The sequence below is a fragment of the Archocentrus centrarchus genome, chromosome 14 (assembly GCF_007364275.1).
Source record: "Archocentrus centrarchus isolate MPI-CPG fArcCen1 chromosome 14, fArcCen1, whole genome shotgun sequence".
NCBI classification, from domain to species: Eukaryota; Metazoa; Chordata; class Actinopteri; order Cichliformes; family Cichlidae; genus Archocentrus; species Archocentrus centrarchus.
The window spans coordinates 14,496,847-14,740,639 of record NC_044359.1 but is presented as its reverse complement, the minus strand read 5'-3'; the positions used below and the strand labels follow the sequence as shown (position 1 = coordinate 14,740,639).

General features: G+C 39.8%; 2 protein-coding genes across 3 annotated transcripts; one reads left to right on the top strand and one right to left on the bottom strand.

Annotated features, from left to right (window-relative positions):
* Positions 1-4,357: 4,357 nt before the first annotated feature.
* yipf5 (Yip1 domain family, member 5) lies at positions 4,358-12,257 on the bottom strand. 2 transcript variants are annotated; one of them, XM_030747237.1, is made up of 6 exons: positions 12,130-12,257; positions 11,249-11,366; positions 9,619-9,791; positions 6,858-7,003; positions 5,954-6,135; positions 5,333-5,495 (listed from the first exon to the last, which is right to left on the bottom strand). In XM_030747237.1, exons 2-6 carry the CDS (start codon positions 11,356-11,358, stop codon positions 5,333-5,335), a joined length of 774 nt encoding a protein of 257 aa, XP_030603097.1. In that variant the 5' UTR covers positions 11,359-11,366; positions 12,130-12,257. The 2 variants fall into 2 exon arrangements, with proteins under 2 accessions (XP_030603098.1, XP_030603097.1); XM_030747238.1 differs by lacking the exon at positions 12,130-12,257 and having other exon boundaries at positions 4,358-5,495; positions 11,249-11,358.
* Positions 12,258-30,641: 18,384 nt separating this feature from the next.
* kctd16b (potassium channel tetramerization domain containing 16b) lies at positions 30,642-139,299 on the top strand. Its single transcript, XM_030746890.1, has 2 exons — positions 30,642-31,479; positions 138,836-139,299. The coding sequence occupies exons 1-2, from the start codon at positions 30,642-30,644 to the stop codon at positions 139,297-139,299; spliced, it is 1,302 nt and encodes a 433-aa protein (XP_030602750.1).
* The last annotated feature ends 104,494 nt before the right edge of the window (positions 139,300-243,793 follow it).

The following is a 243,793-nucleotide window of genomic DNA, read 5'->3' as shown; positions in this document are numbered from 1 at the left end:
GGGAAACACAGGAAGCAAAACTAAACACAACGCACAAGGACCAAAGGCACAAAATCAAAATAAAACAGGAAGTAGCAAACACAGAGACCAAGACTAAGACACGTGAACTTGACATCAGGACAGGAAGGTAAACACAACAGGAACTAAGATGAACACAGAAGCTCTAGAAATCATACTATCAAAAGGCAAGGAAAATAAACTAGAACAAGAATCATCCCAAAAACCAAAATCACAAAACTCATCTTATTGGCTCTGCATCATCTCTGTCCCTGGGTCTTGGACCCGAGGACCATGACAGATATGATGCAGAGCATGTTGAAACTGCACTATAGCATGCAAGGACTGCTTCTAAAAAGCTGTTAGTGGATCCAGTAAACACAGACCAGTCCTGTGAGCATTTTTTTTTAGCCTTTTCATTCTGTTTGTGATTTTAATTTTTGAAGCAGTTTGGGGTTCTTACATAACTAACAGACAAATTAAACAGTAACAATATTTGTAGCTTAGGCTCAGGCACAATGCCGGATGTAGTTTCTTATGCAAGATTTCAATTGATTTAACAGATGGCTAATATTTATTTATTTAATTACTATTTTGCATGTTATGCTGACCAAATCCCAATAAGGGAAATACACCTCTGTCTGACAACTCATGTCGGTTTAGGTAACATCAAAATGTGCACACGTGTTAGGATGATGTTTTCAATTACTATGCTTATGCCATGCATTTTGAATAAGAACAGCCCCACAAAATGTCCAGATGGATTTCAGTTTCAGTAAATCCTAAAGTGAACACTAAAATCATTTTACAAGGTCTTCAGGCAGAATAAACAGAAACTACATGTGGGTTGAACTTTCATTCAGTATTCTTTAGCATTATTTATATAAAAGCTAAACTATTATGGGAATTAGCATGACATCATAATACGACAACAAACAAATAAAATTGTTATCTAGTTTTTTTGTTTTTTCTTGCTTGGTTTCTACATAATGACTACTGTAATGTCAATATGGATCAAAATCTCTGAGGAATGTTTTCAGCACCTTGTTGAATCTTTGCCACGAGGTTCTGAACGCAGTTCTGAAGGTCAACCAGGCACTTACAAGGTATACCTAATAAAGTGTCTGGTGAGTGTAAGTTGACGTGTATGTGTATTTGTGTCCCCAAAGATGTTTAGCTTATGCGTGTATTTGTCTTTGCACTCAAATAAGATCAAGATCTTTTTAGTGATTTGTTACACAAAGAATTAGGAGCTCCTATGAGAATCTCCCCCAGAACACACAAATATATGATATGTACACAGAAGTACATGCTTATACAGCAGTGCCTGTACACACATTACACTTACTTCCACTCATGAATATGCATAAGCATGCGCTGATGTACATGCACGTGCTCACATACACATCATTCAACACTTTTTTTTTTATCTTAGCCAGACTCGGCTGATCAGCCCCTGCAGTGTTTGCATTAGTTCATTGAGTTCTGAATCAACTGTTAGAAGAGTCCACAGTACAATGAGGGGGACAATTAGCTTAATGAAGTGCAGGAGCATATCACACTCAGTGCTGTGCTAACAGTTGCTCAGTGAATATTCATGTGCTGTTGGCTTTGCAGATGCATTAAAAGGCGGGACCGCGTCGGTGAATACCAATCGTTACATTTCCACCTGTCGCTCCTCCGGTACCTCACCGAAGATAACATCCTGATCGGCCTCGCTGCTCTGAGGCTTTTTGGAGTGCATTGCCTACACAAGCTACGCCTGTTATCCAGTGCTGCCAGTCACTTCAAAACATAAATAACTTCTCAGAAAATATATTTTAAAAAATTACAGAAGTGGATGTATGTACTAAATGAAGTATTTTCATTTATGTATTGCTTATGTATTGTAATTTTTTTTTTGTTGAAATTTAAAATTTCAGAATTAAATTAAGACAGAAATCTTTGCAATTAATAATTATGTTTGAGTGTTTTCCCCATATTTGCTTTAGTAAAACTTATGTTTTACTCTGCTCTGTTTTCCGCCCTTTCTTTCACAATCTCCAAAGCTTTTCTATATAAATGGGGTGTTTTCTTATTTGTCTGAGCAGTCGACAGTTTCAACATTATCTGCAGCTCACTGGTCAGCCAGGCCTGCTTGCTGGGTAGGACAGACAGTGTCCCAGACCAGCCAGATGGACATGAGATTATCCAACATTAGGTGACATAATGGTGGGCCTTATTCCTTGGAGATAAACAGAACAGTAAGCTACACCTAAAACAGGACCTAGGTGAGGATGAGTACTAACTGCAAGAGCACTGGCATGAAGAACAGCAGCTGCAATAGTGCCATTATACATCTATATATTTATTCCAGTGAATACTAAGATTAATATCACTTTCTTTCCATGTCATATTTTTTTTCATTTCCAACAATTACTCATTTAACCATAAGACCTGTCTCATGCAATAGGTGTTTTATAGGGCTAAATAAAGTTTAGCTTAGATTTTCAGAGGCCAAGAATGTGAAAGTACACGGTATTCTCCTTCTCGACTCAGTTAAATACTGTAAAAAGGTCCATTAAAAAGCAACCAAATATTTAAGAAGTAAATACCAAAAACAAAACAAAACAATGTTGGTACCGAGTAGAGTGGGTTGGGTGTGTTTGACTGCAGGATGATGTGGTCCATAGTGAGCCATAAATTTCATGACTAAATGTAAAAAGACGTGAGGATGCAATCATTGCTCCAGGGGAAATATACTCCAGGTTGTAGCCAATGAATACATGACAAACACAAAATCCAGGCAGTCAAACAGACAGTAACTCAACACTGTCATCTGGAGGTGTTTGAGTGTAAATACTCAGATCATGACAACAGGAAACACTAGATTCTCTTTTGAGCTGTGCTTGTAATAGTGGTCTTGCTGTTTTCTAGCTCTTAATTAAAATCCTTGAACTATTAGCCTTTAGCCTTTGGAACAGCATGTTTTCTGTGTTTAAATGTCTTTTAACACAGTTTTGGATATTTTAAACTCATAAAAGTGTCTCTTTAGTTTGATATGTCTGTTTCTGTCAAGTTTTACGTGTCTTTCAGACTCAAATATCTCTGCTTTTTTATTTTGGGGAGTTTTCCAGAGGAATTTCACTGTTGCAATTCTGCAATTTGGAAACTGTAGAGGAATGTAATTTGAAGCGTGACTATTGCCTCTCAGCTAATGCTGAGAGCTGATGTTAAAAACAGAGACAAAACACTTCAACCTCAGCTAAAATGATTTACAGGAACTATTTTACAAATGGGAAATGAGACATGTCAAGTTCCTTTCCTAAACATTACCACGGGACTGCCACAGGCGCAGAGCATTCCCACAGCACCTGCTGACAGAAAGAAGAAAAAACTTCTCTAAGCCCAAGAGGGAAAATTTAACAGTGTCTGAGTGAAGACCCTGAAACCCACAAGCTCTGGAAACTGCCTGAAAGCAAATACTGCACATAAGGATTTTTGAATGTCAACATCCTGTTTGCTTCCATCGTACAGAGAATGCTTCATTGATCCCCAGAGCTGAGAAGACGCATAACTGCATAATAATTTGGAGCACTCGAGACACTCAACACGGTGAACATGAGTTAAAAATTCCTGAAATGATTCATCTTTTATTTATCAAGAAAGTGAGAACATCCACATGAAAGCGCAACATTGCACACTTCCATCCATTAATAGTTTCAAAACATCATGAAAATACAGGTTGATTTTGAAACTGACACACACAGACTACGCATACACAAAACGTATACATGAACACTTGGCCATTTGAGACAGGCCTTCGAGCAGACTACTCCCATTAGGCTTGCTTGAAATGCAAAGCAAGTTTTGATGTTTGTTGGAAAAGAAAAAAAAAATCATTTTTGAATTATTCATCAAGGGAGAAGAAGAAAAAAGATCTATTTTATCTGTAAGGTTCAGATATTTTACATTATGTTTCAGAACAAATGAGATTTCAGTGTAGCTTTTCTAATGTCCCCCCCCACACACACACCACAGAGCAGCTGGGTTGCACCTGAACTGGAGGGCCTGCAGTTGTAGACTGGTAGTGCCCTCACTTGGCCAAGCTTTAGCACTGTAGGTGAATTAGATTTCCACACAATTATTAACCTTAAACTTTGGAAGGAACCTAGGAAGCAATTAAAATGAGTGGTGTGGATCAAAGCATAGAGATGATATCATGTGATCTACCAACCAGCTGTTAAAGATCTCTGCTGGTTCTTCACAAATCACCATCCTGGCAATGTGTCCACGGCCCAAATAAAATCTTTCAGTGCTGTCTTGGTAGAGGTTTGAATGACCACCTTATTACCACTGAACCATTCAGCCACACAGCAGATAACCATCAAAAACAACTTTAATGTGCATGAGAAGACATGAACAACAGATGACACATCAAAGCATTAAGTGAGTCGTCTCTAAAAACAAAGTTTTAAGAGATGAAAAGCGATACGAACAATAAGAAAAAAAAAAAAAAAAAAAACTATAGAGACATCTGTACCTACACACATACAGCATCACTCATAATATTAACTCTATTTAATCAAACTGGTTTGGTTTTGGAGCAATGCTTTTGTGCAAACTGTAGTTGTGTCTTCCTGAAAGGCATCAAAAGTCAAACCAATCTCCAAAGAATATAATAAAATACATGAGATATAGCAGAGCAGCTATTGTTCTGTCCAAAAATATTGACACAGACGATGGGGTTTGTGGCTCCTCAGTTATGGAGAAAATAAGATGTTGTGGAGGAGACCCCCCCACACACTCACCCCCTTCTGTTAATGTAGTCCTGTGCAGAATGAAAGTGGGTGTTTCCCTTAGTCTTGTTGCTAAATCTATGGGAGGCAGAAAACGCTCATAAAAGCTTTTACAAAAATCATGATGATTTTGGCTAAATTCAAATTAGGTTACAGGGTTAATTTATATTCTTGAAAAACTACCCCTTCATGTCCTTAAAATCATAGGACTGTACAAGGCCATTTAAGGCTCAACAAGGTCCACAGAGGTTTTCTTCTTTCCAGCAGGCTTATTTGACAGTCCTCTCCTATAAGATGCATGAGGGGAGTAAGATGAAGAGACGTCATGTGTGCCACGATATATTCCAGCTTGCAGATGGTCAAGTTGTAATGTGGGGAAAGGTGAAGGCCAATAAAAGAAGAAAAAAAATCCTGTTGCCGATTTAGACAGGTGCTCCCACTTTTCTGTAGTAACAGCATTATTAGCCAATAATTTTACAAATTACACTTTTGCCAATTAGACTGACATTACAGAAACTGGGGAGCAGCTATTTGAAAATGTTGATGAATTATGGATTTCAGAAGACCGAGATGAGTGCGAAAACCCCATACAGCAGAGCGCAGGGGTACGCAACCAAGAGCTGCTGCCCATCCATGGCCAATGCTGAGATGAAGATCTTTGAGGCTGAGAAACTGCACCAGCTAATGATTGTTGCTGTAAGTATAATTCCCATCATGCCCCTGGAGAGGACAAGAAACAAGCAGAAGGTTAGCCTCAACTATTTTAACAGTCATCATTTATACTGATTTTACAGTTTCATGTGCATATTTGTGTAACTCATTTAATGAAAGTTACATGGTACTAAATGGAGTTTGTCCTGGCTCTAAATAGGTATTGTGGGGGTGACTACATACATACAGTTTGTGTTACCTAGTTCAACATATGCATCTGCATATTACTTTATATTTGGCCATTTTATTGACCATATAAATAAGCTTCAGCAAATCAAAAGTTTGCCTAATTTTATTAAACCACCCAATGATCTTTAGAGGTTGTACTATACTAATATAGCAAAACTCTTTGCAGTACTTTGAACTACCAGACACTGTGCTGTCTTGTAGTGTGATCTAAATGCCCTTTTGCTGAATTTGAAAAAGCTATATTAACATTCATAAACTTTGTTTTCCTGTATACTCACTGTAAAGAAAAGAGAACTCCAAAAGTTGAGAGAATGATCATGGGGAGGAGGCAGTATCCCAGCACGCTGGCCACGCAGCCAAAAGACACGCCTGTCATACTCATAAGGTTGAGTAGGCAGTACATGCCAAGGCAGCCAATTGCACTGATGCCATACACATAACCAAACTGGATTTTACCTGACTGCGAATGGAGAAAGAGAGGAAACAAAAAAAGGATCCAGCCACACAATTAGATATGGACCTGCACACACCGACAGTTCATACCGTATTTGTACAGTTACATGCCCTGTGCTTTTGCTCTGTCAGTTTGAAATGAAATACTAGATAATCATTAAGTGTCAAGTGTTGGCATTAATTTCAGTGAATTTACCTCAACACAGAAAGACTGAGATAAAGACTATTCGATTTTGTTTCGATTTCTAAGGCACAAAATAAGTGTAACTTGGCTGCACAGCAGCTGCGTGTTGTTACAACTTTAGTCGATAAACAAAAAGCACTTTGCATGACAGAGTTGACTGAAAGCAGCCATTTACAGAGGAGGAGCTCAATGAGGAGTAAAGAGGTTATCACACAAGATTATAATGAGGCTCAAACTTAAAAAACAAAATGACTGGAGATATCAAAGCTATGAACTTGGTATATTCACATGAGGACCAGGTAATGGAAAAGGAACCTGGTAGACCAATGACTTTTTGCATAGTGAACAAATAATTTTATATACTTTGGAAACTATGTGTAAAAGGCCACACAGTCTTTTACACATGGACATAAATCTACCTAAATTATATGACACTTGGCACTATTATTGATATAGTAGCTTATTATTTTTTACTATTATTATTTGTATTTCTACCAATTAATCTGCTTCTTATTTTTCACCTAAAAATCAATCAAATGATTTACCAGGAGAAGTGTTGCTCCAAAGGCCAAACAGAACACCATAGGCCCAGCCAAGTCTGTCTCGTTCATGATGCTACCGTCTGCTGCTTTCATTGGATGGAGCACCGTCAGAGTCTTCTGCCAGATGTGGTCAAAATTTATTCCTAATTCTAAGGGAAGAAAAGACATTTCAGACATTCATACTACTGCTTGCTATATAAACAGTAGGCCCTTGCAGTTACAAATACATCTTTCGTCCACAAACACTCAACGTGGGATTTCTTCTATGACCAAGCCTTTCAGGGTGTCATCACCGTGGCTAATTTTACATTTTAGTCTAAATGATGTGAATCAGGTTGATTAATATTTTCATGGTCTTTCACAGTCTGTTACTGAGACACAGCTGTCCAGCAACACGCACAGTTATGCAAGCACAAGAATAGACACGACACGACACGACAAGGCAACAGCAATGGAAATCAAAAATTACGTTAGGGCAGTCTCAGTGCATGAAGCTAATACACCAATTTAATAAAACATCAAATATTAATTTACATGCACCTGTAAATATTTCAGTCCTAAAATGAAACTCAGTGAAACATTATCAGCTCAGAGGAAATCTGTCTACATCTACACTGAATGTCTGACAGCTTACCAAAGATTACAGAGAACACGTGACAAGTCAAATTTCAACTGGACGAGAAATTGAGCCTTTTTTGAGGCCCAAGAATAAAATGACTGCATTATTTTGATCTAAAAGAAGTTTTTTTTTTTTTTTTTTAATTAAGGATGTAGAACATGAACCTGAGGCCATTATATGGAAATCACATTTATAGAAAAAAATAACTCAATTCAAGTTAGTAGTCGATGTTGAGGACTGATGATTATCAGAGTAATCAAGGTGATTTTTTTGCTCATTTCTACACTGATGTATCAAACTATAATAATAATTAGGGGTGGGACTTTAACGTGTTAATTTCGATTAATTAATTATGGGGAAATTAACGCGTTAAAAATTTTAACGCATTTTAATCGCACTTTGCACCGTGGAACGTTTCTCAGTGCACGAGTTCCAGGCATACAGATTATATCGACGCACAATGTCCAAATTAGGGGCCGCATCCTGCGAAGGACCCGGCCCACGTCTTTCGTAGCCCACGAAGACCGCAAAGGTCGGAAGTGAGCAGCTAGCCTTCATATCAGCGTCACCTGCCGTCACCTCTGCGTAGCTCATGTCGCCTAGCAACCGTGAGTGTGAAGCACAGCTGTGTAAAAGCAGCTGTTAAACGGAGAACGAACTTTTTCTCCTTTTTGTGCTTTAATTTTAAGTCTTTAATTCAAAATAAGCTGTTAAAACAAGCATGACACATTTCAACATCAAGGAATACAGCTGAGAGAATGATTAATTTCCAACTATAACAAGTGAGACATTAATGTTGAATAAAACTATCCAGTTATGATGCTTAACTTTAATTTCAGGAGTTTGCTTATCACAGGAGCACTTCCGCCCTTCGTTGGTCTGTGTAGCAGACTGGTGGGAAAATAAACAACATTTTGAAGTTTAAGCTTATGTATATTGATTTATTCATCAACTAAACTTAAATTAATATTTCTCATGTCAAATAGTGAAATGAGATTAAAATGCAATTAATTTCGATTAATTAATTACAAAGCTTGTAATTAATTCGATTAATTTTTTTAATCGAGTCCCACCCCTAATAATAATATAATAATAATGAGATATATTATTATGAAATTTGTATTAGTGTCAATCTGCCTCAGTATAGTTTTGTGCAAGCATCTCCACATATAACCAACACATGTAACATAAATGTGTGTGGGTGTGCCCCGGGTGCACACACACAGTTCATGCTGAGAATTCTGCATGCTTTGAAATTAATGTGTGTGGAGCAGCTACACGGATCCCATCAAACGACAGGTAACAGGAGGATATATCTGACTGCTGGTTTTATTTTTAAATTACAGCTTAATGGGATTGCGCACTTGCAGAGACGCACATTTATCTCATCTTTTAAACACAGGTTCAACACTTTGTTACAGAAATATGGCCTTCAACACTACAGAAAGTACAGGAAACAAGTTTTTACAAACACCATAGTCAGAAACATTTTAAAATAGCAAAACGTCTGCAGTCTTTCTGAAGCATATAAGTAGAAGCAAAATAAAACAACAGGTCTGCCAATTATGCAGACACTTGGCAGACGTTCACTGTTTGAGCCATCATCTTGTAGCTATGAAATTCGCTGACTCTGGAAGCAACTGCAACAGGTGAGTGAAACTCTAATTTCACGCCTTGAGACACACTTCTTCCATCAAATACTTGAAGCGATACTGCAGACTGATTTCAACCACGCTAAACTTTCACATGTTGGGAGTTTAACTAGAGCTCCACTTATACTACCCTGAAACAAAACGCTATTCAATTAAAAGTATTATGAAACAGCAAGTAAAGCAAATTCAAATGACTAAAAAACTGAAATCAAGCATTTTTTAGCATCTCACCAAAGGTGAGATTAGCACCAGTTAGTTTTTGTGCTTAAAAAAAGAAAAAAAAAAATGAAAGAAACGATTAGTAAGACACTCAGATCTCCTCCCTAATGCCTTATTTCACAGAATATATTCAAGACAATTTAATTTAATGGGTTATTCTTTTGCTCTGCCTCTCCACGGTATTGAAATTAGGCTACGGAGTTTTTGCTCAATATTGCTGGCAGTCAGACAGAACACTAACATGTAAAGGTCTTAGCCTTGGTGCTTGTCATACCTTCTAGCAGTGGTGGCTCATCATCAAAGCTGTTACTGTACATGGACTGTGACGCTGACGGAGTGTAAGTCTGTGTGGGCTGGAAGATTTGTCCGGTATATGGCTGCTGAGGCGGCATCATTCCCGGGGAAGGGTAGCCCATGGGCTGGGAGTAATCATATTGACCATATGGCCTGGGAAATACAAAATAACAACAACAGGTATCTTAACTTTTTTTTTAAGTTGTTTTGTACCACATGAGCACAGCACACAATGAAATAATACATTATCAAATTAATGAACAATTGCTTTGAACATTTAAAATACCTTGCTGTGAAAAAGTATGGGCCCCCATCCTGATTTTATTTTTGCACATTTGTCACATATCTTTCAGATCATCAAACTAATTTTAATATTAGACAAACATAACCTGACAAATCCAAAATGCAGTTTTAGATGATGATTTAATTTATGAAGGGAAAAAAGCTATCCAAACCTACCTGGCATGATGTGAAAAAGTAACTGCCCCTAAACTTAATAAATGATTGTGCCACTCTTGGCAGCAAGAACTGTAATCAAGTGTTTACCATAACTGGCAATGAGTCTTTCACATCACTGTGGAAGAATTTTGGCACGCTGTTCTTTAGAGAGTTGTTTTAATTCAGCCACATTGTAGGAGTTTCCAGCTTGAATGGCCTGTTTAAAGTTGTACCAAAACATCTCATTTGGATTTAAATCCAGACTTTGACTAGGCTACACCAAAACCTTCATTCAACCTTCAACCTTCTACCAACACCATGTTTGACTGTTGGTATGATTTTTTTATGAAATGCTGTGTTAGTTTCATGTCAGATGTAACGGGACGCAAACGTTCCAAAAAGTTCCATTTTTGTTTTATTAGTCCAAAGAATATTTTCCCAAAAGTCTTGGGGATCATCAACATGGTTTTTGGCAAATATGAGATGAGCCTTTGTGTTGTTTTTGTACAGCACTCTTTTTCTTCTTGGAACTCTCCCATGGATGCCATTTTTGCCTAGTCTCTTTTTTTGCTGTTGAATCATGAACACTGACCTTAAGTGAGGCCTGCAGTTCTTTACATATTGTTCTGGGTTATTTTGTCACCTCCTGGATGAGTAATTGATGCACTTTTGGAGCAATTTTGGTAGGTCGGCCACTCCTGGGAAAGTTCACCAGTGTTCCAAGTTTTCTCCATTTGTGGATAATGGCCCTCACTGTGGTTTGCTGGAGTCCCAAAGCCTTAGAGATGGCTTTGTAACCCTTTCCAGACTGATGTCAGTGACTTTGTTTCTCATGTGTTCTTGAGTTTCTATAAATTGTGGTATGAAGTGTTGCTTTTTGAGATCTTTTAGCCTACTTCACTTTGTCAGACATGTTCTATTTAAGTGATTTCTCAGTTTTACAGGTCTGGCAGTAATCAGGCCGGGTTGTGGCTAGTGAAATTGAACTCAGCTTTCCAAAGAAAATGGGGTTAAGTGTGACCAAAAAAAAAAATCTTTTTTCATAAGTCAAAAATCAGAAAGATGGTGAATACTTTTGCACAGGCAGGTTAGTTTTCAGTGCCTGAAATGGCCCAGTAATAACATGCCAGCTGCTGAGGGAAAATCTATTAAAAACTGCTTTATTCACTTACTTGTTGTAGGGGTTGTCAGTGTTGCTGTAGCCATAGCCAGCTTGGCTTTGGTCATCTACACTGTAGCTGGACTGGTAAAAGTCTGTGTTGAAGTTGTCAAAACCCGACATCTCTCACTCTGCAAGTAACAGAAACGAGAATACAAGTTATCAGCGTGAAAAATGATTTTAAATTTACAGTGAGGCACATTGCTTTACAACTAGTTACAATACCCTTACACTGCAAACAGTATCGACTCTCTTAACAATGTCAGCTGCCTTTGTTGGCTATCAATATGAATTAGAAATAGATAGTACTGTTATCTTGAAGGTCAAGGTTTGTATTTAGTGAAACATTTTATTTTGTGTTAATTAATCTACACTTGCAAAAACGTAGTCAGGGTACAAATCGTTTACTAATGCGGGGCGACCAAATTTCTAGCCTAACTGTACAAAAAACGCGCCGTGACAGAACTGTTAGGTTTATTAAACCATTTCACCCATGTATTTCTTAACACGAAAAGCGACACTACTGTCAACGTTAGCCGTTTACCTACAATAACTACAACAGTGCTAAAGCGGCTAACAAAATAAACCAATACATAAACTGTATGCTGCAAGCATTTTCTTAGTTTATTGTTACTGACTGTACCAGCTACCAAATGACTTTACAACCACGTACACGTAGAGGGATAACGGATATTGTCAATATACACTCGGCTATTAATCTTTGAGAGGCTAAGGAACCGTTAACTCTGCAGCTAATTGGTTAGCTAATGCTAGCTATAAATAGCCGGAACAGACCTAACTTATACATGTCAGCGGCGGCTTCGCATGCAGTTCAACTTTCCTAACCTAATCCCTATTCTTACGCTATGAACCACCACAGTTGCAAACTCCTACCTGTGCTGTGCGTTAAATCTGCCCAGAGCGCTGCCAACTTCGCTGCGGCTGCTACGTGTCAGGAGAAAGGTAAATCTTCCGGGATGATACGTAGCTAACGGGAAGTTGTTGGGACAACTGGCAGATTCCCGCTCGGAGAAAATGTGGCGCATCCTGCAGGTGGTTGGTGGTACTACACAATCATTACTAACCAAAAACTTAGCACTGTACGGGGAAGTACCCTGAACTGGTAGCGTTGTATTCTACTAATAACGTCACACTGGAAATAGTTAAACTATAGATTGAAAACTTTTTACTGTCATTATGCAAGCATAAAGAAATTACAGTTTATAGTCCCTCACATGGCGAACAAAATTTAAATAACTGATAAATATACTGACATGTATATAAATATAATTTACATATACAAATACATATACACACCCATATACATATGCACATATGTATATATGCATATAAATACATATACATATGCACATATGTATATATATATATATATATGCATATAAATACATACCTGTGTTTGTATTTGTAAACAATAAGATTTTCTTTAGTGGCAGCACTACTGTTTTTGAAACAATAGGTTGGGGTTTGAATCCTGCCCAGGCCATGCATCCAATAAAGATCCCCTTAGTGGAAATATGAGTGAGAGCTATATAATTGAAGGCATACCGAATATTAGCAAGAGATATATAATTGAAGCCGTAGCATCTCGAACACAACTAGAGATTGATGAGGTGCAACAAGATTGGGTACCAAGCCCCAAGAACAACTGGTATTTTGAATGGGAGAGCAGCTGACCTGAAAGCTGGAAACCTTGGCCCACTGTGGCTGATGACTAAGACGTGAAGTACCCTCTGAATGTCTCCTAGTAGAAGGAACAGTATCCTCCATGAAGAAAAAGACTAGAGGCCAAGATCAAGGCAACATGGTGGGAAGTTAGCCAGTTATCATAACTGCAGAAAGGTGTGATGAAGAAAGGGGTGCCTAAGAAGTATAACAAGCTATCCATACCTGAGGCCTTAGAAACTGCCAAGCAAAGACTCACAGCCCTGGGTCACCGCTTGATGAGGTATACCAGAGACATAGAAGCCAGGAGAATAAACCAGATATTTTCCACTGAACCATCCAAGGTGTACGCTCAGTGGCAGGGAACAATATGAGAACAGGATGACAGGATTCACACCTACTGGCTAAAAAAGCTAACTGCACTCCATGACTGTATTGCAGCACAAATGAACCAGCTGCTAATGGACAAGACACACCTGGAATAGCTAACCGAAGGCTAGACAGTGCTGTTCCCCACAAGGGACTGGTCCCATCCAACTACTGGCCAATAATCTGTCTCAGAACAAGATGGAAGCTCCTGTCAGGCATAATTGTGGCCAAGTTGAACAGGCACATTGCTCAAAACATGAGTGGGGCCCAGAAAGCTGGGCAAGACCCCAGGTGCAGGCTGTGTGGAGATGCTCCTGAGACAATCCAGCTCATAACAACAGGGAGTAAGACACTAGCAGACAGGGCATCCGTGGTGTGCCATAAACAAGTGGCTGGCATAGAATAAATGCTTTATCTTTGTATACACTTTTATCATTTCTAAGCTTACATAACTCGCAAGTAATGACAGTTAGGTTTGGTTCCTGTATTTTCTTAAACGGTAATAGTGACTTTTCCTCAGACAGAGATTCAGGAGGTTTAAACACAATTATTTTGTTGCTGTGTGCACATGAACACTTGTACCTGCAGCATTTCAAGTGTGTTGTGGTGGCTATCTGGACAAATAGAGTACTGTGCAAAAATCTTGAGCCAGCCCTTTTTTTCTTTGTATTTTTCTTGGGAAATGGGAAATAGGTGCAGCAATTTATTGAAACATGTGCAAATAGACACAGAAACGCAGGATATAAGCAATAATCAGTAGCAAAACAGTAATAGCAAGCTTGAAAGTCAATATGCGATATGACCATCTTTATTCTTTAACAGCCTGAACTCTCAACAAGCTTTCTTGTAATTTCTCTAAGTAGTCTTCAGGAATAGTTTTCTATTCCTACTTTTTTCAAACAAAAATTTCACAAAGAAATAATTTAATTTCTTATGAGTTCAAGTGCAGCTTATTGTGCTTACGTCTGGTATGTAACTCTATTACAGTAGGTTCTGGCTCATAGTTTGAGTAAATGACTGTCTAGTGGTAACAAATAGAGACAGGAAGTGGAAGATAATTTAACAGGACAAGCACTGAGCTCAAGGCAAGAACAAAGGTAGCAGGTTTCGTCGGGGAACAGATCAATCAGTATGCTTATGCAGGAGGACTACACTGCTATCAGACACAGCGGCAAATCCATCCTCTTTGATGATGACGACAGATAATGGAAAGTAATGTGCTGATGACCTCTGTTGAGAGGAAATAGCAAAGGCAGGAAATGAGAACTGAGTGTACATCACACATGCACACGAGTTTGACGTGTGGGACATGGAAAAATACAAATGTAGAAATGTGAGAAGAAAAAATATATTATTGATGCCTTTACACTGTTGATCTTTAGTGTGGTCAAGATCAGTCTAGAGAATTAATGCAACAGAAAAAGCCAACAGAAACAACAATATTGAAATGAATTCAGATGACTCTTCTTATTAAACAGTCTCCTTCCATAACTACCATCTTGATCTCTTATCCAGAGCTTATTAAAACTGGATTATTTCTGCTTCGCTGAAACAAAAGACACTTCTGGCAATCATAATAGGGAAAATATGGGAATTTTTTGACATAAATTAACTGGTGTAGTGTGAAAGGCAGCTGAATTACACCTGGCTCCCTACCTAGCCTGGAGGTAGAAAAATAATGCATGCAAGAAAAAGCATGAAGTAAAGATTCATCATCATTCACTGCTGACAAAAAAAAAATATACAGAACAACCCTTTTGGTTAATATTGCACAAAGCTGTTGCCTAAGACCTGTGATGTTTAAATAATGCTCAGTTGGTACCGGCTCTACGCCACCATCAGGAACCTGAACTGCCAACACAAGCTGGGTCGTATCTATGCTTTCATGTTGTTGAATGTTGCAGCAGAAGAGTCATCAGACCAGACAATGGTTTTCCAATCTTCTGTTGTCTGATTTTGGTGAGTCTGTGTGAATTGTAGCCTTAGTTACCTGTTCTTAGCTGACACTAGTGATACCTGGTGTGGTCTTCTGCTGTATTAGCCCATCTGCTTCAGGGTACAGTGTGTCACATGTTCAGATATGCTCTTCTGCATACCTTGGTTATAAAAAGTGGTTATTTGAGCTACTGTTGAATGCCATTCTCCAATGAGATTAGACATTTGCATTAATGACCAGTTGAACAGCTGTACCCAACAAAGTGGCCAGTGACGACGATTCTGTTACAGGCCCTTTTTCTCCAAGGAACGGGTAAGGCAACTCAAAAGTAAAAAAACAAAAGTCAACTCTCCTCCCAGAAAACGATTGACCAAACTGTATAAGAACAACAACAAAAGAATGTCATTAAAAACCCTTTTCAGCTTTGCAGGCATGGCATGGATCATTTCTCTGTCTTATGAAGAACAAAATCAATTTGATGCAGGGAACATGAATTCTTACAGCAAACACCCATGACTAATCATAAGCAGAAATGAGTTGCTTCCCCTTCATTGCCTCTCATCTTTCTTTAGACTTTTAATCATCTTTAAACTTGAGGAACATGCCTTTCTTTTTAATCCACTTAATTAAACAAAATTGAAAAGTGCCAGAGAGGGTAATTGAATTTAGGGTACTGTATTGCCGTATGCTGTCATAATTGCCCTCTTATAAAAAGTCTCTGTTGTAATCCTGCTGTCACTGCCTGGCTGGATGAGTAGATTAAAACCAGTAAATTTCCTCTACTGTAGCAACCCTTCGTCTCCAACCACCTCCCCCCGTTTAAGATTTCTCTCCCCACCTGCCCAGCATCGAGGACAGAGGAAAAACGTATAAATCTTATAACCTGCTCTTCTGAAAGAAAAGTATGCAGATGGTAGGTATTCTTCCCCTTCATTATTGCATATTGAGCATTTTAACAAGTACAGAACCAACCCTGTCTCCTAAAATTACATTCCATTACAGCTAAACTGTATTCTCAATCACATTTTGAGGTAAATGACAGGGCTTCACAAAGCACACACAGCTCTAAAGAAATGAATCTTCAGAAAATTTACAAGGTTAACTTCTGTTAATTCATCAAATTAAATGTTCTGCCACCGTATATGACTGCTCCACAGATCATAAATTAACAGGCATCTGGTTCACTGAAGCAGCTTTCTCCACTCTATGAATGAGATACATGAGCAGTGAGCAGTTTGAGAAAATTATTCCAAAAGAAGATTTTTACCCACTGAGGTTTAAGAAGCTCTTAAAAAACAAAACAAAAAACATTTATGTCAAAACAATTTTATCCTTCTTTAGAATTTCTTGTTTCAACCCCCCAAGTAGATAAACTTATTTAGAAGAAATCAGTGTAGACTAGAGCAATCACACAAATGGATTATAAATGATAAAAATGGTCTTACACTAAATTATGCACAGTTAACTACAGTTGAATTAAACCTTTGTTTGCAGAATGATGGATAAGAACTGAAGCTTTTTGATGTGTGTCGTGTGGACCATCTTTTTTCTTTGCTGCCTCTGGTTGGCATAAGGGGACAGCACCAGTCGACCCACGAGTGTTCTACCTGTCAAAACAGATTTAGGGGCTTCTAAAAATAAGCTTCACATTATGAATAACTGCATGGCTTTGGTTCTCCCTCTTATTTCCATGCTTCCTCACAGAAAGTTTTACTCTGCAGTTTATTTCTGTTATAAGTTTGGCCACACTGATTTCATTCATTTTGAGATATGTTGAATATAAATTATTTTTAGTTGATGCTGCTGGTGTGTGTGTGTGTGTGTGTGTGTGTGTGTGTGTGTGTGTGTGTGTGTGTGTGTGTGTGTGTGTGTGTGTGTGTGTGTGTGCGTGTGTGTGTGTTTTAACTACAGGCTGAAGGAGAGACGTCAGTTTTTCCACATGGCACGGGGGATGTTTATTTCCAGACTCTTTGAGTTAAACTCCCACACTGTCTTGCCTTTTATTGCCATGACTTCATCCCACAGCTCACATGTGATTTGGTAGTCATCAGTTTATGACTGGTGGCTGTGGATCTGGAGGTAGAACAGGTCATCTACTGACTGGAAGGTCACTGGTCAATCCCTCAGCTTCTCAAGGCTGCATTTCAAAGTGTTCTTGGTCAAGATGAACCCCTAATTTCTCCTAGAGCATCCAGCAGCGTGTGTTTAAAAGCATAGAATACAAACTTATTGCTGTGTCAATGTTGCTTGTAGTGTAAAAGCACTTCAAGTGCTCAGTACGAGTAATAAAGTACTGTATAAGTACCACTCCATATACCCTGATTGCCAACTTTTTGGATCTTTCTTTCCTTCAAACCCATCAGTGTCATTTAAGAAAAATAACAGCCATATGTCTCTTTCATTACATAGCACAATATTCAAATTACTGCCAATGGAGTAATAAATATCTGTCCCATAATGAGAGATTTTGTATGACGGTTGATTATCAGCAGGAGGAGAGATAAAAGCTCTGGCTCTCATTCTGTGTGACGGACACAAAAACCTGAGCTGTACTATTTTTGTCTTTAATGCTAATAAACACCAACTGGACTGGTAATGCCTTAATGAGATTTCACATCATTAATGCAAAAATAAATTAATTAATTAAACAAAAAGGATACAAAGCCAAAATGATAAGCCAGAAACAATCTGCATGGTCTGTTCTTTAACAGTAAAAAGAGATAAGGACATAAAATTAATGAAGTTGCACAGCAACAGAGAGTAAAATGTATTGTAAACCCCAACTGCAGCTGCAAATGTACTCAAGATTTGTAATTCTTGTTGACTTGCTCTGCGTGTGGAGTGACTCCCCACTGAATGTTCTGTCATCCTGAGGAAATGAATGATGGCAAACGTGAACTGAGATCCAAATCTTGTTCAATTATACATTTTCTACTAACTGTCACCTTCATTTTCTCAGACTCCCAGAAATTATTTATTTTCTGGGAGTGTAGAAAATGAGAGTGCAGAGGGCTTTATACATGCCTTGAATGCTTCTTCATCCATTCTACTTTAACATCGTACTGCATCCAAGTTACATATTGCTGGGGAAGATATAGGGACAAATGATTTTTTTTCCTGTAATTTAGCAACATATTTAATGCATTAATCATGTGCTAAATATCCTTTAAAGCATTAAAAGATGAACAGCTGAAGAGTAAAACTGGATGCTATACCTTTAAAGGAGTTTTACAGCTCAAAGGACTTTTGGAGATTTGGCCCTATCTAGAGATTTGTCACACACTGAAGACCTGTGGAAACCACCCTTTAATCCCAAGAGTCTGTAAGTAGGAGCGACACACACACACACACACACACACACACACACACACACACACACACACACACACACACACACACACACACACACACACACACACACACACACACAGAGGCAAAAATACACACCGCACCAGTACATTAGCACGACTAACTACCCCTCCACGCTGTTCCCACATGGCCTTTGTGCTGGCAGAGACAGCGCGGATGCTTAGCAACATCTCATCTGCATGTTTTGCCAAATCAACAGGGTCAACATCCCTTTAGGCTTGGAGAACTCTACAGCGCTGTGCAAGGAGTGGCCTCAGAGATACAGAGCCTGGTGCAGATGTGGGAAGTCTCTTTATTGCAAATATCCCTCGTAAGCTGCTTGGTATCAGTATTCACCTTCAGGATATATTCTTCTTAAAACAGCGAAAATGTTGCCAGTGTGGTCACTGATCATTTGCTCCTATCTTGTGTTGTTTCTCTTGTTTTGGGAGCTTTTTTGTCAAAGCCTTATTTGGAATGCAGGCTGCTGCCTGAGTTAAGAAACACAGCATTTACTGTATGTAAAAAAAAAAAAAAAAAAAAAAAAAGACCTATTCATATTTGAAACTAATTGAAATGTATTAGAAGCTTTTTATTTTTTGAATAAATAGTTATCAAAAAACTAGGTAAAAAGAGAAAACATGACTGGTTAAGATATTTGTCCTGATTTTCCTACTCTTCATAAATATCTTTTGGTTTTTTGTGTTTTTTTTTTTTAATCAACTGGGGTTCAGAATAACCTATGGCAGTGACCACTTAGTGACCACCTAGATTCCTCAAATCTCCAGATGAAGGTAAAACAATCAGCAACTTAAAAGCATTTATTGTCTCAAACAACTGTGTTTTCATAGTGTTACATACATCCTAAAGTGGGATAATAACATCTACAATGTATTTTATTTTATTTTATTTAGGTTAGGTGATATGCTACTACAAGATGTAAACACAAACTCTCTCTAGATATTTGCCACAGTTTATTTCTTTTAATTGCCGTGGATGTACAGTCTATGATTTGACATGGACCTGACTGCATGGCCGCTCTGTACATCTTATTAAAGCTTATCTGTGTCTGATGTAATCCACATAGGAAGATGAGTCAGTATACACTTACACACACTCTGACTCAATGGATTTTTTTCTCTTTTTTAACAAATGAACAGAGATTTCTTCCTTCACTGTGGAGCTGTCAGATCCTCCACCCCCTCCCATCCTTTCACTACACCCACAACTTGATCCTGGCCAACTGCTTTCTGAGTCCCACATGGTGCAAATTGAATCAAACGCCAGCTACTGTAAGATACACTGAAAACCTCCTGGTTTTAACACTGCATACAAGTTTGATTATCTCTATGTGTGCAAAGATTCTACATTTGTTCCAAGAAGTGAAAAAGAACTTTAGGAGAAAGGTCTGGCTGTTCTCATTTTTAACAACAATACTGTTTTTTCCTAGTGTTGGAACATCAAATGATTTTCCTGGTTAGTGAGTTTGGTTATATTTCTACAACCAGTTATTATCTGGCTGCCTTCGACACAACTTGTGAAAAGGAAAATAGAAATCTGTCGGATACAATACCCCCCAAAGTCAAAACTTTGGGGGGTATTGTAACTGACAGATTTATTGAAAATGTTTGACTATCTGATGAGTTTTTAATATTTCATGGCATTCAGTGGCACCTTAGCTAGACCATACCTCTCCTCTTGATGAACGTGGTTTGTCTCTAGTGCATTTTTGGACAACCCTTGACAGGGTAAAAGTTTTAGAAGGTGGATGGATGGACTGATAGATAGATGTATGGATTGTCAATCCCTTTTTGTGAAGCCTATAGTTAGTTCACCTGCTTAATGCAAATATCTCACCAGCCAATCACCTAGCAGCAACTCAAAGCATTTAGGCATGTACACATGGTAAAGACGACCTGCTGATGTTCAAAGTGAGCATCAGAATGGGGAAGAAAAGTGATTTAAGTGACTTTGAACGCAGGATTGTTATTGGTACCAGATGGGCTGGTCTGAGAATTTCAGAAACTGCTGATCTACTGGGATTTTCCTACAAACCAGCTCTAGGGTATACAGAGAATAATTCAAACGAAAAGAAATAGAGTGACTATCCAGTGAGTGGCAGTTCCCTAGGTGAAAATGCATTTTTCCTGCCATGTATCAATGGTTCAGATGTGTGGTGGTGTAATGGCATGGGAGATATTTTCTTGGCACACTTTGGGTCACTTATACCAACTGAACACCGTTTATGCCACAGCCTACCTGAGTATTGTTCTGGAGTATGTCCATAGCTTTGTGACCACAGTGTGCTCATTTTCTAATGGCTGCTTCCAGCAGAATATTGCACCATATCACAAAACTCAAATCATCTCATATTTGTTTCTTGACCATGACTATGAACTAACTGTACTCAAATTGCCTCTACAGTCACCAGATGTCAGTCCAGCAGAATGACTTTGGAATGTGGAGAGTTGCATCATGGATGTGAAGCTGACAAATCTGCAGCAACTGTGTGACGCTGTCATGTCAGTATGGACCAAAGTCTCTGAGGAATGTTTCCAGCACCTTGTTAAATTGAACTTGAAAGAAAGCTCTGAAGGCAAAAGAGGGTCCAACCCAGTATTACCAAGGTGTACCTAACAAAGTGTCCGGTGAGGAAATGTCTCACATTCAGTAGATTTAATGCTAGGTTGATTTAAAGCCCAGCTGTAACAAGATTTTAAAAAATGCTTCTGTCAAGCAAACTGACCACAACATAGGAAACGTCAAATGGGTATAAACAACAGACAAGCAAAACAATATAGAAGTGATCTCGATTGGAGCTTAATTTAGCAGCAACTATAGTCACTGCTGTACAGATACACACATACAAAGTCCTGGCTCAGTTGGTTGCATCCAAAATATCTTTGGATCTACATTTTGATGCTCCGTTTAGACTTGGCTGCAGGGATACACCCTCTTCCTTGATGTCTTCTCCAGTACAAAAAGTAGTGCAACACACACACACACACACACACACACACACACACACACACACACACACACACACACACACACACACACACACACACACACACACACACACACACACCTGCAGAGTCAGTGTTAGTGAGTGGGATGACAGCTCTGCTGCTATGTTGCTGGCCAAAAGACAAGCTGAGGAGTTCAACTTCCCAGCTCTCTGTGGTGTCTTGCAGTCCTCTTCTTATTCTGGCTCCAGTAGTTGCTCGTCTGCCCCTCACCAAGCCGCTCTGCTCTGACTGACAGAGCCCTTAATGTTTAGTGGGCTTCCTGGTAACTAGTCATGTCTCCAGGGAGAGCAGTGGGCCTAGTTTAGCAGGGAGAAGCTGCCTGGCCTTAGGCAAAGAGGGGATAAGGACAGGTTTTCAAACCACCAAACACCAAAGTGACACAAAGCAAGACCAAACTCATTTTTAACCTGCTGAAATAAATAAAAATCCCAAGGTGCTGAAATCATACATCTGAATATAACACTATCAAAATTCATAGATATATGCCTCCAGTTTGTCAGTCTTGTCAGCCAAAAAGGATTTCTCTCTGCTCAAAACTGTTTGCAAGTCATATTACTGACATTTGTATTTTGAGATATGATAATTGTGTCAAAAAGTTTAATCTACTTTCTTAATGCAACTGACTCTCATATTAGATCTGTTTGTTGGAATCAGCTAAAAATATCTTGTTTAGATACCAAATATGGAGCATTGGGACATTGTTGCTGATTCCCACAAGGACTTCAATGAGTTGATGTTTGAAGATCAATGTTGGAGAGCCAAGATATCAGTGTAATTCTAAAATAAGCCAAAAAACATTGCTGAGCAATCTTCAAAGGCACAATTGAGACTGATGACTCATTGCTTTAGTAGCTGCAGGTGTTGGAGAGCGCATACTTCACAGGACAGCTAGAGTTTAGACAGCTCGCCAGCCTGCTTAGATCATCTAATTGTGGGCAATTTGGACTTTACAGATAATTGGGAAAGTTTCTGGGGAAAACCTGGTCCTATTAGGAGAGATGGCATCCATCCCACTTTGATGGAACAGCAGAAATTCCCCCCCCCCCCCCGAAAAAAAAAAAAAGTGACTATCCAGGGTTGAAAACAGGAAGCAGAATTGCAGTCTAACATGGCCTCTCTGCAGCTTCTCTCTTCCTGTCACCCCCCAAAACCCCATCCTTATAGAGACTGCCTGGTCCCAGACCATCAAAAATTTCTCATTTTTATTTAGACTAATTTCTAATTCTAAAATTAGAAACATACTATCTCAGCATGATGCTGAAAAGCAAATTCACACATTTATTACTTCTGGGCTAGACTATTGTAATTCATTACTATCAGGCTGTCCTAAAAGCTCCCTGAAAAGCCTTCAGCTGATCCAAAATGCTGCAGCTACAGTACTGATGGGGACTAGAAAGAGAGAGCATATTTCTCCCATGTTGGATTCTCTTCATTGGCTCCCTGTTAAATCTAGATTTGAATTTATAATTCTTCTTCTTACATACAAGGTCTTGAATAATCAGGCCCCATCTTATCTTTAAGACCTCATAGTACCGTATTACCCCAACAGAGCACTTTGCTCTCTGACTGCTGGCTTACTTGTGGTTCCTAGGATACTTAAGAGTAGAATGGGAGGCAGAGCCTTCAGCTTTCAGGCCCCTCTTCTGTGGAACCAGCTCCCAGCTTGGATTCAGGAGACAGACACCCTCTCTTTTTTTAAGATTAGGCTTAAAACTTTCCTTTTGATAAAGATTATAGTTAGGCCTGGATCAGGTGACCCTGAACCCTCCCTTAGTTACTCTGCAATAGACTTAGGCTGCTGGGGGGGGGGGGGGGGGGGGGGGGGGGGGGGTGATGCACTGAGTGTTTCTTAATTATTCACCCCTTTTCATTCTGTTCATACCCCACTCTGCATTCAATCACTAGATATTAATAATCTCTGGCTCTCTTCCACAGCATGTCTTTTGTCCTGTCTCCCTCCCCTCAGCCCCAACCAGTTGCGGCAGATGACTGCCCCTCCCTGAGCCTGGTTCTGCCGGAGGTTTCTTCCTGTTAAAAGGGAATTTTTCATTCCACTGTCACCAAGTGCTTGCTCATAGCTGGTCATTTTGATTGTTTGATTGTAATCATTATATAGTGCCTGAGTATCAACAGGTTATTATTTTTGGTTTCATGAACAAACGAACAAACGAAAGAACGAACAAAAGAGTGATGAAAAACTTCATAATGCAAACAATGACCTAAAATGGAACTACTATGCCTTTTCCTTTGTTGTCATACATATACTGTTGCAGTTGTGGATGCTCTTATTAACCAAAAAACATAGTTTTTCACTTTAGATAATTTAGTAAGGACAAGCTGTACAGCATCTTTTTTAAACATCTGAAATATTAATAGGGGCAAAATTGTTTGAGTATCTTTAATGCAGTGCTTTCACAAAGGGTAATTGTCAGCATCAAAATAAAATGTTTTTGCCATTAATAGGCCGAGAATCTTAAGATGAACAGGCACATGGCTCAATATATGAGCCGGGCCCAGAAAGGAATTGGCAGTAACTCCAGAGGAGCAAAACACCAGCTACTGAGATAGAAGCCACTGACATCAAAACAAGAAAGCTTCTTACCATGCATAGAGGGTTTCACTCCAAATCCAGCACCCAGAGATTGTATGTTAAGCGGAAGGAAGGAGGCTGAGGACTAATGAGTTGTCAGAACTACTATCCTAAATGAAACAACAAAGACTACATCAGCAAGATGGCCACAACTGAGCGTGTGCTTAGTGAGTACCTCAGGCAGCAGAAACCCGAGAAAGAAAAGGAGATAGAACAGGAACCATCATGGAAGGAGAGGCCCTTGAATGCCATGTACCACCAGCAGATAGTGGAAGTGGCTGATATAGAAAAATCCTACCAATGGTTGGACAAAGCTTGGCTGAAGGACAGCACAGAGGCACTAATAATGGCAGCACAGGAACAAGCTCTGAGCAGAAGATCGATAGAAGCTGGGGTCTACCACACATGGCAAGACCCCAGGTGCAGGCTCTGCAGAGAAGCCCCTGAGACAATCCAGCACATAAACAGCAGGGTGCAAGATGCTAGCAGGCAGGGCATACATGGAACGCCATAACCAAGTGGCCGGCATAGTATACAGGAACATTTGTGCCAAGTATGACCTGGAAGTCCTGAGGTCAAAATGGGATACACCCCCAAGGGTGGTTGAGAATAACAGAGCTAAGATTCTGTGGGACTAATGGACAAACTTGTGATTGCTAAACAACTGGACACAGTAGTGGTGGACAAGCAGAGGAAGAAAGCTGTAGTGATAGACGTCGCAATACCAATTGACAGCAAGAAGAAGGCACATGAGAAGCTCAATAAATACCATGGACTGAGAGAAGAGCTAGAGAGGATGTGGAAGGTGAAGATAACCATGGTCCCAGTGGTAATCAGAACACTCGGGGCAGTGACCCCCAAACTCGGAGAATGGCTTCAGCAGATTCCAGGAATGACATACGAGATCTCTGTCCAGAAGAGCGCAGTCCTGGGAACAGCTAAGATACTGCGCAGGACCCTGAAGCTCCCAGGCCTCTGGTAGAGGACCCGAGCTTGGAGGACAAAAGATTGCCCTCAGGGCGAGCTGGGATTTTTATATACAGTACCAGTAAAAAGTTTGGACACACTTACCCATTCCATATAGTATAATTCAATTAACCTAACCCTAACCATTCGCACTATCTGGTTAACCCTAAGCCTTAATCTAACCTTTAACTGAATGTTAACCCTAAAATGTCACAGACACTTTTTGTCATTAAAGCAAAGTCAAAATCCTGCAAATGTAATTGTACAGATTTATGTACCCACATTATGAGTAATACAAGCAAACGTCCACACATGCAAAACCCTCCCAGCTTGCTCTCAGACCATCTAATTTCACAGTGAGTCACCAAATGTAATAGCTCCCTATTGCTAACAATGATGATCAAAAATAATGTCATCTCTAATATATCTTAAATAACACCAATAAGAACTTTCCACATATATCTGATTGATTTGACCGACTTCTTCTAACATTCAGTGCTAACATGGTTGTTTCCTGGTGAAATTTTGCAAATAATAAGTAGCTTTCTATATTTAAATAAAAAGAAGTTAAAGTACATGTTTAAGAGATAACTAAGGCTTTCATAGAAACTCTCGGTAAATACTCATTCTCTCTGAGTCGGCTGAATTTATGCATTGAATGTCTGCCTGCTGTACTTGCAGATTTCCCATCTAAGGCCTGGCATCATTCAGTGTGGCTGTAATGAGAGATGGAAGTGGGAGTAGTATGCTGTTTATTTCAACCATCTGTGACTGGCCTGAAAATTTCCCTTTAATAGTTTTCTCTGCACTGCACAGGAAGAAAATAACTGCGCTGCCAGTTGATCTGTATCAAGGAAGAGGGGTGCTCGCGAAGTTGCTCGCTTTTTCAAGTGAAAAATTAAAAATCTCTCTGATATAATGCCTCTCTTTGAAAAACCATAAATTATTAATGTTGCTGCTGTGCTCGTGGAGTGAATGTTTGTGTATGTTTTTAATTTGCTAATGTGAAACTAAAAGGAGTTTAAAAACATAGAAAACAAAAACATAATCTGGAAATTGTGACAACTGCACCAGCATGTTTGATGAAAAGCCAGGAAATATGACATTATAACCCTAAAATAATAAATCTGAATTCTGATAAGATGGTTTCCAAAACTGCTCTTCTGGACTTTGTCTGGAATTGAAAAATAATTAATTCAAATAGCCTATGTTGATATTGTGACCTGAAATGCAGGCACAGTGCACAAACCACGGATGGATGTGTCTGTTGATGGTCTTGCTGTATGTTTTGGAAGAAGCTACACCAGTGAATCAAGTGCCCTTTGGGGACAAAAAAAGCTAAAGTGAAATTAATTTTGTTAGCACAAGCAGGTTCAACTCCGTACAGGTGGTCAGTCGTCTGCTCTATAAATAGCAGCACAGTAGGGAGTGTTGTAGTGCTCACATGTATTTATGAAGACGCTGCCGACATGGCCTACTTCTGGGTGACTGCTCAAGTCCCAGTTGGGCACACACACCTCCCCCCTCTCTCGCTGTCTCTCTTGCTGTGTGTGTCTGTTTGTACGTTTGTCTTTTATAAGGATTTTTGTAGTACTTATATATTTAAGAATTTCGTTTATGGTAATGTTTTGTGCAAAAGCATAATTAAAAGTTTTAAAGTGCTTTAAAAACCCACATAACACCATATCTCATAGAAAGGCATTAATACCACTAAAAGCACTGAATACAGGATGAGACTGTGAATCATTACCAAACCAAAAGAAGGGCATTTTAGTATGAATGTTTTAGTGACTTTACTGCTTAAAATGTATCTGATGTGTTTGATTGCCTCCATGGCTCTGCTATTGTAGATTACAGTTACTGTAAAACTGATGGAAATTAGAGTGAACACTGAAATAGAAAAGTAATGGCATAATTTCCTCAGAGGTAGGGCACATACAACAGTGAAGGAATACCCCTGAAAATGCAGTTTTGCTCATGGCAAGGTTGGTTAAGCGTGGACAGATGAACTACAAAGAAAAATAAAAGCCTGCTGAAGGCATTAGATTGTAATAAATAAATAATATTGCCAAAAGTATTCACTCACCCACCCAAATCATTGAATTCAGGTGTTCTAATCACATCCATGTCCACAGGTGTTTCAAACCAAGCACCAATGCAGACGGACTGTTTCTACAAACATTTGTGAAAGAATGGGTCGCTCTCAGGAGCTCAGTGAATTCCAGCATGGTACTGTGATAGGATGCCACCTCTACAACAAGTTTAGTCATGAAATTTACTTGCTGCTAAATATTTCACAGTCAATTGTTAGTGGTATTGTAACAAAGTGGAAGCAAGTTGGGCTCAGCCCCTTAGTTCCAGTGAAAGGAATTCTTAATGCTTCAGCATACCAAGACATTTTTTTAAGCCTGTCATGTCTGGCAGATCTTGCAAGCAGAACTGTGATCTGAATGCATTGTTGTGCCAAACGTATTTGCTATTTCAAGATGAGCTCTATAGGTTCTCTATAGGCTCCTCTTGTCAGTGTGTGACCCTTTATTTTATTTGAGTTATTTTTAACATACTGTGTGACAAATTGTGCCAGAGCTGACAGGCTTAGGAAAAAGTAGTAGTAGAAAAAAGAGAGAGAGAAAGAGAAAGAGAAAGAGAGAGAGGAAAAAAAGAGAATAGACAGAAAATAGAAAAAAAATGGGAAAGAGCACAAATACGTAAACCAAATAGTTCATCACTTGTTAAACATAAAAGATACTGACAATACTTGCAAAATTAAAAATTGTGTGGGGAAAACAACAACAACAACAACAAAGAAGCATGGTTACACTAACCAACCATTTTGTGTTATGATTATGTGGGTGGGAGCTTCATGGAATGGTTTTCCATGGCCAAACAGCTGCATCCAAACTTTACATCACCAAGCACACTGCAAAGCAAAGTTTGGTGGAGGGGGGATTATGGTGTGGGGTTGATTTTCAGGAGTTGGGCTCGACCCCTTACTTCCAGTGAAAGGAACTCTTAATGCTTCAGCATACCAAGACATTTTGGATAATTTCATGCTCCCAACTTTGTGGGAACAGTTTGGGGATGGCCCCTTCCTGTTCCAACATGACTGTGCACCAGTGCACAAAGCAAGGTCCATAAAGACATGGATGTTTGAGTTTGGTGTGGAAGAACATGACTGGCCTGCACAGAGTCCTGACCTCAACCTGACAGAGCACCTTTGGGATGAATTAGAGCAGAGACTGTGAGCCAGGTCTTCTCATCCGACATCAGTGTCTGACCTCACAAGTGCACTTCTGGAAGATGGTTCAGAAACTCCCATAAACACACTCCTAAAACCTTGTGGAAAGCCTTCCCAGAAGAGTTGAAGCTATTAGAGCTTTAAAGGGTGGGCCAACATCATATTAAACCTTGTGGATTAAGAATGGGACATCACTCAAGGTCATATGTGTGTGAAGGCAGATGAGTGAATATGCTTGGCAATATAGTGTACATAAACTGGGCTCTCTGAGATGTATACTTCAAAATTTTGACCCACACTTCTTATATACAAGTCCTGCTTTGGTTCTGTAACACTTTTCACCATGCACTAACTGAATTCTGTATAAATAGAATTGATAGTGCTGACTGCTTTTGTCTCATGACATAAAGTTTTGATTATGTGAACTGTGATGCATCATGAAAAAGATCCCTCTTGGTAAAACTTCACTTGAAACAGAGAAGTGAAAATCCAAGCTCTGAAATGTCTATCAGTTGCAAATGCAACTAGTGCAATGTGCATACATGCATTAATTAACACCAACTGTAAACCAAAAGGCTTTTCACACACGAATTCCACCACTTCTCTGTGTGAGGATCTGTCAATGGCGCTGAAAAAAAAAGAAAGGAAAAAAAAAGACCTTCCATCCATTTTCTTCCGCTTAGGGGAAAACATAGGGAGGCGCTGTTGCTCATTTTACACAGCAAAGACAGAACGCTCTCAATATTTCAGCTCAGAGGTAGTTGCAGGCATTTATATGGATTTTGAATATATGTGTTTTAGCTTTGAATTTTAATTTGTAAAACGGTTCTAAAATGGAAGCTACTGATATGCTGCACGATAATAACGCACCGTGGAGACCTAAACATGTCCTGTAATGATGTATTCAAACTAAATGTCATGCAAATGGATTCAAGCTGCGGGTCAAATTACAGCACAGTGCTCCCGTTATAATAATGGCACAATGATGGATGGAACGTTTCTTCTTCTATGCACTGTAAGGCTAGTATTACAAATGATAAACATCAATATAGCAAACTTTAGTGTTATGTGTATTCAAATAGGGACAAATGATTTTTTCAGTGCAATTCTTACTTACACAGATGCCTGTGTTTGCGTGCGGATGCGTGTAGGAGAGAAGGGGCAACAGTGAAGACACCACCCAACTCTGTAGGGGAAGGGAGGCGGTACAAGTGTATGCAAGGGAGGATGAGGAGAAGGGGGTGAGATGCTTGCTTCAGTACCACGGACAGCTCCCGGTAACAGCAGCCAGCAGCCGGCTCGTCCTTTCTACTGCTTTGAAAAAGAAAGAAAAATTCAAAACTGAGATTTTAACACCTCTAGAGGACTAAAAAAAAATCGTAAATGTTTTTGAATAGGGATTTAGTTTAAAGCAGCTCGCACCAGGCGACATGTCTGTATGTGACAAGCTACAGACAAAATGATTAGAGGACTGTGTTTGCAATCTTTGCGAAGTTTCTCGTCACTGAAAGACATTTTTCCTCCTCCTGTCAGTCTCCACAACCTCAGTAGTCGTCTGCTCTTGAAAGGAAGTTGAAAAAAAAAAAAAAAAAAAAAAAAGAAAACAAAAGTGACAGCGTCGCATCTCCACCTTTCTGATTTTGGGCTTGATCCTAAAATAAGTTGTTCGACTTTTTTTCCCGTTTTTTTTCCCTGGTTGTCTGCGTTTGTGGAAACGGACATATATCTGTTGGATATTACTTTCAAAAGCAAAAAAAAAAAAAAAAAAAAAAAAAAAAAAAAAAAAAAAAAAAAAAAGGCAAGTGTCTTTTTTTCCTGTTCGGTGAAATAGCCTTCTTCCAGCATTCGCCGGTTTTCCATGTTTGCTCTTTTCCCAGGGGCGATGGGAGTCCCACAACCACTAATGTAGTCAGCTTTTTTGATGCGCCAGGATACATTTGTCCCCTCTTTCAACGGTGATTCTTTCCTCCATTCAAGTTGCTCTTTTCAGTTTTGTCAATTTAAAGACTACGAACTGACATCTCCCTCTCCATTTTCGACAACTGTTAAAGACTGGTAGGTGATAATGGCAGTGCAGCCATGAAAAATGCTTATTCAGATCGTTGTGAGATGAACTTGGAGGTCCTGCGTCAAAATAACAGGGGACACGGCTCGGATAACTTTTGACACTGATCCATCGCTTTTTTTTTTCTTTCTTTTTTTGAGACTTGCCTTTGAAAGAGGTGTGCAGCCTGCTTGTAGCTGTTCATGACGGAAACGATGGCGCTGAGTCTAAACTGCAGGACTAACCCCAAAGAGCAGGCGTCAGTTCAGAACAGTTTCCCAGATGTTGTTGAATTAAACGTAGGGGGACAGGTTTATTACACGCGTCACTCAACTTTGGTGAGCACACCGAATTCGCTGCTTGGTAAGCTATTTTCCTCTAAAAAAGACGCATCTAATGACTTGGCGAGAGACCCCAAGGGTCGTTATTTCATTGACAGAGATGGGTTTTTATTCCGATACGTGTTGGACTACCTCCGGGATAAGCAAGTTGTCCTCCCGGACCACTTCCCGGAGAGGGGAAGGCTCAGAAAAGAGGCAGAATACTTTCAGCTGCCCGACCTGGTGAAGCTCCTGACCCCTGAGGACATCAAGCAAAGCCCGGACGACTACTTTCACAGCGACTATGAAGATGGATCCCAGGGTAGCGATCACCGGCAGTGCCCGCCACCCTCTCTCGTTCCCGCGGACAGAAAGAGCGGTTTTATCACGGTGGGGTACCGGGGGTCGTGCACCATGGGCCGTGAGAGTCAGAGTGATGCCAAGTTCAGGAGGGGACCTCGGATACTAGTATGCGGCAGGGTAGCCCTGGCTAAAGAAGTGTTTGGGGAGACTCTGAACGAGAGTAGAGACCCGGACAGGACCCCGGATCGGTACACCTCCCGGTTTTACCTCAAGTTCAAGCATCTGGAGAGAGCCTTTGACATGCTGTCGGAGTGCGGTTTCCAAATGGTGGCCTGCAACTCCTCAGTCACAGCTTCGTTCGTCAACCAGCACACAGAGGACAAGATCTGGTCCAGCTACACAGAATACGTTTTCTATCGTAAGTTACATCATTGATTTTGTCAACAAAAGGTCACTATTCACACGCATGCACACACACAAACTTGGAACGCCGCTAGAAGGCGCACATGGGTTGTCAGCCGGCGTGAGAGCAACATCTGGTTGTGGGGATGGGTGGGCCTAACTGGCTGTGGACCCTTGAATGGTATAAGCGTGCCAGTCACTTTATTGTGGCGACTGGCAAAGGCAGAGTGGTGAGACCCGTTTGTTTGCATGACATTGCTTTTATACGTGCCCTTTTGACAGTGCATTTGCTTGTTGGCTAGCAGCCTGGTAGATTTCCATGATAGGGAAAGATTATATAGAAATACCCTACATTGGATCCACATTTCTGTGCCGTCCAAATAGCCTGAATCTTCATCTTTAAATGCAAGTCTCAAGTTTTTGTCTGAGCTTTGGAAACCCATTATAACTGAGGTTAAACAAAGGTGTTCTACATCTCTCTGGAAGCAGTGAAACCTTTGCAGCTAACATATGATTGACAGCCTGGTCCCTGTTCTGATTCTGGTGTGGTCAAACCTATTACAGCATGCTGCAGCGTTCAGTGGCTGTTATATTTCAAAATTTCACAACCATCTGAGCCAAGGCAGTTGTGAGAACAGTGATTCATCAATGCTTGCCATTTCTTACCATGGTACAATTTGCTATTCCACCCCCTCTCTACTTTTATCCAGCCCATTCTTTCAATTTCTTGCATTTCCTTGTTGCTTTTGCTATTGCTTTCCTTCCATTTCACCATCTTTGCTGCTCAGTAGCTCCTGGCGGAGTGGTAGTAAAGAAGATATCATCATGACTGTTATACTGGCTCTCATAAGATTTTATGATGCAACAAAATAATCCATATTCTTTAATCTGAAACTATATAATCACAAACCTCATAGTGATACTGTGAATGTGCTTATGTTCTCAGTACTTAACTACTTAAAGCTTTTGCTACATAACTCCTGAACTGGTTGCAGGGGCCATTTATTTTGAGAAACCATGAAAGATTCTGGAAATAAAAAGGCCTCAGATTTGACTTATTTCAGCCTGTCTGACCAAATAATGGCAAATTTATCAAATGGGAAAATATTGCATAGTGAACCCCCCCCCCCCCCCCCCCCAAAAAAAACAAAACAAAAAAAAACCAAAACAAAACATACAAACCAACAAACAAACCCTATATTTTATGATTTATAATGTTTCTGACTCTGAACTGTGCAGATATACTGTAAGACAAAACATACAACAACCAAACTATATACATAAATACTGTAGAATCCTATGTTAGTCATAGAATAGTTGCCATCCCCTTCAGTGGCTACATGTGGAAATACAGTTTGGTCCATACATTTTTGGAAAATTGCAATTTTTAGATAAATCTTATTTTTAATTAAAAAAATGTTTGTTGAATGGATGTTTTATCTTAACCAAGGAAAAAAAATACTGCAGTAATGCAGTTAAAGTTGTCTTCTGTGGTCAGTTCATTCCTTCTTTATAGGAATGTACCAGACTGTTGATTTGACCATTCCTAAAGTATTTTCTTTCTATCTCTGTGACAGGTTTATTTGGATTTTTCAGCCTAATGGTGACTCCCTTCAATTGCATGGGCAAGTCCTAAAAAGTTAGTGCAATTCTTTTATGAAACTTCTCGAATTAAAGCTGAAAGTCTGCCCTTCAAGCACATCTTGATTGTTTGATTTAAAATCAGCTCTAGCAGTATACAGAGGTAAAATTACAAAAGAAAAAAGTGTCACTGTCCAAAAGCTTATGGTAGTACAAATGTATGTATGAATGGTTTTTCTTTTTCAAAACACAGAAATATTAATGTCAAGTCTTGTTACATAAGCAAGGTACGACAAACGACATAATGCTGACTAAAGATGTAAATCAATCATTTAGAAGCTGACAACCATCTTGAGATAATTGTCCCAGCTTTCATTATATCACAAATAAAAGAAAATACGTTTCTATGTGCTCAAAAAAAGGTTACACTTAAAAAAAATAGTAGGAGTTGTGACCCTGACTCTGAGTTTTCAAGTGTATAGTGAACAGATGTAAGGTTTGCTAATAATTACATTATATCCTATGTAGACTATAGACTGGCATACTTTTTTATCCATCCATCCATCCATCCATCCATCCATCCATCCATCCATCCATCCATCCATCCATCCATCCATCCATCCATCCATCCATCCTTTCTTTCTTCCTTCCTTCCATCCATCCTCTTCTGCTTATCCTTAAGCATGGCAGCAGCCATGTTCTGATTTCCTGTTCCACCCTTACTCCCAAGACATTTGTAATTACACAGCAGACAATTTTCATCCTTTTAAAAACTGTAATAAAGCACTGGACACTGTTTATACTCATAAGATTTTTTTATTTCAATAGGAAGCCATCAAATCCAGTTTTTAGTACCTCAGTGCTCAGTGCCCAATCCTCCAGATGTTTGGCATGTGAAGACAGTTGCAAGCTAATCTGCTAACATTGCTACATTTAATATAAATTCAAAAAATGTGTAACTTTTTTAGCATGTCCAGTCAATAAAAGAAAGCTCAGAATATCTTTTATTACATTTTAGAATAAACTTCAAAGTTTTGAGCAGTGACACAACTTGTCATTGTGGATTAGATTTGTACACCACTATTTTAAAAGCATTTAAAATCAAATAGTCAAGATATGATTGAAGTGCAGACTTTCAGCTTTAATTCAAGGGCTTTAACAAAAGTATCACATTAACTTAGGACTTACAGCAGTTGTCATACCTAGTCCACCATTTTCAGAGGCTCAAAAGTAATTGGACAAACTAGTAGAACCAGTAGAATAAGCAGAGTGTAGCATTGTACACTTCAGCATTCATCCCGCTACTTCTATCAGTAGTCGCATCATTAATAAACCCTAGTGACACCACCTTTGACAGATGATGTGGCATGTTTCAGATCATGAGCCGTTTCTCTCCTTCATCCTTTTTTCCCTCACATCATTGGTGTACAAGCTAATCTTGGTTTCATTTGTCTGATTTCAAAACTGTGCATGCTACTTTAAATGTTTTTTTTCCTGTTCTTGAGTGTAACCAGTGTTAAGGACCTTGTTTTAAATCCTCTGTGGTCCCATTCATGAAGGCGTCTCTTGGTTGTAAAAGCTGAAGATGATATGCCTGCCTCTTTGAGAGTATTCCTGACTTGGCTAGATGTCAAGTTGCTTTTCTTAACCAAGGAAAGAATTTTGCAGTCATCCACTTTAGTTGTCTTCTGTGGTCTTTCAGGCTTTTTTGGTGTTGCTGAGCTGGTCAGTGCATTAATTCATTTAAAGAACTGCACCAAATTGTTGATCTGACCATACCTGAAGTTTTTTTTCTGTCTCTGTGAGTGGCTTATTTGGGGTGGGTTGGGGTTCAGACTAATTATGACTTCCTTCAGTTTGACATCTCTCTGGACCTCTATTCAGATTCCAATGAAAGTTGAAATCACCTCCAGGTCTTTTATTTGCATAATCTGTCATAAAATAATGAGGGAAGAGTTGTCACTTGGCCATAAAACTGCTTGTCATTCAGTTCCACTTACTCTGAAAACTATGTCTAAAAATGGATGGAATTACTAAACAGCTAATGCAAATATTTTGTTAAGCCACTTTAAAGCTGAAAGTCTGCACTTCAGTCACATCTTGATTAATTTACTGTCCAGTATCATAGTGTACAGATGCAAAATTACAAAAGCAAATTTGTCCTTGTCCAAAAACTGATGGACCTAAATGTATTCTTTTTCTCCATATCATTCCAATTATTCCTTGTAATGATTGGGATGGGGGCCAGAGGCCCTGGTTAAAAACCACAGAGTCATGCATTCAGCAGCAGTCTAAGGGGAAAGCAGCGCTAAATCACATCAGTCAAATAGTATAGCAAACAGGAATAATAAAAAATACAACAACAAAAAGCAAACAAAAATGAGAATGATTTTCTGGGCTGCGTCCAGAGCTCTGCATTAAAAGCCTGCATAAAGCACAACGGCTCGAAGGCTCTTGGCTCTCATAACCTTCAGAAGTAGCACTAACAAGCTAAATAAAGTGGTGGTGAGGGCTGCTGACACACAAACACACACACACACACACATACGCACACACACTATAGACACAAAAGTGCGTCTTGCTTATGCAATATCTGTGGACTGCCGCTGCCTTTTCTTGCTTACTGACAAACAACAAATGCTTCCTGGCTTTGTTGACAAATGTTCAGCTTGTTAGAGGCCACACGCTCAAAGGAGAGTTCACAAACAGTGGCAGATGTGCTTGGCCTGTACTTCACTTCACAGTAGATATGCACACAGGTAACATGGTAGTTTGGAGCTTGTATAATGCTGTAGTCATCCAGTGGATTAAATCAGTCACTGACAGGCGCATGTTTATCTGCCTGTCACATTTTTGGCTCACTCATCATTGGCCCTCACTCTTCCACCCCCTCTACACACACACACACACACACACACACACACACACACACACACACACACACACACACACACACACACACACACACACACACACACACACACACACACACACACACACACCATCCTCTCTCTCTTCCTCATCTTCCCTGTCTTTCTTCTGTCTCTTTTCCTTACATGTCGCCTCATTTTGCTATAGTCAGTCATACCCGACTGCTCTCTCTTGTCTTGGTTCCCGCTGTCCCTCTCGTCAGCTTCATTTTCCTCCGTGCGCTGCAGGGGTAAGGAGCGCTGTGGCGGCACCAGTTGCCTTTACATGCCTCACTGAAGCGTCGCGCCTTCTGTCTTGCTTCTTATTCACATCTTTGTCTTTATGTGTCCCCATAATTGTTTACTTTGTCTCCAGATTTTTCATTCCACATTTGCGGTATTTTATTGGCCTCTTTCTGTTTATGTACACTAAGTTATGCTTGTATATTTCTGTTTATTTTTCATTTGAGGCTATTTATTTTTTTGGGCATGTTTCAGATGGCAGTGTGCTTTTCACATTTTGCTGGCCGTTTAGGAAAGGTCTTTACTTGTTTCAGTTTGGCAATAACCCCTGCTCTAAGCAAGATCCATAAAGAAATTATTTTCCCACAATGTTCTGGAAAAACAAGCCTATTGTGTACAGAGCCCTGCCTTTAACCTTATTGAACATCTTTTGGATGAATTGCAGCATCAGCTGGTGGTCTTACCAATTTTACTACCTGACTTTACTTTGCTCATGTGGCTGAATGTGTGAAAATCCCTGCAGCTGGGTTCCAAAATCTTGTTAAGAGTCTTCCCTGAAAAGTGGAAGCTGTTATGGTATAACATGAATGCCTGTTGTTTTGTGATGAGATCTGCAAAAAACACATTTGCTGTCGGTGCAGTGTTCAACTGTTTATAGTGCTTTGGCCATGTAGTGAATCTAACTGACACATCCGTGTTAACTTTACTAGCTGTGAATCATTTCCCTTAGCCCTCACAATGGTTGCTTTGTTAAAATACTCTGCTGGACAATTAGATACAGTATGTTGCTAAAAGTATTTCCTTGTCTGATTTCACATGCATATGACCTTGAATGGAATTCCATTCTTAATCCACAGGGTTTAATATGCTGTCAGCCCACCCTTTGCATCTATAACAGCCTCAGCTCTTCTGGGAAGGCTTTCCACAAGGTTTAGGAGTGTGTTTATGGGAATTTTTGACTATTCCTCCAGAAGTGCATTTGTGAGGTCAGGCACTGATGTTGGATGAGAAGACCTGGCTCACAGTCTCCGCTGTAATTCATCCCAAAGGTGTTATGTCGGGTTGAGGTCAGGACTCTGTGCAAGTCAGTCAAGTTATTCCACACCAAACTTGCTCATCCATGTCTTTATAGTTCTTGCTTTGTGCATGGGTGCACAGTCATGTTGGAACAGGAAGGGGCCATCCCCAAACTGTTCCCACAAAGTTGGGAACATGAAATTGTCCAAAATGTCTTGATATGCTGAAGCATTAAGAGTTCCTTTTACTGGAAGTAAGGGGTCGAGCCCAACTCCTGAAAAACAACCCCACACCATAATCCTCCCTCCACCAAAGTTTGCTTTGCAGTGTGCTTGGTGATGAAAGGTTTGGATGCAGCTGTTTGGCCATGGAAAACCATTCCATGAAGCTCACTGTGCACTGTTCCTGAGCTAATCTGAAGGCCACATAAAGTTTGGAGGTCTGTAGTGATTGACTCTGCAGAAAATTGTTGACCTCTTTGCATTATGCACCTCAGCATCTGCTGACCCCACTCTGTGATTTTTACGTGGCCTACCACTTCATGACCGAGTTGCTGTCATTCCCTGTTGTTTCCACTTTGTTACAATACCACTAACAGGTGACTGTGGAATATTTAGTAGTGAAGAAATATCAGGACTGGATTTTATACACCTGTGGCCATGGAAGCAATTGCAACACCTGAATTCAATGATTTGGATGGGTGAGTGAATACTTTTGGCAATATAGTGTAAGTTACCTTTACAACCAGTGTTGTAGTGCCCCTGAGCAAATGACTTGCAGTTACTGAAAAAAGTACACCAATAGAAATTCACTTTTCACAAGATAAACATCCAATCATTTTTAAAGTAGTGCAGATGAATAAAAATGACACACTCACACAACTCACCCTTTAGTAAGTAATTAAGTAAGTAATTAGTAATTTTCATAATTTAAAAATACAAAAAAAAAACAGTCTCAGGGAAACTGCACATCTTCGCATTTATAAATTATAATTAGGATAAGTGGGGAAAAAAAATGGATGATGGATGGATGGATGGATGGATGGATGGATGGAGTTCCAAATGACCAAAGATATGAACCAGCTTATGGAGTGACAGGTGAAATATGTCTTAATTAAAATTTTGGTATCTTGGACCAGTGTTATCTTTGCTATTCGAGTGTGTGTATTCAATATGCCAGGATCTAAAGAGCTCTCAAAATATTTTGAGTCAATTATTTTACCTTGAGGGAAATCATCTACAAGTGGGGTAGTTTTCAAGCAACTGCCATTACTTTCAGGACTGGATGCACCAATAAATTCAACTCAGGAGGAGAAGGATGCAGAAAGAAGTCTCCAAAAACACTTAAATTCCATCACAGGATCTGCACATAACTTCAGCAATTTTTGTTGTCACAGTGCATCTATCGTTTTCTTGCCAAAGTAACAGTAGACTTGTTTGTGTGGGTCAAACAGTGCGTTTCAGGAGAAGCTACCAATATTGAAGCATAGTGTTGCAAATGTTTTGGCTCAGGCTATCTTTGCTGCTTAACTGACATGAATTTATGAGAGGTGCTGCCAGTGAGGTGTGAACAAATATACAAAATGCTTAGAAACTATCCCTGCTAAAGAGGAACATACTAACTAAGGTCAGAACATTTAACAGAAACCTTTATACTTTAATTAATAGCTATTGTTTCAAAGATGATCAGATGTTTGATTGTCCAAATATGTCTAAAGATGAATAATTTCTATTGCATTCACTTTTTTGACCTCTCAGTGATGGACGGCCTATGGGCAAAAGTCTATTTACAGTTACAAAATATCTGATAAAAATAGAAAGATTTTTTCATTAAAAATGAAGAAAAACTTCTTCTGATCTAGTCAGTTTGCTCCTAAATTCAGCCGTCTCTGACACTCCGTCTTATTTCTCTGCAAAGCTTAGCCTGCATTCCCTGAATATATTCAGTTGACTAAATCGAGCAGTTAGGTTTTTGGTGATACTAGATACACTATATTGCCAAAAAGTATTCACTCACCCATCCAAATCATTAATTTCAGGCCTTCCAGTCACTTCCATGGCCACAGGTGTATAAAATCAAGCACCTAAGCTTGCAGACTGCTTCTACAAAATGACATACATTTCTGAAAGAATGGGTTGCTCTCAGGACCACAGTGAATTCCAGCATGGTACCTTTATAGGATGCCTCCTGTGCACCTGTCCAGTTGTAATATTTCCTCACTCCTAAATATTCCACAGTCAACTGTTAGTGGTATTATAACAAAGTGAAAGCAATTGGGAATGACAGCAACTTGGTCACGTAAAATCACAGAGTGTGGTCAGCAGATGCTGAGGAGCATAGTGTGCAGAGATTGCCAACTTACTGCAGAGTCAATTGCTACAGACTTCCAAACTTCATGTGGTCTTCAGATTAGCTCAAGGTCATATGCATGGGAAGGCAGAGGAGCAAATACCTTTGGCAATATATTGTACATTCTCTTTCCAACTTTGTCAGCCTCCACTCAAAGACTTTGCATTTTCTTGCCAGAAGCTGAAACTCCTCTATCTCTTCCAGTCCTCTTTTTACTTCTATCTATTGCCCTGTATCCTACTCTCCTCTAATTGTATCTATCAGTCTCTTTTCTATTTCAGCCTGTTCAATTTCTGGACAGCCTCTGAAGCACTACAAGGCCAAAAGTATTTACCAATTTGTTGCATGGCTGAAGTGACTGATAATTATCTCTTAGGACAGTTATTTCAGTGAATTCACTGTAGGGTTTGCCCAGGTGACCACAACAGAACCACCAAACAAAACAACATCCTCCATGTGGCAAAAAAAGACATATTTAAAGTCTGCAGAAAATACAGTTTTTGGATCAGGAGTTTTTTTCCCCCAGGGTTTATTTTTACCTCTGCAGAACATGCCAGGGAGTGAATTATGTGTCATCACAAATGGTCACTTTCATATGACCATGAATGGTGGCGTGTGACACACTATGCCATTAGCTTTTTACACACACACGTGTAACTCCTTGTGTGGCAAATGTGATTTGGCAGGTGGCAGCAATTATGGTCTCTGTGTGTGTGTGTGTGTGTGTGTGTGTGTGTGTGTGTGTGTGTGTGTGTGTGTGTGTGTGTGTGTGTGTGTATGTGTGTGTGTGTGTGTGTGTGTATGTGTGTGTGTGTGTGTGTGTGTGTGTGTGTGATAATGCATGACCCATGTTGCAGTACCTGAGGCATTTGCACACCCGTTGAGCCGCCAGCTAAACACACCTGCACTCTACCACCATTTCATACACAGAAACACACACTCATCACCATATGAAACTACATCATGCTAATCCTGCAAGCTTTTCCCAGACCAGTCAGTGATGACATTAGCAGCCGCGGCCCCGTGCTGCAGGCCTGTAGGAAGTGATTAGCCAAGGAGCAGACAGGCCATGACAGCTCTGAGGAGAGTCTTGATAGAGACAGCTGCTACCCTGGCCTCAGCACCACAGGGGAGTCCACCACCACACACCTCAAGTCCGCATTATTTAGACTGAGAGAATGGAAGAGGAAGCAGGTGGAGAATACAGTTCAGTGCCAGAAAGAAGAGACAAATACGGCTTTTCTTCTTGCAAATACTTCTCCTTCAACAACTGCAACACTGGACCACCTTATATATCCAGCTGTAGTCAGAAGTTTATATACACTCATCATGGGCATGAATGTCACAGTAATTTGGGGCTTTTAATGATTTCTTTGAACTGTTCTTTTTGCAGGGTGGAATGATTGTACAGCATACATATTTAATGACTTTAAAAAACAAGAGTTGGGTGCACAAGTTTGAATTTATTTTAGATTTTCTCTAATCCACACAGGGCCAAGTATACATACCGGCTCAAAAATATACATACGCCCCCACTAATATTTGGTTAACTGTCCCTTAGCAAATTGCACCATAACCAGATGCTTTTGGTAGCCATCAACAAGTTTCTGGCATAATTATGGCTGGATGTTTGACCAGTATTCTTGGAAGAATTGTTAGAGTTCATTTAAACTGGTCGGTTTCCTGGCATGGATCCGATTCACAAATCTTCAGTAGGTTGTGGTCTGGGGTTTGGGAAGGCAATTCCAGAAGCTAAATGTTAGCCTGCTTTATCCATTCCAAAACCATTCCCAACCATTCCAAAATCAGTTTTGGTGTAACTGTAACTGTTGATTTGAAGCAAAGTTAAAGAATTTGGAGTGTCAAAAAGGAGTGAGATCTCATTTCAACATCAGACCATATGTGATATAGTTAACACAGAGTTCTACAGAAAAGTATATTCATAAGTGATTATTCAACTGCCAAATCATGTTAAAATTTTGGAAATTAGATTTTATGGTTCACAGTTTGAAGCTTCAGCAAGAGATGCAAGAGGATAACCACTGACCATCTACAGTGGACTTAAGAATTGGGATTATGATTTATGGCTTTTTTGCTCACTTTTATGGTGCCAGATTTAACCTGAATAGAGTTGATGGACTTTGTACTGAGTCACTGCTTCTCTATTTGCATTATTTTGGGTGTGGCAAGGAGGGAAATACGCTGTATGCCTGGGCGGGCGTAGCCCCTTTTCTCTATCATTCTAGAACAGTATTTAGGAATCAGCATTAGCCTAGGATTGATTAGTTAGTTAATGATGAGATCTCTGTGATTTAATGTTTTGATACATATTATTTTATTGAGCTGTATGCTTTGCCTCTGCTAAATTGCTTGAATAAAGTATCCTATCTGCATTTTGGTTCTCATACATTGTTCTAGTTCTTAAAAGTAACAAGTTCTTTTGGTCTATTTCCTTGGCCAATAAAATATTTCCTAGCCTTTTTACCAAATACCCAGATCATTAGATGAGGGCTGCCATTAATGGGTGTGGCTGTTTATCACATTCAAGTATTGGGGTTGCTAGTTGTTGCATCAGCAGAGGATAGTGGAGTTGGCACCCAGATAGTAGGCAGTTAGAGCTAGGTGAGTCTGCTCGCAACCAACTTAAATAGTTTCTAGAAAGTTTCTAGAAATGTCTAATAGGGTAATACCCATACCAATACCCAGGGCATGCTTGAGCATTGGTGTTTCCTGGGTTGTTCCTGAAAATTCTAACCAATTTCCTCCTAAACAATTTTGTTTGGATCTTCTTCCAGATGTGTCACCACATCTGAATAACTTGTGCTTATGTACAGTTGTTTGAACTGGTGATCTTAGAATCTGCAGTTGATTAGAAACTTTTCCAGCAAACTACAGATCTCCTTCTTGGATCTTCACATAGTTCCTTGGACTTTCCCATTGTTCTGAGTATTGGTTAATCCAATGAGTGCTGTTAAAGAAATGCTTTTTATGCTGGCAACAAGAAACTACCAGTTGTAGTTAATCATGATCGCCAATGCCAACCTCAAAAGTTAAAAGACATTGTAAAAAAACTTCCAGCACCAACACACACACACACATTTAGCGATATATATGCTTTCTGAAAGTCTTTCACAGTTTTTCTTTGGACATTGGCTTTTTAGACTCATTTTCAGTCTGTTCCTTGTTTCAGTCCAGTCCCTGTACCTGACCATTTTCAGAGAAATATTTTTAGGTTTGTTAAGCAGAATGCGCAGTTTGGCACTGGCAGAGAACATTTGGCAAGTTTTTCATGGCTTCAACCCACATACTCAACTCTGCTGCTCAACCTACTAGATAGATAGATAGATAGATAGATAGATAGATAGATAGATAGATAGATAGATAGATAGATAGATAGATAGATAGATAGATAGATAGATAGATAGATAGATAGATAGATAGATAGATAGATAGATAGATAGATAGATAGATAGATAGATAGATAGATAGACTTTTTAGTTACGAGGAATAGAATTGACTATTCTAACTACAAAAGCTGTTATTTTTAAAGCTATCTCAGTTAAAGCCTCAATGGAGCTCAAACAGGGCGAGAAGGAAAAAAAAAGATATGATCTGGGGATAAGAGCAATGGAAGAAGAGCATGACTTAAAGGTAAACCCTGAAAGTAGTTGCTGGCAAATAGAAAATGAACTCAATTTTCACTTTTGAAATAGAGTTTACTCACCTTTTCAAAGTGATAGAAAATATGGGATATGTTTTATGTTTAAGAAAGCAGCAATATCCTGAAACAGTATATATTTTTTGCATTTATTAAGCTTTTTTTAAAAAAATCAATTTGGCACATATAAAAGCAAGAGGAGCTACACAAAATAAAGAACCAATAAAGGGCATGTGGGTCATATAGAAATAAGATAGACTTTCTTGTTTGTCTAGCCTTGCTTTGAACTTCTACCTTAGAATTTAATGTAGCTAGAGTAACTTTCCATGATCCCCTTCCACTGGAGAATATGGGGAATTACCAAGCTCTGAGACAAAGAAAGACGAAGAAATACACAAACAAAAGAAAGTGAACACTGGAGCCTCAACAACAAGCTTTTTTAAGTCCTCTGTGACTTGCTCCTCTCTTAGCCATCTATCAATCCATTTTCTTTTCCTCTGTGACTCCTGGCACTCTATTCTCTCTGCGGTGGTGGCACAGCTGATATAATGCTGATGCTCTTTCCCCGTTGTGTTGAAATAAGTGCACTGTGGTGCGATGAGGTGTGGAGCGTTGCCATAATGACAGAAACTGCAGCTGGAGAGTCTCTTCACAAACTCAACCCACCAGCTGGCTGCTGCAATGCATCAATGCTTTAATAGCTCTGCTATGTGCGATTCCAGATTGGCTGTAAAGACAATGTAAAGGGTATACACAGAAATTCTCTCACATCTGTAAATGCATCGCCTAATCATACAAATGTCTGTTTCCACTATGGGAGTGCATGCAATAGTTCAGATTAATGTCTTCTGTCATTTTTCTCAAACAGCAGATCTGGCTCAAAAAGCAATCTTGTTTGAGAAATTAAGATATAAGTTCCTATACATGTACCTAACATCTGAGTGCAGAACTATCGTGAACTATTCTTGAGTTCTTGAGAAAGCACTTTCTCAAGAACTCAAGAAAGTGTTGGCCACGCTATCTGGCCAACACTTTCTTGAGGTTTCTAACCCTGGTTAGTGAGTTTCTAAGTTTTTACTGGCAAATTCTACTCAAATTGAATTGCCCTCGCACCAGTTTCACTTGGTTATGTGAAACTTCATGACCACACCCCTCAATAACAAAAACGCACAAAATATTTTTATTGTTTTAAAAACCCTGAATGTTTCATACATATTTTAGTCTATGAAGGTTGCCATTTCTCCCACATGCAAAACGATCAAACTTGCAGTCCAGAGCAATTGTTATAGTTATTAGTTCTAATGGGACAGAGTGCTGCCTTTGGTTGTACAAGGGCAGTGATGTAAAGTTTTCATAGCTTTATATCATATGGATAAGATAGATAAGAAGAGAAGAAAGGATTGCTTGTGGGTGTGGATGCTGTGTTCTTGGCATCCCTCTCCTGATGCATTTTTGGCATTTAGTTGCCTAAAAGTGCTCTCAAATGCTACTGGTTAGAAGTGATGGTGAAAACCAAGTGCTGTCTAAATGTTCTTGGATGGCAAGTGAAAATGGCTTTAGGAAAGGTTGAAGATGGGAGCTAGGCAGCAAACCATCCACTACAGCTGTTTCTGCCTCTGAAAGCAAACCAACAGTCATGACCCTGATCATTAAGGATGCTGAAAGTATGCCAGTTCAGTCAGTTCAGCAAACTGCAACTATTTAGTGTTCTCCAAGTAAGACCAAAACAGCTGCTGAGACAGATAGGAATACATTGATTGCAGCGTTATGGAAATATACACGTTTACAAATGTGACCATAATACTGTTACAAGAAGTAAAGGAGCCCTCTCCTATGATGCGGATGCTAATCTCTGAAGCTGTGCTCAGTGGTTTACATTTTATCATTAAATTATAGTTTTATCCAGACACTTCCCTCTAACCCCTGATAACAGAAAGCAAAACTCTTTACAAGAAGTGTCCTCCAACCCACTCGATTTTTTCGATGATTTTGCCCCATTCTCAGCTTCTGGTCATCTGTTATTGTGTTCATTTTCAGGTACAGAGTTATGTCTGCTATGCTGAACACAATACTTAGTTTTAGCTAAATAAGTGAAAATTTAAATCACTGATGTTAATGTTAATAAGGGTTCTCAGGGTTCCATTTAAGTCATTGTTAACTTTTTGAATCTTGTCCCATTTTTTTTTTTTTGTAATATCAACATAACTATTACAGGCCAAAACAGACAAAAACAGTATTTTACCTGCATGTATTGGAAGTGATTTCAGGGGGTTCTTAGAGAAAGTCTTATCTTCACTGATGTGGCATTTTTCCCTCCAAGTTAACTCAGCTTTTTATTTATCACTACCTGCATTCAGCTCCTCCAGGAGGAAAACTTCATGATAAAACTTCACAGTTTGATCAGGTTTGGAATAATTTCTTTTTCTGTTGTGCCTCATTAGAATCACACTGCTGTGTCGCTCACACAGCAGTGGTCGAGCATATGGTCATACCCTTGTAATTCCATTCCTCGGTGCTTTATATCTTCGCAGCGCAGAATGACAGTGCCATTTCATTTAGAAGTGGAAATGAAGTCTTTAGGTGTATTAAAATAGCTAGAGGCACTGATGTAGTAACTCCAGAAGAAATTGTATCTGGCAGAAATTGCAAAGGTAACTTGTGATACCAGCCAAATGTGTCTCGATCTCAGAAAGCGTTTTGTTTCAAACTTGATTACATTTCCACTGTGAGAAAAGATGCAAATAACTGTCAAATGTCTTTATTCTGAGTGGGATAGACTTAAAAGAAACAGAGAAGAAATAATTGATCTTAGGCTATTACAGTTACATCTTAAACAGGTACCCGAAACCATAACTCACAGAGCATCCAGGGAGGGGAGCCTTGGCACTTTTACAATTTAAAGTATCTTAAAGAAGCATATACCACGTTGAAGCAGTTAAATGCCTTTAGCAGGCAGCACCTGAAGTTTTGCCACTGCAAGGGATTATTCCAAACTCCAACACTGTGCCTCATTAGTAATCCCTCTTTGTCATTTCAGGGTACTCAGCTGCTTGCTAGAGCATACTGTCATCGCCATTTCATTCCTAAGTATCTGTGAAGCTCCCTGTCCATTAAAGCACACACACATGCTGTAGCATGGTATGCATGTGCACATGATCCCCACTCCCCTCGCACACGTTCACAGGTTAACTGTATATAAACAGCACACAGATGAAAAATGTCTCTCATTAGAGGGAAGATTACAGATCAGACTGCTCACTTAAACACACTCACTGTGTAAACAGATATCTGCAATCTCTTCACTGTTGTGTAGAGTATCTACTGCCTATTAATTTGAGCCAGGATGAATTTTGTGTAATGCTTCTGGATTCATCACAAAGTGACACCTACCATGCACACAAAATATTAGACACACCATGCTGAACCTTGGGCCACCTCATGGCCTAACGTTTCTGCTTTAATCTGTTTTCTTTGCTTTCATCTGTGGCTCCCTTTTAAGACTGAGGGGGATTTGCTGGGTAAATATATCACACTGAGATCAGAGTTCATACTTGAACATGAGTTAACCTCTCTCTTTCTTCTCTAGAAAACATAACTTTCAGTGTGGCTAAATCCACATTTCTTCATAGGCTGTAGCCTAATTGCCCCATCTCTGCGGGACAAAATCGTGGATGTGCTTATTCAAATTGTACATCCCCTACAGTCAGTATTGTTGTTACTTAAAAAAAAATATCCAACTACAACTAACAGCCTAGTTGATTGGTGCTTAACAGGAATGCAGTGAAAGAAAGGAATGGTCCAAGAATGGAGTACAAGGCATTACCTTCTTTTCTTATGCACTTTGAATTATAACAGATCATAACAGATTGAACATTTTATCTTATAGTTTTAGTCTCACATCTTGCAAATGTGTTCTCAGTACACCAGCAGTGCTGAAAAGGAACTGGAATATCTGGGAAAAATTAACCTGCACATATGACAAAAATGGCTTTCAGATGATAATATATACAGTATATGGACAAAAGTATTGAGCCACACCTCCGAGTTTTTAAATTCAGGTGTTTTCAGTCACATTGTCACAGGTGTATAAAATCAAGTGCCTAGCCATGCAGGCTGCCTTTACAAACATTTGTAAAGGCAGCTCATTGAATTCGAGAGTAGTACTGTAATAGGTATACTGTACACAATAGGTATACTGTACTAGTACTGTAATTCTTCCCTCCTAGCTGTAAGTGGTATTACTCAAAAATGGAAATGTTTTGGAACCACAGCAACATAGCCATGAAGTGGTAGACCACATGAAGTTGCAGAGCAGGGTGAGCGGATGTGGATGCTGAGGCACATAGTGCGTAAAAGTCGCCAGTGCTCAATAACTGCAGAGCTCCCCGGGCATTAACATCAACACAAAAACTGTATACTGAGAGAGTCATGGCATAGGTTTCCATGGCTGAGCAACTGCCGTAGGCGTAAAGTTTAGGTGGTCCACTACTTTTGTCCATACAGTGCTTGTCAAAGGAATTTTACAGTAAATTTTGTAGTTTGAATGCAAAGTATTGCACGTATGAATAAATAGAAGAAAAGACCAGTGGAAGACCACCTTTGTGGGGTTTTGGTTATCTTTGCCTGATCAAAATCTCATGAAAATGAACAGGTGTCTTCCGTATGATAGTTAGGAGGATTTATAGAAAACCAATGCATCCACTGTTATCCCATCTAGTCCAAACTCTTGTTTACTATTCATGCTATAATGAATTCCTGAGAGCTGTTCACAGTAGAGTGCCCAGTCTGTGGCAGCCCAGAACAGGTACCTGGCTGTTTGTTTGAAAAAGTAATGGTTTGCTACTGAGAGCCCTATGTACACATACAACCTGTATAATGGTCTCCTAACCGCACAAGCCAGTATTAGCTGTGTGTAGAGGATGATTTGCTGGCTGTGAACCTGTGTGATTATGGTCTACAGACAGGAGGTCTGTTGATAAATTGGTTTTGCGGGACAACAGCAAGCACATCAAAGTGTAAACACCCCACAGCACATATACACAAATGCATGCAAGTACACACTTGCACACACTATAGAGATAAGATCAGACAGCAGTCTGGCCTAGAGACACATTGTTTACTACTAGATTAACCTGGCCAAAGCTTTAGAGGGATTAGTAAGCAGTGTGCGCCTTTACAGAAGTCAACACAACCAATGCACCAACACAAACCACAGCCCAATCTACAGACCTGTCTTTGTATCTGCATGCAAGTGCCAGCCATTTCATAGACTGATATGATATCAGGAGTGCAGTAGGCTCATTTGTACATGAACATGCTTGTGTGTGCTGGGATGAGAAACAAGCAAATGGAGCAAGACAATTATCTACATCCATCACTTCAGAAACTCATTTAGCCAATTAAAATTGTTACAGGCTGACATTTAGGTGCAATGATCCCATTTTAATAATTAAGACTGTCACGCACGCATACATACACACATGCACACGCACGCATCCACATCCACATGCACACGTGCACACACTAAGCTGTTAAAATGGTAGGATCAGAGCAATAATGTAGTTGTCTCATAATATAATGACATGTCCTTGTTGAAGATCAAATCTCATTCATCCTGATTAGGTATTTGTGTGTTACATTTTCTTGAGTGTGTGTGAGGTGGAACAGAGGACACTAGCCTTTTCAGAGTTTACTCTTCTGTTTTCATGTGACACCCAATAACAAATGTCACTCTGCCTTCTGTTATCAGACATCAGTCACCCTTTGGAGACGCTTTTCTTTATTCTACTTCTTAACTTCACCCAGCCTCACTTCTCTTTCACGCATGAATACGCTATGAATACACGATCAGCTATGCTTTGTTTCTTTCTTTTTTTTTCAGCAAAAGATGGTGCAGCGTGAGAGCTGCCACAGTGTGCAACCCGACCAAAAATAGGCTCAAAAACATACAAAAGCTGAAGCAAAACATTTATATGGAGTTGGCAGCCAGTGAACCAAAACTGAGTATTTAGAATAGCTGTTCAGTTTACTCTGGAAAACATTATTTTAAAAGTTTGTTTTTTGGCTCATATGTCAATTTTAATACCTTCTCGAGGACATTAGAGGGCTTTGCCTTGTTTGGGTTCTTTATTCCCAGCTCCTGTTTGCCGGTCAGGTGGTTTGTGTTCTCACTGTAACACTTAGAGCATCGTAATTCTGTGCTGTTAGGCACACCACATGGGCCTTCTGGATATTTGTTAATAGCGTGTTCAGAGTGATAGAATATTCTATGCATATTATATGAGCAACTGGTTGGATAAGTAATTTACAAAATAAATGTATTTGAAATTAGCTATGATTAATGAAAAATATGTTAATGTTTGCAAAAGGGTCACATCCAAATATATTCTAATTTTCTCTTAAATTAAAAATGTGTAGAATATTTATATTTATAATCTTGCTGCATTGCATGCTTTTGCTGCGCAGGAATGCCTCGTTTATCATATTTGTTGACGTGGATTAGTAAAGTTATTGTTATGAACTTTTGGAGTATCTGTGACGTTCAGCATCAATGTATCTGTGATGTACACCTATGTGTGAAGTCCTCCTTCCAAACATTGATTGCTTGAAATAAAATGACACAAGTTCTATGGTAAACATTTGAAAGAGGAGGCAGATATGGAAAATGGGAAAGAGGAAAGAGAAGGAACAAACATATGATGGGTATCCAGTATAGAGCCCAGCTAACGTTCCAGTAATATGTCTGCTGCATTACAGCGTTACTTGTTTTTAGCAGTTTTACAGCTAAAATTATTGCAAACGATCAATAGATGCTTAGATTTGGCTCACTGGCAACAGAGAAATATGCTTTGGAATGTAATCTACAAGTGGGCGTTGAGCATATAGGCCACGAGCATATTTTTTTGTGTTTTTTTTTTTGTTTTTCTTCTCGGGTCTCACCTTCCTCTAACGTATTTCCTGCTGCTTTAAGGATTTGATTCTAAGCCAGTCATGCAGATCAGATAGTTTTCAGTTTCCTCTGGAGCATTTAAAGCATCATAGTTATGGTGAGAGCACAGCCTTCTGTCTTCCATAAGCAATCTGCGGCCACTGTTTTACTGATTTCAAACATTACACCTGCAGTGAACAGAGTGATACAGCTGCCAGTGTTACATCTGCCGGCAGATGTTTTTCCCCATTCAGTGTTGAGCTTCTGTCTCAGTCTGTAGTCATTTCTCTTATTAGCCTTCCTCGCTCTTTTTTCTGCCTTGTATTTTCCCCACTGACAGCTGGAGTGTTTGGTAGGTGATTTTTTCACTGCTCGAGACCTCAGTCTCTTTCCGACTGTCCTTTTGTCTGCATTTGCCTCTCCTCTGCCCCCCTTCATCCTGCGAGGGTTTCACTGTGAATGCATCCTCTCTTTCTGAAGGAGTTGCTGCCATTTCCTTCGATGCTCTGTCTTTATCTTTATTGCGCTCTGCTTCACTTTTTCTTTCCAAGTGCCTGAGGAGTAAAATCAGTCGCAGCCAGAACAATAGTCCTGTTGGTCCTTTTCATTCTGTGGTGCTGTTTTATTTTTTCTCTTATTGACTCAAACTTTTTTCTCCTTGTTTCTTCAGCAGATCCTCAAATCTTCTCTAGTGGTTACTACCACCAAAGAAAGATAGGTAGAGACTAGCAGCAACCAAGAGAAATAGAAATAGAGTTATGTAGTTACTAAGACCAAAAGATCTGCTTCTTGGTAACTTGCACCTCCTACATTAACCATAATGTATTTATGTAACATAAACACTAAAGAAAACCTTTAAAGGTCAGATCAAAGAGGATGAGTAGGACTGAGTCACTTGTAAGGGAGGCTGGGTCCATCTTCCTGCTCTCAATCAGGAGGAAGTGTTGCCCAGGTGTGAAAAGAGGAAGTCAGAAAAAAATGTCAACATTTTTAAAGATCCGTAAAGTCTCTTGTGAATCTTTATTTGAGCTGTTCCTGTTGTATTACAGCTTATGGGCACACAAAAAGACCTTCCACTGAAACATGACTTCATTAGTGTTGGCTTCTACTACACGAAATGGTCTTATAATGTAGTGACCTCGCTGTGATCTCTGCACCTCTATTACCCACAGTAATAGCTTACTTCATGAAAAGATGGCAACAAAAAAGCTTGTGTGTTTCTTCTTACAACCTCTCCCAGTGGATGCTCCAGTACAGAAAGAAATTCTACCATCCTGTAGAAAACTGGGTCCATTCTGCTTTTTACCTTTGACATGGCAGAGGTAACGATGAGTCATGAATTTCTAGTGGCTTAAGATGTTTTAGGACCCTATCAGATACACATAGACACAGACCCAGAAACACACACACTGCTTACAGATTTGATACAGGACAAGACCCATCTTGCATCTTAATAGATGCATCAGTCTAATTCAGTGCAGATGAAGCAAACTATGCACGTAGTCCATGTGCCCTTTTCCCCATCCACGTCCTTCAGTTCTTCCTGGGTGATCCTGAGGTGTTTCCAGGCCAGGGGTATTTAATCCCTGCACAAAGTTTTAGGTCTGCCACAGGGTCTTCTATTATGTGGATGTGCTCAGAATATACCTTCACAGGGAGGTGATGTATGCAGCATATCAGATACCCCAAAATGTGGTGTCCTTGTAATGCAAAAAAACTGTAATTAGGCCCGAGCCGACGAAGTCTCGGCGAGGAGCCTATTGGATTCACTATGCAACATACCCCAAAATGCGTTAAAATCCCCACGGTCGCATGGGACGCGGTCGCCAGTGACCCCTGACCTCATAGGGACGTGGCTCAGGTCGAGACGTTTCCGAAAAGGTATGCGTCGGGGTGACTGGGAAAACGCCTAATTGTTTTTGCTCGAATTCTCCATTATTCTTTATTATTATTATTATTAGGCCCGAGCCGACGAAGTCTCGGCGAGGAGCCTATTGGATTCACTATGCCACATACCCCAAAATGCGTTAAAATCCCCACGGTCGCATGGGACGCGGTCGCCAGTGACCCCTGACCTCATAGGGACGTGGGTCAGGACGAGACGTTTCCGAAAAGGTATGCGTCGGGGTGACTGGGAAAACGCCTAATTGTTTTTGCTCGAATTCTCCATTATTCTTTATTATTATTATTATTAGGCCCGAGCCGACGAAGTCTCGGCGAGGAGCCTATTGGATTCACTATGCCACATACCCCAAAATGCGTTAAAATCCCCACGGTCGCATGGGACGCGGTCGCCAGTGACCCCTGACCTCATAGGGACGTGGGTCAGGTCGAGACGTTTCCGAAAAGGTATGCGTCGGGGTGACTGGGAAAACGCCTAATTGTTTTTGCTCGAATTCTCCATTATTCTTTATTATTATTTTTCTTTATTATTATTATACTTTCTCTCTCTTTGAACCCAAATTTGACCCCCTGAATGTGCACGAAAAGTCACCATTTTTTGCATGGTGGTCAGGTCTGGCGAAAAATTACGTATTTTAATGTCGCCACAAACTAACTCCAAAACACGGCTCCACAGCGCCCCCTGGAAATTTCATTTTTCGGTGCCCTTATGGGAGAGGCCGAATTCAAGTTTGCCCTAGAGTCATGAAATTCTCGTCACACATAGAGCATGTCTGGGCAAACAATAAATCCTCTTGAGGCACCCCTCCATGACCCACAGGAAATCCACCAGGTTGACTTGAAATTTGGCTTTCGCCGAGTCAGCAATTTCGCTCACCTTGTATTTGCGCGAACTTCTCCTACAGCATTTGACCCACAAACACCAAAACGGCTCAGCATCATTTAGAGACATAGGGCATCTAAAGTTATCGAAGGCTTCGTATTCAATTCAATGGTCTTGTCACACTACGCCCCTGAAGTTGCCCTTCGTTTGACCAAAAATTCCGGTCTTCTTTCCTGCCATCAATCGCACATGCTTTGCCCGATCTGCCCCAAAATGGAATCATTTATGAACACACCTACACTGAATCCATAAGTGCAGAAACCACGTCGATTGATGCCATAGCGCCCCCTACAGAACAAAATGAAAATTTGTATGGGGGTCCACAAAATTAGTTTCTCTGGTATGCATGAAAATTTTTTTACACAATCTTCTGATCCTCCTGGTCAGAAAAGGCAATCAGACCTATGCCCAATTTTGCACGCCACACGCGCCACCACACCGCAAATGTGCGTTGCGTTTATATGGGGAGCCAACAATTTACTTTCTCAGACATGCATGCAATTCGAGACAAACATTCTGTACCCCAGCACGATCAAAAAAGTCAATGAGACCCATGCCCACATTCCCACAGGAAATCCGCTAGCTTGGCTTGAAATTCTGTTTTTGCCAATTTTGCACTGTTGGACACCTCATATTTGCTCGAACTTCTCCTAGGGCATTTGACGCGCTAACACCAAAATGCCTCTGCATCATCTAGAGACATAGGGCATCCAAAGTTATCGAAGGCTTCGTATTCAATTCAACGGGCTTGTCACATGAGGCCCCTGAATTTGGCGTTCGTTTGACCAAACATTCCCGTCCTCTTTCCTGCCATCAATCGCACGTGCTTTGCCCGATCTGCCCCAAAATAGAATAATTTATGAACACACCTACACTGAATCCATACGTGGAGAAACAATGGCGATTGCTGCAATAGCGCCCCCTGCAGAAGAAACTGAAATTTTGTATGGAGGTCCACCGCATTGGTTTCTTTGAAATGCATGAAAATTTTTTTACATGTTCGTCAGATACTCCTGATCAGAAAACTCAATCAGACCTATGCCCTATTTTGCACGCTGCAGCCGTGACCACCACCCCAATGTCAAGATGACATCATTATGGAGAAACCACAACCTTCTCACACGTATTGCGCAATCACTCACGCACTCTTTCTGCACTTTGCTTGCATTTTCCTTTCCCTTATGTACTGTACAAGACTTAATTTAGATTTGTGGATTCAGAGCAACAAGTGCACTAGTGCCCCCTACAGATGGAACAAAAGCATTAGATAGTGGGAATCACATTTAGGTTTTCTGAAATGCATGAAAAAAGGTAGAAAACTTCGCCACAGTCAAATAGATAGATTCAACGGTGTTATCATGTCCATCCTTGCCAAGATTTTCATCTTTTGCCAGTGGGGATTACATTTGGCAGAACAGTTGGCTCTCTGACAGCTTGAAGGGGGATCTCAGGTGGCTCGCAGGTGGGTTGCAGGCTGTTTGCAGGGCACGTTGTTCGCAGGGAAGGCAGGTCGCAGGTTGCAGGAGCAGCGGCTCTCAGGCGGCATGCAGTGGGGTTTGCGGGGCTCGCAGGTGGCTGGCTGGAGATTTGCGGAGCTCGTAGGTGGCTCGCTGGGGGTTCGCGGGGCTCACTGGTTGCTCTCGCTGGGTTTGGCGGTCGCGCACGCAGCGAGGGCCGTAAAACGCCGCTTGCGGCTTTAATTAGGCCCGAGCCGACGAAGTCTCGGCGAGGAGCCTATTGGATTCACTATGCAACATACCCCAAAATGCGTTAAAATCCCCACGGTCGCATGGGACGCGGTCGCCAGTGACCCCTGACCTCATAGGGACGTGGGTCAGGTCGAGACGTTTCCGAAAAGGTATGCGTCGGGGTGACTGGGAAAACGCCTAATTGTTTTTGCTCGAATTCTCCATTATTCTTTATTATTATTTTTCTTTATTATTATTATACTTTCTCTCTCTTTGAACCCAAATTTGACCCCCTGAATGTGCACGAAAAGTCACCATTTTTTGCATGGTGGTCAGGTCTGGCGAAAAATTACGTATTTTAATGTCGCCACAAACTAACTCAAAAACACGGCTACACTGCGCCCCCTGGAAATTTCATTTTTCGGGCCCCTATGGGAGAGGCCAAATTCAAGTTTGCCCTAGATTCATGAAATTCTCGTCACACATAGATCATGTCAGGACAAACAAAAAATCCTCTTGAGGCACCCCTGCATGACCCACAGGAAATCCACCAGGTTCACTTGAAATTTGGCTTTTGCCGAGTCAGCAATTTCGCTCACCTTGTATTTGCGCGAACTCCTCCTACAGCATTTGACCCACAAACACCAAAATGGCTCAGCATCATTTAGAGACATAGGGCATCTAAAGTTATCGAAGGCTTCGTATTCATTTCAATTGTCTTGTCACACTAGGCCCCTGAAGTTGGCCTTCGTTTGACCAATAATTCCGGTCCTCTTTCCTGCCATCAATCGCACATGCTTTGCCCGATCTGCCCCAAAATGGAATCATTTATGAACACCCGTACACTGAATCCATAAGTGCAGAAACCACGTCGATTGATGCCATAGCGCCCCCTACAGAACAAAATGAAAATTTGTATGGGGGTCCACAAAATTAGTTTCTCTGGTATGCATGAAAATTTTTGTACACAATCCTCAGATCCTCCTGGTCAGAAAAGGCAATCAGACCTATGCCCAATTTTGCACGCCACACGCGCCACCACACCGCAAATGTGCGTTGCGTTTATATGGGGAGCCAACAATTTACTTTCTCAGACATGCATGCAATTCGAGACAAACATTCTTTACCCCAGCACGATCAAAAAAGTCAATGACACCCATGTCCACATTCCCACAGGAAATCCGCTAGCTTGGCTTGAAATTCTGTTTTTGCCAATTTTGCACTGTTGGACACCTCGTATTTGCGCGAACTTCTCCTAGGGCATTTGACCCACTAAACCCAAAATGGCTCAGCATTATCTAGAGACATGGGGCATCCAAAGTTATCGAAGGCTTCGTATTCAATTCAACGGGCTTGTCACACGAGGCCCCTGAATTTGGCGTTCGTTTGACCAAAAATTTCTGTCCTCTTTCCTGCCATCAATCGCACGTGCTTTGCCCGATCTGCCCCAAAATGGAATCATTTATGAACACACCTACACTGAATCCATAAGTGGAGAAACAATGGCGATTGCTGCAATAGCGCCCCCTACAGAAGAAACTGCAATTTTGTATGGAGGTCCACCGCATTACTTTCTTTGAAATGCATGAAAATTTTTTTACATGTTCTTCAGATACTCCTGATCAGAAAAGTCAATCAGACCTATGCCCTTTTTTGCACGCTGCAGCCGTGACCACCACCCCAATGTCAACATGACGTCACTATGGAGAAACCACAACCTTGTCACACGTATTGCACAATCACTCACGCACTCTTTCTGCACTTTGCTTGCCATTTCCTTTCCCTTATGTACTGGACAAGACTTAATTTAGATTTGTGGATTCAGAGCAACAAGTGCACTAGTGCCCCCTACAGATGGAACAAAAGCATTAGATGGTGGGAATCACATTTAGGTTTTCTGAAATGCATGAAAAAAGGTAGACAACTTCGCGACAGTCAAATAGATAGATTCAACAGTGTTATCATGTCCATCCTTGCCAAGATTTTCATCTTTTGCCAGTGGGGATTACATTTGGCAGAACAGGTGGCTCTCTGACAGCTTGAAGGGGGATCTCAGGTGGCTCGCAGGTGGGTTGCAGGCTGTTTGCAGGGCAGGTTGTTCGCAGGGAAGGCAGGTCGCAGGTTGCAGGAGCAGCGGCTCTCAGGCGGCATGCAGTGGGGTTTGCGGGGCTCGCAGGTGGCTGGCTGGAGATTTGCGGAGCTCGTAGGTGGCTCGCTGAGGGTTCGCGGGGGCTCACTTGCGGCACGCGCTGGGTTTGGCGGTCGCGCAGGCAGCGAGGGCCGTAAAACGCCGCTTGCGGCTTTAATTATTATTATTTTTCTTTATTATTATTATTATACTTTCTCTCTCTTTGAACCTAAATTTGACCCCCTGAACATGCGCGAAAAGTCACCATTATTTGCATGGTGGTCAGGTCTGGCGAAAAATTACGTATTTTAATGTCGCCACAAACTAACTCAAAAACACGGCTACACTGCGCCCCCTGGAAATTTCATTTTTCGGGCCCCTATGGGAGAGGCCAAATTCAAGTTTGCCCTAGATTCATGAAATTCTCGTCACACATAGATCATGTCAGGACAAACAAAAAATCCTCTTGAGGCACCCCTGCATGACCCACAGGAAATCCACCAGGTTCACTTGAAATTTGGCTTTTGCCGAGTCAGCAATTTCGCTCACCTTGTATTTGCGCGAACTTCTCCTACAGCATTTGACCCACAAACACCAAAATGGCTCAGCATCATTTACAGACATAGGGCATCTAAAGTTATCGAAGGCTTTGTATTCATTTCAATTGTCTTGTCACACTAGGCCCCTGAAGTTGGCCTTCGTTTGACCAATAATTCCGGTCCTCTTTCCTGCCATCAATCGGACATGCTTTGCCCGATCTGCCCCAAAATGGAATCATTTATGAACACACCTACACTGAATCCATAAGTGCAGAAACCACGTCGATTGATGCCATAGCGCCCCCTACAGAACAAAATGAAAATTTGTATGGGGGTCCACAAAATTAGTTTCTCTGGTATGCATGAAAATTTTTGTACACAATCCTCAGATCCTCCTGGTCAGAAAAGGCAATCAGACCTATGCCCAATTTTGCACGCCACACGCGCCACCACACCGCAAATGTGCGTTGCGTTTATATGGGGAGCCAACAATTTACTTTCTCAGACATGCATGCAATTCGAGACAAACATTCTTTACCCCAGCACGATCAAAAAAGTCAATGACACCCATGTCCACATTCCCACAGGAAATCCGCTAGCTTGGCTTGAAATTCTGTTTTTGCCAATTTTGCACTGTTGGACACCTCGTATTTGCGCGAACTTCTCCTAGGGCATTTGACCCACTAAACCCAAAATGGCTCAGCATTATCTAGAGACATGGGGCATCCAAAGTTATCGAAGGCTTCGTATTCAATTCAACGGGCTTGTCACACGAGGCCCCTGAATTTGGCGTTCGTTTGACCAAAAATTTCTGTCCTCTTTCCTGCCATCAATCGCACGTGCTTTGCCCGATCTGCCCCAAAATGGAATCATTTATGAACACACCTACACTGAATCCATAAGTGGAGAAACAATGGCGATTGCTGCAATAGCGCCCCCTACAGAAGAAACTGCAATTTTGTATGGAGGTCCACCGCATTACTTTCTTTGAAATGCATGAAAATTTTTTTACATGTTCTTCAGATACTCCTGATCAGAAAAGTCAATCAGACCTATGCCCTTTTTTGCACGCTGCAGCCGTGACCACCACCCCAATGTCAACATGACGTCACTATGGACAAACCACAACCTTGTCACACGTATTGCGCAATCACTCACGCACTCTTTCTGCACTTTGCTTGCCATTTCCTTTCCCTTATGTACTGGACAAGACTTAATTTAGATTTGTGGATTCAGAGCAACAAGTGCACTAGTGCCCCCTACAGATGGAACAAAAGCATTACATGGTGGGAATCTCATTTAGGTTTTCTGAAATGCATGAAAAAAGGTAGAAAACTTCGCAACAGTCAAATAGATAGATTCAACAGTGTTATCATGTCCATCCTTGCCAAGATTTTCATCTTTTGCCAGTGGGGATTACATTTGGCAGAACAGGTGGCTCTCTGACAGCTTGAAGGGGGATCTCAGGTGGCTCGCAGGTGGGTTGCAGGCTGTTTGCAGGGCAGGTTGTTCGCAGGGAAGGCAGGTCGCAGGTTGCAGGAGCAGCGGCTCTCAGGCGGCATGCAGTGGGGTTTGCGGGGCTCGCAGGTGGCTGGCTGGAGATTTGCGGAGCTCGTAGGTGACTCGCTGGGGGTTCGCGGGGGCTCACTTGCGGCTCGCGCTGGGTTTGGCGGTCGCGCAGGCAGCGAGGGCCGTAAAACGCCGCTTGCGGCTTTAATTATTATTATTTTTCTTTATTATTATTATTATACTTTCTCTCTCTTTGAACCCAATTTTGACCCCCTGAACATGCGCGAAAAGTCACCATTTTTTGCATGGTGGTCAGGTCTGGCGAAAAATTACGTATTTTAATGTCGCCACAAACTAACTCAAAAACACGGCTACACTGCGCCCCCTGGAAATTTCATTTTTCGGGCCCCTATGGGAGAGGCCAAATTCAAGTTTGCCCTAGATTCATGAAATTCTCGTCACACATAGATCATGTCAGGACAAACAAAAAATCCTCTTGAGGCACCCCTGCATGACCCACAGGAAATCCACCAGGTTGACTTGAAATTTGGCTTTTGCCGAGTCAGCAATTTCGCTCACCTTGTATTTGCGCGAACTCCTCCTACAGCATTTGACCCACAAACACCAAAATGGCTCAGCATCATTTAGAGACATAGGGCATCTAAAGTTATCGAAGGCTTCATATTCATTTCAATTGTCTTGTCACACTAGGCCCCTGAAGTTGGCCTTCGTTTGACCAATAATTCCGGTCCTCTTTCCTGCCATCAATCGCACATGCTTTGCCCGATCTGCACCAAAATGGAATCATTTATGAACACACCTACACTGAATCCATAAGTGCAGAAACCACGTCGATTGATGCCATAGCGCCCCCTACAGAACAAAATGAAAATTTGTATGGGGGTCCACAAAATTAGTTTCTCTGGTATGCATGAAAATTTTTGTACACAATCCTCAGATACTCCTGGTCAGAAAAGGCAATCAGACCTATGCCCAATTTTGCACGCCACACGCGCCACCACACCGCAAATGTGCGTTGCGTTTATATGGGGAGCCAACAATTTACTTTCTCAGACATGCATGCAATTCGAGACAAACATTCTTTACCCCAGCACGATCAAAAAAGTCAATGACACCCATGTCCACATTCCCACAGGAAATCCGCTAGCTTGGCTTGAAATTCTGTTTTTGCCAATTTTGCACTGTTGGACACCTCGTATTTGCGCGAACTTCTCCTAGGGCATTTGACCCACTAAACCCAAAATGGCTCAGCATTATCTAGAGACATGGGGCATCCAAAGTTATCGAAGGCTTCGTATTCAATTCAACGGGCTTGTCACATGAGGCCCCTGAATTTGGCGTTCGTTTGACCAAAAATTTCTGTCCTCTTTCCTGCCATCAATCGCACGTGCTTTGCCCGATCTGCCCCAAAATGGAATCATTTATGAACACACCTACACTGAATCCATAAGTGGAGAAACAATGGCGATTGCTGCAATAGCGCCCCCTACAGAAGAAACTGCAATTTTGTATGGAGGTCCACCGCATTACTTTCTTTGAAATGCATGAAAATTTTTTTACATGTTCTTCACATACTCCTGATCAGAAAAGTCAATCAGACCTATGCCCTTTTTTGCACGCTGCAGCCGTGACCACCACCCCACTGTCAACATTACGTCACTATGGAGAAACCACAACCTTGTCACACGTATTGCGCAATCACTCACGCACTCTTTCTGCACTTTGCTTGCCATTTCCTTTCCCTTATGTACTGGACAAGACTTAATTTAGATTTGTGGATTCAGAGCAACAAGTGCACTAGTGCCCCCTACAGATGGAACAAAAGCATTAGATGGTGGGAATCACATTTAGGTTTTCTGAAATGCATGAAAAAAGGTAGACAACTTCGCGACAGTCAAATAGATAGATTCAACAGTGTTATCATGTCCATCCTTGCCAAGATTTTCATCTTTTGACAGTGGGGATTCCATTTGGCAGAACAGGTGGCTCTCTGACAGCTTGAAGGGGGATCTCAGGTGGCTCGCAGGTGGGTTGCAGGCTGTTTGCAGGGCAGGTTGTTCGCAGGGAAGGCAGGTCACAGGTTGCAGGAGCAGCGGCTCTCAGGCGGCATGCAGTGGGGTTTGCGGGGCTCGCAGGTGGCTGGCTGGAGATTTGCGGAGCTCGTAGGTGGCTCGCTGGGGGTTCGCGGGGGCTCACTTGCGGCTCGCGCTGGGTTTGGCGGTCGCGCAGGCAGCGAGGGCCGTAAAACGCCGCTTGCGGCTTTAATTCTACTTTGAACCTCTTCCAAATACCAAATCTGAGATCACCTACCACTGTGTCAAAAAACAACCCAGGCATGATGTGACTTCTTAAAGGGAATATTTGCTGATTTCACATACCAATGTCTGTTTTTAGGTGTTTGAGGTTCCACTGCAAACCTAAAGCACGGCTGTTAGGTTCAGACCACCGTTAAATAAAAGAAGACACAGAAACCCGTAGTTGATCTTTGTACCTGGAGGGAGAGTCTCAGTCAGCCAACACACGTGTATGTGTGTCTGAGTGAGAGTCTGACTTCCTTTCTCCTGCTGGCTCTTTTATTTTAGCATCACGTGAGTGTGTGTGGGGGTGTGTGTATGTGTGTGTGACGTCAGGAAACAGGCGTTACCTGCTTTCCTCCCCTGGAGGGTTTGGGTATGTACGAGTATGTTTTGTGCTTACAATCTGATTGTCATGTGCATGTTTATGATGAACACATTGTGATACATAGAAAAACAGTTAAACGCTTATCTATTCTTACAACGGCTCTAAAGGTTGCTCTAAGACAACTTTCATAGGTTTGTGATTATAAGTTTGAAAATTAATTTAGGTGGGTCTGTTAACTGTAATTTCCCCATTGTGGTATCAATAAAGTATCATTATCATTGAGTCAGAATAGAGTGAGCTTACCAGATCTGTGACAGACTTTTAATAATGAAAGTATGAATACCTACAAAGAACAAACATGAATAAGTGAGATTTGAGCGCCCCAAAAAAAACAAACAAAAGAGGAAGAAGACCATGAACCAACCACACAATGGGCTGTCGGATTTCATCTTCTAATAGAACCAGTTGGTCCAGTAGCTCCCAACTCAGCTCATAATTAATAAACAAAAACTGCAAAAGCAGCAGAAGGATAATGTCAGTGCTGTTGGAGAGAAGGGAGGAAAGGAGAGGGACCAAGACGCCAACTGCCAAGTCCGTGCTCCACCTTCTCTGGCTTTGTATGCGTGCCACTGAGGCTTCTGCAGATTAATGAGGATGACAGAAAGACAACAGAAGGATAACAAATGTGTATGCATAACAACTATATTAAAGCACAGCAATGCTAAACCATTTTTTACTATGTGAAAGTAATAAGAGAAGCAGTCCTGAGATCACTGATGGAAGTTGAAAGGTAAAGGTGAAATGGATGGTTGCTTCATTAAAACTACTATATAAGCATAGTTGCAGCTTCGGAGGCACCCATTACAAATTGAAAATGTACTTGACTAAGTAGCAAGAATACAGCTCTGATCATAAAGAATATTAAAAGCACCAGGTGGCCTTGACCCAACTCGGTTCTTTTAAAATCAGCCTTGGTGGGGTTTTTTTTTTCTTTCTTTTTCCTGGTTAACATGTAGCCTTTAGTTAGTTTTCTTTGTTCTGATTGCTCTTTTGGCTTTTGAATGGAAGTGGTTTTGAACCGCTTGCTTTGCATAGCCATTCCTCCCTTTCTGTTTCAGTGACAGTGATGTATTTTGGTCCTCCTGCTAACACAGATAGAAATGCCTCATATTGTAACCTTCATTCTTAAGAGGAAATTGTCAGCCTGTGTAATTGCGTGTGCCTGTCTGCAACATAAAGTAAATAACTGAAAGGAGATTGTGTCATGTTTCTGTGTTTATGTTTATGTTTCACATGTATATTTATCTCAGTAAGACACTGAATGTCCATATGGTGACATTCAGATATTGATATTAAAACACCTCGATTCAAAAATATCAACAAAACAGAATACATTAATTTTCAAGACACACACAGACACACAAACACACATAACTGCTGAGTCTGTGTTTCCATAGCTTCAAACAACATTACACTGACTCACATTAATTTCCTGCAGACTTACTAAAAACACTACTCTAACTGCAACTTGGCAAACCCTAACGTCACCTTAATCTGAACCTAACTCCAACCTTTCACTAAGCTTCACGTTTTCCCTCAGTAAGATTCTATTACAAATTTACAGAAGGTCCCCACAAGATAAGTAAGGCCTGCCTGACCACCCACCTGCACACTTTCATCAGCGAACACACACGCACGCACGCACGCACGCGCACACACACACACACACACACACTCAAATGCTTACGGTAAGACAGGAATCCATTATCAGTATGGAGTAGCCCAGAGAGAATGTGAGTGATGTGGTATGAGTGGGTGGGGTGCTAATGTGAATGGATGCTTCTCATATATTGCATGCAGCCACCAGTCAACTGAAGTGATGACTTTGTGCATTCACGCTGAGTGGAGGACTTCCTGTGATCAACTTGGTTATGGTATGATGAATGCGAGTCAGAACGACTTCATTTTGGGGAGGCGGGGTGCTGGAAGCCTCTGCGGCAGGATGTGATGCTCTGTCTTTACATTTAGCTAGGAAAAACTGATGGACTAGCTGGAGATCCTCATGCAGTAATAATCAAAGTTCATGTTTGGTTTGTTTCAAATTGCTGCATGCTGTTGTTGTCTATTTACATAAAGTCTTTACATCCTATTTATTTCTGCTTTTAAGAATTTTACACCAAAAAGACAAGGATACATAAATTCAGTCCGACTCCACATTCCCCATTTAAATCCACATTCCAAGAATCTAATGAGGATCTAAGGATTGTTTTGTTTCATTTGAACTAACTAATAACTTGTCAGTGGTGAACCTTTAAATTTAATTAGTGTTTCATCCTCACTACAAAGACCACTTTGTCTGCAATTTCTTTGACTGATCATTTTAATTTTTTAAGAATTAAAAACTGCAATTTTTTCAAGACCATAAAAAGCCCTGACTAATGTCTGCAGTCTACCTTGTGGGCTGCACACAACCACAACAACCTCCATCAACAATGCAGGGCAGTTTGCCCAAGAGGAAAAATCTGCTTCAAAAAAAGGTCTGTGAATCACTCTGCTCTACTTGTAGAGCCTAAATGCTGTGAGTGCATGGTAATAACTGAAGGCAACTCAGAACATTGCTGTGGTCATACATTTTGGTGCCGTTTTAGAGAATGAATCAAAAAGAAACAGCAAAAAAAGAAAGAAAGAAAAAAAAAAGAATCCAGGACCAATGTTTGAATTCTGCAGAATAATGGATGCTGCACTTTAAAGAAGAATTAGGATTTAAATGCATTTAATCAGATTCCATGGGATCTTCTTCTCTTCTCTCCCCATTGTCTTAACAGTTTTTTTTAAATTATATTATTATTAATATTATTATTTGTAGTCACTTTGACAAACATGATTTTATCTAAGCCACCTGCCCTTGGATTTAATGTTTCATCTACACGTTAATTTTATACTTGAGAAATTATTGTGAATATCTCTGGAGGAATGTTCTTCCAGCAGTCTGACTTTTGTGTCTGAGATTCTCCAGTAGGGCAGTTACTGTATAAGTCTTTCTGAGCCTCTCAACAGTGAATGAGAGAATTAATCATTCACCGCTGCCCCTTAGTTTTCTTCAGCTGGTGCAAACATTTGTCTAAGCCAGCCAATAATCTCTGTTTCTCCAGGAAATGGTCCTTGTGATTCCAAAGAATTATATGCACCATAAATTGTAAGGTCATGTGTTATGAAAGAGGGGATCTGATCTAGTATTATCAAGTAATATTTCCACTTCATGGGCTGGCTTTCACTGCAGCTTCACACGCTCATGGATCATCAGATAAGGCAGCGCTTTGACAGCAAAGCTATTGGCTGGCGGTGCCTGTGCAGACTCCGGCACTCCACAGCTCATGCTGGCAGCATGAATAAACACACACACACACACACACACACACGCACGCACACGCACACGCACCCACACACACACCCACACCCACACACACCTGCATGCATGTACACAGATGCTCAGACAGAGGATTCATATGTTCAATGCAGAAAGACAAAGAGCTGCACTGGCATGTAATAACTATCACAGTTAACCCATTTTCTTGTTGTTGACATAATGGACATATGAGTGGCGTGGCTCTGGCTTGGTGGTTAAAAAGATCACACAGTTTATGGATTGATCCCTGGCACCTTCTTTCCATGTGCTGAAGCACTTGTGATACAGATACTGAAACCCAAATGGGTACCAATTAGTTCAGGCCAGGCAAACAGCATGCATAGGTCACTGTTGCTGGTGCCAGTGAACTGGTGAATAAGTGGAACTTTTTACCAAATAGTACAACACATATTATACTTATTCATATTCCACAGAAACAAAGTCATAGTCATAAAGTAAGAAGATGATTTAGCATTTCACACATTTTAGATTTGCTTGTTAGAGCTGCAATGATGAGTCAATCAACTGAATGACAGAAAAGTGAAATAATAACTGTTTTGATATTCCAACAACAGTGTTACTCTCTTTTTTTTTTTTTAAAGCAAAATGTTGAAAATTACTGTAGCTGTCTATGGTCACAAATTTAAAGATTTGGTGAGTGATAATCAAATGATTATGTTTTAACTGCTGATCAGATGTTGCAAAATACTTGAAGATGTGAGCTTGGTCTGTACTGTGGATGGCTCAATCCAGCTTTCTGTGGTTCTGATCTCATACTGATTACTTGGCTGTGGGCATCTGCCAATACCAATGTTAAATTAATAATCTATGTTCCTCAGAAGAGTCTGGGAATCACTCTTTTATTTTATGTTGATGCGAAACATAAACCTCAAATTAAACAGGTTTCATAAGTATAAAATCTTATTAGTTACGTGAAAACTGGCCTGGGACAAACACAGTGAAAAAATAAAAATTTAAAAATGTATTGGCGTTATTCATCTAATTTATTTGCACTGGTCTTATTTCAGATCAGACTGAGAGTCGTTAGGTTGCAAACTGCTGTCATTTACACTCACAGTAGTTCCTTGTTTTTCCTCCTCACTCACAGGTACTGTATGAAGATGACAGGAGAAAGATGAGGCGCAATAATCACACTGACAACAACATGTTATGCTATCATAAGTATAATAAAAGCTTTACAACAGATGATACTTTGAACATGATGACAGTGAAAGTAAACAGAGACCGGGAGAGAAAGCGCTGTGGTTGTAGTGTCTCACTTTAACAGCAGTTTGCGGTTAAGTATATAACTTACATACAAATAGAAGCTGTTGGTGTAGCAGCATGAAATACCTCCAAACTGCTGTCCCTCTGCTGTTAGCTTCTTCCACTGCGCTGCTGCAAGCTGCTGAACTAAATACAGAGCAGCGCAGAACTGAACTGAACGGATCAGGCCATGGATTGACTCATCGTTACCGATACCCAATCCAGCTTTTGGGGTCAGTATTAGATGACAGCCAAGTCCCACAGCAGTTTGTTGTGCACATGGATAGGAATTGCTAAGTTATATATCGCTTATATACACACACACACACACACACACACACACACACACACACACACATACAAAAATTATGTGTGAAAAACTGACATTTACAGATACAGCCAATTGCTGTAGAATCACCACCCCGAGCCAGCTGACAGCCGACTGCCAGCCGGTTCCCAGCCGCTGAGAGTCCCCTCTCCTTCTCCTAGGAGGTGACACTCTGTGCCTTTCATTTCAAGAGGTGGCACTTTCTTCACAGAAACATGTGTGGTTTCATACTCTTTTGATAGCTTTCATATTGATTTATATTTTCCACCCACTGAAATATAGTCATTACAAGCAGTTGATCAAGTTATGAAAATGTAAAATAGATGGATAAAACAGTTTCTCTCAGACATTTTGCACTGCAAATCACCAAAAGTATTCCTAGCAAACAGTCCTTCCTTCCTTCATTCAATATGATCCAGTAAATAAAAAAGAAGCACTCAGAGAGTTCAAACCTCTGTCAAGGCAGCTCACTCTCTGGGCAGTATTTACTTTTAAGGGAACAGTATTGCATTTTGATTATAAATTCATTTTGTTTTCTTTCTTCATTTAAACATACTTTAAGAAGTTTATAGTGCAATAAAAATCAGATAAGGGTTCCATGACATATGCTTACTTTAATTATACAAACAGTATGTATGAGTAAGAGAAAGGTATTTTTGTCAATTTTCAACCAATAAATCATTAAGTTGACCTTGAAGACCTTGGTGGATGTAAGCCAAATTTGAATTTATTGTTAACAGGACTCCACTCCACACCCCTACAAAGTTTTAATAGAATTAATTTAAAACTTTTTGAGCTATTGTGTTTACAGACAGAATGACATGTACGCACGCACGCACTACCAACTTAACCTCCTTGATGGAGGTAATAAAAAAAGGAGATAAGAGACAACTGAGTGAAAAACCACTTTTAACTTGTATCATTATGCACAAGCAGCCTGTCACAAAAAGACATTTGTTTGCATTTATTTGGTTGAATCTACAAAAATGCCAAAGATAGCACAGTGTGACAGGTATGAAATAGTATTTTTGCACCAACAAGGTGATTCCCAAAGAGCTATTAGACAAAAGCTTGGAGTGTGTCCTTAACAAAATTTGAGGAAAGTGGAGAATAAAAGAAGTGGCAGCAGATGAACAGTATCTGAAAGTCATGTCCTTAAGAAATAGGAAAAAAAAATCCAGCAAACACCTGACACAGGATCCGAGAGATGCATCTGGTCCTTCAGTTGATCCATGTACTGTTCACTGAAGCCTGCGTGTGTGCATGTATGATGACTTACTGCTCCTCCACCTCCAATTACAGTTTTTCTTGGCTTTTAATCAGTACATATGAGAGCAGACTGATGAAAAGTTCATGGACATAAAAAAAACCTGAGACCAGATTGCAGACTGATATCCGATGCAAATATTGATAGTCTATGCAAAAATAATTTTCTACAAAAAACAATAATTAAATAGTAATAAAATCATCTACAGATCATTCAACAAAATAAAAATTGTAATCTTAGTTGCGGCCTTAGTATGTAGCCCATTGTTCTGGCAAATCTGTAAGCTAACCGCACAGTTGTGACCTTTCGAACTGTGACACCTGATCTGAAGCTCAGATTTGCTGAAGTCTCACCAAGTTTGAAAAAAGAAAAATAAAATAGCTTCATCAACACACTGCTCTTAAAAGCTTTGTGCAGATGTAGATATTTTTTCCCTTCTTATTGTCAGAGGCTACATCACATGATCAGAGAACAACTGGGACATTGTGAAAAGACAAGATGAAAGCACAAATGAGTCTTGTTTTCACCAGTGTTTTTTTTTTTTTAAGGCAGTCTAAAAACACCTAAAAGAAACTCTCAGAGTACAGCCTCCAAGAGAGAAATGACCTTGAGGTTTGCCTAAAAAAAAAAAAAAGATTTTTCACAGTCCCTTTCAGGGTGGGGGGCCTTTGAAGTCATGATTGTTCTGGCTGAAACATACTCGGTGTCTTTTGTACATTATGATACCAGTGCTGATGGCTCCAGGAAATGTCTGGTCCCAAATGGAATTCTCTGTTGAATTCAATTTATGTGTGTCTCAGTCTGCTCTGGGGACCACTAGCTTCATAGCATACTATACAGTGAAAAAGATATATAGCATGGATGTTTCATCCTGATTTCTGCAACGCCCATCCTGGGGCCCAGAGCTGAAATGAACAGGAAGAAGATTGCCTCGTGCATAAGTAACAGCACTGATAGAAGAAGCGGTTCTCTCTTGCTTCTCTTTTTAATTCCCGTCTTGTTATTTGTTATGACCTTTTCATGGGTGCACCATGATTAAAAGTATCAGCTTTGTGTTGACACAATGACAGCTTCAAACTGTGATCTGATAATGCCACCAAAGCATCACAGTACAAAGCAGGAGTGCAGTCAAAGTTATATAATCCATATACGCAATATAAAAACCTTTGCTGCAGGAGGTCAACAGCAGGGTGTCCTGAATAAAACTTAATTTAGAAAAGGTACAGATGGCTTTCAATCACAGAAACTGCTTTTATTGTGATAAAATATTTGAAACACAAGAACATATTTATTTACTTTTTTTAAAATTCTTCAATCAGCAGACATTATATAGCACACCAAATTATTTTAATAGGAAAGACCGTTCTGCTGCAATTAACTCAGTGAGCTGCTTTGACCTGCAGTTCTGTGTAATCGATTGCAAAGCGCTCTGCGAGGAAAAGAGTGATTCAAGGAAAGAGACAATATTGGCCTGTGAGTGGATATTGCACAGGAAAATCCTAAAGAAAGCGTGTAATATTTTATCTTGGACATGTTGTAATACGTCATGCTGAAAGATGTTGCTGCATTGAGTAAATTGTTAAGGGTGAAATGGAATGCAATTATGCCTTCTGACTGCGCTGTTATGTTTCCATTTTCAACATGTTTCTGCACATGGAATGTGCAAATGATAAAGTAGGCTATTTATTTCCCTGCTTGTCTCACTGCTTGTTTCATGAATTAAAGAGGTTGTATGTGAATTTTGTTCTTAGTCCCACGGCGCACCTAATGCACTGTTTGCCGTTGCCTTTTGCTTGTTTTATGTCATCAAGAAAAAATGCTGTATTCATAACATCTTCACCTCTGTATTTGGTGATTGTATAATGGCTGAACGAAAAGATTGGCTCAATTTATGTTTTTTGATGCAAACTTGATTTGCATAAAAGCACAAAATGACACCAGCCGCTCCCAACAACAGACAAACTAATTTGCATGTTAGTACATGATTGGATAAGCACTGACCATCTGCCTGACATTAGAAGAGTGACTGGATGAGTGCATTTGATGACAATTAGGCCACACTGCGAGTCTAGTGCCAAAAAAGACATGACGAAGACATTTTGTACAATTACCTGAACATCTTGTCCAGAGTGCCTCTTATGAGAGAGTCTACCTTTAGCAGCACTTGGTGAAGGATATTTATCTTAAAATGAAGCTGTCTTTTGAAGTGCCATCTAACTGTGCTGTCAACCTGTCACCATGACTTAGGAAAAAAAAAAGAAGCGTCATCTCAAGTTTGGACAAAAGTGCACTCTGTCAGGTTTTGCATGCATCCTGCTACTAAATTCAAACAAAACTGAAGCTATTGCACCCGGTCCTAAAAATCTTTGAAACATGGTGTCTAACAAGATACTTTAGATGACATTAGCTTGGCCTCCAGTAACGCTGGGAGAAATTGCTAAATCGCTAGACACTAAAGTTCGCTAAAATTAGAAACATGCTAGTTCATATATTTATTATTTCTAGGCTGGATTATTGTACTTCATTATTACTTCATTTTGCTCTAAAAACTCCCTGAAAAGCCTTGATACAAAATGCTGCAGCAAGAGTTCTGGATGGGACTAGAAAGAGAGAGCATATTTCTCCCATATTGGCTTCTCTTCATTGGCTCCCTGTTCAATTCAGAATAGAATTTAAAATCCTTCTTCTCACATAAAAAATCTTGACAAATAAGGCCCTGCCATATCTTAAAGACCTCATAGTACCTTATTATCCTAACAGAGCACTCCGCTCTCAAACTGCATGCTTACTGTGGAGTTTTCAAAAGTAGAATGGGAGGCAGAGTCTTAGGCTGTCAGGACCCTTTACCATGAAACCACCTCACAGTTTGGATTCAGGAAACAGATAGTCTCTCTACTTTTAAAGTTAGGTTTGAGCAAGAGTAGCCCATAGGTGTATGTGGCAGGCTGTTGTGGCTGCCAATGGTTTTTCCAAATGGTAATGAGGCTCCTGTATATTAAATGACTAAATTGTCACTTGTTTCTTCAGACTTCAATCATACAATCCAATAAACGACACCAAACAAGAGTCAAAAGCAGAATAAGCTGTTTGGCATTGGCAGAGAAGATCTGGCAAGTTTTTCATTTGCACAACCCACATACTCAACTCTGCTCGTCAACCCACAAATGCATTTTCCTTACAAATGTGGCACCATTTAAAGGGAAATAAACAGGCTTTCCAAGGGGAGTCAAGTTCCTCCACAGGAAACTCGGTCATCCATTGCTTATGTAGCTTGCTTTTTGCACTCATGTGCAGCCATGTTGGAACTGGAAGGGCCATCCCCAAACTGTTCCCAAGTTGGGAGCATGAAAAATGTTTTGGTATGCTGAAGCACTAACAGTTCCTTTCACTGGAACTAAGGGGGTGAGCCCAACTCATGAAAAACAACCCCACAAAATAATCCCCCCTCCACCAAATGTTACACTTGGCATAATGCAGTCAGACAAGTACGGTTCTCCTGGCAACCACCAAACCCAGACTCATCCATCAGATTGCCGGATGGAGAAGTGTGATTCATCACTCCAGAGAACACGTCTCCACTGCTCTAGAGTCCAGTGGCCGCGTGCTTTACACCACTGCATCTAACGCTCTGCATTGCGCTTGGTGATGTAAGGTTTGGATGAAGCTGCTCACCCACGGAAACCCATTCCATCAAGCTCTTTACTCACTGTCTACATACTGAAGGCCACATGAAGTTTGGAGGTCTGAAGCTATTGACTCTGAAGAAAGTTGGTGAGCTCTGCGCACTATGGGCCTCAGCATCTGCTGACCCTGCTCTGTGATATTCCATGGCCTACCACTTTATAGCTGAGTTGCTGTCGTTCATTATAATACCACCAACAGTTGACTGTGGAATATTTAGTAGCGAGGAAAATTCATGACTGGAGTGGACTTGTTGCACAGGTGGCATCCTATCACGGTACCACGCTGGAATTCACTGAGCTCCTGAGAGCGACCCATTCTTTCACAAATGTTTGTAGAAGCAGTCTGCATGCCTAGGTGCTTGGTTTTATGCACCTGTGGCCATGGAAGTGATTGGAACACCTGAATTCAATTATCTGGATGGGTGAGTGAATACCTTTGGCAATATAGTGTGTGTGTGTGTGTGTGTGTGTGTGTGTGAGAGACACTGATAAAATTTGGTGTCATATTTAACACCTTAGTTTCAGGCTTGTTGGAAATTATTGCAATACAACATTTAAAATGACACAAAGTTTGTAATAATTAATAAATAATAACTGCTGTAACCGAGTCAGTTAACTCACCTTAGTGGACTTAAATTCTTATGTGTGTGTAAACAATATGCAACAATATCAAAATTTGTATTTGTATTTGAGAGAGATTTCAAGTGCTTACTGTTTTGTCTTTTCAAACTGCAGCTACACCCTTTTTGCTCAGTCTCACAGCAATCTTCACAGCTTTGGAGTAGTAACATACAGCTGCTTTTTTTGGGTGAAGTAGTTCTATTTAGCTCACTGTACACAGCAGCACCTCCACAGCACCAACGTTACAGAACAGCTTAAGAACTGAGCAGGTTTACTTCCCCTGACAGTCACTAGAAACCATAACAGAGATGTAAATCGGTAACACATTCAGCATATCTTCTTTATGGGATTTGGCATGATTGTGTTTAGCAGTGACATCTGCTGTGGCATATGTACCCGCAATACCATAAATACACACATGCACAAACACACACATACACCTATAATTCATGTATAATGTTTATAGCTATCTGGCTAATGCTCAGTCATTTCCTTGACAGAAAATATAATACCACAGAGACACAGCTAATAATAATAGAGAACTTTGGGTTGAAGCAATTTTACAGTTGCATGCTATTAATTAATTAGAGGCTGCTTTCAATGAGAAGGAGGGAGGCACACAATGGCAGATAGAGTGAGTATATTTGAATTTCTTTTAAGCAAAATGCCACCAATACCCATTGTGGCTGGAGGGTGAATCTTCTCTTAATAACAGTGAAGTGTGAGTGAGGTTGTTGCCGTTTTATAATCAGCAACCTTCCCTTATCTAGGAAATTAATCTTAATATTCCTCCTCAAGCATGCTCTTTATAGCAGCACAATTTATATTCATATCATCACCTCGGGGAGTTTTTGAGAACAACAACTCACTACAGAGCAGCTTCACTGAAGCAATTGGATGCTATGTCTTGTGCACAAGAGCACTTTGCGTGCAACCATCCATCTAACCTTCAGGCTCCACCTCTGGGTAAACCAAATTGTGTTGTAAATGCCAACTGGGTGGCTATCAATAAGGTGAAAGAAAAAGGTTAAACGAAGCAAGAATCTATTTAAAAAATGATGTATGGACACAGTGGGACAAATTAAAATCTTTATGTAAAAGTAGTGTCTATGTTCCTCATGCTGTTGATTGACATGACAAGATTATGTCCTGCTGGCCAAGACTATTCACCTCTGTTTTGACTCAGACAACAGTAAAGCCTTTTAACTTCAACTTCACTTTGTTACAAACTCTGAAATATAAAATGTCAAAGACGTGGACTTGAAAGACTGCTGGGAGCTTTGCAGTATTAATTTGATATTTGGCATGTCTTGGATTTGCTTAGTACATTAATGTATGAAAGAAATTTTTGAAGTACAAGCTTAGAGCTTTACTGTGCTTTCTGATACTTGTGTAACTTAACTGAGTGATGGTGACAATATTAGTTCCTGGATATTCTATAAAACAGCTGCAAGTGTGACCAATGCCCATCAGTTTATCAAGTGGCATTGCATCAACCATATGTCCTTAATCAGTGATGGAGGAGCTACTGGAAACTTTAAGGGCAGTACAGAGTGCAAAGTAATTCAAATCCACAGATGTGTTTAAAAGTAAAAATATTATCAAACTGATTCAGTTATCTTTAGACCTCGAAGAAGAGGGGATGCAGTGCCACTGAAAGTCATGTTTGTCCAATTAAAGTGAAAGCTTTCAGATCAGGTGATTATAAAAAGAAAGAAAGGAAATGGGGGATAAAAAGAAATATTGGCAGTATCTTAGATTTTGTTTTCCACTATAGAGTAAAAATTTAGGTAATTTAGATATCTTATTAAGATATCCTAATACACAAAATCTTTGTCTGTGTTTGTTTCTTTGGCCGCAAACTCTTTCTAGACCATTAGGAGTTGAGCAACCAAACATGGCACAGAGGTACTTCACAGGCCATGCTGTAACTATTGCATATCAGATATTATAGCATCATCATGTTGCCTCGCCACCACCTAGCAATGGGCTAAAATGACCTGTTTTTGGCATTTATACATATCTTTAACACCTTATAAAAGCGTAATATTCCCATTTATATCCACAAAGGTGGAATTATACATTATATACTGTATTATTATGGAAACCACCTAATAAATGGCTAAAATGACACATTTTTAGCATACAAACAACATCTACCATCCCTCTTTCCCCTTTTCTCACTGTGATTAAGTCTACCAATTTGCCAATGACACAAATATAGGTTATATTGTAGCATGGACATGTTCTAGTGGGCTAAATGTGTGAATATATGTGAAATAAAGAAACCCAAAACAAAACAATAGTGAAAACAAATCCAAACAAATGTAGCCTTCAAAAAGAGGGGTTGATGTTAAAAAAAAAAAAAATCCCTAAACTTTAATAAACACACAAGTTTAATACCAGTGTATTTATTTTTATTTACCTCAGGGTAGTCATCATTTCTTTTCATCTCTAGCATTAATTGAAGAAGAATGAGCCCACACAGATGGAGGACGATGAAAACATGTTTTAAGTGCTTCCCATTTCAGTGTGTTGAATTTTGATTGTGATCTAATACGTATCAACGATTTTTGTTGTATTCTTTGCTGTTTTATGCATTTTTTTTAAACAGATGCCTCAATGATGAGCTTTCCCAATTGAATGATTGAGACATATTGAGAACGGCCTTTGACAAATCTCTGTTTTGCTCTTCATGTCATGGTAAGAGACTGCAAGTCCTTGTGAGATCAGTGGATTACAACCTCTTTCAGGCCACAGGTAGTTGCTGGAGTAAGTTGCCAAGATGATTTACCAGCACAGGTTTAGAGGGCTCAGAGTCCCCTGTTGATAGACAGGGATGCACATTCTGCTGCTCATTTATCAGTGGCACTCCAGTGCCCTCTCATGCCACCTCATAGCACATGTCCACTAAGGTAAAGGTGACAGGATGATGACATACTAAGCTGACTCAAACCGGTATGTGCATTGCACTCACTGCCCAGAGGGACAAACACCTCAGTGTGTTCCTTGTGGAGGTTGAAAGCTCAATGAATGTAGACATGTGTGACCTGGAAAAACATTAAAAAAAAAAAAATCTCATCAAACCTAGTTACAACCTTTGTCTTCTGTACATCAGAGGGACAAATCTTAAAACTGCACAAAAAAAAACTGGAAAGAAAATTTAAGACCTAAGAGACCTAAGAGAATGTATTCAGATAGTTTTATTATTACTAGATAGGTAATTCTGAAACATAGCATCCACTGGAGTGGAAAACATTTGGCCTCACAATGTTCAGCTGAGGGGTTGAAACAATAACAAAATGCCTTTAGTTGGCTAAAAATATGTCACTGGATTAGAAAGTTAATATTAGCAGTGTGTTTGCAAGCAACTGTTGTTAGCTAAGCCATTTGCAAACTTTATAACTGTACTCATACCTTTCTAAATAATTCACATTTCACTGTAATCCAAGCTCCACACTGTCTGCTGTTCATACAGTAAAATCAGACTGACATTTGGATATTCTTTTACATCTCATTGATGAAATGCTTGCATAAGTCATAATATATGCTAAGTGGAAGGATCACACAAGTTGCCACCACACAGCGGCTTTAGGCATTCAGGCCAGCTTTATTTATTTATTTGCTGGCAGAAATAAAAGCAGGCACCACTGTACTTCAGAAAGTCAGTAAACGCAACAACAAAACAGAAGCTTCTATAAAGACTCCGGTGACTACTGATCAATAATGTTTGTGTAGTGATATAATTTGAATATAGATATAGTCATTAGTGATAATAGGAACAAACTTCTGGGATTTTAGATGTTCGTGAGTGACATTTCATTTTTATTGTGACAGCGTGGTGCATTATTTTACTCAATTTGAGACGAGACACTGCAGAAATAAGTGCTGTAAGTGACTGTGAAACTTTACACATGCTAAATGATTAATTACCTCTTCTGGATGTAAAAACTGAAGTCCTAGTTTCCATAACAAAATTTCTTATTGCTTTCCTGGTGGTTGTGAAAATAAATTAGAATTAATTATGTATTTGATTGCGTTATGTGCTATGTAATTAGTTTTCAGTCTCTTGCTCATAGACAGTTAATCTGACATATCGCTGGCACAGACATGCCACCACGTAAAAGCATTAAGCAGATCTGTGATATGAATTTTTGAAATTTGCTATAATGAAGTAAGCACATTTGAACTTTATTCATTGAATATGACACCACCTTGGTGAATAAGCTTCATGTTTATTCTACTGTTACACTTACTCATATCTTAAAATGTCATTCATTGGAGTCTTCTGGGAAGTGGGTTATGTTCAGCGGTATTGAACGTAACTATGTGAAATTACTCTGGAATTGGGGCACAGCTCATTTCTCTCTCTCTGTTTTCCTACACAGTGCTGAAATATTCAAACAGTCTCTTGCGGTGGTGGGAGACATTCAAATGCAGTCTCCTCTTACAAATCTGGTGTCTTAGAGTGTCAGAGGATATGGTATCTGAGCATGTGGTGGTGGTGGTGGTGGGGGGCTAGGAACTTATGCACATATTGTATATTATGAGGCATTTGCAGTTTGCATTTAAACATTCTGAATCTCAGTTTATAAAAACTTACAGTTCGGATGAGCAATTATGTCATGGATTTCATTTCCTTTGTATTCAAGAATAAAAATCATTTAACTTTTACATATAGCCAGGATCTGTGCTTTCCACCCACCCACACCCCATTAGGCAAGTTTGCCTTCACTCTTCCAACGTTTCTTTTCTTCGCCTGTTTGGGCCTTTGGAAGGAGCTGAAGACTTCTTTTTTCTCTCAAAGTCTCACACACATCAAAGTAGTCAGGTTACAAACAGATAAAAAGAAGTTATGGAGGAGAGCGAGACCACAGAGAAAGAGATGATGGGAAAAATACAGAGAGAGAGGAGGGATGGAGGCAGCATGTACTGTATCTCATCAGTTGGATGTATTTTTGTTTCCACATTCACTCACATGCTGAGGAATGGCACGCCACCTCTTCATTCCACACCCACCCACACACACACACACACACACACACCTATACACAAAAGCACAATAGCATAAAAGAATGTCACTTTATCAGCAGCACTGTGGAAAGAAAGTAGAATAGCCGAGAGGCAGCATCTCCAAAAAGTCCTCAGTGATTCAGGAGTAAAGAGTTGAGCCTGCTAATAAGAATCAACAAAGCTGAAAAATCACTTGTGGCTATTTAGCATTTGTTTTCACACCTCTATTAACTTTCCTATTACCTCCTCTTTCTTTTTTTTCTTTTTACTTCTCTCCCCTCCTCTCCTCTCCCTCCTCTCCTCTCCTCTCCTCTCCTCTCCTCTCCTCTCCTCTCCTCTCCTCTCTCTCCTCTCCTCTCCTCTCCTCTCCTCTCCTCCTCTCCTCTCCTCTCCTCTCCTCTCCTCTGCCACTCCTACTCTCTGGCTATTTTTCTCGTCATTTTGACATGTCCTTAAACACCCCTAGTTGAAAAACCCCTTGTCTGGCTTTCCATTATCCCATCATCCTCTCTGCTTAACTTTCTTCGCCTTTTACTCTGTGTTGCTTTCCTCATTATACTCCTTCTCCATCAACCATGATACTCAAGTTCAGACCACTGCACCAATTTGGCCTGACAGTGGATTGTGTTGCTAAGCGGCCTGTCCTGGGCTGAAATTCAGACAGACAGGACATGATGGGAAGGGCTGTCAGCCTAGAAACTGTGTGGCCATTGGAGAACAAAGAGTCAGTAGAGAACCCAGCAAAATGAAGTCATTTTTATATCCAGTGTTCCAAGTGCCACATCAACTAAACAGCAACATATTTGTTCATATATTGCTTTCTTTTATTTCTTTTTTGCAATATTAATACGACTGAACCAGGGATGAATTTATGTTAGTTCTTTCTGTACATTTAAGAACATTGTTCTAAAACAAAACCAAAAAAAAAAAAAAAAAAAAAGCATCTCTATTTCACTACAAGCACTATAAATGTGCTAAACTCATTCATATAATTCAGTGACCTACTAAACTACAGTCTCATCTTACAAGACACACACACAGAAATACAAAACATATTGGTGTGCAGGCAGGCATCGACTTACATGCACCACAAAGACACTGACTCAAATGACAATCCCACACATATTACCCCAAAATTCGCATATGACACACACACACACACACACACACACACACACACACACACACACACACACACACACACACACGGCTGGTTTCTGGGACATTCTTAACCACCGTGTTGTCTGGTTGACAGTCCAACTGTACTTGGTGTTGGATTCTAAGTGTGTCTGGTCATAGCCAAGACAGCTTTGGGGCAAAGTCTAATTCCTGCACATTCAATAGCAATCTGATTAGAGCTCTAAATTGCTTTTCCGCTCAACCTCTTAGTGCTTTAACAATTTCTCTCTTTCCCAAACACCATATCTTGGTTCCTTTCACCATCTTTCTTCTTCTCTCTCTGCCTCACTCGTTTTCTATCTTTATAATTACTGCCCAGCTTTCTGTCTCTTTCCCTTTCTTTCCTTATCACTCTCATGGTCTTACTACCATACTGTCTCTAATACTGCTGCACATCTCACTTTCTTTTTACCTTCTTAATCTTTTGATTACTTTGCTCGACCTGCCTTTTCCCACTGTTATTTTCTCCTTCCAGTTCCATATTTCTCTTTTTTTTTCCTTTTCTTTTTTGTAATCACCACATACATTTCTATGGGTTTTTTCTTTAACTGCAGCAGTCAGAGTGGAGGCTGTTTTCCAATCTTTTCCACACTCCACCCCATTAGCCCATTAGAAGCGTGATGTACATTATTCTGGTCTCAGGGGACAGCCTATCTCTTTCAGTGTAGTCAGAGAGTCCCAGTGAATGGCATGTAGTCAAGGCAAGGGGGTCCAGCACGCCTTGTTAGATGTGTCTCAAGCTTGAACGATTAGCAATTACACTGTCTGGCTAAACTTCTTGAGACTTGATGGAGTCAGCACTCTTGTCCAATCAGGTATCAGAATGAAGCTGTTTTCCCTTAAGAGTGACTAAGTATTTTTGATGATGGGTGTTACCGTGTTTGAAGGTGAAGGTGTAGACCTGCAACCAAGACTGGAGTGTGCATGTTATTTTCTGTTTTCAACAGAATAATTTAGTCTGGTCATCCTTATCCTGAATACTGATATTAATCACAGTGCAGTAAGTGCAGTATTAACACGCATGAAAATCCATCAAATAACAAATGCCTCATCTATATTACACTTGATTCAAACCTGGGGCCTTTTGGTGTTTGGGTTCTTACGTGGGTTTTCTGTAGGTTCATCAGTCTCCTCCTCACAGGCCAAAGGTAAATGGGTGTGAATGGGACTTTGAAGGGTTATCATTTTCCATGTTTCTGACCTGTGATTGACGGGTAACCTGTCCAGGATTCGGCTCCCAGATGGGCTTGGCTCCAGTCCCCATCACACCCGAAAAGGATAAGTGGAGATAGGTAATGTATGAATGCACTGAAGGCATTCATACATTAGTAAAGAGTATCAAGAGAGGTGGTAGAAAGAGGTGTAAATTGAATGAGTCATATTCTTTAATGAAGACATTGTGAAACCTTGATGATTATAAGGCTATAAGGAGGCTCAGCAACATCCTCCAGCAAGGTCAGCACTCCATTACTATACAATCTCTAGAGATGCAGCTTATAGTGTGTTGTTAGTCCACACGTATAATATATATCTCTTTGTCGACCAGTCATGGCCACTGTAATAGGAAAGAATTAAGAGGAGTTTAATGATGGGCTCAAGAAGACCCAAACAGGCCTGTTTTTTACAAAAATTTACTGGAAAAATGCACAGCAAAGGCTTGAGTAATTGCTTTTCTCTGGCAACCCAACCAGAGGACCCTGGTTCGAATCCTTGGGCTGGCATCACTGTGGGTCCCTGAGCAAGGCCCTTACCCCACCAGGTTGCTCCCCGGGCGCTTTCTGGCTGCCCCCTGCTCCACGTTGTGCTGTGTGTGCTACATACTCCATGTGTGATGGGTTCAATGCAGAGACTGAATTTCACTGCATGTATATGTATGTGACAAATAAAGCTCTTTCTTTCTTTCTTTTCAAATTCAAAATCATAAAACTTTTAGAAATGGTAAATAGGCAATAAACACTTTAGATTAAGTTAACAAGACCTCAACCCCAATTTGTACTATGCTATTAACCCTCTAATAGCTTCCACTTGTGAACAAGTTGAAGAGTACTTTTGATTTATATTCTAATCTAAGGTATTTTCCCTTCTCATGTAGGTCTCACATAACTAAAATGACTGACCTGAGGTTGTCTACCGTTCCATCAACTTGTAGTTTCCATTAATGTCTGTCTAGACTCATATTTTTTATAACCATGTTCATACAGTGACAAATGGTCTAGCCTGCTGTAATGAGCAGATATAAACAGATGGAAATCAGCTGAATGGGTAAAAGAAAGTCATAACTTTTGTTTGGTTCTTTATTTCTTCTTTATAGTTTTTTTTTGTTTTTGTTTTTTTTAAAGCTGTATGCAGCGCTGTGAAAAAGTATTTGCCCCCTTCCTGATTCCTTTTTTAATATTTGTCACACTTGCATATTTCAGATCATCAAACAATATTAATATTAGACAATATTAGACAACGATAGATGATTTCATTTATTAAGGGAAAAAAGCAATCCACCTGACCCTTTGTGAAAAAGTAACTGCAGTCCTCACTTGCCTCAGTTAAGGTCAGTGTTCATGATTCAACAGTAATAAAGATACTGGACAAAAATGGCATCCATGAGAGAAAATCACTGCTTACCAAAAAGATCCCAAAGTATCATCTCACATTTTCCAAAAACATCTCGATGATCCCCAAGACTTTTGGGAAAAGTGGACTCAGGAGATAAAAGGTGTTGTTTAGTTTAACTAAATCATCATTTCAAATCATCATTTTGTATCTACTCGGGATAGCTTTGTCTAATATTAAACCATGTTTGCTGATCTCAACTTATCATTAAAAAAAGGAATCATGACATAGAAGTAGCTTTAATCTGATCACTGCCTCTGATGAAGTAGTGTCAAGAAAATAGCACGTTAATGCAAGTAAAGGCTGTGAATTAATCAGTGTGATTCAGTCTGTTTTGACCTTTAAAAGTTTGCTTTCCTTGAGCTGAGAAGCACCTGATTCAGCTGCATTTTCCTGGAAGATGTGCAGAGAATCCTAATTGTAAGAGAATGTGGGCTGTTTACCACTTTTTCAACATCTGTTTCACAACACTGATCACTCTAAACTGTAGTTGTATAGTAGGTGGACAGTTTACAAGTGATCTAGGTCCTTTAATACACACACACACACACACACACACACACACACACACACACACACACACACACACACACACACACACACACACACACACACACACACACACACACACTAACAGACTCTTATATTCTGATTCTGCATCCTACTTCTACCACTACCATCATTAACCTGCTGGCTCAGCCTTGCTTATTATCCCATCACAACACAACACACACAAACCTTTAATTTCCATCCATTACCCTGTCTGCCTGCGTAACCTAAGGCTCTCCTGCACCCCTTTAGCCTTTCAGTTCTGTGGACTGTTGTCTGGACAGCAAAGTGATGGATTTGTTTTCATCAGGCCTTTTGACCTACCCTCTGGCCATGCACACTGCCCAGACTGAGAATGGCATTTACTCCTTAGCCTCCTTTCTGTACAAGGACTGTATATGACCTTTAAACTTCCTCTTGCCAACAGCATATTTACTGTGCTGATACAACATATATAAAGGCAGAGGGAAGGAAGGGTAAAAATGAAGAGAAGGAAGGTTGACAAAGGTTTATAAGCTAGGGCAATTTCATGTTGTACCCATTGATCTCTGTCAGCATTTTTGCTGAGATCATAGAATCAGACATTTAAGCATCAGCTAAACAAGCTGACTAAACAATGGCAATGAAAAAGCATGAATTATTCTGATGATCATGTGTTAAAACAACACTTTTGATAGTTTTTTTTTCCAGTTAGCTGATTTTATTTTGAAGATCCTCATCGTGCCTAATGTGTCCTAATGTTCTGCTATACATTCAGTTTAAACTGTAACCTGAAACCATTGTTGAACTAGAAGCACTCAGAGAGCGCAAACCTCCGCCAAGGTCATAGGGTCACTGACGCTGTAATACGTGTATCTAAATACTGTGAAATAATCTTTCATCTTTCCCAGACAACAATAACAGCCTATCCCGCAATAGTGAAGAATCCTTAAAAAAAATTCCTGTATCCAGATCGTGATCCGGATCACCGCCAAAATGTAATCACTTCTTCCTCTTGTCATTTCCAACCATTCCAGAAAATTTAACTGAAATCCGTTCATAACTTTTGGAGAAATCCTGCTGACAAACAAACAAACAGACAGACAGACAAACAAACCAACGCCACTGAAAACATAACCTCCTTGGCGGAGGTAATAATAATAATAATAAAAATCAGTATTTGTTGTTCTGTCTTCATGAAGGATTTGAATGCGATGTAGATTAATCAGTACAGTCATAAAAACAGTAGTAACTGATGAATAGGCTACACAGAAGAAAGAAATAACATAAAACAAAAGGGATCATGAAACTAACTACAGTTTCTATGGTACAATCAATCTGCTTTTAGAAAGGGAATCTTAGGCTTGTTGTCTCAAACTAAAAATAAAGTGTATGTTAGCTTCCATGTTAGTCTGTTGGAAGATTTGACCAGAGATGGACTGAAAAAAAAAAAAAGAGTCACTCAAACTTACTCTATTCACTTAAACCAGAGGTCCCCAACCCCCGGGCCGCGGACTGGTACCGGGCTGCCCACTTCCATGCATTGGGTCGTTCATGCACAGCTACACACACACTAACAACGCCTGGATATCACTTTAGTGTCTATATCAGTTCATTTCACCGGAGACAATCATGGCAAGCGTAAGCTACAAGCTCGCACTTACGAGCAAAATTTCAGATTATAAAATTTGAAGAAGCAAATCCAGAAATGAAGCCGAAGCAATTGCAGCGAAATTTGATATTAGACCCCAAACTGGGCCATTTGAATCCGACTGAGGCGATTTCTACAGTATTAGTTTTTGAGGTGTATCTTATTTTGAAGGCATGTTTAAAATGTTACCATGGGTCTCACAGCTGACCAGGGAGCGCTGTGGGCAGAGAGCATGTTATTCATGTTGTGGCGGGATGTTACGAGGACGCTGCTGATAGAGTTGCATACGAATACAGAGTGGATTCATGTTTTTTATTATTATACATAAAAAATATCACACTTGCTTATGGTCGTATCATTTATTTTGACGTATTTATCCACCACACCTTAAAGGCCGGTCCGTGGAAATATTTTCTAACACTAAACCGGTCCCCAGCTCAAAAAAGGTTGGGGACCACTGACTTAAACCACTAGATTACTAATTTTGTTGGCTAACACTATGTGCTGATGTAACATACTTTATATTCAAGTATAGGAAAGTATCAAAAAACTTGGAACACTTAAATTCAAATGAAGCTGAACATAATCTACAGCAGTATCATTAGACTTAGTACGAGTTTTTACAGTACCTAGTGTTTTCAGCTGACCTGGTCCTTGATTGGGAATAGGCACCCTCTCTCTCGCTTTTTTTTTTTTTTTCCCCAATTCTCTCTTTATTCTCACCTCCTATTTTCTTCTGGCTATCCATTTTGCTGCTGCAGATGCAGAGAGAAGTGCGTCTGAGTGGATCTTCAGCAAAGGCACCCTTGCACTGTGGACACTGCAGCACGAGTGAAAGAGTAGTGGTTGATTCACGGATTCTGAGTGGTTCACTTCTTTTATTCTGCTGGTGAAGTCGGCTGCCCATGGCAAGCCAAAACAAGTCACAGGCCACTAGAAAAATCTTCCAGTACTCCAGAAAGGCCTACCACCCCTGGATTTTCAATAAAAAGATAGGAAGTGTTGTTGAAGCATAGCCCAGAGATCCTAACAGTTAGGATAAGAGTTAGGATCTCTGGGCATCTCCATTTCATTGACTGCTTTTGAAAACAAGTCATAGTAATCAAACAACAAAAAGACATATTCTAAGAAGTACTGAGGCATGGAATAACTGCAGTACTCTCCCAGTGGAAATTGAAAGGCACAGCCGCTTTTATATTAAATAAAAACACAGTGTTACAGTGCCTTGAGTGTCACGTTGTAGTAACACAGAATCCAAACTATTTCTTTGACTTTTCCCACACTATTCCAGTGGCAGACATGCAAATTTTATAGCCCTCTTACTGCCCCCTGCAGTGACACAAGATGTGTGCTTCATCATGACAAGCCCTTAGCCCTTGAAATTGTCCTTCCATCACTTGCGCTGTCTCTTTATGTTATTCCTTCTCTCTGTCTTTCTCTCTCTTATATACTTGCTTTGTGTTGCTGAGCCACTCTTTGGCAAGTCCTCACTCCCTGCGTGCTTTATTGGTTCAAACAAGTCACTGCAAAGATGCCCCAAACAAATTTTGAGGATAGATACTGTATGTGGCTGCATCATGGAGGAAAACAAGGAGGGAGAGGGGGTGAGGGTTAGGGGGTGCTTCTTCAATTCCACTCCCTCTAGGCCTCATACAGCAAAATACCAGTGCTAGAAATGTCAGACACGCTCTGTGTTTGTCTTGCTCTCTCTGCAGAGGCACATTCCCTATTCCTTTTTCTTACTGCTCCTGCTGTCTGTGATTTTGACGTGCACCAAGCTTGTTTAGGCCATTGATAAGAAGGCTTGTCATTGATGTGTGGTCAAAGTGTTTCTGTGTGGAAGTTAGAGGTGGCTGTTTTGACAGCAGATAAGGGGGAAGGTGGGTGTCTGAATGCTAATGCATGACAAGGAGTCAGCAGCACCTTTCATCTATGGAGAACAGGGATGAAGCACAGGAGGTGAGCTGAGACACCAGATACAGCACAGGGCAAGAACTTCAGCTACTGTTGTTTATTTCCTCATATTTCAGCTGTTTTTTTCATCCCATTAACATCTGCTCGAAGGCATCAATCTAAACACTTTTATGGTTCTATGCTATAAGCACCCAGAACTGTGTTTGTTTTGAGCAAGTGCACAGACATCCTTCCATAAAAAACTAATTTGTGCAATCTAGAGGTTGTGTGATAGAAAGGATCAAATCATGTCAGTTTAACACATTTAATCACAACAAACACTGAGCAAAATGTCAATGCTAGAAATTTTGGACAAAAGTCAAAATAAATGAAGTCATTAAGAACCAGTTAAAACAACTTAAAATAAAAAGAAAAAAAACAGTTAACAACAAAAAACAAATTAATCAGTAAGGACAAATTAAGTTTATTAGGCAAGATGATCTACAGGAAAGAGTAATAGAATAAAAAAAAATTATAAAATTTGGGCTAAAATGAAAATAAAAATGAAAAGTGCTATGGTTTTAGCTGAGTTATGAATACTGTTATTGAAGTAGATGACGTGATCTGGAGGTGGAAGCTGTTCCAAAGTTTCAGAGCTTTAACCAAAAAAGAACAGTTAGCCTTAATTACGGGTCTGGATCCTGGGATTAATAAATTTGGTTGTCAGCTGACTAAATGAATGATCTGTGGCATGAGAGTCTAACAGGTCTGACAGATAACCTAGGGCTAGGGCACGCAAGCAATTGTAAGTAATGAGACAAAATTTAATAGTGAACCCTAAACTGAACAGTTAGCCATAAATACTCAATACAATTAAATAAAATTTTATTTATATAGCGCCAAATCATAACAAACAGTCGCCTCAAGGTGCTTTATATTGTAAGGTAAGAACCTACAATAATTACAGAGAAAACTAGGGATGGGAATTGATAAGAATTTAGCGATTCTGATTCCATTATCAATATCACTTATCGATTCGATTCCTTACCGATTCTCATTGGGTTAGTGAATAAAATATACCACAAATGGGTTGTTTGCATTAAGTCTTTTTAATGTAAAGTAGAACAATATTAAAACTGGAATAAAAAATAAGAATTCCTCTTTCAAAATTAATACTATTAATATTTTAACATTTTAACATAAAATACAATTGCAAGGTGTGCGAGAACCTCTGAGCCAGCCAGACTCTGGCAGTCCTCATCAACTAAATGTTACAGGAGATGGAGATTATTCATACAGTGTAGTGAAAGCAGTACAGCAATCTAGGATTGCAACTATCAATTATTCCATTGATTAATCGAGTGATCTAATTAGAAATACTTTTTTCGTATTAACAATCCAGCTGCATATTTTAACTTCCATACTGCAGTTTTTTGTTGTTGTTTGTTTGTTTGTTTTTCTGTATGAAACAAACAGAGGTGGATGGAGCAGCTACAAAGTTCTCTTTTCTTCACGTTGGTACTTACTGATCAGGTGGTTGATGAAGGACCTCCAGCTGTTTCAAAGTAAAGGTTTTAACGGTGGTTACAGGGAAAAGCGCTGCTGCTTTGGACGCCAGAAAAAGTTTCCCTTCGTTCCATCCGAGCTCACCGTCTCGCTTTTTGCGCTTGCTGCGTGTGCACAAACTGCACGTAAAACAGCTGCTGCTGTTGCTGAAACACTGCGAACATCATTTTGCAATGCTTTTTATCTTGACGCTTCTGTCTTCACGCTGTTGGATGTATTCCGAACCAAATAAGGCGCGTGTGTGATGTAATCACGTAAATGCGTCCTCACGTCAATGGAATCGTTAAGCAAGCAGACTAATGATTCCAAGGAATTGGAATGCAATGTATTTATTCCTGTAATTAATGAATGTAAATATTATACAGAGGAAGAATTTAATAATATAATAGGTCCTGTGATGGACAGAGCACTGTCTGTCATTAATTTCAGTAGTTGCAGTTTAAACTGCAATCTAATCAACTCAGAAAAAGTTTCAAGGTAATTGCGGTATCAGAAACTTGGTTAAAGGAAACCGATATAAAAGAAGTTCAGATTGATGGTTATCGATTGTATTATGGAAACAGAACTGACAAAAGGGGAGGAGGAGATGCCCTACATATAAATGCAAATTTAAAATGTAAATTTGTTGACCATATGACAACTGTTGTTAATAACATTATGGAAATGGTTACAGTAAAATTGTTGACAATATTTTTGTCAATACTAAGAATGATGACATTATGGTATTAGGTGGAATTTTAATGACTGATGTCAGTGATCATCTCCCCATATTTATTATTTATGAGAATCAATATAGTACTATAGTAAAAGATTCAACAGAGATATTTATAAGGAATAGATCAGCTGAGGCTTTGAATGCTCTGGGAGAAGACCTCAAAAAACAGAGATGGGATGAAATGTATAAAGATGACATGAATATTTCCTATGACTCATTTATGAATTTGTTGACTAATTTGTATAATAAGAATTTTAAGCTAACCAAAATAAGAGGTAATATCAAGAAAAATATTAACAAACCCTGGCTGACAAATGGGATAAAAAAATGCCTGCAAGAAAAAAAAAATCATCTGTACAGAATGCTTTGACAAAAGATTCAGAAGAGAGGTATAAAAAAATACAAAAATAAATTGACATGGATTATAAGAAGACAGAAAAAGGAATATTATAGCAAACTGTTGGACAAGAATAATGATTGTACAAAAGAACTATGGGGAATAATTAACGGATGCTTGTGGCCTGAGGGTTGTTCTGTACTGTAGCAAAGAAGAATGAGTTGAAGGACCTCTCAGAATCTACAAATCAGGCAGAACTTACATAATTATTGTTGGTCAGTCCTAAAGTTTTGTGTTTTTTGTAAAATAATCTGGATAACTCTACCCCAGATGAATATGATTGCCAAATATCTAATCTGGCTCATGGCATCAACAAATAAGATTAGGCAACAAAATTTGTAATGTGGTGGCCTTGGATGGAGTCAAATTCCCAGCCTGTTCTATCAGTCTGTTCCTTCCTATCGGTACATACAGAAGCTTTTCATAGCTTCTATTTGTGAGCTGGTGTGCATTACATAGAAAGATAATTACTATGAACAGTACAATTACTTTCCCTTTGTATGTTAGGCGGTTTTCCAATTTCCCTATATTATTGTGAGAAAAGCAAGTCAATTACAAAGGAGCACTGTTCCAATTACATAAACACTGATATCTACTGTAGCTTGGCAGTGGCAGCTGGCTGAATGGTGTTCTTATTATGCTTAGCTGTTGTTTCATTCCTCTTCTCACTAATTGCATCTGCAGAAAACAAGAAATTAAGAGGGTCAAGTGCCTCCTAAAATAACCCTTAAGACTCTCTCCTATTGGTAAGTCATTACCAAGGGCCTGTGTTTATACATCAAGACCAAAAGTTTGTAAAAAGGTTAAAGAAAGTGACATATACCTGAAAAAGAAGAAACTAAGAAAATACAGTGAGTCTAAAACAAGGCAAATCTGAGACAAATAATAAAACACACAAGGAGGCACAAAGGGACTACAAAACCTGCATGGCTCAGTGAGTTTTCCCCTAGCAAACCTGCAGGTATGACATATGAACACTTACCATTATCGCTGCAACCTCCAGGCTCCCCAGGTCCACTGATAGCTTCATGAGGGCAGCATATTGGGGTCAAGGAGGATACTTTCCCAGCAGTATGGCCTATGTTTGAAGCCATACCCCAGGTGTGCTGGGAAAGAGGTGATCCCAGGGCCTGGCTATTGGCAGGGCTGTGGAGAGGTAACCAATAAGACAACTCTGAGGAGACGGGTTCACAGTGGCAGGTTTACTTGGTCTTATGCACTGTATGTGAGAGACCTCACTTGCCCACTCTGTCTTTCTCTTTCTCTCTCTTTCTCACTTGCACACACACATACACACACATACCTTTGTTACTGCAGTAAAACAAGTAACAGCATAACCAGTTGTATGTGCCTCACAACAATCAATTTTCACAACAAAGCATTTCATTTTGTCAAAGTTTTCATCATTGATCTGGGTCTTGGACATCTGATAAATGTCCTAGGCCTACAAGGTACGTACACACACACACACACACACACACACACACACACACACACACACACACACACACACACACACACACACACACACACACACACACACACACACACACACACAAACCAATGTTGGCAGTTACCATACAGGGCACTAAAGTACCATTAGGAGGAGCTTGGGATTCTATGTCTTGCTGAAGACACTTTTGGAAGCGGACGAGACAGCAATTGAATCATTAACTTTGCAATTAGTGAACAACCCACTCTACCACCTGAGCCACTGCTCAGAAAAGGGAGTCCAGCAAAAAGAAAGCTAGTGGTTTGGAGGCAAATCATAGATATTATGTTTGCAAAAAAACAATGCCACTAATTCAGTTCAATTCAATTTTATTTGTATATTCAATTTTTATTTTTTAATTTTCATATCACAGATAAAAGGACACAAAGTGCGTACTTGTCGTCTTGCTCATAATCTCTGTCTGTGTTTACCTCTGTGCTGCACACAGATGCTGCAGTAGTTTTGTTTGGACCATAAAATGTGTTTGCAGCACAAGAAAGGGGAGCGTGTTCTCCCACGGTTGTGCCCTTCGGCTTCCGTGTCTAGATGAGGACCCGTCCACACTCATACGCAAAGGATCAGTTCACAAATCATGGTGGAAATGCAAACTTGTTCTTAAGTGTTTCGCCTGTTCATTGAAAACAACACCAGCACTGGCATGAGCACCGGCAACTCGGTGGTGGAAACGTAGTATCAGTGCATCATGGGAACCCCCCCCCTTTGATAAGCTTTATCAAAAAGGAAAGTTTTAAGCCTAATCTTAAAAATAGAGAGGGTGTCTGTCTCCTGAATCCAAATTGGGAGCTGGTTCCACAGAAGAGGGTCCTGAAAGCTGAAGGCTCTGCCTCCCATTCTACTCTTAAGTATCCGAGGAACCACAAGTAAGCCAGCAGTCTGAGAGCGAAGTGCTCTCTTTGAGATAAAATGGGGCCTGATTATTCAAGAAGTAATATGCTCTCTCTTTCTAGTCCCTGTCAGTACTCAGCATTTTGTATCAACTAAAGGTTTTTCAGGGAGCTTTTAGGACAGCGTGATCATAATGAATTACAATAGTCCAGCCCAGAAGTAATAAATGCATGACACCAGTATACAGTTGCATTTTAAACTTTGCTGAACCCTTCTAAATTTACAGGACTTCTGCGATGATTGTCTGTTCATTTTGAATAGACAATCAGACAATTCTATTCCACAACGCTTCTGATTATTTTAGGTGGACTGTCTGGCAAAAATTCATGTTTGTAAAACAGTTTTTACTTTAGACTAGCCCAATCTAATGGACACCACCACGTGTGGCTTATATAATGTTTACATTTACTCAACATTTGCTCATAGTCAGCTCCAAATGCATTGAAACTATCTAAAAATTTGCTATCAGTGTCCTGCATTTTGTTGTCTTTTGGGGGTTATCTTTTGTTTTGGGTGCCACAGCCCAATAAGCAACATAGCTAATCATCTGAAACTCTAAGGCTAACCTGTCTACACTTTTAAACCTTCATGTTTAATTATTTAATGAGTCTTGGCCAAATTATTAGCCATACAAAGTTATAGGAAAAAAAAGAGAAAAATCTCAAAAACACAAGCTCTGCAACATGATATTATAGTTATGATAAGATATTATCATAACTATTATTTAACTGCAAATTTAATTGAGATTTGAGGATCTCAGCCAGAACTGAAAGCTTGGAGGTTGGATGGTACGTTCATGGATCTCCACCTTTAAATAACGGGTGAAAAAAAAGGCAGCTTTTCAAATTTTAGGTATAGAACTGGACTAGAAACTGGCTCCAGATTGTCTGGACCTCCAGATCTTTGTCACCAATGTCTTTCAAACTTCAGCAACTGAAAGGTTTAAATTTGAACAAATCTGTGGTACTTTATAAAATATGGGATGGAAGTATTTACCTTCAAGCTCTCAAATATAGATCCAGCACAAATGAAGTACTATTTTTTATTTTAAAGCCTGTCTTGTCTGGCAGCTTTTCCAGTCAGAATTATGAATGCACTGTTGTGCCAAACATATTTGCTTTTCCAAGCTGAGCTCTATAAATTATCTATAGGCTCCTCTTGTTAGTGTTTTTCTTTATACTTTCTTTATCCATTTGTGTTATCGTTCACATAAGTGCTTTTGTATTATGGCAATGTCAGAATTGACAGGCAGTGAAAAAAGGGAAGAGAAATAGGAAAAAAGATAACAAGAGGACAGAGCCCAAGAAGAACAACACAATGGCTCAGCAACTGCTGCACCTGTAAAAAAAAAAAAAAAAATGAAGTATGAAAAAATACATACAAAAAACAAACAGTAACTGGAAAAAAAACACACACATATATATGAAAAACATGGCTACACAAACCAACAATCTTGTTGTGTGAGTAAGAGAAAGTGAATGTCTGTGTCTTTGTTCCAAAATGTACTTAATAATGAGGGCAGAGTGCTTATTAAATTTATTGTAGCCAGTCCAGTCATGTTGTTTTTCATATAACTGTGACAGACTTTTTATGGATAGCAGAAATCCTAGAAATTCTAAACAGTTCCCTTTTCAGTACAACACTAATTCCTCAATGCTGTGTCACTCAGTTTCAATGCTTTGTTTATTCTCATCCCAGCCAAGTTTGAAACGGCAGGTATGAGAATGAGCATCCCCAAGTTTGAGGCTATGGTTCTCAGTCCAGGTTGGGAATGAATTACTGCTCCAAGTGGGAGCCCTCCAAGCTCCAAGTATCTCAGGGTATTGTTCACAAGTAAGGGAAGGAGGGAGTAGGAGATTAACAGACAGATTGGTGCAGCATCTAGAGCAGGGGTCAGCAATTCATTTTCCCAAGGGGCCCATGAGAAACTGGGACTGTTGTGGAGGACTGGGTGATGAGCTCAGTCATTTGGGAGGGGCTCAGAGTAGAGCGCCTCCTTTTTTACAGTCATTTAGGAAATATATAGCATGTCTCTAACAGTGTCAAACGCGTCATCACTTTTAACTTTTTTAAATTTAAAGATTTAGCATGTTCTTAGTCTTAGCATGTGGTATTAAGATATATCCAACCCATCATTTCCTGAACCCCTTCACCAGCTAGAGTTCTCATATGTCTCATATATCCTGATTCAGTCCTGTTAGTATCAAGATTGTAACTGCAGGTGCTTTTAACAAAGCAGCTAAAATCAATTTAGAAAAACTATCTCATTAGAAGTCATATTGTGCAAAAACATGTATCCACAGTAAGTCATCTCCATCGACAGCTGGAGGTTGCTCATGACTCACATGTGGTTGAGACTGAGAGCATCATGTTTTTTAAGGTTTTCACATTTAGGAATGAACTGTCAACCACTGAATTCAGCTGAAGTTCTGCACTTGTTTGACTACAAGCTACCAGACTCTCACAAGACAGATGTTTAGCTTAATTTAGCTTAATTATAAAGTTTAGTATCTGTGCTTTGTTGGACCCCTTTGAATAGCTAAATGAATTCTGCTTTCAACCTAAAAGCAATGCTATTGTTTTCTTTGCTCCAAACAAGGTCCATCACTCAAAGAGATGTATTTGAGGAAGATGCATGTAGATAGGTTCCAGCTGCTGATAAGAGAGGACAATGGAAAGATGAAAGCTATTCTTCAAACAGATGCTTGGTTAAGTATGCACATATAACATTTTTAACAACACTTTGGTTCATTTGGCACCTTAATTAGAATTTCATGCTGTTTACTTTCACAGGTGAGGGCACAGTGGGTCTGTATTCTTTAAATTGGATTAACCATACTAATTGTCGGAATTGAGCTTTTAATGCAGGTTCAAGCAGTAAGGGAATTGCCATTATAATTTTCTCTTCACTCTCTTCATTGCTGAATTCCTTACATTTACTGTGTGCTTAAATCACTGGGTAATGTGTACAAACCAGTCAAGTAAACAGCATTTGAATTATCTTAATTTTGTTTTGCTGTCATTTCAGCAGTGCAGTACATTACACCACAGTATTTTCTCACTACACTGAAAATTCCTAACATCACTTCATCTTTGCATCTAGTAAAATTCAGTCATTTTCAATACATTGCTGCACATTATAAAAATTTAGTGATTAATTAAAAAATTTGTTCTCACTGAACAATGATGATGTAACATGTAAGAAAAACAACTTCAAAAGCATATTTTAAAAAACAAATAAAACTGGGACAAACTGGAATTCTGCTTTTGAATGTTTACTGTTCAACTCGGAATAGATTTACTTTAGTGAAATTTGCTCCCACTAATTGAATGGTGGAACTTTCATAAGTGTGTGTGTGTGTGTGTGTGTGTGTGTGTGTGTGTGTGTGTGTGTGTGTGTGTGTGTGTGTGTGTGTGTGTGTGTGTGTGTGTGTGTGGATCAATGAGTGAGTACTTTCCAGAACTCTGCCAAGGTTGACTGTGGTATACTGTATAAATGCAGACCATTTACCTGAGTTTCAAAGTTTTCACATTTCCATTCCCTCCCTCCCAAAAACTTTGGGCCACATTATGTTTTGAATGAATATGAAAATCTCTCTTCTTTTCCTTCCCTCCGTACTGCTCTCTATTACTGCTCTGTGTAGCTTCTAAAGTCAACCTAACATCATTTGCATTCTTAATAACTGGTCTATGAAAGGCACTCTGCTGCACAGCACAGAGTAATGCAATGGAAAATATAATATAAACAAAATTATGCATAACCTGCTCTTTCTAATCATCTCATCTGTGCCCTGTTATTAAGGCACTAGGGGGAAGGAGTAACTCTAAGATGCACTTTTCCAATTATTCATTTGAATCATTATTAATTAGTGCATTCAGTCTAATGTCAGCCCATCTTTGTGCCTAAATTACAGCCTCAAACCCCTCGTTTATGCCAAGACATACAGTACAAAGCTGCAGTGGCCTGAAGAGTGATACGATGGGCTTACAAGATGCAAGATTAAAAATGTTCACCTTGTCCTGGGGGAAACCCATAGCAAAAAAAACAGTGTGAGTCATACACTGCAGTAGGTAACATACACAACGATGATGGGCACATAATATTAAGTTTGGATTTCACTATATCTCCCTACTAAGCTTATTTTATTATTAGACTATACCCAGTTTCCTCTAAGGCATCTCTATAGATTTCATAGAAAACCTTTGTTAAAATGTTTTATACACATCCTGCTTTTGAACTACATTAGTTTGAAAAAAAAAACATCTATGAGAAATTATTATACTAAATCTATTATACAGTTTAAAATATGAGACATTAACTTGCATAAAATGTCATTATCCTTGAACTTAAGTGTGGTTTATTGTTCATTTTTCTGACCATACAAGGCTCTTAGCTACAATACTGTGCAAAAGTCTGGAGCCACCCTTCATTTCTTTATATTTTACTTCCAAAGAAACAGACTTTCTTGTAATTCTCCAGTTTTCTGAAGGTCCTTCAAAGTTTTTCTTTGGACATTTTTCACTAATTTTTCCATTCAGTCCTTGTACCTGACCATTTTCAGAGCAATATTTTTTGGTTGTTTATTAAGCTACTTAACACTGACCTATGAATTATTCAAGCATAAATCAAGCATAAAATCTGAGTGATGCATCTGACCCTTCACTCAAACCATCTACTGTTCACTGAAGCCTCATCCGAAATGATGAGCCATTCTTAAGAAGGAGAACAGTGGGAAAAGACTGAGGTACGCCAAATTACACAGGAAATGGATTGAAAATCACTGGCAACTGGTCTTGTGGAGTGATGAATCCAAATTTGAAAATTTCGGGTTCAAATTGATCAGTATGTGTGGAGTAGACCAGGAGTAGATCAGGAGAAAAGTACAACTGTGAGTGCCTACAGCCATTTCTAAAACACGATCAGAATTGATGGAATTTTGAACACAGAAAACACAGATTTTGAGTCACCATACAATACCACTTGGTCTCAAGTGGTCTCAAGCCTGTTAGAACTGTACAAACTCTGTTTTTGCCTTACCATGAAATGTTATGCCACATTTCCACTAGTACGTACTCAGCGTGGGTCGACTTGACTCGACACAGTCTTGTTTTGTTTCCATTACAATTTAGTACCACATCAATGTGGGTGGAGTCAATATAGCAATGCGGGCAGTAGGCTCTTGATGTCATTTGTATGCAACTCAAACACGACACAACAATGGATGAGATAGAGGCAAGCTAATGGTGGCTAATGCCAGTTTACTATCATCATCATGCATAAGTTCCCATACAGTGTTTTAATGGATGAAGGTTATCATTGTTAAGTATTAAAATATGTATGCTGTATGCATGTTTCAGATGGCTCTCTTGTTGCAAAACTACCGCTGCAAACTGTCGGTCTGGGCATTCAACCGAGCCTCCCAGTGGATCATTTTCCTCCATTTTCTTGCTGTCATGTTTTAAAAATGGTGCAGTTGATTCTGGTGAAGGAGTCACTCTCATGACTCAGCTAGTGATGAAACTCCCTGGCCAGTCAGTGGTATGCTGTCCTTCGACATCACATTTTTGGATCGCCTCAGATCACTTGGAACCCTGGCTAAGTGGGTACTAAAAAAGTAAATGGAAAAGCCTACAAAACGTGTCGAGTCGAGTCGAGCCACGCTGAGTAGGTATTAATGGAAACGCAGCATTAGTGAGTCAACAGTTCCTTGCACCATCCTATTCTTCTTTTTGTTAATAAAGCCATCATCTCATTTGCATTCTTTGGACTATTAGATTTGTTTTTACTACTGTTCTCTTTTAGTTTAATGGCCCACAGGCTTGGTGTAACTCTCACCTCTCTTATGAGTACTGCCAGCAGGTAGATACTTCAGTAAAAAAAATCTGTAACCCCAGACATTCCAGCCACTCAGTGCCAAACAGTATTCATTTTGTTGCTGCAAATGGACAAAAAAGTTCTGCTATTGCAGACATAAATTGGAATATGATTCTGAGGGCTCAACGACAGCTCACTGAATGTGTAGACAGATTAGAATTACATTAAAATTCCTTTTAAAAAGGCTTTTTAAGCATTTTGTTTCAGGGTTATCTGTGATGTTACACTTAAGGTTCTTTCTCTAGTAGCAAATTGCAAGTTTTAATCATCTGTAGTAATGGCAACAGAAATTCTACTTTGGAAACTCTGCTTTACTAGGAAAAACACAGCCATCAAACATTTAGATAGTACTTGTATATGTACCAGACATTTCCACATTTTATATAATCATTTACGCAAATTATTTCTTCACTCCATTTGTCACTTGTCAGAGCCCAACCAAAGCAGGAAGTGAAGAATATCTTGACCTCCTGTACCTATAATAAATCAACTACGCCTATCATAGAGTGTACCAACTCAAGTATTTCCAAATAACAAAATAGCTGTCCCTATAAAGCAAGCATATTCTCTTCACTGTATTCCAACTTTGTAAAGCAGCAATATGCTAGCGAGAAAGGAAGGGAAATGCCCTGCTGCAGTTTGCCTATTTCTATCACCATGCATAATTTAAAACACTGGGCTATTTTAGGGGCATTGTGCAGGCTGGCAAGAGTGAGGCCAGAGTGTGAGCCAAGTGAATCTGAGTACAAGACTAATGATGGTAATGGCTGCAATTATATATATGGCCATGTTCTCATTTGGCTCACAAAGTCACTCTCTTTTCCATCTCTCTCACTGCCTGTGCCCTTTTATCATTAACTCACTTTGAAAGACAGCCACCTTATCTCTGCTTCTACCCAATTTTCCTATTTCTCACTTCCTCTACCTCTCTCTTTCTCTTTGAGTCGGTTTTACCATCTCTGTCTGCGCAGACAGGTGATGAGAGAGAGCTCTTCGTTATCTTGCTTCTGCTAACCTATCTATAGCCACACTGACACTGCCGCTGCACTGACAAAAATCTCAGGGTGCCTGACACCAATCAGATGGAGCTGCTCTGTCATCAACCATCACCTGGCTCACTGTTTGACATCTTTAGTGTGCTTGTTCCAAAAGTTTAAAGAAGCACTCACCGGGAGACATAAATATTTTCCAAATTGTCACAGCCTTTTTGAGAAAAGTTTTATGTTGTTATTTAAGAGTTTGCCTTTGAAAGTGCATTTGGTAAGAATGGTATAAAAATATGCACATTATAAACCCTGAAGGTACCCCTTGGAGTTTTCTTTTTGCTAAACTAACAAAACTTTTACCGTCATTTAATGTATTTCTATGTTGTTTATATTCATAAACAAGCACAATGTGTTTCTTCATGATTGCTACATTACCACCACCTATAGATCGGTTCAGTTGGGTCATGTGAGTGGTATGTCACACTGTTAAATGCACAAGTCGGCCTGAAATCTTCAATCAGAAGGTTTTCAACCAGAAATAAAAAAGAAATAAATGTGCATGTAACCATGATGTAGCCAGTGAGTCATGATGGAAAATGTGAACATATTATATTCTGTGTGATGTTGCAGCTTGTTTCTGGCAACTGGAATCCTTTACTGACACGCATGCTCAATGTTTATCAATGTTGCCCAAGTAAAATTCCACTTTTTTTAATGTCGAGCTTCATCTCCTGCCTTTGACAGCACCTGCGATATCATTGTAATCATGCACATTTAGTTTACATATCTAAAAAAAAATATATATAAAAATAGATATAAAAAAAACCTGCATGTCCTTTAGAAATAATCCTAGCTTTATCAGTATTCAGTACAAACTGTAAAACTTACCTGTTTGGCCTTCTTCTTTTCAGCATTCAGGGTTTTCTCTGGAGGAAAGCTAACAGCCCTGGTGTCACAATATTCTTGAGGGAGCAAATTCTCTCACATCCACTCATTTCTCTCTCTCCTTCAGTAGGCATCACATGCTGGTCAGGTTGACATGATTTATGGAGTTCTCTCTGAATAAATAATCTATTGCAGTACTCGGGAATCAGGAGTAGGTGATGCATAAGCTTACTAGAGTGATGGAGAGGAGTAGAAATGGGACAGTATGGAAGATAAATGAAGAGATTGAGTAGAGGGAGCGATGAAGGTTAAAATAAGGAGAGAAGAGGGAGGCTCCATCTGAAGTTCTGTGACTACCTATAAAAAAAAACAAAAACTGTACCTGATATAAATTTGGCCACAATCCCAGTTAAAGTAGTCACCTTGTGCCACTCTTGGAGCCCTCCCTGGAAGCGCTGTTCTGTAAGCACCTTAAGCACCATCTGCAACTGAATTTCCTCCACTATGTCAAAATGACAACCCTTAAAAGTGAATCACATTTTGGGAAAGATAAATTCACAGGGAGCAAAATCTTTCAAACACTGTGGGTGGGGAGTGACAGTCATGTTGGTGCGCCAAAAAAAACAAAAAAAAAACTGTTCAGGTCCCTCAAATGCCTCAGGACATTACAGTATAAACTGAGGTTAACAGTATGACCCTGGGTGAGGAAGTCATGGTGCACAAGCACATAATAAAAAGGATAATAATGAACACACTCTTGGTCACACTTCTGACTTGACAGGTCTTTAGAAACTACCATCCAGGAAAGACTATGGTCTTTGCACCAGTGGTACCAGTGATGATCCTTGACATTAACATGAACCAGGCCCTCAACCTGGCACAATATACAACATTTTATGTGACCACTAGCAAGGTGTGAAACAGTGAGAAATCTGCTCATATGACACTTAGAATTACCGCACCACAGCTGTGTGTCAGGGAAGTTGCAGCAGCTTGCATTCATATTCAGACTTGACCTTTTCCTGTTTGAATATAAAATGTCATCACATCATCATTTTACCCTATTAGACATTCGTGTGGAATTTCATCATAATTAGTGTCAGTTCTGGAGTTTTAGCCATAAACATGTTTTGTGACATCCTAGTAACATTTAAACTTTGACCATCAAATTCTGATCAGTTTGTCCTTGATCCAGTGGCTCGGCACATCTGTTATGTATGTAAAACGATGGTTTGCTGTGAGTACTTTTTGTAGATCGATGCAAGACCCATCCTAACAAAAGCATTTATGCAAATACCCAGAAAATCTGGCATAGTTCAAAGGTTACTCAGGTGAATGTGGTGATAGAAGCGACAACAGAATTTTGTTGCTGTATCTGCTGAGTATCTACTGGAAAAAAAAAATAGAGTGACGCCTCATGCACCTTCATCTGGCTCTAAAATGATCACACTGGACATGGACATGTCTTTGATGTCAGATTGATCCCTTGAACTCTACAGCAATTTGCATATCAAACAAACCCAGCATAATGCTACCTGGATTATGCCTTTTGCTATGGCAAAATCCACAACCTCACATCCCAAACTGATTTGCTAGGGTAATAAAAATGAAATGATAATTTATAAATCATAATTGATATGTGGAAAATAAATATATAAAATATTTTATAATATATAAATTATTTTTATTGTGAAATTTTGAGGGGGTAATACAACATGCTATTTTTGTTTGTTTTTCTATGTTTTTATACATAACTGATAATGCACTGTACAGTACTGTGCTAAGGTACTGAGCCACCTGCTGTGTGTTTTTCTGTCCAGGTATGCTTCTGCTGCATTGGCAGTCAGTGTGTTTGGGATCATTGTCATGCTGAAATCATCCAATCAGATGATTATCAGATGTGGATCAAAATCTGACGGTCCTTTTCTGCCTTCATAATTTCATCAGTTTTGATAACACCCCTGGCTAAAATGCAGCCCCAAACCATGACAGACCCTCCACCATGTTTTACAGATGGCTGCAGACACTCACTGTTATACCTCTCTCCTGACCTCCTCTGTACATACTGACAAAGATTTGAACCCAAAATTTCAAATTTGGATTCATCACTCCATCAGACTTGTTGCCACTGATTTTCAGTCCAGTTCTTGTGTAATTTGGCATAGCACAGCCTTTGCTCACTGTTTCCGTTCCTTAAAATAGCTTCTTGACAGCCACCCTTCCACTGAGACCATTTCTGATGAGGTTTCAGTAAACAGCAGATACCCATCTCTTCAGAGCATCTCTGGCCCATCAGAAATGCATCTGAAGGGCCCGAAAGCCTGGAGAATCATTGTTCAAGACCACTTTCAAAAATTACAAAAAAGTCTGGCTCCTGGGAAAATATAAAGAAGTGAGGTGACTCAGGACTTTGTAAAAGCTTTGACAAAATGCCATTCTTGCTGTTTCAAATAATTATTAAAAAATAAAAGCAACCATTTACCTTCTAGCTATGTGAACAAGCTAGATTTCATAATTGCTCACCACAAACATGGAGACAGGGTTTGGAAGCACTGGTTAATAACAGCAAAGCAGCAGAAACTAGTAGTAACTAGCAGTATCCACTAAATCTGAGTGAAATTTTTAATTTTTATTTTAACTCATCTCCACATTGTCATTACTTCACTATACTTCTATTCCAAATTTGCCTCAGTATTTTTTTTTTAACAAAGCAGCACATGTATATGTTCCTAAGTTGACACCTTGGGAAAACATTTATGATTACAAGCTGGATCTGTATCCCCATTCATCCAGATGTTTGATTTGAAAGCCCCATCCCTCGTCTCACCAGTAACTGTATATATCTTTCTCACCAGATTTGCAGAAATGATGTTGGGGATTGTTGTTTAATGTGAGGGGACCTCCTTCAAAACCTCTGCTGGGGCCTTAAAAATCTCTGTCAGCAAAAGAAAATTGTTCAGTGTCTGCTGCCAGTTCTTAAGGGAGCCCATAAAGAGTGTTTGGGGTGTCTTATAGTCTCTCATTACAGTGATGGAAGACTGGATCAATCTCTCTGTCTCTGAGATCATTATTCAGTCATTCGGATTCTGGTGCTGCTCCCAGACAGAGTATTTTGACCAGACATGTGCAACATGTCTCACCTCCAAAACTCGGGTTACATCATTATGTTTCGCAAAGTCATTTGGTCAGATCAGTTCATTTCAAACGAGTTAGTTGATTTACTTTCGTCTGGCTCTGCTGATATCCAATGAGAGCCTTTGATGAAAGTGTTGTGCAATATCCACATTAATATGCAGCCCTATTAACTGGACTTTGGCAACAGTTGTTGCTGTGATGTGAGGAAGGATATGACTTATGAAATTTGTACTCTGCAAGCATTCTAAAGTGAACATCAGATCATTAACTCAAGTTTTCCTTAACCTAAATTGCACACACTTTGCATATGATTGCACCCACAATCACAACCCGCTATTACTGGATGTGCTTTCAATTCCCAAACAGTTTACCTGACCTGGGTTTCACTTTTGAGCTCTTATTGGAGGAGGGGAGATAATAATGCACCACTGAGAACCAAAGATTTGTCAGCAGAGAGCACTGGAGCATGCTAACATCAAACCAAAACCACCCACGCTTACCAACCCTAGACAAACCACAACATAAGTCAGGGAAAGAAACAGTGGTCCAGCAGGGATTTGTGTGTTCTTGTTGTTCTTTTATCTCCCCTTCAGGACAATTCAGTGTTCTTTTTGATATTCGTCCTACACGTTCTCCAGATGAGTACAAGAATGAAGTAGAGTGTGGCTGAGAGTCCTTGTCTGTTCTGCTTTGTCTGACCCGCAATCTACACACGGGTATACACAGTCCCTCTCTCCTTTCTCTCTCTCTAACTATTGCTCAATTGATTGCTTTAATCAAACACTGGGCTGTAGTCAGGTCGGATGAGAGTGCTGTGCCATTTTCCACTTCTCCAAACCACACAGTGTGAAAACTTCCATTTTCTGCACATCCAGACCAGAGAGCAAATGAGGTCACAGGTAAGATGGAAAACAAAAGCAAACACAAAAGCATCAACAATGGAAAAAAAAAACTAAAAACATTCCCTTTAGAAGCATTTCAGAGGAATAATGTAGGCTATGGTTTAATTAGATATGTTTTTGTAGTGGCAAGGAAAATGGCACAGTGTGGAACTGTGAAAGTGATTAGGCCTTGACGTGTATTTATTTATTCCAAGACGTAATGCAGTGTTGTCTTTTATTGAAAGAGAGAAATTATTCCTTCTTGTCATGAGGGGAGACGGTATGTGCACACAGGCTAGGAAGAAGCAGTGAAAACCTCTGTAACATTAGATGTGGTCAGTGGACACATTAAATTATTACTAAATTAGAAAGGCATTTGGAGAACTTGAAAATTCTTATTTCAAAGTCTGGATATTTTTGATATATATGAATCACAGCATAAAGGCATCCTGTGACTAAGCTTCCTTATCACAATAATGTTCTAAATAATTAGCATCAGTGGTTCTCCTGCTGGGTCGAAAGTTACTTTAGTTCTTTAATAGCATTCAGTTAGTAGCTACAATCCTTTTTTCCCCCTGGATGACAGGGTTTGCAGAAGTGCACAATCTCATTTAAATTTCCTGAGAATGATGAGACGAAGAAGTGGTAGACTGATTTTGTAAAGTGCTCCACTGATGTAGCGCTAAGGATCATCACCAATAGATGATGGGTGATCAGATCATGGATTATCCACAGTTACCGCTGTTTTTGGAGGGTTTATTTCATGATTTCGAAACCCCAAGTGGAAGAGTTTAAGCATCTCGGGATCTTGTCCATGAGTGAGAGGAGAGAGAAGCGGGTGATTGATGCTGTACTGATTTGCTGTGGTGAAGAGAGCTGAATGTGAAAGCAAAGCTGTCAATGTACTGGCCAGTCTGCCTTCCTACCTTCACTTATGTCCACAAGTTGTGGGTGGTGACCAAAAAAAAATGAGATCATGGATAGAAATGGTGGAAATGAAGGGTGGCTGGGCTCTCCCTTACAGATAGGGTGAAGAGATCGACCATTCGGGAGGGGCAGGGGCAACAGAGTAGAGCTGCTACTTCTCCACTTCAAAAGGAGGCAGCTGAGGTGATTCGGGCATCTGACTAGGATGCGTATTAGGTGAGGTGTTTCGGGCATGTCCAACCAGGAGGAGGCTCTATATCTCTTGGCTGACTTGGGAATGCCACGGTGTCCCCCTGGATAAACAGGGGGAGATGGCTGGGGTGAGGGAGGTCTGCTTACATTGTTGCCCCCACAACCCAGACCAGGATAATCTGACAGATGGATGGATGGATGGATGGATGGATGGATGGCTGGATGGATGGATGGATTTTGAAACCTAACTTTCTACTCTATTGCAGTCTATCACAGGTTTAATTTTTGAATGAATGATTATATAACCTATAAAATAAACACATTTGATCCCTGAGCCCTGTTAATGTGGCTAAACAGATGCACAGTCAGATAAACAAACAACAAAGACAGACAGCTTGGAAGAAAGCTGGACAATGCAATAGAAACAGATTACAATATAGACCCGAGTCATATGGTACTAAATTATTCACTCCATTATAAAGGATATTGTTGCTGTTTATATGTTGCTGTTTATATGTTGCTTTTTATGCACTTTTTAATACACTGGCAGATGTCTTAAACTATGTCCTTCATACAAAGTAGTGGTTGTTTGATCTTGTGGAATGATTACAGGAATCTGCATGTCGTTGTGTGTGCGCACAAGGACAGAGGCAGCAGCAGCAGACCCAAAGAAAGGGGTAGAGCAAGGGATCGAGATGCAGAGCAGTCAGGAAACAATGAAATAAGATGAGAGCCCATATGGGCATGATGAGGCAAGAAATGAGCCAGCGAGATAATAAAGGAAGAAAAGAGAAATGGGAGAGAGCAGAGCCAAAAAGTATGAATCAGGGCAGAACTGAGAAAAGCAAAAAGAAAAAGTTAGAGAGACAAATGAGAGGGACACAGAGAAATGTGTATGTGAGTGTGTGTGAGTGGAGGAAAGATTAGGGAGGCAATATCAGACTGTCCATCAATGTCACAGAGCTTGTGTCCTCTGTAAGCCATTTCATCCATCAGTCCGGAAGGCCTGATTGTGTGTAGTCGGCAGTCCCAGCCTGTTTACCTATTCTACATTGTGACACTCAAATCCCTTTCTATAATGCCTGGTTTAGATTAGGGCTCTCTGGAAACACCCTACAGATGTTTTTACAGATAGAGTATTGGAAACAGTCCCCAAATGAAAAAGTAAAATATTTTTTATTTGCGTGTGTACTCTGTGTACAGTGGGGGGAAATAATTATTTGATCCCCTGCTGAATTTGCAAGTTTGCTCACTTACAAAGAAATGAAGTTTCTCATTTTTATGGCAGCTTCATTTTAATGGAGAAAGACAGAATATGAACCAAAAATCCAGAAAAAAATACATTAAATAAAAGTTAAATACCAATCTGAATTCACACACTCACCCAGTCTAACTGCAATATCCTGTGCAATATTTATATTATTCATACTGAGCAATATCCTCTACTAATGAACAGTGCAATATCAATATTGATGCAATACTTGTGCAATACTTACCCACTGTACATTATGTTTTTATATATATATATATATATATATATATATATATATATATGTGTGTGTGTGTGTGTGTGTGTGTGTGTGTGTGTGGACTTTTTTTTCTACAGTTTGGTACTACAACAGGAGTGGCCTTCTAATCTCATTGTACATTCTGTATGACAAATAAAGGCATTCTATTCTTCTATTAAAAATTTGCATGTCATTGAGTGACCCATCTTCAGTGTTCTGGATGTGGGATGGAGGTTCTTGTCCAAGATTACATGGCCCCATCCATTGGCCCCTTAATGTGGTGAAGTCTTGCTGTAAACTTAGCAGAAAAAAACAGCCTCAGTCTGTGGGAGCCAGAATGCTGGCTGTGTTGTTGGGAACACTCAGTTCGCTCAATAACATGAAAGTCAATGTATAACTTTTATGTAATGTGTTTTTTCTGGATTCTTGGTTGATACTCTGTCTCTCTCCATTAAAATGAAACTACCATAAAAATGAGAGACTGTCCATTTCTTTTTAAGTGAGCAAACTTAGAAATTCAGCAGGGAATCAAATAATTATTTTGCCCACTATATCTCTCCAGGGTGTTACAAGCGTACCAAATATGACTTTAAGGCTTTATGCAAAGCTGGGCTAAACATGCTCATAAGACTGAAACAAACATTTGGTACAATCTTGAACTACTGTTTCAAAGTTTAATGTAGCATCTAATTTATACCATCTATTTTTGCTGACCATAAAATTTAGAAAATGTGATTTAGACAATACACTCACCACACAGCACAATATTTATCCATTATTTAACCAACATTCATAAGCTTTGACAAGGTGATTAGAGCTCAATTAACACAAGCTTTAATGACTGAACATCACACTGTCAGGCTGAAAAATATCCAAAGTGCTTTTGCTACAAAAATCCCCCGCATGCCACTGTTTAAAAGTGACATTGCTTTGCAAATGGAGAAAGGGCTTGTGTAGGTTACCAGTGCTACAGAGCGATTCTGAGCTGATCCAGCTGAAGTGATTAACCCATCATCCACAATCTTTACAACAGAAGTACTGCCTCAGTGTTAGTATAATGAATGTTTCCAAGACGTAAATATATTTTTCTTTTAGGTTTTGACAGAAAGCCTGACAAGCGCAAGGCGAGACTACCTAAGGAGCCTTTCAAGGTTGTTTTGCATTTCGCATTTTAATTGGTCTAGATAACAGTAAGAGCTTTTCAGGAATGTTCATAGATTATTAGGCTCAGAAAATGTCCTAATTAGAGGCTGCACACAAGAATTTTAGCAGAGCTACTCATAATGGAGAAGTATCTTCATGTTCTAGAAAAGCTTGCTATTTAGCACAGTGATTTTGAAGCGGGGAACCATATTCCGTTTTACACCTCCTGATGTTTGTTTTTTATAACACATATATTACAATCACAGGGTTAGCACTGTTACATAGACCGACAAACTCTCTGTTAGTAGAAAGAAAAAATTTATGTTTTTATTTCACAGCTGAGAAGTTCCAGTTTGTCCATGACAAATTTCATATATTTAAGTCTTAAATGCTTCAGTTGAATCAACTGGACCTGTTGTTGTTTGTAATCTGTTTTGTTTTTGTTTTGTTTTTTTTGTTTTTTTTGGGGGGGGGTGCTTTTATCTTTCATCCAAAAGGATTCTTCTGCCATCAGGGGTTAAATAACCCCTAGTGGGGTTGCCACCTTGGCAGTGGTCGCTAGAGTCACGGATTTACCCTGTGGTGACATGATGGCGGATTTATAGTTCAGCAGTCATGTCCGTTTGTGTAGGTATTGCCCTACTCAGAGCCTAAGCAAAGGAGTTTGCAACCTATGCAAATATGCTTGAGTGCAGTCGTCCAAAAAAACAACAGTGAGTAGGTCAGCATGAATGACACTGTGCGTAGGTCGAGTGCTGATTGGTTGAAAAGTGGATAAGCATAAGGAGGGGAGCAACAGCAGAGTTCAGCAGAAATGGAAAAACAAACATAACATAAATAGACTAAAAAAAAAAAATAAATACAGGATGAGAAGTACAGATGACACTTTTCATTGTTTTTAACACATTTATTCGCTGCAGTAAACAAGAGTAGTTGTTTGTGACACTGCCCCCTGGTGACAGTAAACAGCTACAGCGTATAGATGGCACTCTGCAAAGCTGTCTGTAGGTTGCGCATAGGACCACAGCAGAAGCACGAGCTCTTACTCTGCCATCGTGTGAGTCATAATGGTCATATCGGTCAAGCCACAAGTGGAGAATGAATTACCTGGGAAGGGATCTCAAGGATGTATTACTGGTGGCTGAAAGTAGGTGCTGTAAGCCATCAACTCTGTTCTATGATGGTCAAGAAATCCACACAGATAGGCTCTGGCTAACAAGCAAGTTTGAAACTAAGAACCTCCTTATTTTTAAGATGCAACTGAAACAAACAGAAGTTAGTATTTCAAAGAACACAGTTTCATGTGTTAGGCATTACAAGTTACAGAGGGCAATTTGGTCTGTCATAGACGGATGACACCGACAGATATTGGTCATAAGATAAAAACATTTCATAAACCAAATTTCACTTTCTTTATTATCTTCTTTTTCTTTACATGAACTTCTGCGGGTTTTTCATTTTCTGCCGCGAGAGAGAACATCCATCATCTATTTTTTTCCCCCTTTGTTTACTGGTATTTGGTCGACCATGACAGAGTTTTATGAAGTTCTGCCCTGTGCTAGAAATCACTGATTGTTACCATTTTCTGGCTTCGCTTAGGAAAATAATCTGGTGGGACCGTTCACTGCTGGCTTCAAATAAGATTTTCAAACCTACATAATTTGCCCAGGGGAATTTATTCATTTTCTGCTCTGTATGCATGCCCATATTCGAGAAGCTCAGACATTACAGTGGGCCAAAAAAGTGCATTCTGTTCACACAACTTAGAACAGAGGTGTATGAAAAGTGCCACATCGCAAAGACATTAATGTATATCCTTAGTGGGGTGCTGCTCCAGGAGTGCTTCCATTTGTTTTTTGTATTTTTTACTAATGGCACTAAACTGTTAGATGACAATCATGTTGTTGATACCAATTATGATATTCAACTGCTTATTACACTGCAAAAAGAAGTTTGGGGAAGGAGTAGAAGTGATAAGCAACCCTTCTACCAGCACAGTTGCAGTTGTTGTCTTTTGTTGGTCTGCATCTCTCCATCTCTAGTGTCAAAAAAAGAAAATCAAACTATCCTCATTTTGCTAAATAGTGTAACGTCTGACCTTTTTCTCTCATCCAATCTCCTAGTCTCTCCCATTCTCGAGCATGATGTTCCATCACTTTACATCGGTCATCAAAGTCCATTAAAGGACTGTTCATCAAACAGGCCACACTATGTCATTCAGTGAATAATGCATCATTTGAGAGTGGCGGGGGCTGGGGAGTGTGAGGGAATTAGTGGCATTGATTGAGAACCAAGTTTCAATTGATTACCTCTAAGCTGATGGAGCATGGAAAGACATTTTGCAAACCTTGCTCATTATTTCATTTCGAGTGTGCATGAAATATGGGGAAAGAGATGAAGAAAAGAACAACGGGGCAGTAATAAAGACAAATTAAAGGAGTGTTTATTTCACCGCAGCGTTGAGATTGAATGGCTGTTGCCTTGGATACTGTGAAGTTAAACAGAGAGGATAAGAACAAAACGGGCAGAGACTGAGAAATAGAGAAAGAGAGAAACAGCAGGACAAGTCGTTTAGCATTGTGCTCCTTATCGATTCCACCCTGTCATTGCTGAGGCAATGGCCAAGACTACCTACCAATTAGGAGATTAGGCATGTGGTGTATCTCACGAGGACAGCTGGATGGATGGAGAGTGGCGGGACAGGAGCAGAGCTGTTTAAGAGTCCTTAAAATCCAATTGTACATGAAAAGCGACATATGGTCACCAGAGCATAGCTGTAAAAGAGACATAGGAGTGAGTGCAGAAAGATGTTTGTTCCATGTGTTGCCTTGCTGAGTCAGAAGTATTGCCTAAGGCAGCTGCATCTGACACATGAAATCCTTCAAACACATATGCAAAAGAAATAAAAAATCCACCAGGACCTTCTTTCTACAATTAACACCCATGCTGCAAGCTCCGGGAATACGTTTTTACTCAGAAACTGCATAGATATGTACATTTGGATAATTATACTGGGGCACATTTTATTCAGTAAATCATCTAGTTTCTGTCATATATTGTATTTTGTTTGGGGTTTTTTTTTTTTTTGAGTTGGTTGGAAATTACACAAACAGAATCAATAGAGTACATGTTAACATGATGAAAGCCATATAAAAGTACCACAAAAAGTCAGGAAATTTGTGTGCCACATTTGTAAGGAAAATTCATTTGTGGGTTGATCGGCGGAGTTGAGTATGTGGGTTGCAACCATGGAAAACTTGGCAATGTGAAAAGCCTTGTTTTTCCTCACTGGGAAAACAAGGGTTGTCATAATTGGAGGTAATCTCAATTTAGAGAGATACTAAGATGAGAGTCTGCAACTAGTGGCAATCCCATATCTCCACAGCCTGGGACCCAACTCAATCTGCCAAGATCACAACTCTTGCACCCACAGAGTGGGGCTTATCAGAGACTACTTCCATAATTTGGGAGAGGAGAGGATGGAATGGCCTGCCTGCAGTCCTGACATCAACCCCACTGAACACTTATGTGATCAGTCTGGGAATGGTGGAATGGTGGAAACATGATTTGGAAATGGCACTGCATTAATTGGCTCTAATACAGAGTGGGTTTTGTTGCATATTAAACAAGTTTGATCCTTGGAGGAGGAATTTTTAAAGAGCATGGACTGGTTTTGAGCTCTATGCTCATACCTTTATCTCTCTCTTTAAAATAAATAAATAAAAATAATCGGATTACTTTGTTGCAGCTGCCCCATGATTTAGATTTTCAGCTCCTGCATCCTTTGAAGCTTCATTTTCCCCACTTTGGACATTAATATATTTTTAACTGGCATGTGCTACATGTTAGCTAGCCTAAGGCCTTGAGTGTTCTCACTACAGCTAGCTTTGTCTTTGACTCAAACTAATACTGATATGTGAGTGAGCAGTGTTGCCTGATTAGTGAGAGTTTTCTCCCTTTTAATTCAGTTTCAAAATATACACAAAAAAGACTGCATGTTTTAAAAATAGTGAATAAAGTCCAGAGAGCCATGTGAGGCTCCAGAGCGGTATTGTGACTTGTTTACATGCAAGTTTGGACTCAAAAGCGACTCATAGAACAAGCAGGTAGAAATCAAGACGCCTTCAAAAAGCTCCTTATTTAGACTGCGGGTTACGCAGACAGTCAGAGAAGGTAAGAATCAGGTGAGAAATCGCCAGGCAAAAAATAAAATAAAATAAAATAAAACAGCTAAAGGAAAAGGTCAGTCAAATAGACTGGAGTGCTAAGACTGCATTAGTACAAAGGGTGTCAAATGATAAGTTAAATAGGGCCTGTTATTGGGGGTTAAAGTGGTATTTGGCAGGTTGGGGAACCCTAATGAGTGTTACAGCACAGTGTGGAGAAAATAATCAATTAGAAATGAGTCACAATAACTTGTATTATGAGCCTCAGTAGATTTTTCTTTGTGTACAGGCTGTGGATAGTATGACCCGTGCTGCTTTTCTGATATTCACTGCACGCTGAGGCTTTAGCCAGCTGAATTCAACAAGATATAAGCCGATGTTTCACAAGCTATCATTGCTGATTTCCAACACTTGTACAGTATAAAACAGTTATAAAAGGTAAAGTCTATGAGTGAATCTCATGAGCATCCATCCATCCATCCATCCATCCCACAAACTCCTGTCTTCTGGATGACAAACGTTTGTGGTTGTGCATCAAAATGACCCAATTAACACTTTGTTATGGTTTGGGAGTGTGAATGTGTTAAAACAATAGCTTTAATTTTCCTGTGTAGTCCAATTAAAGAAATTCAGAAGGACACAGCAAAATGAGATAATTTAATAAGCACCTGTCAAAAATGTCGACCAGCAAAAATATCTTTAATGAATATGTTTACTTGTCTAGTTTCTCAGAGTATGCTGCCACTGCCAAAATAGGAGGGTTAGTATGATGTACTGTAAATGCTTTGGCTTGTTACAAGACAATTTATGTATGTTACTGAACAGTAGGAGTTTACCGAGGATACTATTGCAAACCAGCCTTACTGTGTGTATATCAGCATGTCAGAAATAACTGGTTGTACACAGTATATATGCATTAGAATGCATTTGCATAAACAATGCCTCCATGCGTGTGTTGTTATGCTGCAGCTCTAAATGGATGCCACATGACTGAGTAGCTCAAAGGCATGAAAAAACCTCTGTGCTGCTTGTGTCTCAGTTGCAAATGCTTAGGTACAAAATGATTCCCAGCAGTCCCAGCTGCTTGTCAAGTACAGGCAGACAGATCAATTAACAGACTGAAGATAAATGTTCTCCAGGTTCTAAAATTCATATTGTACTAAAGCCTCAGTAATTCAAATAAAGCTGATACTAGTTATTAACTTACAATTCTGCATTGTCATCCTAATAGATGCATTGGAATTGTTCAGCATCTTTTTCTCCACTGTATCATATACCATGTGCTATATTGCAAATAAGAATGGTTTCTGATGTATAGAAAATAATGTGTTTGCTTCATTCAGCAGTTTTGACAGCATTACTGTCAGAAAACAGCTACTTTTAGAGAGAAGGGACTGTTTTTTAGTGTGTGTCTACTAAGTGTGACAGCTTTGGGTCCTGTTTGTGTGTGTATGTATGGTGGTCTACCTATTAAAAAAGTATAAATCACACAATGTGATGGGTGTATGAGGTAAAAATGGAAAGACACCATATGGAGCTCTGCCAGCGAGCTGTAGAAGAGCTAAATGTAGGATGACGGAGCACAGCCTGCTTCCACTATATTCACACACCCACACACCCCCACACACCCACGCACACTGCAAATCATAAACATGCTCACTCCCAGTCACACATTGAGACACACGCACACAAACACACTCAGGCTCACCAGCTGTGTGAAAAGACGAGTGGCTTAATGACACTTAACATGAGATCAACTCTGGAGATGCTCTAGAAGTCACAATAAGCCAAAGCTGTTGCAACTAATGACCCACCACACACTCACAGACACTTAAATGTATGCACAAAATACAAACTCGTGAAGGAGGAAAAAAAAAACTAAAACTAAATGCTTGAGATTATTAAACTAAACCGAGGGGGGAAAAAATACCCTCAGAAAACACTGATTTCAGTTCACTCATTTTTCTGTCAAGAAGTGTCAATCACACCCAGTTTGTTTATCTTTTCATCTGTCTAAATTTGTTTCTGCGATTTGCCTGACACAGAAGACCTGACATATCATTTTACTGCCAATTGCTTCTGTGCTCTGTCAGGCTCTCTCCTGGCACCTGCCGTGTGTCTGAATGTACTTGTATGAATGTGTGTGGGTACGAGAGAAACATACATGCGTGATTTTGTGCTGTCTGTGTGTTTGGTAGCTGTGCCCTACTTACTCCAACTACCCATCATACATAGTCCCTAATGAGGCCCCTGGGAAACTGTCCAGAGCTTTTGGTTCTCCAAAAAATGCTCCAGTTCCAACTCTATTTCAAAGCTGTTGCCTTGAAGGCTGTGCAGCCTTTGAACTGGCGTGGTTGGTAAACAGCAGTCCAGCTTTGTCACTATCCTACTGATAATAACGCCACCAGTTTTGGCCTGTACACCTAAATATTTAAAATAATGATGCACACCCATTTGTTCACACACATTTGCACAAGCAAAGAAACTAACCTTTCAGGCAAACCGATACTTGTGCATACTGGTTACAGCCATTTTGTGATGTGGGTTTTGTTTGCCTAAGCTGTTCTACTTTCATTTTTCTCTAATTTCTCATCATGAGTGGCACTAAAGGAGAATCAGTATTTACTTAAAAAAGAAAAGAGTGGCCACACACCGAGAGCCCTAATGCCTCCTGCTTTGATAAAATGCCAGCACATTCTCAACATAATGAATGACTGACAGAGAGGCAAGAAGGAAAACAGAGTGACAAGATAAAAGATAAGGAAGTGAAAGAGCTGGCTGCAGTGAGGACCCCAGCATGTTGAGATTTCCAAAAGAGATTTAAAGAATTCCATGTCCGTACCATGTCATGTCCATACCAGGAAAAACCCCTTTTAGTACACCAAACATCTGTTTTCTTGCAAATCCGATCCTATGCTGTTTCCTTTAAATCATCCCTGCCGGGAATACTCCAGGTGAAATGGGACAACAGCGATGAGCCGTTTACAGATGGTGCTCCAGACGGAGGCTCTTAATGTGAAATAGACGCTTGAAGTGGAGTGTAAAGGGGGAAAAGCAATTCTTGAGTAGTGTTTTGTTTTCAGAGAGTTCATGGGGATAAGATGGTAAACTCTCAAAAGCTCGCCATCTCACAACCACCTGGAAGGCGAGAAAGCGCAAAAGAGAGATATTCACAGTACGGAGAGTTGATGTTGTGGTAAAACCTTCCTAAATGCCTCAATTGAAAATTATCCTTGCTGGCCTCATACCAGATCTCTCTAGAACTCATTGCATCTGTTTCCTGTCTCAGTTTTGCCTCCCAGTAAAGAAAGACAATTGTGGGCCATGTGGCAACCTGCTGAAAAGTTGTGAAACAGATAGAGTAAAAAAAGATAGCATGATGGAATGAGAGGTAAAGAGGCCAAATACAGAGAGTCCTGCCAGGACATGAGATGATTAAACACCTCGGCTATATTGATCTGTCTGTATACCTTTCAGAGCCAACAGCCTTCCTTAAATCTTTTCATGTTTCTACTATTGAGTCAGCCCTTTCATCACTCTAACCATCCGTCATGGACAGCCAAATTGATTCTGTCTGAATCCAGAATTGCTCATGTTTGTTTTAAACTCTTACCTGATCTTTGAATTATTTGTAATTCAGAAAAGGGGGCAAAAGTGTTTCTGCAATTTATTTTATGAACTGATAAAAAAAAAAAAATCTATTTCAGATATCAGCATGGATTGTTCTTGACAACCCACCATTCCACATATTTGCTTTATTCATCGACACACATTCAATCTCAAAACAGGCAACACATTCATTGCCCAAACACTTGAGATGCTCGACTGCAGACTGCTCAGGGGAAATCAGTGCCAGTCCCATGAATTGTTTCTCAGATGTAAAAAAAAAAAAAAATGGGCAGAAGTTCATCAATCTGCACAAAAAAAAAGTGTTTCTCCAAATTGTGGAACAATTTCAGAATCATGTTCAACATAAAATTGTGAAGACTTGAATATTTCATCATCTACAGTCTATAATATCATCAAAATATTCAGAGAATCTGGAGAAATCTCTGTGCACAAGGTACAAGGCCAGAAATCAATATTGGATGTCGAAGCTTCTCTGGGCCAAAGCTCATTCAAAATGGACTGAGGCAAAGTGGAAAACTGTTCTGTGGTCAGATAAATTGAAATGTGAAATTCTTCTTGGAAAACATGTACACCACACCATTTGGACTAAAGAGGAGAGAGACCATCTGACTTGTTATCAGCACCCAGTTCAAACACCTGCATCTCTGATGGTATAGGGACATATTAGTGTATATTAGTGGTGTGCGATACTGCAAGATTTGGTATCAATACGATACCAAGTAAATACAGGGCCAGTATCGCCGATACTGATACTGATACCAATACTTTTTAATAATTATGAAGAATTTTCATGAAGTTTAAATGTTTGTGATTATTTTTTCTTTGGATCATTAATTAGTTAAAAAGCAAAGTTTAGGTAAATAGAAAATACTTTATCAAAATTAAAGTTTTTGTTCTGAACCATTCCAACAGTAACAAAACAATTTTCCCCATACATTGTGATGACTGGATTTTTTTCTCAAATAAAGTGTACATAATGATAACTCCAGAACAAATTAAAACTTTTTTCAGGAACGGTGTTTAGAAAGTATAATACAAAAATGTAATAAAAAATATCCCCTCATTCACTAATTTTCTGGATTTTTTTCTTAAATAAACAAGCTGTACAAAATTATCACTCCATAACGTTATAAAACATTTACGCTTCAGGCCCCGCCCCCTACTTCCGGTCCGTGATTTGATGTTTCATAATATAAGACAATTTGGCCCTTTAAGTTAATTTTTTTACATTTTGCAAACTCCAAATTGTCTTATATTTTTGACATCAAATCGCGGGGCGGAAGTAGGGGCTGGGCCAGAAGTGGTCCTTGGGCCAGGAGTTTGAGACTGCTGACAAATTCCTTTTTTCCCCAAGTAAAATATGTTATGTGACACTTGACGGTATAACGTCAAAGCACTGCAGGGAGGGGAGGAGCAAAGTGTGCCTGCTCTGTCCTGTGACAGGAGCGGCACTTAAACAGACAGTCAGCTCACATCTTTGATGAAACTGCAGCACTGCATACAGGAGAGAAACTGAAGCTAAAGTATTGATCTTATTACACTGGTATTGATCAATATCAATACCAATGTTGGTATCGATATTATCGATATTTGGATTGAGCCGCCCACCACTAGTTTGGAGAAGTAAACACACAACTGACCAGTTAAATTGTATGGAAGGAAGTAAACCTTCAAGCCCTCATCCTCAAACCTTCATGACTGTGTGTTACATTAAAAAAGACAAGATATATGACTTAATTTACAGTACATTCTGTTATTATTGCTGTCCAAAAAGACCCAGTCTCCTGGGACGTTACTGCCGAACACTATCTTTAGCCTCCTGAGAATGACAATAAACAAAAACAGAAACAGTCTTGTAGATGAAAACATCCAAATAATGAGAAATGTCAGAATTGGAAGCCAAGATTCTTGATAAATCCTCCCTAATTCCAAGCCTTTAAAAAAAATCTGGGTGGTCTGCCAACAAAAAGTTTCTTATAGTAGGCGAAGCTGATACATGGACCTCTTAGAAGGGGAAAGTTATTATTTTATAAGTTGAGGCAGGCTATTATGGGGCTACTGTCCTGCATCAGATTTACAGACAGTATAGGATACTTTATCATTGGTCTTAAGGGGCAGGCCAAGGTTGATGCTCTTTATTATGGACGCCCAAAAGTGCTGTCAGGCTACAGCATCTGGCATCATAGCAAAACTGCTACTAAAATATCGCCGTCAATTAAAATGGACATTTACTCAGAGCAGATCAAACAGAAACAAGGAAAATGAAAAGAGGGAAGAAAGGGGACAAAAAATAGAGACAGGACTTAAAAAAAGGAATGAGAGGGAGGAAAAAAGTCTGTAAAGTAAAGGCATTCAATTTTGTTGGCAGAAAGGCGTGAGAGGTCAGATGACAGATTTGGGAGACAAAGAGGGGAGAGTTATTGAAGATGGATGAAACAAGTGAATGATAGCGGAACAAGACTGATTGTGAGCAACGGGGAAAGGAACAGAAGAGAAAATGAAAGGCAGTAAGACTAGATGTTGGTAATGATGGGAGAAAAAGTAATCTTTTAAAAGAAGAGTAATGAATGACCACCCTTCCAAATGATGCTGCTAATAGAGGAATTAAAATCAAATGAAGTGCCATTTAGCCTTGAGTTTGTGAGCAGAGCCATCCAGATACAACTGAATCACAGAGTCGATATAGTATCAGTATTCTAACAGTTATATAAAAACATTGGACAATCTATAAGCAATTACATTTTAAGAAGTAACCTCTCCAAACCTGTGTGTGTCACAGATTGATAACAAGTGACTGTGTATGACAGAGGGACAGAGATAGTGGGCTGAGAGTGTTCTCCTGGGCAGTGATAGTGCTAAAAACAATTGTTTGCCAATTACAGCCAGTTTGTTTGCACAGACATCATCAGCGGACACTGTGCCATGGCTGCACTATGCAGTGTGCACTTATTGCTACAAATATGTCAATATCCATAACTTTTTTGTACAGCCATATACTCAGATTAAACAAATCCTAGCAGTGTATTTCATTTAAAAAAAAACTTTTGTGCAAGTGGTCTCCTGAGTTCCTGGATATTTACTGTATAGAGTGCAATTAAAAGAAGAGGGCAATGCTTTTTCTGTGACCTTTGGAGCCACAGAAAAATATTCTTTTTCAAAGGGCATCAGGGGTCAGATGCTGATGATAATTTGCATTGTCTTCATCATTGTTTTGCATTTCTTTGTCAAACAGCTTTAATGCTTTACCTTTCTTTCAGGCAAGTTTGATTAATTGTTGAGCCAATGCATTGCGGTCTGCATGGTCTCAAGTTCCCCTTACTGCCTACTGCATGCTTCCAACATTTTCTGTTGCTCCATGCTGCTCTGCTTGGATGCTTTCAGATTTAAAAAGCACTCTATTTCTCATAGGCTCCCATTAGTCACCTGTGTTAGCCAACGGAGGACTTTATTTTTACATTCACGTGGATGGTTGCCGTCATTGGGAACTAGCTTATCTTTTTCAAATCATATAAATAAAATCTGTGGTTGTTACTGCTGTGTATTTCTTTTAACCACTTTTATTTCCCTCCCAAAGAGATTAATAAAGTTTAATCCAATCTATTTTACAAGCCTTTTTTTTTTATTTAGCTTTGAGAGACATTTTTACCATTCGTGTCAATGTTGTGTTTCAAAAAATTTTTTTTCAAACATACAGGAGGATATTATTTAGACAATGATCAAAATTAAGGAGTGAAGGCTAGCTTTATGAATAATCAACAAATGAGTCAAACAATAGATTAAGGATTGATTCATAAGTGTGCACTAATTGATGGCTGTGACTAGACCAGTAGATAACTGACCAAAGCAATTCTTTGGTCAATTATCTACAAGACAAAATATCTATTGCATGGGTAATGCAGTAAATATTTTGAATGCACTGATTCTGCCCTGAAATTAAAAATCTGCCTTATATCTTTTATGTGCTCCTCATGTCACGAAAACAGCTTTGAACCATTAGAGCTTGGACACAGGCTTCTTTGGGTCCTCTGACTTGCTCATGGGCTTAAACCAGTGCTTTCAATGGATGCTTGTAAGTTTTGAGGAGATCATGTCCTGATTTTGTCAGCAGTTTTTGCAGTTTGAGGTCCAGCTATGGGAAGAAGCTGCCAGCTGCTGTGGGTGGATGTACTAGTCTGCATCAATATTTAGGTGCGTGGAACGATGTGTCAAATAACATCTAACGCCCAGAGATACCCTGAGCTGATATTTGGATCAGGTATTGGTCCAATACTGGACTAGATATCGGTGACAGTCCGTGGTCTGATTCATTCAGTTCAGTTCCGTGTTGTTCTGGATTTACTTCATAGCAGCAGCAGAGCTAATGTAGCATGGAAGAAGCTAATAGCAGAAGGACAGCAGTTTGGAGGTATTTCACACTGCTACACCAACGGATTCTGCTTTTATGTTTACAAAACTCTTTTTACTGAACTGCAAACTGTGATCAAAGCGAGCTGACGTGAGTGAAAGGACCAGACAACAATGCTTTCTGTCTCTCTTCCTCACTCATTCATTTCCTTTAACTCTCATTGTGTTCAGAGTTTGGTTTAACACTCATATGTAAGCTTTTAATATACTTATGGTAACATAACACACCGAATGTGATTAATATCTCACTTCAGCTGTCACCTACAAGCTCCACACCTGTGTGAGAGGAGGGAAAAGGAGAAACTACTGTGACTGTAAATGACAGAAGTTTGCAGCCTAATGACACTCCAAAAATAAGACCAATGCAAATAAATCAGATGAATAACACCAATGCATTAATTATTTTTTTTCACCGTGTGTATTCTGAGCATGCTTTCTTACATAATTTAACTAATAAATACCAAATATGTAGTGAATTTATATTCTTGGATGTATTTATTTGTTACAATTTATGTTACAAAGTTAGGAAACCTATTTATGTCCAGCGTGATGTTTCCCAGTCTTTTCCTCGGGTTTTGTTACCAGGCAGTCATGTTACTCTGTTCTGTCAATGCTTTAAAGGTTGTTTTGGCTGGTGACATAAAAGCAACATTCTGCTATGAAATGTAAAGTCTGACTATCTAACACTACATACATTATTTTAATGTGTGAGCTGTACTGCATGTAGTCATAATTGCAAAGCACGGTAGAATGTAAAGTAGAATCAGCAGGAGCTACTGAAGTACTGTATATGCTTTGAGGTTTTCCTCTTTTACATTTGTTAATATAAGCAGGTTAACTAAAGTTGTAAATATAAACAGTAAAAGTATGAACATTGATGATCTGGCATTCAGTGTGAGCAGGGAGATACAGACCAGCGTCTCAGAGAAGGATCATTAATTTGCATCATGATGAATGTGTAACAGGGCAGTGTGCACATGGTGATTATTAATGAAAAAAATCTCTAAAATGGAGCCTTTTTGAACATTTGGAGAGGAGGAGGAGGCTTGATTAGCAATCAGTAGGACTGGCCTTCAAGAGGAAAGTTTCACTGTGCCTGAGTCAGCACAGCTACTCTCAAGTATTTCAAGTCCCCTTTGTAACAGTTAGAGCTAGAGCATGTTAGCACAGGACACGGCTGGTTTATGTCAGGTTTTAATTTGTCAGTCTTGTTCATTCTGCAAATACAATCATTTTAAACAGTTGAGATGAGACTGAAAGGGGAACAATTGAGTGGTATAACAAGGAGTTGTGCCCAAAATACCATTTGTAATCTAAAAGAACGACACCTGCAAGTTCTGTTCATCCACAAACCTCTCCGGCATATTTTATAGACACTTTTAGATCACTGTGGGTTCACAATAGACACACTATGATTTATAATATGGAATTTACAGACACTCTAAGAAAAAGAGAGCGAGGAAATAAGCAGGAATAATGAGGGGCACAAACAACCTTCAGGGCGTGCTGCAAGAAATGAAAACTCCTGTCAGCATGTAGTGTCACTCTCAGAAGCCAAAATGTAGCACCTGCTCAGTAAGATGAGCATTCCCACTCAGCAGACACACAAAACAAACATGAATGCATATGGTCTTAAAATGAAGGGTGAGAAAATGCTGGCATAAAAGAAGCGGCCTGTTTAAGAGGATAGTCAAACGCATCACTTCTCATACTAATAATGCTGTATTATGAGAAAGACGGGCAAAATAGAGAGAGAGAGAGAGAGAGAGAGGTGAGGAGAAAAGAAATGCTTCAGTCCTATTATCTGTTGTGTCAATTTTGCAAATATTCTTTGAACAAACAATGTAGGTGGGGGGGTGGGAGGGGGGGGTGGGGTGCCTCTTTAATTCTGAAGATGCTGGATTTTTATTTGGCAGCTGACATCTTTGCCTAGAAGTCATTCCTGGGGGCAGGAAGAGTTTGATCAATATCTGACCAACCGAGCTTCTTCCCACAGCTAAACGCCAGACAGAGATGTAAAGCAGGCTGCTGCAGGTCCAGACTCCTGACCTGACCAGCATCTATCACGCTGAAGTGTCCTTGAGCAAGATGCTAAATCACTGCCAACTGTAATTGTTGTTCTGTTGACCTCAGCATGGAGGCAAGAAAAAAAAAAAACATCTTGTAGACATAACATTTTTTAAAACATCCAACCAGACCGAAACTCTCTATTTGCTTCTTGTTTCTTGTAAAACGTTTAAAATTTGATGTGATCTTGAAATACTTTGTGGGAATTTCACACTATTCAGTAACATATTATCTGTCGTTGTCTCTAATCAAAAAGGAAACAATAAAATGCAATATTTCTTCTGCAAATGCAATAAGCTTCCATTCGAGAAATGATGTTTATGAAAAAATATCTGCTTGAAGGAAATCACATAATGTTTGTAACATATGTTTAAACACTTAAAACTTTATTAGGAAAAATCAGTCTGGCTTGAAGCGCTCAAAGCCACTTAAGACATAATGTGCTACTGTTATTAACATTTAATCTAAACCACAACCATACCCAAGCTTAAACCGGGGGTGAGGGGGTGCTCCTTAAACATAAACACTAAGAGGAATCTGGAGGTACAGGTGTGACAGCTCTGCTTGCTGGATCCTTTCCATCCAATATGGCAAATATTTTAGGTAGGGATTATGTAAGTAAGTAATCAGGAAAACAATTAAGTTATGCTTAATCATATGAACCTACTGTAATTGCTTGAGAAGTCATCAGAGCTCTGGGAGCTTCTCTACTAACAACGAAAAGTGAACTGACTTTGTGGATCCAAAAAAAAAAGCATTTGTCTGAGCTCTTAAACTAAAATAATATTCACTTTATAACAGTGATACCAACCCAGAACCAGAAAATAGACTCATATCCCCAGAAAATTGCACAGAGTACAGCCAGATTCTCATTTTGCCTCTTTTCTGATTGATTCTCTATGGTGCTACAGATCGGTTTGATGCTCAAAGGAAGAGCAAACTCTTACTTTCTCTTAGCTTTGTTTTTGCCTGGATAGTCTCAGTTATATAATTTCAACCTTCCTAGGGACTGCAGTTATAGCATGTGAGGGTTGAGATACATCACCAATTTAGTTTTAAATTATATTGGAAATTACAATCAGTTCAAGCCACTCGTCTTCTGATTGCTGATGGTTTATGCAGTGTAGAACTCCAGGGCTGATACAGACAGACTTGCCACTTATATTTTATTCTTGTGATCTTTTTGATCTATTCTTATCCAGTGGACAATGGCATAAAACAAACAAAAAAAAAGATATGCAGGTATGCTAAACTTGCAGTCCAAACTGCAGTCCTAAAGCTTTGGTATTGCATTCATACCACACAGTGAGACTATGTGAGACACTGTGATAAATAGCATTTTAGTTAAGGACTCAAATGCAGAATGCTGGAGGTATAACAAAAAGTGAGCTTTAATAGCTAAAAAAATAGTGAATCCAAACATAAGTCCAAAAAACACAAAGGCATGAGGGAGACGAGGACAGGGGGCTCCCACTATTATGTCAGAGTTGTCTTCATGTAGTCTCAATAATTCAGATAAGGAAATCCCCAAAAGTTGATTTGGTTCATCTCATTTCGTGGGGAAAAACAGCTGAAACACATATTTACAAAACACAGCATCTCTGTGGTCTTGAAACCCCAAAAACACGCTACGCCAAAAACCGGACCACACCAATGATCAAGTTCCACACCACAAACAGAGCAATATAGTTTATGCAGTTGAATGCCAAGAGCATTGCTGTGAATTATACATCTGGGAAACTGAACAACCTCTGGCTAAATGGATGGCATAACGCAGAAGAGCTACCTCATCAGGCCATGACTCTGCAGTCTACTTACACCTGCAGGCCAGTGGTGGAAGAGGCTTGAGATTACCAGCCTAACACCAACTCTGTGTGAATAGTACTCATGGCCTTGATCAATGGTCATAAATATTTGCATATTATTAATGATCATGAAACTGATCTTGTGACTCATTGTTAGGCAACTGGACTATTGGATCGTTATGAATCTGTACTGTTTCTAAGTTTAGGGAAACCTGCAGTGAGCTGAAACTGAAGAAGTCACCTGGATGAGTGATGAAATATTTCTGCTGCGTCCAGATGAATGGAATTAGCTTTCTGGGATTATTTCAGCTTGTTTAAGCACTCTTGTGAGGAAATTATCTGACACAGACTGAATGTAAATGGCTGAGTTTTTGTCGAGTTACAATTCAGATCTATGCACTCATTAAACACACACACACACACTACAGTGCTATATTACATTGAGTTCTTTATTTCATCAATCTAATTGGCTATTTGGTACAATGTTCTTCATGCTGCAGACACCAAAAACTGCTTTGGGTGATGATATTTTGGTGTCAGTTTTAATGTTAAAAAGTTTAGTCTGCAAAATTAAAATGATCTCAGACATGATTACAGCACAGGACTGATCTGGGAGACTCACAAGCAGTCACTATCAGTCTTTGACATTCCTTCCATTTTGCACCAGTGCTCAACTTTCCAACAGAGGAACATCCATCACGAAAGATTAATGGGTGCTCCCATAATGCATTCTGACATTTCTCACACTTCTCAAGAGAATTTAAATTTTACTAGAAGCATTCAGGCATTTCTGAATGCTTTAAACAAACAGAATTAGAAGAGATGAAAGTGTGTACACCAAAAGAATTAGTGGCGGCATTTCCTTATTAAAATATGCCTTAAAGATATAATGTCTAAAAATTATATTCTCAGTCAAAATACCTGGTTAAATGACTACAAATGAGTGAGTTTTCATTCTGAGCTGCTTATGGATTTTCTGTTGGATTTTTTAAAAATATCTTAATTCCATAAAGATTTAATCACTTGTTTGTTGTTTGTTAAGTAATTTGGCTGCAACACTTCACTGAAGCGCTGCATTAGAGAGCTTGAGGAACAATACAGGTGCTTGACAGAAAACCTTTTGTCGGGGCAGGTGACATGCCAAGATGCAGTGCGAATCACTATAATTATAGAGAATAAACAAAAATGTAGAAGAAAAAAACTTGTGGAAATAGAAGAAGTCTTATTCTGAGACAGGAAGACTGACATGAAGAAGGAGGGGAAACTAATAAAGAAAAAGATGGGGAGGACAGAGAGAGACCCAGGTAGGGAGCATGACACAGAAACAGAGTGATGCAGACAGCAGAGGGGAGGTGGGAGGCAGAAAAAAACTGACAGAGTGAGGGAGTGATAGATAGAAGAGGTTTATTTGCTTTTGTTGTGCCAACATCATTTATCTCCAGTGAACAGCCTCCCAGTGCTGAGAGGCTATATGACAGAAATCAATCAGAGGGCAATCGTCCATACACTTCCACTGATGCGCCAACCCATCGATACAAGCTTTAGGAGAGAGAGTAAAGGAGAGAGGCATGGCAAGAGGAGGAGGGAAGGGAAGTGCAGACAAAAACAGAGATGCAACAAGGAAATAAATGAAAAGAGAAGGCTTTTTGCTCCAAAATGAATGTTCAGCATGTCCCTATCTGCTCATTCAAGAGTCATTAAAAAGTCCTTTCATGTTTTTATGACCGCCAAATACTCCAGCAGCCACTCCCTTGTTTTGCTTGCAGCTCTGCTTAAGAAGAACAGATTTGTATTTTTCAAAAAACTAACCAACATATTTGGGTAAATATCTGAATCAGTTTGAATGCATCATGTATATTTGGAAACAGTGAAATTGAATCCTGCTGCATGTGCCGTTTAGAGACATTTTAAAGTATGTTTATGTTTTTTTGGAATGCTATTTTCTTCATCAGGGTGATAAAGCACCTCCTGTCGCTGAGTGCGATGCACAAAATGCCAACTAAGATTTTCTCAGCAGAGACAAATTACATGATAAATGTTGAGGCATATATGGTAATGTTTTATTTTGGAATATCTCAGCTTGTGCTACAGTACTGTGCCAGTCTTGACTCACCCCGCATTTCTTTCTAGTTTGGTTCCAAGGAGCCAGGCTTTCTTCGAATTTTTTAAAAGTGATCTTGAACAATAGTTCTCCAGGTTTTCTGTAGGTCTTTCAAAGTTTTTCTTCAGATGTTGGCTGCTTTTTCACTCAGTTTTAGTCCTGTCCCTGTACCCAAGCATTTTCAGAGATTTATTTATTTTTTTTTTTTTGGTGGGAAATAATCCAGCAAAGACCTGACACAGGACCCGAGAGATGCATCTGGCCTTCCTAAGGAATGAAAACAGGGAGAAAAGGCTGAAGTATGTCAACTTACATAAGAACTGAACTGAAAATCAGTGGCAACAGATCTTATGGAGTGATGAATGCAAATTTGAAATTTTGGGTTCAAATTGTCATCAATATGTATGGAGGAGGTCAGGCGAGAGGTACAACAGTGAGTGTCTGCAACTATCTACTGTATAAAACAAAGTGGAGGCTCTGTCATGGTTTGGGGCTGCATTTCAGCAAGTGGTGTTGGGGATCTTATCAAAATTGATAGAATTATGAACACAGCAGAGTATTGTGAGATTTTGGAACACTCTCCATCTGGAGAGTGTTCCATTGGCACAGGCTTCATTTTTCAGCATGACAATGATCCCAAACACACTGCCAGTGCAGTAAAAGCATACCTGGATAGAAACAATGGAACACTATCAGTCATGGACTGGCCTCCCCAGAGCCTGGACCTCAACATTAGTGAAGAGGTGTGGGATAATCTTGACAAAGAACAGACAAAAAAAGGCAGCCAATATCTAAAGAAGAGGTTTGAATGTCCTTTAAGGTGCCTGGAGAATTATTCCTGAAGGCTAGTCAAAGAAATTAGAAGCTCGAATAAGCTGGCTTTCGTGTGGTTCCTAAAAGTAGAATGGGAGGCAGAGCCTTCAACTTTTAGGCCCCTCTTCTGTGGAACCAGCTCACAGTCTGGATTTAATGATTAGTTATTATTAAACTCTGGCTCTCTTCCACAGTTGTGTCTTTTGTCCTGTCTCCCTCCCCTCACACCCAACTGGTCACGGCAGATGGCTACCCCTTCCTGAGCCTTGTTCAGTCAGAGGTTTCTTCCTGTTAAAAGGGAGTTTTTCCTTCCCACTGTCACCAAGTGCTTGCTTATTAGGGGTTATTTTGATTGTTGGAGTTTCCTTGATGTGACTATTGTAATTTGGTGCTATATAAATAAAATTGAAAATGAAATGAAAAGAGTTTAGGCTGTGCTGAAGCATAAAGGGGATCATACCAAATATTGACTTTCAACCTCACTAGAATTGTACAAACTCTGTTTTTGTCTTATATATACTGTATTTCCATAAGCACGTTTCAATATTTTTCATTTTCCTTAGCAAAATATTAAAAGAAAGAAAAGAAAAATGGGTGACTCAAGATTTTTGCACAGTACTGTATACTTCCATCCTACTGTAACTACTGAGACATAATTATTGAACCCTTTCTCAAAATAAAAACATGTTATAATGCTTCTTGATAAAGAAAATGAGCAGACCTTTTAAATAATAGCGCCTGGAAATCAATTATAGATAATAGGTGGATTAACAATAAGAACATTTATTTCATTTAATATGTGGCATGTGTTTAAGTGTGCAGTGAAAAGTTCAGCCTTTTTACTGGCCAGAGCTAACACAACTTGTGGAGGGCCCTGCTGAGATTAATACATCAGGCGCCTGTCTGGAAGCACTGTGTGTTTGTGTGTGCATGTAATACCATGTGACAGTCATTAGACTTCGGTCAGACCTCCTGCCCACCTGCCTGGAAAAGAAACAACACGAGATCACATAAATCATCTGCTTCACATAGAATACGCCTCACGCAGACACACACCCAAAACAGTGTGTGTGCTGAGTGATTCTGGCCAGAGGCATGGCTGACAGTCTGACACCTCTGATGACTTGAATGGGAGCCCCACCTGACACCAGAATCCCCTTTTCTGCCCAACAGTGTACAGATATTAGTTCCAAGGCCAATGTCACTTGTACACTGAGGGATGACCAAAGGCAGGCACATAAACTGTTGATGTAAACCTCTCTTTCTCAGACACACACAAACACACACGCTCACACAGTCTGAAGATAAGCACACAAAACTGACCTCTATCAAACTCTTGCAGTGTTGCATATTACACATTTGCATAAACACACAGAGTATGGGATTCTATCTGAAACACCAACACCAACATGCACCTGAAGTAAAGTATGCCTTCAAACTCACATGCTACACATATACTGCATACGGTAATATAGATAGTAATCACACAGACATTTACTTGTCACACAAACACAAATCAAACACACTTAAATGTAGTAAAGGACTGTATGTTTTAAAGATATTTTATGACATATATGAGACAGGAGTACTGAAGACCAACTTTTTATTAACCCAACATACCATAGGTTTGTTGAGAAAAAAGCTATTTCTCTGGCTCAGATTTATTTAGTTTAACACAAGGAGATGCTCAATAACACCACAGTTTTACTGTCTGTCTCTGGAGATGTTTGGGAAGGCCTGTTTGAACTGGGTGACTGTGACTAGGGCTGCACGATATTGGAAATTAGTGCGATATGCGATATGGAGGTCTAGTATTGCGATAACGATATTGTCACGATATTTTTTCTTTTTACCTAAAAATGCAATATACATGACCAATAAGAAAAAAAAAATCTATAAAATGTATACCAACAACAAATATGCATTTCAAATGTTGCATTTATTTAACATATAAACAAACATGTTCACATGTTTGTTTTTTTTTCATTTAAATGTTATAGTACATTAGGGCTATATGTCTTGAGAGTAATTTTTTATCTTTAACACTTACCAATTGCCAGATGCAGGCGATGGCCAAAGCACTGCACTCTGAACCAGTTGTTGACCTCAGCAGCCTTCACCACGTTCGCTCCGTTATCTGTTGTGATGGCCACTTGTTTGTGTTCGGGCAAGTTCCAGTTGTTCAAAACATCCCGCAGGGCAGCAGCAATGTTTTCCCCAGTGTGTGTCTCGGGGAAGTATGCTACTTATAGGCAGCGTGTAATGAGCTCAAATTTGCATGTCAAAAAGTGCACGGTAAAACTCGTCTATGGCTCAGTGGTTCGACTGGACCACAAGTCAGTAGTGCTAGCATAAAAATCCACTTCACTGAGCTCTGCCTTCTCATAAGGAGTGGCAGAAGCTAAACTATCATTTATGTTAGTTTGTGAACTTGCCTTTTGTTTGCTTGACTTTACCGGAGTAGGCTGTGGGTTTTTAGATGTTAAATATACGTTGTAAAGTTCCTTGTGGTTGTATTGAAGGAGGTTTGTCGTGTTTCCTCTTGACATAGCCACGATTTTTCGGCATGACTTGCAAAGAACTTGTGTCTGTGACTCGTCCTGTGTGGAAAAACCGTAGTCGTCCCAAATTCCGGAGGTGCAGTGTCTTTTAGGAAAAAGTTGCTCTCTGTTTTCGTCTCGACTCGTCTCTTCAATTCCCGCCATGCTTGTTTTCCTTCTGTGTGCGTACGTGCTCCCTGCACCACTGAGAGCATGTGCTCGCTCTGGCCAATAGCGACGCGGCACCTTCACATTTAAGGTCGCGCGGGATTGGTCAAAGTGCGGACATAAAGAAAGACGTGATTTATACATTAACACTACAAGTCCCCAGGATTTCGACCTCCCCACTGAAGTCCTGAAAGAGGGTCAAAAGACCCTTAGTCCAAACTGACGACTCTGATGGCTCCAATTAGCATCCCTTCAATTGTAAATGTGGCCATTGCCTGAGGAATCAGCAGGGGGGGAGGAGAGCCGAACTCACAAAAGCATTTCACACTTCTGTACCTTCAGGCAGAAGGTAGGAGTGTGAATAGTCCATGTTGGGGGTGGGTGGGATCTTTGATGGAGGCAGCTCTACAGTAGACTCTCCTGTAGGTACTGTAATGCTCTGCAGAGAGGGTTGGGTAGTTTTGAAACATACATGAAGTGTTTTTGGAGAGATGTGACCTTTTGCAGCTGATCCATGATGTTGTGCTGCATTATCCAGGTCATTGTGCCAAATGTACATATAGTTTGCAAAACATCATCATCTTCAGTCTCTGCAATGTATCTTTCCGGTAGTGCAATCTGGTATTTTCTGTTGCCATTATGATCTAAATAGGTCAAAAACAATTGTTTCATAATAAATAGCTTTTCCCAACCACTAACCATGAGTGAAAGAAAAGTTTCTGTGTTATCATTCATATTCTCTTAACATTGGCCAAAATAATCATAATTCTGCAGGGTATGTAAACTTTTGGGAGGCATATATGTCAATTAGAAGAAATGTTTTTACTAATTACAGTATTACAAATGTGACTCAGCTTGTTACATTAACACTGCACATCTTTTGGGAACATAATTACAGTATTCTTGTGCAGATGAGAGACACACCACTCACTTATTTCTCAAATCTCCATGACCAGTTTGGATTGTAAGTCATTGTAAGTGGTGTCTTCAATTAGATTTTTTTGCCAGCCAATTTGTCTCTGAAGCTAAAGGTTTGACAGGAAATGCAACTAGTCAGAATGATAAATCAGATTCCTCCCTGTAGTCTTTAATGTTAGCGAGGCTAATAGCTACTCACAATACCTGTGAATTAAAGCAGCATGTCAATGTCAAGACTTACAGGATAAAGAGCTAAATGGAGCTGGATATAATTACCAAATGCCAAAGATTAAACAGAATGTCATATATCAAATGCACAGAAAGCCACAGAGACACATAAACACACACGACAAGGCTCTTGCACTGATTTGTTATAACAGTGCTACCTATTGTGTTAAATTTATTTGGACAGGCTGATTGGCTACAATCCAATTTGACAGTTCTCCAGAGTCTAAGGCCATTTTTCATGCCACCCATTACAAGTCTGCATCTCATTGATTGGGGGCAGCTATTCACTCAGAGTGACATAAATCAACTCGTGTCCAGTAAAAAAGCTCGGAAGAGACTGCTATCACAGGGTTAAATTCTCTATCTAGCAGCCAGGAGGGCATCTTTTTATTTCAAGCTGATACATTTCTAATTGTGTTTATACCTGTGAAAGTGAAAATTCAAACTTTATATTACATGCTCTTCCTTTTCTTGTATGTGCGCACAGAACTGTGTTTGTGCACATGGAAGTTTAAAGCTCTAAATGTCAGTGGTAATTAAAGAGATCCACTGCTGGTAGGGTGTTGTGTTCCATTTCTGTCAGATTTTGAAAGGTGAGTGTGTGTGTCTGTGTGTGTTTCTGTGTGTGTATTGGATTCAGTGTCACAGCTGTTCACAAAATATAACTACTATAAATTTCAATTCTATCTATGCTCACACAAATGTAGTTATAATGAGTTGTGACTGTTTATGAGGAGCAATGTGAGGAGCAAGTGTTAGATGGATGAACTGATTTCCATTCTGCTCTCTAGAAACGAGCCAAATATGCTGCTGAGTATAAAGGGAATTAAAAGCAGGGAGCATTTATTTTAAGCAGAGTTATTTATAGCCTTCTGCCATCTTGTTTGAAGTGAAATGCTCAGAAGCCTGAAAAAAAAAAACAAAAAAAAACCACAATGGTACTATTGAACATGTTAAGATGCATGGAAAGCTTTGTCCTTTCAGAGCTTGTGTGTGGAGAGGTGAGAAGTGAGGTTGGGGCTCAAAATGAGAAAGGGAGGAAGGGGCATGTGTGAGTTAGCCTCAAGGGTTTTGATCTCTCTCTTCACTAAATGGAGAGAAGTCCATCAGCAACAGATACCCCTTCAATTATTCAAGAGGTTAGCATGAAAAATAAATAGCTGCTTCCTGAAGTGAGAGGTGTGGCACTGCTCTGGTTTCTGAGTGTTTCAGGTTATTGTATGCTCACACAGAGGTTAGATTGGTCAACTGCTTCCAGTCCAGAGTTTTTGTGGATCACTTAGTTGAGACCGCAGTTGCTGGACTGCTGGCTTAGCCTCATTAACACTAATAAACTCCACAACTTTTTTGACATGTATTGCAAACAAGATGCATTTAGATTGCAATAGCACAAAATAAAAACATAAAAATACAATAACCCACATTCAGTCAGTATTTATTGGTTAAAAGTTGTCTTAAAGTTGCTATAGTTTCTGATAGCTCCTTAGCATTACAGTTTCAGTATTGCTCATAGTCACCCATCAAAGCTAAAGGTAATGTTAGCCACATCAGCTGTGCAAAGTGGCTAACATGTGGCTAACTGAGGATTTTCCAAAAGTTGGAAAAGCTGGGACATTATGAAAAATACACAATAATAATATGAGGCTACTTGGTCTTTAGTTCCAAAGGTGCCTGTGTTGCACAAAGTTTTTGTTTGATCTTGCAGCCATCAGCAAAAAACAAACTTTAGCAAACATTGTTTAATAGAAACATCACTAGCAAGGAATTGATAATAGGCTACAAAGCTGATTCTCATTCTTTGTTTGTGAACAAATTTGGTTTCAGTGCTTACTGGTGAAAAAGAATGCCCTTGGGTGCCAGGGTGGCTCAGCGGTTGAGCGGGCGACCACATATGCCATGTGGCGGTGCAGACGGCACAGGTTTGAGTCCCGACCTAGTAGCCATTTGCTGCATGTCTTCCCCCATCTCTTCTCCCGCTTTCCTGTCTCTCTCCACTGCAAAACACTATCAAATAAAGCCGCAATAACACCCCCCCCCCCCAAAAAAGCTCCACAAAGTTACAAGTTTAGGCTTTGTAAGTTTGTGTCGCTTTTATATATATAAAAAGGAAAAAAGGAAAGACTAAAAATAGAATGGGCTCTTTAATATTACAGTCACACTAGGTAAACAGTGGTTGTAGACCATCCCCAAACTTATTATGACTGAGTACAATGAACTTGGCTATGAACGTTGCCTTTGACATGGTTGCATCAAAGATGGAGACCAGGTCTGCAACCACTTGCAGTGACTTGCTGTCTTCAAAATGCCTTTAGTGCATCAAAACAGCAATAAAATGGCAATAAGATGGAGTCAGTCTGCGATAAGTTGAATGCTAAGTAGATGAATGGGATGAAGGTGGTCGGCCAAGTTGTCCATCCATTCTCTTCCATCCATCCATCCATCCATCCATCCATCCATCCATCCATCCATCCATCCATCCATCCTCTTCTGCTTATCCAATTCAGGGTCACGAGGGGGCTAGAGCCTATACCAGCTACCATAGGATGAGAGGCCGGGTATACCCTGGACAGGTCGCTAATCTGTCACAGGCCCAACACATAGAGACAGACAAACCATTTACGCTCACATTCATGCCTATCGGCAGTTTAGAATCGCAATTAACCTAACCCCACTAGGTGTATGTCTTTGGACTGTGGGAAGATGCCAGAGTACCCAGAGAGAACCCACACCAGTGTTAATTTTGACAGCAAATTTTGATTTAGTTTTAGTCATAGTCTTTTGACGAAAATCCAATTTAGTTTTAGTCATAATTTAGTCATCTGAATAGTTTTAGTTTTAGTCTAGTTTTAGTCGCCAAATTATCGTAAGAATATAGTCCACTAAATCTACAGTCGATTTAGTCAACTAAAATACAAAGGGTGTAAAATGTAAATGGTTTTTCTTCAGTTCCCTTGAATTAGTCATTATACACACTTACACAAAATTAAACATTTATTAAAAGTTATGGAATATTATTAATAATATTAACATTAGCGTTTCACCTGCTTCCCACCTTACTGAGATAATACGAGCGTTTTACAGCAGGACACCCTCTGAAAGGTACAGGGCAGTGTTCAGGATTAGGAAAGGCTAATCCACTGCAGTGTGGTGATTTTCTCTAAACACAAACGCTGAACTGGGAAAAACACTTACCCTGCATGACATTAAAATGCTTACCTTTACATGGAGATCTGGGTGACTGGTTTGCAGATGTCATTTAAGATTTGTCGTGTTTTTACCCGAGATAGTCACCCCACATGGTTTACACGTCATTTTGTTTGTCACAAAGTCAAATGACAAATGTGTCCATACATCGGCTCTTCTTTCTCCCACTGACATTGTTTACATAACTTAGTTCTATCAGTAATGAAGACAAATCACAGGCTAGTTTGGTCTTCCAGGGTGTCATGGCCGGGGAGGAAACAGGCGAGGAATGGCTGACACGAAGGACTCCAGAAGTCAGCGTAACTTAAAAGGGATTTATTTTAGCAGGGGAAAAATAAATACAAAAATCTTGGAAGGGAGACGACGGGCAAACACAGGGAACACACGGGCACACAACATCAACGACGCGACAGAGAACAAATGAAAACTGAGGGCTTAAATACACAATGGGTAATCAGGGCAAGAGGAAACAGCAGGGAACAACAGGTGAGGCAAATGAAACTAATTACACAGGGGAAGCAAAGCTAAACACAAAGCACAAGGAAATCACATTGGCAAAATAAAACAGGAAGTGAAAAACCAAGGAACACGCAGACAAGTCACAACACTGGGAACATGACAAACATACAGGGAGGACAAACTCAGGAAATAAATTAACACAAAACGCTGGGCCAACGGCCCAGGACATGACAGTACCCCCCCCTCAAAGGCCGGCTCCCGACGGCCAAAACCAGAAACAAAACCAGACAAGGGCGGGAGGCGGGGGACCAGGAGGGAGGGCCCGAAACAAAAACAAAGACAGGGAGCAAAACAGAAATCACAGGGCGTGAACAAAACAAATCAAACCCGGACAGGAAGAAAACAAAAACACAGGACCAGAACAAAACGCGACGGCACAAGGCCGGAGAGCTCCAATGTCCAAAACAGGGGGCCGAAACAAGGAACAGTCCAGGAGCTATGACAAAACAAAAAACAGCAGGGGAAAAAACAGTCCACAGTTCAGGGGAGTCAGTGGGAAATCCAAAAACAAAAAACACACAGTTCAGGAGGCCGCAGAGGCCAAGGGGCCACAAAGCAAAATCCCGACGAGGGAGGCCGACCGCGCTCCCAGCGGCGGCGGCGACGAGGACGAGAAGGAATCACTGGAGGCCGACCGCGCTCCCAGCGGCGGCGGCGACGAGGACGAGAAGGAATCACTGGAGGCCGACCGCGCTCCCAGCGGCGGCGGCGACGAGGACGAGAAGGAATCACTGGAGGCCGACCGCGCTCCCAGCGGCGGCGGCGACGAGGACGAGAAGGAATCACTGGAGGCCGACCGCGCTCCCAGCGGCGGCGGCGATGGGGAGCAGGCACCGGAGGCCGACCGCGCTCCCAGCAGCGGCGGCGGCGACGGGGAGCAGGCACCGGAGGCCGACCGCGCTCCCAGCGGCGGCGGCGGAGACGAGGAGCAGCCCCTGGAGGCCGACCGTGCTTCCAGCGGCGGCGGCGGAGACGAGGAGAAGACACTGGAGGCCGACCGCGCGGCATGCGGCGGCGACGGAGACGAGGAGAAGACACTGGAGGCCGACCGCGCTCCCAGCGGCGGCGGCGGAGACGACGAAGACACACCAGAGCCGCAACATGCCCGGACTCCCCTGAGCCCAGGGCGGTCAAGGACACAGGAAACTCGGAAGGTCCGAACCGAGCGGGACCCCCTGGCGGCTCGGACTGAGCGGAACACTCCGAAGACTCCGGCGGCTCGGACTGAGCGGAACACTCCGAAGACTCCGGCGGCTCGGACTGAGCGGAACACTCCGAAGACTCCGGCGGCTCGGACTGAGCGGGACCCCCTGGCGGCTCGGACTGAGCGGGACCCCCTGGCGGCTCGGACTGAGCAGGACACTCCGAAGACTCCGGAGGCTCGGACTGAGCGGGACCCCCTGGCGGCTCGGACTGAGCGGAACACTCCGAAGACTCGGACTGAGCGGGACCCCCTGGCGGCTCGGACTGAGCGGGACCCCCTGGCGGCTCGGACTGAGCGGAACACTCTGAGGACTCTGGCGGCTCGGACTGAGCAGGACTCTCCGGCGCGGAGCGCTCGGACTGAGCGGAACCCCCTGGCTCGGACTGAGCGGAGACCCCCATCGGCTCGGACTGAGCGGGACCCTCTGGCGCGGAGCGCTCGGACTGAGCGGAGACCCCCATCGGCTCGGACTGAGCGGAGACCCCCATCGGCTCGGACTGAGCGGGACCCTCTGGCGCGGAGCGCTCGGACTGAGCGGAGACCCCCATCGGCTCGGACTGAGCGGGACCCCCTGGCTCGGACTGAGCGGAGACCCCCCGCGGCTCGGACTGAGCGGAACTCCCTGGCTGCATTGCAGGGCACGCAGCCGTCTCCTCCGACGACTGGGGCTGCTTTGCAGATAGATCGGGTGAGTCAGATGGTGAGGATGAGGGTGACAGGAGAGCTGACTGAGGGCGAGCTAGTGCTACACTAGCGAACTGCGTGGAAGCAGACTGAGACTGGGAGGTGGCTGGAGCTACAGCAGACTGAGGACGAGGGAGAGCGGCTGGCTGAGAGCTAGGGAAATCAGGCTGCGTGGAAACTGACCGAGAGCTAGGGAAATCAGGCTGCGTGGAAACTGACCGAGAGCTAGGGAAATCAGGCTGCGTGGAAACTGACCGAGAGCTAGGGAAATCAGGCTGCGTGGAAACTGACCGAGAGCTAGGGAGATCAGGCTGCGTGGAAACTGACCGAGAGCTAGGGAGATCTGGCTGCGTGGAAACAGACCGAGAGCTAGGGAGATCTGGCTGCGTGGAAACAGACCGAGAGCTAGCTAACACTGGGGCCTGAGAGGGAGCTGACACAACTGGAGCTACAGAAGGAGCAGGAGCTGAGGGAACTGGGACCAAAACCGAAGGAACTAAGACAGGGGCTGAGGGAACTGACTGAGAGGGCACTGAAACAGCTGACACTGGGGACCGAGGAAGAGTTACTGGAGCTAGAGCTGACTGAGGGCGAGGGAGAGCGACTGGAGCTAGAGCTGACTGAGGGCGAGGGAGAGCTGCTGGCTGCGTGGGAGCAGACTGAGGGAGAGCCGACTGCGTGGAGACTGACTGAGAGCTAGAGAGAGCTGACTGCGTGGAGACAGACTGAAGAGGCACTGTGGACGACACTGAAAACTGCTGTGAAGGCTTGGACCTGGCTGCCCCCACCCGCGGAACAGGAGCGGGCGCAGAGGTCAGCCCGTCCGTGGCTGCCTCCCCCCGCGGAACAGGAACGGGCGCAGAGGTCAGCCCGTCCGTGGCTGCCTCCCCCCGCGAAACAGGTACGGGCGCAGAGGACAGCCCGTCCGTGGCTGCCTCCCCCCGCGAAACAGGTACGGGCGCAGAGGACAGCCCGTCCGTGGCTGCCTCCCCCCGCGAAACAGGTACGGGCGCAGAGGTCAGCCCGTCCGTGGCTGCCTCCCCCCGCGAAACAGGTACGGGTGCAGAGGACAGCCCGTCCGTGGCTGCCTCCCCCCGCGAAACAGGTACGGGTGCAGAGGACAGCCCGTCCGTGGCTGCCTCCCCCCGCGAAACAGGTACGGGTGCAGAGGACAGCCCGTCCGTGGCTGCCTCCCCCCGCGAAACAGGTACGGGTGCAGAGGACAGCCCGTCCGTGGCTGCCTCCCCCCGCGAAACAGGTACGGGTGCAGAGGACTTCACAGAGGCTGGCGGAACCTGGGGCTCCTGGAGACGAGCTGGCATCACAGCAGACAGGGGCGAGCGCGACCGGGGGGGAGCGTGACGATGCCGGGTGCGCTGCTTCCTCCGCTTTCTGTTGGAGTGGGAAAAAGTCTCATCACTTGCCGCAATAATATCGAGCCCGGTGGTACTCACGGAGGTGGTGGCCTGTGCGTGAAGCGGTGACAATGTCCGCGGCGTTATACCGCTCGGGTCTTGGGGAGAGGTGAGTGGAATGGAAGATGGCAGGGCCGGAGAGCAAGGCAGTGCCGGTGGCGACGAGGGGCCATGGAGAGGAGGAGACGAGGATAAGCCGTCTGGCTGCAGGAGAGGTGCATTAGTGATGGCTTGAAGAAAACAATTTGAGTCCCTGCCCTGGACTGGGCGGCCAATATTGTGCAGTTCATATTGTAGGTTCTTTCGGAGCATGATTATTGAATGGGCAAGTGAAGCGGTGTCAGGATGGGTGAGGAGCCAGGTGGAGGACGAAATAAGTCCACAACAGAAAGCTAATTGTATTAACCGGTGGTGACTGGTGGGGGCCTGAACAATTTTCTCGGAGAAATCCTTGAGCTCCAGGATCTTCTCTTCTTGCTCAGAGAGGGTCCTTATATCTGCGGGGTCCATAGTTTGGTCGCGTCGTTCTGTCATGGCCGGGGAGGAAATGGACGAGGAATGGCTGACACGAAGGACTCCAGAAGTCAGCGTAACTTAAAAGGGATTTATTTTAGCAGGGGAAAAATAAATACAAAAATCTTGGAAGGGAGACGACGGGCAAACACAGGGAACACACGGGCACACAACATCAACGACGCGACAGAGAACAAATGAAAACTGAGGGCTTAAATACACAATGGGTAATCAGGGCAAGAGGAAACAGCAGGGAACAACAGGTGAGGCAAATGAAACTAATTACACAGGGGAAGCAAAGCTAAACACAAAGCACAAGGAAATCACATTGGCAAAATAAAACAGGAAGTGAAAAACCAAGGAACACGCAGACAAGTCACAACACTGGGAACATGACAAACATACAGGGAGGACAAACTCAGGAAATAAATTAACACAAAACGCTGGGCCAACGGCCCAGGACATGACACAGGGTTTAGAGCAAATTTGTGTAACTGTGCGTTTGATTGGATGTTTTCCTAACTTGTCCCGCCCTGTCACAAAATTAAATCAGTTCTGATTGGATGTTTTCCTAACTTGTCCCGCCCTGTCACAAAATTAAATCAGTTCTGATTGGATATCGTCCCCGCCAAGCATTTTCATCTTGTTTTCATTCGTTGACTGAAGTGTCAATTAATTTCGTCATCGTTTTTATCCTTTTAAGTAGTTTTTATTTAGTTATCGTCTCATTTTTATCATGAAAAAAAGGGTTGTTCACGAAAACTATAACAAAAATATCTCGTCAACGAAATTAACACTGACCCGCACAGACATGGGGACAACATGCAAACTCCACACAGAAAGGTCCTTCTAGATGGTGGATTCAAGCCAAGGACCTTCTTGCTGTGAGGCAATGGTGCTAACCACACTTAAAGACATTCCTTCAGTTATACCATGTACATAAAAGATGATCAGCAGACCTAAGATAACCAGACCCAATACTTACATTGTTCATTGCAAACAAAGAAACTAACTAAGTGATCAAAACTTTGAGTGTGACAGTATGTTACACAGTACAGTTGGACTGTCATATAATATCCCAAAACCTTACTAAATGATATAGTTTGGCAAAATGAAAACTGAAACTTCAGGAAAACCTGCCACCAATGTAATGGTGGCAGGGGGTGGGGGTTGTTTTTCGGGAGTTGGGCTTGGCCCCTTAGGTTCAGCGAAAGGAACTCTTAATGCTTCATTATAACAAGACATTTTGGACAATTTCATGCTCCGAACTTTGTGGGAACAGTTTGGGGATAGCCCCTTCCTGTTCCAACATGACTGCGCACCAGTGCACAAAGCAAGAACCATAAAGACATGGATGAGCAAGTTTGGTGTGGAATAACTTGACTGACTTGCACAGTGTCCTGACCTCAACCTGACAGAACACCTTTGGGATGAATTAGAGTGGAGACTGTGGTGCCGTTTACATGAGACCGTTTTCATTTTGAAACTGCGTCATTTTGATGCATTTCGGCCTTGTGTTTACAAGACAACGGTGTTGTTTTGATGCATTTCGCCCTTCTGTTTACACGACAACGGAGTGAAAACGATGTGTTTCGGAAACAGGGTCCAGAGTGGAGCGTTTCAGAAATGCACCGGCTTGCGTTCTCGTGTAAACACTTGAAACCGGGGTGATTTGAAAACGCTCGACTCGCACATGCGCACTATGGTTGCGACGGCCACAGTTTTGCGCGCACGTGCAAATTGATAAACAGTACTCGCGGATTCACGAGTGCTTCTTATGCTTCTCTTGTGTTTTTACCGTTTTGTAATTCAGTGTTGTGTGCACCAGCGATCCAACCTCATCGTCAGTCCACACAAAACCTCTCATATTGGCCGTTTTGTAAGTAATGAACAATTTGCCGCACTACCTACACTGTGTCACTCCATGCATGCGCGTCTTGCATAAAGAAACTTTGCAAAGAGAAAACCAACGCCAACTTGTGGCCTGGCATGGGAACTACATCGTTTTCATCGTTTCACATGTCATCATGTAAACGCGGATCGTTTCTGAAACGCTATCGTGTAAACGAAAGGCTGAAACGCATCAAAACGACACCGTTTCCAGTGAAAACGGCTTTGTGTAAACGGGGCCTGTGAGTCAGGCCTTCTCGTCCAACATCAATGTCTGATCTCACAAATGAATAACCTCCTGGAAGAAGGTTCAGAAATTCCCATGAACACACCCCCAAACCTGTGGAAAGTCTTTCAAGAAGAGTTGAAGCTGTTATAGCTGCAAGGGTGGGCCAACATCATATTAAACTCTATGGATTAAAAATGGGACGTCACTCAAGTTCATATGCATGTGAAGGCAAACAAGCAAATACTTTTGGCAACATAGTGTATTTCAGAGAAATCAAACTTATGCAATTTGCCATTTGTTTATCTTAAAATTGGCTGACAATTTTTCACTTCTTTTTTTGTTTTTTTGTTTTTTTACAGCTACAAAACTTATTTGCAGTGTTGAAGACTGTCCAGTTCGTACTGTCCTGGCTCTTCTTTCTACTGTTTTATGATGAATACATGTAGGCTACAATGTATCAATCTGGACCGTCATTGTCTGTTTTCAAAAGGGTTTAGCTCTTCCACTTGTTTCATGTGACAGTGTGAATCTATGAGGGTAGTTCTCTGAACAATACAAGCTTGTCACATAGTCAGTCAACTCACTTCTATGACTGGAGGCCAGCCAGCTGTCCCCGATGTTATGTCACTTTGTCCTCATGTGATTGCCATTTGGCATTAGCCGACTTTTTGTCTTTGTCTGCCTGTAGTGCTTGTTACTTTGCCTTTCTTCTCCTGTCTGTGTAATTTGTGCCACTCTTTGTGCCACTGTCTCATTTTTCTCTTCACAATGATTGGTCTTAAAAGAAAAGAAAAGGTGGACTAAGTAGTATCTAATATTAGCTCCCTCTCTTTTTCCTTCTCTCCAGGTGGTCCATCACGTTGGTCCTCCCCTCCATGTGACTGCTGCTGCAAGAACCACAAAGGTGACGGCGAGGGTGAGAGTGGCACCTCCTTCAATGAGCTCTCCACCTCCAGCTCTGAGAGCCAGTCAGAGGCCAGCTCTCCCCAGGGAACAGTCATCTGTGGCCCAGTAAGTCGCCAGTCACACCCCCATGCCAATGTCCAAACCCTGGACAGGCCGCTGAAGAAGGGCCCTGTTGCCATGCTCCAGCAGTCTGAACAACGACGTAAGAGTGACTTGCTGCGCACTCTTACAGCCAGTTCCCGTGACACCAGCAGCTGCAAGAAAAGGCCTGCAAAAGAGAAGCTCACAGTTGAGGAGGAGCTGGAAAAGTGCATTCAAGACTTCCGCAAGATTAAGATACCAGAGAGGTTTCCTGAGAGGAAGTACATGTGGCAGGCTGACCTGCTGAGAAAGTATCGCCTCTGAGCCAGGAAACAGCACAGTGGGAGCAAGCACATTAGGCCAAGGATCAGTTTAAGTGTTTTTTGATTATAAATTTTGCAACAAAGGGAAGAGAAAACTAAACTTATTTAAATCAAGTTTCTGAAAGAAACTTACATTTTATGCCAGTGGGGTGAAAGTCTGCACAGAAGATAGAAAGAATCATAAAAAAAAACAAACTATTCTATTATTGACGTATGTATGGTTGTAGGCTTTGTATGTGTGTATGTAGTTTAGGCCTACTGTATGTACTCTAGGTGTGATGTAACTTACTGAATGCCTTCAGACCTTTGAATAATTTCTCCCAGAGGACCAATACAAGTGGATAAAGACAATATCCATGAAATGATCAACCACCAGAAGGCTTGCTGATGGCTGCACTTTGGGCTATCGATGGCTGCTGGACTGCACATGCTGTAATCAGTCATCTTTTCACTGAAAAACCATCACAAAAGCCACACTTTTAGTCAAAGCATTTAAGCACTGGTTTAGTACATGACTGTATGTGTTTATGTGAGTGCGTGTGTTTTGTCTGTTTGCACCCAGGTGGCCTAGAGGTCACAGAAATCCACATTGGGAGCCATTAATAATTCATGCTGTTCCAACAGTGCTCTCACTATAAATGAACCCATAGATGTCTGTTGACAGGATGGCATAAATAGGTGGGTTGATTGCTTTATGCAACAATTGGAGACGTCTGAGGCAGGACTAGGTTCAGTTATATCAGCAATTCATTTTTGCGTAGGTTTTTGCTGTGTTGGTTAGATATAGAGCAGTACCCAGGTTACTATCTGAAGGGGAAGCAGAAGAGCGGTCGGTCAATGCACCTGAGGGTCAACGAAGTTCAATAAAAATATAGCACACGCATACGCATGCTTTCTCATCTACTGAAAATCATAGTCATTTTTTATCATAATTACATTCCAAAATGAGCAAGGCACTCAAACTTTTCTTCACATACTAACGCAAAGAGCAATCAAGCATTCGGTTGGTATGCTATGCCTAATATGACACAATAAATACAGACAGAATGAAACAGGATTGCTGTATTTGCTAACCCTGTCAACACAGACAGATGCTTTCTGCACTGACTGTTGACAAGCTAATCAATAGTTATTGATGATAGAGTTTGTTGATAGAGCTGATGGATGTGGTTCTTGTTTAAAATTACTAATGAAGCTCCTGGGTTACTGACAAAGACAAGCTGCTCTTCTGTTCAGTGAAAATTAGTCATTATTAATGTATTCATTTACCTACTCCTGGCTCTGGCAGGATCTGCGGGATGTATTGCAACATGGCTACAAAGACAGTCAACTGCTGTATTATGAGAGCACAATTTAACAACAAAAGTCGATTTACCCAGGAAGTTGTTATTCATTCGAAGTGCTTGCTGGATAAAAGAAAAAAGTTACTGTCAGAGTCATACACAAATTATTTTAGGGTACAAAATTAATTATTGATAGCAATGGCAAGACCACACAAACACTCACTGATGGTGCAGTTATAAGGATTTTTTCTTTAGATTGAATATGGCTAACTTTTAAAGATGCTGTTTACATTTTCATTGCCAGATTAGTTCATTATTATTATTACAATATTGATTGTAAATGTAAAAGTAGAATAACTTTACATCATTGTTTTTGAAGAGATGTATTAAAAGTGGCGTAGACAGAGATGCTTACACATGAATGAAAAGGGTTCTGATTATTAGACAAATTTGTTAAGACGCATATTTTCCTTCATGAGGAAGTAGCCGATAAATTGGTAAATGTGTATGTTGGTCAAGGCATCCAAAAAAAAAAAAAAAATTAAATTTAAAAAAATCAGTTTAGCTGTGATTAAAGCTATAGTTTGCATTAGAAAGCTGTAAATACTGAATTTATTTATATTGTTGAAATTTTAGATTGACATTTGTTGTAAAAAAAAAAATATTAAAACCAAGGAGATAGTTGAAAGAATGATCTTAGAGAAACTTGGCTGAACTTTTGTTATTAAAGTTTATGAAAGTGCAGAGGAGTGCGATCTATAAACAATCACAGCTTTTTGCAAAGCAAAATTCAAAGCACACACAAATAAGAAGAAAATATGCAGAATATATACTTATCAAAGATCAGTTAATTTAAAGCTACCCTGATATATTAATAAGAAGGATAATTTAAAGTGTTTTATTATACTTATTTTTCTATCAAATGCCCTTTAATTTAATACACTGTCAAAAGCACTTATTTTGCCCATATAATGTATTTCCTTTGAGAGATGTTAATTGGCAGTATGAGTGCCAGGTATAGTCATGCCCATATGTCTGCTAAAGCTCATTATAGTATACAGTAAGTGGTTGTTATAGGTGCTAGAAAAAAAACCATCATTCTCCTCATGTCAATACAAGGAATATAATTTATTTTTCTACATTACTTCATTTTAAAGTCATTGATCTTATTAGTTGAAGTTGAAATATGTTAATTCAGGCTACATATCATGTGTAAATAAACACCATAAATCATAACTAACCAGAACAATGTATTATGCTCTCTGTATATAACATGCAAATCCATGAGGCATTGCTGCTACTCTGTTCTTAATGTGCAGTAGACTGACACTGATGTAATACAGTCATTATTGTTTTATCATTTAGTGTTGGGCCATCAGGGATTCGGGAAAATATAATATACACCTATAAGAGATCACATATTTACAACTTCAACAAATGATATGTCCATTTTTTTTTCCTGACAACAGTGTCATAAATGGACTTCTAGCACATTCATCTGTGTCACAGACAGTCACTGGTGACTATGATGCTGATTTGCAATCAATCTTGAAATGTATGAAGTGAAAAACAACTGAAAAACAAAGATGCTAGTTTGTTTAATTGTAATTGTGAAGCTTTTGTTAGAATACAATCGAGTGTTAGAATAGTCACATTTTTACTGTTTTGGCTGTGTACTCAATTTGAAATGAAGCAGTGACTATAAAAGTACTGGCTTTCAACTTTTAATAGCCTTTGAGGGTGTTCATATACATTTATCTATTTCAGATGAACGGTCTGTTAATCCTCTTTAGCGGATATCGGATAATGCAGTAGGCCATTAATTCTAAATGGCTCCAACAATGAAAGACAGGATTTTCTCTTTTTTTTGTTCTTGAGTTGTCATTTGTCCCAAGTAAAACTGGTGACTTTTTCCTGCAGAATATACAGACTGATGACCATAAGAAACTACTGCAGTACAAAAAACAGTCAGCAACTATCTGGCAACTGCTGGTTCCACTTAAAAAATGTGTTAAAGATTTTTGAGTGGTATCTGGAGGTTGGTGGCAGTTGCTATGAAACCCACTGCTAAAGGTTCAGTCATAAAGGCCTACAGATTTTTCAATAACACCCTGATAAGCACAAGTTGTTAGGGAAAAATGTGTATTCCCCAACTGTTGGGGGTGAGGTATATGATGCTACACCGAAAACCTTCTCGCACTTGCTTTGATCACTAGCAAATTGCCGCAGTTGCCTGTAGTTTGCATGGAAGTCACCTACTTGTTTACAGACACTCACCAACTAATCTCAGAGTGCTAGTAAAACTGCGAAAAGTGCAACACAAACTGGAAATGCAGACTGTTTGCCTTCAAAATAAAAGTTGCACCTTTTGAAATGTGTTGGCAGCAGCAATGAGGCATAACTTGTACGTTATTTGAACATTCTCTGTTTCCCATATGCGCTCAGCTAGTAGTTAGCAAGCGTTTGCTGAGAAGTTGGCATCTTCTCTGTAAACTAAGGGCAACCTCTAAGATTTGATGAGAGACCAAAGCAATTAGAACATTCTCTTTGCGACTGATTTCACCTATCGACAGCCAGCAACCTCCAGGAACCACTTGCCAACAGGTTGCGGTCTTTAGGACTGTATGACTGGTGCCATTAAGGGCTTAATTTGGCAGCTTGACTTCCTTTTCTAGTCCTAGTTTTTAGAACTGGAGAAGGCTTTTGGATGAGAGGTGAAGTGTCTTCAAGAATCTAGAAAAGAAGTCCAGTTGCCTTAAACTAAAGCCCTTAATTCTACTGCAGTACAGGCCTGGTAAGCCTTAATTTAAATCTGGCCAAACTACCCTTAAAGATCATCTTTTTGGGGGGCAGCACAGCATGGCTTTCAAAACTCGTTCTAACCACTAGTTTTAATTGTTAAAACTCCTTGCTGTCTGATCCCACGGGGACAAAGTGCAAAATTCCAATGAATGTTGAAAAATGGTGAGCATAGTTCTGAGCATACTTGGGGCTTCAACACTGTGAGCTCTTCCACTGAAGACTGCCATTTGGTCTTTGATCAAAGGCACCGATGTTGGTCCGTTGTGAAATCACAGAAGCACACATTGCAAGTGGTCAAACTGGCGAGTCTGGAGTGATCTAAAACTAGCACTCAGGCTGGAACTGGTCCAAAGGTGAACCTTAAAAGTGAAATAAACCAAATTTAAATTGGGTTTAGTAGCTTTTGATTTTTATGTGTTGGGTTGTAAAACTTTATGATTGCGCCTCAAATTTCTGATAGTGTCATTTTAAGTGGATGTAAACACCCAGAAGATGAAGCTGAGGATCATAACTTTATCACCACAGCTTCTTGTCATAGTTTGGCTCATGCCAGGCGAGTACAAAGACAATTCACAGAATACACAGGTGACTGAATTTATTTATAAATTTTTGTTTTTTATTTATAAAGTTTGCTTGGTGTGAACTAAAGGTACATGAATACATACAAGCAGGACCGTAGTTTTGCCTTTTGCTGATTTTTAGAGCGGCAAACATACTTCAGGCTGATTGATATTTAACCCATAAATCGGGTGTTTTTAGTTGCTGGTACAATTATCATCTAACTAAAACCCAAGAGCAAACATGAGTCAAATGTAAGTAAGGTGAGGTGTGGAGGTCTGGCTTTGAATTTTTTGCATATTTTTTGAAATTGCTTTAATATCTGCAATAATTTGTGTTGTGCTGTTCATATTCAAATATGAGAAAAAGGTTGACTTTATGGATTTTATTTGCTTGTTTCTATCTGCCTATTTTTTTTCTTTCTTACTAAGAGGTTCAACAACAAGGTCAACTTTCACTAAAATCTTAGAGCATTTTCAAGCACAGATGTTCATAAGCTGCGATAGAAATGCTGCTGAACAGACAGAGGGAGATACATACCAAGACACCTGGTGGCCTTCTAGAGTAGACTAAAGATGTTGTTGCACAAGTTACAAAAAATATAATTTAATACAGAAAAACACTCAAGAAAGTATTTTAAATGAAAGAAAGTTAATTAACTTACATGTACAACACAGTCACAAATAAGGTCTGTCTTTATTCTAGCATTTCTTGTTATTGTAGAGTCATATGGTCAGTTTTCATCTTCACAGCACATGAGATGATTTTCAATTCAGTAGATATGTAAAACTTTTTGATAAAGAATGACTGCAATCTTGTTTTCAGACAGATGTATGTAAAGGATGAGAGAACGAATTGATTATGTTTGCTGATTCAGGTTATTTTGGATTGCACCTACTAAAGTCTGTGTTTTTTTTCTAGAAGTTATATTCATGCCCTGCCTGTGTGAAGTGAAGCCTGTTACATGACTGCAGTTCTTCTTATTTTTCCTCCTGCCTTTTGTAAGCCTGCTAATTGCAAAGAATAACATAATATTCTAATACAACATGGCAGACCTGGCAGATACTGTTTGAAGTAAAGGGGCATCGGTTTTAATGTATGTTGTTCTGACACACACACACACACACACACACACACACACACACACACACACACACACACACACACACACACACACACACACACACACACACACACACACAAATACAGAAAATGACTAACAAATGAAAATTAAAAAAAGAAAAAATGGTTCAGAAGCATTGTGAGCATGTTGGTATACAAAATTTATAACAGGTTTAACTTAGTCTGTTCTTGTGAAAAAGATTATGTTAAAAACTGATATTTGACAGAAAAAAAGAAAAAAAAGATAAGCACAACTGTGTTGATAGTGTCTGTTGTTCCTCCACCGGTGTATAACATTATCAAATAAAAACTAAACTGAGGTTTGACTGAGCTCCTGCAAAACAGCACAATTCTCACCAGGAGCTTATAGCTCATAAATTCTACCATAAATGGTTAAATATCACTCTGGTAACCATGGGATTATGAAAGTCTGTTTTTCTGATCTTTAAATTATAGATTTACTTTAAGAGTTCATCAAATTGAACAATAAAATTTTAAACAAACACTGCTGGTGAGAGTTGCTCTGTATTCAAGGTGTTATTAATGTCTGCCTTTAGAGGCAACACAATTCATCTGGGAGTCTTTAGATACGAAGCATATAGTAATTTTGAAAATGTATGAGTACAACCAATAAACCAGACATTCTGTACAGCGTTCCACGAGTTTCATTTATTCTCAAAATATTACAGAGTTCAATATGATCAACAAAGTTAATATCATTTGTTTGGGTTCTCATAAGCTTCTGTTGTGGCATATTAAAAGCAGCAGTGATACATTAAAATATCCATTATTCATTTGACATCAGTTATTCATGGATAAGCACTTGAGTGGTCAGTCCTTGTGTGCATGTCAGTGGCATTTGTACATTATTTGTAGGGTGTTTGAATACTAGCTCTGGAACAGCTTTGAATGTTATCAGCCCAATACATGTGCCTAGAAGGTGGCCTTTCCCACCTATTGATAGTTTAACTATTGACAAGTTCAAGATGAGTCTTTTGGACCTAACATTTTCCTTGTCTTTTGTTATATTTTTGCTGTTTACTTTTTTCCCCACACTAAGCTGAAAAGCAATTTTTTGGTGAGATTCAAGCACCAAAGGAAAGTTCCATTTGCTAGCTCACTGCAGCATTTACCACCAGAGACAGTCTCATACGTAATAGAGCCTGCCTCAGGCACATTTTATAACCAATATCTACATTTTAAAATAAAATTAGCAGTTGTACATGAAAGAGCATGTGCATAAAAGGATGCGTGAATAATGTGTTTGGTTTTCTCTGAAAAAAATATCCTGAAAAAAATATGTAAATATGGATTTTCTCAGAGTTTTGAAAAGTCTAAGGGGACTAAATGGCAATAGATGCTACCAGAAGTTAAAAAAATAGACTGTTTCTTATATAGCACCTTTGTACTGCACTCAAAGCACATCATACAGCATTCCTCATTCATACAAGTATTCAGTGTCTTGCCCATGGATACTTTGGCATGCCAAGTGGAACAGCCTGGCTTGAACCACAAACCTTACAATTAAGGTGACCTGCTCTACCTCCTGAGCTACAGCAACATTACTCCAGTAGATTGTACTTTGTGTACAGGCTGTGAACATTTGACCTGTGCTGCTACTCTGATATTCACTGCCCTTTGTGGATTTAGCCAGCTGAATTCAGCAAGATAAGCAGCACAAACCATCATCACTGATTTCCAACCTCTTGATGCTATAAAAATTGTATAAAAGGTAGAATTCAATGAGTGAACCTAATCTGAATCTTTAAATATAAACTGATGTTTGCTACCCTTGAAGTAACAAACCATTGACCATGAACAACACAGCTGCTCTCCACCAGTCCAGTACAGTGTATTACAGTAAACATCACTACAGTACTGTGAACTAACCAATTTAGTACTAAATTGTATCAAACTGCATAGTATTTTCATGCATGCTTTGAATAACAGAAAGTTTTTATACTTGAGTTAGTTTTGCAGGACATTTCACACAAACATAATTCAGCAAAGCATCATGTATAGATCCAATATCTGATTTTAAAGCTCTACTCCATTTATGCTTGTTCCCTTTCTGTAGCTCTAGTTAGATGCTAGAGCTACAGAAAATATCTCAACTGCAATTTCATTTATATCAGCACCACAAAAACATCACAGGGGAAGAAATAACAAGAATGTGTAGAAATTGTAAGTGGACTGGGGGATGTGCTTATTTTCTTATTATTAAGTATCTCCATACTGTCACTGGAAGCAACGCTTGGCTGCAGGACATGAAAAATTAACTCATTTAGAGTCATATGCATTAACCTGCCTATCAGATTTAATTGGTCATTAACTGAAGGTGCCAGAACAGCTTTGAGATTTTCCGGCCCACTTTAACCCCTGATTACAACAGATGATAACAGCCTAATTTATTCAACTACAAGGTACAGAAGAATGCCTTCTGGTCATGTGTATGGGATTGATATGGGCTGATAACAACCCAGTCTGGAACTCAACACTACTTTTTTTTCCCCAGAGTCTGAAACTTAAACAAGACCCATCAGTGATGGGGATGTCATCCTGCCATTAATGAAAATATAAAATAAATTTAGAAGTCTGGATAACATTATAGGCCCACTTCATAACTTTAAACCCTTCAGCAGACACATTTTTGAAGAGTAAAGAACACAAATTCAAATTTCATGGCTCAACTCCTTGTGGTTTTGGAGTCTATGGACTGGAAAGGTAAAACCTCATGGACAGATGCCCAAATGGACAAATGGCTGGATGGAGAGTAAAGAACACACGTGCCAAATTTCAGGGATCACCTCCTTGTGGTTTGGGAGTCTATAGGTGAAAAGGTAAACCCTCACAGACAGCCGCCTGGGTGGATGAATGGACAGATGGATGGGTTGACACCAATATCCCCTCGCTTTATATTGGGGCAGGAGGATAATAAAAACTCCTGCAACTGCTTCTCTTTAGGGTTACACAAAAATTTAAGTTGGGGGTCAAACTGCAGAGAGTGGAATAAATATTATTAATATGCACCACCTTGAAAAGACCCACAATGGATTGAAAAAAAAAGTGTTCATTGCAATGTGTGCAAACTGTCAAACAGTGCATTTTCTACATGACAGTGAACAGTGCAAATCTACATATAGTCCTACCAATGAGAAAATCTCAATTTACTCCTTTCAATAGGGTAAAATGCTATTTACTGAGGCGTAAATAAAGTTATTTTGGTCCCACAGCTGTAGACAGGTTTTATAACACCAAGAAAATTAATGGTAAATGGACTGGTACTTATATAGCACTCAAAGCACTTTATTGTCATGTAACGGCTCTGGCAGGATTTGGACTGAAATACAGAACATGAGAGACAGGTAATAAACTCAAAAACCACTTTAATGCTGCAAAATTCAAAACAAAAGCTGGTCACGAACAATGAATACAAAACTAGGGAAATAAAACCAAGAAGACACAAGCGCAAACAAAAGAGACCTGGAAGGACAGCTGAACCTAATTGAAAAAATGAGATGAGAGATGTAACCCTAGATACAAACCACAAGAGACGGTGCTAATGGCTGCACAGCTAGCTAACTATGATGATGGCGAGTCGTTCTGGTAGCTAACAGTGGAAATCTCAGCCCAGCACAACCTTATCTCAGCAAGGCGCAGCACCGGGTGATCAGGTGCTAGCTAGATTCTTGCATAATTACCAATTACAAAAAGAGACAGAAAAAATAATCATAGAGAAATAAAGTAGAACTAAGCAGAAAGCTACAAAGTTGAAACATCTAAACCATAAGCAAACTAAGAAGCAAACTGAAGATATTTAAGAATAACAGAGCTTGAATGCCCCAAAACTCAAAACACTGGGCAGAAGACCCAGGATCATGACATTTCTACTGCATGTCTCATTCATCCAATCACACACACACATTCATGTAGTGCTTTTAGCTACACCTAAGCACTTTTATTTAATGTTTGCACACCACACATATGCATGCACACTACGTTGGATGCATTGGGGGCAACTCAGGGTTCAGTATTATGCCCAAGGATACTTCAACACGTGGGCCATAGGAGCAGAGGATCAGTCCACTGACCTGATGGCTAGATGACCTAAACCACAGCCGCCCCTATTAACTGAGCTGTTTTCATGCCTGGAAGAATAAAAGAGGATAACAGGTGAAAAAGTATGGTTCCTGATGGCTCTGTTTCATCAAGTATACCAAGAAAACCATGACAGTGGGCTTAGTGCACATTATCCCCGAAAATGCTTCAGCTACTAATAGAATGTCTTCTTTAATGTTCTCACCTGTAGGCTTCCTGCTATGACAAATAAAAATGACCTGTAACCTGAGTAAACATCCCACTACAGATTTTGTGCTAATAAGGAAATGTGATGGAGCTGAACAGGCATGCCAGTGATAATGCTGACTGCTGGGCAGATGGGCAAGGCAGGACTTTAAATACCAGGTATGTAAAGACACACACACACAAATCCACACTGTATTTTAACACAACAAGGTTCATATTTTGCATTATCATCACAGTATGGTGTTTTCAATTAGTATGTAAGCAATTTGTGTGCTTCATCATGTAAAGGTCTACGTCTTCAGTAATATTTTCGAAATGCCTCAATCTCCCAATCTTTATAAAGTAACATACTGCACTATGGGCACTTTCATTTGTCATGTAGCTAATTTCTATTATAGTGATGATTTAGTTCTTGGAGTGCACACTGGGATTTGATCAGAGACTAATCAGTTATAGGAAATGAGAATTATGGTGACCTTTATGTACTCAGTGAAGAATGTAGATATGCAATGTTTAAAAAAAACCACACACACAAAAAGGTTATCTTCTACCTACTTCAAGTTCTCTGACAAAACTTCAAGACAATTAAATCATCTATTTCAAAACGGCATATGGAGAGAAATATGCTATTTCTGCCAGACTAGCTCATCCCCGGACAATACAGTTAATTATACTGATTTCAAAGTCACAGTCAGGAAGAAAATGTCTGGCTGGGAGGGAAGAATGCATGTTTCATGTCTCTCTTTGTGGCTGCCAGTTCTCCGTGGAAGGGAAGAGGGTGGAGTGTATGCATGACAAGTCCTAAAATAGCATCAGTGGGATCAGCTATCTTCTCAAGATCAGGGAATGGGGTCTGCATGTGACTCTTTGAGCTGGACGAAGTCTGCGATGAAGAGACAGATAAAATAAGAAATGGGTTGATGGGGTGTGGATAGAAGTGTAAGGGAGAGGTGATAAACAGTGCTGAGAGAGGGAAAGGTATTGAATTAGGATGAAAGGTGAGAAAGGGAGCAGGATGAGGCCAAGGCAATGGGCGGAAAGAGTGGGAGGTTAGAGGATGGAAAAGATGAGTAGTCTGGATAGAGGGAAGGAATGAAGACTGAAAGGAGGAAAGGAAATAAGGAAAAATAAGTAAGTGCCAGATGTTATTAATAAGAAAAGGCACTTTACAGGTAGAGAAGGCACAGTAACACAAGAAGCAGCGGTAGAGACAGGTGGAAGAGAAAAGTAATGAGGAAGAGAAGAGCAGCAATGGGCAAGAGGTGCATGAAAGAAAATAAAGATTAGGGGAGAAAGCAGGAAGAAGCACACAGAGCCTGTGTTGGCTGTCAGCATCCATCTTTAAGATAAGAGCTGCAGCTACATGATCTGTTTTCCAGCATTACAGATGAAAGCGAGCGCTCCTGCACTGCAATCAGATCAGCCGTGTGTATCGCCATTGTTGCTACTAGCTGGGATGATTTTCTCAGCAACACAGCTGAATGATGCACACTGCCAAGCATTGTGGAGCAAACAATGGTACAAGCCTTTGTGCACAAAAGGCTGATCTAGCTTCAGTTGTGTCATGGTGCTGCAATCACACTGACAAGATTAGTAAACAGACATAAAATGCTATAGCTCTGGGAACTGAACTAAGCCAAAGATTATTTGAGGGCTAGCCGTTCAAGGAATGTCACAGCAAACTTTAGGAATGTCACTTTCTAAGAGTAATCATAGCATAAAATTTAGAGCTGTTGAGTTCATGCTTTCAGTCTAAACCATCTGAAACTAAATATCATACTAGTGCATCTGATGTGATGATTATGGCTTATAGCTCATGAAAATCAGAAATCCAGTATTTCAAATTATTAGAATATTTCTTAAGAAAAATCAAGGATTTATAACACAGAAATGTAAAACCTCTGAAAAGAACGTTCCTTTTCCACATTCAGTACTTGGTTGGAGTTCCTTTACATTATTGCATCAATGTGGCATGAAGGCAATCATCTTGTGAAACTGCTGAAGTATCACTGAAGCCCAGCTTGCTTTGATACCAACCTTCAGGTCGTCTGTGTTTTTCCATTGCATGTTTCTCATCTTCCTCTTGACAATACTCCAAAGAATCTCTGTGGGGGTTCACTTGAGGTCGATTAGCTGGCCAATTAAGCATAGTAATTACATGGTCAGCAAACCATTTGGTAGTACTTTTGGGACCATGGGCTAATTCCTGCTGTGCTAATTCCTGCTGAAAAAAGAAATTGGCATCTCCACTAAGGTTGTCAGCAGAAAGAAGTGCTCTAAAATCTCCTGGTAGATGGCTGCATTGACTTGGACTTGATATTTCACAGTGGACCAACAACCACCAGTATTAGCAGATGACCTGGTACCTCAAGTTACTGCAGACTGTGAAAGCTTCACACTGCATTTCAAATGCCTTGGATTCTGCACCTCTCCACTCTTTCTCCAGAGTCTAGGACCTTGATTTCCAAATGAAATGCAAAATTTACTTTCATCTGAAAAGAAGACTTTGGATCTCTGAGCAACACTTCAGTTCTTTTTCTCCTTAGCTCAGATAAGATGCTTCTGACATTGTCTCTGCCTCAAGAGTGGGTTGATTAATGAATGCAACAGTTGTAGCAGACGTCTGTGTGTGGTGTGCTTGATGCACTAACATCAGCCTCAGTCCACTTCTTGTGAAGCTCTCCCAAGTTCTTAAATTAACTTTCCTCGACAATCCTCTCAAGGCTGCAGTCATCTCTGTTGCTTGTGCATGTTTTCTTAACACACTTTTGCCTTCCTGCTTTCCATACTTTGATATACCACTTTGTGAACAGCCCGCCTTTTCAACAATGACCTTCTGTGACCTTTTGTGGAGGGTGTTGATGATCATCATTTCGACAACTGTCAACTCAGCAGTCTTCCCCATGATTGCGGTTGTGCATATTGAAGTAGACCAAGAGATACACAATATTGATACTGTTTGAATAGCAATTTGCTCAAACTTAAAATGAAATATTCTAATAACTAACTGATTTTCATGAGCTATAAGCCAAAATTAATCAAAATTAAAAACACATTTTTTGAGATGCTGTAGTACACATTTGCTCTGAACATTACAGTCGCTGCTTACTCTAAGAAAAAAAGATGAAAGGGAGAAAATTGTAATGTCATGTTGATTGTTTTATACAAAACATCTTTCTGCCGTATGCAGATGGCGTATCTGTCATCAAGTGACCCTCTGTCAGTCAAGTCAGTCCTCATAGACTCCTATGCTGAAATCCCAACCAAGCAGAAACAGCATGTTTACAGTCTGGGAAGGTTTTGATCTGTTTGGTCTCTTTACCCTCCATAACAACTGTATGGGTCACGCTGTTTTTTTAAACTCACTTTTCACCTTTATTATTTATTGAAGCTTAAATGCTCTTTTGGAGCATTTTTTTGCTTGCTTTGTGGTATTTGTACTAACAGAACATCAGAAGAATGAGCATCAGTAGATGAGATTTGGCTTCCCTTCTTATGCTGTTTCCCCTTGGTTCAATGATTGAGGAAGGCAAAGAAAAAAAAAAAACACAACAGATCAAATTTATTTACTGATTTAATTTAGAAGTGGTGGCAGTTATGTGATCTCATGGTTGCATAAAGAGTAACTGGCCTAATGATGCCCGCTGCATAAAGTCCCCTTAGAGTACATTTTGACTGACCTACTGTTTCATTTTTGAGTAAATTTAAACAAATCGTTTAACTTTTACTTGAGTGGAATTTCTTTAAAATTTAACAGTACTTTTGCTCAAGTATTTTGTGTTTTCACACCTGGCGAGATGGTAGAAAGAGACGAAGATGAGGAAATAAGTGCACAAGGTCTTTTCCCCCGACATTCAGTAGCATAAAAGAATCATCATCTTTTCATTTGCACAGCCCCAACACTGCAGATATGTTTAACACTTGAACACTTTACCCTATAATTTACACATCAATCTGAATAACTGCAGGCTAATGGACTGGGGCTGTGACTGAGTAATGGAAATGGCATTTTCTTCATTTGCAACAACCCAGTGTAGAGTTATGAGAACCATTAACAGTGTTTATCAGTAAATTACTCAAATCAATGCATTTGATTAGAAACTTCAAAAAGTTATATGTTAGCATAGACTTCTTCAAATAAATACATTTTAAGTTGGAGCTTTTAGAGCTATTTTTAGAAAGGGATTATATGTTAGTTCTGTCTGTCAGTTCTGTTCTCTTCTGTGTTCTTTATCCCTCTGAGTAGGATCTTAGGGGTATACAATTGGTAGTAAGTAATAACAGATAAAATGAGACAACTGATATAAAAATATCTCAATTAACCAGGCTCAAGGGAGAGTGTTTGGTGGCTGGGCCTTAGCACATGGGGCCCAGTTGGCCCCAGTCGCAGCCCGAAGAGGCAATGTGAGATTGACAGATGGATTGCTGCAGTGTCTGCAGTGCTATGGATGCTGTACCAGTCTATTGTGTAGAAGAGTGGGCTGAGTGTGAAAACAAAGCTGTCGAGTTACTGGGGAAATCTATGTTCCTACCCCCACCTATGGCCACGGGCTCTGGGTAGTGACAGAAAGGATGAGATTGAGGATACAAGCCATGAGTTTCCTCCTGGCTAGGTGCTCCCTTATTGATAATGTGTGGAGCTCAGTCATTCTGGAGGAACTCAGAGTAGAGCTACTGCTCCTCCAACCCCATCAGGAAATTGTTTATTAAGGTGACTGAACAAGTGGTTGTTTTCTAATATACTACTATACAATAAGAAATGTTTTGCAGCCAGAGGAATCACCCCCTGCTGGCAATCAGAAAGAAATTAGATTTAAAGCATGCAGATTTATCTTCCATACACAGAATTTGAATATAACTATTCCATTCAGCCTCTCACCCCTCCACCCCCACCCACTGAACTCATTGGGTCTTTTGCAGTCACAGCATGGACTGTCAAAAAAAAAAGTAAAAGGTTATGCACACATCATTGTGGCTGGAAGGTCCTAGTTCCCAAGTCACAGCTGCAGGGCCCATGAGTATATTAGCATTTAGCAGCCAAGCACTGACCCATTGGTTGCACAGGTATGTTATCACTTAGTGAGCTCTTGCATGAGTCGAACATTTAATGACGCAATTTTTATACTCACTGCATAGTTGTGCATTTTGAGTACTGTTCAAAAACTGCTATCATTCTAACAGTCAATAAAAGAACAAGCATGATGAGCTAAGTGACTCTTTTGTGCAAAACTCAGTCAGAGACATTAAATGATGACGATAAAATGGTGCTTAAAATTTTTTGAAAGAACATTAAAAAAAAGACAGTAAAATGCAACACTGTTTCAAATAAGACAAGGGAATATTGCTGCAGGAAAACATTAATCCAGTGATTTGGTGGTAAAAAACATTTTAATTGAAGCAGATTATTTTATTGCCAAGTTCGCTTTCAGTGATGCTATTTATTCCTAAGGAAATGGCACAGCTCTGGATACATTCAGACATTAAAGTTTACTGTCCCATAGCCTGATAAAGGAGGCATGGAAATCACTTTAGTCTAAATGAAATTAACTTTATTGATTGAACAGGTATCCTTGGTGTGTATTCTGTGTTCTAATAGCTGCAGTTCCAGCAGTGTAAGAAACTTAACAGCAGATTAGAATCAAGTATAAGAACATTTATAGACTTTCTGCATCACCAAATTCATACATAATTTGCACATCCCTGTTACAATGCAACACAGTTTGCTCTTCATTCAGTGGCTTTAGTAATGCACAGCTTAACAATTTGCATACACAAAACATATTCCCCCAGCACAGAATCTATATGTCACTTAAAGCATGCTGTAAATAAAAGAATCAGTTAAATTGGGGCACTTCCAGTGGATTTTAAACCAAAACTTGGAAGATAACTGACTTCCGAACAGGTTATGTGTTCAACTTAAGTTACCATGGTGATTAAACCAGAGAAAAAGAGAGCCACTTTCATGACAGAAAACTAACTTTGAGCTCGACATAGCTTGCTAAGCCATTAATCTTGCTTCGTAGTACACCCCTTAGGTGTGAACCCAACATGTTTCTGTCTCTCCCCTACCCACTCTGTCTGTTCTCCCTCTATTGTGTGGATGTGTGTTTGGGATTAACTCCACTTACCTGGCTGCCTAGGCTTCAGTTGGCACACCTGTCCCTCATTACACTCACCTACAGTTTATGGCTCTCATCGTCACTCATCACCAAACTGTTGTACCACTCAATGCTGTAGAGTCACTCAGGCCTCACAATAGCTTTTAGTTCTTCTCTGTCACAGAGCTCTCCCCTGCCTGCCTTGAAAAAAGTCTGCCTGTCTCACTCCTGTCCTGTCTGAGAAAACTTACCAGTGGTTATATCTGTGGAATCCAGGGAAAACCTCACCTGTGTTTAAGTCTGTGCAAACCTGAACCCAGAAAAGAAAAGATACATTACCTAAAACTTGCTGCAATACTCAAACCTGCTATACTTACTTGTGTTCAATATTAAAAAGTTAAAGTTTTAAAATAAAAAGTTTTCCTGTTGCATCCACCAGTGAGTCTCTTAGACTGTAAACTTACTCTGGATGCCATTACCTTGGACTCCAGTAACACTGTGAGGGATCTTGGGAGTTATTTTTGCCCAGGATATGTCCTTCAGTGCATATATTAAACAAATATATAGGACTGTTTTCTTGCATTAGTGCAATATTTCTAAAATTCGAAGCATCCTGTCTCAGAGTGATGTTAAAAAACTATTTCACGCATTTATTACTTCTAGGCTGTAATTCATCATTATCAGACTGTCCTAAAAACTCACAGAAAAGCCTTCAGTTGAGCCAAAACGCTGCAGTGAGAGTACTGACAAGGACTAGAAAGAGAGAGACTATTAGGGCTGACCACAAAGGTGAGCACGAACCCTTCCTTAGTTACCCTGCAACAGGCCTAGGCTGCCATAGGCCATGATGCACTGAGTTCTCTTCTTAACTCACCTCTTTTCACATTGTGTTTATATGCTACTCTGCATTTAATCATTAGTTATTAATCTCTTGCTCACTTCCACAGCATGTCTTTTGTCCTGTCTCCCTCCCCTCACCCCCAACCAGTCACGGCAGATGACTGCCCCTCCCTGAGCCTGGCTCTGCCGGAGAGTTTTTACTGTTAAAGGGGAGTTTTTCCTTCCCACTCTCACCAAGGACTTGCTCTGATTGTTGGTGTTTTCTCTGTATTTGTCTTCCAATACAAAGCGCCTCGAGGCAACTGTTGTTGTCGTCATTTGACGCTATATAAACAAAATTGGCCTTAATCTTGAACTTCAACTCATATCTACTCACTGTTGTTTTTCACATGGTAAATATAAGTAAAATAATGCTAAATAATACTGCTAGATTTAGTGGAATTAAAAGTTCAGCATTTCCCTTTTAAAGAATAGTACATGCATAAATTGCAGTAGTGAAATAATTTATCTGATTTCATTTCATGCACCATCACTTTCAAATTAAGCCCAAGTGTCATGTGTAAGGCTCTGTAAGGCACAGACACATGTGGAAAGCTGTTTGTATACAGTATATTCTAAGCCTAAGGGTGAATAAAGAACTTCATGGGACTTTGTTAGGTGGATAATAAGGACCGTCCAGATTTTATTTTCACTTAAAGTCTCTCTAGAATTAATAAAGTTTAGAAAATGTAAGCAAAGAAGTAATTACATCAGTGTATTGGGGAAACAGTGAAAAAGAGCCTCTGTGAAAGTACGCCATCATCTTTTTTCAGTTGCACTCCAAACGAGAATCTATTTTGGTCTCTGTTGATGTATATTTAGATATATTGACTCATAATATTTGGCTGCCTCTGCTGTCAACAGCTTGTGCATCTTTGCTGCTGATACAAGAGCAATGAAGCCAGTCAACTCATGACAACGCAATCAGAAAAAAGTCTTATCAGTGCTGTTTGAAGGTTTTGGGCAGTACACTGTATTGTTATTCCACAGAATCACTTCCAGAACCATCTATTTTTCAATCCCAAGTCAGGATGCCAAATTTCACAAGTGCCAAAACAAAATAATAAATGAATAATTTTCTGTAGTGCTTTTGGAAGTTGGCTATAACTGAATGAGACATATTTCCGACACTTCATTAGCACGAACTATGAAATAAATCCTCAAAAGCAGTCAAGATACACAAACACGTGAATCCACATTTTACGCACATACAGTACACGCAAGCATGTGAACAAACATACATGTAGTGTATGCAGTGTTTTTGTACACAATAGGGAGGGAAAAGGGGACAGCACTATGTCTGAGACATTAATATCGCACCATATTGTAATATTTAACATGTTAATTAAAGTGCCCTGTGGGAATAGATTCTTCAACATGCTTCATCAAGCTAGTACAAAATCACCATCTCTGAACTCAGTAAGGTCTGCTCATATGCACAGCTACATGTGTGCAATCATCATCGTGTATGTGTATTACTGTGTGATAAATTTAGTGTTAGTTTTACACACTGAGATCAGACCCCGTTAGCTACGCTACAATGCTGTGACTATTTATGTAGCCCCCTGTTGTATTAATATAGGATGCTTATTAATACAAGCAGTGAAATTAATTGTGCTTCGCGTGGCATGGCCAGAAAACAAATACAGGATGACACAGCTGAGCAATGTTTTGTCTTGCTCAATCAATTATGTAGCTACGTATTGAAAGAGCTTAAAATTTTAAATTTCACCTCAGTGTTCTTTTAAACTATGATCATATAATATTCTTTATAACTATAATCTAAAAATATTGCTTATCAATTATCAATAATTAATTAAGCCTAAAAAAGAAATAAAAAATACAAAAAAACTGTCATGGTGTGCTGTGTGGCAGGAGAAGGTAGACCCCAAAATGCAGGACTCAAAGGCAGAGTAAACTGAAATGTGATTTTATTCAGCAAATGAAACAGGAAACTATAAACACACTAAACTGGGGCTGGATGGGTGCAGAACTAAAACTGATGGAAATATGAAACCGGGAGACACAACAGCAGGAGGATCATAGATGACGATGCAACAAGGAACAGATTCAGACTGAGGACTTAAATACAAACACAAGGTAATCAGGGAACAGGCTACAGGTGAGGGGCAAAGCTGAACGTAATTAACCAAATGAGACAAGGGGAAGCAAAAGTAAACACAAAGCATAAGGAACAAAGGACTATCAAAGTAAAACAGGAAACACAGACACAGGACAGAGACGCAGGGGAGACATGAACAAAGGGAACTAGGAAATCAAAATGTAAACCATAACTAATAACAAGACAGGAAACTAGGATGAGTAATTAAAACTAAAACAAACTAGGACATAACAAAACTCAGTGAAAACAGAACTAAACACAAAACGCTGGGCAGGTGGCCCAGGACCATGACAAACACGGAAGATGAAACATATGAGAATGGTCAGTTTGCTTAAACTGCATGGATCAGAATTGCAGGTCTAGGTTTATTTTTGAATCATGTACATGTAGATGAATTTGATTGACCATAGACCTGTCTAGCTGACTAACACCGGTCTTCGATTCAGCAGTTTGGCATTGATTTCCAAATGATATTAGGCATGCCCTTTTTGGACTTTGAGGAATCGCTGGAGGCCTGTAGTGAAGCTTACATGGGGGGGGGATATATTGCACAGACTTAAGTTAATTCTGTTCCCATGAAAGTCAATGCCAGCTCTGTCACTTTAGTTTATGCCCTGTTTTGTTTCAGTTCAGTGCACAGAGCGGGCTGCTTGATGTAATCTAAAAGAAAATAGCTGGCAATTGCCCACAATACACACTGGGTTCCAGATGATTTCAAATTTTTCACATCTAAATACCTTATAAAGTGTTATCTAAAAGTTCCGTGGCTTTAACCATAAAAATAAAACAACACACACCAATTTTACATTTGGCCAATCTCTCCTTCAATGCCGCGTCTTGTTGTCTTGTTGGGATCCATTACATTTGCCTACGATTTCTAACTTTCTTGTTGAGGATTCCTAATAATAAGTTTTAAGTCTTCAGTTACAGGCCAGAGACCAAACAGGAGTTTTGAGCTGAAGAGTGCACGGTGTCAAAGTCCAAAGACGGTGCTTCATGAATGCATCCAGGAGTATGGCCTTTTAACCCTTCCAGAATCTTCCAGAAGACGATCATCTGCAGTGAAAGTCGACTGTTCAATGAGGACACTTATCAGGAAGGGCCAAATTTAAATCAAGTATGCTTTTCATATCATAACTGGCAGATTTGTGAAACTTTGTGATTGCACTTCATTCAAAGAGTGCCTGCACATATTCACTGACACCTCCTGGGTGTTAGCCTGCTGTCATTCTCACTGAGCAGGTAACTGTGTCAACTCTTTCACAAACAACATTAAACCACTTCATTGTAATAGTCCTTTTTTGGGGGGGTAATCAAACCACTTAATTTGGAGTTCAGACTTTGTAATCACTGGGAATATTCCACTTTACAAACATCAATGCCTCTGACAAGTATTATATACTGCTTGGTCCATTTAATGGGCTTATACAGTGACACTGTACAGGTCTCAGTTGTAAATAAAACCAAAACTCTAAAATACACTATTTTCTCAACAATAGGAACAGTGACAGCAACATCAAATTTAAGTCTAGCTAATAATTACAAAGTTAGTCTGAAAGCCACCATACAGTACAACATAAAGTAGTAAAGAGAGTCTGACAAGAGCAATCTGGAAAAAGCCTGTTCTCTTTGTGGAGACCTGTTAACTGCTGCCAAAGAGGCCACCAGTGATTTTAAGGATGGAGAACAATGGAGCCTGCCAACATGGCAGCCCAGTTATTACCGTGTATGAAACCTGAAAGCTCAGTGTGGCTCTGTGGAGAGCGTAAGGGGTCGTTGTTAGGTTGGAAAGGTGAGTGCTGTCGAGAATAAGATACACTCAACTCCCCAAGCATCAAATCAGGGTCAGCAGCTCAGGGCAGACAGCTTCAAGCACACAAATGTGTTACTTTCTCATGCGTAGAGCTCATTAGTTCCCTAACCTGTAATATAGTGGTAAGAAATCCAAAATTAATGTCAGCTCAAATCCCTACAAATTGTAATCGCAGCACAAGCCCATATTTTTCTCCATTATGATTTAAATCAAAGCCTTTAAAAGGAGCAGAAGGAGCCATTACATCGATGTTAGAACTGTTTTACTCAGGGATACACTAGATCTTTTACAATTCTATATTTTTTCCACCTTCCACTTCTGCACTATTTAGCACATCTAATTAATCTGCTTCTGAATTCAAGAAAAAGTACAAAATGGTTCTTTTGTTCTGAATGCCAGCTTTCTCCCTTGTGTGTGTATCATTGTGTAACTTAGCTGAAAGCCCGTTGTTACCAGTCAGCCATGTAACAAATATTTCACCAGTTAACTTTTTTTGGTTACAGAAAATTCTGAGTGAATGTTTTGACAATGATTTAAAAATAACCTGATTCTTGAGTCATTTTTTGCAGCTCCTGAATTCCTAGCCATTCCCAAGTTGCTGGAAAACTGTGGCAGAGGTACAATATCATCATCATTATGTAATGCTGAGTTGAAAATTGATATCTGTGACTCAATATATTAATGAATTTATTTTAGTGATTTCCTATTTCTTCTGGAAATTCCAATATAATCCCACTGCAGGCAGTTTGCCATCCATCCATCCATTAATCCAAGCATTACATCTGCTAGCTGTCACCAACTCAGTGCCTCCTCAGAAATGATACTGGAATAGAAAAGGAAATTACTGTTCAATATTAATGTAGTCCACCTGTGTTTACTGTGCCAGGTAAGGGCCCTGGATTCTTTAAAACAAATGACTTTCATTAAACAAGAGTACTTCAAATGTTATTTGGTGTCCTGAACCTTGTTATGCATTTCAAATGAACTATAATAAATACTTGAAAACCTGCACTGTAAAAAGCAGCAAAATTAGCACATTCACAAATGCTCAATGTAAAACTAAGTCCCCAAATACTCTTAATTTAGTACCTCAGGAAATAAAAGGAATATGCACAAAAACAAACACTGTAACAAGTTTTGGAAAATAATGAACTTATATTCAGTTATTCTGAAAGGTTTAACATAAGAAATGAAATAAAATATCAGATTACAATTTCCTAGAAATGTCCCCTTTGAGCTTGGTATGGTCATTTAGATAGCTCATATTCAACCAAACCAAAGGTAGGCCTGGTTGCAGGCCTTAAGTATGGAAAGCTTGTTTACGCCATTAAGAAAAAAAAATTCCCATCCATAACTAGAAAATTTCAAGTTAAGTATTTCAAAATTTCAAGTTAGTGCTGCCAATCAGGAATCTCCATGAAAGTATGTCATTTCCTTGCTACCCAGAAGCAGGAGGCTAAAGGCATCAGTTGTCCAACAGTTCAACGTGAAAACATTGAATCCAGAACATGATTCCTTATATATTCCATATATATATATTAGGGGTGGGACTCGATTAAAAAAATTAATCGAATTAATTACAAGCTTTGTAATTAATTAATCGAAATTAATCGCATTTTAATCGCATTTCAATATTTGACATGAGAAATATTAATTTAAGTTTAGTTGATGAATAAATCAATATACATAAGCTTAAACTTCAAAATTTTGTTTATTTTCCCACCAGTCTACTACACAGACCAATGAAGGGTGGAAGTGCTCCTGTGATAAGCAAACACCTGAAATTAAAGTTAAGCATCATAACTGGATAGTTTTATTCAACATTAATGTCTCACTTGTTATAGTTGGAAATTAATCATTCTCTCAGCTGTATTCCTTGATGTTGAAATGTGTTATGCTTGTTTTAACAGCTTATTTTGAATTAAAGACTTAAAATTAAACCACAAAAAGGAGAAAAGTTCGTTCTCCGTTTAACAGCTGCTTTTACACAGCTGTGCTTCACACTCACGGTTGCTAGGCGACATGAGCTACGCAGAGGTGACGGCAGCTGATATGAAGGCTAGCTGCTCACTTCCGGCCTTTGTGGTGTTCGTGGGCTGCGAAAGACGTGGGCCGGGTCCTTCGCAGGATGCGGCCCCTAATTTGGACATTGTGCGTCGATATAATCTGTATGCCGGGAACTCGTGCACTGAGAAACGTTCCACGGTGCAAAGTGCGTTAAAATGCGTTAAAATTTTTAATTCGTTAATTTCCCCATAATTAATTAATCAAAATTAACGCGTTAAAGTCCCAGCCCTAATATATATATATATATATATATATATATGTATATATATATATATATATATATATATATATATATATATATATATAGAGAGAGAGAGAGAGAGAGAGAGAGAGAGAGAGAAAGAGAGAGAGAGAGAGAGAGAGAGAGAGAGACTTGGAAACATGGAATCCTCAGTTTGCTTAGAATTCATTGTGACATCAGAGGATTCTGTCAGAACAAAGGATTCAGCAGAGCCTTTAAGGAAACCTCAGAATCTGCATCTGCATTCAGCATTCAGCACGTCAGTGAGCAGACAGCGACCGTGAAGCTAAACTGGACAGAGAAAAAGGACCTGTTACCCTGGAAAAGGATCATTCTCCAAAGAAAGACCTGATAATGGATACCCATACAAAGATACCCATAAACTCAAAGGACAACTCAGTCCAACACTTTGATTTTGGGATACCTATGATGTGCACCCAGCAGGCTGTAAGTAACAGCTCCCAGTCCAGACCGCCAGTCGTGATGCCCAAGTTGCAAAAGAAGAGTCTGAAGCAAGATGTGACCCCTGCACCACAAACACAGGTGTACATAAAACCAGAAGAAGAAAGGTCAGTGCATCACTTTGATTTTGGGATTCCTGTGAAGTACATCCAGCAGGCTGTAAGTAACAGCTCCCAGCCCAGACCATCAGTCGTGATGCCCAAGCTGAAAATGCCTCCCCAAGTGAATCAAGTCAAGGCTGCTGCTGGTCCCAGACCCCGGCCTGTCTCGGCTAAAGAACCACAGCCGTCTACACCCTCTGTTGCTGGAACCTCTGACTCAGGGAGAGGAAAAATCATGGGCAAAAAGGGAGCAGAGAGTGCACGGCTAGAAGCACAAAAGGCTGTCTTGCTGCAAGAAAAAGAGAAATTGAAAGCAGTGCTTGAAACTATCAATGTCCAGATAGAAATAGGAAAGGCACTGCTTTATAAACAAAAGATCAACACAGCTGGTTCACTCAAAATTGAACAGCTGGAAGCAGCAGCCAATGATGAAAAACAACAGAACATTCAGACCGAGAGGCTCTTAGCAGAACAGCTTGCAGAAACTAAGAGACTGAAGGAAGAGCTGGCCAAGGCACAGAAAAAACTTGAGGAGGAAAAACTTCAGAGGGAGGAGGACGTGTCACGTCTTCAGGCTGAGCACATCAAAATAACATCCATGATGAAAGCAGCAGCAACCAAGGCCCAGGAAGACCTGGAAAATGAGCGGTCACAGTGGCTCCAGGAAAGGTCCACCATCCAGTCAGCTCTGAAATCCCTAAAGGAGTCCATTGATGAGACTATGGAAGAAAAAGATAAATTCATTACTGACGTAATGAATCAAGTCCATCAATTAGAGCAGACTCAAGAGGAGGCTCAGAAAAAGCTGAAGAAGAGATCTCTGAGGAAGAGATTTATGCAACTGTTTAAAAGATCCTGAAGGACCACTGTTGTAATCTCCAACCTCAATCCTGTAAATTTCTCTTCCACCAAAGAACAACAAACTAACAACTAGCCCCAAACGGTCGTGGCAGATGACCACCCCTCCCTGAGCCTGGTTCTGCCGGAGGTTTCTTCCTGTAAAAAGGGAGTTTTTCCTTCCCACCGTCGCCAAGTGCTTGCTCATAGGGGGTTGTTTTGACTGCTGGGTTTTCTGTGTAAGTATTGTAAGGCGAAGCCTCAAGGCGCTTTATATTGTCAGACCTGACAATAATTACACAGAAAACCCAGCAGTCAAAACAATAATATTCACATCAGTAACACGTAATTCTTGATGTGATTTGGGGCTAAATAAATAAAATTGAATTGGACAGCAATCAAAAAAAAACAAAGACTAAGAAATTAGATGTATAAGGTTTTAAATTCAAACATTAATAAAGCAATTGAGCAAACAAAACAAAATTTCTTGTCCTGCCTTGGTTTTTTTATGTCCTGTGATTAGCGTTGCATTTCCTGTTTGGGTGAAACAGCTGAATTATTTGCAGCAGCTGCTTCTTTGAGGGGCAGTGCTGTTTACTCACTGTCAGAGGCCACCAGAAGCTCATCTGTAACCTTCACTAATGCTGTTTCTGTACTGTGATCAATTCTGAAACCTGACTGAAACTCTTCAAACAAACCGTTCCTCTGCTGTTGATCCGTTTCAAGGATTTGTGAGAGAAAAGGAAGGTTGAAGATTGGCCTATAATTAGCTAACACAGCTGGGTCAAGAGATTACTTTTTAAGTGATGCTTTAATTAATGCCACCTTAAAAGCCTGTGGTACATAGCCAATAGACATGTTGGTGGTTTGGAGGAAGCAACTATTGAAGTTAACTCAGAATGATCAATTGGAGAGAGAGTTTCATAAATACCAGCAGTGCTGAAAGCAGCCAAACAAGAAGACGCGTGGTTGAGATGGTTATGAATCATTTTTTCTCTAATGGTTCAAAAGTCACTAGAAAAAAAAACAAAAAAAAAACATGTCCTGCAGAAAATGTCATGTGAATGCTGAACGCTCAAAGATTGGAGCTGAAATGCCTAAAAATGCTTAAAATAGCTCAAACTTGATTTGCTTAAAGAGCTTAACCAGTTTGAAAAGCTAAAAAAAAAAGAAAAGAAAAACTAAGCAATGCTAGGTGGTTGCATAATATTGTTGGTTCAAGTAGATAAACTGCAAGCACTTTGTGCACAGTTAGGTAGTTTAGTTTAGTTAAGTGGTTCCTAACAGTCTGAAATATTCAATCATTTTGATCTCTGGGCTTTTTATGACAGCATGTAAAATGTTGAGAGGTGAAATCTCTCTGTGGTAGAAGTGCAGGAAAAGGGTCATCCACTCTTTAAGTGAACCTACACTGTATTGCCAGAAGTATTCACTCATCCATCTTAATCAGTGAATTCAGGCGTTCCAGTCACTTCCACGGCCACAGGTGTATAAGATCAAGCACCTAGGCATGCAGACTGCTCCTACAAACATTTGAGAAAGAATGGGTCGCTCTCAGGAGCTCAGTCAATTCCAGCGTGGTACCGAGCAACAAGTGCAGTGGTTAAATTTCCTCACCACTAAATATTCTACAGTGATTGGAAATGACAGTGTCTCATGGTGGTTGTCCACATGAAATGACAGAGTGGGGTGAGTGGATACTGAGGGGCATAGTGTGCACAGGTCACCAATCTACTGCAGTCAGTCACTACAGACCTCCAAACTTCATGTGGCCTTTAGATTATCTCAAGAACAGCACACAGAGAGCTTCATGGAACGGGTTTCCATGGCTGAGCAGCTGCATCCAAGCCTTAGATCACCAAGCACAATGCAGAGTGTTGGATGCAGTGGTGCAAAGCACGCCGCCGCTGGACTCTAGAGCAGTGGAGACGTGTTCTCTGGAATCTCAATTTTGTGGAGACAATTTGGGGATGGCCCCTTCCTGTTCCAAAACAAAACAATATATACATATTATATATATATTAGGGGTGGGACTCGATTAAAAAAATTAATCGAATTAATTACAAGCTTTGTAATTAATTAATCGAAATTAATCGCATTTTAATCGCATTTCAATATTTGACATGAGAAATATTAATTTAAGTTTAGTTGATGAATGAATCAATATACATAAGCTTAAACTTCAAAATTTTGTTTATTTTCCCACCAGTCTACTACACAGACCAATGAAGGGTGGAAGTACTCCTGTGATAAGCAAACTCCTGAAATTAAAGTTAAGCATCATAACTGGATAGTTTTATTCAACATTAATGTCTCACTTGTTATAGTTGAAAATTAATCATTCTCTCAGCTGTATTCCTTGATGTTGAAATGTGTTATGCTTGTTTTAACAGCTTATTTTGAATTAAAGACTTAAAATTAAACCACAACCACAACCACGTTAATTTCCCCATAATTAATTAATCGAAATTAACGCGTTAAAGTCCCAGCCCTAATATATATATATATATATATATATATATATATATATATATATATATATATATATATATATATATATATATATATATATATATATATGCAGACACAAGCTTCCATACTGAAGCAATGCTTAGGAGTGATGTCGCCCAAAACTGGTTGCCAGTTTCACTCAAGGAGCAAAAATAAAACACAGGGAATATATGCAAACTCCACACAGAAGGCAGCAAGCACATTCTTTTATTCCAATAATTCCTTTAATATTTAATATTATTTACTGTTGTTTTATCAGATAGTCCTATAACACAAGATTAATGAAAAAAAATGGTTTACTGGTACAAACAGACTATAAATGAGACAAAACATCCAAAGGAAAAAACCCCACAAAACTTACATGTGATTAAATGCACTAAACTACTGCATAACTTTAAAGCTCTTTCAAACAAAGTTTAGCTGCACATGTCCTGAAATGGACATCAAGGACAGTGTTGCAGTGGGATTATGTGAAGATGGCACTTAAGCCTTTCAGCGCCACAAAGATATTACCAGACAACACTGGAACATTAGAACAGCAAAGAGGAATTTGCCACAAAATATATTCACTGTAAAAAAAACTTTAAAAGAGTTTGATTTGTCTGAACATTTCAAATGTTTGGCTTGGTTAATTTACAAGTGCAAAACAAACAAACAAACAAAACAAAAAAAAAAAACACTTCTTTTGATATTTACCAATCCTAAATTGTTTTGGCATTAAAAATGAACAATGCATTTCATTTGAAAATAGACCAGACTGGACAGCTACAGTGCCACACCATTACACCCCTGGAAATACCAATTAGGTTTATTCCATTCAGTGATTTCACCGCCCTCGGTGTAATGCTGGCAAAAATGAAGCTTTTTGATAGCAAACCAACCCCAGGCACCTCCAACATGTGATGCTTTCTTGCTGCCACTGAGTGACAAATCAGACATAACAGCACAAACTATTAGGACAGCGTGGCGGAGCTCTCATTTTCATCCATCCAATTAAATTGGCTCAGTCGGGAATGAAATCTACGAGAAGTTAGATGCATCTGCACAAAATGTAGCCAATCACATTTAATGTATTCAGTGATTAGGTCTGTACCCTAAAGAGATATGAATGAACGGAATAGACATTTCTGTTGACAAGGCTTCAGTGTTGTTTTAGAAACACAATAATGAGGCTTAACCCCATGATCTCCCCAATCCAGATGCCTGGGTCACTGGAATGACATTATTTTCATGGCTCTAATTCCATTTCAAGTGTTTCTAAGAGACCAGTGTGCTGTGCCAAACAGACAATAGCCCCATATAATACACCTATCTCAACTTTTAATTAATCAATGCAAGATTTTAGATGTATATAAGATGATATTTAGATATAGATGACAGTCTTTGATTAGGCATACAAAAATGCCAGAGTAAATATGATTTCAGTATGTGAAATCTGCATTTATAATTTGTTTTATTCACCAAAGTAATTGCTGGTCTAAGAAAACAAAAAGTCAAAGTTTATTTCTCGAGTACATTTAAAGCAAACCCATTTGCCCAAAGTGCTGTACAGGCTATGCCAAATATACATAGAATTCATAATTACTAAATCACTAATAAATACACTGAACTAAGCAATAAATCTCAATAAAAAACATCAAATAATAATGGAAATGAATAAGACTGTTTGCACAATAAAAGCCGAGATAAGAGCAAGAACAAGCAGGTTTTTAATAGTGGTTTAAACCTTACATACTGTTTGAGTCAAATTTGACCCATTTTGACATTTGACAAAAGTGCCTTAAATTTCATTCTTGTAGCCTGAAATCTTATGACTTTTACTAAAGTGACCCAAAATACACAAATATTCTTGTACTGGTGCTAGAAATTTTTGTACACTGAGGCTGTTATGAAACCTGGCTGGGTTTTTTTGTGTGTGTGTGTGTGTGTGTGTGTGTGTGTGTGTGTGTGTGTGTGTGTGTGTGTGTGTGTGTGTGTGTGTGTGTGTGTGTGTGTGTGTGTGTGTGTGTGTGTGTGTGTGTTTGACTCACTCCAGAGTACCTGAAGTGGGTTACCTCTGGATACTTCAGACTAGAGAAATGCTATATAAATGTGAGTACATTACATGCCTATCTGCAGGTGCTTGTGCTTTGTACCTTCAACCACAAAAACCCACAATGTAAGCAAATTTTCTAATAATAAATTAGAATCAATTCATCCTGAGCTAACTGAGATTAAACAAACTGAAAACCAACTAAAATTAAACTGAGAGCTAACTGAGATTAAAATGGAGCTCAAAAGGGGAGTTGGGGGAGTCATAAGATTATAAAGGTACCTGAGCTGCCATTTCAGTGGATATGGAAAACATGTGCAAGTCCTACACAAGCAAGGTTTCCTACCACTGCTTTGAATGCACCAACTAGTTTGCACTTTTATGCTCAAAGTGTTGATTACTGTTGAATTAATAGAATTAGAGCAGATATGGGGATTTTTTTATGATATACCAGTAAGGACAGTGTTTATGTAGGGGTTAAAATGACTAAGTTACTGGGTAACACTTATGTGAAAAAGTAGGTTGTTCCAAACATTAGGAGCTGCCATCAAAAAAGCTCTGTTGCCTCTGATTTTGTGCCTGGATCTAGGAACCTCCAAGAGCAGTTCTCTGACATTCCTATAATGTAGGCATGTATGGTGGAAAAGTTCAATTAAGCAGGGTGGCACCAAACCACTGAGACACTTAAAAGCAAGTAGTGAAATTTTAAACTGGATTGTGAAATGGAATAGAAGCCAGTGCAGGGAGACCAGCGCTGGTGTGATGTGATCACACTGTTTCATCCTTTGCTGAAAGGTGAGTCATGTGGAAGGAGGTGGCTGTCATGGTCCTTTGACCCAGTGTTTTTCCTTTATTCTTTGTCCTTAGTTAAGACTTTTTATTACTTTTGATTTCATGTGTTCTTGTAATTCTGTTTTGGGTTATCTGGAAGAGTTTCTAGGTTTTTGGTTATGTAATATTTAGTTATCTTTTGTGGTCTTGTGTTTTCCCAGTCATGTCCCCATGTCTGTCTGGTCTTTCTGTGTCCTGTCTCAGCGGTTGTCTAGTTTCCTAGCTCATATCTGTGTTTGCCTATGGTCTGTCGTATCAGGTTCATCTGTCTTAGTCTGGGTGTTAGTGTTTGTCAGTTCTTGTTTTATAATGCTAGTCTTGTGTGCATTGTGTTTGCGGTTTTGCTTCCCCTTGGCTCATTAGTTAGATTAAATTCACCTGTGTCATGTTTTCCCCGGCTGTGTCCTGTCTGCCCAATTACTTCACGTGTGTTTAAGCCCTCAGTTTTCCTCAGTTCTTTGTATGTTCCTGCTTATGTTGTGTGCTCCACATATTCAGAGTTTCCACCTTGTTTCCAAGGTTATGTATTTCTGTCTCCATACCAGCCCAGTCTGTATTTAGTGTATTTTTCCCTGTGTGTACCAGTTCCTGCATTGGGGTCCTAATCCTGCCTGCCACACAGCTGTTCCAGGACAGTAGGCCTTCACCTTAATGAGGACCCTTAATTGAAAAAGCTTGTCTGAATATCTGTTTATCAAATTTAAAAATACAGTCAAAAATCAATTAATTCAATTTTCTTTATATATCGCCAACTCACAACAACAGTCACATCATGGCACTTGATCACACCAAGGATCCCTTCAGCTGGGTGAAAATAAGAAGCTGAGAGACTCATGGCACTGTCATACGCATCTAAAATGCTGGGTTGCCCAAATAATTTTCATGTCGTGTCCACAAGAGGCAGGGACACACTTAGGGATCAGTTTGTATGTCCATCTGTCTGTCTTTCCAGCAACTGTGCAACATCTTCACTTCAAACTTGGAGGAGATTCAAATTCACACCACTTTACTATTTGTAAATATTAACTGCCAAGCTCAACACTAAATCACTTACTTTTTATATACATGAATATACTTTCTGACAAGCCTTTGAACAGGCAACACGTGTTCTGATTAATTTTTCAGGTTAAGGAAGTTTATATTCATGCACGATTGCACATCTCTAAGACAGTTCACCAGGACTTGAATAGAAGCATGGCTCTAGATGCGGGCCAAGGTTTATTCAGACACAGATTTTAAATGTGTTGGGGCATTCTTTGGTGTTTATGCGTGTTAAAGTGTCATTTTCACTGTAGAAGAATTCAGTATTATGCATGGAGTCAAAGGCTATTCACAAAATACGCCTGCTAGCTTGACAACTCATGTGAAAAGAAGGGGCTGGTAAGGGCATGATTTGCTGCTTTCGATTTGAGAGAACAAACCCTTCAAAAATTCATACAGTCCACAAGTAAGAACATTGTGTACATAATGTATTATATGGAAGTTCAGACAATGTGACACTGTCTGTAATTGTTCATAAAGGTGTCGCAAAAGTAAATTTCAGGCATGAAATAATGTAAAAACCCAGTCCAGTTTATTCTTTGTCTTTTTTGTTATAGCAGTTTGTTTCCATATCTTTGTAGTAATAAGTGCATTGTTCTAGTTTTCACTCACTTTTATGTGACATTAAAACTTTAATATGTTTTGATTTACATTCATGAATGAAAACACTAAGCCACTTGCTCCTGTGGGCAGTGGCTTGTAGTGTTACCAAATATTTCAGATTTCCCCACATAGTCTCTTACCTGCCACGGGAAAGTAGGACATGTTTTTACTTGGAACGCAAAAAGATGAACGGTGGAGTGTATGGCATTTGGCAGTTGGTGACAAATACGTTATTGCTTTGTGCACAGCAGCAAACAATCCAAGTGCTGCTTTGGAGAGTGAGCTGTCACAGTCCCTGCACCCAGACGGCATCACACCATAAATATCAATAAAAGAGAGAAAAAGAGATGTCCTCAGGGAGATGCAAGAGAGGTACATGAATTAGAAATGTCACCGATAAGTTTTGGAAAAGGGGAGCAGGTCTGTGGCATGTCTCTCAATTCATTCATGCACAAAACAGATTTTGCCTTTAGGGAGTTAACATTGTTGAATGCGAACATCTGTCAGCAGTAATGGGAACAACTGGAAAATCATCAATCAAGAGCTTATATTTTAAAAAAATAAATAAATAAATGTAATGAACAAGTTGTCACAATAATAAACCACTCAGCTAAACAGGTTATTATTGAAGAAAAGAACACACTGCAATGATTTCAGAGAAAAAGGCCATCAGGTAGCCATTTTCACTGTTTTTGTATATTTTTGGCTCTGCAAAAGACCTTTCATGTGGATTTTGTCAAGGTGTCGGCTGTGTGGCAGGCAGGGCTGGACCCCAGTGCAGGACAGTTGAGAACAGCGCTGAACTCAAACAGCTTTAATGCTGGAGGCTCTTACAATGTTCAAAAACACAAAAAACAAAAGTACTAAATCCCAATCCAAGATAGGAAAAGTCCACAATACAAAATCCTTGGAGAACTTGAAGGGGAAACTCAAAAGGAGGACGCGCACACACAGCTTAAAGGGAACACAACAACGGCACGACAGGGAACAAGGGGAAACGCAGGCAATGAATACACAGAGGGATAATGAGGGAACAGACAACAGGTGGGGAGCACAGCTGAACATAATCACAGAAACGAGACAAGTAAAATTAAACACAACACACACAGAATGGGAGGCTGATAAACTAAAGCAGGAAGTGACCAAAGGTAACATACGCACAGACCTGACACAACATAGGGAAGCAGGTCCACAGAGGAAATACCAAAACACAGACGTTGAGAGTACGACACATGAACTGGACACAAAAGCAACTAAATGAGAAAAACACAGACACTCAAATGGTGATGTTACATCATATTTTATATAATCTACAATACTGTGAATAATGGCTTTCCTCCTAACTGAATGTTTTATAAAACTCCACTTGAAATGCTGTAAAATAATGACAATTAATGATAAACAGTTTGTGTATCTGGAGGATTATTAAAGTGTAACTGCACTTGCTGTAATATATCATCTTTAAAGTCACCGACACAGACATTAATTGAGAGCACACTTGAAGTACTTTACACCTTCTCCAAAGGGTTAAATACTGCTCTAATAATGCAAAAACCCAACTCGATGTGAGAACGGTTTGAACTTAAGACCTTATCAATTAGCTGTTATTTCCCTTGAGGCTCACAATAAAATGGCATTAAGAGTCACACCCGGTGAGACAGATGTGTGGATGACGTCTATCTGGCAGCCTTTTTTCTTCTTCTGGTGACTTCACTTCTGAGACACACTCATAACTGAGACAGAGAGCGGGTCGACTGGTGATTCGTCAAATGCTCTGTAACTGGGAAACTAAACCTTAAACTGTTGTGCTACTGAACTGAAGAATGACGTGTCTTTTTTCTGGTTTGTCTGGCACATTGTGCTATTACTGAAATGAGCTGGGGATAAAAATCACAGCTGTTAAACTGTCCAGTTGAAATGTGTTTTCTGCAGGTTAGTAAGAAAATCAGAAAAGTTCCACCCTTTAGGATTTTACATTGGGCAGGCGAGCCTATTACATTGCCAAAATACAAAAGACCTTTGGGATTTTGTTTAGTCCCCTGACCTATTTCTCCTTAGCTACTCATTTATTAGCTATCCGCAGGAGAAACATAAGATGCAGACCTCCTGACCTTTGCACTATTTTTGTTGTAAACTCTCAGGCTTTTTTCACACTCTGTTCCTTTCCATGTGATTTCGCCTGTGGTTAACAAGCCATTTATTAAGTTCTGTGTCCTTCCCCACTGGGAAAATACATCCAACACCTCCTGACCCGCAGCTCATTTTAGCTCAGTGGACTTTGTTTCTAAAAGGAACTTTACCATAAATTCATAACAGAGATCGTGCACATGTAGGAGGCTATTTATGAGGCTCAATTGTCTTCTGGGCAGACAATATGGAGGCTTGGAGAGACACCTTTCTGACCTGTGGACTGATTTAGCATTGCAGCCTACAGTATACATACAAACCTCCTACAGTGTTGTAGTTGCAGCTCAAGCAAACATCCTTAAAATAGAACATAGCCCAAATCTTTTTGTTATAGGAAGTAAAACAACATACTGGGCCAGAATTTTCATCTAATAGACTTTTTTTCCTCTCTATTTGAAGAGCATACATGCAGTGGTATAATAAGCTGTTTGACAGCTCGGTCCTTTTTTTCTTAAGCCTATGGCAGTTTGTTTGTGCTTTTCTCTATGGTTCTTCTGTGGTGTACATAGTTTTTTGACAACTACTACTCTACATATTGAGAAATGACGCACTTGTTTGTGTGCTTGGTCCTCTAGACATTGTAGATTTTCAGCCTATAATTATCACTTAACTAATGTATTTGAGATTATTTCGACCTTGGACACAGTTTACAGACTGGGGATATATTAAAGGAAAAACCTGAACCCTTTATCCCTACACTGTGGGGATTTGGCCGCTCTGTTATGCTACGGTATGCTTTGATTCCATGTGTCCACTAAGAGGGAAGAATCTCTGCAAATCAATGCTAAGTTATTCTGAGTCATCACTTTTATCGAATGACTTCTTATGGGAGTTCTTTCTTGCAGTATATTAATGTCCACATCCATAGGACATAAGGGGCCGGATCTCAAACTCAATTGAAAACCTACTGGAGATTTTCCACTAATGTGTTAAACACTGGTCTGCACCACCATTATCAACACATCAACTGTGTAAACGTCTTCTGAAATAAACATCTAGGAGAGCTGCAGACTGTTCAAATCAATGCTCAGTGAAGCTGTACAGATGCAATATGGCATACTCTTACTAAGAACCTTTGTATGGTTTGTTTCGTTTCTTTGAGGTGAAATGGAACATATTTCGCCATGGGGGCGGGGGACAGCCAGTGTACTCCTAGTGCAAATTACAAGCACAGACAAATGGAAAGCATTGGATCAGGAAGGGCATCTGATGTAAAATCTTTGCCATACAAATATGCAGATCATCAAAAATATTCAATATTCCTCTCCAAGACAACGATTGCCACCAGTGCTGTTGGCCAGCATGGTGTCAGTGGAAACTGTGCTACTGCAGACCAAAGACAGAGGACTGAAGAGGTTGCTAAGGATAGGGTGAGCTGGAGGCAGAGGATCCACTGTGGTGACCCCTAAAGGGAGCAGCTGAAAGGAAAAGAGTATTTCAATGAAATACTACAAACATATCTTTAATAATGGACCTTTGTTAACAGAAAATAGACAAATATTTACTTAAAACATTTTACTAATTGTTGGTAACTATAGTTTAACTAGATATCTCAGTGTGCTGATGGGTAGCACTCACACTCATTCACTTCAGCTGATGTGTAGCAGCCAGTTTTTGGCACCAAGGTGTGTAATTATCTATTTTAGCTGCCCCAGATAGGAGAATGAAGACACCACCAGTACCAGCCATCTGGCTGTGTGAGAACTCAAAGTCTCTACTGGCAGAAACACAAATGTGTTTTCATCGTTCCTGCTCAAACACCCACCGTAAAAACCTCCGCTCTTCTTGTTTTACAGATTGTGTATTTGTCACGGTCACTTGGACTCTGTCTCAGATTTTGTGTGCGCCTTTATTCCAGCTGCCATTCAAATGGCCAGTGAGGCTTGTTTTACTTCTCCTGGCCTGACAAGCATTTATAGAATAACACTGTAATTTTCAGATGAAAGGCAAGTTCTTTTGTATCTTTGCTATTCTCACAATGACGGCTCTTTGTTAAATGTAGGGGACTTAATTTAAATGCAAGGACAATATTGTGTTAGTCCGCTATCTAGAATGAAATTTACGTTGTCCAAGTTGTGTTAGGTTACTGTCTCTTTACAATAAGATTTAGGAAAGAGACAAGCAGAATCCAGGGTTTTTTGTTAGCATGCAACCCGTCTACCATAGTCCTGAACTCATTCTTGAAACTGATATTTAATATATTTTACTAATGGTTCACGTGCGCACAGCCCTGCGAGAAAGCCAGTGATTGGGCTACAGGAGGCATAGCTACTGAACTTAAATGTGACTGTACAAAGTCATCTGCTACACATCTGCACATGTAAATAATGCATCACCACATAATGCATAATTTCTGCAGTTGATGCCAGAAAAGAGACTTAACTAAATCTAGTCTGCACACAGGCACTTAATATAGTTTCACACAGTGGACTGATGTGGAGACCTGGAGGTCTCACTAAATCTCAGTATGCCAATGATGAGAACACCATAGAATCTGTGTTTTTATTTACAATGAGCAGTGGGCTTTTGGCAGGTGGGGGAACCCTAATATCTGGTGTAGCAGTACAGTATGGTGGGGGGAAAAATCACTCAAATAAGATGTAAAAATATGAATTGTGAGCTCAAATGAAAGATTTGTTTTCTTTGCATAAAGACTGATCAGCTGACCTGTGCCTCTGCTGCTCCAAGATTTATGTACTGCTTTGTGAATTTAACTGAATTCAACAAGATACAAGCAAACAGATAAATTTAAATAGTGGTCTGCTATCCTTGGATGTAACCTGACACAAATCCGGATATTTAGGAAGTGAGGGACCACTAATTCTTTATTTTTGTTGTAAAGGTGAATGCTAATTCATTTAAACTACAGGTCTTTAATTAATTAAAAGGTGGATCATAGCAATTTGGTCGTTACGTCTACACTACACTGCCAAACGTATTTGCTCATCTGCCTTCACACGGATATGAACTTGACATTCTTAATCCACAGGGTTTAATATGATGTCGACCCACCCTTTGCAGCTGTAACAGCTTCAACTCTTCTGGGAAGGCTTTCCACAAGAATTAGGAGTGTGTTTATGGGAATTTTTGACCATTCTTCCAGAAACGCATTTGTGAGGTCAGACACTGATGTTAGATTAGAAGGCCTGACTCACAGTCTCCGCTGTAATTCATCCCAAAGGTGTTCTGTTGGGTTGATGTCAGGACTCTGTCAGGATGCTTGGATGCAGCTGCTCGGCCATGGAAACCCATTCCATGAAGCTCTCTACACACTGTTCTTGAGGTAATCTGAAGGCCACATGAAGTTTGGAGGTCTGCAGTGATTGACTCTGCAGAAAGTTGGTGACCTCCATTTAATATGCGCCTCAGCATCTGCGCACTCCACTCTGTGATTTTACTTGGCCTACCACTTGGTGGCTGAGTTGCTGTCATTCCCTATCGCTTCCACTTTGGTATAATACCACTAACAGTTGACTGTGGAATATTTAGTAGTGAGGAAATTTCACGACTAGACTTGTTGCACAGGTGGCATCCTATCACGGTACCACGCTGGAATTCACTGAGCTCCTGAGAGCGACCCATTCTGCAAATACTTGTAGAAGCAGTCTGCATGCCTAGGTGCTTGATCTTATGCACTGTGGCCATAGAAGTGACTGGAACACCTGAATTCAATCATTTGAATTGGTGAGTGAATACTTTTGGAAATATAGTGTATGTGGCAGGGTACAATAAAAGTGTTCTCACACTTTGCCATACTCTACTTTACTAGTAACTGTGAACAAACAGAACTAATTGTTAGCAGTTCAATTTGTCTAGTTGCACTATCTCCGATTTTGGCTAAACAAAACTTGGCAAAACTAGTGGAAAGCAGAAGAGAACCTTGTTTTACCCTCTAGGTGAGCATTCCCATAATAGTGTGATGTCACCTAAAAATTACAAATGCATGACAAGGTCTTCTTTTAACAAATAAAAATTCATAAAGCTCCATTTCAGTCTCATTCCCTATAGTCCCCACCCCGATGCCTTTGTGTTACTCTGCTCTTTCACTACATTCCTTCCCTGTTCCTTGCTTTTTTTCTATCTTCATGTCTCTCTATTCTTTTTTTCTTCCAAATATGTTGCCTGCCTTTCAGTCCTCCATTCAAATTTTCCTACATATCTTCATTCTCTATTTGTAACTGCTACTGCCTCAGAGATTACAAATCCTCTATAATATCTTGACACTGCATATAAATAGCACATTTTTGTATGTTATTTTGCAAAACCTCACTGGATCATCAGTGACTACTGAAGGGGTGCACTGTCATGGTCTGTCTGTCCATTGCGTCACGTCCCATTTTCCTAGCAAAATATAAAGAAATTAGGGGTGGCTCAAGACTTGTGCACAGTACTGTAACTCAAGAAAACAATCAAAAACACACTCCTTTCCATGCAGAAAAACACAACCACTCACTACCACTCACAACTGGCCACTAGCGCTGGTCAACTTCTCTCCCCAGCTTTTATACTCAAAGTGCTGTTTGGTGAGTAGAGTCAGCTGCACCTGCTAGAGCTATAACATTAATTCATACCCTTTAATGGTTAATAGTACAGTACATCACTAAAATCGTACTTTATTTGGGTAAATGCTATGGCACAGTAGTACAAAGTATACAGCGTATGTGTAATGTGCAAAGGACTTTAATTCAAAATTAGATACATGCAAAAAGAAAAACCTGTAATAATCCAGCCTAATCAAATTTACAAACCACAAGTGCTACAAAATTACATCTGACACTTTGACTATACATTAATAACTGTCTAAACATATTTTAAGTATAGATCCCATCTATTATGACAGGGTCTTTCCTTCAAGGAACCTTGCAGCATTTTTTGCTGGTTTATCAAAAGGTGGGCAAGTCCCAAAACACTGCTCTTTGTTCTAAGATTAATAACAGTGAGGCTTGCTTGTTTGACCCAGAACCACTGCACATGCAATTTCTTCACAAGGTGATCAAATTAGTCTTTAAAATAACCACCATTGTTACAGAAAGAAGAAGGGGTTATTTAAATGTTTGCATTTCATCTTCATTATCTTCAGCCCTCTTGATGGTGTTGGATGTTTGAAACAGAGGAAGGCAGATAAGCCAAATGTCAGGAGCACTAGACCTGGAAAGACCTGGGGAAAAAGCTGGATGGTATTGTCAACCCTTAAATACTTCAGAGCTATAGTGAGAAAGACAGACTGGAGATGATAAGGATGATAAGGTTGCAGGCAAAACACTGACAGGCACTGTAACTGTAAATGCCACTACAGAACTCATTACCTTGATGAGGGCATAAAGGTATAAACGTTTCTGTAATTATTTCTTAATTGGTAAAAGTCCATCAAGAATCATTGCTCTTGTGTGCGTGGTGTACAGTCTCTACTGCTCATAACTGCAGATGTTCTATCATAAACTTCATATTCAGACTTTCTTGCTTATAACAAACCAGGTGGTTATTGTCTGTAATCAACAGCAGCTGCTAGTACCTAAGCAGTCTGACAGATGCTTCAAAAAAAAAAAAGAAAAGAAAAAAGATCCAAATACTGGGTCTGACACCTTTAGTCAGTTACCAGTAAAAGGCAAAATTACAAGTTAGTGACATTATAAAAATGCACAGAAAGTGAGCTTAGTGAAGGTTGCTGCATACTTCAGTCTGACTGTCCCATCTCGACAGAAAAGGAACTTGAGAGTGTAAGTTTTTTACTTCTTTTTGCTTTGATAGTTTATGATTGTTACCTCTCTTTTGTTGTACATTTCAGTGGTGTCTGTTACCTAACAATGTCCTTGTAGACACTGATACAGTTTTTTAGAATGTAAGGTGCCTGTAAGATGCACGTATAATCTGTAAAAAAAAGAAAAAAAAAAGGTTTAAACTAAAGACCTGTCAAAATGTGCAGTGAATGTTCTTCTTTATTCATTTAAAAACATTTTGTTTTGCACAGCATTTGACCCCACAGGATCGCTTGCAGTGGAATAATAGCATATATGATTTTCATGCTAAAGTCACACGCCTGTGCTAAGATGCATACTCAAACAGTTGACACTGACACAACCTTGAACCACAGCAGTCTTCATGATCCCTGTCTCAAACTCCCTGACCAACTTGAACTCCCAGTCCCAGATGAGGTGATTTACATAATTACAAGAACTCGTCTGACCCAGTGAAAGCGATGTGTCAACATAGTGTCAGAAAATAATTTCCATCCTAAAGACCAATAACAAGGATAATACAAGAGAAATGATAGCAAATTATGAAAACCCCTTTCATGATGAATGAAGAAAAATTATGTGAAGTTACATGTAAAATTCCATATTCCAGTTAATGTAATCAACAATTAACAGTATATTAACAGTATATTGTTGTAATTCTAAATGCAGTCATTAGTTTTACAAAAATATTTTGACTCTATGGGTAATTTAATACATTAAATATTGATAAACTGTACAAGATTTTTCACATAAAATTACACAATAAAACCCAACTGATAACATAAACAAAGATCTCTGAGAAATGATGTTCAGGAACACAGTGCATTGTCATCTTGGAGGATAGAGTTTGGTCCCAAACTGTGGAGATATTGCCATGGTCCCGGGGTCTTAATTTGAGGTGATTTATGTATAACATATTCTTAAGTTTGAGTTCTGGTGGTTCTGGGTTTTCCTTAATTTTTGTGCTACATTTATTTTGTTGTATTTAACAGTTTTAGGAAATCATTAAAATATAATATCTGGTCAAAGTTCTTCTATAAACAAATCTTGCCACTATGCAGCTGTCTTGGTAATGCCTTCAGACTGTTATTTTGGATTAAAATGCTCAAAAGGCCAGGCCCCTATCTAAATGGAAGGTGAGAGGCACAACTTTTGTTTCAGTGGCACGTTGTCATACTGTTAAAAATTGATGTCTTGTGAAATACATTCTGGTGTAAGACCCTTTGAATAAAGATGGATCACTGAAAACTGTCCTCTCTTGCTTCAGCTTGATACTTCTGTCCATATAAAGCCTAGATTATGCTCCGTTGTGGACATGGATAGCTGGAGACAGGATGGCCAAGTATTCATTTCTGTTATACTTCTTTGAAGTTTGCCACCTGGGACGCATGAATATTTGGTGCATTCTAATGTAAATTCTCTGTGGACAAATCCACAAAGTCACAAAGAACAGGCAGGCATGCGGGCATCCACATGGACCCCTAACGTCTGATGACTAAAGTTGCATCACTCGGACCCTAGTGTACTGTTTAGAATTCGTGGATGCACAATGTATAATCATGTCTTAAGTGGCGGTCACCACAGCCTAGTCACTCCAGATGCAAGAAGAAAGGGTAGGATTTTCCAATGATGCATTCTCTTGTGAAACACGAGGCTGAGATCTTAGTCATTTTTCCAGTTGGAGACCACACAGAGCTTTGAACTGAAACTTGATTGTTAAATTTCACATCACTGTCAGACTTTTGTTGATTTCAGTTAGTTCTAGCTGCCTTCCTTGTGATTAGCAGGGCACTGTTAGCAATGGCACTCAGTCCCTGAGGTTGCTGCTGCTAATGACTCTGGTTCAAAAGGAGTAACACTTTCATGTCTCTTTTGATTAGTCAGGTTAGCTGTGACTCAGAGCTAGAAAACAGAGTGAACGTTCAGTGGTGTTGTGACCTGGATTATAATGTCCTTTTGGGCTGGCCTGAAAAAAAAAAAAAAAAAAAAACACAGTCTGCAAAGATTGTTCAAAGTCACATCAGATATGCAGCCATCCCAGCATGAATAAGCATTTTGTCTCTTAAGGAGATACCGATCACTTCTGTTCTGTCATCTTTTCTTCCACCATTACTTTTGATTATTTATACCTCCAGGATCACATTTTCCTCAGTCTTTTGATTAGTCTGAATCTTAATAAGCATCAAGAAAAATGATTGTCCTATTTTTTTAAACTAACTTTTTTCTATTCCTTCCAGTATTCTGAAATATCAATCAATGTTGCACTGTGTCTTTCGAAATAAACCCACAATTTCTCTTCCAAAGAAAGTGATCTGCCAAAGTCAATGCTTAGACCCTTAGGAGAAAAACACACAGATGAAGGGAATACTAAATAATGCCTAGGTTTGTGCTGCTTAGTGTAAAACAAAGCCTGGACTCCCAGTGGCATCTGAGTGCACAGCAGATGTGTGAGAACTGCTGTAGTTTATCCAGTTATATTTATTAAATAGGTTTGACTAATTTTTTTTTGTTGTTGGGGTTTTTTTTTTTGGGAGGGGGGGGTGGCTCTAAAATGCAGATATCAAGCTGAAAAAGTGACTCTTAAAAGTGAAAAATGAACAAAATGAGACACCAGAAAGCATTCGTGTTCTTCTTAAGGACATCATGATTTCAGTACCTGAGGAAGTAAGATCATTATCCTTTCTGTTTTAGGCTTCACTTCACTACCACCACAGTCAGGGATCTGTGCCTGCCAGTTCATCCACTTTCCCAGTTGAGCTAAACGTCCAAACTGTACATCGAAAACACTTAAAAAAATTGCAAAGTAGCAGCCCTGCGCTACACATGAGCTGCATAGTGGCCTGTCTATAAAGCAGCTCATGTCTCTCACAAAGTCTTGTTAGAATACTGCTTCTGTGAAAGAAAAATCAAATCTCGTTTTCTTTTTCAGCCCGTCATGATCACATCTAGAACTAGGTGTGATTGTGTAACAGCTCTGTCAAAGGGCCTTCATGCGGTGAAATAATCGCTCATTTGCCATTCTGAGTTATTGTAGAATAAGAAAGTCCAGGAATTATTTTTAAGCAAGATTACTTCCCTTTGAAATTAGTGGCTTGGTGGTCAAGACATGCAAGGTACTATAATAATTCAAGGTCTTACATAGTTTTTAATTTTCTTATGTGGACGTGACTGTGTTCATCCAGTACTACTGGAGAATTGAATTTCACGGACAGAATAAATTGAGATTGAATTATTCTTTATTACATTTTATCCTGAGATTACCTGAACTAGCAGAACAAAATAGATATTTAAAAGTGTCCGATGCATTCTCCTCTGGGCGCTGATGTTTCATTGATAGTGAAAACTGCATAATGTAATGTCTTCTGCTCCCGCACCATAATTGGTTCCCCTTGAAAACGCCAAACGGAGAAGAGCGACATGTAAAAGAAACAGATGAGTTTATCTTTAGAGTCAGTGTATTCGTGCCATTTTTGCACTGTGATTGTGCTCGCTTGTTGGATTTGTCCCGCTTTAACCTTTCAGGGCTTCCACAGTCCTGAACAGTTTGTTATCTAAGGCTTTTGGACAGATATTTTAAAAACAAAATGTTCAAAACTTAAATTCTGATTACTTTTTAACTGTTTATATGAGGTAGCACTACAGAGGCATCCATATTTGAATCAGTCCAGGTTGTGCTTAGAGAAGAATTCACCCACTTGCCTTTTTTTTTTTTATTGTACCTGCAAATTGCAAACAGCTTCCAACACCTTTCAGTTGTCATTCGGCGATGTATGAAACCCAAATGTTGCTTACTCGATCTGTCACTCAGTTCGTCCACTGAGGTGATTTGTGTCCTTGATCCTTTGTTCATGTCCCTCTTTTTAGCTTTGCCACTTTCTGAAATATCCAGAAAAAAATCCTCAATTACAAGAGTTAATGACAAAACTGTTGTGCAGTTCTTTCCCTATCTTATTTCTCCCTACCTTTGTAGATATGTAGTGCTTACCACATGCAAGTGTACCTGAATATTGACTTGCATCAGTAGTGAGATGAGGGATTTACATTTTATTCCTCCAAATACTGTATATATAATATCCCAGTGGTGAAAAACTGTATAAATACAAATCTCTAACATTTAAAATGCAGCCCAAGAAGGTATTCTAGATGCATCAATTATTCAGTGGCTTGAACATCGGTAAGGCAGGGGTCTGGTTAAGTGAAGCATTGCAGTGAGATTGTAAAAACAGCTGTTCTATCTAGAAATCCAAAAATGGACTATGCAAATCTGTTTCTTCTCTCCTGCCAGTTGCTTCTTAGGACATCAATCAAAGGAAATTAATTGGAAACAACCACAAAAAAACTAAAAAGCTGCAACCGTGTTTAGGAAACAGTTTTTAGTTTGTGCTTCTTTCCAGCTGAGCTCACAGCGAAAAAGCTTTTTAGGCTTATGGAGTTTTTGTAGCACTAGTAAATAAAATCTTTCAAATTCTTTGAAGACATTGGCTGCATTTCAGTCTCCCAACGTTCCTAAAATAATATCAAATGAGATAAGCTTTTCCATTTTTTAGAGAGGGTATTGTAAAGAACTGTGAGATGTATTTTTTTTTTCCACATGGCAGAGAAAAACAAACAGGAGAGAGAGCGAGAGAGAAATAAATAAAACATTTTCTTACTTTTACACTTCTCTAATTCAATGGCATTTCCATGAGAGGCTGCACCTGGCACACCTGTAGCGCTCTTGGAAACCACAGCTGTTGCTGTGTAGGTGAACAGTATTGATGTTGATGTGGAAATGAGCTGCAAGACAAACCATGCACGTTCATGGGTCACTGCATTTAAACATGATGACCAGGATGTCTGGATAAATGGATGAGCCAATAGACATACAAAAGAGAAAGCGAGCCTGAGATCTGACGCAGATCAGACAGCCATAGTTGTAAGATTGTTAACTGTGCTGTATTGCCTTAGAGATTATAGTCATAGATTTTTCACCACTGCAGCCAGCAGCTTTCACTGTCAACTCAGAAGCCAATATTATTGTCTCCTCAGAGCAGGAACAGGCAGTTCTTTAGAGGACAGTAGAGGAAAACAAGATTTCAGATTGAGCTTAATAGATGCCATGGCACATGATATGATGATGGCAGTTATTTGCAGGTGTGCAACAGAAGATAGTAGTGTACAAGGGGCTGTGAACAGCCCACATACTGACGTGTTTGTTAGGGATTAAACACTGACAGTTTCAAACTGCCCGTGGATCTGAAACCAGTTAATACACTGCATGGTCTGACACATTTTTCATGGCTAAAAACTGAAAATAATCTAACAGGACTGCAGGATAATTAAGCAATTTTGTACTCAAGGCTCCTGAAATAATGAGGATATCACTTGGGATGCCGACATGTTGCAGTGGTTCATTGTTTCTGACATACAGTAAAGGACCTGAATTTACACTGAACTTCTGAGGCTATGTTTTAAGCACCAGACAGCCATAGGTGTTTTCTGGATTAACTCTGGTATTATAATTATTTTTTTTTAAAAATGCCCCTTATATTTAAATTTGGTTGAAAAGTGTAAGCTAAAAATGTAATAATTTCATCTTTTAATTTTAGGCATTCAATATTATCCCATTGAGCAATTTCTTGTTGCCTGTTGGTCTAAAATATGGATGAAGACGTAGAAATGTTTTTATTTTGAAAAGACTGTGGCATACACACAAAAAAAAAAAATGCTCATTTTATGAGCGTTCTAGGTGAAAGCGTCTTCCAAATGAAGGAAAGTGAGATATTTTTCCTTTTATTAGCACATGGATCAAAGGCAACAAGGGTGGCTATCATTTCATTTCAGGTAGTGAACAATATTGAGCGCTGTAACATTATTAAGCTTTCTCATAGATTTTCTTTGTTTTGAAGTGACAGTGTTTTTGTAAGCTAGATACTTCTGTTAGTGTAAAGCCTAAAACTGCTGTGTCAGAGGAAATACACGGCAAGTCTGTGAAACTTAACCAGTGATTTGCAATGTAATAAATCACAGTCTGTACAACACTGTTAGAATATTGCTGTGTGTACTGAAGTTTTGTAAGATAAGATTCACTTTCAGTAAATTAACTAAATGCAGCTACTAAAACGAGTTCAGCTATTTAACTGAAGAATACTATTAATTTTGCAGTTCTGGTTTCAAAGCTGCATTTTCCAGTATTTGGTCTTATAATTTTATTTATTTCTATCTGTAGACAGGATCAATGTATGCAATCTTTACCACTTTGGAATCACTGTGGCTATTATATTGTATATTATATTATAAAAAGGTTTTATACCTAGACCTACATCTGCTCTGTCTCCAACCCCCCAAATCAGCCCATTTTCCCACCACCTCTCTCCACTTCACTTACCTACTCCTCCCTCTAGCTTTAATAATAAACCCCATCAAACCTCTCATAAAGTTTGATCAAATACCTCAACCCATGTATTTGACAGCCTGAATACACAGTGAAGCACCATCTGGTGGCAAATGCGGTCATTCCTTTAACTTATTACTAGTCCATACTCCCCAGAAGGCAGCTGAATGGAGATTAATGTCTTGGTAATGGTCATTCAGGTATCACTCTGCATTAGAGACTGTAGAGAGGGGGGTATCCACCTTGCAGACTCAGTCTAATAAGGGTCACACTGGAGAGTTTAAATTGCTCCTTTTGAAAGGAATCATCTGACTTGAGGACAGGCAGATGACTGAACATGTTGTGGTTATTTTAGAGTTTAGCTCCTCTATGCGTTGTTTCAACGTGTCCTCCAATCCAAACAACATTATCAGTCATTTGTTCCAATACGGCCCATATGAGCATTTCCAAAATGAGCGCCCCTACATGTGGCTTTGCGTGTCACGGCAATGTGTAATGTGGGTGTAGCTCAGTAGGTAGACCACCTACTAATCGGAGGATTGGTGGCTCAATCCCTGGCTGCTCCAGTCTGCTTGCCAGTATCCAGTATCCTTGTGCAAAATACTGAAGTTCTTGTATGAATGGGTTTGAATGAGGCATATTGTATAAAGAGCTCTGAGAGCTCAAGTGGAAAAGTGCTTTATAAGAACCAGTCTATTTATTTAATGTTTAAGCTTTTCCTGTGGCATCTAATGCTATTTTAGTCCCCATAGACCTTAGAAAAATCTAAAATCTGAAATCCATATATATATATATATATATGTATTCTTCAGTTGCTGGAGAAAACTGAACACGTTATTCACATGCCTTTCCATTAGAGATTGCTTTTATCATTTTAAGATGTAGGTAACGGTCATAAAATATGCTTGCACAAACAACTTATGAGACTGTTTTTTCTTCCGTCATTCATGTTTTCTTTGATATAAGAATATTTCATTACAGCATCTAAATGCTGTAATTAAAAATTTATTGTTGAGTAGCATGAAGCTGTATTTCGAATACACAGTAATTTTTTAAATCACATAATATAAGCAAAATTATATTTTGCTTATATTATATCACACACACACACACACACACACACACACACACACACACATACACACACACACACACATACACACACACACACATTTTAAAGCCTCCTTGGTTAATATAGCAACTCTGAGCTTTGGCTAGATGGTTCAAGGTTCCCCAGCCAGAGCACACAAAGTCTTAAGAAAGCCTTTGGCTTGAAAGTATGTAACAAACAGGTTACAGCAGACCACTGGGACCCCCCGAGTTTATGGTTGCAAAGGACCGCATGATAAAAAGGCCATGTAGAAAATGTTTCAGTTCTCAAAACTGTCAGATCGCTCAGAAAATGTAATGAGTGTTTGGCCCTGTCTGTTACTGTAAATGGAAGAAAATCAGGTGATAGAAAGATGACCTTGAGAATCCCACAATCCTAACTGACCCCAATAGTCCACATTTCTCTGTGGATAAGTTAAAGCTGTTTCCAGGTTCTTGGTAGAGAGGTGGGTGTGCTCTCAATATGCCTGGCTCGTTGAAAACAGTGAATTTTATGAATAACAGAAATTCAAGGCACCACCAAGGGTTGGAATATGTTCACTGCTCAGTATTTTGGGGCTTTGTTGCTTTTTGCTGTAGTCATGTGGCTATGCATGCAGTTTGTTGATTTGTTAAAGATCAGTATCTCTAATTGCTTTAACCAGGCCTTCAAGCACTGAGTTGCTCCCTTCACTTTTAGTTGAAGGTTTTTTGTCCTAGTGGCTGTTTAGCTTTTGTGTTACTGCACGTGACTGTCATGGTAAAGGAAGAGCTCAGCTGGCGATATATTAACATTTCAGTTCTCACCTACCATTATAAATAAAAAAAGACTATACATATAAAGAAGTGTGTATTAATAATATATGTTTTATAATAAATACATTCATTCATTTTCTTTGTGGGTTTTTTTTTGTTGTTACAATATTTGCAATTTTTATAATATACAACATACCTGTACTACCCTGTTACCAAAACCTATTAAGACTCAAAAAGTAGAGACAAAACAGTGAAAGCCATGATAAACAGGAAGTGACATGTTCAAGCCATGTGCTAACACCATGGGTAGACAACAGGTAAGTTCTATATAATTTTTCAATATTTTCTGATTAGATTGTGTCAGGTTAACCAATGCAATCTTGTTACCCATAATACCAAAAGAAGACAAAATTAAGTTTTAAATAACACATCTAACATATTTATTTTTTATTTATTTGTAAGAAAACACTAATACTAGCATTAATTTGCAATCTTGCTACTCTAATTTTAATCCTGTTACCATCTAATTTAATTAAATGTTTTTCTTCGTTTACCCATTTGTAATCATTGCATGAATAGTGTGTTTGAAAAAAGATTTGAAACAAATATTGAAATTACTAAAAGAAAAATAACTTTATAACTTTGGAAAGTTGCTTAAATAATTGTGATTTAAGCCTTATCTGAAACTGAACGAGTATTCAGCATGATTGTAACTATTTTTGACTTAATGGTGAAGTGTTTATTAAACAATATTTCGAAGATCTACGTAAAAATCACATCTACACATCTTATCTCTGTATTCAGGCTCACCTGTCAGTCCTGGGTTTCTTCACTTATGAATGCATTTTTTGTAGGCAACCTTTTTATTATATCCAACAAAAAGCAGCTGAGCATACACACACGGATACATGGATAGAGGTGAACCGATTAATAAATCTTCGATGAGTTTTCATTCCTGTGGTCACAAAACACTTGCTACAAAGATCTTAAAGCTGAAAAGATCTGCCAGGGAAAACCTGATTGCCTGTGCCGAGGTATTCTCATGGGTAGAAAAGTACAAGCGACCAAGATTTGCACAAAATATGCTCCCCACTCTGAGAATACAAATAGGAAAATACCAATAGTCAAGAGTTCATATACTGTAGGGAAGAACCTTCGTGAAACATGTGAAGTAATGCTTAATTAAAAATGGAAGAAGTATTTTAATAACAAATCTGGTAATTAAAAAGCCAAACCATCATGGAGACGGGGTGAAGAATGGTTTTGAATCCATACATTTACTGTAACAAACTGAAACATGCACACCAATGCGTGGGAAGAGGGATAAGACTGTGAGGGGATTAATATGTAGTGACACGAGGGTGCTTTCATAATGGATTATTTAAAGGCAGGGAGGGCCGCAAACAAAGGAAGAACATTGTGTTTGTTTGTTAAACGAGTGACAAAATTATGGTAAACTGAGACAGCAGTAGTCAGTGAGGCACGCCCACACTTTACTAACCTCTGCTTTCCTGTGTGTGATTGAGAGATGCTGTGGTGGTGGTGGTGGGGGGGGGGGGGGGGGGGCACATGGGACTCTCGGGATGTTTATCAAGGCACCAAGAGAACTGAAACAAAACTGAGCCTCTCAGAGAGAATTATTGATTTCTGATTTATTTATTTGGGAATGGGAAGCCATGACAGCAGATGTTTAATTATACTGCCTGCGTGACTTTATGGGTGAACAGGAAAACTGACTGATCCTTCTGTTTCTTCTTAGACAGAATGTTGTCTATAATTACGTTACTGCTGGGTTAAGTAACTAACAATTCCTGGTAAATGTTAACAGTTCCAGCTAAGCTGCAAACAGTAAGCTGCAAATATGTTTGCCTTATAGTAAGTATCATTTAAATCCTTTTTTTAAATATTTAATCAAAAGGTATCACAGAAGTTTGATGGTGCAGGCTGTGCTTAGAGCTTCTAACCCCTAAATCTGTTTAATCAAGTCATTCAAGTATAATTTTGCACATTCTTTTTTAAACCAAGACCACCTTTCACACAAGAATAGCTCAGTGCGTTATAATTATCACTTGTGCAGTAATAAATAGCAGTAGCATAAGTGCACGACAACACACGTAAGGAGCTTCCCCCTTTTGTCAACTGAAATCCTGAGTTCACACAAGCGGACCCAGCTATGATGACTGTTAGAAAACCAGTGTTCACTGACGACATGTGATCTCAAACAACTTCCAGTACAGCTCGGTCTGAAAAATGTGGAATAGTCACGAAAAATCTATTTGCTCAAACTGTCACATTTTCCTGACATGACTTGGAAATTCAATTTTAATGAGAAGTGTCATGTCTGCAGCATGTATTTGTCCAAAAGCTTTAAAAGGAGTACCAACCACTGAATTTTAACCATAGTCTGTTTTTTTTAAATTATGCATACCTGCATATTTATGATGTATAAAACAGCTAGATTTAAGAGAGAGAAATATGAAAATATGTAATAAATAAATAAATAAATAATGAGAAACTAATACCACAGAAAAATAAAGCAGGTGGAAGAGACACCTGTGTGGCTTAATTAACGTCGTGATTTGTGATCTCAAACTGCAAAGATGGCTCTGTCGCACTTCTGCTCCCTTTCTACACAAGATGACTGAGGGGCAACACCCATTAGGGAAAAGATGACTTGGCAATCTCTACAATTACCTCAGGTTAGATTTTGACCAAATGTTACACCAGCTGATTTCACTAATTAGCTTACTTTAGTAGAAAGTATGGTGTGAATGGACACTGCATGGTTGACAAAGTGCACGGCTTTGAAACTGTAGACTGAAGTTCACTGCTCATCTTGTAGAGCTATGAAAAAAGAAGCACTTCTCACAAGCAGAATCCGATTGCAGTCTTACTATAGTAAACTTAGATTAATCAAGGTTTAGAACCAAATTGCAATAGCTACTGTAAATGCTGCAATATCCAGTTTACTGGATAGCATCAAGTAGCAAGAGCTCCAGTGACAAAGGAAAAAAAAATATCCTGAGTATAAATTTATTAATATTAAGCTACTGTCAGTTGTTCCCTTATGCACAAAGGGGTTACAGCAGTGGGTAGCTGCACATGTTGACTTGGCAGATTTTTACGCTAGATGCCCTTCCTGTTACAGCCGCAAAGGGATTTGTGTCTCCTCCAGGATTGAACTGGGGGACCTTTTGCCTTTTGGGAGGAAATGTGTAAACCATGGAAGCATGGAACCACTCTCAATTAATACCTTTAAAAAACTGTATATTCATTGTACTGATATTAGAACAACAGCATTCAAATGGACGGATTTGGATGAGCAATTGTTGCTTTACTGGAATATTTTTTTAATGCTAAAACTACTGTAAGCAGATAACAAATTATGACAATGAAGATAACATTGTTATTCAACTGTTTGCCAATTAAACCCATACAGGCACCTTTGCTGGATGAGAATTTATGAAAAATGAGAAACCGTGATAACTGGAAATATCATAACATCTACATTCTGTGTAAAAGACAGCTCAAAAATATTCAGACATTAGTATTTTCCCTGTGCCTTAATAAAACTTACACAATTTCTTACACTGGAGGTGTGATGTGGCTGTTAACTGTGCATTCACTTGATGCACAGCAGGTGTTAGCAAGGCAGCCTTTTTACCATCTGTATAGCACATCAGAAATCATGGTGATGTGCATTAGCTGGACAAAACAAGCCGTGATGTCCCAGTGGCACTGGCCTTAACCATGTTCATGTTATCCCGCATATACTTTCTTGAGCACTGAAGATATTAAAGTCAGAAGATTAAGAGGCTTTATTTCATTGTAATTGGAACTGGTCCCTGCATATCTATCACTGAGGCACAAACATCAGTGTGGTACAGATGTTCATCAGTCAGTAGAGAATATTAGTGTGTACACTTCTTTGCCCAGGGACATTGTTCTGTAATTAAGGAAGAATTACAAACACATCATACAAAAGAATTATAAATCTGGACTTTTATTATTTAAAAAAAAACCCTTCAGTGCAGTTCTAGTCCCAACTGAGTATTGACTTTAAATTGTATGCAGCACTGTGTGTTGCTTGTGCGTTACATATGTCTTTCAGTACTGTGTATTCTGTATGAGTCAGGCCAACTGGGAAATGCAGTTGAGGGGAATAACAAATGTTCAGTGATTTCTTCTTTGTGTAGGTGATAAGAATAAATTAAAATAGAATAGGTTGGAATAAAGAAGATAAATTGCCAATAACAACCCAAAATGAGCTATTGTGGGGAATATTTTAAATGTTACATGCAGTGGATTCAGAGAACAGTCAGATCTGCTCATGTCTGGCACACTATTGTTCTGTATTTGAATTTTATATGGACAAGTATCCCTATCAATCAGCAACCAACCCATAGTAGAGTCTTTTAAGGGATATTCAAGTTTATTAAAAAATAAAAAGTCAAAAATCTAACAAAAAACTATATTCATATCCTTCCCTGTCTCATGCCAAATTGTAGGCAGGCAATACTGAGAGGAGTAGCAGAAGAGAGTGCTGAAGCCTTCATTTATTAGTTCAGTCTTCAAAGAACTGAATCCCCAAGGAGAACTTCCAGGGAACTAATAGCTGTGAGCTCCTCTAAAAATGAAGATAGTACCACTGTTTTGATGACATACACAACATCCTGCTACGAGGGAGGGGGACAGAAGTGCTAAATTATACAACAGCCAAGGCCCCGCTGTCAGGTTACAGAAAATGAAACGATTTCTAGCATTTGGTATGCAAGAAATCCCCCAAAAAACATGCTTGTCTGTAAAGTGTAAAATGTAATATAGACATCCAGATAAGAAGATGTTGATGTTTTGTGATTATTCCACATTATTTTTTAAGTGATCCATTAATAAGAAGACATTTAGAAAACAGAATATTTTACTGAGAGAATGAGGAGATCAGAAAGATGAGTCAATCGCATTTCTCTTTAGTGGTGGGCAGTGAAGAAAATACACCAAATGTTCTTGCTACATTAATTAAGCTTCTGGGCATTCTTTGCCTATCAATATAACATACTACAGCTTTGCAGCATCAGACAAGGGAAACACATATAATAGAGTTACTAATGGAAAGAGAGCATTTTTGCCAAGTGTATGAGCCTTATTCTGAACCAATCAGGCATGGCAAAGCTATTAAATTACAGTTTTTATCAAAATTGAAGTTACATCCAAGACTGCAGACTAACTTAGTACCCCTTAAAGAAAATATGAAATTTTAGGGATTAATACCTTGTTTCAATCAGTCTTAAGAGAAATTATCAGGTTTCATACAAGCTTGCTTGTGTGTTGCAATAGGGTACTTGTAATAGGAAGATATGAAGCAGGCAAAGATTAAAGTGATATGTATGCTATTCATAAACAAGTAGATATTGGGGTGGGCTGACTACAGTGGAACTGTGTCAGATAGGTAGAGGCCAAGTTACAGCAGTTAAAAACTGAATGGGTAGATGTGAACTATTCTAGCTTATATATTTGTACTCATTTTGTTTGTGTTACAATTCATCTTCTCAATTCTGAAGGAAGCAGCAAGATGATCAAATACAATCTGTATAAATTTTATTTTTTACTGTTTGAAAATAAAGATGATGCTTCCTTTCTCTGAAGGATTATTGTGTCTTTGTATTGGCTTGCTGTAGTAGAATAATATTTGTCCCTGTTCTCTCTGTGTCTGTGGATAGGGGGGAAAACTACACATAGACACTGGAGAGATATGACTTGTGTCCTTTATCTACACTTGGTAACTGTAATAAGAAAGTTAGATCATTCAGTTGACAGTGTATTTTTGAGAGTGTGTTCATTACTTCAGCTTTTATGTTGCCAGAGACAGAGCGAAGGGTTACTTCTGTGAGACGCTGGCCATCATTGATGAATGCAACATGGAGGAGCTCCCAGAGCCACAGAGAGCCAGCAAGTGGAGCAGATTGGTTTATCTTAGCTTCAGTAGTCCTTAACTAGCTGCATGTTGAAGAATGTCTCAGCTGCAATTAGCAAATGAGGAGGATTCCCTAATCTGTAAGTGGTTGCATATAATGACTTGATTTTTTAACAACAGGTATTATTATATTTATTTTGCTGCTAATGCGGTTCACAAAAAGAATGCTCACTTTGCCCTTACCCAGATACAAATAACCATTATTCCATTAAATACAAAGCATGCTTTGAGTAGGTGGGTATAAAGACCAAATAGCAAGCGAATATGCATTTGTAAACACTGTGTTTAAAAGTGTCCCATTTTCATAATTTCTAACTAATATATGTACTAAGGAAGGAACTGGATGGATGGATGGATGGATGGATGGATGGATGGATGGATGGATGGATGGATGGATGGATGATGGATGGATAGATGGAACTGTCCACGTTAAAGCTGTAAATAAGTAAATGCAAACACAAATGACACTTATGCAAGCAGTTCCTACAGATGCCTCAACTCTTCTTTCTTACAAACATCTGTCTGTTGGAACAAACCATTACACCTTCCACTGCATTACTGTACAAAGTAGAACTGTAGTCCATCTTTCCATCCATCCATTTTCTTCCACTTATCATTTTCAGGGTTGCAGGGGGGCTGGAGCCTATCCCAGCAGCCATAGGGCAAGAGGACCCTGGACAGGTCGCCAGCGTCTTGCACGGCCATATATATAGTTTACACTATATATTACATACTGTATCATCCTTGAAAATTGAGTTCTGAAACTTTTGACTGATTGTGTACACCCTCTCAGGTTGGTCTGCGGGACTGGCAAGCACACTCTATGATGGTAATGAAGTGTGAACAAAGCAGTTCTTTTTAATGGACTCTGTCAATTTTTGCCTCTAAAACTCTTTTTGGATCGACATTGTTTAAACAAACTAAAAAAGTCAGCCTGCGGTAATAAACATGACAGGACTGATGACAGTACCAATAATGCTGCACTTCTGTTTCTTTCTCAAGAAGTTTGCATCAATAATGAAACAGTGGAGGACCACAAAACAGATATTTTGTCTGTTGTGTCCCTGATTTTCTCATGCCTTCTGTGTGTTTACTGAACTATTTGCATCTGATCCAAAGGCTAATGGACCTCAAATTGGGAATGTTTTTAATGCAAAATTCTAATTTCTATTGATTCCTAGACAATTCTCATACTCCACTTTTTGTAGCTGTTGATGTAGATCCACTGCATAACTGCATGATTTTATAAATACTGACTGGCCATTTTATTAGGTTTATTATGTTCAACAACTGGTTAATGCAACTGTCTATTCAGCCAGTCACTCTGTGTATTTAGGCATGTAAACATGGTTAAGACGACCTGCTGAAGTTCAAAACAAGCAACAGAATGGGGAAGAGAGATGATTTGTGACTTTGAAAGCTGGTGCTCTTCTTTGGTTATACGTGCCAGACTGGCTGGTCTGAGTATTTCAGAAACTTCTGATCTGGGATTTTGCTTGAAGCAAGAGAAGACCACACTGGGTGCCACTCCTGTCAACTAAGATCAAGCAGTTACATTGTGCATGAGCTCACCAAAATTGGACAACAGGAGATTGGAAAAACATTGCCTGGTCTGATGAGTCTTGATGTCAGAATTTGGTTTAAACAAAATGTAACCATGGATCCATCCTGCCTTGTATCAGCTGTTCAGGCTGCTGCTGGAGGTGTAATGGTGAGGAGGATATTTTCTTTTTGTCACATTTTGTTAGTACCAACTGAGCATCATTTAAATGCCTATCTGAGCATTACTGTCCATCCTTTTATGACCACAGAATACCCTTTATTAGTCTCACGGGGAAATTCAGTGGCAAAGGTATTGTACAGAGATTAACAGTAACTAGGATAGAATTTTTTTAAAAAGCATAAGAGGTAAAATAATAAATAAATAAAAATATAAAAAAAGGTATGAGAGGTAAAGTAGAAAGTAGAATGATAAAAAAAAAAAATCTGTATAAACAATATGTACAGTATAGACAATATATGTATAATGTGTACAGAATAAGGACAGAACATACTATATGAAGATTATATTACAAAATGGATTATTATATTGCACCTGTTTATTGCACTAAATAAATACCGAACCTATTAGAAATGAGGTAAATTGTACAGTGCTAGTAATAGTGAACACAGTAGACCACTTCTATTTCTGGTGCTGGTTAAAAGGTCTGACTGCTGAAGGGAGGAAAGATGTCACAGAGTTCAGGTCATCTCAAAATGGTTTCTGAGTTCACTGTAGTTAAATGGCATCCACAATCACCAGTCAATTCAGTAGAGCACCTTTGTATGTGGGTGATTTACGTCATGGATTTGAAGCCAAAAATCAGCAGCAACTGTGTCACGCTAATCATGTCAATATGGACCAAATTCTCTGAGAAATGTTTCCAGCACCTTGTTGAGTCTATGCAATGAAGAATTAAGGCCGTTCTGAAGGCAAAAGAGGGTCCAATCTGGTACTAGTAAGGTGCACTTAATAATGTGGCCAGTGAGTGTATAATTTGAAGAGGCATGGAAGCTGCATTTACAATCATGAAAAAACAGAGTTTAAATAAAACTTTTCTTTTTTTTTGTACCTGACAGTAGCACCATGTACTTGAGTGCAATTCTCAGATTTATTAGTTTTTTTGGTATTGAACTCCGAGCTCTGCTAGAAGTGAGAAGGGTGACAGCGAAATGTAAGTTTACACATCTGTGCATCTGAATGAATCCACAAATCATTTTCTGACTGAAAAATGTGAAAAAATAAGGAGTTGATTGCCATTTCATACAACTAATTATTAGATTTTTTTTTTTTTTATTGAATGCATAGGTAATAATACTATGTTCAGGAAAGTCAAACTGGTTTTCCAAAGTTTTCTAAACATGATTTATTTAAGTTTAAGTCTCAGCTGATAAAAAAGTCACTGAGTTCATAGTGTTTTTGCTCACGAAGTTCTTTCACAGTCACACTTCATTGTCTTTTACCACAGATAATTACTCCCATTGCTGCCCTTTATTCTGGTCTTAGCATGATGGATGCCTCTCTCCTTCTATAGACAACAGCACCATTTGGTTTCCTATTCTGCAGTATTGCTGCCATAATTCTTAAATCATGTGAGTACAGCCCTGAAATAAGAGAGATGCATCTATAAAAGTGGCTTGGGAACTACAGTAGCTCTGTAAGCAGCAGGATGGAAAAACATTGAATGCATTAAAAAAGGGGAGACAGGACCATAGTTTGTTTTCTTTCTCTCCACATTATAAGATAAATACAAACATCAGATATGGAAATTACTTCTATAAGTATGCACAGCTTGCTTTGTTTTCGCCATCTTGTGTTATCATGATGGCAGCAAAAAGACAAGTGTTTTTCCTCATTACAGTCTAAATTGGTGCTAGCTGGTGCTCCAGTGCCAATACATATAAGTGAGAAGAGCTCAGTGTTCTGTGTATGCATATGTATAAATGTCATTGTACTTGAGAGAGAATCTGTGTGACTAGATTATTACGCACACACACACACGCGCACACACGGGCACACACACACACACACACACACACACACAAATGAGATAATATGTCTGTCATCAGATTTTCATTACTTCAGTATCTGTTTAGTTTTTGTCAAATGCCAGCTAAGTACGCATCAAACTCAAGACAGCTCATCTATTTAGCGTACAGCACATACTGTATTTAGAGAACCAAGATGGGAGACTAATAAGCACTTCATATGCACAGTTCAAAAGGTGGGCAGAGGTAGAAAGACAGAAAGAAACTAATGAAATGTCAATGTGGAAGATTTTTCTGGCAAATATTAAAGTCTTTTATCTTTGACTCTGCAACTCAAAACAGTTATTTTTAACCCACTTCACTTGACACAATGTGCTCATTCCTCCTGTAATTAAGCCTTTGTCTTTAGCCACTCTTGATAGCCTACTACAGCGCTCTGCAACAGTTTTGCAAGTCTGTTTATTTAACCATATTTAGTGATCTCTACTCTCTAGCACTCCTATTTTTCTGACTTTAGTACAGGCTGTCCAACACATTCTGATCCTGGGGCATAATATAATGCTTTTTTTTTTTTTTTGATGCCATCTGCGTCTCTCTGTTACACAGAAGGTGTCCTTTGGAGTTGGTAGCTTAACACACCAGCTAACAGATAATGGCTCCCTTTTACAGGCTTACAAAGTCTATGTTTGGAGGCTGGAGGTTGGTGGTCACAGGCCCTCTATGTAGTTCTGTGAAAAATTATCTACACCTTTACTGCTTCCATAGGAATTAAAAGGGTAACTTGATCATTAGTAAGTGTGAGCACCTCAATAAAACCAGGAGTTCTGGTGCTTCTGTGAAAACTACTTGGTAAGTCCCCCCCCCAAAAAAACCAAAAAGCAACAAAAAAAAAAAAAACATCATGGTTTGTGGTAAAATCCACCCTATTACAACAGTAACCCTGTACAGTCAAAAGTGATGAGTTATGATGAACCCATCTCACTGATGCCATAACCTGGTGTGACAAAATCTAATCTTAATCATTCAATCTAAAATTTGCAGCATATGTAACTAAAAATTTCCACTGGCCGTAATGTATTTGTTTGAGAAGTAAGCTCTGAGTTCCAGCCCATAAGGTTTTAGATCTTTGTGGTTGGTCCTTTCAACCGAATCACTAACTGCAAAAGGAAATAAGAGTGCGTTCTAGCCATATGCTAATTATGTGATCTATTATTGGTCTCAAATGAGCAGCCTACATGACAATCCCATTCATTATTATTCTTTTCAAATGGACTAATTACATGATGGCTTTTCCACTTTTCCCCTTCAGTGAAGTTCTGCAGAAAAAATGTAAAAGTTCTTTAATTTATTCCTCACATGCTGGTACTACAATGTTACTTTAATTGACTGGCAGAACAATTGATCAAGCATTAAACGCTTGATCCTTGTGGTATATGTCACTGCTGATACTGAGAGTTCTTCTACAGTCAATAGCCGAGGATTACCTGCTCTTCCCTTCTGCCTCCCAAATGATCTATTTCTCGTTTATCTTTTGCCTGTTCAGATCTACTGTACATGTAAACAGATGTCTTTTAAAAGGCATTTAAACCACCAGCTGCGATTTATGAATACTTTTAGTGCACACTATTTAAAAGGTTGAATCAAATTGATGCTGAAAGTCTCTGTACCTTAAATATGACACTTGTTGGTTAGGCGAAATATTTCATGACATTAAGGCAATGGTGTTGCACAGGATAACCAGATTTTAGGGCATAAAGTAATCCTCTTTTTCCAGCCATTACTATTGAAAAAAACAAAAGCCTGTCATAGCATATAAATGCCATCTGGCTTTATCATCCCTGCTCTATAATTTATTTTTATGTGAAATCTGCAAATGAGTACCGGTGGTGATGGAAATGACTTGATAATTTTCACTCAATGCAGCTGCCAGAGTCTCCATCCTCCATCTCTTTTCATATGAATTGTTTGTATGGCCTGTTATGAAGCAGGAAATATGTATGAATTTGACTTGATAGCTAATAATAATCCTCAAAACAATATGCACACAAACGCAAATACAGGACAGAGAGGGAAGGAGAGGAGAGTAAAAGAGGAGACTGGATGTGGGGGGAAAACGGTAATGCCGAGGAAAAGAAAGATAACAGAGGAAAAGAAATTCCATTATCCACTCTCATGGCTGAAAATAAGATCACATCATTTTTGCAGAGAGAGGAGGAGCACTTGGTAGTGTTGTGCTGTTCATTAGCATTTTCTTACCACAGGAAACGAGCATCAAAATGGACCAGTAAATCACAATATGAGACTCCCAGCAAGACACGGTAAAACACTGACAAAGAGGGGCTGGACCATACTGAAAGGCTAGAACATGGGAGAAACAGAAAAAATAACCAGTGTGACACATGTATTTTAAAGCACATGATTAAATTATTAATTCCCTATTATCGTTACATTCTTTTAATAGCTAATTATATCATTATGTTTGAGGCACATGTGTCATTTTTAAATAAATTGAAGAAATTCTATTCACGTCCAATATGGTAGAGGGGTGATAGTCTCAGTGGTACAACAGATATTGCAAAAGCTTGCCACATGAAATCCAAACTATCCACAAGACCACTGTATGTACGAAGGAAGCAAAATTGTAAAATATAGTTTTGAATTACCCGATCATTTAATATATGCATTCAGTCACGTAAAAGTCAATTTAGAGCAAAAACTGTTGCATCAAAGGAGGTGGAAGTCAAGCATTTTTTTTTACAGAAAATCCTCCCATACCTGTGAAAATGTACTCAAATGTGTAAAAATGTCTAGGTGATACAATGACTAAATTTCAAAAACTGTAGTCATTACATTTTACTGAGCAGTTTAATTAGGCACAAAAAGGCAGGCACTCATCTGCAGCCCCAAGTACAATCCTTCCCCCTCTGCGACCACTTCTATTGCTACTAATACTAATTAAGTGATATTTCAATTACTTCTATACTAATTCTGTTTGCTCAGCTGCAAACATGGTGCTGAAAGTTCAAATGGTCTCTCTATGTGCCTCGCCATCACATTAAAAGTACTTTAGTGGGTTGACTGGATAGCTGAGTGGCTTGGATGCAAACAGTCTCCAGTTTGATTCCTAAATAGCTCGAATGTTTGCTACGAGTCTTTCCCCATATTTTTAGTCTCTAATAAAGATTTAAAATCCTGAAATATAATCTCGGAAAACACATCAATGGCAATATGGTTTAATGATTGTACATTCACTTTCTGGACAATTACACTATTTTTTGTAGTTTTGCCTCCACACAGTGGCTTTTACATCAACAAGTGAAGATGCAATTGAAGCACAGACTTTCAGCTTTAATTCAAGAAGTTTCAAAAAGTATTGCATTAACTGTTTAGGAATGACAACCATTTTTATACATAGTCCCCCATTTTCAGAGGTTCAAAAGTAATTGGACAACTGACTGATAAGCAGCTTCATGGATTGGTGAGATCTTTTCCTTAATTATTTTATCAATAACAAATAAAGCAAATAAAAGATTTGGAGTTGAATTCAAGTGTTGAGCCTGCATTTTGTAGCTGTTCACTGGAATTCTCAATATGATATCCAAAGAGAAACTGATGCAGTGAAAGAGGCCATCGTGAGGGTGAAAAACCAAAATGAAACCATCAGAGAAATAGCAAAAACCTCAGGAGCAGCCAAAACAGCACATTACATCCTTAAAAGGAAGGAATTCACTGGCCAGCTCAGCAACACTAAAAGGCCTGAAAGACTGCAGAAGAAAGTCCCCCAGTAGTATACATATTCCATTTTTGTCATAGCCAGTGACTTACCTTCTAGCTCATTTAGTCCACAAAACCTGCCTACCCACTTTCCAGCCCTTGGATTCACTATTGGTTCCCCACCCTTTGGCTCAGCCAAAGCATGCACAGTTTTTTTTAACTTGTCAGTAAACTTTGTAAACCTTCTGTGCAGTTTTATGCATTTCTGCATTTGTTAAATGTGCTCATTTTGTTATAAAGACCTCCTTGTTTCTAGTTGCACATTTCCCTTTTTGGCCATTTGTTTGGTCATTTGTTCTTACACTCTGAATAGGAGTGTTTCCTTAGATAATATTATTTGTGGCAGGAATTGTAGGTTAAATTCAAGGAAAAAAAAACAAAGAACTTGGCTACATTTTAAGATATTGGGGATTTAGTTGAAATAGAAATCAGTTTCCTTGTAACAATGAACATGCAGATAAGACTATGGATTCCGTTAGTCGAACCTCAAGAGGAACAATGCGGTTTTCATCCTGGTTGCTGAACGCTGGACCAGCTGTTTATCCTCTTGAGGATATTCGAGTGTGTGTGGAAGTTTGCCTATCCAGTCTACATGTGTTTTGTGGACTTGGAGAATGCATTCGACCGTGTCTCTTGGGGTATCCTGTGGGGGATATTGTGTGAGCATGGGATGTCTGGCCCACTCTTACAGGCCATTCGATCCCCAGATGACCGTAGTGAGAGCTTGGTCCGTATTGCCACCAATAAGTCAGACTCGTTTCCTGTGGATATTGGACTCTGTAAGGGCTGCCCTTTATCACCGATTCTGTTCATAATTTCTATGGACCTTCTAAGTGTAGCCAAGTGGCAGAAGGCTTCTGCCTTGGTGGCCTCAGAATCTCATCTCTGCTCTTTGCGGATGATGCGGTCCTGTTGGCTTCATCAAGTGGTGGCCTCAAGCACGCAGTGGAACAGTTCACAGCCGAGTGTGAAGTGGCTTTCATGAGAATTAGCTCCTCTATGTCTGAGGGCATGGTCCTCAGTCGGAAAAGGGTGGAGTGCCCACTCCAGCTCAGGGACGGGTTGCTGCCCATATGGAGGCGTTTAAGTATCTTGGATCTCGTTTATGAGTGATGGGACAAGGGAGCGAGAGATGGACAGACAGACTGGGGATGCATCTGCAGTGATGCGGATGCTGCACCGGTCTGCCGCGAAAGAGAGGGAGTGAAGCGTGAAAGCGAAGCTGTCGATTCACTGGTCAATCTACGTCCCTACCCTCTCCTATGGTCACAAACATTGGGTAGTGACTGAAAGAATGAGATCGCAAATACAAGCAGCAGAAATGAGCTTCCTCTGAAGGGTGGCTGGCCTCTCCCTTATAAATAGAGTGAGGAGTGCAGCCATTCAGGAGGGGCTCAAAGTAGAGCCGCTGCTCATCCACATTGAAAGGAGGCAGTTGAGGTGGTTGAGGCATCTGACTAGGATGCCTCCTAGGTGCCTCTTGGGTGAGGTGTTCCGGCCATGTCCTACCAGGAGGAGGCCCCTGGATGGATGGATGGATGGATGGATGGATGGATGGATGGATGGATGTGTTTCCTTGTTACAATAAACATGCAGATAAGGCTATGGATTCAAAGAAATGTTAAATATTGTCTGGAAGCCATAACTATCACCCACTCCAAACTTCCTATTCAGACTGTGGTTCTATAATTACATTAACTCACCTCACGTCCTCCTTTGCTTTAGTCATAATTATCATGGGCACTAGAGTCAATGTCTCAACGTAGTGTAACCATGTGTTGACATAAGCTGCTCCAGTCTGCAATGCATCCCAGCAAGAATCTCCATAGCAACTCTGTACTACGCTTTTGGACCTTTGCGATCCAAGGAGAGTGACAAACCCCACTACAATAACCAGGGTTAAGCTGCATTACTTTTAACAGTAACTTGTGACATTACTACCATTTAAAAAAAGTACATTTCATTACAATTCACCAAGTGAGAAAGATAACTTTTTTTGGCACATTTGTGTTACTGAAAATAAACAAACACTCTTTATGCCTGCTGGTTATATTGCCTAGGGGGCATTTACACTAATGCACATTTACCTCTGAATGCATTGAATCTACCTGATTGCATGGTGTGTTGATATTGGTAGCATCTCCTCCACCTTATAATCAACAGGAACCTCATTAATTTTCCTTGATGTGACAGGTTTAGCTGAACTAAGTCCTTGCTGTTGCTATTTCAGAGCTGCAGCACAACATCATACTTCTCAGTCAGCTGCCACCTGCTTATGTTGCAGGTGCTTCTTCATCTTTGAAGTAGAGCTCTTTACAGCTGACAGACACTTATTGCACTGGCTCAATTTGTATTGTGATGCACTGTGATGTTGTTCTTTTCATGTGAGTACTTCCATGATGTAATGGCTCCTCTTTGCCATTTTCCCAGCTGACCTACACGTGCACTGACACATGCACAGATTGGATACCTTCCACTACTGGAAACCTACCTTCCAGTGAGTTGAAGGAAAATAGAAACAGAAACTTCTATCTTTCTAATTTCTTTTTCTAGTGCCACAGGCAAATTGTTAGAGTAGCTGAATTTAATTTTGCCTGACAAAATACATTTTTTTTTGATAAAAGTGATTGTCACCTCTCAGAAAAAAAAAGGCAGTGTGATGACATAGATTAAAAGCTAGAGCAAGACATAATAAAAAGAAGAGGGAAACAGTTAGGTAGGATGTGAAATACAGAACAATATAATAAGCATAGAGAAGGAGCTATAGAAAATAGAGAAAAGAAATTGCTATAGAGAGAGAGACAGAGAGCAAGACAGAGAGAGAGGCTAGTATCTTCAGAACAGCTGAGCAGCAGGTTAAGACAGAGGCAGCCTTCTGAGACTAAATGTGTTCTCCAGCTCTGGCGCCCTCGCTGCCTGCTGTGTCGGCCCACACAATGACTGCCTGGTCAACCATAACGTTCTTCATCTGAACACACACAAACACACATGTGCACACAAGTTCACATAGTTGTAGAAAAAGACTTCACTGCTTGTCTGACTTACAAGTTACCTCCAGCTTCTACCATGATGAAAATAAGTGTAGGCCTTTGTTCAGACCCAGGGGAACTGGCGCTTCTCTCCTTTCACCCTTCTTCCTTCTTTTTTTTTTTGAGTCCTTTTTCTCTTTTTCCCTTCCCAGAGTCTGCTCTGATTTGTTCTCATTTATTTCACTCCCATCTCTACTTCAATTATCTGTTCATTGTTTCTCAACTTCAGTCACTGCTTCTTTGGTTGCAGCAACAATAAACTGTGAGCAGAAACTTCATCGTATCATTACATTCAACTCCAAGTCACTCCAAAGGTGTAATTATCTGCACACAATGCATGACCACTCTGGAGCAAACCCACTTGAGACTCATAAGCCAGTCATGATTAACTTCAGGGCTTCCCTATTGTGAGGCAACATTGTTAGCACAAACCAAAATACAAAATGCAAAATCCATGGTTGCTCTTGGTGTGCACTGGTCTTTACAAAATGAAGGCACACTAAACCAATTTAATTAAAATTTATTTGAAATATTTAGGGAATTGTAGACTTTTGACTGAGTGCATTTTTCAGAATGATTGAGAATTAAAATAATTTTCCTAAATGATCTATTTTAGTGTCAATGTGTGTTTGGAGCTGTTATTGTATTTATAAGCTTTGTTGAGTCTCTCCTTCCTACAGATTCATGTTTGCACTTCCATTTAAATATAACCATGGCCACTTTTTGGCTTCTAAGAGATCAACATTAAAATGTAGCAGCTTAATTTAGGTGTGTATGCAAATTGTTGTCCATTACGCATATTGCAATGTATTTGTGATGCTAGCCCTGGCTGTGTGCTCTCTTTTTAGATGGGATTATGCAGTCTGTATCCCCATATGGGTCTGCCGTGCCCCAGAAAAACAATGTGAAAAGGCCAGTGCATATCAGCAGTTTGGTAAACAACCTCCTAATTAGACTCATTGATTACACACACCTGGTTCAGCCACCCGTGAGATAACAGTGCTTGAGAGGCGGGCCAACATTCTGTCAATCCAAAAGCTTTCATACTGTAGCCTCTGATATAATGCAGCATCTTAGAGGAAGAGAAAGACAGAACCAAAAGGGAACAGCAGCAGTTAGTGGTTGTCCAATTACATAACCTCCAATTCCACATTCAGGTGGAAATTAAAACCAAATCGACTTGTACTTTTATTGCGCTTTTCTACTACCCAGCATTCAAAGCACTTTTTACTGTTGCATTCACACACTGCTTTACTTTGTGCCTTTAAGCACTTTTTCTCAACACACACATGCCAGTGGACATATCAGGGGCAATTTGGGCTTCATTATCTTGGCCAAGGACACTTTGGCATGTGGACTGGAAAAGCTGGGGATGAAAACCATTGACCCTCCAATTAAAAGACAACCTGCTCTGCCTCCTGAGGTACAGCAGAAGCTGCTAACTGTTAAAAAGGAAATATTAAACAAAATTTTTTTTGCCAGTCATTCTTTGCACCGAAAGAGCAAAATATCTTGTGTGCATCTTTTTTGTCTTGATGAGCTAATCCATACCAGACATTAGAATTTTTGCATGATAAGTGGGTGAATTTGCATCCAATGTCAAGGACATCACAGGTGAAATAAATCTGTTGCACATTTCACCTGTTTTGGAGCAAATGAAAATGACAACAGATGCACTGGAGAGGGAGCAAGAGGACAACCCCCCCCCCCCAAAACAAAGGGAATGGTTTTGCAGGTGGTTGCTACAGACCATTGCTCTCTCTTTATCTCTAGACTGATTTTTCTCTAAATTTGCTTTTTGATAGTGTCCTTTTTGCTGCTGGTACCCACAGTCCATTTAGGCTGCACAAGAAATCCAGCTGCTTCAGGATTGCACGTCAATACATGCTGTCACAAGAAGGTTTGCTGTTTCTCCCAAAAGAGTCTCAGGAGTGTGGAGAAGATACCAGGAGATGGGCCTTTACACGTGGAGACCTCGACTGTACTGTAAAAGGGCATCAACCCAGCAGCAGGACCAGTAGCAGGAGCATTGCCAGAGCCCTACAGTACACAGTAACCTCCACAGGGCTACTCATGTGCATCTTTATGCTTCATAACTAGACAGCTTGATTGTAGTCATCCCTTGGTTGCGAATCATTTTGCATTCTTGGCGCTCTTTCGCTCGCCCTGTCTATATATATATATATATATTAGGGGTGGGACTTTAATGCGTTAATTTCGATTAATTAATTATGGGGAAATTAACGCGTTAAAAATTTTAACACATTTTAATCGCACTTTGCACCGTGGAACGTTTCCCAGTGCGCGAGTTCCCGGCATACAGATTATATCAACGCACAATGTCCAAATTAGGGGCCGCATCCTGTGAAGGACTCGGCCCACGTCTTTCGCAGCTCACGAACACCACAAAGGCCGGAAGTGAGCGGCTCGCCTTCATATCAGCTGCCGTCACCTCTGCGTAGCTCATGTCGCCTAGCAACCGTGAGTGCGAAGCACAGCTGTGTAAAAACAGCTGGTTAAACGGAGAACGAACTTTTTCTCTTTTTTGTGGTTTAATTTTAAGTCTTTAATTCAAAATAAGCTGTTAAAACAAGCATAACATATTTCAACATCAAGGAATACAGCTGAGTGAATGATTAATTTCCAACTATAACAAGTGAGACATTAATGTTGAATAAAACTATCCAGTTATGATGCTTAACTTTAGTTTCAGGTGTTTGCTTATCACAGGAGCACTTCCACCCTTCATTGGTCTGTGTAGTAGACTGGTGGGAAAATAAACTAAATTTTGAAGTTTAAGCTTATGTATATTGATTCATTCATCAACTAAACTTAAATTAATATTTCTCATGTCAAATATTGAAATGCGATTAAAATGCGATTAATTTCGATTAATTAATTACAAAGCTTGTAATTAATTCGATTAATTTTTTTAATCGAGTCCCACCCCTAATATATATATATATATATATATATATATATATATATATATATATATATATATATATATTAGGGGTGGGACTTTAACGCGTTAATTTCGATTAATTAATTATGGGGAAATTAACGCGTTAAAATTTTAACGCATTTTAATCGCACTTTGCACCGTGGAACGTTTCTCAGTGCACGAGTTCCCGGCATACAGATTATATCGACGCACAATGTCCAAATTAGGGGCTGCATCCTGCGAAGGACTCGGCCCACGTCTTTCGCAGGCCACAAAGGCCGGAAGTGAGCAGCTAGCCTTCATATCAGCTGCCGTCACCTCTGCGTAGCTCATGTCGCCTAGCAACCGTGAGTGCGAAGCACAGCTGTGTAAAAGCAGCTGTTTAAACGGAGAACGAACTTTTTCTCCTTTTTGTGGTTTAATTTTAAGTCTTTAATTCAAAATAAGCTGTTAAAACAAGCATAACACATTTCAACATCAAGGAATACAGCTGAGAGAATGATTAATTTCCAACTATAACAAGTGAGACATTAATGTTGAATAAAACTATCCAGTTATGATGCTTAACTTTAATTTCAGGAGTTTATATATTGTTCATCCCAACAGCAGTTAGACTGTACAACACTTCATAATGTCTTGAGTCACTTGGACACTTTACCTCCTCTGCCATCACTTTATCCTTACAGTCCAGATACATTTTATTTATTACACTCACCCATATAATGCATACCGTGTATGCTGTGTACCTTACCGGCTACAAATGTATATAATATTTTGATATCTGTATATAGTGTTTTGATGTGTGTGTATGTAACACGTGTATAACACATGTGTAACCCACAAGAGGTTACCTTCAAGTACCCTTGACAGTTGTGAAATATGGTAGAGTAAATTACTTCAATAACTAATACCAATACCACACACATAAAGGGATGTTGGCCTAATCAGAAGACTCTGGATTCGTGGGGGAGCCTAGGTGTGAGCAACAACAGAGGAGGATGCACAGTTTATAGAAAGAATAGAATTTACTGAATGAAATGTCATTAAACCAACACATATATATACATATACAATTAACAAACTGCGCGCTTTTCCCTTTTTAAACCCAAAGCAAAAACAACACAAGGAAAATAAACAATTAGAAATAAATAATCCAGTCTGTAGTCTTCTTTCCTTTTTAGTCTTTTGTCACAGTGTCCATCAATTGTTCATGCAATGTCTCAGTTATAGTGACCAGTCGGGTCACTATCTACCGGTTTGTCCGATCCTTGGGCTGGGGCTCGCCATCCAGTTCTGGAAATGCAATCCAGTCTTCACAGTAGCACTATGGATCAAATAGTGCACCAACAAAAAACCTGACCTAGAACAAGGCCAGAATAAAGTAGCTTAAAACCTTGTAAACTAATATCCATTAGCTTAAAGCTACAATTTAAAGGGTTTTTCAGTCACTTTTCAAGTTTTTTCTGTTGTACAACCATATAGTTCAAATTATCACTGTCAAATATTACCAACACTTCAATAAAACTAATTATATTAGCTTATATGTGGTAAAATAAAAATACTATTCAAATCTTTTAAAGAGCTAATGAAATACATCCATGGTAGTGTAATGATTTCCCATCAGAAGGTGGATTGTAAAAACACATTAGCTTTATCTCAATCAGAACAGTAGCAAAGTGCATTAAAATACTAGCAAGTGCTAATAAAAGGCACTTCACATAGGCAGTAGCACCATGAACAGAATTAGCATCAGTGAAAATGCTAGACAGGTGCTAATAATAAAATACGGCAAATACATTATGAAAAATACAACATACACAACAATATACAACACCACAAAGCATCAACCTATCTTTAACTGAGTTTAGTGATGACTAAGGATGTTAGCCACTTTTCAGTGCATTGCCTGTGCTAAAATGCTAACTACACACGTGCAATCACTCACCGATGCTACACGAGGCTACACGGAGATTTCCAGCTTCCAACCCGGTCGCATCAGAAGTCTCCAAAGTTTGGCAAACATGACATTACCATTCGGAACCTCCTCATTGGCAAAGCGATTATTTAGGATGTCTCTTTCTAACCAGTTTCCAAGTTTATTCGCTATTTTCCAAGTTTTTTCTTCAGGCTAACCGCAGAAGCAACAGTAGCATGGAGCTGTGTCTGTGTCTGACGCAATCCGAGCAGACTCCCTGCACCGCGCAGCGGGAGGGCGGGACAACCAACCTCATTGGCTGATGTGATATCAGACCATGCCAGCTATTGATTGGTCAAGCCATCACTAAAACTACTATTAAAGGTGTATGGCACAATTTGTAAAGATTTTTAACACTTTTTACATATATTTATAAACTTATTTAAGAACTTGGTTTTAAATATTAACTTATAACTTTTTAACCTCATTGTAGAATAAGCTATTAAATCAATATTCATTCATTCTCGCATGTGTTTTTAACACTGGGTTACACATTCCCCCCTTGGAACATGCAAGTCTCTTTGCATGGGGTGGGTTGCATTGAAATAACAGGAAAACTAGATTCCTTCCAAGTAGCTCCAAGGTCAGTCTCTGTCAAGGCACTGGTAAAAGCAAGGCTTAAACCATGAAATAGGGACTGAGCAATAGTTAAGAGTGGGTTTCCTAACTGGTTATACTGGAGCCTGTTTGGTTGATTTGACGGTCTTTCTGAGCGTCTCACAGGATTTGTAGTGTCATGACTTGGGTGCATTGGAGTATCCTCTGATACCTGTTTGTTACATCCCTTTTCACTGGGTACATTAGTTTCACTCTCACGATCATTGTCCTGGACTACAGGTTCTGTATCTGCTACTGTTTCAAGCTCCTCTTCAGTAGGGACTGCTGGGTCACTGCCAGGAGTGTCATCACAATCAGGTAGATTCTTGCATTCTGATACACTTTCACATCCAGGCGTATTGTCACTTCCAGGTGAGTTTTCACATCCAGGTACATCGTCACATTCAGGTAAGTTGTCACATCCAGGTACATTGTCATTTTCAGGTAAGTTTTCACATCCAGGTGCATTGTCGCTTTCAGGTAAGTTCTCAGGGTATATCTGTCGTGGGAACTCATAGACTTGCATAAATTTGATTGGCTCTGGGACAGGTTGTTCTCTAAGCCAGTAGACATCCTCATTTTCAGGTTCAGAAAGATCACATTCTTCAGTTTGCTCAGGGGACTGTCGTGTTTTAGGTTTGCAGACGCGATTTGGTGGAGTGGGATTCTCTTCCGTGGGAGCAAGGAACCCGCAAGGTAAGAGAAGGTCACGATGGACTGTGCGCACTGGCCCATTTTTGGTTTCAGGCTTGATGGTGTAGACTGGTAGATCACCAGCTTGTTTGACCACAACATAAATGTCTGTCTCCCACCTAGCGGCTAGTTTATGCTTGCCCCTAAGGCGAACAGCTCGCACCAAAACTCGGTCCCCTGGTTCTAGTTTGGAAGGTTTTACACGCATGTCAAATCTGGCTTTATTCCTGTCTGCCATTTTGTTAGCATTCTCCGTTGCTAGTTTGTAGCTTTCTTGAAGGGTTGTTTTCAGCTTCTCCACATATTGCGAGTGGGACTTAAAACTTTTGGTTCGGAAAGGTAAGTTGAACGCGAGGTCAACTGGTAACCTTGGTCGGCGACCAAACATCAATTCATAAGGTGCAAATCCGGTTGTGTCATTCTTCGTACAATTGTACGCATGGACCAATGGCTTTACAAAGTTGCGCCACTGCGTTTTGTCTTTCTGTTCCAAAGTCCCAAGCATACTTAACAATGTGCGGTTAAAGCGTTCTACAGGATTTCCCCTGGGGTGATAAGGGGTTGTTCGAATCTTGTGAATGCCCATGATCTTACAAAGTTCCCTTATTATGTGTGACTCAAAATCTGGCCCTTGGTCACTATGTAAACGTTCAGGGATGCCATAATGAACTATGAAGTGATCCCAAAGACATTTTGCCACGGTCTGGGCTTTTTGGTTGGGAGTAGGAATGGCTATTGCGTACTTGGTAAAATGATCTGTTAGCACAAGCACATCCTTGGTGTTGCTTTGATCAGGTTCAATGGATAAGAAATCCATACAAACCAGTTCGAGTGGTCTGGCGGACTTTATGTTCACAAGCTCTGCAGCTTTGTCCGGAGGGGTCTTTCTCCGTACACAGCGGTTGCATGTTTTGATCCTGTTCTCAATGTCAGCTGCCATACGAGGCCAATAAAACCTTGTTCGGGCAAGATCAAGGATACGCTCAATACCTAAATGGCCCATATCATTATGGAGATTGTGGAAAACTGTCTCACGGAGCCCTTCAGGTAAGACAAGCTGATAAGTGACATTGCCGCCATCGTGGCGTCTTCGGTACAGTACTTGGTTGTGCAGTTCAAGACGATTAAGTTCTCGGAGCAACAGGTTTATATCAGGGAGTTCGGTTCTGACTGTAGGTGGAACCTTTTCTCCGGTCTCCAATTGGACAATGACCTCGCGCAAGCAGGGGTCAGCTCTTTGCTCTTTTTTAAGTTGCCCAGCTGACAGATGAGGTACAACTGGAAGACCACCACAGTTATCTTCATTGACAAAGTCATCTGGTAATGCAGTTACAGAGATAGCTAATGAGTGCACTAAAGGAGTAGGTTCATCGGAGAAACTACAACACAAAGGTCTCTCACAGATGGCCGACACCACCTCTGGACTTAAACTGGTCTCTTGCTGTGCCAAATGAGTTTGGGTGAACTGCTGTATTCTGTCAAACTCTTTTTGTGACACAGCATCGTTTAACAACTCACCATGCGGTTGCCTCGAAAGGCCGTCTGCATCAGAGTTGAGTTTGCCTGCTCTATATTGGAGCTTAAAGTCAAAAGTAGACAGGGAAGCTAACCAACGGTAGCTCATTGCATCAAGCTTAGCCTTTGTCAGAACATAAGTGAGGGGGTTACTGTCAGTGATGACAGTAAACTGGTTTCCATAAAGATAATCTGCAAACTTTTCTGTTACAGCCCACTTTAGGGCCAAAAACTCCAATTTGTGGGCGGGGTAACGAGCTTCACTTCTGGACAACCCCCTGCTCGCATAAGCAATGACCCTCGTTTGGCCGTCCTGTTCCTGATAAAGGGCAGCGCCAAGACCTGTAGTGCTGGCATCTGTGTGGAGTGAGTACGGCAGCTTAGGGTCAGCAAAAGCCAAGATAGGAGCAGAAGTGAGCTTCTCAATGATGCCTTTGAAAGCTAGGTCACAAGAAGGAGTCCACCGTTCACCAAAGGGTTTTTTAGGGTCATAGTACTCCCTAGGCTTAACTTTGGTTTTCGTGCTCTTACGCAACGGTGGGTATCCTGATGTTAGGTCAGTGAGGGGCTTAACAAGGCTTGAATAGTCCTTGATAAAGCGCCTATAGTACCCTGAAAAGCCTAAGAATGAACGGAGTTGCTTAAGGTCTTTGGGCACAGGCCAGGTACTCAGAGCCCTCACTTTCTCAGGGTCGGTCTCTACCCCTTTCTGGGATACTATGTGTCCAAGGTATCGCACAGAAGTTTGAAAGAACTTGCACTTCTCGGGGGAGAGTTTAAGCCCGTACTCCTTGAGACGGTTAAGAACCTTCATCAAGCGAGTCTCATGCTCCTCTGGTGTCTTAGAGAAGACTATAATGTCATCAAGAAACACCAGCACTTCTTTCAAATTCATATCACCCATGCATCGCTCCATAAGGCGCTGGAAGGTGCTTGGAGCATTTGTAATGCCCTGTGGCATTCGATTGAACTCCCAAAAACCACTAGGACATACAAATGCGGTTTTTGGTTTGTCAGCTTCCTCTACTTCGATCTGGTAGTAGCCAGATTTTAAATCAAGGACTGAAAACCACTTGGATCCAGTCAAAGTAGAGAATGTTTCCTCCAAGTTTGGGAGCGCATAAGCGTCCTTTACAGTCTGCAGGTTGAGCTTTCTGTAATCAATACAGAGGCGGACTTCGCCGTTCTTCTTCCGCACCACGACAATGGGCGAAGAGAATGGTGAAGTGGATTCTCGAATCACACCTGCTTGTTGCAGCTCTTGCAAGTGTTTACGAACAGCTTCCAGGTCATTGGGGTGTATGGGTCGTGCTTTGTGTTTGAATGGAGTTTCGTCTATCAGTTTAATGGTGTGCTTGACTTGATCAGTCCGACCGAAATCGAGATCATTTTGTGCGAAAACGTCTGGCATGTTATTGAGTTTTTGCAATATGCGCTCTCTCCACTCAGCGCTGATAGGGGAAGACTCAAAGTTAAAGGCCAAGTTGTTTTTGTGACTGACCTCAGACTGGGGAGGCTTCACTGAATGTTCATGAGAGAGGACTCTCTGGAATGCATGGATCTCTCCAATCACACACTTTTGAGGGATTGTCACGTCGTGTTCAGATTCGTTGGTGAGAACAACTGGTATCAGGTAAGGTGCTCGCTCAGGTAAGCTGATGAGACTTGGTCTTACTAAGACGCCACTAGGCAAGGTTGAAAAGGATGGGTGCTCTAGCAGCACTGATTTCTCAGTGGTATTGGTTGACATAGTTACTGAGCCTTCTAGGACAACTGTCTGGCCTGCTGGGACCAGCTGAGGGCCTCTGTTGTACAGGGTTGCTAGGCCAAGGCTACTGTCTTGGGTCTGTTTGTGTCTTAACTCCAGGACTTTTAGCACTGCCTTATAATCATTTGAAGTGGGGGGCTGCAGTCTGGGACATGCTTCACTATACAACTCATAAAGCACATCTAAGGTGTTGGTCCCAATTAACACTGAGGACTGGGAAGTAGCTCGAATATCTGGTACAACGAGGGCAAGTGTTGACACATCAGCTTCAATGCCAAGGAACTCTTTTGGAAAGGTGACGTTCATTTCAATGTAACCTAAGTAAGGTACTGACTGGCCATTTGCTCCTTTGACTTCGAGCAAGTCAAAAAGTGGTTTGATCTCATGACTGGACAAATGTTGTTCATAATATGACTGAGGGACCGTAGTCACCTGGGAGCCAGAATCTAGTAAACTGTTAACAGTATTACCATTAATCTTCACTTGGGCTGTGCATCTACTGCCGATTAAGCCTTGAGGCAGTTTGAATCTGTCAGTTTTAGTATGCGACTTTATAGTGGCACGTTGTTTTTTTGGCACATTTGGTTTGGTTTCAAAGGGACGTTTCGACTCTGTGTCAGCCTCTGTTTGTCCCACAACAGAGGCAGACTTCAGTTTAAAGAGGGGGAGCCGCTATGCTGACTGTCCCATATTTGTCTTTTCACTTTTAGCTCTCTTCTTTTAGCTCCCACCAAGGCAGGGTTTGGCTCAGAGTCACAGTTGGCAACAATATGTCCATCCTCCCCACAGCGAAAGCAATACCAGGGCTTGGGCCTTGTACTAGAGCGGCTGTGGGAAGGGGAGTTGGGTTCAGGTTTTGCATCGTCAGGTTTTGTTGTTTGGATTTTCTTAGGTACTGTCAGTTTCTTTTGTTTCACAACTGCTGCTAATTGGCTCTTTAAATCAGCAACTTGTTTCTTTAGATCATTTAGGGTACTTGAAACTGTTTCAGAAGAGTTAATTTTTGTTTCAGTGGCTGTTTGTTCATGGGAGACTGCTTTTTGTTTTGCAGCACTAAAGTGTTTTCTCATTCTTGCGTTTTTAACTTCTTGTCTGTTCTCTGCAGTACGGAGAAGGAGTAACAGTTCTGCAAATGTGGGCAGATTTTTATCTTTTAAGTCTAACTGCAGTTCAGTCAGCAGGTTATCATCCCAACAGCCTCTCTGGAACTGCTTTAGGAGTTGTCGGTCTGTTTCTTTGGGGTCTACACCACCCCTGCGCACTGCAAGACTCAGCGCCACCTGCAGGCGATGTAAGTAAGCAGATGGTTTCTCCCCAGGATCCTGCAGGGTGCTCATGAATCGCACTAGCAGTTCCTCACCATCCTCAACGGTGCCAAACGCTGACTCAAGCAGCCTAAGATAGTCAGCATGTGATGCGTCCGGCCCAAGAGGCCGAACAACATCTGACGCTGGAGCAAGAAGGCTCTCAAGAATTTTTCGAATTTTTTCCAAGTTGGAAAGCGATGAATCTCCCATCATCAAATCAACATGGGAACGCCATGTCTCATAGTCAACTTCAGTGTATGGTCTAGGATTCTTTCCAGAGAAAGCTCTCAACCTAAGGGTGGAATGATTATTAGGTGTCTTCTCTGTAGTTTTGACAACATGTTCAACCACAATTCTCTGCACCTCAGGTGAGATTAGATCAGTTTGACTTAACATGTGAGGCGTCTGGTTGGGTTTCAAGGCACTTGGATCAGGGCTCTGAAAGAGCTTAGGTGAGTGGGGGGTGTCAATGTGGTGTGTAGGGAAACCAGCACTTAGTGTGGGTTCTGTGTCACTATTTGGACATGGGTTTGCGGCTGCCTCAACAGACCCCATGGACTCTTCAAATTTTGACATCACCTCCCGTAACACCTCTTCAAAATCCTTCCCACTTAGTTTGGCTAAACCCTTTAGTTCAGCGAGGTAAGTGTCGGTAACACTGCCCCCTACAGTTGTTGTGTAAACATCTGTTAAGGCACGGATACAATATTTGACATCCGGATCATCAGCTGATGGGTAGAGGTAAGGCAACGCAGGTGCTAACTGTTGAACAGCTAAACCAGAGGTAAATTCCACAATCTGATTCTGGTAAAACTCAGATGAGCTATCCTCAACGGTTAGTGTCCTATTTATCGAACCACATTGCCGTAAGTATTCAAAAACCTCATTGTCTTTTTCTGATCCTGTTACACCGCTAATAATGACTGCATTTGGTATCTTAATACCTAACTTTGAGATGAAATCCATTGCAGCAATGCGTTTACAAGTTTGTTTCAATCGTTATTCCACTGTTGTTACACAACTCTAGGCTCCTGGCTGGCTCGCCACTTAGTTGTAACACGTGTATAACACGTGTGTAACCCACAAGAGGTTACCTTCAAGTACCCTTGACAGTTGTGAAATATGGTAGAGTAAATTACTTCAATAACTAATACCAATACCACACACATAAAGGGATGTTGGCCTAATCAGAAGACTCTGGATTCGTGGGGGAGCCTAGGTGTGAGCAACAACAGAGGAGGATGCACAGTTTATAGAAAGAATAGAATTTACTGAATGAAATGTCATTAAACCAACACATATATATACATATACAATTAACAAACTGCGCGCTTTTCCCTTTTTAAACCCAAAGCAAAAACAACACAAGGAAAATAAACAATTAGAAATAAATAATCCAGTCTGTAGTCTTCTTTCCTTTTTAGTCTTTTGTCACAGTGTCCATCAATTGTTCATGCAATGTCTCAGTTATAGTGACCAGTCGGGTCACTATCTACCGGTTTGTCCGATCCTTGGGCTGGGGCTCGCCATCCAGTTCTGGAAATGCAATCCAGTCTTCACAGTAGCACTATGGATCAAATAGTGCACCAACAAAAAACCTGACCTAGAACAAGGCCAGAATAAAGTAGCTTAAAACCTTGTAAACTAATATCCATTAGCTTAAAGCTACAATTTAAAGGGTTTTTCAGTCACTTTTCAAGTTTTTTCTGTTGTACAACCATATAGTTCAAATTATCACTGTCAAATATTACCAACACTTCAATAAAACTAATTATATTAGCTTATATGTGGTAAAATAAAAATACTATTCAAATCTTTTAAAGAGCTAATGAAATACATCCATGGTAGTGTAATGATTTCCCATCAGAAGGTGGATTGTAAAAACACATTAGCTTTATCTCAATCAGAACAGTAGCAAAGTGCATTAAAATACTAGCAAGTGCTAATAAAAGGCACTTCACATAGGCAGTAGCACCATGAACAGAATTAGCATCAGTGAAAATGCTAGACAGGTGCTAATAATAAAATACGGCAAATACATTATGAAAAATACAACATACACAACAATATACAACACCACAAAGCATCAACCTATCTTTAACTGAGTTTAGTGATGACTAAGGATGTTAGCCACTTTTCAGTGCATTGCCTGTGCTAAAATGCTAACTACACACGTGCAATCACTCACCGATGCTACACGAGGCTACACGGAGATTTCCAGCTTCCAACCCGGTCGCATCAGAAGTCTCCAAAGTTTGGCAAACATGACATTACCATTCGGAACCTCCTCATTGGCAAAGCGATTATTTAGGATGTCTCTTTCTAACCAGTTTCCAAGTTTATTCGCTATTTTCCAAGTTTTTTCTTCAGGCTAACCGCAGAAGCAACAGTAGCATGGAGCTGTGTCTGTGTCTGACGCAATCCGAGCAGACTCCCTGCACCGCGCAGCGGGAGGGCGGGACAACCAACCTCATTGGCTGATGTGATATCAGACCATGCCAGCTATTGATTGGTCAAGCCATCACTAAAACTACTATTAAAGGTGTATGGCACAATTTGTAAAGATTTTTAACACTTTTTACATATATTTATAAACTTATTTAAGAACTTGGTTTTAAATATTAACTTATAACTTTTTAACCTCATTGTAGAATAAGCTATTAAATCAATATTCATTCATTCTCGCATGTGTTTTTAACACTGGGTTACATGTATATGTGTGTATATGTACATGTGTGTATTGACTATATATTTTCTGTATATAGTGCTTATGTATATGTGTATAGTGTTTTTCTATTTTATTTTATTCTATTCTATTTTTAGTTTTCTGTTCTGAGCTGCTGTAATGCGCAAATTTCCCCGTCGTGGGATCATTAAAGTTTTATCTTATCTTATCTTATCTTATCTTATCTTATCACAGGAGCACTTCCACCCTTCGTTGGTCTGTGTAGTAGACTGGTGGGAAAATAAACAAAATCTTGAAGTTTAAGCTTATGTATATTGATTTATTCATCAACTAAACTTAAATTAATATTTATCATGTTAAATATTGAAATGCGATTAAAATGCGATTAATTTCGATTAATTAATTAATTAATTACAAAGCTTGTAATTAATTCGATTAATTTTTTTAATCGAGTCCCACCCCTAATATATATATATATATATATTATGAATAATCACATCTTTATTATAAATGCCAGCAGCCATTACATTTGCCACGACATGTAGGAAAAATAAACTACATATATATTTGACACTCTAAAGATTTACTTAATTTTATAAGGCAAAAAAATTACAGTATAATAAGTTATTATCTCTTAGATATTTAATTTTAAGAAAGAGGCAGGAATCCTGCAGGCATGATATTAATCTGGCCGCCCACTGATATCAGCAAAGGTGATACAGGTCTGCATATTTGGATATCCTTGTAGTTGGCTCAAGTTATTATCTTTCTCATCAAGGATTAGTAGTTAAAATGTTCCTGAGAAAAACGCGATTTTCTATGGAACTACAGGATATAGAAACAAAAAATTTAATATGTTTAGACCAGAAATGCATGCACTTGTAATGCATTAACCTGTGTGTGAGTGTACAGTACATCGATTTGTATATGGATACCTGAGTGGATGCATGTGTGCAACATACATATTCACAGTGTGTGTCTGGAACTCACAACAGGGCCATTGCTGTTGCTGTTATACTATAGGTAAGTAGCTGGGCTACTGCCCTGAAGCTAACAACAGTGCAGACAATGTCACAGTAGGTGAAATTTACCATATGAAACAAGTCACTGTTATATTCAGACTGATGAGTGCCTTCGGGAATAACGTCTTTATTTCTCTCAGAGTTCTGATTTTTGGAAGAGCAAATATGGCTGCTTTCCAGTTCTCTCTGCCATTAGATGAAGGCTGCAGTGCTTGCAGAAAAACTAATAGACCTTTTTCTGTCAGGTAAAAATTTTTTCAAATAGATTTTGGCAGGAATATATATATATAGAAAACAGCAACTAATATATACATAATTAGCAGATAATATTGTATATTTTATAAATGGCTTAATTCAGTAGAGGCAGGTCTGTCCTTCCCCCCTTTACTAGAAAAGTAAAAGAAGCCATAACTATGGCACTTGACTGCCCTTCTGTCTAAACAATATAGGGTATTAAAGATGGGCACGGTTACCATGACGTCGCACATTGATATCTGAAGTCTCATTTTGATGCCTCCAGATGAGCATTTCCACTGCCACTGTCTTGGTGAAAAAAAATAAGATTATGATGAAATGGGGTGGGTCTGACTGTGAAACAATATGCGTATTGGCTAACAGCATGTGATTGACAACTAGTTAGCCAACCAGCATGGGATATCATACCACAGATAATCCTTCATTTTGAAACACAGTATGAACAGGATTTACAGAATAGACATTATTTTATTCAGTATAATTTAAAAAGAGTTACTAAGCCTGTAAACTCAGCAAGAAAGGTTAAGACTGTCCCAAAGACTTGATGTTTTCTGTTTTATTTCACTGTTTGTAGTCATCAAAATTATTACATTGCCTCATCACTCTATAATGCATTAGCCCCAGTCTCCTCCTCCTCTCTGCTATCTGATTATGAAAGTTAAAATAGCCATTGCCTTCAAAGTATGTAGCAGCCATCAGTTTCGCCTCCCAACTACTCAATCATATAATTGAATATCATGCCTACTGGGCCTTCATAATTGACTGACCCTCTGCACGCACATCATTGCACACCCAGTTGCATCTGTGCAAGCAGACACGTGCAGATGCATTTTAGTTGGCTGTCTGATGCTCTTATCCACGGTAGCTTACAGTGAGTGCTCAGTGTCTTGCTTAAGGGCCTCATGAGAAGGAGGACCCCAAATCACACACAACAAAGAGCAGAGCCCAAAGGTTTTTTCCCACTTAAGCCTTAAATTTATGGATAGAGAAGATGCAGAGGGGAGATCACTGGGCACTTTAATACAACACAATCAATAATCCAGCCCAGTGAGACAGCAGCCCAGTCAACACAAGAAGCTGGTCCACATACTGACAGAGATCACACAGAGCTTGTATATATTTTTTTTTCATTTTACACTAAAAATCAGTAATTGAGAGGTTATTTGCACATTCATTTCATGTATATCTTACATGACTAATTTATAGTTTTCTTGTACTTTTCACATATTCTTTGAGGATATTGAGTCTATTAGAATGAATCATATTGAAATAAAAGAAAGTAGTTATGTGTTCTGCTCAAGTTTGCCCCCTGGAAAAGTCATTTTTGTGGGAAAACGTCTGCCCCATCCTCCATTTTGTCTCTCACTTTGGAAACTTTACTGCGGTCTGGGGTAAATAAACATTTAAAACTGAAATACAACTGAGAAAGAGTGTAGACCTTTAACACGTGTGAATTTCTACTGAGGTAGTGTTTTTTTGTGTGTATTACTATATAGATTGGTCATTGAGCAACATGGAAGGTAAAGTAAGGCTCCAGTTAGCTAACATTAACTGTTATCAAATGACAGGAAAATCAAATCAGTTATGATCAAACATAATGTGGGTAAAGATGTTTGGACTTTATCCTCCTGCGCAAAATAAAGTGGGAGGACATTGTTGTCATACTGTCCATCTGGCCATCCATTCATCCATCCGAGCGTCTGTCCATGAGGTTTCACCTTTCTGGTCTAGACTCCACACCACAGGGAGTTGAGCCATTAAATTTGGTGTGTGTGTTCTTTACTCTTCAAAGATGTGCAAACATAATATTCATATTCCTGGATGTTTAGTACCCTTTGTACACTTTGGCTGTATTTATATGAAGTGAAGAGTAAACAAAATGGAGGATTTGAAACTGCTAATACTATGATAATTTATGCTAATGATATGAAGCATCTTTCTCATGCGTGATTGGCTTAGTCTAATCATGTGATCATATTGTGCTGTGTGACTGGCTATATCTACTTGACCATTACTGACTGAAATGAAGAAAGTGGGGTTCCCTATATCTAGCAACTGACGAGATCACTGAACAGCTGCCAGTAGCTAGATAACGAAAAACTGGGGAATCCCAAATTTAGAGCCGGTCTATTTATAGTAACACCTGTTCTAAGCTGCAGCCTTATTGATTAGCCTGTGATGGCAACTTCTGATTAGCATTGTCTAACATCATGTTGAGCAGGGATAGCTCATAGCCACAAATATTATAAATTATGACTCATCATTAAGCAATATACCAACTGCTCAGCAATATTGCTCAAATGTAAACTATATGGTTACATCATGTTTTGTACATGGTTGCCTTATGATTAAAGTGATGATATACAAAATGCATTGATATAAGCAGATTGCATTATATAGTCATAGTCCTGTATACACAAGTATATTATGATATGTATATTTTCTAAGTATGCATTATATCTGGCTTATTATTATAGCTTATATAAACAGAAAGATATTATGTAGTATACGCCCTTGTACTTTCTCTTATTTGTTTACCATGGACTTTTTTTGTGTCTGTTCTAGGATGTGGACCAAAAATTATTATTACTATTATATTATATTTTTTCCTGGAATATGTATTATATCTCAGGGCTCTAGACAGTGGTTAATTACCTGGCACTGGGCCGGGAAAAGAATTTTAGCGGTTTGCTATTGGAACAGTTTATTATCACCACAATTAGCTTGCTTGTGCTAATCACTAAGCAGTAGCAATATCCTGCAATAGTAGCAGTATCCTGTCATAAGTGGTGGTATCAGCAGCACCTTAACAGTTGACCCAGCTAATGCGGGATCAGGAATATAAATGACTTTTCTGCTGCTATAAAATTTTTAAAACAATGCACATTTATGAAGGGTGATATTGTTGAAATATTTGAATTTTTTTATACATTTAGTTAATTTTTGTAATAAAGAATTTGCTGCAGATCTTTACTGTTATGTGGCTGCTCTGTTGGAAGTGTGTGGACAGTAATATTACCAGTACATAGCTGAAGCTACTGTAGAAGTTCATGCTGAAAAGGTGATTTAGCTACTGTAGTTCATCATTCAGTTCAATTCAGTTTTGTTTATATAGTGCCAAATCATAACAAACAGTTGCCTCAAGGTGCATTATATTGTAAGGTAAAGACCCTACAACAATTACAAACAAACCCAACAGTCAAAAGACCCCCTGTGAGCAAGCACTTGGTGACAGTGGGAATGAAAAACTCCCTTTTAATAGGAAGAAAGCGCTGGCAGAACCAGGCTCAGGGAGGGGCAGTCATCTGCCATGACCGGTTGAGGCTGAGTGGGGAGAAACATGACAAAAGACATGCTGTGTAAGAGAGCCAGAGATTAATAATAACTAATGATTAAATGCACAGTGGGGTATAAACAGAGTAAAAAGAGGTGAAAAGAAATAGATTTTGGGAACCCCCCAGCAGCCTAGGTCTATAGCAGCATAACTAGGGGATGGTTCACCATCACCTGCCTCCCGAATCCAAATTGTGAGCTGATTTCCATAGAAGAAGGGCCTGAAAGCTGAAGGCTCTGCTTCCCATTTTACTCTTAAGTGATTTAAACCTTTGCTTTTCTTACAAAGCTCACTGTCTGTGTTACGGTGCTTGTTCTGTCTTCTGGACTTTGCTGAACAGGGTTTCCTGGTGTGTGATGCAATGATGCACTGTCAGCTCATCTGTGCAGGTCTCCCTCTGCATCTTCTCTTGCATTTGTCCCACAATTTCACTCTTCCCCGCACATTGCGGGTGAGGAAAAGAGACAGGGTTTACCTCTGATGTCAGCAAACAGGTCCATTGGCTCCCACCTGTGTGCAAATTCCACTTTTCGTTCGGCCGTTTTTGAGGGTCAGGCTAGCTTAAATGTCAGTGTAAAAAGTGCTGACTGATGTTTTTATCCACTGACCACTGATCATCGTGTCATTGGCAATGTGGGAAAACGGGTCAGTTCACAGGTCTTGACCTGCGCGGGAGCTGTTGCAGTGCATAGTGGGATTTGTAGTATAAGTGGTGGGAGCACTATTTACTGGCGGCCCATTAATTATAGCCATGTTAAATTATCTCATGGGCTGAATATAATTATCTCATGGGCCAGATCTGGCCTGTGGGCATTGAGTTTGACACATGTTATCTAGAGGTCATCTAGACCTTTATGTCTTTAAGAAATTCCTGCAGTTTAACTAATTGATCTGTGTCACCTGGCTTCATGGATAGATAAAGCTGGGTATGATCTGTATAACAATGAAAATGTGTGAAATGCTTTCTAATAATACTGCCTAAAGAAAGCATGTATAGTATAAATAAAATTGGTCCTAGCACAAAACCCTGTGGAACTCCATAATTAACCTCAGTATGTGAAAAAGACTTGCCATTTACATGAACAAATTAGAGTGTATTAGACAAATATGATTCAAACCACTGGAGTGCGGTACCTGTAATACCCAAGGAATACTTGGTTCAACAGAGCTCTGACTCTTTGTCAGCCTGGCTAAAGTGCTGAAAAAAACCTGGAGTTGTTCTTATTTTCTTAAATTAGTGATGAATAGTAAGATGTCCTAGCTTTTTGGAAGGCTTCGGAGGCTGTGGAAGCTGTTCCAGAGGATCAGGAGAAAGGGCACCATCCCATCATGCTGGAAGAAGCCTGAGGGCTATTTCATGCCAATGGAAGGAAACTCCTCAACTATCAACCAATTCAGAACAATCTCACTGCTGAGAGAAGAAGCCAAAATTTTCTTTTCTGTACTGGTCAAGAGGATGATCTCATACATGACAGAGAATGAATACATCGACACTGCTATCCAGAAAGGTGGAGTCCCAGGCTTCTCAGGATGTCTAGAACACACTGGGGTTCACAGTCAGATGATTCGGGAGGCCAAAGCCAAAAGAGGCAACTTGACTGTTGTCTGGCTGAATTTGGCCAATGCATATGGGTCAATCCCTCATGCTCTCATCTTTGAAGCATTAGACCACTACCACATCCCTCAGCACATTAAGGGAATGAATACCAGCTACTCTGATGGAATCCAGATTCAATACAAGACAGCCCATTTCACAACTCAGTGGCAAAACCTGGAAAAGGGGATCGTAACTGGATGTACAATCTCCCCCATCCTCTTCATCATGAAAATGAACCTCCTAATAACAGCTGCGGGGAACGAAGCTCAGGGTCCAAAAATGGAGTCAGGCATTCAACAACCCCCAATAAGATGTTACAGTACATGGATGACCTTACTGTGATGACCACAACCCATGTGGAGGCGAGGTGGGTGTTAGCTGCTCTGGACCACATGGCACCATGGGCCAAAATTAAGTTTAAGCCAAAGAAATCCAGGAGTATGGTGATCAGGAATGGGAAAATGACCAACAGGTTCAAGCTGCATATGCAAGGGGAGGCAATTCCATTGACAGTGAAGAACTCAATTAAGTTCCTCAGAAAGTGGTTTAATGAGTGACTTACTGACAGAAAAACAGTGCCAGGACAGAAAAGCAGATGGAGGACTGGTTGAGGAGGATAAAAAAAAATCAGGACTCCCGGGGAAATGTAAAGCATGGCTTTACCAACATGGACTGTTGCCAAGACTCATGTGGCTGCTAACTCTGTATGAAGTTCCTATGACAAATGTAGAACAAGCGAAGGGGAAGTACAATAAGTACCTCTGGAAATGGTTAGGAATCCCTCCAATCTTCACTGCAGTAGGCCTCTATATAAGATCAGGGCAGCTTCAACTTCCTCTGTCATCTGTAATCGAGGAATTTAAGGTTGTAAAATGCAGAGTCGTAATGGCATACAGAGACTCCCAGGATGAACAAGTCAAACATGCTGGCATCACCATGGGATCAGGACGCACATGGGTAGCTGACTCATCTGTTGCACAATTCAAAAGCATGCTGAAGTTATGTGACATTATTGGAGCATTGCGCATAGGAAGACAGGGCCGTGGAACTTCCATTTCCAACAGTGGGGGAAGGCAAAAATCAGAGAAAGAAAAGCCACGATCCAGGAGGAGATACGGAACTTGGAGGAAGAAGAAAGAAGATCAAGGGCAGTGGTATTAGCTTCCCAAGGAGCCTGGACTAAATGGGACCTCCCCAAGAGGAAGATCACTTGGGCAGACCTGTGGAGACTGGAGCCATTTCGCCTCTCTTTCCTTCTGAGATCAGTGCATGATTCACTCCCGACTCCAGTAAACTTGCACAAGGGGGGCATGAGAGAGGACCCACTGTGAAAGCTTTGTGGTTAAAGGGGTACCATGGCACACATCCTGTCTGGGTGTAAAACAGCACTCGCCCAAGGAAGGTACAAGTGGTAACAGGACAAGGTACTCATGATACTCGCTAACATCTTGGAGCAGGAGAGAAGCAAAAAACGCCAACCACCCCAGAAAACAACATTCATCCAGTTTGTAAGGGAGGGGGAAGAGCCACCAACCACGGCAAAAACAAGGAACAGTCTGCTACAAAAGGCCCAACCCTGGGGAATGAAGGTCGACTTGGGAAGAAGGTTGCAGTTCCCTCAGGTTGTCCTCAGAATGCTCACAGCCATTGGAGTGACAGGGAGGGAGATAAAGGTAGCAATTCACAGGATGGGGGAGGCAGCAGAAGGAGCCTCTTGTTGGTTATGGAGCAGGACAGAGGAGTTAAGCTGAAAACCAGAAGGAGGAGATGGGCCACGACTGCCGACCCACCATTGATTGGATGTTGCAGTTGAGGGTCGAAACACCCAATGAATGACGCTTACCACCTGGTGACATCAATTCCTTCTGACTCACTTAAGGTGAATGAAGGTGGAGCATCCTTAGATGTATTTGTAATCTATGAGTAATTTCAAACTGAAATTCTGTTAGTACCGTGGCCCACCAGGGGAATTACTTTTGTAGTCTATTAAAGTAAATGTACATATTATTAAGAAATGATCAGACAGGAGGGGGTTTTCAGGAAATACTCTTAAGTCTTCAGTTTCTATGCCATATGTCAGAACAAGATCCAGAGTGTGGTGAGTGGGCTCCTGAACCTAATAGATTAGATGCAGTGTTGAGGCTGTCATTTTCAGCATACACACATACACACACACACACACACACACACACACGCACATGTAGCCAACACAGAGCTAGAGCTATATGCGAGAGCATATATCCAATATTATATTATATTATATATTATATTCAAGTTTGTCTGTCTCAGATTTGTCTGATCTTAAACTATCCCCCTGAAAGAAAATGAAATATTTTATCTTGCTTCCAGTTTGGTCCAGCTTGTCCACATGAAACCCCCATTAGTCACATCATAACCAATGCTGCATGCTGCCCCCTACACTAAGCCGCCAGTATTACAGTCAGCTGTAGTGTAATTAATTTCTCATTAGTGTAGGCAATAATAACTCATAATCTTGCTTGCCCTTTCTCCCTCTTGCTTCCTCTTTCTCTATTTGAGTCTCCCTCTCTCACTCTTTCACTGCATATGTGTTCCTCCCTCACCTTGCTGCACCTCCCCCATTTTTGCAGCACTACCAATGGCATGCTGAGGGGGACTCGGGTGTACTCACATATGTGGTTAAAAAAAACAAAACAAAACAAGCAAACAAACAGTAATTAGCTTCCTGTTGACATGGATCATAGTAGACTCATCTCCTGCAAATTACCCCTCACCGAGGAATAGGCAAGTGGGACTTTCACTTTAGGTGTTTTTTAATGACCCACCTACTGTACGTGGCAGCTAATCATGAAACTACAGACATAGGAAAACAGCATCCTCAGCAAGTAAGACACCTAAATGCATTAAAGAGAAAGATGAATCAATAAAATTGCAACCCTATTTGCAAAAATTATAAACTGCTTGTAAAAGCTTATTAATTTATTACTTTTAATTATTATTTTTTGATGACTAAGTATCTTACATAAAGTCAACATTTCTGAACAACTTAAATTAATTTCCTGTTAGCAGAATTACATGTTAGACTGTAACCTTTTGTTAAATATGCTCAATGACAGTGCCCACACATTTATCATGTAACACACTTTTGTTTTTATAATTTCGCAAAGATTTGATAAACCACAACCTGTTTCCTCCTGTCTGGTGCAAAGTCCATAATCAGTTAAATAACTTTTTGATGACTGAGCTTTTCCTCCCAAAAGAGGGGTTTAATTGTGTAAAGAAATATAAATTTTCTGGCAATCTTTAAACATTTATGCTCCAATACCATGACATTTAGAGCAGAGGAGCATGAAATGCTGTTCATCCTGTGCTTCATAGGCTAATGTGCCTCTCACTCTCTCTCACTGCACGTTATCTGTCTACTGCATATTTTATCTCTTTTTTTCTCTTCCCTCACTTTCCTTCCTTCATCCTTACTGGTGTGAGCCCTTCTGTCCCTCGCTCCAACTGCAGTAATATGTCAGATAAAAGTTAGACTTTGATCGCTCTTTGACTTCGAGCACAGCTGTGCTCCTTACTTTTCATCTAATAGATTTACCATTTCACCAGGCTCTACCACAGTCCAATTTCAAATCAGCTCAGAGCTTCTTTTCCACTCGTTCATTATGCATCACTGAAAGTTGAGAACTTTTGGGCTTCCTCTTGAATACCAAGTAGTATCACAATGAAGCAACTCATTAAATACAACTTTTTGCTTTGAAAGAGCAACATTTTTGTAGTGATGTTCTGAATTTGGTTGTAAATAGTACTTTAAGCTTTGAATTTGCTAGATGCTAAGTTTTTTAGAATAGAGATTTAAATAGTGAAATGTGAAAGAGAATGTTGAATCAGCATTTCTGTGTCACTTATCACAGCAGCCTCTATTTGTGTGGATGTTCCCCATAGAACTTCAGTCAAATGGGTGGTTTTTGTGACCATAAAAGCAGTTTTAACTTACTCCAAATTGTTTCAACATTTTCAGTGTTTGGAGTAACTATCTAATGGTCATAGGTATTTATATACCACATTTCATCACATGTAAACTCTGCAGTTTGATATAAAAATAAATACATTTGGAATTATTAGATACCCTAACATCCATATATTTAGAAAATGAACACATGCACAAATAAAAATGTGGACTTTTTAAAAGACAATCAGTGTGATAAATTTAAAATCCTTTTCCATAAGATCCTAAGCCCGCCAGAACTGGTAGAAGAAAAAAGATGAGATGGAGACAGAAGATGTTTAAGGAGAAACAGCATGGGGTCCATCATATCGCTGCTGCTCTTATCCCAATTAAAAGCAGTACTAACATGCACCCACACTACACAAAGTTAAAAAAGCTAAATAATTTAACACCTTTCCAGCTGTTATCATTTATTGATGAAATGCAGAAACATGCCCAATTATAAAGCACAACGTTTGATATTACAGTGAAACACTTTCAATCACTGTGTGCTCTCCCTAATTGGGTAAACAATGCTGAGGCTTATTACAAGAAAGATCAGCCTGTTAGAAGGACACAGAATTAACTCGATACCTTTACCATCGATATCTTTTTTTCTCAGTGCATTTGCAAAGCCTGAACAAGAAACACAATCATATATGAATCTGGTAAAAGGAAGCACACATGCCAATCAACCATAGTAAAAATAAGCTCAGCCACATAGCACAATCAACATCAATGTAAATGCTGCATTTATACAGTACAGAAAGGAGCAGTTAGTGGATGCCATGGCATTAAACACAAGTATAGTAATAAATAACAATAAAAACAGCAGGTTAATAGCGTATACCTTTCTTTAAGTAGAAGAAGAATGTAGCCTCAGTCTAAAGTAACCCTGTTGAAACTTCTCTATAGTCTCGGGTTTTGCACAGGAAAACACTTACAGTATCTACAGTAGGGGAAATAACTTTTGGATTCCCTGCTGAATTGGTACACAGAAGCAGTTTCTTAATGATCTGAAGGTAATTGCGACCACAGTCACCAAGAACACCACTGGTAACACACTACGCTGTAATAGACTAAAATCTTGCTTCCAAAGTCTCCCTGCTCAAGAAGGCATGTGTACATGCCTATCTTATGTTTGCCAGTGAACATCTAAATGATTCAGAGAAGGCTTTGGAGGAAGTGCTATGGTCAGATTAACCCAAAATTGAGCTGTTCAGCATCAACAAGACCTTTGGAGGAAGAAAAATTCTGATTATGTCCCAAAAAAACACCGTCCCCACAGTCAAGCACGTAGGTGGAAACATTTTGCTTTGGGGCTGTTTTCCCTCTAAGGATACGGGACGACTTCACCACATTGAGGGGCCAATGGATCAGGCCATGTACCATAAAATCTTGGACAAGAGCTTCCTTCATCAGCCAGAACACTGAAGATGGGTCATGGATGGGTCTTCCAGCATGACAAAGCCCCAAAACATACCACCAAGGCAACAAAGGAGTGGCTAAAGAAGAAGCATGGTCATGGAATGCCCTAGCTAGTGTCCAGACCTCAATCCTGCTAAATCTAAGGGTTTAGAGTTTCTACGGAGGAGTGGACCGAAATCTCGAGATGAGTGCAAACCTGGTGACCAACCACAAGAAACATCTTACCACTGCACTTGCCAACAAAGATTTCTGCACCAAGTACTTAGTCATGGTGTGCTTGGGGATCAAATATTTATTTCACTCAATAACATGCAAATCAATTTATAACTTTTATGTAATGTGTTTTTTTCTGGATTTTTGGTTGATATTCTGTCTCTCTCCATTATAATGAAACTACCATAAAAAAGAGAGACTGTTCATAATTCAAATAGATCAGATAATTATTTTCTCCCATTGTATATAAATTGTGAGGAAGGTGAGGTGCATGATAAGATGCTATGGAAGCTACAGCAACAGTTACTGAATGATTCTAGGACAACAAGCACTCTTTGCCCCCCCCCCCCCCCCCCCCCCCCCCCCCCCCCCATGTCATTACCAAGAGTTATGTGTAGGAAGTCCTGTACAGTCCTACATGTTGAGATGTCATTTCCTGTTTAATTTTGTTACTGCTGGTCTTTGTATATTCCTGTCACTTTTACTTACCTCCCTTTGGTATTTTTCCAGCCTTGATAATTGTAGTCCGTGCAATGATTAGTGTCACCTGTGCTGTATAAATCATACCTGCTTCCAATTAATCAGCGAGTTACTTAGTATATATACCAGGGATCCTCAAATCCAGGCCTCGAGGTCCGGTGTCCTGTAGGTTTTAGATGTGTCCCTGATCCAACACACCTGATTCAAATGGCTGAATTACCTCCTCAGTATGTAATCAAGTTCTCCAGAGTCCTGCTAATGATTTCTATATTTGACTCAGGTGTGTTGGATCAGGGACACATCTAAAACCTGAAGGACCCCGGACCTCGAGGCCTGGAATTGAGGATCCCTGATATATACTATACATCCACGTGCTTACGTTCCTTGTTTTTCTTGTATTTTCTTGTGTGACCTGTGGATGGTTTTTGGATGTTGCTGTCTGCATACTCCTCATGTAGTTCTGACTGATTCCCCATCTATGACCACTGTCTGTTTTGGATTGACTATGCAATTTCAGAATTTACACAGCCTCTGTGTCTCTTGCATTTGGGTCCTCTCCTGTAGTGTGTTCGTCACACTACATGAACACAAAATGAAAACACATATTCATGAATGCAAATGCATACATACATACATCCCTGTTTACACATTTATCAATGCAAATTGCAAGATAAAAGTAGCTCCTGAACTATAAATCAGTCATAATAGTTAATTGAAGCAACAATCAAGTTTAATATGTCCCTTTTTCTTTTTCTTTTTTTTTTTTTGGACATTGCTTTGTACACTACCAAGTTCAGAGTACACCTTGCCCTCTGGGGAAAAGCTCTGCAATCCAGTAAGTTCTGCAATCAGAATTTTCTTTGTTATTGAGAATATCTTGGAGCTAATTGCGTAATCTACTGTACACATGTTGAATTTGCAAACAATGGAGAACATTGTGTTCTGCTCAGAGCAGATCTTTGGGGACTATTTTTACAATAACCATTGCTGTCTCGTGACTAATGGAATGAATTAAAAAATGCATTAAAGAGGCTGTGGGAAGAAAAGAGAGAGGAAAGTTACAAATGCTGGAGAAACAAAAACGGACAGCAGTTGAGTGTAGTCTCCAGAATGCTTGATCAGTATAGGTCAGAAATCAGGGAGGGGTAGAGGAAAATGCCAGTATGGGCATGATCGATTGCGGCTTTATCTCCAGGAAACGTAACAGGAGAAAGAGAGAAAGGCATCCTCTGACAACAGCTGTAGCTATGAGACTCTAAAATGCAGAGCTGCCATATAATTTTGCCTCAACCAGAAAGAAGTTGATTGATTTAAAAAAACAAAAAAGAAAAGAAACCCAAGGTGCTCTGAAGCTTCTACCCAAACTTATAAGCATACTTCTTTTTACTAACGTAAGCAGCACACAGTCTATATTGAGTCCCCAAGCTATTTTTTTTTTTTTTTATTTGACATTTTCCTTTTCTGGCAGTTTCACTATTGCAAGTTTCTATGACCAGTCAGTTTTCATCTTTGTTCTCAAAGGCTGATACTCTTAGTTAAATAATAAAAACAATGACACAATTAATTTCATATTTCATTATAAAATGACCTGTCGGTGTAATCATTTTCATTGTCAGTGGTGACAATTAGGAGATTTTAGATTCACACTGCCGTTGCACAATGCTGACATGTAACTCAGCGTTCCTGTTTATTGTATGATTTGAGCCTCAGCAGTTCCTGCCCTCTCTCCTACAGCAGGAGCTACAATCTAATTGTACATAGACAGGCTCCAAACTTTCATCTTCTCAGAAAGATAACTAACAGCTTTATGTTTCTTATGTGAAAATGCATTGGCTCTATGTGCAGCATAATTATGGTTGCTCGTGGCATTATGGAAAAATTGACTTACATCTTGATTAAAATAATTAAAACAAAGTTGTTATGTTTGTCTGCACTCTACATATATACAAACTAGTTTTCTGCATTTCTGAGAATCATCTCAAAATTCATATTATAAACAGCATTTATTGCCATCAGTAGCCACAGGTGTTGAAGTTAAAACTGGAAGCAAATAAATCGCAGTTTTTTTTGTTTTTTTTTCAATGTTTTTCCCAGAAACTCTCATCTTATCAAATTGTTGCATCATGTCTCTCTGGATAATCTGTGATGACTCTCTCAGCTTTTAGACTCTTATCATTAAAATGGCAGCAAAACCCAACATGATTGTAACCTTGTGTCTTCAACCCGGCGATGGAGCAGTACCCGACCGGCACGACCGGCTGAAACAACACTAAAGCACAGCTTGCACCGGCAGATTTGATGTCACTTGTCGTCTGGCACTGTTCGCAATGGCGAGAACAGCAACCATAAATGGGCCATCAGTGAGCGGGAAGCCATACAGGGACAATGCCCTTGTTTTTTGGCGGGTTTTTTTTAGGGGGTAACACCAACCAGTTATATGGGTTAAATTACCTGCAGTGGGAAGGAATACCTGAGGGTCAGTATTCATTCATTTTTACTTCTCTCTCTTTTTCTGTTAACATAAACATAACTGTGCCCCAATAGAAGGAATTGTATTAAAACCTTTAAAAAAAAAAGCTTACTTTCCTTTTTTGTTTCTTTTGTAGCATGAAGGTTTACATTTGGTTTCACACCAAACTCCCCCAGATCAGCTGCTTAAACCACTAGGCTACGACACCTTACTTTCATGCTTTATTGCTTTTTATACTACTCACCTGACCTGGTCTAAAAGGTTTTTTGTCAGGGGCTAGATTTACTAAAGTTTGAAATTGAAGCCCAAAAGAGGTTCAGAAGTCCATTTCCCTCTCAGACCATATGAATTAAAATATTCTGACAGGCTATTTGGATTGGATTTCGTCCCTGTCCCATGATGCTAAAAATCATGACATGTTGCCTAACCCTGCTGTAATGCACTGATATGATTCAGAGAAAACTTTAGATGCAGCATATTGAGTACTTTACGAGCAAACAGTTATGATTGCTTTGATTCTTCCCTCTTTCAAATACTACTATACCATCTATTCTCACTAATGGCTTTCATTAAAGCAAATGAGTTCATACCACTACTGTTCACAAACAGAGCACTTAAGCATGTGCAAACATGCATGCCCAGAGGCACATTGCCATTCATATCCTGGGTAGAAATACATTTACAGCTAATAGTCACATGTAGCCAAACTATATTCACACCACTATTCTACAAACCATAATTAATCACTTATGCTCTCCTGGTCACAGTAATTCTTTGATCCTCTGCACTGTCACTCGCTTCATAAAGAGGCCCACACTGAAGAGTAGAGAGGAAATAGGAATCTATTCAGCCACGAAATGCTAGCAAAAGATGGTCTCATGCATTCCTGCAGACACTGGGTAATGCATTCACTGCTGAAAATAGGATTCTAAACGAAAAATATATAGCACAATGAAGGACGCAGAAACAAGAAAATACATCAAAATCAAAGGACCACATATGAAAAGGGTTTGGGACTGACTTCAACTCAACATTACTGGTTTTATACTGTAGCTCTAAAAATACATCCTAGTTGTGCTCTTGTTGTTATTCACAGCAGCAGTCTATGATGTGCCATGAATGTTATCCCTTTCTCTTGGACCTGACATTTTCTAGCTGCCTCTTACTGCATCTGAAAACCATCTGTGCTGCTGTTCTTGTAATACAAATCTAATGAGCTTCATCAAAAAAAAAAAAAAAGGTATATGGCACAACTGACAGATTCTGTGGAGAACACTGCCATTTTTTTCATAATAAAGTAGTCAAAAGCAAATGTAATTTATCTCTTTTTGTGTTTAAATGAGGAGAAAGACTCATTTGAATAAAGACAAAATGCTTCTGTATCTATTAATCCTCTGGTTTTATTTGGTCCTTAAACTGAAACAGATACAAAAGCTGAGATATATAAATTCCACATTCAGCTGTAACGTGATTACTTTTCGCTCCATGAGAAATGGGAAATATGAGTAAAATTATATATTGGTGTCATTCTGTTGTTATTGTCCATAAGAGTACAGGACTTAAAAGATCCCTGTCTACTGATGGAATGTAGAATTCAGCACTTCAAGTGAAAACAAAAACAAAAGAAAAATGCTGAATATGTGCAAGAATATACTTCAAACAAACATACAGAACTTGCAAATGCACTAAAATAACTTCTTTCACATCTCATGTAATTCACCCTCTGTTCACTATTCTTAGAAAGGGCACTCAAACCCTCTTCTAATCAATTTGATTAACAATTAAAGAAATTAACTGTTTTAATTAGAAAGTGTTTTTGCTTTAACTTTTTATTATGAAAGCTGTTGCACTTCTTCTTTGTAATACCCATTGAAGAATGACAGCTTCATTGTTTAAATGTGTTGCCACCAGCCTGCTACCACACTGGAGATTTCCAGCAAAGAGGAAGTATGTCAGCAATCGCACAAACAAACCCAGAAGTAACAAACTGCAACCTGGAAGCAGCTAGCGAATGACTATAGGTCGTTAGCCTAATAATGTAAACTGTTCTCATAAACCAAAACTACAGCAGTTTCCTGGCAGTTTCTTACTATATAAGAACACATACCCAACAAAACTGTAATTTCTAATGTTTTTTTTGTTGTCTGTGGTGTTACATGTTCAGTGACAGTGTGCTCTAGGCACTGTTTTCACATTAAAAGTCTAAATACCACTGCAGGACATTCATGGATAGAGCATGGTCAGTGCTCTGCCTATGGCTTCTTTAGCCAGTCACAGATATAAAACAGGGGCAGTACAGATTACAAGTTTTACAGTTGGTTCATTGGAATTATAGAACTAAAATAAGCATGTTTAGGCCTACTTTGAAATAGAGTTGCTATAAACCTCTGCAACCTGCTCTGGGCCAATTGATAATAAATAAAATATAAAGCAGTCTAACAGCTTAACTTTTAATTTCTGGGATTTGGAATCCATACCCACAAGGACTCAGGATTAACCATTCATGTGTTTACATCCATGCTCACTATCGCAATTGAGGTTCAGCAAAATTAAGAGGATCAGGAGGGAGGTGACTGACATACTGTAGGCTATGATGCACATTTTCCTTGTTTAAATATTAAAACTTTTACTTTTTTAATTTGGTCTATAGGCAATACATTTTTGCAGTTGGAGAATGTAAAGAAGCACTAACAGTAATGCTAACAAAAAGTTTTACATTTTTTGTTTTTTGTTTTTTAAATAGCCATTGTTCATGTTCTTAATTATCTATTTTTACTGACCAAATCCACAAGTAACCACTGGAGATGGAAAAGAGCTGCGTATGATTCGTGTTTGTGCTCCCTCCCTTAAAATCTTTAGGGCATTCAATCTGTTACACACTCAATTTGAAGAATAGATCCAAATCATTATGCAGGTGTTCTGGATCCCTAATGGACAATACTCTTTATCATCATGGCAAAAAGCCTACTATCTTTAGAAAGTTTATTTGCTTAAATCTCAAAGGAATCCAATAGATACAATCAAGCTTTTGCTGTTGACTACAGTTTCCTGTCCACACAAGCAAAATGTGGCCATGATATATTTCTAACTGGTAGTATGCACCCCAAAGGGAACTTCATCATCAGTCTAAACTTATCCGAGCAAACCCACATAGGGCTGTACCAAATCCACTGCCACAAGCTGGTTTCTAGGCCAAGTGGTGTAATTGAAGTGAGGGTATTATCCAATTAGCGCAAAGAACAAGACACAAGACCCAAAGAACTGAGTTCAGCTTCCTGTTACAAAACTTGCAACAAAAGAATTTGCACTTATTCAGGTCCTTTGGCAAGCAGCAAAGAGGCACCAGCCCATTGAGAAACATCCAGATAGCTGCTGTGTCAGTTCTGGTACTCAATAAGTTGATTGATGTTATAGCCCAGCAGCTGAGCTGAAAAAGCACATGCAGCTTGTGAGGTGGACCATGTGCACTGCTTTCTCTTCTGCTCAGGCTTGCTGCTCCTTAAGCAGCGAATAGGTAACAATTTTGACAAATTTTTGATCCTCAGGTCCCTCAGTCTGTAACTTTTATAAAAATGCATATAAAACCATTTTAAAAAGCCACAAAAACTAACAAATAAAACCCATAATGTCTATTATTTGTTCAATTTTACTTACTTAGTTTTTTGGGTTTTTTTGCTGTGGCTGATAGAGTTGATTGGTCTCAATGTGGTCAGTTAACTGTACTGCCACAGCCTTCTCAAGTACCTTTGGGAAAAACAGGAGGACTGCTTTTCATTTATCTAAATTGATAAACCTGTGAGATGAGTCAGAATTCTTAAGCTGCATCCACACTGGAAGTCATTTGCAGCAATGTGGCAAACAGCAACCAAAGAAAGCAAATAACATTCAGCAACTTCAAGTAACTACAGGTGAAATAACCATTAGTTACAATAAGTGAGCAGGACCAGAGATAAACTTTATTCAACTCCAAGGAGATTGACTAAAGTGACTACCTATGAAAGTGAATATGTCAGTACTACTGATTGACATATGACCTTGTTGTCATAATGTGCAGTGAATGCAGGTTAAGCTTGGACTGAAAGGCTAGGGGTACAACGCGACAAGGAACTGAGGGATATGCGGACAATATATACACAAGAGGTAACAAGCGAGGTAGGACACACCAGGAAGCACAGCTGAACTGTATCTAATGAGACAAGGGAACAAACAGAATGCAAAGCACACAATACAAGGGACCTGTAAAGTAAAAGAGGAGGTAAGTAAACAGAGACAGAAACACAGTGAAGGCAAAATACAAAACACAAGAGACAAAGACACAGAGGGATGAAACAGACGCAGGAACAAGGAAACAGAATTGACTAAGGATTAGTACAATTAAACTATAACCCAGAACAGAGCTCTAAACTAAACTAAGAATGCCCAAGGAAATAAAGAAACTAACCAGAGATAACTACAACAGGTAAAAAAAAAAACCTCAAAGACTGCAAATGCCAAAATAACCCACGAATCAAACAGAAACATAATAGAACTTGAAAGTCCAAAAAAGAACACCCTGGGCTCTAGACCCAGGGCCATGACATGCCTAGGTAACCACAGCCTGAAATGTCCACAATCCTTCCAGTGTGGACATAGCTTCATCAATATACAGCTGTATTTTTTTAAGGAAACCAATGTTCAGATTCTAATTTATTTAATGGTTTTGCATCAGAATTTTATTGTTCTACTAACCCATTACATGCAATATAAACATGTAAATAAAAAGTATTCAATTCAATTTAATTCAATCCAATTTTATTTATATCACGCCAAATCACAACAAACAGTCACCTCGAGGCACTTTGTATTGTGGGTAAAGACACTACAATAATACAGAGAAAACCCAACAGTCAAAACGACCCCCTATGAGCAAGCACTTGGTGACAGTGGGAAGGAAAAACTCCCTTTTAACAGGAAGAAACCTCCAGCAGAACCAGGCTCAGGGAGGGGGGAGGGGTCCTCTCCTGTGACCGGTTGGGCTGAGGGGAGAGAGACAGGACAAAAGACATGCTGTGGAAGAGAGACAGAGATTAATAATAATTAATGATTAAATGCAGAGTGGAGTATAAACAAAGTAAATAAGGTGAATGAAAAGAAACAGTGCATTATGGGAACCCACCACCAGCCTAGGCCTATATCAGCATAACTAAGGGAGGGTTCAGGGTCACCTGATCCAGCCCTAACTATAAGCTTTATCAAAAAGGAAAGTTTTAAGCCTAATCTTAAAAATAGAGAGGGTGTCTGTCTCCTGAATCCAAGCTGGGAGCTGGTTCCACAGAAGAGGGGCCTGAAAGCTGAAGGCTCCCATTCTACTCTTAAGTATCCGAGGAACCACAAGTAAGTCAGCAGTCTGAGAGAGAAGTGCTCTATTGGGGTGATATGGTACTATGAGGTCTTTGAGATAAGATGGGGCCTGATTATTCAAGACCTTGTATGTGAGGAGAAGTATTTTAAATTCTATTCTAGATATAACAGGGAGCCAATGCAGAGAAGCCAATATGGGAGAAATATGCTCTCTCTTTCTAGCCCCTGTCAGTACTCTAGCTGCAGCATTTTGAAAGTAGAATGCATTTATTTAAAAATTTGTTTTCCTCAGCTACCAAATGCCTCCATGGTTGTGTTAAAAGAAGAGGTGGGCCAACACACTTGAAAACATATCCCTGATTTGAAAAATTATCCTGGCAAGAAACTCAAAATTAGAAATGCAAAAACATTTTAGGTTTTAAAAATAATTGCATTACTTATTACTGAATAATGAAAAATTTGCAAAAAATGTGTCGGTCAGACGATAATCTGACCACTATCAAAAGCTTTTACAAAAAGACTTAAAATTATAAATAAAGAAATCTTTCTACCCTGCAGTACTGTGTTAAAAGGACTACATTTTGCATGCTTTGTGGAAAAAGATTAACACCAACTGTGTTGTTTTTGAATGCCACTTCACACACGGCAAAAATATGATTTTTTTTTTTTTTTTAAACCTGAACACAGATAATATTGATCTGGGGGCAGTGTTAAAGTCTCATGATATTTGTCAAAGAATACCACTGGCTTTTTAGACACGTTATTTGCATTTGCTTATAAGACGTTAATTTAAGACAGAAAAAAAATGGACGAGCTCACCAGCATCCAAAAAATGTGAATTGCCCATGAAATTTTAAAATATAGTAGCTTCTGTCATGAGCAGACTCTGATTGAATTCCACACCAGTCCTGTTCTCAGAAGTAACACCCCCGCTCTCTCAAGCCTCTTCTACTGTCACTTCAGATCAACTTGCAAGTTCACTTTTAGCTGGATAGCTGGAGGTTAACTTGCAAAAGGGAGAAGCCAGAGTCAGCAGAGCACCCAGAGTGTCTGCAGACAAGAAGTCCATTTCTAAACACTCACACAGTGACAACACTCCATTCCTGCCAGAGCTCTCTCTGTCTCTCTCTCTCTCTCTCTCTCTCTCTCTCTCTCTCTCTCTCTCTCTCTCTCTCTCTCTCTCTCTCTCTCTCTTTCTCTCTCTCTCTCTCTCTCTCCCTTCTGCACCCCTTTTTGCTCTTTGAAGTATATAAAACAGATTACCAACTTGGCAACTTAATTTTCCCAATTGTATCACACACTGAGCCTTAAGCTATGCATAATTTTCATAATGCACAATTTCACACTTAAAACTCCCGATGAATCTTAAACCCAAGTTGACCAAAAGTGTTGCAATGGCCTGTGTATGAGATGGAAAAGGAGAGTATATAACATTTTTATTCTTCCTAAATGTATGCTTTTTTATTGCATTGCATTAAGTAAGACATACAGTATTGATTGTAGCAGTTGTACCATTTGATCAGCCTGTCTTTGTTTGCACTGCTACATCAAACAAACCATGATGCATACTGCTGGTGGACAGCCTGACAGACAAGCTCATGCAGAAGCCTCTGTGAACCATTATGTTAGCAGATGACTTTGTGGTCTGTACTGAGAGCAGGAAGCAGATTGAGGAGAGCCTAGAAAGGTGGAGGCACATTATGGCGAGACAAGGAATGAAAGTCAGTAGGAACAAAATGGAATATACTATGTGTTTGAAAAAGACTGAGGACAACAGAATGTAAGGAGCAGAGGTGGTGAAGGAGTTTGAGTTAAAATACTTGGCGTATACTCCACCTCTCTACTGCACACCCAGAGCAACAGGGGGTGCAGATGACAGGTGGAGTAGAAAGTGCAGACAGTGTGAAGAGGATGGATAAAAATCTCAGGAGTGATTTGAGACAGAACAAAGTAGCAAGAGTAAAAGAGACAACTGGGGGGGGGGGGGGGGGGGGGGGGGGGGGGGGCTTGAGGTAGCTGCAACAAAGATGCTAGGATTTGCTTTGAGAGATACAAGAATGGAGAAAGATACAGTAAGTACATTAGAGAGTGGGCTCAAGTTGGATGTTTCACAGACAATGAAACACAAGACTGAGTTTACTTGGACATATGCAGGGGAGACATATTGGATTGATTGGGAAAAGCTTGTTGATGGAGCTGCCAGGTAAGAAGGAAGGTGTAAGGTCCAAAGAGGAGGTTTGTGGATGTGGTGAGAGAGGGCACTGAGGTAGTTGACATGACCGAAAGCAAGGCCAGCCCAAGCCTTGAACGGGCTCTAAACAAAATTTCATTGTCACCTGAGCCTAACCATTATTAATGCTGGAGGGTTGAAGTTGAATATTAATTTTTTGGGATGCATTGCTGTTTCAGCCTCATGTACACAAGCCTGTTGAAAAACAATGTATTTCAGTATGATAAACATTGTAAAACTATGTCATGTCCATGACATTGAGGACGGTGGGACAAGTATTAATGCAGATCATATCCAATCTAGAGAGCATAGGCTTTTTTCGGAAATATGTGGTTTGGGATGTCTGACCTGCTTTTGGACATGTTGGACATCCTGTTTTCATCCAAAAGATGTATGTTTTTGCATAACAATGCAAATGGTAAATGGTAAATGGACTAGTTCTTATATAGCGCTTTTCTACTCTAGCTGAGCTCAAAGCACTTTATACAACATTCACACGCATTCATACTCCGACGGTTGCATCGGAGAGCAACTTGGGGTTCAGTATCTTGCCCAAGGATACTTTGGCTTGATGACCTGCTCTACCTCCTGAGCCGCAGTCACCTCCACCTGCACCTACTTACAGAGAAGTAAATAAGCCATTTGTAATATATAAATAATAATTATTTAGCATACAGAATTGCTGAGCATCAATGGAATAATAACTAATAAAAGTGGTCAGCAATTGGGCCTAGTGTTACAAGAAGTGCTGGAAATGCGTTATTACACTGTTATACTACAAAATGGTGTGGTGGCACTCCAGGACAACAAATGAAGCATAAAACCAGGGTCTACTGGTCTAGCTATGCAACCCGACCATAGTGTAAAAACAACAAAACACTGTCACCACAGGAACAGTGAGTAAGCCAGTCAGATTAAACCACCACAGCTTACAAGTGCAGTTATGTCTGAACATGCATGCATGAATAAAGCCAAGATGTGCCCACCTAGCATGTCCCGTCCACTGAACCTTGCAAATATTCAACAGCCCTGCCATATAAGTGTCACAATTCGGCAGGGTGCCAGGCAGGGATAATGACCCAAACACAAGACTAGGGAGGCAAAGCATGAACTCAGAAATACACAGCTTTATTGCTGGTTGCACATCAGTTTCAAGGAAACTAGGAAAGCTTAACTGGAGCTAATAATTCAACAACTTGGAATACACAGGGAAACTTGGAACGAGTGAGAGGACGTGACAAAGAACAGGAGGACACAGACAATATACACACACAGGGTAATCAGGCAGACAGGACACCCCAGGGAGCAAAACTGAACAAGACAAGGGAAGCAAAACTGAATACAACAATATAAAGGACTGCCAAAGTAAAACAGGAAGTGGACATGGAAACAGAAACTCCAACTTGCCTGCTTTCTACAGTACAGTAGAGGAACAGAAGAGAACACTGGTAACTAGACACAAGAGGAAGGAACACTGACAGAGGACTTAAACTACAGCACAAGGAACAGAGACCAGGACTAAATATACTTAACAGGAGAATAAACAAGAAACAATGAAACACCCAACAGACACGGGAACAGGGGAAGCCTGAGAGCTGAAACACAGATAAGCATAAGGTATTTTAACTAGAAACACTTCACCATTGAGGTCAGTGACACAGGCTGACAGGTTGTGTTTTTTATAGATATCTGCAACAAGATATAGATACTCTCAGTCTGCATCAAGACGATACCTAGCCAGCTAGCAATAACTAACTACATAACCGTTCGGAGTTGGTCAACAACAAAATGTAATTACTCATGAAAACATACCTTTGTCTTCTGGCCTTTATTTCTTCCTTTAATCTTCATTGTTTCCTCCTCTCTGCTCCCAGAGGGATGGGTCCTTTACTGTGACATTTCTGTTTTGTAGCCTCATCCACAAATGACCGTAATAGTCGGACCATCAAGGAGCACTGCCTGTGTAAGTACACACTTACTGTTTCCAGAGCGCATGCTTGCCCACACTACCCGAATTGCACGCTGACACACGAAGTCAGTCAGCAAGTCGCTTACTCATTGCATTAGTTTTGTTACAATTGTACAATTCTGGAGCATTGTAATAGTTTCTTATTTCTTTTAGGACACTGGCATGATAAAAAAAAACACACACACACAATGTTTCCTAATAAATTTAGGTGAGCTGTGCAGCCACATATGTTGCCTATGTCTCAGCCGACCCTGACTGAAAGATAATAAGGGGTGGTAACACATCACCTTTTGTGACCTCTAACAGGAACTGCCGAAAGAGAAGGAGGATATGAAGATGATGCCATAACAAGATGACAGTGTAGCCTCTGTGCGACATGATAATGGAATTTTACAGATTTAGGAAGTTAGCCAACAATAAAAATCTACAAGTTGTTAACTGAATCAAACATTTCCTTTTTCATCAATAATGGCATACTTTATTGTAAAATATTGTTCAAAAATATCAAATGTCAAATATGACATCTCCCTGTGTCTGTGTCTGTGTGGGTTCTTGCTGTGTACTCTGGCTTCCTCCAACAGACATGCAGTTAGTAGGGTTAGGTTAATCACTGATTCTAAATTGCCCATGAGTGTGAATGGTTGCCTGTCTAGGGTGTACCCTGCCTTCACCCTGTGTCAGCTGGGATATGCTCTAGCCCCCCTGTGACCCTGAAAAGGATAAGTGGAAGAAAATGGATTAATGGGGAAACCTGTATCCCCACTGGTAACTGTAGCTTTGTCAGCTCAGCTGGCTGCATATCCTCACCCTCTTAAAATAATAGCCTAAGTAATTTTTTTCAGGTTTTTCAGAAAAAGCAAAAAACTGATGATTTAGGCAAAAATAAAACTTTTGTTAAAAAAATAAATAACTTAGGCCATTATTTTAAGAGGATGACAATATTGTCTGTCTCTTAGTATACTTTGTGAAGACAGGAATGATACTCACACTTTGAGAATTTCTGGTGTAACTTAATGCAAACTGAGTCTAGCCACAAGGAAAGAAGCTGCTTGTGTATTTTAAAACAAATGGGACAAACGGGGGCCTGGCAAAAAAAATGTGAGACTATAAGGGCACATGAGCAATCATGCTGTCATCATGTTAAAAATTTGGAGAAGTCAAAGCTTGTGTCCGCTCTCTCTTTCTGTCTGTCACACACACACACACACCACACACACACACACACACACACACACACACACACACACACACACACACACACACACACACACACACACACACACACACACACACACACACACACACCATGATTCACACATTATTTCATTACCTCCTGAAGGAGTTGTTAGATAATGAAGTCAGCAGTCTTAGGGATAACTAGTGGGGCTTGAGTGTAAACAAGTCACTCTCACATCTACTCTAGAATTCTCTTTATTCTATCAAGGATGTCCTCTAAAGCAGTCTGCAGGCTATAAGTTGGCAAACCAGAAAGGCTTGAAAATTCTCTTCAGTTTTATTTAACTGGGCCAATTGACAAAATAAAAATGAAGAGGAGTACAAATAGCCATATGGAACACACAAAAGCACATTTTTAAAGAGAGAAATCTCTTTGTGTCAGAAGTAAAGTTTGAGTGAATTTTTCATGAATAAAAGGTTGACAACTCGTGCCTTTCAGTTATTCAGGAAAACAACACAAACGCTTTCAGACTATAATACACGACAACTATACCAGCTGATTTCTTGGGGGGTACAGTTGGAAAATGAACCTGCACAGATGTTAACAGCCTTTAATGCAGGACATTATGTCAGTGGTCACTCTTCTTCTGGATATTAAAATGATGTTGAACCAGAAGGCACCTTAGATGGAAAGTAAGATGCCCTATTTCTATCTGTTTTTCATTTGCAAAAGAAAAAAATTAGCAGGAAATAAATAAATAAGAGGTGGCACTAAAGCAGAAAAGGGGAGATCAAAAGCAAGCATACTGATTTTTGTTTTACTACAGTTAAAGACTAGAAGAATTTTAAAAGAAACTGAGCTATTATTTGATTAATCTGTTTGTCTCCATTCTAGAAGCGCGTCCTTTGGTGAAGTCTTTTCATACCAGACTACTTGTTCAGTCAGAAAAAAATATTTTTCTGCAACCAGCTGAAACAGCCCAACTTGTGAAAAATCAGTGGATGATTTACAGTATTTATTGTAAACCATAAATATTACAGTATTTTGTTTCCGTTAATATTGATTCTGATCTGCTCTTCCAATACACATCTAATTAGTTTTTACAAAAACTGAACATGAACTTGCACTGATGTTTGTACTTCAGGAAGAAGGTTTGGTACTAAATATTGATTAATTAATAGATGCATGCTCTCTAAACAGTTTCTACAAGCCAGTTTACCAGAGTCATCACTTCATGGTATTTTGTGGTGAGCTTATCAAACGAATGAAGGTAAAGTGAACTGAACTAGCTCGCAGTGAAGAAGAAGAAACAAGTGTGAAATGGGAAAGTATGGCAATGAAATCTGTAACAAAGATAATGCACACAAAATCACTGCAA

What these genes read in the sequence shown, in the direction of transcription:
- yipf5 (XM_030747237.1), bottom strand. Translation starts at nt 11,358, where the DNA reads ATGTCGGGTTTTGACAACTTCAACACAGACTTTTACCAGTCCAGCTAC. An exon ending in ACTGACAACCCCTACAACAA is followed by an intron (nt 9,792 to 11,248) that starts GTAAGTGAATAA and finishes TGTATTTCCCAG; the next exon opens with GCCATATGGTCAATATGATT. An exon ending in TTGGAGCAACACTTCTCCTG is followed by an intron (nt 6,136 to 6,857) that starts GTAAATCATTTG and finishes CTCCATTCGCAG; the next exon opens with TCAGGTAAAATCCAGTTTGG.
- kctd16b (XM_030746890.1), top strand. Translation starts at nt 30,642, where the DNA reads ATGACGGAAACGATGGCGCTGAGTCTAAACTGCAGGACTAACCCCAAA. An exon ending in CACAGAATACGTTTTCTATC is followed by an intron (nt 31,480 to 138,835) that starts GTAAGTTACATC and finishes CCTTCTCTCCAG; the next exon opens with GTGGTCCATCACGTTGGTCC.